At 31.6% G+C, this 288,358-nt stretch overlaps 13 protein-coding genes, 11 long non-coding RNA genes, 1 other non-coding gene and 1 pseudogene across 33 annotated transcripts; 1 reads left to right on the top strand and 25 right to left on the bottom strand.

Moving 5' to 3' along the window:
- Positions 1-13,573: 13,573 nt before the first annotated feature.
- LOC117691710 (uncharacterized) lies at positions 13,574-15,576 on the bottom strand. Its single transcript, XR_010708991.1, has 3 exons — positions 15,129-15,576; positions 13,786-13,841; positions 13,574-13,661 (listed from the first exon to the last, which is right to left on the bottom strand). It is a non-coding gene; the product is annotated as an uncharacterized lncRNA (long non-coding RNA).
- Positions 15,577-17,445: 1,869 nt separating this feature from the next.
- Positions 17,446-21,351, bottom strand: LOC117691475 (uncharacterized). The gene is made up of 3 exons (XR_004603193.2): positions 21,128-21,351; positions 18,208-18,263; positions 17,446-17,638 (listed from the first exon to the last, which is right to left on the bottom strand). It is a non-coding gene; the product is annotated as an uncharacterized lncRNA (long non-coding RNA).
- Positions 21,352-23,566: 2,215 nt separating this feature from the next.
- On the bottom strand, positions 23,567-25,699 carry LOC105326617 (protein draper). Its single transcript, XM_034475079.2, has 6 exons — positions 25,441-25,699; positions 25,261-25,322; positions 24,963-25,088; positions 24,804-24,887; positions 24,593-24,718; positions 23,567-23,829 (listed from the first exon to the last, which is right to left on the bottom strand). The coding sequence occupies exons 1-6, from the start codon at positions 25,536-25,538 to the stop codon at positions 23,669-23,671; spliced, it is 657 nt and encodes a 218-aa protein (XP_034330970.2). The 5' UTR covers positions 25,539-25,699; the 3' UTR covers positions 23,567-23,668.
- Positions 25,700-27,918: 2,219 nt separating this feature from the next.
- LOC105326618 (multiple epidermal growth factor-like domains protein 10) lies at positions 27,919-33,298 on the bottom strand. The gene is made up of 7 exons (XM_034475074.2): positions 32,620-33,298; positions 32,462-32,520; positions 31,884-32,009; positions 31,691-31,777; positions 31,297-31,422; positions 29,777-29,902; positions 27,919-29,433 (listed from the first exon to the last, which is right to left on the bottom strand). Exons 1-7 carry the CDS (start codon positions 32,709-32,711, stop codon positions 29,267-29,269), a joined length of 783 nt encoding a protein of 260 aa, XP_034330965.2. The 5' UTR covers positions 32,712-33,298; the 3' UTR covers positions 27,919-29,266.
- A 17,538-nt stretch (positions 33,299-50,836) lies between these two features.
- On the bottom strand, positions 50,837-53,313 carry LOC136271182 (uncharacterized). The gene is made up of 3 exons (XR_010709043.1): positions 53,067-53,313; positions 52,112-52,243; positions 50,837-51,344 (listed from the first exon to the last, which is right to left on the bottom strand). It is a non-coding gene; the product is annotated as an uncharacterized lncRNA (long non-coding RNA).
- A 132-nt stretch (positions 53,314-53,445) lies between these two features.
- On the bottom strand, positions 53,446-54,153 carry LOC136271472 (uncharacterized). Its single transcript, XR_010709356.1, has 3 exons — positions 53,968-54,153; positions 53,761-53,825; positions 53,446-53,568 (listed from the first exon to the last, which is right to left on the bottom strand). It is a non-coding gene; the product is annotated as an uncharacterized lncRNA (long non-coding RNA).
- A 3,062-nt stretch (positions 54,154-57,215) lies between these two features.
- LOC136271580 (uncharacterized) lies at positions 57,216-59,882 on the bottom strand. The gene is made up of 3 exons (XR_010709525.1): positions 59,760-59,882; positions 59,380-59,511; positions 57,216-58,804 (listed from the first exon to the last, which is right to left on the bottom strand). It is a non-coding gene; the product is annotated as an uncharacterized lncRNA (long non-coding RNA).
- Positions 59,883-82,236: 22,354 nt separating this feature from the next.
- LOC105343070 (cell death abnormality protein 1-like) lies at positions 82,237-84,271 on the bottom strand. The gene is made up of 6 exons (XM_066071533.1): positions 84,132-84,271; positions 83,925-83,989; positions 83,609-83,731; positions 83,443-83,526; positions 83,231-83,362; positions 82,237-82,406 (listed from the first exon to the last, which is right to left on the bottom strand). Exons 1-6 carry the CDS (start codon positions 84,221-84,223, stop codon positions 82,237-82,239), a joined length of 666 nt encoding a protein of 221 aa, XP_065927605.1. The 5' UTR covers positions 84,224-84,271.
- Positions 84,272-85,517: 1,246 nt separating this feature from the next.
- Positions 85,518-88,912, top strand: LOC117691928 (uncharacterized). The gene is made up of 3 exons (XM_066071782.1): positions 85,518-85,972; positions 86,900-87,026; positions 87,423-88,912. Exons 1-3 carry the CDS (start codon positions 85,557-85,559, stop codon positions 87,951-87,953), a joined length of 1,074 nt encoding a protein of 357 aa, XP_065927854.1. The 5' UTR covers positions 85,518-85,556; the 3' UTR covers positions 87,954-88,912.
- A 381-nt stretch (positions 88,913-89,293) lies between these two features.
- On the bottom strand, positions 89,294-89,995 carry LOC136271463 (uncharacterized). Its single transcript, XM_066071531.1, has one exon. It carries the CDS (start codon positions 89,993-89,995, stop codon positions 89,294-89,296), a length of 702 nt encoding a protein of 233 aa, XP_065927603.1.
- Positions 89,867-92,816, bottom strand: LOC105342920 (THAP domain-containing protein 1). Its single transcript, XM_011450047.4, has 2 exons — positions 91,064-92,816; positions 89,867-90,647 (listed from the first exon to the last, which is right to left on the bottom strand). Exons 1-2 carry the CDS (start codon positions 91,239-91,241, stop codon positions 90,088-90,090), a joined length of 738 nt encoding a protein of 245 aa, XP_011448349.3. The 5' UTR covers positions 91,242-92,816; the 3' UTR covers positions 89,867-90,087.
- Positions 92,817-95,101: 2,285 nt separating this feature from the next.
- On the bottom strand, positions 95,102-97,354 carry LOC105342929 (uncharacterized). Of its 2 annotated transcripts, none has more exons than XR_010709849.1 (5): positions 97,102-97,354; positions 96,912-96,976; positions 96,449-96,743; positions 96,238-96,369; positions 95,102-95,663 (listed from the first exon to the last, which is right to left on the bottom strand). It is a non-coding gene; the product is annotated as an uncharacterized lncRNA (long non-coding RNA). The 2 variants fall into 2 exon arrangements; XR_010709848.1 differs by having other exon boundaries at positions 95,104-95,663; positions 96,618-96,743.
- Positions 97,355-106,401: 9,047 nt separating this feature from the next.
- Positions 106,402-112,124, bottom strand: LOC109620533 (cell death abnormality protein 1-like). Of its 2 annotated transcripts, none has more exons than XM_066071429.1 (7): positions 111,991-112,124; positions 109,100-109,158; positions 108,729-108,854; positions 108,532-108,621; positions 108,310-108,444; positions 107,138-107,269; positions 106,402-106,752 (listed from the first exon to the last, which is right to left on the bottom strand). In XM_066071429.1, exons 1-7 carry the CDS (start codon positions 112,062-112,064, stop codon positions 106,589-106,591), a joined length of 780 nt encoding a protein of 259 aa, XP_065927501.1. In that variant the 5' UTR covers positions 112,065-112,124; the 3' UTR covers positions 106,402-106,588. The 2 variants fall into 2 exon arrangements, with proteins under 2 accessions (XP_065927501.1, XP_065927502.1); XM_066071430.1 differs by having other exon boundaries at positions 108,319-108,444.
- Positions 112,125-123,979: 11,855 nt separating this feature from the next.
- LOC136271747 (uncharacterized) lies at positions 123,980-155,620 on the bottom strand. The gene is made up of 4 exons (XR_010709728.1): positions 155,529-155,620; positions 125,584-125,709; positions 125,420-125,509; positions 123,980-125,228 (listed from the first exon to the last, which is right to left on the bottom strand). It is a non-coding gene; the product is annotated as an uncharacterized lncRNA (long non-coding RNA).
- Positions 136,275-138,508, bottom strand: LOC136271785 (uncharacterized). Its single transcript, XR_010709781.1, has 3 exons — positions 138,097-138,508; positions 137,403-137,524; positions 136,275-137,151 (listed from the first exon to the last, which is right to left on the bottom strand). It is a non-coding gene; the product is annotated as an uncharacterized lncRNA (long non-coding RNA).
- LOC136271381 (uncharacterized) lies at positions 139,765-140,839 on the bottom strand (annotated as a pseudogene).
- LOC105342934 (uncharacterized) lies at positions 147,446-148,211 on the bottom strand. Its single transcript, XM_066072176.1, has 3 exons — positions 148,080-148,211; positions 147,831-147,956; positions 147,446-147,556 (listed from the first exon to the last, which is right to left on the bottom strand). Exons 1-3 carry the CDS (start codon positions 148,209-148,211, stop codon positions 147,533-147,535), a joined length of 282 nt encoding a protein of 93 aa, XP_065928248.1. The 3' UTR covers positions 147,446-147,532.
- Positions 155,621-169,646: 14,026 nt separating the features above from the next.
- LOC105343077 (uncharacterized) lies at positions 169,647-187,124 on the bottom strand. 2 transcript variants are annotated; one of them, XR_010709726.1, is made up of 6 exons: positions 186,816-187,124; positions 185,166-185,227; positions 184,936-185,073; positions 184,719-184,844; positions 184,526-184,615; positions 169,647-170,078 (listed from the first exon to the last, which is right to left on the bottom strand). It is a non-coding gene; the product is annotated as an uncharacterized protein (transcript). The 2 variants fall into 2 exon arrangements; XR_010709725.1 differs by lacking the exon at positions 169,647-170,078 and adding an exon at positions 183,577-184,345.
- On the bottom strand, positions 170,762-173,060 carry LOC136271746 (uncharacterized). The gene is made up of 3 exons (XR_010709727.1): positions 172,653-173,060; positions 170,923-170,984; positions 170,762-170,826 (listed from the first exon to the last, which is right to left on the bottom strand). It is a non-coding gene; the product is annotated as an uncharacterized lncRNA (long non-coding RNA).
- A 3,630-nt stretch (positions 187,125-190,754) lies between the features above and the next one.
- On the bottom strand, positions 190,755-206,285 carry LOC105348171 (receptor-type tyrosine-protein phosphatase T). Its single transcript, XM_066071470.1, has 23 exons — positions 206,141-206,285; positions 205,519-205,653; positions 204,935-205,069; positions 204,337-204,471; positions 202,531-202,665; positions 201,736-201,850; positions 201,339-201,439; positions 200,194-200,366; positions 199,679-199,766; positions 199,516-199,592; positions 199,347-199,383; positions 199,103-199,200; positions 198,815-198,943; positions 198,465-198,607; positions 195,713-195,848; positions 195,161-195,310; positions 194,767-194,866; positions 194,412-194,485; positions 194,053-194,178; positions 193,798-193,920; positions 193,359-193,483; positions 192,861-192,996; positions 190,755-192,548 (listed from the first exon to the last, which is right to left on the bottom strand). Exons 3-23 carry the CDS (start codon positions 204,951-204,953, stop codon positions 192,477-192,479), a joined length of 2,292 nt encoding a protein of 763 aa, XP_065927542.1. The 5' UTR covers positions 204,954-205,069; positions 205,519-205,653; positions 206,141-206,285; the 3' UTR covers positions 190,755-192,476.
- A 10,989-nt stretch (positions 206,286-217,274) lies between these two features.
- LOC117684664 (uncharacterized) lies at positions 217,275-222,990 on the bottom strand. 3 transcript variants are annotated; one of them, XM_066071757.1, is made up of 6 exons: positions 222,903-222,990; positions 222,289-222,505; positions 221,966-222,138; positions 221,758-221,853; positions 220,655-220,807; positions 217,275-218,571 (listed from the first exon to the last, which is right to left on the bottom strand). In XM_066071757.1, the coding sequence occupies exons 2-6, from the start codon at positions 222,503-222,505 to the stop codon at positions 217,363-217,365; spliced, it is 1,848 nt and encodes a 615-aa protein (XP_065927829.1). In that variant the 5' UTR covers positions 222,903-222,990; the 3' UTR covers positions 217,275-217,362. The 3 variants fall into 3 exon arrangements, with proteins under 3 accessions (XP_065927829.1, XP_065927831.1, XP_034313590.2); XM_066071759.1 differs by lacking the exon at positions 220,655-220,807 and having other exon boundaries at positions 217,277-218,571; XM_034457699.2 differs by having other exon boundaries at positions 218,433-220,807.
- A 784-nt stretch (positions 222,991-223,774) lies between these two features.
- On the bottom strand, positions 223,775-229,002 carry LOC117692100 (receptor-type tyrosine-protein phosphatase gamma). The gene is made up of 14 exons (XM_066071471.1): positions 228,878-229,002; positions 228,730-228,766; positions 228,473-228,570; positions 228,205-228,333; positions 227,912-228,054; positions 227,538-227,673; positions 226,856-227,005; positions 226,444-226,543; positions 226,153-226,226; positions 225,815-225,940; positions 225,545-225,667; positions 225,235-225,359; positions 224,631-224,766; positions 223,775-224,297 (listed from the first exon to the last, which is right to left on the bottom strand). Exons 1-14 carry the CDS (start codon positions 228,974-228,976, stop codon positions 224,226-224,228), a joined length of 1,548 nt encoding a protein of 515 aa, XP_065927543.1. The 5' UTR covers positions 228,977-229,002; the 3' UTR covers positions 223,775-224,225.
- Positions 229,003-229,040: 38 nt separating this feature from the next.
- On the bottom strand, positions 229,041-261,507 carry LOC105348172 (multiple epidermal growth factor-like domains protein 11). Its single transcript, XM_066071530.1, has 15 exons — positions 261,383-261,507; positions 244,582-244,815; positions 243,576-243,830; positions 242,521-242,655; positions 241,135-241,275; positions 240,238-240,372; positions 233,286-233,420; positions 232,302-232,436; positions 232,000-232,134; positions 231,761-231,895; positions 231,346-231,480; positions 231,002-231,119; positions 230,487-230,590; positions 229,991-230,163; positions 229,041-229,154 (listed from the first exon to the last, which is right to left on the bottom strand). The coding sequence occupies exons 1-15, from the start codon at positions 261,447-261,449 to the stop codon at positions 229,041-229,043; spliced, it is 2,151 nt and encodes a 716-aa protein (XP_065927602.1). The 5' UTR covers positions 261,450-261,507.
- LOC117681358 (uncharacterized) lies at positions 250,807-257,514 on the bottom strand. Its single transcript, XR_010709259.1, has 4 exons — positions 257,154-257,514; positions 255,450-255,612; positions 254,262-254,347; positions 250,807-253,287 (listed from the first exon to the last, which is right to left on the bottom strand). It is a non-coding gene; the product is annotated as an uncharacterized lncRNA (long non-coding RNA).
- An 8,895-nt stretch (positions 261,508-270,402) lies between the features above and the next one.
- LOC117691269 (cell death abnormality protein 1-like) lies at positions 270,403-280,008 on the bottom strand. The gene is made up of 7 exons (XM_034476963.2): positions 278,755-280,008; positions 276,357-276,421; positions 272,788-272,913; positions 272,628-272,702; positions 272,403-272,528; positions 271,974-272,102; positions 270,403-270,653 (listed from the first exon to the last, which is right to left on the bottom strand). Exons 1-7 carry the CDS (start codon positions 278,826-278,828, stop codon positions 270,529-270,531), a joined length of 720 nt encoding a protein of 239 aa, XP_034332854.2. The 5' UTR covers positions 278,829-280,008; the 3' UTR covers positions 270,403-270,528.
- A 1,870-nt stretch (positions 280,009-281,878) lies between these two features.
- LOC109621205 (uncharacterized) lies at positions 281,879-286,007 on the bottom strand. Of its 4 annotated transcripts, XR_010709602.1 has the most exons (6): positions 285,022-286,007; positions 284,797-284,858; positions 284,581-284,718; positions 284,339-284,464; positions 283,828-283,920; positions 281,879-282,388 (listed from the first exon to the last, which is right to left on the bottom strand). It is a non-coding gene; the product is annotated as an uncharacterized lncRNA (long non-coding RNA). The 4 variants fall into 4 exon arrangements; XR_010709599.1 differs by having other exon boundaries at positions 284,581-284,858; XR_010709601.1 differs by lacking the exon at positions 285,022-286,007 and having other exon boundaries at positions 284,797-285,007.
- Positions 286,008-288,358: the final 2,351 nt, after the last annotated feature.

Below are 288,358 nucleotides of genomic sequence, written 5' to 3'. Positions count from 1 at the left end.
GAGAGAGAGTAAACATAAATTACAATAAAAAATGTTTAAAAAAACATATTAGAATGAATACGTAACCATTACGTTTATTGTCACTGAGCAATAAAATAGATTTAAATGTACAATTGATTCTTTTGTATTTCGAATGATCTCTCAAATACTTTTCTTCATTTTGTGACATTTTGAGCACCTACATGTTTTTAGCCAGACAAATTGTAATGACTTTAGGTATCCCACTCCTCAATGTTCTTGTATCAATAAATTCTTGAGAAGTACATAATTGAAATCTGCAGACGAAACTCACTTAAACAATAATAGGATAATGGGAGATCAGTGCTCATCCCTCTGAGTTACGGCAAATTTAATTTGACCTTTTTGCACCTAAAATTCAACTTCAGCCTGAATTGGATTTGTTGTCAGTATATTTGATTAAGCAGATTTTTTTCTTGAAATGTCCAAATTTATACGAAGCTGTAAAAATTTTTGTGTTACTTTTTTGCACTTAAAATAGACAATATCTATAATACTTACGATTTTATTTGAAATAAAAACATTTGAATATCAAGAATTTTATAAGATTAATGCAGCTTGAATAATGAATAAAGTATAATAATAAGAAAAGTATATTAAAAATTCATAAAATTGCTTGTTTCTGTCATTTTCGACTAAAAAGCCTTTCGCACGAGAAAATAGCTCCCCTAAAACTTGATCGCTTCTTGAATTCAAATAAATTTTCTTTCTGAATGTTGTGTAATTATGAAATGATAATCTAATATTCCTTTAAAATATAATGAACATCTGCGCAATAAAATCAAAACGTGAGGAGTGAGATACATTAAAGCAAGTCAACAAATCTAGGTCCACCGTACCTGTAAACATTTAACCTTAAATCGTATAGAAGGAGTTTCTCAAACAAGCCAACCAACTGAAAATCAATATAAAACTAATACCTAAAAACACCCCAAAAAACAAAAATAACTTCAACATTAATGTAAATAAAATCAAATGAGACCTAGACTAAAATCTGTCAAATCTGGGAGCTTTATGAAAATCGAATGAACAATTTATGAAAACATGCTTGCATAAAATTCGTAAGACAAAGTAGAAAAAAACCCCATGAAAACAAAGATTCTGAATGAAAATATAAATCATAATCAGAATTAATGCCTGTACATCAAACACTGTATATATATTACTTTTACTGTGATCTTCTCCAGGGCAACGAACTGAAAAAAAATTAAAAATTAGAAAGGTTGCTGATGTATTTATAGGTATCAAATATATAAAGTATTGAGAAATGATAAATACAGTACATACAGATTTCTTGTTAACTTGAAGTATACCGATCCTTTTTTTCTTCTCCGGAGGAATTCAAGTTATGAATGATTCCGACTGCATTTGATATAACTATTGACTAAAATGTTTCACACTGTACTGATAAATATACATCGTGTTATCACAAACATGACTGGCAACCATGTTAATTGAGAAAAGATCCTATTGAAGAACAAAATATTGCATGACGTTCACTCTCATGTAATATAAAGGTACATATATTTTGCATTAATTGTGGTGTGCAACGTAAATGTATTTAAAGATCGCAACATTTTTTGAAAAAGTTGATCTGAACAGCACAAATTATATTGTTCAAAGATACGATATGTCACAATTATGGAATTGAAAGAATATTATCAACTTGAAAAAACCTACATTCAATATGGTGATTACTATATATCAAAGTAGAAGTCTTGCCTTATGCGAGCTCGGAAAATAAGGTGTTGGTAAAAACATAAAGTGTCATTAAATCTAGACATATAATTAAGAAATAAAGTACGAGTTTTCGTAAATATTGCAGAATAACTTCCGAGGTCGAGAAATGTTGTTTTGAAATATAAAAGCCGAGGTGTTAGCCGAGGCTTTTATATTTCAAACAACATTTCGAGACCGAGGAGTTTATTTTATTTTACAGCATTATTGTAAATAATAGCATTTATGTAAATTGTGATATGTTATCTTTATGCCAGTACCAAAAATAATAGTCTAGTCATGATATAATTGTAATTCTAATATTTGAGTATTTTTGAGTATTTAGCTGATCTTCTTTAATTGTCTACATTAACCAATCAGAGTGCGGCGTTTAGTCGCGCGATGTTTTGACTACGTCATTTTAACTGTCAGCTGTCAACAAGTTTGTAAATACCGCAATCAACCCACCCTCCTTCCCCTTCATCACCTTTATAGTTGGGGATTTATTTTGCACTGTATAACACATGTATGTTGTTGTTGATATGTACAATGCTGTTTTTGTTCAACAATATGTTTGTTGTATGTATATTTGGTACATGTTGATATTGTATACATCTTTGTTTAATATGGGGGAGGTCATTTGCTCACCTTTTATAACTTACATTCAATGTCTGGTAATTGATATTATGACTGTTTGAAGACCTCCCCTTATTGCCTAATTTTTCTTATTAGCAAAAATAAATGGCAGTATATACACACAACCATGTTTTATGTTTTTCAATCAATCCTAGCCAGATCAACAATATTACATAAATTATAATTTTATTATTGCAACATTCACGATAACAAGAACTTTATTTCTATTCTAGTGGCATCCCAGTATTTCTACAGATCGTTTCTTGTATAGAGAGACGATCTAGGTCATTTTGACGGCTGTTCCATGTTACCCCAACGGTTTTGTTAGTAAGGTTTACATGTGTATCGATGAAAGGAATCAGATGCAGACGACAGAATTTTCTTTAGATTTTTAATACTCTTCACTTATTTATAAACTATCTTTGAATCATATTCCAAATATTTTAAGGGCAATTTAATACAATGATTACTACTACAGGTTATATATTTTACGTAAAAACACGCAGTGAAAATGTGCTAGGGAGGTCCTAGGAATAGCCACATTGATCTCTTAAAAATAAACATTTGAGGCAAACACGTCGTTTTGACTGAATCTAACACGTAAAATTGCCATGGTTTTAAAACTTTATTTCGGTTTGAAGTTTTACTTTCATGATCAGTGCGAGACAAATAGGTATTTCTGATCTGATAATTTACTGATGACGTTCTTGGTACGTGTATATTGGAGAATAATGTCCGCGGCATCCTTTGATGTCGGCAATAATTGTAGTAGAATTTAAATTAAATATTTCCCTTTCCATATACTTATACATGTGTAATTTAATCATGATCAATACTCCTTCACATGTTAAGCTATATAATCTCCTTATTGGAGCTCAATATTCACCCCGGCCGGGGCTTAAACTCTGTGGTATATATCTCTGTTGTATAAATATATATATATATATATATATATATATATATATATATATATATATATATATATATATATATATATATATATATATATATATATATATATATATATATAAATATATATAAACATATATATATATATATATAAATATATATAAACATTTTCTTAACTCAGATTTTTATGCAACAGAATAAATAGTGTGTTATTGCAAGCGCTTTATGATATGAGCGTTTTTTTTAAAAACAATAATATTAGAAATGTTTCAGTTGATGAAGATTAAATAAGCTTAAATAAATTATTTGAATATGAATTTGAGAAGCTGTAATTTGAAATTGCTGAATTGAAACAATTATTAAAAAAGAAAACGGTCGATGTAGAATACCTGGTATGCTGCATTGTGCAACAAAATTCGTTCAACACAATTTACCGTCGTGACTGGTTTAATGCAGTGCAGTTGGGTTTAAACATAATGAAAGGACAAAGGTGGTACATGTACACATATCGACAATTAAGAGCACAAATGTATGACTTGAGCAATTGAGCTAAGTAATTGTAATTTAATCGATGGCTTTTGAAAGTAATCGACCCCATCTCTGGTGTCAAGTTTGAAACGAAATATAGAGCTCATAAAGTTTACTAACTACAATGAAACGGGTTGGCAAACACCAATTAACATATGGTATTTTATGTATTACTGACTAATAATAATAAGTAATCGGAACTAAATCACGTTCACGTATACTTATTGAATATTGTATGTATTCTATCAATCACTAATATATATTTGTCTTAACGTTAATTGCATAAAGTAACGTAAATCGACATAATTATCTAATTATTAACATATTTACCATTACAACCAATTATGTGATTACAGTATTTCTGGACGCATTCACATTTTGATTTGCACTCATAACCATATACTGGAAATCGACACGGTATTTGACAATTGATTCCAATGAAACCGGCGGGGCATGCTACAATAGAATGTTTTGTATCGTTTAATTGTGAATCCGATGGCAAGATTTGTCAAGATACAGTTTCGTTACTCGTAGAAGAACTGTTGTATACATGTACCTACATATCTTCTTCGTAGCTTCATCTACATAAAGAAGAGATCTGTCGATTTCCGTAGCGGATTTTGAGTTTGGTTTAATTGTTGGAGAGCCATCTAAACAGAAGAGAATTCATTAAAATGAAAAAGATTGTTATTCTTTTATAAATACAATAAATAACAAAAACCATTATTCAATGCAAAAATGAATGCAGATGATAGAAGGTACAGATGTAGTCCGTTATATATCTGTATACTTTGCAATACCAACAGTTCAAGCTCCGACGCATATATTTCTGAGGGTAGTTAAGCATATTTTTATTGAAAATATATACTTCAACACCTTCTTATAATAAGAAAATTATTAAACAGAAATATCATTTCGTGAATTTAGAAATACCCTGGCAATACCAAAATGACGCCATTTAATATAACTTTCTATTGATAAAGAATGAATGAACTGAATGAAGATTAACCATCTTCAAAATAAACAAATTAAAGGCCAGTTTCTTTTATCTATTTGAACATTTGTTCTCAATCATTTTAAAAGCCGTTAAGCGTTTGTTAGGTCATCGACTAGAAATGTATCTGTGTTTTCAAGAAAGCGAATGATTGCAAGCCCTCGCCATAAATCCCCATTCACGTAACACAAAATTAGAGATCGCTCGCGAGCACCTGCTCTGCCGAGCACAAACGGTTTTTTTTTCATAAATTAATTAATCTTTGTAACATAGTGTAAAATATAAGTTATTTGAAATATCCAATGTTACGCCATGCACACGGAAGGCTATTCATATTTCTCTCAACTTTTTTAGGTTGATAATTTAAAGGCTTTTAAAGACACATAACTATATAATTTCAAATATTTTAACGTTTTGATATTAATTTTTGGTTGAAAAGACAAATATTGATATTGTTTTCATTTTTTCTACTTATTGGATAATTGCAAATGAAAACAATTTTTCTAATTGAAACTGCATACTCTATTGTTGTTTTATACCTTGACATCCTGTGATGTGATTACAATACTGTTTTTCACAGTTACAATTTTGCTGGCAGGATTCCCCATAACCTGGATATGGGCAGGTAAATTCGCATTTATTCCCAATATATCCTTTGAAACATTCTAAAAGAGAAATTCAGGTGATTGTTTGAATAATCATAAGAAAACGTCATAAAAAGGTTATTAGAGTCTTGTCACATATTTCTGCTTGAACTGACTTTTACATATCCCAGTGTCGTTCGAAGACCATATCAAGCAACAATCTTCAACTTCCCTATATAAAAGAAAATTGAAACTTACGATCAAAAGTTACATTTAAAATGGAAAATACACTTTATCTTGTAACCCCCCACCTCAACAAAATAAAAAATAAAGATAACTGAATAGAGATAAAAATCGAGAACCAACTTTATAAGTTATAACAAAAACAGCAAAGGATCAGTACAATGCTAAACTTCATAGGACTAAATTAATGGCAATATTAGGTTTCGTCAAATGCGTATAATGTAACGGAAAGTTTATTGAAGTTTGTTTTATCCAGCTGTAGTTTTGGAACATGTTCACAACATTGAAGAGACAAAATTCAATCTTTTTAAAACTGCCTTGTAAAATAGTTCTTCTAAAATGCGCTATTAAAGATTAAACAAAATCCCGTAAGGTGTAATCTCAGTCCAACCTTAAAAGTTTGAAACATCAAAATATGTACGAGATTCTATGAAACTTATATTAAAAGTCTCGAATAGTTATGAAAGTTTTATACAATGTATCATGTAACTATGGTTTTGATTTTATGAAAAACAACCTCCCCTACCCCCACCTTCCACACACACCCATTTTAGTGTCGACACATGGACTTGTTAAGTATGCATGACACCTCGGGTATTTATGTTTGCTTGTGAAAAAGTAAAACATGTTTGAACTTCCAGGCAAAAGTTTGAAAGGGTACCATTCGACACAGGTTTAAAACGCTGTTGATTTGCATTTGCACAAGTACCAACCGTAAAAGAAGTGTGTCAGTGAAATCCAGGTGGGTGTCACCGGGCCAAAAAATCCTTTAAAATTTTGCATAACAATTTACAGCTGAAAATGAAATATTTATTTCAAACAAGAATGTCTCATTTTGGCGCACCTTTTCCCAAAAGTTTTTTTTGCCGAAAGAAGTATTGCAGTATTGGGTAACATATGAAAATGATTAATCAGCTGGGAATTAATTTTTTTTACCTTATGCACAGCTGTGCTGGAGATACGACTTTTACCATTGTTGTAGCGAAAACAAAAGCTCCTACGAAAAAACAGACAGGATTGCAAATTTTCATGATGTGGATTATTTCGGTGATGAACATTGTTTGTTACACAGAAAAGCTACAATTACTATAAAAAATGTAGTCCAATATAGTCAACATGTATTATCAACAGCAGATGTGGTGTATATACAGTACCTTGGCCAACTATAAAACTTATTTTTAGCGGATATATATCAATAAATTAAAAACAAGGAAATCACTCCATAACCGTCACAAGTGTTCGTATATGTCATTTGATTAATTAGTTTGTCATTTTTCGTTTATTAGATAAATTTGACCATGCACTCTATGTATACCACATATTGTCTAGTCTATGGAATGATATCAATCAAAGCATCGACGATGTGACCTCTTTTTTCTTTACACACTTCATAAATCATGTTAAATGTTAAAAATGCATTTTCGCGATATGCGAGATTTTAATTAACAATCTTGTGTATAAATAGAAGAAAGTTTTCTTACCAAAATATTCTTAATGCTAATATCAACTATATACATGTAATACAAAAATGAATAATGTTAATATGAACAGCAAAACTGAAAAACTTCAAAATACTACTGTCATTTCAAATTCCAAAAATATGAATAAGTTTGTACTATCTGTTCAGATGAACTAAAAGGGATATGTCAATTTAAACACATAAAATACATGTCACCTACCTTTTTCATCAAATCTGACGTGTACTACTGTAAGTCGTTTTAATTCCACGGTGTTAAAATTTCACGATTTCTAATTAAGTACCAATCACGATGATTTTAATGTTAACGCTGCTAGAAAATAAATTGATCAGAATATAAGCATTAAAACGTTTTTCGAAACTAATGGTAGTATTCACGATGGGTTAAATTTTGCGAGAAAATGATTAATCGCGAACATATTGAAATAAAAAACATCGTGATTATTTGCCAATCTACAGTATTATATGAAAATAAGTTTTTTCATTATTTCATAATTACTTTTGAAAAGAATTTTCAGTCTATAGTGCATATGTTAATACATTGTAGATGTACATGTAATATCAAAGAAAGTTGCAATCATAAAGTTAGGAAAAACGTTTACAATTCCCTTTTGTGAGTTATCAAAATGCAACTTTACTTGATAAATTCTGTGTACGTATTTGACAAATGTCTATGGATTAATAAATTGAAAAATATATCGTATGAATAAATATTCACAATGTTTTATATATGTATTAAGTGTTTGCAATAACCACATTATTGACGATAATATTGGTAAGAAATCATCCTTAATTTAATCGATGGCATTATTTAATGTTCACCTTAATATGTTGTTGATTTCATGTTTTCCAGTCACAAATCCCAAAATAACGTTGTTATGATTTGTTTCTTCCCTTGTTACAGCTATTAAATGATCTCGATTTAACTCATTGTTTTAACATGATTTGCTCCAACTATGACAGGTATGTGCATGTTAACAGAATTTCACAAATATTGATCCCTTTGCCAATAAATAGCGAGCTTTACAGCTTGCCAGCTTACAAAATCAGTTTGGGGATTTATTATATCTATCAATTATCACTTGGGTTTAGTGGGTGAAATTTTATGCCAAACTAGTGAGTTTGTTATACAAATTAATAACATTGAGAGGATTGTAAAAATGGGCGAGACTTCTGATGTGATTGTAAACCATTCATCAACAAATGTTAATGTTCTCCTCTCCAAAAGACAATCAATTTATGGAGACAACACATCAGGTTTGTAAACATTAAAATAACATTTTAAATATATATTTTCAGACTGCAAAGAATAATAGGTCTACCATTTTGTCTGTTATATTGCATGTAAGTAATACGATGCTTGGACACAAAAATGATTTACATCCTATGCTTAATAAAACGAAATCAAACTACTTCGAAACAGAAAATATTAATAGAAATGTTCATATTCAGGTTCTACAGAATCAAGACAAAAGCAATGACAACAACAACGACAGACAACATATATACTTAGTCTTTGGCTCAGTGGAACTAAAAATAACCGTAATTATATTTTTCGGTTAATTATCAATGACGGGAAATTTCAATTTCCTCATTTGCTCATCGAATCTAATTAAGTATTGTTATTTTTTAAAAAAACCCAATGAAATTGATAACATTTTCATTTTTTTCACAAAATACTTGTTGAAAATGTATTATTACTTTGCCGTGAGTAAGGTTAATACAAATATGAAGCATTTCTTTTATGCGCATTGGTATTTGTTGCGTTGTGAACAACTTTAATAAATACCAGAAAATACAAAAAAACCCCAAAAAACAACCCACGAAAACAAACAAAAACCGCTTTCTCGTCACAACAATTAAACCCTCAAAAAAGGAATTTGAATATTCAATTCCAATAAAAAAGCAAGTTTGTTTTCAAACTATCTTCTAAAGAACATGTTCATAATAAAACCTACCAGAATCTCTCTGAGCAAAATATTGTGAATAAATTGGAACACTATAGTCTTAAATTTTGGTCTTTTAGGCAAATAAAAGTATGAGTGAAAATACAAACAGAGAGGACAAAAAATATGCTTTAACTTTAAATACCAAGGGCAAACCTCTCAGAAGAAATTTGCTAAGCTTTTTACAGAGCTTTCTCAATAAAGACTTTCATTATTTTCAAAACACATTACCTAATTCATTCATTATATGGTGGAACAAAATTATTTTATTACATTTTTCAAAGGTTTTCTACATTTTCTACAAATTGTAGGGAGAAAAAATTGTTTCAACTTCTATATTTTATTACAACAGAAATAAATATAAACTTCTAGAGAAAAATACAAAAAGTATGACAAGACATTTCAAGTCTTTGAAATTCCTTTATTTTCTTATTTGTTTTTTTCCCTTTTTTGATTAGTTTGTTTTTTATTTTAAAAAACCTAGTGTTTCTTACATCTTTATTAATTTAAAAAAAAATAATGTTAAAATCTGCATTAAGATGGCTGAAAGCGTGTCATGAAAATGGGTTGTACAAATTGTCGAAGATAAAGCAAGTGGTAAAGATATTATTTTTGGATTTTTTATTACATAAAGTTTGAAATTAACGATTCCAAGAGAATCAAACAGCACTTTCACAAAAGTATAGACCATATAAAAGAAATACGCATGGGTATAATTCTCCTCAAATTTTCAAGCCTCTATATTCAAGATTTATATTGCGTTTTATTCATAGTGTTATTTCCTTTAAAATTATTATTTTTCCTAACAAACACTCATCGATACGTATTGAAACCGTATTCTGATATTTACAGATAAGTAGAAAAAAAATTACAAAATTTTAAATCAAAACTTACAGGAAGTGTTCAAATGGAGTTTGTTTTTCATAGAAAACATGATCTTTGTCTCAAACAAGAATTATACATTTTGCGCATTTTTTTGACTAAAATTTATTTTGCAGCAAAAGTTACGAAGCAACCAATAAAAAATATTAGTCAAAAATTTAGAGAACTGACCCTCTGCGCAGCTATGTGGAAAATACGACATGAAAACAAAAGCTTGTACGAAAAAACAGACAGGATAACACTATTTTCAGCAATGGAAAATGCAGATGTTGTAAAACATAATCTTAAGAACTATGTAACAATTCAATCTTGAGAAGTCTCCATGTATTACCAACTTCACATGGTTTATGTACAATGTGCCCTTTGACCAAGTACTTGTATTAGATTTATTTTAAAAGGATATCCTTTTGGATTTAATTTTTAATTACGAAATAAGGAAATCACCCCATAACCACTACGAGTGTTTGTATATGTTCCCATATAAAATGAAAATATGTCCTATAATGTAGTTGTTTTGTGTATGATATACATTTGACCATGCACACTATGTATATCTCATTTTTTCAAGTTGATAAAAGGAATCAAATCAAGACACCGACGAATTAAATGGTCCCTCTTGGCTTACAAACATCATTATGTTTTTGTTGAAAATGCCATTTCGCGATCAACGGTTTTTTCAAATTTAAAATCATTATAAGTAAATGAACAAATTATTTTAGCTTTATATTTTAAAGACTAAAAGCAACTATATAATGAATGTATGAATAATATTTATATGACACAAACAACAACATTGCTTTGAAATGTAAAATTTAAAAATATTACTGCGACATGGTCATAATTCCTGGTTCGCTATTGTTTACCATAAGTCAACAAAAGTTTATGTTTCTCCAAAATATAATTGATGTATGAAGACAACACATAAAGTGTGTAAATATGTTAGTAACATTCCTTATAAGTAATTCTAAAGCTCGAGACATCTTATCAAAATAAGTCTACCGAATTATTTTACATTGTATATACATAATACGATGCTAAGTGAACAGAAAGTAACAGATCATGTAGAATTAAATAAAATCAAAATATTTTCCCGATGAATGTTTAGTCTATAATTATCTTTTTTTTGTGAAAATTGCAACAGAAAACACATGTAATAATAAAGATATAAACCTTCTAGTCCCACAGAGTTGAGATAAAAACATGAAGCCAGACACCGTACAAAATCCCACCTGAGTTTTTGGCCCAGGTAAGCTAATAATAACTGTAATTTTCAATTACTAGTTAATCATTCAATGGCCGGAAAATTGTCCTTATTTGCTTATCGGTTCGAATATAATCTTTTGTAAAAATAACCAGGAAAAAGGATAAATATTTTGCGCATTATCACCTCTGTGACATCGGTTTGTCCAGTGTGAGACAGCAGTGTGAGATTTTTCTGTATTATACTGTGTATTACTACGCCGCTTTAAAACGTAAACAAACGTTTTCTGCTGTAGGGAAATGCAAAATGATTGATTGAGATTATATATTAAGTAATTGTTTTGCTTAGTTAATTACAATTTATCCTATTTTCATAGATAAAACTGTCGTGTGCTCTCATTTTGACTTGCACTATTTGAAGCACGCGGAGGGATAAACCGAAAGTAATCTTTTGAACGTCATAACAGAAAATTGTCAGACACGGTTTTTATGAAAAATAATGCGAGAAAAATAATCATTCATTATATACTCGTGTGGGATAGTGAAATTTCACCTCGGGGCCAAGATTCACGATCTACGACTCGGCAAAGCCTCGTCCTAGACCGTGAATCTTGGCCCCTCGGTTAGTATTAAATTTTATAACACAAAATGTCACACTTCTTATATATCAATTATTTTAATTTAGGTTAGATTATTTCAAAAACCTTGTATTTCTTATTTTTACACAAGTATTCCTTGTAAAAAGTTTGTGATACGGATCTGTATCAGCCCTAGGGCTGATAACCTGTATTAACCCCGGAGGCCGATACGAGTTTTGTAATGTCATCTGTATCACACAAGCAAAAAAACCTGTATTTATTACTTAGTATGTAATAAATAGAGATAAACATGTAATTAAATATAATATTTGTTTAGAAATAAATAAAACACAATTCAATTTTTTTCAGCTTGCTAAAAAGGGCATGGTTATGACAAAAGGTAAACAGGTTTAAAGTTGTTTCCCCATGTTGTATGTTAACAATTCCTTCTTAAAGTGTTTTCAAATGTCAGTAACAGTTCAGTCTCAGCCGTCAAGTAATAATGGCGATTCAGAGCTAACAATTCGTTGTATGTAAAGAAAGCTCAAACCATGTTTTTATAAACATATCGAATATCAAAATCAAAACAACTGAAGATCACAGACTCAAGAAATTGTATATTTGCTTTCAAAACAAACAGGCAGGTGTTTAGAATTTGCTTGAAACGTTTAAACAAAACTAAGTCATAACCCGTGTTTATATAACAAAGAAATCGGTGCTCTTGATCTCAAATCCTGTGCATGATTATGGGTAAGCCAGGGAAGCAGGATAGCAAGTTTATCTGAATCGAGATCGAGATTCCATGACATGAGCACATATTAAAGTTTAAAGGCGCTCAAATAGTGAAGTTGGTAGGTCAGTAAACAGTAAAGAACAGTAGAAAAACAGAATACGCCTTTTAAAGTGTGATATGTGATATCGATATTTTTTAAGGTTAACCAAAATTGAAAGTAATGTGTCAAGTTTCAAAATATAAAGCTCACAACGGTAACTAAGAAACGAGTTAGAAAACACTAATTAACATACAGTATTTCAGGTAATACTGACTGATAATAAAAATAATAATAATTATAAACTAAGTTACGTTCATGTACACTTATCAAATATTGTACACATTATAGAAATCACAGATATCAATATATTCAATGTTAATTGTATAAAAACATTCACAACATAATTATATCAAAAAATGTGCACATATTTACCATTACAACCAATTACGTGATTGCAGTATATCTGGTCGCATTCACATTTTGATTGGCACGAATAACCATATGCTGGAAATTGACACGGTATTTGACAATTATTTCCAATGAAACCGGCGGGGCATGCTACAATCAAATGTTTTGTAATGGTTAATTGTGAATCCGATGGCAAGATTTGTCAAGATACCCGTAGAATAACTGTTATATACCTACATATCTTTTTAGTAGCTACATCTATATGAAGAAGAGATCTGTCGATTTCCGTAGCGAATTTTGAGTTTGGTGTAATTATTGGAGATCCATCTGAACAGTAAAAACATATTTACTAAAATGAAAATTGTTGTTGAATTTATAAATACAATAAACAATAAAAACCAACTTTCGATGCAAAAATGATTGTAGACTGTTGCTAAAGAGGTATTCAGTTGCATTTATGTTTACTTTGCAATACCAACAGTTCTACCTCCGAGGCATATATTTTTGAGCGTATTTAAGCATATTTACATTGAAAATGTATACTTTAACACCTTTTATAACTGGAAAATTATTATTAAAGATATTGATATTGTTTTAATTTTTTCTACCAATTCAAACTGCGTACTCTATTACTGTTATATACCTTGACATCCTGTGATGTGATTACAATACGTCACTTCACAGTTACAATTTTGCTTGCATAATTTCCCATAACCTGGATATCGGCATGGAAGTTCGCATTTATTCCCAATATATCCTTTGAGACATTCTAAAAGAACGAATTTCAAATGATTGTCTGAATAATAAAATAATGGTCAGAAAACGATCAAAAAGACATAAAAGGGCTATACGCATTATAAGAGTTATTGTAACATATTTCTGATTGAACTTACTGCTACATATTTCTGTGCCGTTTGTTGACCGAACCCAGCAACAATTGTCATCTTCTCTATAGAAAAGAAAATTGAATCTTACAATTGCAAGTTACAATGAACATAAAAAATTGACTTCATCTTGTAACCCCCCCCCCCCCAATAAAAAAAAGAGAAAAAAAAAGAAAGTAAAGATAAACATCGAAAACTAACATTACTATCTATACAAAAAAGCTAAAACGTTCAATAACACGTTTTAGAGTTTTTCAATCTATTGGCAATATTGGTTTTCGACAAATACGTCTTATGTAAAGGAACATTTGTTGAAATTTGTTTTATCCAGCTGTAGTTTTGGAACTTGTTCACAACATTTTAGGGACACAATTCAATCTTATCAAATTAGACTTGTAAAATCGTTTTTCTAAGATACACTATTCAAGATCTAACATCATCACATAAGGGGTCTCCTCAGTCCAACTTTTTAAGTCTGAATAAACATAAATATAATCCAGCTTCTATTAAACTTTTATAAAAAAAAGTATTAAACAGTTATGTAAGTATTAAATCACTATAAATCTCGGTCTTATTTCAAATCATAGTAAGGTATTTTTATGCCAAAACTCTGTATGATGTTACTTAGATGGGCCATTATATTATTAATAAAAAAAAAAACTCCACAAATTTTAGTGTCGACCAATGCACGTGTTTACTACATGATAAACCACGGGCATTTAGGTTTGCTTGTGAAAAAGGAACACATGTTTGAACTACCAGGAAAGAGTTGATAGGGATAAAAGGTCGCTCTGGGGTGACTTCTTACTGAATTGGGGTACTACTGGACTGTAAGTTAAATACGCTATAGAATTGCGTTTTTATATGACCCTTGGACTCACTACACAGATGGATAACTACCTACTGTGCAAATAATAACCCGATTATTTTGACTCGACAGGAGATAGGAAGAAAATTACCGCTCGAAACCCATTTTGTAAGTTTCCTATGAGTAACACGCACATTTGTTGTTAATTGTGTATTTGTTTCTGAAATAACGCTGTCTGTTAGAAGAGCTTCGCTTGTATGGAATGTTTCAGGTATTCGTTCGATTTCCGTCCATACATTTAAACATTTACATACAAAATGGCATTTGTTCGAAATCTTTGAGTATTATCCGGTAAGGTGTTACTGGGGTCAAAAAATCCAGTATAACATTGCATTACAATTTACAGTAGAATATTAAATTTTTATCTCGAAGAAGAATTGCACATTTTGGCGCACGTTTCCAAAAAAGTTTCTTTTACAGACAAAATTATTGAAGTAAAAAGGTAACAAATGAAAAGAATTTGCTAGGAAATAAGATAGTTTACCTTATGCACAGCTGTTCGGAAGATACTTCTACCATAACAGTAGTAAACAAAAAAGCCTCTACGAAAAAGGACACAAGATGGCAAGTTTCCATGATGTGTATTATTTCGGTGATAAATATTATCTGTTTTAAACAAAATCCAAAATACTATGAATAATGTAATCTAAAATAGTCTACATAAATTACCAACAGAACATGCGTTATATATATAGTATCTTGGCCAACTATTAAAATTAATTAAAGCGGATATCAATTAATAAAAAATAAGGAAATAATTCCATAACCAATACGAGCGTTTGTATACGTTCCTGAGTAGATTGGGAATATGTGTAATATTTCATTTATGAGATACATTTGACCATACACTCTATGTATATCAGATGTTGTCTAGTTTATAAAATGTATTCAAATAACGCATCGATGATACGGCCTCTTGTTTCTTTATTCAAATTATAAAATCTGTTATACTAGGTATGTTTTAAGTGCAATTTCGCTATAAACGAGGTTTTGATAAACAATATATTAGTGTGTGTAAAATAAAGTTTACTTATTAAAAAAGTTTAATATTAACATCAACTATATAATGCAGATATGAATAATGTTAATATGAAACAAAGAACATCATAGCTTTACAACGCATCGATGATACGGCCTCTTGTTTCTTTATTCAAATAAATTTAGTGTGTGTAAAATAAAGTTTACTTATTAAAAAAGTTTAATATTAACATCAACTATATAATGCAGATATAAATAATGTTTATATGAAACAAAGAACATCATAGCTTTACAATGAAAAACGTAAAAATTTAACTGACATTACAAATTTCAAAAATATGAATAAGTTTGTCCTATCTGTTAAGATGAACTGATATATATATATATATATATATATATATATATATATATATATATATATATATATATATATATATATATATTGCAATGTTTTCTGGACTCTGATATTAATGCAAAAGAATAAATAGCGTAGTATTGCAAACGCTTTATGACATGAGCGTTATTTTTAAAAAAATCTTTAATATTAGAAATGTTTCAGTTAATGAAGATTAAATAGGCTTAAATAAATAATTTGAACACGAATTTTACAAGCTATAATTTTGTTGAATTATAAAAAATAAAAACAGTCGATGTAGAATACCTGGTATGCTGCATTGTGCAACAAGATTCGTTTAACACAATTTACTGCTCGGGACTTCGACTGGTGCAATGCAGTTGGGTTTAGACATAATGCAAGGACAAAGGTGGTACAGATGTCGACAATTAAGAGTACAAATATATGACTTGAGCAAATGTTGTAGTAATTTGTCAATGTGAAGCTTAAATTAGTATACTTGCCAATTGGAAAACTCGGAACAAGTTGGGTGGCACTTCGTGAACAGCGATTTATTCTGATAGACGATTATAGACACGAATGTTTGTGTTAATCCAATCCATATTGTTTTAAGAGTTGGAATGGTAACGTTACCGATACAGTATGCAAATAGTTCCTGGAACAGACAGCATCTCAGAAAATGTTGATTGAAGTAGTATGCGAAATAAAAATACACTTAGACTTTGATAAATCTATTCCTTTTATTTGAAGCCGTTTTTATCTCATAATCTATATTATATACATGTAGCCATACACTTTATGTTAGAATAAAAAATGCATAATTTTACATTTCGTTGTAAGTTTTTATTTTTTTAAATTCTGCTTCTATAGAGAGTGCTGGAAATAAAATAGTAGGTTCGGCTTATTTTTATGCATGCATCAAACAAATGTTTGACCAATCAATAAAATGGTTTTAAAACATTTTTTATAATTCAAGCAGCCTTTTCATCGACATTAGAATGAAATTCGGTTTTCACCCTATTTGCATATGGTTTGCCGAAGGTATATATGTTTGTTATACTTTCATGTTAAATACTGAAATCTGATTGGTTAAGGCGCAGTAAATAATATTTACTATTACCCTCAGCGTTAGCAACGCACTTGGCAACGGGTAACATTAAAAAATGTTACATGCGCGAAAATTATGCGCGTACGGTTCGCTGTAGAATTCACGTTATTCCTATATAAAAGCAGTAAAATTTTCTTAAAATTTTTAAAAAAGACATTCAGTATAACAAAATAAATAGTGCCTGTTTGGGAGGATAACAGTTGAAATTGACACCCCTCGAAAACCATTGTCAACCTCCGCTTCGCGTCGGTTGACAATGGTTTTCTCGGGGTGTCAATTTCAACTGTTACCCTCCAAAACAGGCACTATTTATATAATATTAGACGACTGTTTAAAAGGCAATTTGTATATTCGATCGACACAATGACTTTTGTCAGATAGTCAAACGTTGAATATAAATTGCATTATTATACCGTATCTTCAATACCTTGACAACCTGTAATGTGGTTACAATATGGTTCTGTACAGCTGCAGCTCTTCTGACACAGATCCCCATAGTTTGGATAACGACATGAAGCTTGGCATTTTATTCCAAAATACCCTGCTGCACATTCTGTTGAGAACAATATGTTGTTTGTATTGGTAATTGACAAGTAGCAAACAGAAGACAATCCAAGAATGATGTTACATTATTGCGGAGATATATTTCAGAAGTGGTGTTTAGCCTCGAGCACGAATAGATTTAATGTTGAAACGAATTAAACGCAAGAAGAGAAGTATTCGAAAGATGATAGGAACGTAAAGACTAGGGTAGGAATTTAAAATAGTTTCATCTGGGGAACTAATCATAAAAAGATTGAGGCACCTGGCTTTCAATATTAATAGGAGCCTAGTACCGGGAATTTTGCGGTGACAATTTACTCAGTCATCAGTATGCGCGCTGAAGCTTCCTCTTTAATCGTATAAAACAATAGCGAATCATTAAGACATACAAATTTTATTTAACAATCTAGTCAGGATACTCAGATAGACTACGTTTTTTTGTATATTAGAAATATTTTTATCCCCTAGGAGAATCTTTATTATTATATAAATACAATACCTATGCTATGATAAAATAGATGCATATACTTTTGTGCAAATTCACACTTTAGAAATATACAAAATAAAAATAAGACTTACTGTCACATATTTCAATGTTTGTTGTGGACCAAGACAGGCAACAAACGTAGGGTGCTCTGAAAATGAAAATAGGGACATTTTAAACCTACTTCGTTCAAACTCAATATTAATAGCAACGAATAACCCGTTATATAGTTCTTCTTAGAAATCAATAACCCACACAAATGGTGAAATATCTAAAAAAAAAAAGGCAAACAGATGTTTTCAATCATTTGTAAAATTTTAAATAGAATCATTTTTTTTGCAATTCCTTAGTAATAACATATCTAGACAAAAGGCCCACATGTCTGGACCTGAGTAAATGTACCATAGTACTTAGCTTGACTTGTTGAAGAGTCTCTTGTTTCCATTTAAGTCTTCCTTTTGAAGTCTAAACCCTAATCTGAGAATCATCTGACTGTTACCCTGATGTTTGAAAACATTCATTGATGAAATTTGGGTGTGTGTGTGTTTTTTTTTAGGGGGGGGGGGGGTCCTGGATTGTTGAAACGTTATCTCAAAGGGCCAAACATTCTTTAAAATTGTAAACTTTTCGTAAAAACAGAAGTACAGGCCTGTAATTGTCAATCTTTTATTACATTCACAGTTTCATTTATAATGCATACAAAATGCAAATAAGATAATCCCTTATTTCTACAAGTATGTAATGCACAAGATATTAAAATAGATTTCTAAAAACAGAACACATATTTCATTCACTATTGCCAAGTGACAATATACCACGAAGTTTTAAAAATGAAATTGTTAATGGATGACACACAACAACTACCTCAAGTAAAAATACATGTTCAATATATGGCCTAATTAAGCAACTCACACACCCCAATACAAATCCCCAACCTCTACCCCATGACCTGTTCAGTAAATTTCACAATTTATCATCACTGCATTTGAATCATGATGGCAATGCAAGACTTCATATGTGATTACTGTGAGTGTACAGAAAAAAATATGTCCCCGAGTATCCAAACTCCGTCACGATAAAAAAGAAATATCCCGTATTTCTCTGTAAATCTTTTTTTTTTTGGGGGGGGGGGGGGGTTTGTCATTTGCAATCACTAAATATAATTAACCTGAAACATTATGATTTATGAAATTATCAACAAAAATATTTATTATAATTCAAATAATCACACTGAATACGAAGTTCATCACACGTGCTTTTCATTACTAATGATCCTGACCTTGTCACCAACATGCTCTATGATACGCCAAGAATGAAGATAAATTAACAATTCAGTTTAAACTCAATTTGTATCCAGGCCATGTTATAATAAGTAAAAACGACGCATACAATTTGAATGTTATTTAATCTCATCGAAATGATATGATCAACAGTATAAAAAATGGGTCCTTGTAACAGCAATCACAATGACCTTTTCAGAATGTATGGATGCCGTTTGATTTCTGTCCTGACATATTTGAGATATTTTATTTCATTTTTTAAGTGCATACATTAATGAATATATTATTTATTCATTACATTTATTTTATAAATGCATCATATAATGAATAGCGTTTTATCGTATGTCTATACCCTGTACAAGGCAAACATTACGACATGAGTGATTTGGTTTTATTGTCAAGTGTAGTGCATAAACGCTGATGCTGACTGGAAAAAAATATCTATAATGTTAATCAAATTGTATTACAAATGAAATATTTCTTGTTGACCTATGTAAAATGATTGTACACCGTTAATGATCGATGGGCCCATATGTCAAAGATATTGATATTTTAGTGCATTTGTGAAAAGGTGCTTGCTGATTTCACGCAATTAATAGTGAATAAGACAAACAAGGTATAATTTTGTTATGTGTTATGTTTTAACACATTCTTGAATGTAATTGTTGTATTTTGTTGACATTTGATTGAAGTTTTTTTAAATTGCAAAAACGGACGTCATAATCGCAATTTATTTCAAACGGTGAGGAGTTCCAGAAAGTGTCGGAGTTGATGTAGTGTGCAGCAAGATGGCTATGCGGTTATAAAATCAATTTTCCGTATTTGACCGTATTATCCCCACCCAAGAGCTTACGACCTGAACCCTGTCTCAGGGACCACGAATTGCACAGTTTAAGTAGAGGGTGTCATGGACAGAATAACAATACATTTAGTTTTTCACAAATACGATGGGAGTGGAGAGGAAACTATTTTCCAAGATTAAATACATTTTTACTATGTCGACATATTTGCCCCGCCAAAGGACCTGAACACCTAACCCAGAGGCAACAAATCTCTTACACAATTTAAGTAGAGGTCTTCTTTTACATCATGACAATGTATTTGATTTTTTTTAAATGTATGAGAGTAAAGAGGATTTTCAAGATTTAATACATTTTCACAATATTGCTTATATTGGCTCCACCATGAATTTCACAATCTAGGTAGAGGGCTTCATTGACGTTATAATTATCCAATTAATTTTCTCAAATATATACATGTATGAGAGTAGAAAAGAACATTCTTTAAGAAAATTAATACATTTTTACTTTAATTGGCCCTACAAAAGGCAATGAATTTCACAATATTGATAGATATCATCATGGACAGCATAACCATGCAATTAGTTTTTTTTCCACATGTGTGGAACTCGAAAAGTAGAAAATTTCTGAAAAAATTACTTTTTTGCATATTTGATCCCGCCTATGAGACCTTGGGACTTGTAAAGCCGTGTACCCCACAATTTATATTTTTCTTATATTGGAGATGCTATATACCAAGAATGGTTACAATTAGCTTGTTAGTTTTTATGAAGAAGTTAAACATTTAAAATTGTTAACGGACGACACACCACGCACAACGACGAATGAAGACCAATTACAATATTTCAACTGACGGACTCAGGATACCCCCCCCCCCCCCCCGTAGAAAAAAAAGATACAGATACGATCTACTATAGAAGTTAATTAAACTTTACCGTTTGCAGTTGTGTTTGGCTGATCCTATTCTATACACAACAGTAGTAAAAATAAATACTTTGACGAGATTGCAGACACAATGAGTTTCCATGGTATACTGCCCCAGAGATTTGCGAGTCTATGATTACTTTGTCAAGGAAACAAACGTAGCGATGTATAAATAAAACAGTAGGGAGAATCTGTCAGTTACATCCTGCATACTTTGAGCATGATATAATAATGTTTCAAAATCAAACTACATATAATATAGTTTGCAAAGGAAACAGGGAAATAAAACTGTTTTCAACGTTGTTTTGTGGCTGTCTTTGGTACAGATTTCGACGTGTTATTCTAGTCTAGACAAAAAACAAAAAACGTTTCCTCTTATGAATAAAACCTTAAACAAATACCCAAAAATACGCATATGAGTCCTATTGCTTGTTTTAGTTCCTGACTCTGTAATGCCCCTACAGGAAAAAACCCAAAAAAGTTCTTATTTTTATGATGAAAGATTTTTGTTGAAGAATTGATTCATTTAAAACATGTACACCTTATGAGTGAAACTGGTTTAGTTGCTATGGTTTTGTTTTCATAACTTTTTCAGCCAATAAAAACTTGAACTTTCTTTAGAAGCAACAAAAGTAACTACTGTTCAACAATTATTTACATTAATACACGCATTGCAAAGAAAAAAAAAGATGAAAAAAGGCTTAATATCTTTATTTTTTACATTTTTGTATTCTGCATAGTTCATACTATTATGTCAATCAAAGATGAAATGGGATGATAACAAACAGTGTTCTGAAATCAAAAGTCCGGAGTCCGGGGAAAAAAACCCGGAGCAGAGCAAACATGGACTTTTACAAGAATAAGAGGTAAGATCAAGTGCTATGGAGGAGTGAGCTCTTCTGCTGACCCCGCCGTGTCGTCTTTGTTGTACTCGAAAATAACGGAAAAATCCGGAGACAATGCGGTGATTAATAATGGCTTAAGGATGTGTATGAAAAACGTCAGTCAGCATTTGACATAACAGAAAATTGTATTTGCTGAAAAGATCGTTGTATTGACCGTAGAGCTTACGAATTCAATCGAGACTGTTGAAAATCTGAAGCTTGTTTTATCAACTTGTTTGTCAGTACCTTGCCACGTTTTAGAAATGGTTCATTGTACAGCTTGCCCTTGCGAATGGAATCAATTGAGAGACAAAAACTCCACATGTAACGTATGAAGGTGCATGTATATTGCTGAAAAAGTAAGGAAAGTTGACGATAGAACAATGGAGGTTATCATTTTTATCGAAAAGTTCTGTTGTTCGGTTAAAATGTATGTCTTTTTTTTTTGAAGCATCTTAATATGAGAAAGATTACTCGACCTTCGTAATGTATTTTATTTCAGGTTTACAGGGATATATCGGGTGACGTAAGAATGAAAGTAACAATTGTTAATTGATATGTCGATATACCGAAATGTCGAGTTGAAGGCCACAGCGAGTGATTTCTTTTTTGTCATATACCAGTTTTTGAATAAATACAGGTCAGGGATTTGAAACAAAGGAATGATTAAGATTGTATAAGAGCACAGTCTAAAAATAGTTACTAGTTGCCTAAATGAATGCGTGAAAACAGACTGCCTAAAAATCATGCACATTGGAAATACACTGGACCCTGTTCAACATCTAACACAAGTTTTCATTTTTCTGTTTATGTGAAATTTCTTCGACAGATTTACGAACGATATAGTTCTTACACTTCCTTTGTCATGCTTATTTTGATCAAGAGTTTTAAACTATTTATATACTTGTTATCTCATTCAAATACTGTTTTATCATGCATGTGCTTTTTCGAAAATCCATTGGACAAAAACTTTCAGGAATTTGACATGTTGCTTTTATGTGCATTCACGCTAACCCATTGCGAAAAATTTAATGTTAATTAAACGGGAATATAAAACGCCAGATCACTGTGACGTCATTCTTAACTTTTTGCGCTCGACAGTTTTAGTAAATTATCGGACAAATTCGGGGAAGGAAATGACGTCATAGGTACAGTTTTTTACGTAAGCATATGTGTTGTTTACTTTAATGTTTTTAAAAGGATTTTTTATTGTTAAATGAAAATGTTGTATGCGATTTACAGGTAAGAATTTTCCTTAGAAACGCTTCCTGTTCCGCCAAGTTGCTATGCACCGCAAAGGATCACTGGGATAGTAGAACGTTTTCACGCGGGTCCACAAAATTTTCTTTGAACAATGTGCAGATTTCAACTCGAATTTCCTCCGTTCGTACACGTTGTCTATGGAGCTCGCTACGCGAGGGGCGCTTCGCGCCGCCTCGCTGCGCTCGCTATAATATTTCATTTCATCTATTTTAAATACTAAGGGAAGTTGCTTTTGATATTGATAATACATTAACTGTGAAAACACGAAAAACTCTATTTATAAATTCTTTTGAGCCGAAAAATAACAACTGCGAAGCGGTGTCTAAACCATGCAATGCGAAACCTGACAGACACAAGCAGGAAATGCATGATGTATGAGAAAAAGTGTAGTCGGCATATATTTATTCATGTATAGCCTATACTTAATTGAGTCGCCGAAGACAAATGCAATGAGAAATATAGATAGATGCTGATTTGAAGAATCGCCCAAACACTTAGCACCACAGTACTGTACATCATTGCTTGCAAGTTGTTACTTTCCTCGGTGTTACAGATTGTAGAGGACTCTGAAATAAAAGGAATTCGCGATATTGAAAATATAAATGCGGATCTAGAACATAGTGTATCACAATAGTAAATCCTGATCCCATCAATGAGATACAAAAAGGCATTACATATTTATCCAAATTCATATAGTTTTATCTGGTTGAGCAATAATACTTATGTTTTTATCTAAAATAAAGATGTTTTATATATATTCAATAAAAAAACAAAATCATAATAAATGAACAGACATATATATCCGTGATATAAGTCTATGTTCAAATTCCCTCTCCTTGGTGCATTGCCTTTTGTAACATGCAGCGATTTTTGAAACCAGGACATCGTGTTTAAAAAAAACCCTACACAAATTCAGTCAAATCTATCAATATAACATACATTTGTATCACCTTTTGTGGAATAAAATTAACTTCCTTGTTGATCAAATGATCATACCACGTCGATGTCATAACCGATTTTTTTTTTTAATTCTTAGTTTCAAAAAAATTTAATGCATTTTTGATACTTATGATGATGCGCAATATGTATAATGTAGTACCATATTATGAATTACTGAAAAATGACGCAATTTTAAAGAAACTACTTACCATATTATTCGTTAAAAGCGATGCATAATGCAGACGTTTATAGTTCTGTTTGAAAATAACGCTTTGATTTTACCTCGACAAAGTTAAGACAGTTAAAATCAAAATTGAGAAATATTCTATTATTTCGAAGATCCATGCATGGAAAATTAAAGAAACTAAGCTAAATCAATCACGAACTTACCATTACAACCTATTATGTGGTTACAATTTTCCATACTGTAATTACATTTTGACTGACATTTAAATCCAAAGGATGGAAAGCGACACGGTATAGTGCAATCATTTCCAACGAATCCTGCAGAACAATCTGCAAATTAATTTTTCAAGTTGTTTAGCCATAAAATAATATGTTTTGAATTTGTTTAATAATTATTTAACATTATGAAACTTACGTATTTTTTCAGTCGTAAACCGACTAACGGAAGTTTTCTTAATGTTACTTTTAGTTGATATTGGTGATATTGTGGGTGATCCATCTATAAAATAAAATTTGTATGATGCATGTTGAAAATACTAAGCTTTTTGTAAATCGTTCGAATTATCAAACAAACCTTTACATCCAGTCGATCGATTGCAGAAAGTTTCAATACAGTTACACACATTTTGACATCCTCTTCCATAGCTAGGGTAGCGACATTTGATAGTGCAATTTGGTCCGGTAAATCCAGTATGACATTCTTGAATTATGAAATATAACATACAACTATTTAAAAAAGTTCAGTCTTTTTATACTTGAAAACCAATGTTTATTCAATCTCAAAGGAAAATAAATACTTTATATATGCAAGTTGATAGAAAAAATAACAACCCCTAAAAATAGTAAGTTGAAAGAAAATTTTTAACAGGTACCTTGACATTTGTTGAAAGTAGTATTCCAGGTTTTACAGGCTGCATTGTAATTATCTTGCGCCCTATAAATACAACACGGTTTTTAAAAAAAATTGGCTTCCAAAAATGACCAAAATAATGCAAAGGAAATAATAGCATGTATAATTAATCTCATCAAAAGACTGGAGTTTGTGAAACTACCTATGGCTCGCTGGGGTTTGTGTTGATGGTCCAACTAACATCAAGACGCTTCCGGTGAAACAGAGGACAAATGCACAAACTCCGTTCAGTGTCGTCATCTTTTAAGATTGTCAGTCTTAAATTCTCTTTTTAACTGAAACGCTTTTATTGTCCGCATATATATGACATGAGAACGATAAGTTAATGATGTTTCCGGATTTACTGTTTCCTTCCTGTAAGGAAATTATATTTTGGTCTCATGATTTAATCAAAAACATGTTTTGAATTCGTGTGACATAGTCACAATTTGACTTTTGGGTAAAGGGAAAAAATCTTGCGTTAATATTTATATTCATAATACAGCTAAGAGTTTTCTTTTTAGTGGATTATCTGTAGCGGGTAAAATGAAAAAAAAACCAATGAATCAATTTATGAAATGCAATAACGAGGTAATTAATAATAGTACTACTAGTTTAATAAGACTAAACAACTACATGTATATCGATTCATTACAGTAAATGAGAAACTTCAAGAGTATTGTGCAACAGTATATTCAAGAAGTGTTGTAAATCAGATGTGAATACACAAGAAATCCGAAGAACGTTTAGAAAACTTAAAATTCTAATAGTTTACCAAAATCAATAGCATCAACACTTTTGTTTTTTTTTCTACTCTTTACACTGTTATCCCCATGGTAAATTATGAAGTTCATGCCTTTTGACATCGTTGATATCTGCTTTTTCAATAAAAATGATCACATAAATTTACTTACATTGTCATCGGTCATTTGCAAGACTATTTCTTAAAAACCAGTCGGATTGTGTACACAAATGCTCTGAAGTGGATTTTGAAGAGATTGCTGAGTTTCTGATAGGCAACATCTATGTAGTTTTTGAACGACCTTATCATCAAATACAAAATTTGGAAGGGTCAGCAGAGGATGCTCACTCCTCCGTGACACATGATCATACCTTTAATTTTTAGAGGTCTCTGTTTACTCCTCTCCTGTTTTGTATTTTCTTTTCGTAATCACCTTATGCCATTATATTCATCAAGGCTAAAGACCATATACAAGAAATTGTACTTGTATAACTAAACAATTGCGATTATTACTGTCATGTTAGCTATCAGAGATAACAAATACGAAGTTGCTCTCAAACATTATGTAATCTGCAAAAACAATTGACGAACTAGCTGTTGTAAAAAAAGCATAAATACACCTGACCTATAGGTTTCTGATAAAAATTTGTTCGTTTATTTAAAAGACCTTACATTTAAAGGGGATATTTTTTAGAAAAGAGAAAACTGGATGAAATATTTTGAAAATAGTTTTTTGGGAATCAGGGAATCAAGTTTGATCAATTCTTAATAGATTTCTAAATATGAAAACGTCAGCTGTTTTAGGTCCACCCATGGGTTAAAATTTCATAAATGCAAAATAGAAAAAAGGTTTGGAACATGTTTAGAACTTTGAAGGGACAAATCTAAATAAAAATAAAATTAGATTTGTAAAATCGTTCTTCGACGACAGGATAGTCAATATCTTACAAAATCTCGTAAGGTGTCATCCCCAGACTGTCAACATGAACATGTTAGCCAATCAAAAGCTTTGACCATGCTCTACGTATATCACCTGTTGTCTAGTTGATAACAGGAAATCAACTCAACACATATACATTGACAATATGGTCCCTCTATGCCTATTGCTAACCACGATTAACCACTTTTAAGATCGAAAATGCATTTACGCGATCAATGATTTAAAAAAAACCCCTTATTTTTAAATAAAAAAATAATTAAACTTACCAACATAGTTTTTAAGACACCAAACAACTTTCTTATACTTTCATGTTAAATACTGAAATCTGAGTGGTATAGACGCAGTTGGTAATCCGTTATATTACCCTCAGCGTAAGCAACATACTTGGCAACGGTAACACAACGAATTGTTACATTGCTACATTGCTTTGAAATGTAACACTTTAGAATATTGATGTCATGATTTATGGTTAACGATTGTTTACCTTTTGTCAACCAGTGTTTATATTTTCCCAAAAGAGAATTGATGCATGAAGAAAACACATGAAGTGTGTAAATATAAAAGTAGCATTCCTTTAAGATAATTCTTACGTACAATGCATTATAACAAAATTAATTTACTAATTTGATTTTACATTGTATGTACATATTGCGATGTTTGGTGGACACCGAAAAAGACTTGCATGTCATGTTAAATAAAATGAAATAGAAATAATTTCCCAATGAATGTCTATGATAATTTTTCCTGGGAAGAATTGCAACGGAACATGAACATTAAATACTCAGGACCGACAGACAGCGTACAGAAATCACTTGAGCCTTCGAGTCATGTTTAGTAAAAATTAAGTTTTGATTTTTGGCTAAGTATTCAATGACGCAAAAATGCGACTTCCTCATTTGCTTATCGAGTCGAATTGAGCATGATTTTTTTGCTTTTTGTTAAAATAACAATGAAATGCCAAATATTTATTATTAAAGACTATATATGGTTTGATCCTACAATGGCCCTCTTAAATGAACATCGTCATTTTATTGTAATTCTTTGTTTTATTTGAACAAATATACATTTGAAGTTTTTTCATAACTTTTATTTTTATTAAAGTACCAACAATATAAAAATATGACATCATAAATTTTACCTTTCCTCGCCATTTTCGCATTTTAAGCATAAAACAGCTAGTTTTGAAGCAGTTTTTCTTTTAGGAAACATTGAGCAATTGCTTGAACAAACGAAATATTTTCCGCAAAGATATACTTATCCAGTACTTTTAAGTGACAAAAAATTCGTTCTTGTTTAAAGTGTCGCTCAATATTTTCCATTTGAAAAAAGATTAGAAAAGGTCAATTAATGACTGATTTTGATTAAATGATAAAAATAACGCCTCTTCTGACGTCATAAACTGCCAGAGAGTGCAATTGAATTAAAAAAATGGAACAAAAATATCTTTAATACCAACAAACTTTTCTTAAAAATGAAAGAACAATTTAATGTCTCTGAAACACATACAATATGGCGAACTATGGTGCCAAATTTGACATAAATCATATATTTCATAACAACAAAGTACTACGAAATGCTAAAAAGCACCACATTAACATGTTTTAATTATGAATTGACTATGTACATGTATGTAACTATTATTTTCATATACACTTAACATCTTCAATCCTATGCTGCATAGTAAAAGTTTGCATTTTTGTTCACTGTTCTAAATTTTTTAAGAAACAAAATGATTAAACAACTTGTCAAATAAAAACAGGGCAACGCTTCTTATTTATATCAACTTTGATGAAAATCAATAAAAAGATTTTTTGAAATAAAAACAGTAAACTTATTAGCAGAGAGAGAGAGAGAGAGAGAGAGAGAGAGAGAGAGAGAGAGAGAGAGAGAGAGATTAATCATAACACACTCGTTACGGTTGAATTTTTTTTCATCGGGCCATCTTTGATGATAATATCTCGTTTCATACCAGTGAAAAACTAAGACAAGCTGAAAGAACTCTGACTTGATTTGCACGTTTATTTCAACATATTTATATTCATTTCTGTTATCAATAAATAGCCGAATCGGATACAAATAATGCATATGCCATGTATCATACCATTAATTTTAACAGTTTTACATTAAGAAGGTTTATGATATCGATTATACTTAGGAAAAAAAACGTGTTACGCATTTGACAAATCAGTGATGAAAATACCTTAAAATCTTTTGAATATTCGATTTGAAATATTGATTAACTCCATTTTATATCAACATATTATTTATTTAACTTTTATGTCCATGTAAAAAAATTTTAATATCATTTTATTCAAATACATTATATTTTGTATTAAAATCACACGATACCAAACCACATGAAAGACAGAAATATATCACACATTGTACAGCTGCCCATACTCCAAGAACTATGGTAATGTAAATCAAGGCTTCAGTTTGCGTACGTTCATCAGAGGCACAAGGCGGAATGGACACTAAAAACATAAAAAAACATTGCCAAGTGCAAACAATTCTCATACTTCATGGTTGACAAATGCTTTTGATTATTGATGTAGAACATCAAATTAAACTGAATAATTTCAATATTGTATAACATTCACTTTGTGATAACAATGACACTTCAATTTCTGATGCACATTTTTTCAACGATTGTTACAGACAGAAAAGTGTACACTAAATGTTAAAGAGAAAAAAAACATATCAGTTTAGTTATTCGTACAAAGAATTTAAGTAAAAGTAAGATTTTAGTAATAATTCAAAAAAGAACAGCAACAAATAGCAACAGTCAAGACAAAAAAAGTTTAAATAACACTTTACCATTACAACCCATTAAGGGATCGCAGTATTCTTTACTGCAGTTGCATTTTCTTTGGCAACGACCGCCAAAGGCTGGATACTGACAATGTTTTTCACATCCACTCCTATTGTATCCCTCCGAGCACTCTACAACAAGAATCTTTGCTTCATTATAACCACAAATGCCATGACAGAAACTGTAACACGTATTATTTCTTCATATTTGATTTATCTAAAAAACACTTGTATACAATGTAAGGACCAAATATACTTGGATAATTACGTTGCAATACAAAATATACAATATTCTGTTATAAACGTTTATCGCTGAATATATATCGTGTACCTTACGTTAAATATATATTGTATATTCTAATGACTTCAGATAGATTATTCAAAAAAGCTAGATTTGCAATAGAATGGAATCTAGCGCGGATTTATACAACTACCAACGTTTCAAACAAATTACTGGATGGTTAACAGTCAAATATAGTAATCTCGTGTGAAGGGCGGATGCGTTTAAAAGCTGTTATTCAGGCATCGCTATGCTCCATCGTACGTCGATTCCTGCCAATATTTGCATATAGCTTTGGCAATGGTATTCTGTTTTTGGTCAAAACGGCTCAAAATTTGGTCTATGGTGTATAGACGTTGGTTCTGCAAGTCTGCGTTCCAAAGTCATCCCAGAGATATTTATTGAAGTTCAGATCGGTTTAATTTGTTCGCACTTTTAATATTAAAATTTCATTCAAGATGCATACACAACAAATTCAAGCTCAATCATTTATAGATAAAAAATATATTCACTCCCAGCATTTAAACACTATTGGCTGCAAGTTATTATCAACATGACATCGAAATGTTAAGTGTCCATCAGAAGCACAGCGTTCAGTCCTTATTTTGGCAGAAAAACTGTCTAACATCATCACAAAACTATTGCGTAGCGATCATGTTTCCTCACACTAGCGTAGAAAACGTTCTATAGGACTATGATGTCATCAGCGATCAATGAAGCGAAAATTGATTTGTTTTCATAAGAGATGCTCGTTTAAGTCCACTAACTTGATGACATCTTAAATGCTGCTTGCATCAATCAAGATGAAGACATCGGTGACTTTGTGTCAAACTGTTGGACGTCTAAATTGCGTTACCGATGTGAAACGGTTGTTGATTATTTTGTCTGAAACGCCTACTTCAGATGTATTTTTTAGTTAAGTCTGGAGAGTCCTGGGAAATGTACTTGCATTTTGTTCTTATAGGAAGTAAACTATTGATCCTGTCTTGTCGTTTTGTTTGACACAGACGTTCGGTGACAATACATATATGTGTTATATTTCGATTTTTTCAGCAAGGTTTTGTTTAAAGTGACCTGAACACGATATCACCTTCAGTTTTGAATTAAGGAGATTCTTTCATCACCAGAACAAATATATTGTTTTTAACGCTTACATTTTTTTTGGTTTTGCGTTTGCAATAAATCAATGTTGTTTTTTATAACTTTGAGTGGTATAAGAAAAAATAATTAACTTTACAAAACTTACCAGCACACCCTTTTGCAATATTGCAGCGTTCTTTGTTACAGTTACACTTTAACTGACACAGATAACCATAATTTGGATATCTACAGGGAATATTACACCCCTTTCCGAAATAACCCGCTGGGCATTCTGAAAAACACAGTTAAACACACTAATAACGAAGTGACCAGGAAGGGCGATTTTGCTTCGTTATAAGCGTAATATTCGTTATATCTGTTTTCAACATTTTATTAACTCACAGGAAATGAAAATACTTTTCTGTAGGCGTCAATTTATTATAAGCGTGTTCGCTATAATTGTGTTTTACAGTATATCCATTGTAATAACGTAATAAAACGTACATGTATCAATTAAATTGACATTAACATAAATTGACGAGGATTATAAGGAAATTAACCTATTTTATTTGCTGTAGAGAATTCGACAGAACTTGTTTCTACAGAGGTCATCAACCTCTTTGGTGATGAAAGTGTCGGTGAACCACCTAAATATGAAAGAGACACGTAATATAAGATTCTAATCAATATCGTTTGTAAAGATACTTGATTGATAACAAAAATATCAAATTTGGATTAATAGTTTGAATATACTTTTACATCCAGTAGCTGGGTTACAGTAATTTTTATGACAGTTGCATTCACTTTGACAGTTGTTACCATAGCCAGGGTAACGGCAAGATATTTCACAATTGTTACCAACGAAGCCCAAATTGCATTCTGTAAAAGATATAAAAATCGTTACAAGCTAAAGTCATTATATTTCTAATCTACTCTGCATTATTTATACTAATGTTAACACTATATTTTAAGGCTTTAAAATTCTTGAAAGTTAGCTCTAAATTCCTGAATAATAAAGATAGTATGTATGTTCAACAGGCAAAAGTACACTTAACGAGGTAATATGAAATGTGACAAAGAACGAAGATGTGAAAGGTTTTTGAACAAAATCTACAATGGTAACTTTATCACCAACCCAATGATAAAACGTTATTGAAACTTCATGGTCTGATATATTACTTGTCTTTCATCACTTCAACTGAAGAAATATAATGGTATTTTAAACCTTTAAAAAATGCAAATGTCACGAACTAAAATTGTTCCTGTTTAGTTTGTTATTTAGGTATCATACAACACAACAACAATGCATTTTATAAATTTTTATTATTTACCTTGACATTTGTGTAAAGTTTCATTCCATGTTTTGCACTGTTTGGCATTTGTATCTGGTCTATAAAATGAACAATGATAGAACAATCATTTTTAATCATCATTGAAATAGAAAATTGTTATAAAAGTAATAGATGATAACAAGTAAAAAACGATTTACCTGACTGGGTTCTGCTCTGATAACTGTATATATAACAATACACAAACGAAGTAAAGTAAAAAAGAGTTATGTATGTTAAAATCGGGACACATTTCTCTACATTCTATTACAACAATAAATGTATCAAAAATACTTTATACCGCACCACAAACTTACACGCTAGAAAGTATCTGGCAAAAACATTTCTTCCTTGATTATACAGGCTTTCTTCCTGAAACAAATTTCCTGCACTTCACGCAAACAGCATTCTTTCCTATATTTTCGATTGAACGTAACTATTTATACAATAAATGTACTCTGGCATTAACAGGTTTTGGTTTTGAAAGAATGCAACTTGTACATATTTAGATCAAGAATAAGTACTCAGGATATACAAATATATAAATCTTCGTAAAGAATGTGGTTATGTAAAACAGAACAAGCAGAACTGAAACTTATATCTATATATGGAAATAATATATGGACATTATAACTTTTTGTAAAGTCATCGTACATTAAAAAAAATACTTGTATATTTTCTGCGTGCAGATGTGGTGTCACATCTCGCATTATTTTTGTGAACTATCAGTTATTATGTGCAACAATAAATTGGACGATTTTTAACAGCTGTTTTTTCATTGTATATGATAAAACTTATTATGCAGCATTATTAAATATTATATGCAGCTAATATTTGTCGCCTTTATGTTTCACTAACAAACCAGGTGCATGTATAAGTAACACTTAATTATTTTTTAATTTCATTTTAGTTTAAAGGGTCAACCATTTCATACACATTAGTTAGTTTTAGTAACGCATTAAAGAATTTAATCACATCCTGTGATATGCTTTTAATGTTAAATTGTTTCCTCATTATATAATTGCCCTTCATGAAACATATACCAGTTTGAAATGCCTAGCTCAAAGTCATCGATATAAATTCCGCAGTTTAATATTCTTAATGGAGACTTAAAATTGTTAAATAAATTTGAAATTCAATGAAATAAATTGGCCTTGTTATACGCCTTAATTACCTTTTGAGATTTGTAAGGATAATAGTGTTAATATCAAAACAGCATTTATTTCTGCACATTAGGTTAATTATCTCAAGAGTTTAGTTTGTATGATCAATAAAGTAAGCAAAGTTAAGAAATTTTATAATTAAGAAGTTTATAAACCCAGCCTTAAGAGATTAAAAAAGGATTGACGTGTATGTAGATAGAGCTAAATGAAAGAATGTGTATGAAATATGAGACTCGTATTAAATCAAGGCAGAAACCAAACAATTCTCATATATTCAAAAACTTGATAATGAATGAAAACATTTAATAGAGAGAGGGTCATTAAACCTACTTTTCAGACATTATATCGTAGTTCTAACAATCATCAACAGACCAATCTGATTATCCCCGGCCTTAACGTACCATAGATAACAACATTAGAAAACGAATAATGATAATGATACAAAGACCAAAAATTAGTGACTGTAACCTTAAAAAAATATAGGTGGTTATATCACCAAATAACACAGTCACATTGTTTCGTGATTATAGACTTAATAATATCATAGTTGTAAATTTGACAATATACATGTATGAGCATAAAAATACCAAAAGGAGGTTACTGTGATCTGTATTTTAGTATATGAAGACATGAGCATGCTTGCATGGTAATTTCACAAATCGTATCATTGCCATTGTTGACAAGATAACTTTTCAAGTTCTATCTTCCCTATAAATTTCTCCGTTCAACATTGAACCCCTCAATGAACCTCAGACGGATCATGGTTTTAACATATATGTGAACAATTTAGAATCTTTACTATATAAAGATGTTTATATAATATTTTCTCAAATTGAAGAATTGTCGTTCTTGAGAAAAAATTCACTTTATATTTCTATATTGAAGTTTGAACCCCTACTTAAGTCAAATTATTAGTCACGGTTTAAACAATTTATATCTACACTATCTGGGGATGCTTGCATTTTAATTTATTATCACAAAGTTAAATCATTGTAGTTTTAGAGAAGAAGGTTTTTAAACATATTTCCATGTTGAACTTTAAACTCCATCTGCTTCGAAGATCACAATTGAAGCATTGTAATCTCTTGGGAAGACAATTTTAATACGTGTTAATTTTGAAGACTAAACTATATTCTTGTGACATTTTTCTTATAAACATACAAGACTTAAAAGTATTATTCACCTACAACCCACTCATGATCACCATATTTGTCAAATGGCTTTTGCACTCTAGTAGAGCGACTCGGACTCGTTCATTACCTTGATTATACCCGCACTTTCTAAAGAAAGTTCGGGTATATTGTTGTTACTCTGTTCCGTCCGTCTGTCCGTCCGTCCGTCCGTCCGTCCGTCTGTCACGTTTTCCTTTCTCAAACTGCTCTTACATCTTATAAACCAGCAATCTGAACTCTTAGAGTTTGATTTGGGGTGTCATGTTGTTTTGTAAAAAGGTTTCAAAAATTCTCTGGTAGTCCTGGGGGTAAAACAATTGGTAAAAAATGACGTTTTTTCACAAAAGACCTTCTTCCTCGAACTCCTCCTACATTTTCAACAGTAGACAAATCATCTCTTGGAATATGTTTTAGGGTATCCTATAGATGCCCAATAAGGTTTCGGAATTTTTAATTTTGTCCTTGGGGTCTATTAATTACAAAATAACTGGTTTAAAAAACGTCATTTTCTTTTTGCAGTAGCCAAATGATCTTCTAGAATATGATTGGGGGTGTCATATAAAAGTGTGATCAGGTTCCAGAATTTTTTTTTATCAAGGGGATCAGTAAGCAACAAAAAATGACGTTTGCAAAAAAAAGTATGGTTCCCAGAACTCCTCTTACAACTTTTGGAGTAGCTACGTCATCTCTTGGGATATAATTGGGGCTGTCCTATAGATGTGCAATAAGATTTTAAAAATCTAAATTTCATCCAGGGAGTCAAATAGAAGCAGAAAATTGACGTTTATCACTAAAAATAAACCAACTACTCTTATGATTTAATGGATAGACACATCATATCCTGGGATATGATAGGGACTGTCCTATAGATGTGCATTAAGGTTTTAAAAATTTAAATGTCAACCAGGGAGTCAAAACGTAGCACAAAAATTGATGTTCATCACTTCAAAAAAACATAGATCCTAGAACTCCTTTTATGATTTAATGGATAGACACATCATATCTTGGAATGTGATAGGGACTGTTCTATAGATGTGCATTACGGTTTTGAAAAATTAAATTTAACCCTGAGGCCCATTACCTACATACCTTAATGTTGATGCCCTTTAAGGATCAAGAATATATATGGTTAAGGGGTGGGGATCTCAACCGTTTTCGAGATATTCGTGCACTTCCTGTTCGAGGTGGGTCATGACCACCCCCGGGGCCCATGACCTACATACAGTTTGATGCCCCTTGACACAAGGAACAAGAATATATATGGTTTAAGGGTTGGGATCTCAACTGTTTTGAAGATATTCAGGGACTTGCTGTTTGAGGGGGTCAGGACCACCCACAGGGCCCATGACCTACATAACATTTTATGCCCCTTGACATCAGAAACATGAATATATATGGTTTAGGGGTCATGATTATAACAGTTTCTGAGATATATGGTAATTTCAAATTCCTGGGGGTGGGGATGACCCCAGGGGTCAGATCTAATAAACCCTATATATTATATATTGCCAGTAACAGTCAATATATGATTATGAAAACCCTATATTATTATCTTTGTCCGTTTTCAAGTTACCATTTACAATAGAGTCTCCGATTCTTTCTACAAGGTTCAATGTTAGATCCCATACCCTTTAACCCCCCCCCCCCCCCCCCACGAAAAGTGGTTTTCTAACCCAAAATGAGAAGAATCATACCAGAGTGCACAACTAAATATGCATGCCTATCATATCCTAGAGTTTTGTACAATTCTGTTCAGCCATCTCTGAGAAACAAGTTCAGAGTGGGAAAGAAGAAAACGAAGAAGACGAAGAATAATTATACATGTATTAAGAACCGTACAAAAACAATAAGTCTCCAAATTTCATTCGGGAGACTTAATAATATAGATTAAATAGAGATAGGATCATCAAACATCAATAATTTAAAGATAATTGACAATTTCTGATTCTAAGGGGGTCAGGATGACCCCTTAGGGTCATGACTTACACGCCATAATGATCTGATGCACCATGACCTATGAAGGAATAATATCTTTAGATTAAGGTGGGGATCTTAATGGTTTTTATGATATTTGATAATTTCAGGAAGGGCACCTGGGATCCTGACCTACATACCATCTGAAATGCCTTGAACAAAGAAACAATAATATAATATGTACATGATATATGATTCAATTTAAGAACCCAGATTATTTATAATAGATGAATCATCTATGTTTTGTAATACTTCCTTTGTATATATACATGTATTAGTTTGTGCTTTGTTCTATATACTATTCATGTTCATGACTGTAGTATGGATTAGTCTTATTTTAAATTACATTAAAAAATTGTCAAATATATATGACTTGGAACCCCCACCCCTAAACAAACTCAAATATAAACTGCCCCCCCCCCTCCCTTAATTGTCGAATGATCTATTAAAATCAAAATATAATTTTGGTGTCTAAAAACTTTTATAAACTGGTAAAAAATGTTATTCTACAAAACAATTACATTATACCTTGCTTATTTGACAAATGATCTATTGAGATTTGATCAGAGGTTATATTTTTACCTTGGGATCAATAACTAGTATTCATTGAGAAGTTAAAATTAATAACAATTAATAAATGATTCAAATTATAAATGTTTATACTCCACATTCACCCCCCCCACCCCCACCCCCCAATCTAACCTGGTTCTAAAGATTCAGTCTTCTTGATACATTCTTACATGTGTACAGTAGCAAATTTTAAATCATTTCTTGATTGCTTTTTCTCTCGTGATGCACATTAACATTTTGGAAATTGCTTAATTCAATTTTTAAGATTTATAAACAAAATGTTATATGCATGTGTATTCACCTATTGGGGCAATTGTAAAGTCTCCTAAACAAAGCAGTGACATCATTAGGCTAGGAATTACCCACATGGATCAAACACTACTGTAACATATGAATAAGATAAAATACTTTATTATTTTTATAGTTCTAGAATGTCAGGGTGTCTCCAAGGGGGCATAATCTATATACAATTTTACGCACTGACACAAAGAGCAAGAATAAATTATATGGTTTAGGGATGTGGATCTCAGATCTCAGAAGTTAACAAAATATACAGACTGTATCATTATTTCCTATTTCATAAAGGCAGGGTGGGGGGGGGGGGGGGGGTTAAAGACAACACCTGGGGGTCATTAATGTACTTTACACCATTTGATGCATCATAATGACATTAGAAGATATTTTGTATTTTCCTGTTTCGTGGGGGTCAGAACAGTCCCATAAGGTCATGACCTACATTGTATTTGATGCATTATAATACATTAAGAAAGAAATACTCCTTCCTTCCTATTACATGTAATACACAAATTTAATAAGAATTTGTTTATACAGGGTCAATATGGGGTCAACTCAATAGTGCAAGTCTGACAAATGAAAAAAATAACTTTTGCGACTAAAATGACAGAAACTTTACAAATGAGATAGGATAGGTAACGATGATATGCTTAATATTTAAATATTAAAAGATGATGATACAGTATGCTGAAAGGGAGATCACATTTAGAAAGAGAAAGTAGAACTTATGTATGCTGGCATCTCATTATATTGTGCTACTGCTACTACATGTATTATGCTTACCTATATTAGTCAACATCATAATGATAATCCAATTAAAACACAATAATGAATTCCTTAAGCTGATCTTAACTAATCCTTTTCTGCTTATGAAAAACACAGACATGTATGTATACATCCGAAGAGCTGGGTAAAACTAGTACCCTTAAATGAGACCTGCAGACCTGTGTTGTGTACGTAACTTCAGACAAAGATCAGTTATTTGTAACATGCGTGTATTTCTATGACCTATTCTTCAAATCCATTTGCACTATTTTATTAGGTAAATAACAGCTTTAAGGTGGTGCAGGACACCTGCATATTGTGATGTATTACTTCCTATTGAGATAAACAATAAAGTATATTAAATTATAATTAATTTAATATTTACCCCCCAAATAATGTTACCTAACATTGAAGTGCAATGAATGAGAGTGTTTACATGTCTGTAAGAGCATTGGGGTCCAATGTGTATTTTTGGTAATTTTACAATTGATATAAATGAATTTTTATTGTGAAGGGAAGGGGGGGGGGGGTTTGAACCTTCACTCCCACCCCTTCTCTAAATCTGTGGACACGATGATGTACATGTAGGCACACAGAAGCAAATCTAAAACCGGCAACAGCCACGGGGAGGGGGCATAATTTAATTTTGTTTGTAATAATTATATAGACCATTATACTTTCTATGACATGAAATGTTAAGATTATTGATTAACCGAAAATTCACTGCAAATAGTTCAACCCCAAAATGCACATAAAGTGTTGCTCATGTGTATTATCATATGGGAAGGGATCTCATCCTTCAGTTATGAAAATTATAATTCTTAAATGTATTACCGGAGCTTGGATGTGGCATTCATTTTTAATCAAACTGGTGCAAAACAGTGTTATTTACGGGCAAACACTTGGTGCGGGTATTACTGTCTAATGACAGCATCTAGTTACTATTTGTCAAAGAGTTATTACTAAAAATAAATGATTCAGGTTCAACAGAAAAAAAGATCCTGTCAAACTGACATAATATTATTTACATTAAAAGTAGACAATGTGCTATAATCATCTGATCTAATGAGCCCATTTGAACAATTGAGGCAAGTTTTATAATTTACACATAAAGTACTAACAAGATTGTATTTTGAATCTGAAAAAGAAGGATTTGATATTATTATGTAATTCACTAGACTTCCTGCACTATTGGTACAATCCTCCGTTTTCCTCTTCATTCTATTCTTCCTTCATGGAATTGATGCCAATTTTTTACGTTGTGAGCAACTGCAAAAAAAATGGTAAAAATGATTTTCTGTTCAGTTAACTTTTCGGGCTTTTACCTTGTATTCTTTGTTCCATTTACAAAGGAATATCTTTATCAGCAATATTTTCTACTACATTGTACCTATAAGTTTGTAAACTATTTATCATAAAATGTATATTTTCCTGTTTAAGCTAAAACCCTAATTTATACTCTGTCTCAATTTTTAAAAAAATCCGAACATTGTTATCATTATTCTTTGTTTTCCATACACTTTTTGCAACATTGGATAATACATCCATAAAGTTGATTGTGGCCAGAGCAGGTATATAAAGTAATTTAATTCACAAAAAAAAAGGAATTGAAGTTCAACCTATATATAGCCAGAAAATGACAAGAAATTACTCCTGCACTTTATATATCTGTGTTTAAAATGCTTACTATTATGGATTTTAGGTTTAAATTGTAGAGACTGAACAAATCCTCTTGCATACAAGTGACTTTTGACCCTGTATCAAATAAACCTCTTGATTCTAAACCGTTCATGAACATTTACTTTATTTTGGATGACAAATCGCGTTTGATTACAAATTTTGTGATTACATTTTGAATATGGCTAGTATTGAAATTTTTCTCTTTCATTCGCCCATCAACAGAAGATTGTAGTATTGTTTTCAAAATTTTAAACACTCGCAGTTTGTTTTGTAATAACAATTGCCTTGACCTTGACCTCATCTGAACCATTGTTTGAATTGCTGTGCACTTTACCTTCTATAAACGAGCCTCAATTCAAATGATTGTTCATTACATATATGTACTTATGACAACCTTTATTTCCTACAAACTCTAGCATACTTCTTTCCTATCCTTTAAAAGAATTTCTCACTGCTTGAATATGGTAAAATATGCTCGGTGTATTGAACCAATTCTGTAAATATTTTACTTCAACATTCCTGACTTATCAATTTATTTCACCTTTTTGTGGTTTATTTGTCCCACTACACGTTGTTGGCGTTGTGAAAGAATAGTGATTCCCTTATATCACAGAGACATTTCTTGTGTTTTGGGATCTTGTACTGCTGTCTTAGGTTCTTCTTCTGTTATGGGTGAAAATGAAAATGTAGCACCTGCCTTTTTTGCAGGAATACTAAATTGTTGTATCTTTATGTTTTTAACATCCATTTTATATGACTTCAGAAGACGTGCTTGTTTTACTTTCATGTTACAAACTTGGATTAAACAGTATTTCATATTCTCTTTGGTAAATGTCTTAAAATTTAGGCCTTTGCTTACCTCACTGATATGGTTTCTAAATAATCGTACGTCCCCCGTGAATCTGAATTATGAAGACTATTTTATAATCTACGTAAACTACTACATTGCAATACAACTGCCAATGAATGTTTTGCAGGATTGGAGCAATTCCTCTTTTATATTGATCTAACCATATAACATAAATTTCAAGCAATAAAATCTATGGCAGATGTTCAATGTTCACGTTTTGTGAACTATATATAGTTCCTATTATTGGGTCTGTCCCTATCAACAGAGAACTCTCTTAAGTTAAAGTGCCAACAAAAAATATTTCTAACCACCTGTGAGATGAGTGTATAAAAATAAAAATACATTTAATGAGCATTTTAATCACCTCTTGCTAACAAAGAACTTGGGAGACTCCACCTTCATATCATTGATAATAATAAGATACTTGCTGGCACCCGCCTTTTACTCTCCTGCATTTTAGGAGGTCAAGCTTAATTAACCAGAAACAAGGCGAACCGAATAAACATTCCTAATATAGTCATCCAAGAAGCCTATGGTTTCTTTTAATGTTTTCCCTTTTTAATATTTTTTTCCGAAATTTTATTACATCTAGAAACGTTAATACAAGAGCTTGAACTTTCTGTGGGATGTTACTTTCTTGTTTGCTCATCAAAACAAGCTGTCAGATATTGACCTCCTTTCTTCTAATTCGCTAAGGGATGCCAATTAATATTCATAGACTGTCAAAACCGGAAAGATCTGCTCTGCTGTGTGAAATTGACGCTGTTTTAGCGAAATATACATCCCTGTGTGACGTCCGGCGAGTGTCATTGCGTTCAATATATTCATATCTATTAGCCAATGACTGGGCAGTTAACCATGAATTGACCCCGCCTTCATCAAATTGGAGTTTTACACGTACTGCCCAAAGTCCAAGCTCTTGTTAAAACAGTTCGTCGTCTAATCCATTCCACTAAAGGGATATGGATGAATATCCAAAACCATTAGGCCTACTTTCCAAAATAGAACATGCAATAAAAGACACAAATAAATCATTATTTTGAACAGTGTTTTTTTTAAATACAAGGTTGAATCTACATACCTTTGGTAATTATATCTTCTTAACTTCTTGGTTAAATCGCATGTACCCAGCCAAATATATAGTTATCTGACCATGTTGTTGCCCAAGATTTGATATGTTTTTCTTCAGCGGATGTACTTCGTTTTTTTAAGTACGTATAAATCTGTCTTGTCTTGTTTTGGCCGCCTTGATCTGACAGAACATTTTTTCTGTATATCGCCATCAACTTTGACTATGTTCTTTGAGCAACATGTAACGTTCAAGCTACTTTATATAATGATGAACCTGCTTGCAGCATCTCAAACGCTCAGGATATTTTCAAGCGGCTAAAAGACACTTTATCTATGCGGACAATGATCATCAGGAGCAATGCTTGTGTGTTTGATCTCAAATTTTTACTCAAGAATGTGTTATCAAAAACTGAATAAACACGATCAAACACGGAGATGCAGATTTTCGAAAAAAAATCTAAATATATATGCCTGTCCAAAAAAATCTTCCTAGATATATTGAAATCATTCTAAATGCTCACGTTACAAATTGACGCGGTTACAGTAAAGCAGGGCTGTTTAGAAAGCCCCCAAGATATATGTGAAACTGAATGGCATTAGTCGCTTTATTCAACTTGAATATTTTTTTTATATTTAATCGTTGCAGCGATGAATTTTTTATACGGTTGTTTCAAAACTTACCGCTACACCCTTTTGTGAAATTACAACGTTCTTCTCTACAATTACACTCTAACTGACAGAAATAACCAAAAGATGGATAGCGACAGCGGATATCACACTCCTCTCCTGTATACCCTGCAGGGCATTCTGAAACAAATTTCCACTGTTATAAACTGATAGTAAATAGTATTCATGTAACTTTACATCAAAACTAAAAATCCCAGGAAATAAGGAAATGATACCTAGTTTTTTAGTTGTAAAGAATATAGCAGAATTCGTTTTTACAGAGGACGTCAAAGTGGATGATGAAAATGTCGACGAACCATTTTAATATAATACAACATGTATTATTAAGTTAATACATTTAACTCAATATTGTTTGCGATAATATATAATATGAGCTTAACAAAAAACATCGAACTTCAGATAATAACCTGTATTACCTTTACATCCAGTAGCTGGATGACAGTAAATTTTAAGACAGTTGCATTGACTTTGACAATTGCTGCCATAGCTAGGGTAGCGACAAGAAATGTTACAGATAGTACCAACGAAGCCCACATTGCATTCTGTAAAAGAATAAATGATAAAAAAATCAATAGGCAAAACAATTCATTAAATATCCATGTAAAAATGTAGGTATCCTGTTATTCTAACTTTATAAAAGACCTTTTTAAATCTAATTGTATTAAACTATTATTAAAACTAAGATGCATGTTATACATGTAATACTTTTGTCTTCAAAAGTTTCAAACTTATCTCATAGAATAGAAGTGTAAATAGTGAAAAAATTTTATTTAACGAGGACGAGTACAGTGCGAGTGCACATATCTTTGCGCATTTTGTCATTTTCATGTAGCCGTTGATGCAAAATTATAACTTTCTCTTGTATTGTGTTTTCATACAAAATTAATATTATATTCCATGTTTTTGAGTTGAGAAATTGTGATTTCATGATTTTGATGTGATATAATGCTAAAATGGCGCTTACGCATCATCATTTCCGGTATAAAAACAATGCATAATCCCGAAGAAAAGAGTAGGATTCGCCCATTTATTCGAGGCGGAATTAACATTTTTTAATTAGAATCTATTGACAGGGCATCAAAAGAAAAAAGAGAATTTAAAAAGTATTATTTTGTCAAAACTTAGTTTTAATCCAATATTACTGCAATCTGCCAAATAATGGGGGAAAACAACTTTAATATAATATCTGGACCAAACCAGGAGGTATTTCACCATTTGATGAATTTTACAATAGTTGTCATAAATTTGAAAGGGAAACAAGTCCTTGGGCAGAAATATAGAAAAGATGGATAAAACTGTGAACATTTAGTACATTTTCAACAAATTCCCATAGGGTCCGAAAGTAAAAGCTTTTAACTTTCGAGACGACCCCCTAACAAATAAAGGTGATAAATTGATTTTTGATTTTTAAATAATTAATATAAAAGAAAAACTACAAATATTAAGGAAAATGATAATCAGAGCCGGCCTCGTTAAGAAAGTGGTATGAGATACGACTACGGACAAAGATACAATGAATTCTTCATGTACCAAAACATAAGCACACAACAAACCTGATAGGATAAGAATCCCATTTAAGTATACATGTTTAGATTGGTTACTTTCTATTAATTACTTCAGACAAAAGAGATTTTAGTATTAAAAAACTTTTACACATCAACGAACAAAAAAGGTTTGCTTCCTGCTAATATCTATTGTTCTTGTCGTTAGCAATTTTTAGTGCTATATATATATATATATATATATATATATATATATATATATATATATATATATATATATATATATATATATATATATATATATATATATATATATATAAGACAAGGATTTATAATTTAGAAGACCCAAAGCCATGAAAAATAGAAGTCTTTTAATGTCACTATACATTGCAAAAATAATTTGAACATATCCAGATGCAGATGTGGTCACAGGGCGAAAAACCATCTTTAAGCAAGTCCTTAAAGGTGGCTTAAAGGTGACTTAAAGGAGCTTAAAGGCTATACAACCATTAAGCCGCCTTTAAGTCACCTTTAAGCAAGTGCTTATAGGTCCTTAATGTCCAAACTTCTTTAAGCTACCTTTAAGCCACCTTTAAGCCACCTTTAAGCATCTTTAAGTGGCATTTACGCTCTCTTTACACTGCCTTTACACTGTCTTTAAGTGGCCTTTAAGTCAATATTGATCAAGCTGAACAATAAAAACATATATTAAATGCAAAAGCTCTTTTATAGAGGGGGGGGGGATCATCCGAGTGATAATATAATTTCCAAGGAAGGGGGGGGGGTGTTCCAGGCGGTTTTAATCGTCGCTCCATTAAACACAGATCGCTATCATCAGCACCGCTCTGATGGACACAGATTGCCGTTATAAAATTCTTTATAATTATGGGGGGGGGGGGGGTTCAAAATTATTGTAGGTACGAGCGCAGTCTCTGTATCTTAATATGTGCATAAAACTAATTAAAGTATGTTTGTTTCCTATTATAAATTAATCGGTGAAAAATCTCTCTCTCTCTCTCTCTCTCTCTCTCTCTCTCTCTCTCTCTCTCTCTCTCTCTCTCTCTCTCTCTCTCAGTTCATCCGGTTATTAAACAAAATAAAGATAATGAACCAAAAATGCATGATTTAATTTGTTAATCGGTTTAAGGTTTGTATTTTTTTTTTCAATTTTCATTATTTCTAACTCTAGATCTGCTAGATACATGTTAAAGATGAAAAGACTCTCAACTGCCTTTGTTATATCGGGCAGGATATTACTGCTTTGTTTGTCTAGACATAGTTTTGTTCGTTTGTGTATATCTAATTAGAGTCTATTGTTTGTCCAACTTAAGAAAACCCCTGGAACTAACACAGAATATACAAGATATACACAGCAGTTGTGTCGTGTGCCCAGGTGCATGTTTGTGTATATCTAATTAAAGTCTATTGTTTTTCCAACTTAAGAAAACCCCTGGAACTAACACAGAATATACAAGATATACACAACAGGTGTGTCGTGTGCCCAGGTGCACGTCAGGGTTTCTAAAGGCGTTGAATCTTAGTATGTACGAGTATACGATAAGTCTAGTGAATAAAAGTTAATTTACATTTGTAATTCATTTTCAAAGTATTATTTCCTAGCTCTGGGTTTCAAAGATGTGACGTCTACAAATTAACGATACATGTATGTAAGACTAAAATCTTGAGGCTAATTAATTAATGTACCGGTGATCATAAATAGGGGTTGATTATTTAAATATATGTATAAGGGTAAATATGTCAAATATACCCGGCCTGGCACATCATACAATTGTATGTACAAGTCATTTGCAATTGCCACATGCAGTTAATACGTCACCGGTAATTGGTAATTTTGTTTGTTATAGAATTGATAGTTTAAAAATCATGTACATGTACATACAAATACATGTAAATATTTAAACATATTGGAACGGCGCCGCAATCATGAAAACCGGGAAATTGCGGGAAATTGAACAAATACCCTAATAGTATCAATGCATTTAATAAAAGAAATGATTTCATTTTCTTTCTTTCATTTTTATAGCTATAAATTAGATGAACTTATATCTACTCGGTTTAAATTTATTAACTAAGAAAGCCTACTATAGTGAACCTAAAGGTTTCCATTTAGGTATAATATATTTTTGTTCACTGAAGACCAAGTTCCGTATTTCATTCTAAATACATGCATGCATGTAATTTATAAATTAGATATAATTAATTGTTACAAACTGAATGGTTTGTCAAAATCTTTTCAAGTAAACACATTCAATACAGTGATTCAATATCCACTGATATATAGGTTATAAAAACGCTCATTTATATGTAAGTTGCCGTGGCGCAGAGGATGTGTGGTGATGCTAGTAAACTAAGGGTCCCGGGTTCAATTCTCGCCGTGGCCGTTTTTTTTGGTGTTTTTTTTCTCATTTTTCTTTCTAGAACAAAAACCGTTTTAAAACCTTTTCTTTCATAAAGTTAATACATTTTGTTGGAAATTAAGCACAATATTGAATGAATTTTTTTTAATGGCTTAAAGGTGGCTTAAAGGTAGCTTAAAGGTGGCTTAAAGGTGGCTTAAAGAAGTTTGGACATTAAGGACCTATAAGTTGTCCTTAAAGGTGGCTTAAAGGTGGCTTAAAGATAGTCTTTAAGCTGCCTTTAAGCCATCTTTACGCTTTCTTTAAGCCACCTTTAAGCAATACTTATAGCTTAAACGTAGCTTAAAGGTGGCTTAAAGATCGTCTTTAAGCTACCTTTAAACACCTTTAAGCTATCTTTAAGGAGGACTTAAAGATGGTCATTCATCCTGTGGGTATCAAATTCCTCATTGAATTTAAATTATTGTTAATTATGTAAAACAAAATATGGAACGTTTTTAAACAGTCGGATTTAACTATACAAATAAGACTTCAAACTCCTTGCATTGGATATCGCCCATGTTTTACTGACAAAACCTGTAGATCGTTACTTGCTTTGGTCAAAAACCTCACAGGAACATGTGGCAGTCAGTTAAATCAGATATATCCGACAATCAGCTTTATCATTTATATGCGTAGCTCTACCGATTTTTTTTATTTGTTTGTCAAACGTTTTGATTAATAACAAGTATCCATTTTAACTTCACATGAGATAAAATAACACCTTTTTTTCTTTTTTCGGGGGGGGGGGGGGGGGAGGGGGGTCGTTATTAGTTAAACGGTTTTATAAATTGTTGAAGTAGATTGACAATATGCTTAATATTTGTTTCATGATTATGCATATAAGTTTAGCTTAAAGTTTTGATAATGCAGAGCATCCACAAATATAAAAGAACACCTCTGCATTCCATCATCTTTGGTTGTTAAGGGGGCTGGATGGTCATCAAATTAACCACCAGATTTTTTTTTTACAATTTTAAGATATAAATAATAAGCTATAAACGATTATTTACTGAAGAAAAAAATCATATACTTTATAATTTGTAAATTTTGGGCGGTTTCCTATAATTTGACAAAAAGCTCTTCTTTAAAGAAGATCACTACAGTTTAAATACGGCCATTCCACTGATCTCTCTTTAATAATATGTTTGTTGATTTTTGTGACAGATAATAGGAACTTCTCTTTTACAGTTGCATCTTCGTAGATATTTTATTTCTGTCAAATGAATTACAACCAAGTTTACCAAAATCGGCATTACCTACGTAATCCGACAGTTCTGTCTTTCATATATTTTTCATATTATATATATTTTTTCGTGATTAAAAAAAAAATGTTTCGTCAACACGGCGCTCGGTAACGTTAAAAATGACGTCAAGATGACGCACGCATATTTAATAGAAATACCCAATCTTTATAACACCCTGGTTTTTTTGTGCTTTTCCCCACACAATTGAAATCGGCTCTCTATCACTTGACATCTAATTTGTTGACATTTGTTCTAGAATCATAGGTAAGTTCCCGGATTATTTCAATTTTTACCGCATGTCTCTTTGTTTACTGTAGGAAAAAACCTGAACTTCAGATGACGTTGTTTATTTTTTTTCGACGTGTTTATTTTTTTGACTTATTTTTCCCACCATTGAACATTTTCACAGTTTGTTTCTATTTTTCCCGAGTTAAATCCATACAGTTTTGCCGGCGACGTCAAAGTTTTTAGTCAATCTTAAAAGAGGACTATCCGTCTTTAGTTACTGATATCTGTTCAACAAAACTATACATCCCGTCGCTATTTGTTATAAAGAATATCATGACAATTCTTAACTCAAAGTTTTAATATTATTAAAGTTTAAGCCCAATCCATAGAGATATTACTTTCAACGTAGTATGGTTTCTTGTTGACATAACACAAATTTGGACCGTGCGCAGTGACCTCATTTTTGCAGGATTAGATTCTGAAGAATTCTAAAAAAATAAAGGAACATATAACATTTTTGGATTTCAAATTGTTTGAAACTACTGCCAAATTATGTATACTAAATTTAACAATACTTTGACGTTAAGTTACATAGCTATTGCAAAAGTGTTCGTATTTTTCTGATTGATCCTCGTACATGCCAATATGACAGCAATGATTTCTTTGCTTACTTAAAGATTTTGAAGTATCACCATGTACATGGTATAATTGAGGATTGATTTTACACAAGTCTAATATTACAAAAATGATACAGACACCAATGGATTTAAATTCTATATGTCGTTGTGTTATGTAATTAAACGGACAATTACCAACCTTGAATATGGTACTCTAGAATCTCGTTTACGTGATGGAACACAGCAATGAATGTAGGACTTAATAACCGTTTTTCTACATGTAGTTTCCTATGCATTGCAGGTTTGTTTTAAATTTTGTGTTCCTGAACTGTTGATATCTGTTAAAACGATCTTTGCATGCACAGCAAGTTTCAGGTAATCGTTTGCTCTTGCTCTTAAATACCCTTAACAAATTAGGTTCAATAAGCAATACTGGATGTATTTAAGGTGCTCTAGCATTATACGGCTAGGCTAGCCGGGGTAAAAGCAAATCCTTTCAAATATTAAATCACAGTCCTCAGAAAATATAGTCGAAATAGGTTTTCCGTAAAAAACAGATTTTTCAATGAACAAAAATGACAGTTTGTGGCACACTTTTTTCACTTAAGTTTTATTTCTGCAGATACAGTTAGTAAATAAGTACATAACAGACATGTACCTTATGCACAGTTGTGTGAAAGGTACGGATTTTCCTATAACAGTAACGAAAATAAGAGGTTTTACCAAAAAAAAACAACAAACCACCCAGACAAGTTGGCAAGGGTTCATTGTACATGTATGTTCGGCATTGGAAAAAAATGATGTTATAATCAAAACCTTAATAAATACTGATTGATTTGATCTTTTAAAGTATCAATGTATTAAAATATGCACGTGTTGTAAATTTTTTGACCATGTATCATACTTAATTTAAGCGCATATCCATTCGGTTTAAAATTCCATAAATGCAGAAATGGGAAATCACTTCAAACGACAAAGTGTTTGTATATGTTCCCAAGTAGAATGAGAATATGTCCTTTGATATATTTGACCATGCGATCTATGTATATCACCTGCTGTTTAGTTCATGAAAGGGAATCAAATCAACACATCGACAAAATCTCTCCTCTTTGATTACACACACATATCATATAACATTTTACTTGTTAAAAATGCATTTTCGTGATCAGCAAAATTTAATGTATTATTCTATAGTATATATGAAATAATGATTTTAGTTACAAAAATAGTTTGATCACTTTAAGCAATTATATGAAAAATATATATGAATAACGTTAATGTAAAACGAGCAACAACATTGGTTAAAAATTAATTCTTTTGTGTTAGGTACCCATATCAACTCCTAAGGTGTATTCGTTTCCTACCCCCAGAACTGATTCAGGATATCTCCAGCGTCTACTTGCTAGCTGCAAAGTAGGCGATAGAGATCTACTGGATATCGCCAAACCGCAAACAATCAAATTAGGATTACTCTTGGAGCTCTCTGTCCGACCAAACATGACACCTCTAGTATGGATGGATAGAATGCACAAGTAGAGTAAAGTAATTTGCTTAAGGTAACAATCACGTAACAGCGGTATATGTTGATATAGGGACACATTCGGGGCCTCCGTATTTAAATCAGTCGACGCTATCAAATGCGTCAGCACCTCTACTATACATTTTGTTATCTATAATGATTTTTCCTGGTAAAAATGGCAACATAAATTATTAATACAAATAGACAAAGTCAGGACGAAAGTAATGACGATAGTAACGATAGACCGCATCAAAAGGCTCAGGTAAAAATAATCTTAATTCTAAAATTTTGATAAAAAATCCGATAACAGAATAACACATTTTCCCCGACTGCTTAAAATTTTTATAACACAAAATAACACACTCATTAAACAATTTTGTTTGTATTAGGTTAGATTACAATTCACATCTTATATCTACATAAATATTTCTTGTATCATTAGCAACTCTAGTTAACATTAAAATGAAATCATATGAGCTTTACATATCACAACAAAGCTAACATTTTAATTACAGTGAGTGCACGCAAAAAAAAAAAAAAAAGAAAAAAAAAAAAAAAAAACCCAGAAAAAAAAACAAAAAAAAAACGGAGTCTAAATATGCGACTCTAATAAAATCGTTTTTTTTCAAATTGATGTTCTAATAAACATAGCCATGATCATTTTTTCTGAGCAAAGTCTAAAAAGTTAAAGTATGAGACAAAATTCATATAACAGATAGGACAAAATACCATCTGCATCTATTTTTCAATTCCAAGGGAAGTCGCCTTGGATTTCGATAACATGGTAACATAAAGATTTTCCTCAATAACACATCAACTATGAAGAATATGGAATACCTTACTCCAGATTTCTTTTGAGTTGCGTTTAATAATTATTGCGAACTATCAATAGGAGCCATACAAAATTTGACATATACAAACTGGAATTGCATAATCTATGTAAACAAGGAAAGTCGTCATATTTATTCGTTACGTATAACTTATATTTAATTGAATTGCTGACGAGGAATGCAATGCTAAATATAGATAGATGCTGATTTGAAGAATCGCCCAAACACTTAGCACCACTGTACTATACATCAAAGCTTGTAATTCGTGGCCTTCCTCAAAGTTACAGAATATAGACGATTCTAAAATAAAAGAAGTTGACGTTATCAAGGCAATGAAATAATAGCACTGATCTAATATATTACAACAGTAAACTGGCACACAGCTTTGATAAAATGCAAATATCAGTATCTGATCTAGCGATTATATGTATCATTATTTTTTTTTCTAAAATAAAATTAATATTGTAAAAAAAAAACCCAAAAAAACCAAAACCCACTTAATGATTATTAATGAGCAAAAATAATTACTATGATATGGTGCAATGCTAAACTTCATTTCTCCGTCCGTGTTACATTCCCTTTTGTAACATGAAACAATATATGAAACCAGGATGAGCTCTTTAGAAATGTATACAAATAAAGTCAAATTTTATTAATATGACAAATTTGTACTACCCTTACTGTAATTTCTAGTAGATCAAATAATCATGATACAAAGTTATAACCGAGCCAAAGGCGGATTGCGTCTAGTTTCGTTAAAATTTCAACGCCATAAGATTCCAAAAATGATGTGCAATAGATACATTATGGCGTCAAATGGCGATTAAATGAAATATTATGTTAATTCTTAAAAACGTTTCATTTTTAAAAATCTGTTAATTGCGATGCACGATGTAGATGAATATTATTCTTTTTATAACATGATAACATATTAATTTTATTTGGACACTGAATTGTATAACAGTTATTTTTGGAGAATACAAGCTGTTGTGCCAATACAAATATGAATAAAACCAAACGCAACATCTGTTAGAAGTTACACACAGCTAAAGAAAACACTAACTTACCGTTACAACCTACTACGTGGTTACAATTTTCCTCACTGCAAATACACTCAGACTGGCAATGGAGTCCAAATGATGGATATCGACACGGTTTATCGCAGCTACTTCCAAAGAAACCGACAGGGCAATCTGCAGCTACATTTTAAAGGTGTATAAGGATTAAAATATAGCTATTTCATGTTATCCCATAACCATTAAAAATATAATATTTACTTGTTTTCAAAGTCATTATCTGAAAAAAAAGAATTTGACGTTATCAATGAAATATTAGCATTGATCTAATATATCACAATTATAAACTGAATAAAGAATCAAATGATGTGTAAATGACACACAGCTTTGTTCAAATGCAAATATCAGTATCTGATCTAGCGATATTTTGTATCATTGGTTTATTTTCAAAAAAATTGTTAAAAAGGACACTTATTGATTAAAAAAATAAGCAAGAATAATAACTCTGATATGGTGTAATGCTAAAATTTATTTCCCTGTCCGTGTTACATTCCCTTTTAACATTCAACGACATGTGAAACCAGGATGAGCTCTTTAGAAATGTACACATATAACGTCAAATTCATTAATACGACACATTTTTACTATCCTTTCTGCAATTCCTTGTGGATCAAATAATAATGATACAAAGTTATAAGCGAGCCAATAACAGATTGCTTTTATTTTCGTTAAAATCTCAACGCCTTTTAGATCTTAAAAATTAAGCGCAATATAGATATATTTTAGCGTTAAATGGCAATTAAAAAATATGTTAATTCTTATTAGATATGTAGATAAATATTGTTCTTCTCATAACATGATAACATGTTAATTGTATGTATCTAAACACTGAATTGTACAATTTATTTTTGGAGAATACATGTTGTTGTGCCAATACAAATATGAATAAAATCAAACACGAACATCTGTTAGAAGTTACACACAACTAAAGCAAACACTAACTTACCATTACAACCTACTACGTGGTCACATTTTTCCTTACTGCAAATACAATCAGACTGGCAATGGAAACCAAATGATGGATATCGACACGGTTTATCGCAGCTACTTCCAAAGTAACCAACAGAACAAGCTGCAGCTACATTTTTAAGGTGTTTAAGTATAAAAATATAGCTATTTAAAGTTATCCCATAACCATTAAAAAATGAATATATTTACTAGTTTTCAAAGTCATAATCTGAGTAACAAGGATCTTCTCAATGATGATTGAGGTCGATACCGGTGGAAGTGTAGGTGAGCCATCTGAATTTAAAATAATTGTTTTTTTTAATGCAAGTGTTTAAAGAATAAATTATTTTGTGAACCATAAAATTCTTTAAACATACCTTCACATCCAGTCGATGGATTGCAGAAAGTTTCATTACAGTTACACTTTTTTTGACAGTCCCTTCCGTAGCTAGGGTAGCGACATGGCATGCAATTTATTCCCAAAAATCCACTATGACACTCTGAGAAAAGGAAATGATCAAATGTAAACATTTCTAAATTCAAATTAATTAAACAAAGCTGGAGATTTATTGTATGTTTGATGTAAAGAAAAAAACGAACAATGTTTTTATAAATGTGTCAAAGCTGACAAAAAATGAAAACAGAACAATTAACAAAGCAGTTTCAAATTGCAAGTAAGATTTCCCCCTGACCTTTGCATTTACTGAAAGAAGCATCCCAAGTCTTGCATTGTATTCCAATGGTGTAATCTTCAATACTGTAAATTCAGAGTGTTGAAAACTAATTGACATTCCGAAAAAGACAAAAGAAATATGAGATTAAAAAATATAGTATGTAATATAACAGAAGAAATGATTGTCAGTAAAAGCAAATATAGCTAAATGAACTGAATGAACTACCTTTCTGGTGTTTGTGATGATAGTCCAACTGACAACAAGACTCGACCAGTAAAAATGAGAACACACACACACATTCTGTTTTGTGCCGTCATATCTAAAATTTGTCTTGGAATGTGTTGTCAAACTGACACGCTCTCTATCGTCCGTAAATAAAAAACGACGCATGAATGATTTTACCGCTATTAGTATTTCCTTTATAAAAGGAAATTCTTGTTTCCCTCGTTTTAGAATCTAATTAACAGAATTTTTTTATTTTTGTGACGTATTAGTGATTTAACTTTTCGTGAATATTGTGAATATTTGTTTTCACTAACAATTTATGATAAACTCTGATTTTTTTTTTTTATATGAAATCGTTTTTGAGAGCAGAGATTTGAAGTTGTATTTTCAAAGGCACACTGAAGGGGGATGTTCGCAAATGAACCCCCCCTTCATATTTTTTCGTATTTTTAAATTTAAATTTTATTTCTTGTCTATAATACATAAGCATGTTTGTAATATACATGCACATGTCACAGTGTAGGAACGTAAGTGCACAGTTTTGCACAGGATGAAGCTTTGCCATTCAGTCGACTGAATGATAACTGAATGGTCTGGAAAGGTGACTGAATGGCAGAGATATGCCATTCAGTCACATTTCAGTTACATTTTAGTCACCTTTCAATTGACTGAATGGCAGAGATTCATCCTGTGTTGGGTAGTGATGTTTGTCGAAGCGAGAGAACAAGTAGCGCTGCGAACATTATTTTGTTCGTACAATGTACATTGTACAGTAAAACTCGGTTATAGCGAAGTCCTGTGGACCAATGAATTTACTTCGTTATATCTGTAATTCGTTATATCCCTATAACGAATTCGTAATAATAACTATAGCGAATTCACTATATATATATTTTCTTTCACCAGACTATACTTTTTGCTGATTGAGGCTTAAAATATGAATTACATCACTTTGATAACTTTTATAATCGGATTGATAGTTGAAAAATTTATATAAAAATAAATTCATTCAAAATATTATGCTAACTGGTAGTGAAAACTTTTCTAACTGTAAAGAAATTCGTAATAACATTGTTAAGTTTCGTTATTATTTACCTCTATGGGACTCAATATCAGTTCGCTATAACCGTATTTTCGTTATATCCGATTTCGTTATAACCGTGAAATTTTGCAAAGAATTGTTAAGAATTTGATCAGGGACTCACAAATACTTCGCTATATCCGAGAATTCGCTATATCCGTGTTCGTACTAAACGAGTTTTACTGTAGATGGAAAATACATTAATAACTAATATCTGGAGGGACAGTATCGCGATTTTACACGGTAGTTAACTAAAATAAGTTAAACTTTATGCTCGTCATTTCAATCTTAAAATCTTAAAATTTCTCTTCGGAAAATATTTTTGTATTTTATTGGATCAAATTAGTGCAAACAATTAATAAGTTCGAATCAAAATTTCTAGAGAAGTGTTTCTCATTTCTTTCACAAAACATGTTGTTTCTTGTTTTGAAAATGTTTGCCAAATACGATATATTTCACACATAAAACCTACATATATATAAAGGAAGCAATGCATTCTTCGAATTTGAAGGGTTTTTTTTTTTTTATCATGCCTCGATATTGCTTACTGTACGCGAAGTCTTGTAAGTATGAAGGGGTAGGTCTGATTTGCAGATGAACATCTGTATGCGTAGCTTCGAACATTACAATGAGCTAAAATACTTCTGTTGACTGAAATTAAGTTTTGTAGAACTCTTTTTTTTTTTTTTAAAAAAAGGTTTAAAAAAAACTTATTAAGAAAAAAATCGGACACAAATGTGTACAAAAAACCAAACAAAGCCCATTACTTGTAAAATGTTATTTCCCGCGCTTGCGCGGGATGTCATATAGTTATTTTTTTTATATCAAAGGTTTTGATATCAATTGCGTATGCTGTAAGTATATTACATAAAACGTTTCTAGTTCCACTTGTCAATATAAATACTTGAATCCAAATACTTGTACTTGAATTGCGCTTTAAAATCTCATTAATCCAAAACCTATATGGGTGTTTTCAAAATAGCACTCGTGTGCATATGACAGCTATGTAAAAGGATGTGCAAGGTCGATTAAAAACTACTAATTACAAAAAAAGCAGCAAAAATATTTGTTTTTCATCATTGAAATTTTTGGAATTGATGAGTCCATTCATACAATGGTCATTCTATTGAGTTATCTTACCATTACAAACCAATGCATAATCATAAAACTACGCGTACAGAAAAAAATTCTTAATATATGCTTAAATTTGTGTTACGCGTACGGTATGAAATAACAACAACTCATGATATTCTGAGGAATTTTTTATATTTTTATGATGATATCAATCTCTAGGTCAGATTATTTTCTTAAAGTATATATCTAACTCTACATGTCCCCTATTCAGTCGTATTGATTGTATTTCGTACATAATAATCATTTCAATTTTGGAATGGACATAATGAGTCATTTTGTTTAAGATAGACAAATATTTAGTAACATCGAGCTTTAAATAGCGATTAAAAGTAAAAATAATGAAATTTATAAGGTGGCGTACATAATGTGACGATGTTAAAAAAAAGTGGCGGACATTTCGTGATGGCGGACATAACGTGACGATTTTTTCAAAAGAGTGGCGGACATTTCGTGATGGCGGACATAACGTGACGATTTTTTTCAAAAAAAGTGGCGGACATATCGAGACGGCGGACAAAACGTGACGGCGGAGATAACGTGACTCAACACCTCCTGACATAAACTGTACAATCCTTCGCATCTTCAATCCCCTTGGTAGCATACAAACAGAACTGTCAAATTACGGCGCTAATGCTTTACATTCACATACTCATCTGTTCTTTTGTGTAAGGTACCCATATTATCTCCTAAGGTGTGTATTTGTATCCTACCTTCAGAACTGATCCATGATATTTCCATAGTCTACATGCTAGCTGCAAAGTAGGAGATAGAGATCTACCAGATATATCCAAACCGCAAACATTCAAATTAGGATTACTCTTGGAGCTCTCTATCCGACCAAACGAATACACCTCTTGCATGGATGGAGAGAATGTACAAGTAGAGCAAAGTAGGTTGTTTAAGGTTACAATCATGTTACCGCGATATATATCGATATGGACACATCTGGGGTTACCGTATTTAAATCATTCAACGCTATCGAAAGCGCCAACACCTACACTATACATTTTGTCAAAAGTGTGATTATTTTATGATTTTATTTATGCTTTTGAAAAGAATGAAAGAATTAAATTCCATATGCATAGGTTAATATTTGTCACTCAAAAAAAATTGCAATGAATATAGTTGGGAAATGCAGTTATTCGTACAATCGCTGTTGTGAATTATTAAAATATTAAATGTTTTTTATAGATTCAAATCCAATATACGATTTGTAAAATTGTGTAATTAAAGATTCAGAAACGGACAAAGTTTACTACTTGTTTTAGTTTTCTAAATAGTTTTTAAAGCTATATTTTACAATGTAGGTATATCACTATATATTCTGGCTTTTATTGCTTACAATATGTCAACAATTGTTATGTTCCCAAAAAAGGAGCTGATGTACGAAAACTACATTTGAACTGTGAAATTGTGAAAGAAATATTCCTTATTAATAATTCCAAATTGCAAAACATTACAAAACAATATGTCTAGCACATTTTACATTGTTATGAAATGCGGCGATAATACAATGCCTAATGAATACCAAAAAAACTGCAGGTTTTGTGAAATAGAGCGGAATTGGAATGTTTTTTCGATGAACTAAAATGATCTTTCCTGGAAAATTGGCAACATAAAAAATTAATACAAATGTACAAGGTCAAGACACGAAAGTTATGATGACAATAACAACAGACAGCATATAAAAACCACATTGTCTCAGGTAAGCTACACATTACCTTAACTTGTGAATTTTCATCAAGAATTCAATAACGGAAAATACATTTTCCTCACTGCTTATCAATTAGAACTGAAAATGATTTTTTGTGAAATAACTATGAAAATGATTTTTGACTGTTTTATAACACAAAATATCATACTAAGTAAACAATTTTTTTGTGTTAGGTTAGATTACCATTCATTTCCTATATCTACATAAATATATATTGTATCGTAAGTAATTTTAGTAAACGTTAAAATGAAATTACATCAGCTTTCACATCACAACCAAGCTGATAGTTTAATTACAGAAAGTGCACATAAAAAAACAAACTAAAAACGCAACTCTAATAAAACCACATTTTTTTCAAATTGATTTTCTAAAGAACGTGTTCATAATAAGTCTTTCTGGGCAAAGTCTTTTGTCTGGCGGTAATGAATTATGTACTTTATCATAGTCTAAAGGAAGGTTAAAGTATGAGACAGAATACATATAACAGTTAGGACAAAATACAATCTGCATCTATTTTCCAATACCAAGGGGACAAGTCGCCTTGGATACCAATAACTAAGTAACATTAATATTTCCCCAAAGAACACTTCAACTGTAAAGAATATGGAATACCTTAATCTAGAGTTCTTTTGACTTAAGTAATCATTACAAACTACTAATAGGAGTGTTTTAACCACGCCATGCAAAACTTGATATACACAAAATGGAATTACATAATTTGAAACAAGGGAACGTCATAGTTTTTTGTTACGAATAACTTATATCAAAATAGATTGCCGACGAGGAATGCAATACTAAATATAGATAGATGCTGATTTGAAGAATCGCCCAAACACTTAACACCACAGTAATGTACATCAAAGCTGGTGATTTGTGTCCTTCCTCGGACTTACAGAGTGTAGACGTCTCTAAAATAAAATAATTTGACGGTACCAAGGCATTAAAATAATAGCATTGACCATATATATCACAATAAACAGTAAACTTAATAAAGAATCAAATGATGTTTAAAAAGGCACAAAGCTTTCAAATTGTACAAATACAAAATATAATATCTGTATCAGATCGAGCGATAAAATGTTTAATTTTTTTTTCTCTAAAAAAAAAAGATTTGTGTTGTAAAAAAATACTTAATAATCATAGAGCTGAAAAAACTATCATATAGTGCAATTCATTTCCCTGTCCGTGTTACTTTCCTTTTTGTAACATGCAACAATATGTGAGACCAGGACGAGCTGTTTAGAAATGTATAAAACTCATTAATAGACAAAATTGTATCACTCTTTCTGGAATAACTTCAAATCCCTGTAGATCAAATAATCATGATACGCTCCATATGTCGATGTTCTAACCGGGCTAACGATAGACTGTTTTTTATTTCCCATTAAAGGTCAACAAATTCTGTCTATCTATACGTATGAGAATAAAATCAAACACAACATATATTAAAAATTTCACACAACTTAAGCAGACACTAACTTACCATTACAACCTACTATGTGGTTACAATTTTCCTCACTGCAAATACACTCTGACTGGCAATGGAATCCAAATGAAGGATATCGACAGGGTATATCGCAGCTACTTCCAAAGAAACCGACAGAGCAAGCTGCAGCTACATTTAAAACGTATTTAAATATTAAAATATAGCTATTTAAAGTTATTCCATAACCATTCAAAAATAGAATATTTACTCGTTTTCAAAGTTATTATCGGAGTTACGGAGATCTTTTCAATCACAGTTGAGGTTGATTTCGGTTGTAATGTAGGTGATCCATCTGAATATAAAATGTATGTTTTTCTATAATGCAAGTTTTTAAAGAATAAATTGTTTTGTGAACCATTAAAATTGTTTAAACACACCTTCACATCCTCTCGATGGATTGCAGAAAGTTTTATTACAGTTACACTTATCTTGACACGCGCTTCCAAAATTAGAGTAGCGACATTGGAGTGTGCAATTGAATCCAAAATATCCATTATGACACTCTAAAAAGAGGTAAAAATAGGAAATAGGAATTAAAAAATTTAAAGTTAGGTTATATAGGAAATAGAATGTAAACATTTACAAATTCAACTTAAATGTAATTAAACAAAACCCAAAACAAAAAAACTTTTAGAAGAGTTTCATATTGAAAGTAAGATTTTCTCCCTGACCTTTACATATACTGAGAAGAGCATCCCAAGTCTTACAGTGTATTCCAGTGTTTAAATCTTGAACACTGTAAAATTAGAGGGTTCAAAACATATTGACATTTCTAAAAGACAAAAAAAGACATTAGGAAAAAAAGTCTGTTAATAACAAAAGAAATGATTGTAAGAAATTACATGAACTGAACGAGGTACCTTACTGGTGTTTGTCTTGATAGTCCAACAAACAACAAGACGCGACCGATACTAAGAAGAACATAAACTCCCTTCTGTGCCGCCATCTTTAACATTTGTCCAAGAAATTTTCTTACTAAAAAGTACTTGATCGTTCGTAAAAACACGCATAAATTCTAAACGACACATCAGTGATTTTACCAAAATTGCTGTTTCCTTTTTAAAAGGAAATTAATAATGACGTCGTGTTTTTATCCAAACCACGGACCGTTTAAGTAACGTGACCGATTTGTAATTTTGCTTTTCAATAAAGTTTTATCAATATATGTTTTAATCAACAATCTATAACATATTTTGTTTTATCTTTATTATAAATTATCTTTGGTAACTAAGAGGAGAGAAATAAATTGATCTTTTATTTAAAGCCAACCTTTAATTAAAAAAAAAATGACAAACACAATACACAAGAATCACAAATTCATCTTATTAATCAATAATACATGTCCACATATGTAGGGATAAATTCCATTATTTAAAGCTGAACACTTCTCATTACGAGGCACTGTAACACAGTGATATAAACTCTTTGATTTCTTTACCACCATTCGAAGTTTTTTTTCTCCATGTTAAGCGTTTATGGACGTTTTGTTTTTATAAGCATGAAAATGAAATAAAATCCACGCAAACTTGTCCCACAAAATAATTTATATGTACTCTTAATGTTTGAAAATACATACACCAAGATTTTAAATTTGCCTTGTTTTACCATTTTAGCAAAGGATTGGAAAATGTATTTAGCAATTTTGATACAACTTACAGAAAATACTCAAACAGTATCTTTTTATCTATTAAAATGTGTTTTCTGTTGATTTGTTTTTTTTTAATTTCCAAACCGCAAACGAGCAAATTAAGATTACTCTTGCAGCTCTCCATCCGACCAACAAATACACCTTGGCATGGAGGGAGAGACTGCACAAGTATTGTGTACTAGTAATTTGTGACCTTCTTCGGAGTTACAAAATGTAAATGACTCTAAAATAAATGGTTTTAACGTTACTAAGACATTAACATAATAACACTGACCTAATATATAATAATAGTAAACTGCATGAATAATCAAGTGATGTGCACAAAGCTTTGATCTAATGCAAATGTTTGCATCTGATCGCGCGATAATATGAATCTTTTTTTTTTTCTAAAATAAGATTTGTTTAAAAAAATCCACTTAATGATAATAAATTAGCGGAAAAAATAACTATGATATGATGTAATGCTAATTTTTTCCCTGTCATTGTGACATTCTCTTTTGTAACATGCAACAATATGTGAGACCAGGACAAGATGTCTAGAAATGTACAAATATAAAGTCAAATTTATTAATATAACACAATTGTATAACTGTTTTGGAATAACATAAATTCCTTGTGATCAAATAATCGTGATATACATGTCTATGTTTAACCGCGCCATAAACAAATTGTTTTTATTTTCATTATAATGTCAACGCCTATTTGATCCCAAAACTGAGTCGCAATATATACAGCTATGCGTCAGATGACGATTAAATGAAAAATAATGTGATGTTATAAAAATGTTTTATTTTTTTATTTGTTGATAAAGATAAAGATGTAGATTATTATTTTTCTGTTTAAAATGCATTAATTTTATTTCGACAAAGAATGATTTTACATTGAATTAAATAACAATTTTTTAGAACGCATGCTGTCGTTTCAATACATATAAGAATAAAATCAAACACAACATATATTAAAAATTACACACAGCTAAAGAAAACACTAACTTACCGTTACAACCTACTACGTGGTTGCAATTTTCCTCACTGCAACTACACTCTGACTGGCAATGGAATCCAAATGAAGGATATCGACACGGTTTATCGCAGCTAATTCCAAAGAAACCGACAGAACACGCTGCAGCTACATTTTAAGATGTTAAAGTATAAAGATATAAGATATTAAGATATTCCATAACCATTCAAAAATGTGATATTTACTTGTTTTCAAAGTCATTATCCGAGTAACAGAGATCTGTGCAATGACAGCTGAGGTCGATTTCGGTTGCAATGTAGGTGATCCATCTGAATGATAAAATTTTGTTTTCAGTTATATAAGTGTTTAAAGAATAACTTATTTTGTAAACCATTAAAATTGTTTAAACATACCTTCACATCCAGTCGGTGGGTTGCAGAAAGTTTCATTACAGTTACACTCTTTTTGACAGTCCCTTCCATAGCTAGGGTAGCGACATGGCATGCAATTTAATCCCAAAAATCCACTATGACACTCTGAGAAAAGGAAATGATCAAATTTAAAAATTTCTAAATTTAAAATAATTAAACGAAGCTGGAGATTTATTGTATGTTTGATGTAAAGAAAACAAAAGAACAATATTTTTATACATGTGTCAAAGCTGACAAAAAACTAAAACAGAACAATTAACAAAGCAGTTTCAAATTGCAAGTAAGATTTCCCCCCTGACCTTTGCATTTACTAAAAGAAGCATCCCAAGTCTTGCACTGTATTCCAATGGTGTAATCTTCAATACTGTAAATTCAGAGTGTTGAAAACTAATTGACATTCCGAAAAAGACAAAAGAAATATGAGATTAAAAAATATATTGTATGTAATACAACAGAAGAAATGATTGTCAGAAAAAGCCAGTATAGCTAAATGAACTGAATGAACTACCTTCCTGGTGTTTGTGATGATAGTCTAACTGACAACAAGACTCGACCAGTAAAAATGAGAACACACACACAAATTCTGTTTTGTGCCGTCATATCTAAAATTTGTCTTGGAATGTGTTGTCAAAGTGATACGCTCTCTATCGTCCGTAAATAAAAAAAACGACGCATCAATCAGTTTATCACTATTAGTATTTACTTTATAAAAGGAAATTCTTGTTTCCCTCGTGCTGAATCTGAATATTTAATTTTAGTGACGTAGTAGTGATTTTACTTTTCGACAAATTCCTGTGAATATTTGTTTTAATTAACAAATTATAATAAACTCGGTTTTTTGTTGTTGTTTTTTTTTCGTTACATTCAATCGTTTTTGAGAGCAGAGAATCAAGGTTGTGTTTTCAAAGGCACAGTGAAGGGGGATGTTGGCAATTGAACCCCCCTTCATATTTTTTCGGATTTTTAAATGTTCAAAATAAGCCTGTATCGGCACAGTTCTACAGCTTTTCTAAGCGATTAAAAAGCCATTGTTCTTTTCTTGTATGCGTATTTTGTATAAATTATTACATGTACACTGAGTGGCCAAAAGTATTGCAACAAATATGACTGACGTCATGACAACTCTGCTCGCTTCAAATTTTATTTTTAAATGCTGACGCGTAACGAGGCATATTCGGGGCATGGTATCCGGGGTGTGAATTATATGGGGTATATTTTATATTAGGAACCGTTTCTGGTTCCCATATGCAGACGATATCCGGTGCAGAAACTAATGTAAACAATGTCGAAGAAAAAGCGAGAACTGTCAACAGATTTAAATGAACGGATCATAATATTAAATGCAAAGAGATTTAACAACAACAAAGTAAGTGAATTATTGGGGATACACCGCAGTACAGTCGGACGTATTTTGAAACAAATTCTTTCAAAAGGGAAGTGTTGAAAACGATCCCGAAGTAGAAGGCCGCGAATGATAGATGTGAGGGGGGATCGGAAACTTTATCGCATTGTTAAAACAAATCGTAGGCAATCTTTACAAGATATAACATCAACATTCAATAGAAATGAAGGAACGCGTTTGTCCAAGAGAACTGTGAGGCGAAGGTTACATCAGGAAGGATACAGGAAGGGAGGATTTATGCAAAGTTTCGTTCCAGGTTTTGCACTCTTTAGTGTTTGTATTTGTACTGGATCTGTAATGATATAATATAATAATATAATAATATAAATCACAATTAGTCATCATGTAAATAGAAACAAAAAATCGTTGGAAAACTTGTAGACTGTAACAAGTTAAACTATGATTTACCTGATGGTGTTCTGTTCTGAGAGCTGTACACAAAAGAATGCACAGACGAAGCAAAGAAAAAGGGAATTATACACATTAAACCTAGAGTACATTTCTTCACATTTTTATCACTATGATAGGAATTTTTAAAAATAAATTTTCCCCAACATAAAATTTTTTGTGTGAACAAATCAAACATATCCTTTTTCCTTCATTTTATATAAGCTTCCTTCCCAAAGACAATATTACGCAATTCATGCAATAATTCTGTCATCTGAATGTGACTGCATGTCACTATTTTATATGTATTTATACAATGAATGGATTATTGTTTGAACAAATATAAAAAGAAGTTAAAGTGTTGGATCTAAAAGATAGATACTTAGCCTGTAAACTGAATATATAAAGCACCAAAATTGGCTAACGACACAGACAATAGATAATATCTATTGTTCTTGTCGTTAGCAATGTTTAATGCTTTAAATATATATATATATATATATATATATATATATATATATATATATATATATATATATATATATATATATATATATATATATATATATATATAAAACACAAGGATTAAATAATTTAGATATTTACAATATGTTAGTTGAAAATGTCATTGTAATGTAAAAACAGGATGAAAACCCAAAGCCATGGAAAACAGAAGTCTTTTAACGAGGCCGAGTACAGAACGAGTACGCACGCTTTCGCGCAGCCTTTAATTGTATTGTGACGTCATCTTTTTGCTTGGTTGACGCCATGGCGTGATAGTTTCAACTGCAGATATTCAGCGAAAATTGTTGAAAATATCTCGTTTGATGCGTAAAAATAATGTTATATTGTGAAATAAACATAACTGTCTCGAAGTATAAGCTATATTTGGGCTCGGGTCGAAAACGTGAAGAGGGTTCAGCAGGCCTAACCCTCTGTCACGTTTTCTTAACCCGCCTAAATATAGCTTAATTCATATATTTCAAGACAGTAACCGTGTATTTTATATTAATGACCGTTAAAATGTGATGTTACATATTATTTTATTACTTAAATATGTCTGAATGCTTTAATAATACTATAAAGATCGCCTTTTCCGCCTTTCTCAAATAAAAAATAGCCATTATCTGACAAATCTGGGAAATTGGGCATACAAAAATCAACTTTGATAAGACCCCTGGAACAAACCAGGATGTAAGGTTTTTTTTATTTGACCATTTGATGCCTTTTAGCAATAACTTTAATATGTAGAACAGAAAAGGAAATCCCTAGGGCAGAAGTTTAAAAATATGTGCAAAATTGATACATTTCAAGCGAAATCCCATAGGGTCCTATGTTAAAGATTAACAAAATTCGAGATGACCCCCTAAACAAACGGTGTGGTAAATGTCTTATTTTTTAATCTTAAAATAATAATTATATCATTAGAAATTCAGGTAAAAAATTTCATTAAAAAATCTAGGGCAGAACTAATTAGACCCGGCCTCGTTAATGTCACTATACATTGCAAAAATAATTTGAACATATCCAGATGCAGATATGGTATCAAATTCCTCATTGAATTTAAATTATTGTTAATTATGTAAAACAAAATATGGAACGTTTTTAAACAGTCGGATTTAACTATACAAATAAGACTTCAAACTCCATGCATTGGACATCGCCCATGTTTTACTGACAAAACCTGTAGATCTATGCTTGCTTTGGTCAAAAACCTCACAGGAACATGTGATGTCAGTTAAATCAGATATATCCGACAATCAGCTTTATCATTTATATGCGTAGCTCTACTGATTTGTTTTTATTTGTTTGTCTAACGTTTTGATTAATAACCAGTATGCCAATTTAACTTCACATGAGATAAAATAACACATTTTTATTTCTTTTTCGAGGGGGGGGGGAGGGGGGTCGTTAACAGTTAAACGGTTTTATTAATTGTTGAAGTAGATTGACAATATACTTAATATTTGTTTCACGATTATGCATATGAGTTTAGCTTATAGTTTTGATAATGCAGAGCATCCAGAAATATAAAAGAACACCTCTGCATTCCATCATCTTTGATTGTTAAAGGGGCTGGGTGGTCATCAAATTAACCACCAGATTTTTTTTTTGTTTACAATTTTAAGATATAAATTATAAGCTATAAACGATAATTTACTTAAGAAAAAATCCATATACTTTATATTATTAAATTTTGGGTTGTTTCCTATAATTTGACAAAAATCTCTTCTTTAAAGAAGATCACTACAGTCTAAATACGACCAAAACCATATCTTTAATAATATGTTTGTTGATTTTTGTGACAGAAAATAGGAACATCTCTTTTACATGTGCATCTATGTAGATATTATATTTCTGTCAAATGAATTACAACCAAGTTTACCAAAATCGACATTACCTACGGAATCCGGCAAGTATGCCTTTCATATTTTTTTTTCATAATATATATATTTTTTTCGTGATTTAAAAAAAAATGTTTCGTCACCACGGCGCTCGGTAACGTTAAAAAATGACGTCAAGATGACGCATGCATATTTAATAGAAATACCCAATCTTTTTAAGACCCTGGGTTTTTTTTTGTGCTTTTCCCCATACAATTGAAATCGGCTCTATATCACTTGACATCTAATTTGTTGACATTTGATCTAGAATCATAAGTAAGTTCCCGGAAGTTTTCATTTTTTACTGCATGTCTCTTTGTTTACTGTAGGAACAAACCTGAACTTCAGATGACGTTGTTTATTTTGTTTTGACGTGTTAATAATTTTTGACTTATTTTTCCCACCATTGAATATTTTCACAGTTTGTTTCTATTTTTCCCGAGTTAAATCCATACAGTTGATACTTTTCGTTGCGCCGTAATGCCGGCGACGTCAAAGTTTTTAGTCAATCTTAAAGAGGACTATCCGTCTTTAGTTACTGAAATCTGTTCATCAAAACTATACATCCCGTCGTTATTTGTTACATAGAATATCATGACAATTCATAACTCAAAGTTTTGATATTATTAAAATTTAAGACCAATTCATAGAGATATTACTTTCAACGTAGTATGGTTTATTGTTGACATAACACAAATTTGGACCTTGCGCAGTGACCTCATTTTTGCAGGATTAGATTCTGAAGAATTCTAAAAAATAAAGGAACATATAACATTTTTGGATTTCAAATTGTTTGAAACTATTGCCAAATTATGTCTACTAAATTTAACAAAAGTGTTCGTATTTTTTTGATTGACCCTCGTACATGCCAATATGACAGCAATGATTTCTTTGCTTACTTAAAGATTTTGAAGTATCACCATGTACATGGTATACTTGAGGATTGATTTTACAAGTCTAATATTAAAAAATGATACAGACACCTATGGATTTACGCGGGGGTGTTAAGGAAGCACATTGAATCTGAGTTACATGTTATTCCGTGAAATCACAAATCTTACTAATTATGTACCTATTCAAATATCTAAGCAACGAAACGTAGACCAAAAACTTATAAAAAATACTGAAGACAATTTTTTTCTTCAGAAATTAGTTTGTATTACGTAGATTTACACATTGATGACGTCATGACTTAAAGTTGAATGTCGTGTGAATTTGATCGGAAAGCATTGTAAACAGAGTCAAAATATAACTAATCTAAGAACTCTAATAAAGTATTGTGGTGTGATTTATTGAGAATTGAACATAAGAATACTGGAAAAGAAGTTAGTTTCATAAATCATTCGCTAAAAGGTATGTAAATTTGCTTTTATTTATCGGCCAGGCTTTCCTCTGTCGTTGTTTACGATATAAAAATCCGCCTAGAACAACACTACCCCGTATATATTGAACTTGAAATTTTATACGTATCGTTAGTTTGATCAATGCTTTATTTGAAAAATCCTGCTAGAATCCCATATTTTGTGTTGTTTTAATGGAACATACCGTTTTCCGTGCAAACGTATAAAAGTTGGGAAGGTTTTACGAGAGCCGGATGAATAACTATTTAATTAAGAAGAACATAGAACTCTAGCAGCGGTTTTGATTAAACTGAGATGATTTGCCTTCACTTGGTATGTTTATTTTATTTTAGAAACCGCGGGGTAGTGTTGTTCTATCACATTTTACGTTAAGGAATATACGTAAGCTATTCATAGTTGTCACGTGATAATGTACCAATGTGGCAGTAATGTACTACCCGATTTTATTGCATGGACATCTGTTTTGAAGGATAATACTAAGTTTTTGATCTTATTCAAAATATTTATTTAATTTCACGATTTTGAATATAACAGTCAAAATAAGACGCTAAATTGTCCATATGCTTCCTTAACACCCCTGCGTAAATTCTATATGTCGTTGTGTTATGTAATTTAACGGACAATTACCAACCTTGAATATGGTACACTAGACTCTCGTTTACGTGATGGAACACAGCAATGAATGTAGCACTGAAAAACTGTTTTGCTAGTTTCCTATGCATTGCAGATTTGTTTTGAATTTGTGTTCTTGAACTGTTGATATCTGTTAAAACAATCTTTTCATGCATAGAAAGTTTCAGATACATGTAATCGTGTGCTCTTGCTCTTAAATACGTTTTACACATTAGGTTCGATAAGCAACCCTGGATGTATTTAAAGTTCTCTAGTATTATACGGCTAGGCTAGCCGGGGTAAAAGCAAATCCTTTCAAATATTAAATTACAGTTCTCAAAAAAAGAGTCGAAATAGGTTTTCCGTAAAAAACAGATTTTTCGATCACAAAAATGACAGATTGTGGCACATTTTTTTCACTAAAGTATTATTTTTGCAGATACAGTTAGTAAATAAATACATGTACCTTATGCACAGTTGTGTGAAAGGTACGAATTTTCCTATAACAGTAACGAAAAAAAAAGAGGTTTTCAAAAAAAAAAAAAAAAAAAAACTGGACAGGTTGGCAAGTATTCATTGTATGTATGTTCGGCATTCAGAACCTTAATAAATACTGATTGATTTGATCTTTTAAAGTATCAATGTATTACAATATGCATTTTCACATATGTTATAAATATTTTGACCAAGTATCATACTTAATTTAAGCGCATATCCATTCGGTTTAAAATTCCATAAATGCAGAAATGGGAAATCACTTCAAACCACAAAGTGTTTGTATATGTTCCAAAGTAGAATGAGAATATGTCCTTTGATATATTTGACCATGCAATCTATGTATATCACCTGCTGTTTAGTTCATAAAAGGGAATCAAATCAACACATCAACAAAATCTCTCTTCTTTGATTACAGACACGTATTATATAACAGTTTACTTGATAAAAATGCATTTTCGTGATCAGCAAAATTTAATTTATTATCCTTTAGTATATATGAAATAATAATTTTAGTTACAAAAATAGTTTGATCCCTTTAAGCAATTACATGATACATATATAAATAATGTTAATGTAAAATAAACAACAACATTGGTTAAAGATAGAAAAAACTTTAAAATATTACTGTCATTCAAGACATAGAAAAAAGTTTGTGTCATCTGTTCAAATAAATTGAAAGGGAAATGTAAATTTACACTTATAATAAACATTACCGGTATTTCATAAAATCAAACTGTATAAAGGTAAAAGTATGGGTTTATAGTCTTGCTCGCAACGTAAATTACTTCGTACGACTTGTGCATATTACCTCCTGACATAACCAGTACAATCCTTAGCATCCTCAATCATCTTGGGAACAAACAACCAGAACAGTCAAATTATGGTGCTATTGCTTTTCATTCACATATTCAGCTCTTATTTTATACTAGGTACCCATACTAACTCCTAAGGTGTATTCGTTTCCTACCTCCAGAACTGATCCAGGATATCTCCAGCGTCTACTTGCTAGCTGCAAAGTAGGCGATAGAAATCTACTAGATATCTCCGAACCGCAAACATTAAAATTAGGATTACTCACTTAGCTCTCTGTCCGACCAAACAAAGACACCTCTTGCATGGATGGAGAGAGAATGCACAAGTAGAGTAAAGTAACTTGCTTAAAGTTACATTCACATAACCGCGATATATATATATATATATAGAGAGAGAGAGAGAGAGAGGGAGAGAGAGAGAGAGAGAGAGAGAGAGAGATACATCTGGGACCACCGTATTCAAATCATTCGACGCTATCGAATGCCCCAACAGTTCTACATTTTGTTAAAAGTGTGATTATTTTAGTATTGTTTTTGAAAAGAATTAAAAAATTAAATTCTATACTGCATAGTTTTATAGTTGGGATGCAGTTACTCTTACAATCGTTGTGTGAGTTATCAAAATGTTGATTTACTTAAAAAATCACGAAGGTAATTGTCAATTTCTTCAGAATTCCTAATTTTGAAAGCAATTTACATATGCTTTCTATAGACTCAAATCCAATATACGATCTGTAAAATTGTGTAACTAAAGATTCAGAAACAGAAAAATTTACTACTTGTTTCATTTTTTTTTCTAAAAAATTTCGAAAACTCTCTTTTACAAAGTAAGTGTATCACTAGAATTCATTGTTGAAAATAAATTGCAGCTTTTATGGAATAGAACGGAATTGGAATATTTTTCCAATGATCTAGAATGATCTTTTCTGGTAAAAATGGCAACATAAATCATTAATACAAACGTACAAAATCAAGACGAAAGTAATGACGACATTAACGACAGAGGGCATAGAAAAGCTTAGCTAAAAATAACCTTAACTTTAAAATTTTGATTAAAAAGCCAAAAACGAACAAAAATACATTTCCCCACTGCTTAAAAGTTTTAAAACACAAAATATCACACTTATCAAACAATTTTGTTTGTGTTAGGTTAGATTACCATTGACATATAATATCTACATAAGTATTTCTTGTATTGTTAGAAACTCTAGTAAACTTTAGCTTTATATATCATTACAAAGCTGAAAGTTTAATTACAGTGAGTGCACGCAAACCATAAAAACTTCGAAAAATGCAACTCTCATAAAACCGCCTTTTTTCAACTTGATGTTCTACTGAACATATTCTTAAGTTTTTTTTTAAAGCAAAATTTCTTGTCTAGCGGTAATGAATTACTTATCACAGTCTTAAAAGAAAGTTAAAGTATAAGACAAAATACGTATAACAGCTGGGACAAAATATCATCTGCATCTAATTTTCAATTCTAAGGGCAAGTCGTCTTGGATATCGATAACTAAGTAGCATAAAATTTTTCCCAAGAACACGTCAACTGTGAAGAATATTGAGTTAAGTTTAATAATCATTGCGAACTACTAGTAGGAGCCATGCATAATATGACATACACAAACTGGGTTTGCATCATGTATGTAAACAAGAGAAGTCGTCGTATTTATTCTTTACGTATACCTTATTTTTAACTGTATTGCTGACGAGGAATGCAATGCTAAATATAGATAGATGCTGATTTGAAATATCGCCAACACACTTAGCACCACAGTACTGTACATCATTGCTTGTATCTTGTGTCCTTCCTCAAAGTTACAGAATGTAGACGAGTCTAAAATAAACGAATTTGACGTTATCAAGGCACAGATATAATAGCACTGATCTAATATATCACAATCGTAAACTGAATGAAGAATCAAATGATGTGTTAATGGCACAAAGCTTTGTTCAAATGCAAATATTTGTATCTGATTTAGCGATAAATATCTATCATTGGTTTTTTTCTAAAATAAAAATTATATTGTTAAAAACATTAATAATAAAAAATGAGCAATAATAATAACTATGATATTGTGTAATGCTAAAATTCATTTCCCTGTCCGTGTTACATTCCCTTTTGTAACGTGCAACAATATGTGAAACCAGGATGAGCTCTTTAGAAATGTACACGTATAAAGTCATATTCATTGATATGACACGTTTGCATTACCCTTTCTGTAATTTCTGGTGGATCAAATTATCATGTTACAAAGTTATAACCGAGCTAAAGGCAGATCGCTTTTATTTTCATTAAAATTTCAACGCCTATTAGATGACAAACATGATGTGCACTAGATACATTTTAGCGTCAAATATGACGATTAAATAAAATATGTTGATTTTTAAAAACGTTTCATTTTTTAAATTTGTAAACTGTGATGCATGATGTAGATGAATATTGTTCTTTTTATAACATGATAACATGTTAATATTATCTAACACTGAATTGTATAACAGTTATTTTTTGAGAATACATGCTGTCGTGTCAATACAAAAATAAATAAAATCAAACACAACTTCTGTTAGAAGTTACACACAACTAAAGCAAACACTAACTTACCATTACAACCTACAACGTGATCACAATTTTCCTCACTGCAAATACACTCTGACTGGCAATGGAATCCAAATGATAGATATCGACACGGTTTATCGCAGCTACTTCCATAGAAACCGACAGAGCACGCTGCAGCTATATTTAAAAAGGTGTTTAAGCATTAAAATAAACCCATTTACGATTATTCCATAACCATTCAAAAATATGATATTTACTTGTTTTCAAAGTCATTATCCGAGCTACAGAGATCTTCTCAATGACAATTGAGGTTGATGTCGGTGGAAGTGTAGGTGATCCATCTGTATATAAAATTTTTGTTTTCAATAATGCAAGATTTTAAAGAATAATTTTTTGTAAACCATTAAAATTGTTTAAACACACCATCACATCCAGTTGATGGATTGCAGAAAGTTTGTTCACAGTTACATTTATCTTGACACGCGCCTCCGTAACTAGGGTAGCGACATTGCACTGTGCAATTTAATCCAACAAATCCTCTATGACACTCTAAAAAAGAAGTAAAAATAAAAAATAAAATGTAAAAATTTCAAATTCAACTAAATCCAACGAAGTTGAATATTTATTGCATGTTAAATCCAACCCCCAATACATTTATATACATGTGTCAGTGTTGACAAAACCCAAAACAAAACAATAGATAACAGAGTTTAAAATTACAAGTAAGATTTTCCTCCTGACCTTTACATTTACTGAAAAGAGCATCCCAAGTCTTACAGTGTATTCCAGCGGTATAATCTTGAACACTGCAAAATCAGAGGGTTCAAAACAAATTGACTTTCCGAAAAAGACAAAAAATAAGACATTAGAATATAGTCTGTAATATAACAAAATAAATGATTGTAAGTAATAACATGAACTAAACGAAGTACCTTGCTGGTGTTTGTCTTGATAGTCCAACAAACAACAAGACACGACCGGTACAAAGAAGAACACAAATATAAAATCCCTTCTGTGTTGCCATCTAAAGCATTTGTCTGAGAAGATTTTTTTCTAACTAAAAAGCTCTGGATCGTTCGGAAATACACGTTTTAATTAAAAACGACATATCAATGATTTTAACAAAATTACTGTTTCCTTTTTAAACGGAAATTAATACTGCCCTGGTATTTCAATCCAAACAACAGACTGTTTAACTAACGTGAGTAATTGGTATTTTTACGTTTCAATAAAGTTTTATCAATATCTGTTTTAATCAACAATCTATAACACATTTTGTTTTATCTTTATTATAAATCATCTTTAGGAACTAAGAAGAGAGAAATTAATATATTTCTTATTTATTTAAACTAATAAATAAAAAAATAACAAACACAATACACAAGACTCACAAATACATAATCACTAATACATGTTGTCTACACATGTTCAATTTTGTTCTTATTTCATTAGTACCATCAACTGGAAAAAAGCATTGTAATTATGTGTCAATGAAACCCTTAAAAAAACACTGAATAACTTTAGATTCAACTTTTTGTTTGTTTAATAATATCCAGCGTTTGATAATACATGTACATGGTTTCCACATATGTTAAATTTGTTCTTGATTCATTAGTAATAGCAATTTGTAAAAAAACCATTGTTTTTATATTTCAATGAAACCCTTGATAAAACACTAGATAGCTTTAGATTCAACTTTTTGTTTGTTTAAAAATGTCCTGCGTTTGATTAAGATTATTATTACCGTCCATACCGATGCCTTAGAAGAACTAGTTGTGCATTGTTTTAGCTAGATAACCCAGTTCGGGTAAACTTGAACAATCAGATTGAACTGAGCTCACCTACCTTTATCTGTTTCACTAACGTTAATTATTTAAAACTGGACACACATACATGTAACGAGGCACTGTCACACAGGTATGTAAACTCTTCGATTTCTTTACCGCCATTCTAAGTTTTTTTTTTCTACGTTAAGCGTTTGTGGACGGATTGTTTTTTTAAGAATGAAAATTTTAAAAAATTCTAAGCAAACATGTCCCAAAAAATAATTCATATGTACTCTTAATGTTTGAAAATACATACACTAAGGTCTTAAATTTGCATTGTTTTACCATTTCAGCAAAAGATCGTAAAATTTATTTAGCAATTATTCTTACAGTTTAAAGAAGATACTAAAAATTAAATAAAATAGGTTTGATTTATTTACTAAAAATGTGTTTTCTGTTGATTTGTGGGTTTTTAAAAAAAACTTTTGGATGGATGCTAAACAAAGAAAAAACGTAAGGCCTAAATTTGTGACCGGCGTTTAGCATTTCTTTCATGTTCTTAGATTTTGTTCATTTATTTGTTAAATGTGCATGCTTTGCTCTTAAAAAAAAGCATTAAACTGTATACATTATGTTTCCTGGCATGAAAAAAATGCGTAGATGATTTATTGTTATCGCAGTAATGTGTAAACGAAACAAATTATGTTTAGCAAATTTATTTAAATTTATTTTAACCTGTATAAATGTTTATAACGAATCCCAGGGACGTGCAATTTTACTTTGATATAAGCGTAATTCGTCACGGTGAAGGAAAATCACTTCTCTGTATGCGTCAATTTATCATTGTTTGCTATAGATTTACGGTTCTGTACAACACTGCTTATGTTCCATGATTTTGCCTGCTGTAACAGAGTGTAAAGTTAACTAAGAAAAATATAAAGGTTACATGTAACAATGATAAATAATTTTATTCAAAAACTGAAATATACATCAGAATACATTCGATATAAATACACAAATAATGTTTTATAAAAGGCACAAACATTTATTTTATGCAAATAAACTATAAGTTAGTATTATTGTTCTTGAAAAAGTTTAAGTCTTTACGTTACATTTTGTCTTTGAAAAATACTCTAATTTCCCTGTTTTTGACGCATAACATTGTGTGACATGTAGGGAAAATATAACCGGACGTACTGCTCCAGGGTATACACATAAAGGTTAAAAAACGCAAAAACGTAACATTACGTATTCCTTGTACTGCTCACTTCAGATAATGAAAAGTTCCTTGTAGGTTCAATGTATATAAATAGAATATATAAATTTAGAAAAAAAAGTAAAAAAAATAGTTTGATTTGGTTTTCTGTTTGCTAAAAGGATATTGTAACGAGTTGGGCTGAAATGTGACAGGTTTTTTCTTCAGATATTTGATATGTACTGCTAATGTATTTTCAAATGTCAACAAAAATCTTAGTGTCAGTCGTCAAATTATATTGCATATAGAGAGCTCATAATTCTTTATATTTAATAGATTTAAACCATTTTGTTACCGGAAAGTTGTATAAAAATATAAGGTTTATAACCAAACTTAAGGCGACAGATACTAGATATTGTACATTTATAATCAAAACAAAATGGCAGATAGATAAATTCTGTTTAAAACAGATCTCTGACTACACTATTGCAATATCGAAGCAATATAAACAAAAGCATGGCATGAGCATTGTTCACATAACAAAGAGAGTACTTTCATGCTTGTAACTCGACATTCAAAATCCGCATTTTGGTTAAACAATTGAAATACCACATTGAATTTCATGTATTGTAAGCATTAAACAATTGGAATAATATTCTCAAATCATGGTTATGTCCCTTTTACATGACTACGAGGAAATCGAGAGTTTTTTTTTTAATTTACATTTTGTCTAACACCTCATACCATTCAGAAAATGGAGAAAGTATTTGACAATTATTTCCAATTACATCAGCGGGATATCTTACAGTAATTGTTTTGAAGTTTGTAAATGGTAAACAGAATGCATTGTTATTTCGATACATTTCTGGAAATGGAGATGGGAGTTCTTACCGTTTTTTCAGATCTCGAGGTGACAAGGTTTTTTGTCCCGGGACAAGAAAAGGACAAACGGAAATGAATTTTGAAAAAAAAAATGAATAAAAGAAACGCCTCAAGATATTATCATTTTCTGTCATCCCTAAAAATTTCATGAAAATCTATCTAGCCATCTTTAAGAAATTCTGCCGACAAAAAGGAAAAAAAAATAATAAAAAATTAGAAAGAAAGAAAAAACACTACAATCACTATAATGTTTTCCGTTAAAAAAGGAAGACCCTAATTAACTGTTTAATCCTGTTCTGTTTTCTACATAACCTTTAATACATTATGTTTAATAACGCATGACATTCATTATAGCTCATTTAGCATTATACGGTTAGGCTATCCGGGTAAAAAAATCCTGTCCAATATTTAATCTCCGTTCATGGAAAAAGAGTCGAAATTGTTTTCATAAAAACCCCCAGAAATTTTTACTGACATAAATGGTAGATTGTTGAACAATTTTTTTTCACTAAAGTTTTATTTTTGTAGTTATAGTTAGTAAATAAGATAGTGTACCTTAAGCACAGCTGTGCGGAAGGTACGACTCTTCAAATTATAGTAACGAAACAAAGGCTTCTACAAAAAAGACATGTTGGCAAGTTTTCAACGTGTTGGTGTTGGAAAAAAATGATGTTATTAAACACAGCATTAATAACTATGGATTGATTTGATCCTTTAAAGTCTCTTTGTATTACCATCTTCACATGTGTTTTCTATTTTGACCAAATACTGATATATTCTAAGCGCTTATCCATTCGGTTTCAATTTCATAAATGTAGAAATAGGAAATCAAACCAGAAAATGTTTGTAGATGTTCCCAAGTAGGGTGAGAATATGTCCTTTAAAACATTTGACTATGCAATCTCTGTATATTACCTGTTGTTTAGCTGATAAAAGGGAATCAAGTTTAAATATCGACAATATCTTTTCTCTGTGATAACACACAAATATCACTTAACATTTTACCTGTTAAAAATGCATTTTTGTGATCAACCACAGGGCGAAAAACCATCTTTAAGCAAGTCCTTAAAGGTGGCTTAAAGGTGACTTAAAGGAGCTTAAAGGCTATACAACCTTTAAGCCGCCTTTAAGTCACCTTTAAGCAAGTGCTTATAGGTCCTTAATGTTCAAACTTCTTTAAGCCACCTTTAAACCACCTTTAATCCACCTTTAAGCATCTTTAAGTGGCATTTACACTCTCGTTACACTGCCTTTACACTGTTTTTAAGTGGCCTTTAAGTCAATATTGATCAAGCTGAACAATAAAAACATATATTAAATGCAAATTTAAAGCTCTTTTATAGGGATGGGAGGGGGTCATCCGAGTGATAATATAATTTCCAAGGAAGGGGGGGGGGGTGTTCCAGGCGGTTTTAATCGTCGCTCCATTAAACGCAGATCGCTATCATCAGGACCGCTCCGATGGACACAGATTGCCATTATAAAATTCTTTATAATTTTTTGGGGGTTTCAAAATTATTGTAGGGATGAGCGCAGTCTCTGTATCTTAATATGTGCATAAAACTAATTAAAGTATGTTTGTTTTCTATTATAAATTAATCGGTGAAAAAAATATCTCTCTCTCTCTCTCTCTCTCTCTCTCTCTCTCTCTCTCTCTCTCTCTCTCTCTCTCTCTCTCTCAGTTCATCCGGTTATTAAACAAAATAAAGATAATGAACAAAAAATGCATGATTTAATTTGTTAATCGGTTTAAGGTTTGTATTTTTTTTTTCAATTTTCATTATTTCTAACTCTAGATCTGCTAGATACATGTTAAAGATGAAAAGACTCTCAACTGCCTTTGTTATATTGGGCAGGATATTACTGCTTTGTTTGTCTAGACATAGTTTTGTTCGTTTGTGTATATCTAATTAGAGTCTATTGTTTGTCCAACTTAAGAAAACCCCTGGAACTAACACAGAATATACAAGATATACACAACAGTTGTGTCGTGTGCCCAGGTGCATGTTTGTGTATATCTAATTAAAGTCTATTGTTTGTCCAACTTAAGAAAACCCCTGGAACTAACACAGAATATACAAGATATACACAACAGGTGTGTCGTGTGCCCAGGTGCACGTCAGGGTTTCTAAAGGCGTTGAATCTTACTATGTACGAGTATACGATAAGTCTAGTGAATAAAAGTTAATTTACATTTGTAATTCATTTTCAAAGTATTATTTCCTAGCTCTGGGTTTCAAAGATGTTACGTCTACAAATTAACGATACAGGTATGTAAGAGTAAAATCTTGAGGCTCATTAATTAATGTACCGGTGATCATAAATAGGGGTTGATTATTTAAATATATGTATAAGGGTAAATATGTCAAATATACCCGGCCTGGCACATCATACAATTGTATGTACAAGTCATTTGCAATTGCCACATGCAGTAAATACGTCACCGGTAATTGGTAATTTTGTTTGTGATAGAATTGAGAGTTTATAAATCATGTACATACAATTACATGTAAATATTTAAACATATTGGAACGGCGCCGCGATCATGAAAACCGGGAAATTGCGGGAAATTGAACAAATACCCTAATAGTATCAATGCATTTAATAAAAGAAATAATTTCATTTTCTTTCTTACATTTCTATAGCTATTAATAAGATGAACGTATATCTACTCGGTTTAAATTTATTAACTACATGTAAGAAAGCCTACTATAGTGAACCTAACGGTTTCCATTTAGGTATGATATATTTTTGTTCACTGAAGACCAAGTTCCGTATTTCATTCTAAATACATGCATACATGTAATTTATAAATTAGATATAAGTGATTGTTACAACTGAATGGTTTGTCAAAATCTTTTCAAGTAAACACATTCAATACAGTGATTCAATATCCACTGATATATAGGATATAAAACGCTCTTATATATGTAAGTTGCCGTGGCGCAGAGGATGTGTGGTGATGCTAGTAAACTAAGGGACCTGGGTTCAATTCTCGCCGTGGTCGGTTTTTTGTTTTTGTTTTTTTTTTCATTTTTCTTTCTAGAACAAAAACCGTTTTAATATTTTTTCTTTTATAATGTGAATACTTTTTGTTGGAAATTAGGCACAATATTGAATTAATTTTTTTTTAATGGCTTAAAGGTGGCTTAAAGGTAGCTTAAAGGTAGCTTAAAGGTGGCTTAAAGAAGTTTGGACATTAAGGACCTATAAGTTGTCCTTAAAGGTGGCTTAAAGGTGGCTTAAAGATAGTCTTTAAGCTGCCTTTAAGCCATCTTTACGCTTTCTTTAAGCCACCTTTAAGCAATACATATAGCTTAAAGGTAGCTTAAAGGTGGCTTAAAGATCGTCTTTAAGCTACCTTTAAACACCTTTAAGCTATCTTTAAGGAGGACTTAAAGATGGTCATTCATCCTGTGCAAATTAGGATTACTCTTGGAGCTCTCTTTCCGACCAAACATGACACATCTTGTATGGATGGATAGAATGCACAAGTAGAGTAAAGTAATTTGCTTAAGGTTACAATCACGTAACCGCGGTATATATCGATATCGATATAGGGACACATTCGGGGCCTCCGTATTTAAATCAGTCGACGCTATCAAATGAGTCAGCACCTCTACTATACATTTGTTAAAAGTGTGATTATTTTATTATTTTTTTATGCTTTTTAAAAGGATTAAAGAACTAAATTCTATACTGCATAGGTTAATATGTATACCTCAAAAAATGTTGGCAATAAATATAGTTGGGCAATGCAGTTACTCTCACAATTGCTGTTGTGGTTGAGACTTATTAAAATGCCGCTTTACTTAAAAAATCACGTAAGTAATTGGCAATTTCTCCAAAATTCCTAATTTGAAAGCAATTTACAGATGCTTTCTATAGATTCAAATCCAATATACGAGTTGTCAAATTGTGTAATTAAAGTTTCAGAAACAGAAACATTTACTACTTGTTTCATTTTTTTCAAAATTGTTTCCAAAACTACATGTATCTTTTACAAAATAAGTATAACACGATAAGTTCCGGCTTTTATTGTTTACCATATGTCAACAATTGTTATATTTCTAAAAGGGGAGTTGATGTAAAAAAAACTACATTAATTTTGAACTGTAATATTGTGAAAGTAACATTCCTTATTAATAATTCCAAATTGCAAAACTTAACAAAAGAATATGTCAACCACATTCTACATTGTTATGAAATGTGGTGATAATACAATGCCTAATGGATACAAAAAAGAATTAAGGTTTTGTGGAATAGAACAGAAATGGAATATTTTTCCGATGATCTTCAACGATTTTTCCTGGTAAAAATGGCAACATAAATTATTAATACAAATGAACAAAGTCAAGACGACGAAAGTAATGACGACAATAACGACAGACCGCATCCATAGGCTCAGGTAAAAATAATCTTAACTTTAAAATTTTGATAAAAAAATCCGATAACAGAATAACACATTTTTCCGACTGCTTAAAATTTTTATTACACAAAATAACACACTCATTAAACAATTTTGTTTGTATTATGTTAGATTACAATTCACATCTTATATCTACATAAATATTTCTTGTATCATTAGCAACTCTAGTTAACATTAAAATGAAATCATATGAGCTTTACATATCACAACAAAGCTGACATTTTAATTACAGTAAGTACACGCAAACCAAAAAAAACGGAGTCTAAATATGCGACTCTAATAAAACCGCTTTTTTTCAAATTGATGTTCTAATAAACATAGCCATGATAATTTTTTCTGAGCAAAGTCTAAAAAGTTAAAGTATGAGACAAAATTCATATAACAGATATGACAAAATACCATCTGCATCTATTTTTCAATTCCAAGGGAAGTCGCCTTGGATTTCGATAACATGGTAACATAAAGGTTTTCCTCAATAACACATCAACTATGAAGAATATGGAATACTTTACTCCAGATTTCTTTTAAGTTGAGTTTAATAATTATTACGAACTATCAATATGAACCATACAAAATTTGACATATACAAAGTGGAATTGCATAATCTATGTAAACAAGGGAAGTGGTCATGTTTATTCGTTACGTATAACTTATATTTAATTGAATTGCTGACGAGGAATGCAATGCTAAATATAGATAGATGCTGATTTGAAGAATCGCCCAGACACTTAGCACCACTGTACTATATACCAAAGCTTGTAATTCGTGGCCCTCCTCAAAGTTACAGAATATGGACGATTCTAAAATAAAAGAATTTGACGTTATCAAGGCAATGAAATAATAGCACTGATCTAATATATTACAACAGTAAACTGGCACACAGCTTTGATAAAATGCAAATATCAGTATCTGATCTAGCGATAATATGTATCATTATTTTTTTTTCTAAAATAAAATTTATATTGTAAAAAAAAAACCAAAAAAAAAAACCCCACTTAATGATTATTAATGAGCAAAAATAATTACTATGATATGGTGCAATGCTAAACTTCATTTCTCCGTCCGTGTTACATTCCCTTTTGTAACATGAAACAATATATGAAACCAGGATGAGCTCTTTAGAAATGTATACAAATAAAGTCAAATTTTATTAATATGACAAATTTGTACTACCCTTACTGTAATTTCTGGTAGATCAAATAATCATGATACAAAGTTATAACCGAGCCAAAGGCGGATTGCGTTTAGCTTCGTTAAAATTTCAACGCCATAAGATTCCAAAAATGATGTGCAATAGATACATTATGGCGTCAAATGGCGATTAAATGAAATATTATGTTAATTCTTAAAAACGTTTCATTTTTAAAAATCTGTTAATTGCGATGCACGATGTAGATGAATATTATTCTTTTTATAACATGATAACATATTAATTTTATTTGGACACTGAATTGTAAAACAGTTATTTTTGGAGAATACAAGCTGTCGTGCCAATACAAATATGAATAAAACCAAACGCAACATCTGTTAGAAGTTACACACAGCTAAAGAAAACACTAACTTACCGTTACAACCTACTACGTGGTTACAATTTTCCTCACTGCAAATACACTCAGACTGGCAATGGAGTCCAAATGATGGATATCGACACGGTTTATCGCAGCTACTTCCAAAGAAACCGACAGGGCAATCTGCAGCTACATTTTAAAGGTGTATAAGGATTAAAATATAGCTATTTCATGTTATCCCATAACCATTAAAAATATAATATTCACTTGTTTTCAAAGTCATTATCTGAAATAAAAGAATTTGACGTTATCAATGAAATATTAGCATTGATCTAATATATCACAATAATAAACCGAATAAAGAATCAAATGATGTGTAAATGGCACACAGCTTTGTCCAAATGCAAATATCAGTATCTGATCTAGCGATATTTTGTATCATTGGTTTTTTTTTTAAAAAAAAATTGTTAAAAAAGTCACTATTGATTAAAAATAAGCAAGAATAATAACTATGATATGGTTTAATGCTAAAATTTATTTCCCTGTCCGTGTTACATTCCCTTTTAACATTCAACGACATGTGAAACCAGGATGAGCTCTTTAGAAATGTACACATATAACGTCAAATTCATTAATACGACACATTTTTACTATCCTTTATGCAATTCCTTGTGGATCAAATAATAATGATACAAAGTTATAACCGAGCCAATAACAGATTGCTTTTATTTTCGTTAAAATCTCAACGCCTTTTAGATCTTAAAAATTAAGCGCAATATAGATATATTTTAGCGTTAAATGGCAATTAAAAAAATATGTTAATTCTTATTAGATATGTAGATAAATATTGTTCTTCTCATGACATGATAACATGTTAATTGTATGTATCTAAACACTGAATTGTACAATTTATTTTTGGAGAATACATTTTGTTGTGCCAATACAAATATGAATAAAATCAAACACGAACACCTGTTAGAAGTTACACACAACTAAAGCAAACACTAACTTACCATTACAACCTACTACGTGGTCACATTTTTCCTCACTGCAAATACACTCAGACTGGCAATGGAAACCAAATGATGGATATCGACACGGTTTATCGCAGCTACTTCCAAAGTAACCAACAGAACAAGCTGCAGCTACATTTATAAGGTGTTTAAGTATAAAAATATAGCTATTTCAAGTTATCCCATAACCATTAAAAAATAAATATATTTACTAGTTTTCAAAGTCATAATCTGAGTAACAGAGATCTTCTCAATGATGAGTGAGGTCGATATCGGTGGAAGTGTAGGTGAGCCATCTGAATTTAAAATAATTGTTTTTTTAATGCAAGTGTTTAAAGAATAAATTATTTTGTGAACCATTAAATTGTTTAAACATACCTTCACATCCAGTCGATGGATTGCAGAAAGTTTCATTACAGTTACACTTTTTTTGACAGTCCCTTCCATAGCTAGGGTAGCGACATGGCATGCAATTTATTCCCAAAAATCCACTATGACACTCTGAGAAAAGGAAATGATCAAATGTAAAAATTTCTAAATTCAAATTAATTAAACAAAGCTGGAGATTTATTGTATGTTTGATGTAAAGAAAAAAACGAACAATATTTTTATAAATGTGTCAAAGCTGACAAAAAATGAAAACAGAACAATTAACAAAGCAGTTTCAAATTGCAAGTAAGATTTCCCCCCTGACCTTTGCATTTACTGAAAGAAGCATCCCAAGTCTTGCACTGTATTCCAATGGTGTAATCTTCAATACTGTAAATTCAGAGTGTTGAAAACTAATTGACATTCCGAAAAAGACAAAATAAATATGAGATTAAAAAATATAGTATGTAATATAACAGAAGAAATGATTGTCAGTAAAAGCAAATATAGCTAAATGAACTGAATGAACTACCTTTCTGGTGTTTGTGATGATAGTCCAACTGACAACAAGACTCGACCAGTAAAAATGAGAACACACATACAAATTCTGTTTTGTGCCGTCATATCTAAAATTTGTCTTGGAATGTGTTGTCAAACTGATACGCTCTCTATTGTCCGTAAATAAAAAACGACGCATGAATGATTTTACCGCTATTAGTATTTCCTTTATAAAAGGAAATTCTTGTTTCCCTTGTTTTAGAATCTAATTAACAGATTTTTTTTATTTTTGTGACGTTTTAGTGATTTAACTTTTCGTGAATATTGTGAGTATTTGTTTTCACTAACAATTTATGATAAACTCTGTTTTTTTTTTTCATATGAAATCGTTTTTGAGAGCAGATATTTGAAGTTGTATTTTCAAAGGCACACTGAAGGGGGATGTTCGCAAATGAACCCCCCTTCATATTTTTTCGTATTTTTAAATTTAAATTTTATTTCTTGTCTATAATACATAAGCATGTTTGTGATATACATGCACATGTCACAGTGTAGGAACGTAAGTGTACAGTTTTGGGTAGTGATGTTTGTCGAAGCGAGAGAACAAGTAGCGCTGCGAACATTATTTTGATCGTACAATGTACATTGTAGATGGAAAATACATTAATAACTAATATCTGGAGGGACAGTATCGCAATTTTATACGGTAGTTAACTAGAATAAGTTAAACTTTATGCTCTTCATTTCAATCTTAAAATTTTAAAATTTCTCTTCGGAAAACATTTTTATATTTTATTGGATCAAATCAGTGCAAACATTTAATAAGTTCGAATCAAAATTTCAAGAGAAGTGTTTCTCATTTCTTTCACAAAACATGTTGTTTCTTGTTTTGAAAATATTTGCCAAATACGATATATTTCACACAAAAAACCTACATATATATAAAGGAAGCAATGCATTCTTCGAATTTGAAGGTTTTTTTATATTTGCTTTTTTTGATCATGCCTCGATATTGCTTACTGTACGCGAAGTCTTGTAAGTATGTAGGGGTGGTCTGATTTGCAGATGAACATCTGTATGCGTAGCCTCGAACATTACAATGAGCTAAAATACTTCTGTTGACTAAAATTAAGTTTTGTAGTATTCTTTTTTTTTAAAAAAAGGGTTAAAAAAACTTATTAAGAAAAAAATCGGACACAAATGTGTACAAAAAACCAAACAAAGCCCATTAACTTGTAAAACGTTATTTCCCGCGCTTGCGCGGGATGTCATATAGTTATTTTTTTTTATATCAAAGGTTTTGATATCAATTGCGTATAGGCCTTATTAGCCGCCTTTTGTTTTTAAAATTTGACCCTTGACCCCGCGCATGCGCGATGCGCGTAGGGCAGACCCACAGCCATTATCGGATGAAGTCAAGTGAATCGCAGCGTGAAATTAATCGGATTTAGCCGTTACAATGAGCTTGTATTACAAGTCGTTGCCGGAGGCCCCTCAGCGGGAGTACAAGGAGAAATTATTGAGGTTTGGGATCAAGGATCTGTGTTTTGATCCGTTCATAGACGGTGAAACTTGGGAGGACAATGTAACAAAATGGCCGGACGTTCAGTTTGGGGAAATTTACTGTTACCATGTAGACACTCCAGGACAATTTACCCGAGAGACATCGAAAGCTTACCGTTCTTTGGAGGCCTACAACTTTTTTCACAGTGGGTGGGTTCAGACCGTGTTGAGTTCAACTTTGGGAAGTGACAAGTGCTTTTTGAAGGCCAAGGTCAACAGATCGCAAGCCCTGTACGAGAAACCTCACGAAGCATGGGTGTACGTGGACACAGACTGCACCATTCTAAACGCACACTGCACATGCATGGCTGGGTAAGCATCTATATCTTTTAATGCGTATGCCTAAATCTTAATATGTAACAGGGCATACAAATAAGTAGTTGATACAATGTGATATACAAGGTTAAATCGGATTATCAACAGGTCAGTAAACAGCTGTTGAATGAGAAGGAAAAAAAACTATTTTATGTTTGTTACCATACATGTTGAGTACTGAGATTCTGTAAAATATTCTTATGCAGATTTTCTTGTGATGGGCAATACATTTTGGAAGAACTTTTTCATAACTAAGTTTGTAACGACTACTGTAAATTAAGATATACAGCAAAACTCGAATATAACGAACACGGATATAGCGAATTTACGGCTATAACGAATTATTATTCATGTCCCGGCAAATTTCTAAAATAAACCTATAGAAAATTGATGTATATAACGAACACGGCTATAACGAATTTACGGCTATAACGAAGTAATTTTAAAACCCCTGCTGGCAAAATTTTAACGTTTTTTATCATAACGAATTTTTTCTATTTCAAAATTCATTGAAGAAACATACAATTTTAATATGCATATATAAAATACTCAAATTCAAAGAGTATACGGAATTTTTTTTTAAAATTGAAATGAAATGGTTATATTGATATTTTTTGTAAATGACATTAATACTAATTTTATAACTTACAATAGTTTAGAAAACTGTTAGCCGGTAAAACCCTTAATCATTTTATAACGAATTCGCTATAATATTTTTTACCAATTCGTTATTAACGTATAGCGAATTACGGCTATAACGAAGTTTTTTCTATGGTCCCTTGAAATTCGTTATAAACGAGTTTTGCTGTATGTACAAAAGTTTATGCAAAAGTTGTTGCTGGTGTTCGTAGACTACTGATGTACTTTTTATGCCATCCTATTGCCAAGTAAATGTTACATTAATAATTCATCTTTTAATTTCAGATTGGGTGAGGTATGTTCCCATGTTGCTGCCATCCTCTTCAAGATCGAGGCAAGCGTTCGACTGGGTTACAACAAGGTAGCTTGTACTTCAATGCCTTGCTTATGGAACCAGAACTTTACAAAGAAGGTAAATTTAAACTGGAATTCATTTATATTTGTATTAACTTTCTGTAGAATTATGATTATTTTGTTAATTTATATCAGTTTTTCTAAAATCTTGATTGTGAAGTTCTTCAAATGTGTATACATGCATATGTTAAAATAGTATACTAGTACATTCTGATGCAGTTAAAAAAAAGGCTAATAATGTCAGAGAGAATATTAGTTAAGGCAAAGCTTCACTCTGAACAAATAAAAAAAAGAAGACGCAACAGCTAGAAGAGATACTAGCATTTTGTTTCAAAATTAAATTTTACAAAAAGAAAAAAAAAATTAATTTTAAATTAATGGTTTAGCTTGATGATACACAATACACATGTAATTGATTTTTATGAAATTTTATTTTATTGTATTTTGATTCCAGGTAGAGGCAGTCCAGTTATCGCTAATCAACTTTGAAAAACCAAAACAGGACAACTTTCACCAACCTTCCAATGCAGCTCCACAACAAGCAGACCCAGTGTTTGACAACACCGAATCTTTTCTGCAGAAACTGAGGAATTGCAACCCATCCGCAGTCATCTTCACTGTTACAAATCCTCGGCCTAATCCAACTCTAGCTAAACCCGCACTACCGACAGTGTTTTCCTCCTTCTTTGATCCGTTAAATGCCAGGCTTTCAGAGACCGAACTTCGAACAAAGTGTGAGGAGATTCTCGGAACAATCGCTGTCAGCCATGAGGAATCACACAACGTTGAGAAGCTGACCAGAGAGCAAAGTTTGTGTACTCAGTGGTTCAAGTTCCGAGAAGGCAGACTTACAGCTTCAAGGTTCTATGACATTTGCCACACAAATGTGCAGAGACCAAGTGTTTCCCTCATCAAAGGAATAATGCACTATGTTCCAAACATCGAGACACCAGCAATCAAGTGGGGAAGACGAAAGAGGAAGTAGCCCTGAAAGAGTACTCCGAGATGATGAAGATACACCATCCATCATTTTCAGCGAGACGGAGTGGTCTGATGCTCAACCCACATTACCCTACTCTTGGAGCCAGCCCAGATGCAGTGACTGACTGTATGTGTTGCGGTAAAGGACTGATGGAGATCAAGTGTCCATTTAAAATCAGGGACACTAATCCATGTGAAGTGAACACCCCGAATTTTTATCTGAGACCTCATGCCCAAACTGAGAGAGGACAGCCTTGTACCAACATGCTACCAAGTGCTTCAAGACACTTTTACCAAGTACAGGGACAAATGGCAGTGTGTGATGTGGATTACTGTGATTTTGTGTGTTGGACCACTCGTGGACTACATGTTGAACGCATTCATCGTGATCCACATTTCTTCAATGAGAAAGTGCTGCCATTTTTGAACAGCTTCTTCCTGAAAGCAATGCTTCCAGAAATTCTTACTCAAAGACTTCTTGATGCCAACAACAATGTTCAGGACACCGAGTGTATATGTGGAAAACCTGAGAGCTTCGACAACATGATAGAATGTGAATCTGGACATTGTAAAGTTGGCTGGTATCATTTCAAATGTGTGGGACTTAAAGCCGCCCCCAAGGGTTCGTGGACTTGCCTACCTTGCAGAAGAATGCCCCCCGCCAAGAAAAGCAAACAGTGACTAAACAATTATTAACTCTGATGATGTGTATGACTGCAAATATGATCAAGAACTGTGCATAAGTATGCCTTGTGTGGATTGCATTTTTTCATAAAGATTTATATATGCTGTGAAGAAATGGACAATGACTGTAAATCTATTGTGATCTTTGATTATGAACTACCTAGATTTCAGTTTGTGTTTAATGTTTTTGAAAGCTGGCCCCTCAATACGGAGCACTAGTATTTTTTATTACATGTGTTCGGATGTCCATTATATCTGTTGTAGTCTGTTTTCACTCATTTTTAATGCCTTATCATTTCATCTTTTTCATGTTTAATAAAATATTTCTGACATATTGTTGTGATGGTTTTATTTATTGATATTCAAAGCAAACAATATTGAAAATTATGATATTGATGTTCATATACATAAAAACAAAATCATAATTCAGGGAATCAATCAATGATTTACTGATTATTTTCAATCAGTGGATTCAATATTTAATGACAAGCAACATGAAAACAATGGAAAAACATCAATCAACTAGACATTACTTGATAACAGGGAAACCATCAAAAATTTAATGATTAGTCTATATTTAATTAATTGAAACAATTGTACTTGTTCACAGTGACACAAGCAATAGCATGTTCATTGATCAGAACCAGTTTCACTCAGATCTCACAAAATGGCATCGTTAGTATTCACAATTGCTGCAACAACTCGCACTATCTTGTCCCCACAAGTCACTTGACCGTCTGATTTTCTCTTCACAAAGTTTATGGGTAATGGGCCCTTGATAATCTCAAAGTCCTTCAGTCTCCCAATAACTCGTTCGATGTGAATCCGAGCACGAGACATCATTCGAGATTTCTCAACATCTTCTTTTGGTAACTGACTTTTCCCCTTTGTGTAGGCTGGAACAATCAGCTGAGCTCCTTTTAGGGCAAAGTCTTCTGTCATGTTGAACCCCCGGTCAGCAAGTACCACATCTCCTGGAAGGAGTTTGTCAAGAATTCCTGATTCAGTAGTAATCTGTCTATCACTGACACGATCTCCCCAACATGAAGACAGGAAAGTTATACATCCTGAAGGACTCGCTCCGACAAGAATCTTGATGGTGTTATGGCGCTTGTAGTTTGAGTAGGTTTGTGCTCTCGCCTTCAGATTGGATGGCCTCTCAATGAAAATCTCGGTACAGGTAATGACGCGTTTCACTTTTCGGAAAACTTCATTCTGGAACACTTCCGGTAATTGACACACATCAGTCTCTGGCCAATGCACAAGTCCTCCTAAAGTAGCATATAGAGCATCCAGCCACGCATGGAATATACTGGTAACTGAGGATTGACTAATGTTGAATCGATAGGCAAGGTCTGTCATAGCAAGATTTCGTCTTAATTTCACGAGAGTCAGCAATAATTCATCCTCTTTCGACAGCTTTGTTTTCTTTCTTTTCACTTTTGAAGATGTTTCTAGGAACACTGCATGGAAAGTTTTGAAATTTGGAAATCCTGTGTAGAATTTAGTTTTCTTATCATCCCCTCAATAGTCTTAAAACTAAGTGTCTTTTTCTTGAGCTCTTCCAATAGCTGTGTGTTTTCTTCCTCCTTCTTTTGAAGTCTGGATTCCAATGATTTCAACTCATCTTCTTGCTTGCGACAAACTTCATGGGCTCTTTGTTGACCAAGCTGCTGTTCTTTGATGGTCACTGCATTGGAATCACAGATGTTTTTCAAGACCTGGTTGGTGACGATGAGACTAGTCATCACAGGGAGCGTGATATCACTTTGCACTTCCGAATCACAATGATGAACGACAGGTGTCTGTGTCGCAGTCCCGGCACACTTTTCTGGTTTGTCCATACTGAGAGTAAGAAGGGCCTTTGCTGACTCGCTCCTGGCGATGTTTTCCTTTCTTTCAACAAGGCGTTTATGGCGCTGAACTTTTTCCTGGAGTACACCTTCTTTGATGGGCCGATGGCAGAATACAGATGGCACATAATCAGGATTTGTTGGATCTCTGCAAGGCTGTCCTATAAAAAAAATAATGTATTAAAAACCAATCTAAAATAATATTAAGTGCATCTTGCATGCCTTGATGTTGTGGACACATTCAAACACTATATATGCTACGTCCGAAAAATGAAACCATGCACTGGCGAGAAATGGTACTCGGCGAGAACTGGTCGGACGCCAGTAGTATTTACATATTTATTAAAGGTATTATAAATTTATGCATATATAAATAAAACTTCTGCAGGACGTCTTAAATAAATAAATAACTTAATTAACTAGCCGCCATTTTGATTTTATAGCATACTGACCAGTGATACCGATTACCTGTTGAAAGCATGAACTATTTATTACTGCTCACTATACTACATCTGTATAAAAGCTACACATCATTATTCACATAATAGTATCATGTTTACGTGAAACACTTACTCACCATTAATAAAATGTTTAGAGCAAATCCTGGTATGATCGCTAGGCTCCCAATCATCACGTTTAATGGCCGATATCCACTTAGCCCTCAGGTGTTCATCCTTAGGTATGCGGAAAAACTTGATGTTTTCACCTGCTGTTTGTCTGCTTTTACAACCATATGCACAGCAATGGGCCGGCATTGCGTAGAGAAATCAACATAAAAACCATTCACACATTCAAAACAAAGTGTCATTTGCGTCACCTCGCAATATGGCGGTTCTACAGGTAACTGTTATTGTTTAGATTCATTCAACCTTGCCCTACGTTAAACTGCGCATGCGCAAGCGCGGGGCAGTATGGGATAGATTTTTTTAAAATTAAAAGGCGCCTAATAAGGCCTATACTGTAAGTATATTATATAAAACGTTTCTAGTTCCACTTGTCAATATAAATACTTGAATCCAAATACTTGTACTTGAATTCCGCTTTAAAATCTCATTAATCCAAAACCTATATGAGTGTTTTTAAAATAACACTCGTGTGCATATGACAGCTATGTAAAAGGATGTGCAAGGTCGATTAAAAACTACTAATTACAAAAATAGCAGCAAAATATTTGTTTTACATCATTGAAATTTTTGGAATTGATGAGTGCATTCATACAATGGTCATTCTATTGAGTTAACCTACCATTACAAACCAATGCATAATCATAAAACTACGCGTACAGAAAAAAATTCTTAATATATGCTTAAATTTGTGTTACGCGTACGGTATGAAATAACAACAACTCGTGATATTCTGAGGAATTTTTTTATATTTTTATGATGATATCAATCTCTAGGTCAGATTATTTTCTTAAAGTATATATCTAACTCTACATGTCCCCTATTCAGTCGTAATGATTGTATTTCGTACATAATAATCATTTCAATTTTGGAATGGACATAATGAGTCATTTTGTTTAAGATAGACAAATATTTAGTAACATCGAGCTTTAAATGGCGATTAAAAGTAAAAATAATGAAATTTATAAGGTGGCGGACATAATGTGACGATGTTAAAAAAAAGTGACGGACATAACGTGACGATTTTTTTCAAAAAAAGTGGCGGACATATCGAGACGGCGGACAAAACGTGACGGCGGACATAACGTGACTCAACACCTCCTGACATAAACTGTACAATCCTTAGCATCTTCAATCCCCTTGGTAGCATACAAACATAACTGTCAAATTACGGCGCTAATGCTTTACATTCACATACTTATCTCTTCTTTTGTGTAAGGTACCCATATTACCTCCTAAGGTGTGTATTTGTATCCTACCTTCAGAACTGATCCAGGATATTTCCATAATCTACATGCTAGCTGCAAAGTAGGAGATAGAGATCTACCAGATATATCCAAACCGCAAACATTCAAATTAGGATTACTCTTGGAGCTCTCTATCTGACCAAATGAATACACATCTTGCATGGATGGAGAGAATGCACAAGTAGAGTAAAGTAGGTTGTTTAAGGTTACAATCATGTTACCGCGATATATATCGATATGGACACATCCGGGGCCACCGTATTTAAATCATTCAACGCTATCGAAAGCGCCAACACCTCCACTATACATTTTGTCAAAAGTGTGATTATTTAATGATTTTATTTATGCTTTTGAAAAGAATTAAAGAATTAAATTCCATATGCATAGGTTAATATGTGTCACTAAAAAAAAATTGCAATGAATATAGTTGGGAAATGCAGTTATTCGTACAATCGCTGTTGTGAATTTTTAAAATATTTAATGTTTTTTATAGATTCAAATCCAATATACGATTTGTAAAATTGTAAAATTAAAGATTCAGAAACGGACAAAGTTTACGTGTAGTAGTACGTTTCAGGGTCTGTAATTCCAAAAATAGCAGCAAAAATATTTGTTTTTCATCATTTAAATTTTTGGAATAAATGAGTCCATTCATACAATGGTCATTCTATTGAGTTAACTTACCATTACAAACCAATGCATAATCATAAAACTACGCGTACAGAAAAAAATCTTAATATATGCTTAAATTTGTGTTACGCGTACAGTTTGAAATAACGACAACTCATGATATTCTTATGAATTGTTTTTTATTTTTATGATGATATCAATCTCTAGGTCAGATTATTTTCTTCAAATAGATATCTAACTCTACATGTCCACTATTAAGTCGTAATGATTGTATTTCGTATATAATAATCATTTCAATTTTGGAATAGACATAATGAGTCATTTTGTTTAAGATAGACAAATATTTAGTAACATCGAGCTTTAAATGGCGATTAAAAGTAAAAATAATGAAATTTATAAGGTGGCGGACATAATGTGACGATGTTAAAAAAAAAGTGGCGGACATTTCGTGATGGCGGATATAACGTGACGATTTTTTCAAACGAGTGGCGGACATTTCGTGATGGCGGACATAACGTGACGATTTAAAAAAAAAAAAAGTGGCGGACATATGTGACGGCGGACATAACGTGACGGCGGAAATAACGTGACTCAACACCTCCTGACATAAACTGTACAATCCTTAGCATCTTCAATCCCCTTGGTAGCAAACAAACAGAACTGTCAAATTACGGCGCTAATGCTTTACATTCACATATTCATCTCTTCTTTTGTGTAAGGAACCCATATTACCTCCTAAGGTGTGTATTTGTATCCTACCTTCAGAACTGATCCAGGATATTTCCATAATCTACATGCTAGCTGCAAAGTAGGCGATAGAGATCTACCGGATATATCCGAACCGCAAACATGCAAATTAGGATTACTCTTGGAGCTCTCTATCCGACCAAACGAATACACCACCTTGTGTACGGATGGAGAGAATGCACAAGTAGAGTAAAGTAGCTTGTTTAAGGTTTCAATCATGTTACCGCGATATATATCGATATGGACACATCTGGGGTCACCGTATTTAAATCATTCTACGCTATCGAATGCGCCAACACCTCCACTATACATTTTGTCAAAAGTGTGATTATTTCATGATTTTATTTATGCTTTTGAAAAGAATTAAATAATTAAATTCCATACTGCATAGGTTAGTATGTGTCACTCAAAAAAAATTGCAATGAATATAGTTGGGAAATGCAGTTATTCGTACAATCGCTGTTGTGAATTTTTAAAATATTTAATGTTTTTTATAGATTCAAATCCAATATACGATTTGTAAAAATTGTGTAATTAAAGATTCAGAAACGGACAAAGTTTACTACTTGTTTTAGTTTTCTAAATAGTTTTTAAAGCTATATTTTACAATGTAGGTATATCACTATATATTCTGGCTTTTATTGCTTACAATATGTCAACAATTGTTATGTTCCCAAAAAGGGAGCTGATGTACGAAAACTACATTTGAACTGTGAAATTGTGAAAGAAATATTCCTTATTAATAATTCCAAATTGCAAAACATTACAAAACAATATGTCTAGCACATTTAACATTGTTATGAAATGCGGCGATAATACAATGCCTAATGAATACCAAAAAAACTGCAGGTTTTGTGAAATAGAGCGGAATTGGAATGTTTTTTCGATGAACTAAAATGATCTTTCCTGGAAAATTGGCAACATAAAAAATTAATACAAATGTACAAGGTCAAGACACGAAAGTTATGATGACAATAACAACAGACAGCATATAAAAAACACATTGTCTCAGGTAAGCTACACATTACCTTAACTTGTGAATTTTCATCAATAATTCAATAACGGAAAAATACATTTTCCTCACTGCTTATCAATTAGAACTGAAAATAATTTTTTGTGAAATAACTATGAAAATGATTTTTGACTGTTTTATAACACAAAATATCATACTAAGTAAACAATTTTTTTGTGTTAGGTTAGATTACCATTCATTTCCTATATCTACATAAATATATATTGTATCGGAAGTAATTTTAGTAAACGTTAAAATGAAATTACATCAGCTTTCACATCACAACCAAGCTGATAGTTTAATTACAGAAAGTGCACATAAAAAACAAACTAAAAACGCAACTCTAATAAAACCACATTTTATTTCAAATTGATTTTCTAAAGAACGTGTTCATAATAAGTCTTTTTGGGCAAAGTCTTTTGTCTGGCGGTAATGAATTATGTACTTTATCATAGTCTAAAGGAAGGTTAAAGTATGAGACAGAATACATATAACAGATAGGACAAAATACAATCTGCATCTATTTTCCAATACCAAAGGGACAAGTCGCCTTGGATACCGATAACTAAGTAACATTAATATTTCCCCAAAGAACACTTCAACTGTAAAGAATATGGAATACCTTAATCTAGAGTTCTTTTGACTTAAGTAATCATTGCAAACTACTAATAGGAGTGTTTTAACCACGCCATGCAAAACTTGATATACACAAAATGGAATTACATAATTTGAAACAAGGGAACGTCATAGTTTTTTGTTACGAATAACTTATATTAAAATAAATTGCCGACGAGGAATGCAATACTAAATATAGATATATGCTGATTTGAAGAATCGCCCAAACACTTAGCACCACAGTAATGTACATCAAAGCTGGTGATTTGTGTCCTTCCTCGGACTTACAGAGTGTAGACGTCTCTAAAATAAAATAATTTGACGGTACCAAGGCATTAAAATAATAGCATTGACCTAATATATCACAATAAACAGTAAACTTAATAAAGAATCAAATGATTTTTAAAAAGGCACAAAGCTTTCAAATTGTTCAAATACAAAATATAATATCTGTATCAGATCGAGCGATAATATGTTTAATTTTTTTTTCTCAAAAAAAAAAGATTTGTATTGTAAAAAAATACGTAATAATAATAGAGCTGAAAAAACTATCATATAGTGCAATTCATTTCCCTGTCCATGTTACTTTCCTTTTTGTAACATGCAACAATATGTGAGACCAGGACGAGCTGTTTAGAATTGTATAAAATTCATTAATAGACAAAATTGTATCACTCTTTCTGGAATAACTTCAAATCCCTGTAGATCAAATAATCATGATACGCTCCATATGTCGATGTTCTAACCGGGCTAACGATAGACTGTTTTTTATTTCCCATTAAAGGTCAACAAATTCTGTCTATCTATACGTATGAGAATAAAATCAAACACAACATACATTAAAAATTTCACACAACTTAAGCAGACACTAACTTACCATTACAACCTACTATGTGGTTACAATTTTCCTCACTGCAAATACACTCTGACTGGCAATGGAATCCAAATGAAGGATATCGACAGGGTATATCGCAGCTACTTCCAAAGAAACCGACAGAGCAAGCTGCAGCTACATTTAAAACGTATTTAAATATTCAAAAATAGCTATTTAAAGTTATTCCATAACCATTCAAAAATAGAATATTTACTCGTTTTCAAAGTTATTATCGGAGTTACGGAGATCTTTTCAATCACAGTTGAGGTTGATTTCGGTGGTAATGTAGGTGATCCATCTGAATATAAAATGTATGTTTTTCTATAATGCAAGTTTTTAAAGAATAAATTGTTTTGTGAACCATTAAAATTGTTTAAACACACCTTCACATCCTCTCGATGGATTGCAGAAAGTTTTATTACAGTTACACTTATCTTGACACGCGCTTCCGAAACTAGGGTAGCCACATTGGAGTGTGAAATTGAATCCAAAATATCCATTATGACACTCTAAAAAGAGGTAAAAATAGGAAATAGGAATTAAAAAATTTAAAGTTAGGTTATATAGGAAATAGAATGTAAACATTTACAAATTCAACTTACATGTAATTAAACAAAACCCAAAACAAAAAAACTTTTAGAAGAGTTTCATATTGAAAGTAAGATTTTCTCCCTGACCTTTACATATACTGAGAAGAGCATCCCAAGTCTTACAGTGTATTCCAGTGGTTAAATCTTGAACACTGTAAAATTAGAGGGTTCAAAACATATTGACATTTCTAAAAGACAAAAAAAAGACAATAGGAAAAAAAGTCTGTTAATAACAAAAGAAATGATTGTAAGAAATTACATGAACTGAACGAGGTACCTTACTGGTGTTTGTCTTGATAGTCCAACAAACAACAAGACACGACCGGTACTAAGAAGAACATAAACTCCCTTCTGTGCCGCCATCTTTAACATTTGGCCAAGAAATTTTCTAACTAAAAAGTACTTGATCGTTCGTAAAAACACGCATAAATTGAAAACGACACATCAGTGATTTTACCAAAATTGCTGTTTCCTTTTTAAAAAGAAATTAATAATGACGTCGTGTTTTTATCCAAACCACGGTCCGTTTAAGTAACGTGACCGACTTGTAATTTTGCTTTTCAATAAAGTTTTATCAATATCTGTTTTAATCAGCAATCTATAACGTATTTTGTTTTATCTTTATTATAAATTATCTTTGGTAACTAAGAGGAGAGAAATAAATTGATCTTTTATTTAAAGCCAACCTTTAATTTAAAAAAAAATGATAAACACAATACACAAGAATAACAAATTCATCTTATTAATCAATAATACATGTCCACATATGTAGGGATAAATTCCATTATTTAAAGCTGAACACTTCTCATTACGAGGCACTGTAACACAGTGATATAAACTCTTTGATTTCTTTACCACCATTCCAAGTTTTTTTTCCATGTTTAGCGTTTATGGACGTTTTGTTTTTATAAGCATGAAAATGAAATAAAATCCACGCAAACATGTCCCACAAAATAATTTATATGTACTCTTAATGTTTGAAAATACATACACCAAGATTTTAAATTTGCCTTGTTTTACCATTTCAGCAAAGGATTGGAAAATGTATTTAGCAATTTTGATACAACTTAAAGAAAATACTCAAACAGTATTTTTTTATCTATTAAAATGTGTTTTCTGTTGATTTGTTTTTTTTTAAATTTCCAAACCGCAAACGAGCAAATAAAGATTACTCTTGCAGCTCTCCATCCGACCAACGAATACACCTTGGCATGGAGGGAGAGACTGCACAAGTATTGTGTACTAGTAATTTGTGACCTTCTTCGGAGTTACAAAATGTAGATGACTCTAAAATAAATGGTTTTAACGTTACTAAGACACTGACCTAATATATAATAATAGTAAACTGCATGAATAATCAAGTGATGTGCACAAACCTTTGATCTAATGCAAATATTTGCATCTGATCGCGCGATAATATGAATCTTTTTTTTTTCTAAAATAAGATTTGTTTAAAAAAATCCACTTAAGGAAGGAGTCTTTTCATTATCAAACATACTTCTTATAATAATAAAAAACATGAAATTTTGACACAGTCAAACGGATCATATTACTTAATGATTCTCTCAGTTTAGCTAAATTTGACCTTTTTGTTTTCGGATAAAGGTCAGGTCAAGGTCACTACCTTTTTCCTCAACGTAAAGAATGATAAAAATAAGTGTAGCTCTTTATAGTTATGTAGACATTTGTTTAAGATTTGAAGATTCAAATCTTCAATGAAATCATAGACCATGAGAGTGTCTATCAGCTTATACTACTAAATTGGAATAAATATTTATACTAAAATTGATATTGCTTAGCCCGCATTTCCTCTAATTTTCTTAAATTTTGAAGAAATGTTGATTATTTTTTTATGCTTCCAATAATAAAATATTTATAATTTTCATGTATTATGAAGACTTTATATAAAGATATAAATTGACAGAAAAGCTAATATATTGACCATTTCATAAGAGAGAAAAACTGATTTTAGTGATTTTTTCACAAAAATCAATGTATAGAATGGGCGCTTTAAAAAGCTTATAAAAATGTTATTTGATAGGCAAATCATATTTTAAAAACATATTCTGAAACCCAAGTATCATATTATTAGTTCACATTAGTAAAAAAAAGAATCCGACATTATTGTTATTGTTTTTAAAATGCTAAAACAGACTCATTATATATATAATCTTCAGCAATTCTGAATTGCGCAACATGTGATATTTTCCTACGCCAATATTACGCCAAAAATATAGTCCTTGTTCCATTCTAAACATTGATTACATTTTTCTATGCCAAGTTGTATGATAGTAAAAAAGAAAGAAAAATATACTATTTTAATTTCCGTTCATCTTGATTTTATGAACAATTAATCAAATTTACGTTTGACAAGTCGAAAACCAGAAAAGACTCCTTCCTTAATGATAATAAATTAGCAGAAAAAATAACTATGATATGATGTAATGCTAATTTTTTCCCTGTCATTGTGACATTCTCTTTTGTAACATGCAACAATATGTGAGACCAGGACAAGATGTCTAGAAATGTACAAATAAAAAGTCAAATTTATTAATATAACACAATTGTATAACTGTTTTGGAATAACATAAATTCCTTGTGATCAAATAATCGTGATATATATGTCTATGTTTAACCGCGCCATAAACAGATTGTTTTTATTTTCATTATAATGCCAACGCCTATTTGATCCCAAAACTGAGTCGCAATATATACAGCTATGCGTCAGATGACGATTAAATGAAAAATAATGTGATGTTATAAAAATGTTTTATTTTTTTATTTGTTGATAAAGATAAAGATGTAGATTATTATTTTTCTGTTTAAAATGCATTAATTTTATTTCGACAAAGAATGATTTTACATTGAATTGCATAACAATTTTTTTGAACACATGCTGTCGTTTCAATACATATAAGAATAAAATCAAACACAACATATATTAAAAATTACACACAGCTAAAGAAAACACTAACTTACCGTTACAACCTACTACGTGGTTGCAATTTTCCTCACTGCAACTACACTCTGACTGGCAATGGAATCCAAATGATGGATATCGACACGGTTTATCGCAGCTAATTCCAAAGAAACCGACAGAACACGCTGCAGCTACATTTTAAGATGTTAAAGTATAAAGATATAAGATATTAAGATATTCCATAACCATTCAACAATATGATATTTACTTGTTTTCAAAGTCATTATCCGAGTAACAGAGATCTGCGCAATGACAGCTGAGGTCGATTTCGGTTGTAATGTAGGTGATCCATCTGAATGTAAAAATTTTGTTTTCAGATATATAAGTGTTTAAAGAATAACTTATTTTGTGAACCATTAAAATTGTTTAAACATACCTTCACATCCAGTCGGTGGGTTGCAGAAAGTTTCATTACAGTTACACTCTTTTTGACAGTCCCTTCCATAGCTAGGGTAGCGACATGGTATGCAATTTAATCCAAAAAATCCACTATGACACTCTGAGAAAAGGAAATGATCAAATTTAAAAATTTCTAAATTTAAATTAATTAAACGAAGCTGGAGATTTATTGTATGTTTGATGTAAAGAAAACAAACGAACAATATTTTTATACATGTGTCAAAGCTGACAAAAAACTAAAACAGAACAATTAACAAAGCAGTTTCAAATTGCAAGTAAGATTTCTCCCCTGACCTTTGCATTTACTGAAAGAAGCATCCCAAGTCTTGCACTGTATTCCAATGGTGTAATCTTCAATACTGTAAATTCAGAGTGTTGAAAACTAATTGACATTCCGAAAAAGACAAAAGAAATATGAGATTAAAAAATATATTGTATGTAATACAACTGTTACAGAAGAAATGATTGTCAGAAAAAGCCAGTATAGCTAAATGAACTCAATGAACTACCTTTCTGGTGTTTGTGATGATAGTCCAACTGACAACAAGACTCGACCAGTAAAAATGAGAACACACACACACATTCTGTTTTGTGCCGTCATATCTAAAATTTGTCTTGGAATGTGTTGTCAAAGTGATACGTTCTCTATCGTCCGTAAATAAAAAAAAAACGACGCATCAATCAGTTTATCACTATTAGTATTTCCTTAATAAAAGGAAATTCTTGTTTCCCTCGTGCTGAATCTGAATATTTGATTTTAGTGACGTAGTAGTGATTTTACTTTTCGACAAATTCCTGTGAATATTTGTTTTAATTAACAAATTATAATAGACTCGGTTCTTTTTTTGTTTTTTTTTTACATTCAATCGTTTTTGAGAGCAGAGATTTAAGGTTGTGTTTTCAAAGGCACAGTGAAGGGGGATGTTGGCAATTGAATCCCCCTTCATACTTTTTCGGATTTTTAAATCTTTAAAATAATCCTGTATCGGCGCAGTTCTAGAGCTGTTCTAAGCGATTAAAAAGCCATTGTTCTTTTCTTGTATGCGTATTTTGTATAAATTATTACATGTACACTGAGTGGCCAAAAGTATTGCAACAAATATGGCTGACGTCATCACAACTCTGCTCGCTTCAAATTTTATTTTTATTGCTGACGCGTAACGAGGCATATTCGGGGCATGGTATCCGGGGTGTAAATTATATGGGGTATGATTTATTTAAGTAACCGTTTCTGGTTCCCATACGTAGACGATATCCGGTGCAGAAACTAATGTAAACAATGTCGAAGAAAAAGCGAGAACTGTCAACAGATTTAAAGGAACGGATCTTAATATTAAATGCAAAGGGATTTAACAACAACAAAGTAAGTGAATTATTGGGGATACACCGCAGTACAGTCGGACGTATTTTGAAACAAATTCTTTCAAAAGGGAAGTGTTGAAAACGATCCCCGAAGTAGAAGGCCGCGAGTGACAGATGTGAGGGGGGGGGGGGTCGGAAAATTTATCGCATTGTTAAAACAAATCGTAGGCAATCTTAACACGATATAACATCAACATTCAATAGAAATGAAGGAACGCGTTTGTCCAAGAGAACTGTGAGGCGAAGGTTACATCAGGAAGGATACAGGCGGGGGAAAATTCAGAAAACTTTGACAATAAGCAAAGTCAACCGACAACGCCGAATTCTATGGTGCCATGGGAAAAGACATTGTCATTTTGAACAGTGGCAGAAAGTGATATTTTCAGACGAACCACAGGTGGTAATTGGGCAAAATAACTCCGTTAGTTTGTGGAGAAAAAAAGTCCGAGAAGTGGAAGCCCTACTGTCTAACCAACGCAAAACGCCAGTCAAAGTGAGTTGTATGTTTTGGGGGTTTATTGCCTACGATGAAATTGGTGTTTTTGAACCAGTTGATTGAAATTTAAACTCCACGAAGTATATTGAACTACTAGATTTTCATTTATGGCCTGTTATTGCAAAAGTTTTCGGAAATCGTCCATTTATTTTTCAAGATGACAATGCTACCCCTCACTGTTCTAGACAAACAAATACATGGAAAAAGGAAAATGGAATTTACTAGTATCACATTGAAAGTTCGTTTTTCTGTGTGCTGTTTATGTTACTTTGTGATGAACGTCAGCCATGTTTGTTGCAATACTTTTGGCCACTCAGTGTAGAACCTCATACATATTGCTTTTTTTATCTTTTGGCAACAGTTTTGGCCTGTGTTGGGCAGAAACAAGCCAGTTCAAGAAATCTTTTCAATTTTTTCTCAAATGTACAAGATGGCCGAACATCCCCCTTAAACCATTAAACAAATTAACAGAAACACAGTGCACAAGGCTAACATATCTATACTACTGTATACAAAATAATAGACTCGATTATTTGGGCTTTAATACCGAGAAATCGGAAGAGTACTGCATGTCTTTTGTTTTATTTTAAACATTAAAACATTTTCAGTTTGAAGGTTACTAATTTGTTTTTATTTTTTCTCAATCAAGCTTCGCTAATTAATAATCAACCAAAATACCTATTTAAAAAATCCGGAAATCATCTGGATTACCTGAATTTTACGATCTTGCGCATGCGCATTACATTCACGCTAAATCACGGGAGAATTTCCACAATATTACAATTGCATGGATAAACTCAGAAACGATATTACAAATACATGAACGTGTAAAGTTTCATTACAAATTTGTCATCTACTCTGTTTATCAAAGGAAATACGGGAGATAACTATAACTCAGTGCATTTAATCAGTGACGTATATACTTACGTTAGTATATTCCCGGATTTAATAAGAATACTCCCGAGAGTTCCGAATGTCAACATAATGTGTAAATACAAAACGAGTAAAACATATGTTGATAAAGTGTTGAATTCTTTATTGATATCACAGGATGAATGACCATCTTTAAGTCCTCCTTAAAGATAGCTTAAAGGTGTTTAAAGGTAGCTTAAAGACGATCTTTAAGCCACCTTTAAGCTACCTTTAAGCTATATGTATTGCTTAAAGGTGGCTTAAAGAAAGTGTAAAGATGGCTTAAAGGCAGCTTAAAGACTATCTTTAAGCCACCTTTAAGCCACCTATAAGGACAACTTATAGGTCCTTAATGTCCAAACTTCTTTAAGCCACCTTTAAGCCACCTTTAAGCTACCTTTAAGCCACCTTTAAGCCATTAAAAAAATTTAATTCAATATTGTGCTTAATTTCCAACAAAATGTATTAACTTTATGAAAGAAAAGGTATTAAAACGGTTTTTGTTCTAGAAAGAAAAATGAAAAAAAAACACCAAAAAAAAACAGGCGCGTTGAGAATTGAACCCGGGACCCTTAGTTTACTAGCATCACCACACATCCTCTGCGCCACGGCAACTTACATATTAATAAGCGTTTTTATATCCTATATATCAGTGGATATTGAATCACTGTATTGAATGTGTTTACTTGAAAAGATTTTGACAAACCATTCAGTTTGTAACAATCAATTATATCTAATTTATAAATTACATGCATGCATGTATTTAGAATGAAATACGGAACTTGGTCTTCAGTGAACAAAAATATATTATACCTAAATGGAAACCGTTAGGTTCACTATAGTAGGCTTTCTTAGTTGATAAATTTAAACCGAGTAGATATACGTAATTCATCTAATTTATAGCTATAAAAATGTAAGAAAGAAAATGAAATCATTTCTTTTATTAAATGCATTGATACTATTAGGGTATTTGTTCAATTTCCCGGAATTTCCCGGTTTTCATGATCGCGGCGCCGTTCCAATATGTTTAAATATTTACATGTAATTGTATGTACATGATTTTTAAACTATCAATTCTATAACAAACAAAATTACCAATTACCGGTGACGTATTTACTGCATGTGGCAATTGCAAATGACTTGTACATACAATTGTATGATGTGCCAGGCCGGGTATATTTGACATATTTACCCTTATACATATATTTAAATAATCAACCCCTATTTATGATCACCGGTACATTAATTAATTAGCCTCAAGATTTTACTCTTACATACATGTATCGTTAATTTGTAGACGTAACATCTTTGAAACCCAGAGCTAGGAAATAATACTTTGAAAATGAATTACAAATGTAAATTAACTTTTATTCACTAGACTTATCGTATACTCGTACATACTAAGATTCAACGCCTTTAGAAACCCTGACGTGCACCTGGGCACACGACACACCTGTTGTGTATATCTTGTATATTCTGTGTTAGTTCCAGGGGTTTTCTTAAGTTGGACAAACAATAGACTTTAATTAGCTATACACAAACATGCACCTGGGCACACGACACAACTGTTGTGTATATCTTGTATATTCTGTGTTAGTTCCAGGGGTTTTCTTAAGTTGGACAAACAATAGACTCTAATTAGATATACACAAACGAACAAAACTATGTCTAGACAAACAAAGCAGTAATATCCTGCACGATATAACAAAGGCAGTAGAGAGTCTTTTCATCTTTAACATGTATCTAGCAGATCTAGAGTTAGAAATAATGAAAATTGAAAAAAAAATACAAACCTTAAACCGATTAACAAATTAAATCATGCACTTTTGGTTCATTATTTTTATTTTCTTTAATAACCAGATGAACTGAGAGAGAGAGAGAGAGAGAGAGAGAGAGAGAGAGAGAGAGAGAGAAAGAGAGAGATTTTTTTCACCGATTAATTTATAATAGGAAACAAACATACTTTAATTAGTTTTATGCACATTTTAAGATACAGAGACTGCGCTCATCCCTACACTAATTTTGAAACCCCCAAAAAATTATAAAGACTTTTATAACGGCAATCTGTGTCCATCGGAGCGGTGCTGATGATAGAGATCTGTGTATAATGGAGCGACGATTAAAACCGCCCGGAACACCCCCCCCCCTTCCTTAGAAATTATATTATCACTCGGATGACCCCCTCCCATCTCTATAAAAGAGCTTTTGCATTTAATATATGTTTTTATTGTTCAGCTTGATCAAAATTGACTTAAAGGCCACTTAAAGACAGTGTAAAGGCAGTGTAAAGGCAGTGTAAAGAGTGCGTAAATGCCACTTAAAGATGCTTAAAGGTGGCTTAAAGGTGGCTTAAAGGTAGCTTAAAGAAGTTTGGACATTAAGGACCTATAAGCACTTGCTTAAAGGTGACTTAAAGGCGGCTTAAAGGTTGTATAGCCTGTAAGCTCCTTTAAGTCACCTTTAAGCCACCTTTAAGGACTTGCTTAAAGATGGTTTTTCGCCCTGTGTATGAATGAAATTTTTAGATGAAATGTTTTTACAGCCCTAAGTTGGTTTGTTATGAATAATTTTAGTATAAATTTCAATGCAGCTTCATTTAATTTCTCAAAAATCGTTTCGATGTAGTAATATTTGAAATTCAAACATTCATAAATGATAATATGAAACAATAAATCTTATTAGATAGATGTATTAAGAAACAGACAAATATCGACAATTCCTTACTTAACTAACATCGTTAATTGTGGTTTGAAAACGCACAGATACAGTGTATATATAGAATTATAAATAAGACATTTTTGATGATCGGACATATTATCATTGTTTTAAAATCTAAAAGCGCTCTATCCCTTCAACGAGTTTGATTTTGAAAAAAAATACGATTAAGATGATAGCAAACTTAAGGAACATTCTACCAAAATTTAGACAATTTTCTCACATAAATCTCAGTCCATACATGTAGCTAGTTATGTGTGTACTTCTCCTTTCGTCTCCTCGTTTATTTACCTTTTAAAAAGTTAACAAAATATATGAAAAAAATAATATATATATAAGAGAGAGAGAGAGAGAGAGAGAGAGAGAGAGAGAGAGAAGTAGAAATTAGTCATAACACGTGTTTACTGCTCACGCTATAAGTACTTCCAAGAAAACACTCATTTAGGATACATTACTTCATTGGGTCATCTTTCTGCAAATGAATGTTTATGGCGATGATAATATCTTGTGTCATAACAGTTCAAACATAAGTCAGCGAAAAACAATGTTACCGTTCTTAGACTTAATTTAAACACTGACTCAAACACAGATATATTCTTTGCATTTATTAATAATAGGTGAAACATTTCTGAATAATACATACAAATGTATCACATGGATCATACAATTAATTGTATCAGTTTGACATTAAGAAGTTGTTATCACTCAGGAAAAGCGTGTTATATAGCAGTTGAGGACATATTTTAAACAATTAAAATGTCTTTAAATCTTATGAATGTTCGATGTAAAATGTTGCTCTACTCTATCCGAAAATATAGTACAAAACCAAATTATGTATTGATATACCAACAATTTAACTTTTGTATCCGTGTAATATTTCATATAAATCATTTTATTCAATTACATGATATTTTTTTTATCAAAATTACACGATACCAATCCACACGAGAGACAAAAATATATCACACATTGGACAGCCGCCCATACTGCAAGAACTATTGTAATGTAAAACATGGCTTCGTTTTGCTTAATACGTTTATCAGCGGCACAATGCGTCGGAGTCACTGTAACATAAAATCAAAACAAGGCCTTGTATTATTATATTATATATGATAGGATAATAAAATTATCGTACATTCGAGAAGCATAAATATATCCTTTGTTTGAATGTATTTTTTTGTTTTCATTAAAATAACAATTATGTCGATTTATTTCGTATATCCATGTTGTTTGTCCATATTTTGCTGATAATCTTTAATGACAATGAATGTTGAAGACAGTAAAATGTGCATAAAATGCTTAATAGAAAACAAAATCATAAGTTTAGCTACATTAATTAGTACTAAGTATGTTCGTAAATTGATTTAGATATGTACAATTGTTATACATTTAAACAATAAATAAATAGCTAAGAATACAAAAACGACAACAGCAAAAACAACACTTTACCATTACAACCCATTAAGGGATCGCAGTATTCTTCACTGCAGTCACATTGGCTTTGGCAGCCAACACCAAACGTAGGATACTGACATAGTATTTCACATTCACTCCCATTATTTCTTTCCAAGCAATCTGAAACTACAATGTTTGCGCAGGATAAAGTTCTGCAATTTAGTTGACTGACATTTACTGTAATGTATCGAAAGGTAAATAAATGACATAGATATGCCATTTAATTACCATTTAGTCACATTTCAGTTGAATGAATGACAGAAATTAACCGTTTTCTTCTTTTTAAACTACATATACCATGTCAGACACTGTCATGTGTATTTATAATTGAAATGTTTGTTTTTGCTTTAAACGTTTGCACATAAGAATCAACTATTCTATTTAAAACAAAGTATGCTACAAATTAAGCATTATTCAGTTATAAACGGTTACCGTTAAATATACATTTAAAAATACTCTTCAAAATAGTTTAGACTAGGAATAAAAATGTAATAAAATCAAGAGCGGATTTATACAGCCACTAACGTTTAAAACAAGTTACGGGTTATTTAACGTAATCAGACATAGTCAAATCATTGATGGAGTGCATATGTTTTTGTGAGTGGTAATGCAGGGATTGCAGTGCTATCTCGTACTTCGATTACAATCCCTTATCTTAGTTTTGGCGACTCTATTCCATTTTTGGTCAATTTGGTCCTAAATCTTGTTAATGGTGTTTGGAGGGTTAGTTGAGTAATGTACCCTGCTGCTGGACGTCAAAAACATAGACTTGGTTTTCCGGTGTGTAGACGGTTCTTTATTGGTTAGTCTCAAACACATACCGCAAAAGAATTCATCAGTTCAATCTGGAGAGTGCTGGCGGGAGGTCTATGTGTTCTTTGAGTAGGTGTACGATTAATCCTCTCCTCTCGTGTTTAACATTGACGTTCATTAACTAGCATGTAATATTTCGATCTTTTACTACGCAGGATGTTTAAGGTTTGTTAATGATGATATAACATGTAGTTGTAAACTTAATAGCAAACCCATTACAGGTAGATTATCCTCGGAATTATGACATCTTTCTTATCGCTTACACTTTTTTTTTAAATTAATGTTTGCAATCAAACAATGTTGTCGATTTTGAAATTTCTTGAGTAGTATTAGAAAAATAAAAGAACTTTAACCTTTCATACCATCACATCCCTTTGTGAAATTGCATCGTTCTTCGCTGCAATTACACGCAAACTGACACAGGTAACCAAAAGACGGATATCGACAGGGGATATCACATTGATTTCCTGTATACCCTACAGGACATTCTGAAACATAAATCCACTGTAATAAACGGAATGAAAAAAGATACATTTATACAACAAGACTATTTGACAAATAGAGTAAGAAAAAACCTATTTTATTTGTTGTAAATAATTCAGGAGAATTTCCTTGCTTGGAGGATATCAACACTGCAGCTGGTGATGAAGTTGTCGGCAAACCATCTAAAATGAAAAAAGACACGTATTCAATCATTTTAATTACCGTTGAATCAATATCGTTTACAATAATGTATTCTAAGCAACAATTTTCAAATTATATTAATATTTACCTTTACACCCAGTAGCTGGATGACAGTCAATTTCAAGACAGTTACATTGATTTTGACAATTGCTGCCATAGCCAGGATATCGACAAGGAAAGGAACAGTTGATACCAAGGAAGCCAACATTGCATTCTGTACAATTAGATATACAATGTTAAATAAGGTCAGTATATTTCATGTAAATAGGTAAGCCATCCGTTATTCTAACATTTGAACCATTACTTTCATTCGACTAAAGATATAAGGTATTTTTAAAGTTACAGATTACAAAATTAAAATGGGGTTGCTCTCTAGTTTGTTTCGAAGGGAAAAAACTGTTATAAAATATCACGAAAAACCAATTCAATAAAATAATTGAATAATTAAGAACAATTTACCCTCACATTTGTGTAACATTTCATTCCATATTTTGCACTGGTGTGTACTTGTATTTGGTCTACAATGATTTAAAAAAAAACACGGTTAATCATCATTCAAATAAAAACCAAAAATCGTTATTAAAGTTTTAAACGATGACAATTGAAATTAGAATTGTTTATTTCTTCAACAAAAAGCAAGGGCTTTTGAACATCCTTTTCAATTTTTTTATTTAAAAAGTCAGAAAAAGTTTTATATATATATATATATATATATATATATATATATATATATATATATATATATATATATATATATATATATATATATATATATATATATATATATATATATTTCAAAATAACGCCTATAATCAGATGCTTAAATAAAAACTTGTAAGTGATGCAAATGAAAGATAAGCCCAGAACTTTATAAGTAGCTATACTTTGAATTTCTTAAAGAATATTTTCAAAAAATCATATAAAAGTAAGTATTTATTTCTCTGACCCAAAACTTGATATGCATAGACTATTTGTGCTTTAAATACTGAAGGCATACCAAGTTTTGTGACCGAGAAATACAGTAGTAGCAACGTTATTGTTGACAAACGACACGCACGATTCTGATACACGAACGATCACGCACGATACACGAACGATCACGCACGATACACGGACGATCACTAACTGACTGAATTTTCACGATACACGAATAAAAACGATAAAACACGCAAACGAACGATTCTACACCATTAAACACGCAAAATCAAAATTAATTTTTAAGATTATAATTAAGGAAACGTATTGCTTTAATTTGCATTGCTTTATGTTTGTGTTTATTGAAAAGCGGCATGTACTTTAGTCATGCACTGTTTCATATTTAACGAGTAAATTTTTTAACACATTCATACACAATATAGGATTCACACACAAATTAATGTTTGTGTCTCCATAACGAATATTAACGTCAATTATAAGTTAACAAAATTAGGTGTAATAGAAAAGAAGATAATGCATAAACTGCTCAAAATTATTTACATACGAGTTGACTGTTTATGTAATCCAATTCCCTTACGTACGATTTAATTATGTGGGGTACAGGTAAAATTGTTACCTTGTTCCATAGAATTTCGATTTTTCACATCCAATATTTTCATAATTTACTGTACATAATTGATTTACTTCTATATATTCTAAATTTTAAAGCGTTTAAATAATTTTTATTTCAAACAAATAAATATACAATGTACCAGATAGGAATGCGTATCGTATTCTCATTTGAAAGAAAAACGTTAGGAATAATCGTTTGGTTTAAAACGGGGCATGGGTAAGCTTGACCGCTTTCATTCAACGTGTCGCTCTTGCTAATATGATTAAAATTATGTGTCAAAACACAATAAATGCTTGATATAAAATTGAATATAATCAATTATGCAAAACTAACCCGACCGATTGAATGAGCTATGGAAATACTAAATGTATTTAACGTGGAAAGAGAGAATGAATGTTCTTCTATAAAAAAAAAAAATAAAGAGAGAATCAATGTTCTTCTATTAAAAAGGTTTAAATTCACATTGTTTTACAAAACCTATTTGTCGTTTTCAGAATAAATCCTGGCATTCCGTAAAAAAGGTTACAAAAGGAAAAAACTGCACGATCACGCACGAACACGCACGGTAAAAAACGCAAACCAATTTTCCTGATACACGCACGATCCCGCACGTTACACGAACGATCACCCACGTTACACGAACTATTTAACACGATTGGTTTGTCAACAATAACGTTGTTACCACTGTAAATACATACTTTAAAATGATTTTTTAAAAATATTCTTTTTGTAATTAAAAGTGTAGCTACTTGTAAAGTTCTGGAGTTATCTTTCTTTTCACATTGCACTACTTATAAGCTCCTATCTAAGCAACTGGTTATACCAAGAATACCAGAAATGTTAAATAGATTAGAGATGAATTTTTCTTTTGACATTGTAAATGAAAAAGGTAAAGGGAATGTCGAAAAGCCCTTACTTTTTGTTAGAGACAAAACAAGTTCTAGCTATTATTATTTTTCTCGACAGATTTCTGTCAGCGTTTTTTTTTTTTTTTTTGAAAACTGGAAGAAATATTGATACAATTTTGCAACGGTCTTACAGCAAATATATTACACTATGAAATGTAAGGTATCGGACTTCCGGTTCCGGTACTTGCGGTTTTTACAAGGAATATTGCAATGATTGAATGAAACGCAATATTTGGTGTATTTTTTTAGTTACAACGTTCAAATTTTAGAATTAGATTTAATTTGTTTAGATGTACAAATATGTAGGCGAAGACATTTTTCTATATCTTTGATATATAAGGCTTGAAAATTAAGAAAAGGGGCGAACAAACTAAAAAATTTAAAATATTTTTTAAGTTGTACTCTTTATTCTCAACAATAAACTTTTTTTTTAAAAATCGGATGAAAATAAAAAAGTTACAGCTAAAGGACTGTTTTGAACGATGTCCCCTGCAGATCCCTTATTCTTCCGAATTATCTAACGATAACTTTTTCCGATATGCGAACTGTATGTGTCATTACACATGAACAATTGAAACATTTACTTGAACACTTTTTGAGAAAACGAATGACGTGTGATTTTAGTTTAACACTGATATTCCCATTAACGATTTTCACCGACCCATAAAACCGGAAGTAGTCAATATTTTTTTTAAAGGAACTTAAAATATATAATACACGTGTCATTAATAATTGCTATAGGACTAAATTCATATTAGTTTCAATATTCTTTCCGGTTTTAAAAAATCGCTTACAAAACTTTGTCGAGAAAAATATTACATGTATTAATAAAAGATAAGAAAAAACAAAAGGTCTGTTCAGACGAACGTCAAAAAACCCAAATTATGACTTACTTGACTGGGTTCTGTTCTGATAGCTGTGCATTTGACAACGCACAAACAAGGCAAAGTAAAAAAGGATAATGCATGGTAAAGTCTGGACATATTTCATCACATTCTCTCACACCACTTATTGTATTAAAAATACTTTTTTTACCGCATCGCAAACATATATAAAGATACTTTTCCTTAATCAAAAGGGTTTCTTCCTGAAACCGATTTTCCGCACTTAATGCAAACATTCTTCCCTATATTTGCGACTAAATATCACTATTTTAAGTGTTTATACATACATGTACTTTGGTAAAGTTTAAAATAATACATGCACATATCAAGTATACTCAGTTAAAATATGCATAGTTAAAATGTTATTCCAACAGAAAAAATAAAAGCAGAACTAAAAATCAAAACTCTACATTTACATTCACCAAGTATGATTCCCATTTTTTCTTACAAAAATTGATTGATAATTCATAGCTTAGAAAATGACAGGACTGCAATCTACACAGGATGAACCTCTGCCATTCAGTCAAATGAATGTTAACTGAAAGGTCTAGAAAGGTGACTGAATGGCACAGCTATGTCATTCAGTAACCGATCAGTCACATTTCAGTTAACTGAATGGCAGAGATTCATCCTGTCCTACACCACACGCCCCGTTTATCGATTGGTCAAAACCTTCACCGACCAAAGAAAAATCACGGACTGCCCGAACTAATCATGTCAAGGTCAGACTCAAATTCCCATAGAAAACGATTTGGCTGTAAGGTAACGTACTGATCTACATTAACAATATTTAGTTATTTTTTTTTCTTTTTTTGGATAAATTTGTAAATTGTGAAAAAAGATGTAAATTAAAATAAATGTCTTTGGTGCAAGTTATGAAGATAGCGATCATTGCAGAAAAAAAACTCCTCCATATCACATTTTTGTAGACGTATTTTCTCTGCTCCTGTTTTGTAGTTTTCTTGTTGACGTTCGATCTAGAACATTCTAACATTGAACATTTTATCACCACGTTTCTTTTCTAGGAAAATCTGCATAAAATAATAAGGTCTCTTTCACTATTGATACTATTACTAGGTAAAAAAAGAATAATTTTTATTAGATTGATTTTTAATTAAATTTTATCCAAAAATTATCTGTTTTTTTCTCATTAATAAGGCACTCATTTAAAAGTCATTTTTTTCATTATAAGGCAAGTAGCATCATTTTTAAATGGAGCTTGTGGTACCTTTTGAAATCTTGACTACATGTTAACTTATTTCAAATGTGTACTTCCATTTTGAAAAGGAACTTGCGGTACCTTTTGAAATCTTGACTACATGTTAACTTAATTAAAATGAGTTCTTTCTCTCTCTCACTCTTTCTTTTTTGTCTCCCCCTCACTCTCTCTTTCGCTTATGTGATGCTGTAATAGTATTCCAGTTCGTACTGGAATTCAACGATTTCGGAATCCATTGCTGGGTCGTTCATTCATCAAAGATCAATCGTAATATTTATTATTTTGCTCATCGACGAACTCTATTTAAGTATAAATTCTAGTCTAAATTGATTAGAGTTATTACTCCAATTTACTGATTCAAATTAAACGGAAAAAATGAGTAAACTGTGGATTGTTTCTATTGACATCATTATTTAAAATAAAAGTAGACAATGTGCTATAATCATCTGATCTGATATGCCCATCTTAACTATTGAGGGGCCAGTAATTTGATCTCCACATGATGTGTTTATAACCTTATACATGATGTGTTTATAACCTTTATACATGAAAATGGCGGTTTTAATATCACTAACTCCGGCCCGGAGTCTGATTCACAAAACATCTCTTTATTCCTGGTAAAATCGCAGTTTTTCTCTTTAATTATGCTCTTTTTCTATAGAATTGATGGGGAATTCCTATTTACTTTGTCAGTCTCTGTAAAAAACATAAATGATAAAAATCATTAATATAGATGGTATAACCATTAATACCACTATTTTAAAAAGTTATTTTCGATTACTTTTAATTATAATATTTCTACATAGTGTTTTTTGCACCTTCTTATACGAGTAATATTTGTACCGACATTATTAAACTGGATTCCTTTTATGACCAGAATTGATACATATATCAGTTTTATTGGCAAAAATTGAATTTATAGCTCATCCTCTATATAGCCAAGGAGCGCAAATATTTTTCTTCCTTATCCTTTTAAAGAATATCTTAAGGTAAAATATGCTTAGAGTATCGATCTAATTATTGCAAATGTTTTACTTTCAAATTCCTGACTTCATATTTAACTTGGCCTTTGTATAGTTCATCTGTCCCACTTCATATTGGTGAAGTTGCGACAGAATATTGATTTCCTAATGAGACAGGAACTTGTGATTTAAGATTTTCCAACTGCATGTCTTGCTACTTGTAAGGGCAAAAATTAAACGTTGTGCCTGCCTTCTTTAAGGAACCCTTGTTTTAATTATTTGTTGTATTTTCATGTTTTCAAATTACATATTATATGTATTTTAAATGGGTAATTGTTTGATTTTCATTTTTTAAGCTTGCATCCAATAGTACTTCATATATTCGCAAGCAAAAAAGAAGGTAATTGTATTCTTTGTCTACCTCACTGATATGATGTTCTATATAATCTTACGTCCTATCAAAATCAGACATTATTACATAAGCTACTTAAGTTATCCCACACAAATTCTACCAATTTTGCGTTATTGGAACATTACTTTCTAAAATCTTTATAACATATACCAAAAAGCATTTACCTGTAAGATGAGTGAACGAAAATACATTTAATGAGCATTTTGATAACAGCTTACTAACAGAGAGCTTAAGGAACACCGTATAAGATATTGAATAAGTTTATGAAAATAAAATAAATAATTAAACTGTATTCGTTTTCGCGAATGATGTGAAGTTGGTTATAAAATTGTCGGCGAACCACCTAAATATGAAAATTACATGTACTATTAGATTATCAGATTTGAATCAATATCAATTGCGATTAAAATTTGCTGTGCGCGAAACAAGAAATATCGAACTTCAGTTAATAATTTGTATGCATTTGTTTACATTCAGTAGCTGGTTAACAGTAAATTTGAAGACGGTTACATCGATATTGACAAACAAATACATTATTAATCGGGTAAAAAGTTATTTATAGGGTTTTCCTAATTTTCAAAAAAGATTATTATGAAAGTGTATATGGTCCAATTAATTACTACCTTTTATAAACTTCAGAATTCGACAAAAGATATTACGTATTTTAAAAAACTCTACACATGTACTTGTTTACATACAACTAAACAAAACCCTATTTAAAAACATTAACATAAAAAAACTACAAAACTATGTGTTTAATTACTGTTTATTTACATTGACATTTGAGTAAAGTTTTATTCATGTTTTGCACTGTTTTCTATTTGTACAATGTATGTGTAAACGGAATGTATTGATAACATTTTTAGAATTTAACTAGTAAAATATTTGATATACCTAACGGTGTTCTGTATGCTCTGATAGCTGTACACATTGCTGACGCAAAAGTGTAAACTAGAATTACACTCATTAAGCTTTGGACACATTTCCCTATTTATCAGAAAACTTATTTCTTAAAAATGCCTTTTTCCCGTTACATAAACGTTTTTGTGAAAAAAATCTAACAGATATATATTTTTCATTACCTATGTAAGCTTCCTTCCCGAGTTCAATTTTTAGCACTTCACGCAATTTTTTCTTCTGAATGTGACTGAACGTTACTATTATTATAAGTATTTACACCTTGAATGGATATTCGTTTAAAAAAATAAAAGTTATATATAATTATATCAATGATAGGGCAATGAAATATGCACAAAATATTAGTTGGAAATACCGTTTTAAAGTAAGAAAAAAAGTATTGAAACTCAAATCGATGAAAAATAGATTTTTTTTTTAAAAATGTCACACTACATTGCAACATAACTTGAATATATACTACATGCAGATGTGGTATAAAGTTCCGTCTTAAATTTGAATTATTGATAAAAACGTGACACAACATATTGAACGATTTGTAACACTCGGATTTTCATTCAAATTATAAAAAACCTTCACATTCCATTCAGTGGATATCGCCCATGTTTTACTGGCAAATTATGTGGAAAATAATGTTTAACTGTTCAAATGTTACTCGTTAAGTTGGTGTTGGTTTCAAGGGTCAAATATGTAATTCAAACCAATTGATATTAATAACGCATTAGCCAATTTCATAACATCATATACATTTGTTTTAAGGGACAGTTGCTTTATCAGGATTCATTTGCTGATCTCATTATATTTGTTTTTTTCCTAAATTATCCTCGACAATAATTCTGCTGTTTTGTAATTTTGTTTCAAAATTAATTAGGGATATCCAAATTCTTTTTTCTAAATTGGGAAAAACAAAATTCACAAGATTAAAAGTAATGGCTATAATTAAACTTCCTTCACGTTATAAATTATGTAAGGTATACAGCCTTTATCTTTACCTTACGGATGGCGTTCACACCGAATTGAAAACAACAACAACAAACAAACAAATTAAAAGATTGAGAGTACTGAAAATTGGGCCAGTTTGATGTGTGTACTTGTATATTATATTTTTAAACATAAATTGCACACTTTGATTTGTATGAAAGAAAGAGATTGGTTGTTTTAGAACAAGAAATCATTTATTGAATTTTACAAGTTTGGCAATAAAACAACATATTGAATGAAAACAATTAACAGGAACATTAGGTGGAAATAATAATCATTTCCGAAAAAAACCACGTTATAAGTGGTCAGAACATCGTCCTCTATTTGGAATTAGGTTAAGTTAACCAAAAAAGTTTATCTTATATGTTATACATACTCAGGGATATTGACTGTCTGTTTGTAAAACAAGATCTGCCTGTGGACCTTTTCTTGTGTACTGTTAAACAAATATGTGATACATATAACAACACTGCTATGATTGCCAGACAAACAAAAATTGTATTATTTATTGTCTGGAAGTACGTCTGATTTTTTTTCTTGGTTGCATTTCTTGAACTGTTTTGGATGCCAATTGTCCCTTGAAAACCTGGAAAACAGATAAGAAAAACAAATGATGGCTCATGGATTATAAACAAATTGCTTTTTGTTGATTTCTGTTCCTTTTAACAAAATTGTAAAATGTGCCTAATTGTAATCATAAATCTGCGTAAGACGAATAAAATATTTGGTGTAGAGCTTTTTATTTTATAGTACACGTACCCCTTCATACCATTGCTTTGTTTTGTACAGAATCAACATCATATAATAAGAAAAAGCGTATATTTTTCACTTTATATAAAATGTTAAATATAACATGTTGCTTCTAAATTTTTTGACAACCTTTAGTAACCGCCCTGTTTTAGCCTTTAATGGGTAAATGTACGGGAAAGTAAAAAGCTTGTACATAAAATGATACATGTACTATATTAATTACTTGAATAATTAAAGCGCAAATTAAATATAAAAAAAAAGTAAAAAAAACTATATAATCTTACTTTTCTCTGTGACCTGAACTGTTGTATCATTTGGACTGATGTATTCGGATGGAGTGGGATTAAAAATATTTCTGGAACTTACTAAAAGTACAAAACGTTTAAGCGCTGCTTTAAATTTATTCATTTAATTATAGATGTAACAAAAGATTTTAAACTATAAACGAAAAATAAACTTGCATGCTAAATAGAAACGACAAAATTCACGATGTCTGAATAAATATTCAACATTTTTTTAAATAAATAATTAGGAAAACAGGGTAATGGTGAAATTCATCCATATATTGACAATAATTTATTAAGAATGCAAAACTATTTATTCGCCAGTTGGATGGATGGAATGTGGTTTAAATGATAGAGAGTTTTAGAGGCAAAAGCTAATTAATATAATAAACTTTGGGGAAAAAACTTTTTTACAGAGTTGTCTTTCTTTCATAGATAAAAATAAAAAAAAAAAAATTTGGAAATGAATAATAATTCTGAATTGCTTGGCAATTTGTAAGAAGGAGCCTTATGCAACTTTTGAGAAGAAATCGAAAAAAAGATGACTCGTAATAAAAGGTAAGTTAGAAAATATACGTTTCTATGGATTTCAATGCTCACTTTAAAAGGTTAGACACTTTTCTATGTTTTAAAGAATTTTTATATTCCTAAGATGAAACTTTATCAGTTGATTATCTCTTTATAATCTAACAAACAAAGGTTCAAATGATCAATCTATGTACTAGCTATTAGTAATGAAATAGGATAGGTAAGATCGTTTTATCTAACTTACCAATAATGTAACATAAATAAAAAAATAACGTAGTTTCTTTGACATCCATAAGCTGGATTGCAGTCCACCTGGCTACAATTACAAACGAGTTGACAATCCTTTCCGTAATTTGGATAACGACAAATTGTTTCACATTTTCTTCCAGTTCTCCCAATATCACAATCTGAAACAACATATTAAACAAAACAAAACTGTAGAGATTTAACTAACAATAAGCATGTTTTGAATAATAAAATATGTACATTCGCATTTGGGTAACTTGCAAGATAAAGTAATGTTTAATCAACTTCAAAACCAAGGGAATAGAATTAGATAATATTAAATATCACAAAGACGGTATGTCCATTGAAAGGTCTTCTGAATATGATGGCGTATTATTACATTTGTACGCCGCCAAAAGTACTGGTTATTTCTCCTAAATTCGCTTAATTCACCCATATCTCTAACAACAAAATATATGTTTTATTTTTAATCCAATATTTTCAAGTATTTTACGTCTTTGTCATATTGTATGAAATACATTGAAAATGTTAATTTATATTTAAAAGAAACGAAGTAATTATAATTCAATAAAGACACACAACATTTTATTTGTTTACTTTGTATATCATTTTACTTGTAAAATCAAATATAGTGTATGCTTTCACAAAAATGGCTCTATACATTAGGAGTCGCACATCAAATTGATTATTAGACAAAGAATACCACTATCATATTATGATATGTTTTGTAGAGGGGGCTTTTATAAAATGATGTGATTGATCCTTTTTGGATCAACCTATCCTACAAATATTATATTCTAAAAATGATTATTACGAATAAGAATTGACCAAAATATACATTGAGGGCAAAAAGTGTTGCAACACACATAGCTGACGTCATCACAACTTTCCTCGCCTCAAATTTTATTTTTAATGCTGACGGTAACAAGTCAACTAAAAACGCAAAATTATATATTGTCGAAGGAAAAGTCATTGGTAATCTAAACAGTGGAAGAAAGTGACATTTTCGGACAAAACACAGGTGGTGATTGGGCAGAATAATTCCGTTAGTTTGTAGAGGAAAACATCCGAGAAGCGGAAGCCCTTATGTCTTAACCAACGCAAATCGCCATTGAAAGTGAGATGCTTATTTTTTTTTTTTAAATGGCATTGATGTTACTGTACCAGTTAATGGCAATTTAAACTCCTTGAAATATAATAAACTATAAGATTTTCATTTATGGCCTGTTATTGCCAAAGTTTTCGGAAATTTTCAAACAAAGACATACATGGAAACGTGAAAAAAGAATTCACAAATTTAACTGGCTTGCACCATCCCTAGACCTCAATATCATAGTAGCAAATTGGCAAAATGTTAGCAGTTAACCGTATGTCTTTAGTCATAACTGGTAAAATTGGTGATTCATAATTTACACAAAACTTATTAGTATAAAGATCAATATGAAACTTGCACAGAACCTTGAATCGGACAATCAAAAAAACCATTTCTAAAAATGACAATGTCTAACGTATCTAACTGAATGATGTTCACTTCAGTAGCATATATACCTAATAATCCCAACATTTGGAGCTGATAGCAGAATTTAATAAGGAATGTATTTTAATGTCTTTTATTATTTATCAATAGTTTTAAATAACTTTTACGTTCAGTTGTAAACTAGCAACTATTTTAAACGCTAACTTCTTCATTAAAAAAGACCCATCTTTTAACCAGAATAAATAGAAAGCGTGCATATAAACTGTTTTATCTATTTCCTGCTTTAAAAATAAAACTTTAATAGTTCAATAAAAAAGAAACTTATTTTGTCACAATGCTGTTATAATTACAACAAACCATGTACGTTTGGAAAATTTACATAATAACATTGTTTACAACATTGTATAAAACAAAGGCATGGGAGATTCAAATTGCAAGGAATCAACGTCTTGAAAACAAATTACAATTAACAAATCATTTGAATAGATCTTACCATAAGTTTCAATCGGATTATTATAATTTGTTAAATTTGCATTCCAAATGTTTTTTGTTCGAGAAAAAATGGAAGTCGTAACTAAAGATATATAATTTTGTAGGCTTTAAAATTACATTATTCACTTAATCAAGTCTTAAGATTTCAATACACAAGATAGGAGTTAATTAACATTGTTGCATACGTGTATATTCACATCCAATATCTGCATTGCAGTATTCCTTGCTACAATGACATCTTAACTGACAATCTTTTCCGTAATTTGGATAAGGACAATATACATCACAATTTGATCCAACTCTCCCAACCTCACAAACTGTAAAACAATTTAAAAGAATCGACATTTTAAAAGCAGTTTGATACAAATATAAATTATTTTTAACATCCTACGCAGTTATATGCATCTTTTATGTGAGAAAAACTAGCTTACCAATCGCAAATTGTATTTTCAAAACCAACATGTATAACACAAACATATGATGCATTGTGTACACAGAATGTATAACTCATTAAGGTTTTGTTATGTATATTCCTGTCTTCATGATAAAATTGTGTCCTCTTCCCGATATCCTAGAACTTATATTTGCAAAAAATATTTCATTTTATAAATTTACCAAAAAGCAAAGAGCAATTATTACTGTGTAAATTTAATTTAACGTGTTGAGATGTCATATTTATGACGTCATGTTTATAATTATGTATGAGTTAATTGACACCAGCGTAAATATCAGAAACTATTTCCAGTGTTCAAAAGTACCTGCAAGTACATGTAATACACGGAAGTGGATATGATAGCAGGAATGTATTACCCTGATGAATTTCAAACAAACACAGTCGGTGCTTGCAACATTGTGACATGACATGTAATGATAAGGAAGAGTGTTCAAAATCAAAAGTCCAAACAAAAAATACAAAAGAGCAAACACGGGCCTCTAAAAAACAGAGGTAAGATCAGGTGCCATGGAGGAGTTAGTATCCTTTGCTAACCGTTCACACCCGCCGTGTGCTCTTTTTCCTAATCGGGAAAACGGGAAAAATCCGTAGACAAATTTTACAATGTCAAAAAAGGAACTAAATGTTGTAATGTGCGTGTATGAAACCAAGAAATATACACTAAATAACTTATCTACATTTAATGCGCATTTAATAATTATCATGATTAATAAAGCATTTGATTTAAATGTGATAATGGCAATTTTTTTTTACCAAAGTATACTGCCAACGCATGCCGTATCGCTATTTCCGGGTCAAATGACCTAATGTTTGAGAACAGGAAGGAAGTGGCTAGAAAAATAATTCATTTATATTCTTCCGAGAAACCTTTAAATTAATTGATGCAGTAGAGGAAAATTAAAAACACAACAGGAAGAATCACCGCGCGAAACAACAATTTGTACTTTGCAGTCAATAATATATTATTCTACCTCAGGCTTACTCTATCGACACTTTTGCCATTCAATTCTAAAGAAGCTAATTTGCCTTAATATATTCTGACATTTTCTTTATAAGGTCATTTTTAAACAAGCATATGATCTGTCTTTTGCATATCTTATAAGAAGTATCCCGTGCTTATAAATCAGTCACCGATATAGATGTAGTCACTTAGATTTGAGCAATATTATTGCTTTATGATAGACCCAGTGTTTTAGAAATTTGTGTCCAAACAAACTCTTTTTTAATTTGAACAAATTAAACAACGGATAAAGTTACTACAGAGGCCAAACTATTTATACTTTTGCACGTTTATCTGTCAACGGAGAGCCTCAGCTCACAAGGTCAAAAAATTCAACAACCAAATTTTAGCGCAATGAAGTTCAATCTCGTAATTTATTAAATTATGCGCCAAAATACATTATATTTTGTTATAATTTAAGAAAATCTGATGGAATTATAAAATGAGAAAGTCTTATTGATATACATAGAAAATATACAAAAATATTACATTTTTTCCTCAAACAACCTCCAAAGATTTCACAAAAATATGAAATTTTGTGTGAAATTTTCTAAAAAAAAATTTCAGTTTACAAAACTTTTATTAAACATTTATTTAGAGTTATATATTTATATATAGTTAACAAAAAATATAGTTTATGTAATTTTACCAGCCAGTTTTTTTTTTTTTAATAGAGTCTTGAACATGCATTTCCCCATATTTTTTGACAATTTTTTCAATATTTTTTCTGCATTCATTAAAAAAAAATTCAAAAGTACCAAATATACATAATGTTTCCATAAATTGCACCTTGTCAACTGATTTTGTTTAATTGAATATATACATGTTACAGCATATTGACATTTTTTAATGTTGGATTACAGTAAACAATTCACATAGAATATCGCCATTAAGTAAATAATTTCCGTTTAGTTCATTCTGTTCTGTTTTCTCTCTGATATTAACAACACCCCAAGTACATAACGGATCTCTACTTGATCTCTGGAAATTTGTTTAATCTTTGTTTCATGAATCATATGATTATATGTTGAAAGTTCAACTTGTGTGTAGTTTGTATTTTCCAGATAGAATCGGATGAGGAGATTATTACTAACGAACGAATACTACAAATGGATGTCCTCTCTGTATTTCCGGTTCAAGTGACTTCATCACTGCGTTCAGGAAACAAATTTGTGCAGCTTGGGAAAATCAAAACACCACGAGAAGAAAAAGCTCTGTTCAAACAATGAATTGTATCTGCAGTCTAAAATATCTTACTCTGCTCAATGCTCACTCTATCGACACCCCAAATTGAAGAGAAACAAATTTGTGTTATTTTATTCTTAAATGCACTATTTAAGGTGCATTTTAAAATAACATTTGATCTTTTTTTTTTATATATTACACGGTCCTTATAAATTACTCACCAAAAATACATGTAGATTTGTGCAACATTATATTTTTACATTTAGTAGTAGAATGTTACTATTGACAATTTTCAGGATTATCGTCCAGTACTATGATATTTTAAACAATTTTAATTAAAATGTGTTTTATTGACAGTCATGTCTTATATATACATGTCTGTAGATGTAATTGTTTGTCAAGATTTCATTCATTTTACATTTAAAAGAAAGTGTACCAACGTGATTTTAAATGTTTAACTTGATTAAAATATAATAATAATTTTAATAGGAACACTGTTTATTATTTCAAAGCAAGCTAAAACGTAAAATAATTCAGTGGAACGTATGTTAAACAAGTACGCCTGGGACCTAAAAAAAACACCGGTGGTCGATGTCCTACAGTTTATCTAAGATCCAAGAGAGAAAACTTCGATAGATATACTGACCCAACAAGCACTGCTTTTTCTTGGCAGTGCATTTGTACGTAATTTTTTTTTACCTAATCACTTAAGGATGAACTAGTACGTTGGAAAATGGCACTTGGCTAAAATGTGTCTTAGTAGGTAGCACGTTCTTTTACATTAACTGTACAATAATGAACTAGCAACTCGTCAGCAGACATATTACAATAACACCAAAATATCCAGATCAGTCGACCTGATACATGTAAGTAATCATTCCTAAACCTATTCCTCTCTTTAGATACAACCTTTTGAGATGAAAATAAGCACCGTGTAAGTTTTTCTCTATATTATGCATGTATTAGGGTGTAGGATAATCCCAGCCTGTATAAGATAGTTGGTACTAGAGTATGAATCCTATTTGCACTGACCAGAGTCAGAAAAGCTGCCACAAGAAACAAAAAAAAAAACAAACCATGGAGTGGACCTGGTTAATTTTGATTCTTCTAATAGCTTCAAGTTATGTTTTTATAACACTTTTAAATAGCTTTTTGCTATAACAAGGTATATTTGTCATATTTCGCCTCTTGCAATACTTGACTGAACATTGAAATAACGGTCGCCATATCATACTTATAAACATGTGAAAATATGTTGGTAATGTATTGGTCGTTGAACTGTTTACACTGAGAAGATGTTTTAATGAATACTGTTGTTTTGAAATTTCATAATATTTTCAAACCAGTTAAGTTTTATTACTATCAGCTACGATTTTGTAATTAGACAAATTAAGGATTCTTATCCTTTTATGGCTGAAGAATTGGAGAACATGCAGACCGAAGTGTAATATATTGTATATTCATGTACACCTTCATTATACAATGTAGCAAAATATGATTTGTTTTGTCTAATAGCAGTGTGTGTTACCTGTTGATATATTTAACAGAAGTAAAAGTAACACGTGGCCTTTAATATTTTTATCTTATCAAAAAGACAAGTCATAATATTCCAAAAAGAGTTTAAGCAAATTTAGAACATATGGTTTTGTTAAAGCAATCTTAAAGATAAGAATTGTGTTTAGTTGACTTTTCGAACCATTTTAACAAGAGCTTGGACTTTGGGTAGTTGGTGTGAAACAGCATTGTGACGTAGGCCTGTCTATTTCATTGTAGGTCACCAAGCCATTGCTCTTTGAAACCAACAAGATGTGTCTGGCTTTTGAGCTATGACTACGCAATCGGTGTATATTTCACTTGAAACCAGCGTCATTTTCACTTGTTTTGACGCAAGAACTAGATATATACGTCCTGCTGAAAGTCCAAGACTTTGTTAAACTCTTTCTAAGAATGAACAGTAAAAGTAAATACAAATTTAGCAATGTAGTAATTTGAAAATTGGTACAAATACACTTTGTTACATTAAAAAGTCATATATTGAAAATCATACTGAAACTTATTTGTTTATGATCACGTTTTCTGATTTCACTTTTTGAAACACTGCTGTTCAATGTTTTCAAGACGGATTTGTTCCTTTGTAATTGATTGTTGTGGTATTTTTGTTCGTTGCTTTACAGTTAGACTAATATATAACGCAAGTAAAATCAAAACAAGGATCGCAAGACTGATAATAACATGGTCTTTGATATCTTGAGAGAGATCTGTATTTCTACGACGAATTTCCAGTTCATTCCCTGAACCATTTCTGATGAAAGTCTTTGTAAACAGGACTGTCGTAACATTTTCTGCAATGAGGGAAGAAATGCATAAGAAATAATCGAACGGACAAACTATAATATATTAGTGTACGATAAAAAAATTTAAGATGAGTTGACTATCCTGCATATAATATCTATCACTGCGGATGAGAAATATAAAAACATACAAACTTTAGAAATAAAAATACAATTCTAAATAATTTAACAAGTAGTCTTACTGAGTTCTTCAATTTGATTTGTTGCTTTCGTAAAATATGTGATGTGATTGTCTCCCCCCGAAGATGACGTTAGAGTACGATTTTCCTGCTCTATAAAATAGTAAGTAAGAATTACTTAATATTCATAAAAAATTGTACTTGTACAGTTGAGTAAAGATACATACTTTTACATCCAGTAGCCGGATCACAGAGTTCCTTGTTGCATTCACATTGTAATTGGCATTCTTTTCCGTAGCTTGGATACGGACAACTAACTTCACAGTAATGGCCAATGCGCCCATTGCTACATTCTGAAAAAAATATAGCTAAATAAATAAAAGACGCTTAACTTAAAATTTTGAATTTCGATGTAATAATTTGCGATATCAATATGTTTATCAGACTGCAACCGTTTACATCCATACATGTGGTGACATTGGTCATTGTTACAGTTACACGTAAGTTGACAGTTCCAACCATAACTTGGCACGGGACATGTTTGACTACAATTTTTTCCATAATACCCATCTAAACAATCTTTAAGGTAAGCACGAACATTTCAAAATTAAAAAAAATGTATTTATACTATATTATTAGGAATTCAAAATTCTATATATTACATTATAATACATACTTGTGCATTTGTTTTCAGTATAATTCCACATAAAACCCACACAGCACTCTAAACCATCAAGTCTACAAGATATATTGAAGAAGGCTCAAATACAAAGTTTTTAACTCTAAGTAAACTTGTTCTCTAATTAAGGCAGTATTCACAACCACAGTTGATAAATATCTAAACCAAAGAATTCCTATTAATGTATTTTATTCTAACGTTTTTTATTTGCTTTGCAACGGACTTTTGTAAGTATGCACATTTTGGGATCATGTTTTAAATAAGCATTATTGAACTTAACAAGCCTACTTTCTATTTGCGACGCTATCAAACGGTTAAAATGTTAAAATATTAGCTGAATTTTTGTGATTTATTTTTTATACTCTCGTCAAAATGTTTATACAACATGAATTAACAGATGGAATATTTGGCTTTATGTTAAAAAGTTTGAGAATTTGACCTAGAAAGCTGACGCATCATATGTTACGGTAGAGGCGCTATGAATTTCTTCCGCTTTCAGTCAATATAAAATTATTCCTAATGCTATTAGATTGCATTAATTTTCGAAGTAAAACCAAACACATAATTCATTTTATTATACTTTCATGTTAAGTACTGAAATCTGATTGGTTTAGAAGCAGTTAATAATCCGTTCTATTACCCTCAGCGTTAGCAACACACTTAGTAACGGGTAACACAACATGCGCGTAAACTATGCGCGTAAGGTTCACGTCATTTACATATATAAGTAATTAAGTTTTCTTTAAAATTAAAACATTCAGTATAATAAAATAAATAGTGCCTGTTTGGGAGGGTAAGAGTTGAAACTGGCACCCCTTGAATACCATTGTCAACCCCCGTTTCGCGTCGGTTGACAATAATTTTCTCGGGGTGTCAGTTTCAACTCTCACCCTCCTAAATAGGCACTATTTATGTATTATTATACTTTCATGTTAAATACTGAAATCTGATTGATTTAGACCCAGTTGAAAATCCGTTCTATTACCCTCAGCGTAAGCAACGGGTAACACAACGAATCGTTACATGCGCGTAAATAATGCGCGTACGGTTCGTCGTAGAATTCACATCATTTCTATACAAAAGCAGTAACAATTCCTCTAAAATTAAGACATTCAGTATAATAAAATAAATAGTGCCTGTTTGGGAGGATAACAGTTGAAAAAAACACCCCTCGAAAACCATTGTCAACCTCCGCTTCGCGTCGGTTGACACTGGTTTTCTCGGGGTGTCAATTTCAACTGTTACCCTCCCAAACAGGCACTATTTATATAATGTGACACTGTTTTCCAAGTATTCTATTTTAAATATTACCAGTTAAACCTGTTGTAATTCGTATGCATAATAGACTATAAATACTCTACATGCTTCTTATATTGTTCCCTATACACCCCGATTACATATACATGTATCACTTTCCCTGTCGTTCAATCAGTGCTAGATTGACTTGTAGAATGAAAAGACATGTCCTTATTACGGGCTATTTAGGAAAGATCGGCTTAAAATTTTCAAAGAATTCAAATGAGAAAGAGGGATATCTCGGGATAGTAAATGAGGTCAAAAGTCCTGTAAGAACTGTAGCCGTATAGTTTTGATTGCTAAATACATCAGTATATTTTTTTATCATTATAATAATATGATGTAAAACTTAATTTTAGAGTGACAAAAGTTACGAGGTTTTTGAATTTAGAAAAAGTAAACTAACGAACATACTGAAATAAAAAACAACAAACCAGATGATGTTGATTATAGATTGTACATAAGATATGTTATCTGTTAATTCTCTAAATTATAAGTACATTTACATGATGAATTAACATGATCAAAACCTTTTAAATGGCGTAGTCTTGGACGATTTATTTTAGATATATACATACTTTTTATCTATCTGTTACAGACATAATCATTTAAATGCTAAACATATTTTTTAAAAAAATTATGACGTTTTTGAAAAGCACGTTAATAAAAATCCTATTCTCAGATTTTCAAAAACAAATCGAAGTTAATAATAGTATTAAGATGTAATTTATATATTTCTAATAATAATTAAAAAGGAATCAAGACTTGTCTTAATAAAATGATGACTTTATCTTAAGCAACTTACTGTTTTTAGTTGTAAGAAAACAAGTGCAACAATGAAACGGATATGCACATTAATCAAATAAAATTCATGTGTGTTTAAGTAATGACTCATTTTCAGTCAGTACTTTTAGATTTACGTTACATTTACATACATGCATAAATAAGAACATGTAAAACACAATATATCATTCAGATTCATCCATTTTCCCGTTTCTTTAAACGATACTTCTTTAACTGCCATGCATGTCAAAATATTTACGTAAGCTTAAGATAATAAGATACTTACCCTTGACATAAATTCGAATTTGTAACAACACGATGAAATAATAGCAAATAAATGCTAATTATGGCCATAAGAGGTCCCATGGCTCACTCAATATGACTCAAACTAATTTGATAGTTGACTGTCGATGTTTCCTGTATTGTTGTTCACTTCTGCATAAAATCTAAAGGAGATTTAGTCCCCAAAAACTATATAAATCATGATATTTGAATTCCTATGGTTTGCCTGATTTTGAGAAAATATTAAGAACCGGAAGTCAGAACCACGCTCTGCAGGCTGAATATCTATATTTGTATAGCGTATAGGAAACAAGAGCTTAATACCTTAATAACTTTCTGCATAAAATATAGACATATAGATATTAAAAATATACATGCACTAAGCTTGAATACAGGTTAAGTAAATTATTTACTTAAAAACTGTTTTAAATTATTTTCCTTTTTCAGGTATGGCCAATGAAGTATTTATAATTTTTTATCAAATACATTCACAAGGAAAATATATCTTATAATAGATATTTGTCACTTTCATTTAAGGTTAATGCAATGCAAATATCCATGCATCTTATACATGTCCATGGACATGGATATACAATGCTGATGCTTCTATGCAACTGATCGTTGAAAGATCTCTTGACTTGCAACTTACGATTTTATAATACATATACATTTACTTTGGCCAATTAATAGGGGATACATATATCAATGAAGTTCCAAAACATGAACACAGTGATCTTTTATAACATGTTCTTTGGCGTTAGACTCTGGTTTGATTGTTAGCAACACCACAGAAACTTAATAATAGTATTAAGATGTAATTTATATATTTCTAATAGCAATTAAAAAGGAATCAAGACTTGTCTTAATAAAATGATGACTTTATCTTAAGCAACTTACTGTTTTTAGTTGTAAGAAAACAAGTGCAGCAATGAAACGGATATGCACATTAATCAAATAAAATTCATGTGTGTTTAAGTAATGACTCATTTTCAGTCAGTATTTTTAGATTTACGGTACATTTACATACATGCATAAATAAGAACATGTAAAACACAATATATCATTCAGATTCATCCATTTTCCCGTTTCTTTAAACGATACTTCTTTAACTGCCATGCATGTCAAAATATTTACGTAAGCTTAAGATAATAAGATACTTACCCTTGACATAAATTCGAATTTGTAACAACACGATGAAATAATAGCAAATAAATGCTAATTATGGCCATAAGAGGTCCCATGGCTCACTCAATATGACTCAAACTAATTTGATAGTTGACTGTCGATGTTTCCTGTATTGTTGTTCACTTCTGCATAAAATCTAAAGGAGATTTAGTCCCCAAAAACTATATAAATCATGATATTTGAATTCCTATGGTTTGCCTGATTTTGAGAAAATATTAAGAACCGGAAGTCAGAACCACGCTCTGCAGGCTGAATATCTATATTTGTATAGCGTATAGGAAACAAGAGCTTAATACCTTAATAACTTTCTGCATAAAATATAGACATATAGATATTAAAAATATACATGCACTAAGCTTGAATACAGGTTAAGTAAATTATTTACTTAAAAACTGTTTTAAATTATTTTCCTTTTTCAAGTATGGCCAATGAAGTATTTATAATTTTTTATCAAATACATTCACAAGGAAAATATTTCTTATAATAGATATTTGTCACTTTCATTTAAGGTTAATGCAATGCAAATATCCATGCACCTTATACATGTCCATGGACATGGATATACAATGCTGATGCTTCTATGCAACTGATCGTTGAAAGATCTCTTGACTTGCAACTTACGATTTTATATTACATATACATTTACTTTGGCCAATTAATAGGGGATACATATATCAATGAAGTTCCAAAACATGAACACAGTGATCTTTTATAACATGTTCTTTGGCGTTAGACTCTGGTTTGATTGTTAGCAACACCACAGAAACTTAATAATAGTATTAAGATGTAATTTATATATTTCTAATAGCAATTAAAAAGGAATCAAGACTTGTCTTAATAAAATGATGACTTTATCTTAAGCAACTTACTGTTTTTAGTTGTAAGAAAACAAGTGCAGCAATGAAACGGATATGCACATTAATCAAATAAAATTCATGTGTGTTTAAGTAATGACTCATTTTCAGTCAGTATTTTTAGATTTACGGTACATTTACATACATGCATAAATAAGAACATGTAAAACACAATATATCATTCAGATTCATCCATTTTCCCGTTTCTTTAAACGATACTTCTTTAACTGCCATGCATGTCAAAATATTTACGTAAGCTTAAGATAATAAGATACTTACCCTTGACATAAATTCGAATTTGTAACAACACGATGAAATAATAGCAAATAAATGCTAATTATGGCCATAAGAGGTCCCATGGCTCACTCAATATGACTCAAACTAATTTGATAGTTGACTGTCGATGTTTCCTGTATTGTTGTTCACTTCTGCATAAAATCTAAAGGAGATTTAGTCCCCAAAAACTATATAAATCATGATATTTGAATTCCTATGGTTTGCCTGATTTTGAGAAAATATTAAGAACCGGAAGTCAGAACCACGCTCTGCAGGCTGAATATCTATATTTGTATAGCGTATAGGAAACAAGAGCTTAATACCTTAATAACTTTCTGCATAAAATATAGACATATAGATATTAAAAATATACATGCACTAAGCTTGAATACAGGTTAAGTAAATTATTTACTTAAAAACTGTTTTAAATTATTTTCCTTTTTCAAGTATGGCCAATGAAGTATTTATAATTTTTTATCAAATACATTCACAAGGAAAATATTTCTTATAATAGATATTTGTCACTTTCATTTAAGGTTAATGCAATGCAAATATCCATGCACCTTATACATGTCCATGGACATGGATATACAATGCTGATGCTTCTATGCAACTGATCGTTGAAAGATCTCTTGACTTGCAACTTACGATTTTATAATACATATACATTTACTTTGGCCAATTAATAGGGGATACATATATCAATGAAGTTCCAAAACATGAACACAGTGATCTTTTATAACATGTTCTTTGGCCGTTAGACTCTGGTTTGATTGTTAGCAACACCACAGAAACTTAATAATAGTATTAAGATGTAATTTATATATTTCTAATAGCAATTAAAAAGGAATCAAGACTTGTCTTAATAAAATGATGACTTTATCTTAAGCAACTTACTGTTTTTAGTTGTAAGAAAACAAGTGCAACAATGAAACGAATATGCACATTAATCAAATAAAATTCATGTGTGTTTAAGTAATGACTCATTTTCAGTCAGTACTTTTAGATTTACGGTACATTTACATACATGCATAAATAAGAACATGTAAAACACAATATATCATTCAGATTCATCCATTTTCCCGTTTCTTTAAACGATACTTCTTTAACTGCCATGCATGTCAAAATATTTACGTAAGCTTAAGATAATAAGATACTCACCCTTGACATAAATTCGAATTTGTAACAACACGATGAAATAATAGCAAATAAATGCTAATTATGGCCATAAGAGGTCCCATGGCTCACTCAATATGACTCAAACTAATTTGATAGTTGACTGTCGATGTTTCCTGTATTGTTGTTCACTTCTGCATAAAATCTATAGCAGATTTAGTCCCCAAAAACTATATAAATCATGATATTTGAATTCCTATGGTTTGTCTGATTTTGAGAAAATAATAAGAACCGGAAGTCAGAACCACGCTCTGCAGGCTGAATATCTATATTTGAATAGCGTATAGGAAACAAGAGCTTAATACCTTAATAACTTTCTGCATAAAATATAGACATATAGATATTAAAAATATACATGCACTAAGCTTGAATACAGGTTAAGTAAATTATTTACTTTAAAACTGTTTTAAATTATTTTCCTTTTTCAAGTATGGCCAATGAAGTATTTATAATTTTTTATCAAATACATTCACAAGGAAAATATTTCTTATAATAGATATTTGTCACTTTCATTTAAGGTTAATGCAATGCAAATATCCATGCACCTTATACATGTCCATGGACATAGATATACAATGCTGATGCTTCTATGCAACTGATCGTTGAAAGATCTCTTGACTTGCAACTTACGATTTTATAATACATATACATTTACTTTGGCCAATTAATAGGGGATACATATCTCAATGAAGTTCCAAAACATGAACACAGTGATCTTTTATAACATGTTCTTTGGCCGTTAGACTCTGGTTTGATTGTTAGCAACACCACAGAAACTTTGTACAAATAGATTTAAGAGTATCAGAGAAATAGACAGATATTGTGCAGTCTCACATCAGTGGAAACACTCCAATACAATGGCAACGTATAAAATGTTTTAAAAATATCCAAAAATAAAACATTTTAAAAAAAATCAAAACAAATCCAGTTTTATCGAATAGTAGCTTATGGTTTTTAGAGTATATGTCATATAAGCACGAAAATGGGAATTGTGTATTTGAATGAAAACTCAAAAGCATTCTTTACAATTATTGTACGAAGAAGGCTACTGTTATGGTAACTCTGAATGGTTTATTAGTAGTGTCGACATGTGTATCAATCACAGACTGTTCATTGAAATGTCATTCAGACGACATAATGTTTGTTATAATATGCCGCAAAATATAACAAAGTTGGCCATGCAAGCGTGAATGTTTATGTCAAGAGGACAAAAAGAAACCCTTACCAAAGATCGTTTCATTCAAAAATTAGGACCTGAAATTAAAAGGTATATTACTTTCAAACTCATCCATCGCAGATAAGAAAGTGTTTGCATCTAATGAACTGAACTAGGTAGGAATAATTTAGTTGAACATTCGATAGATACGGGGGACAGAGAAACCATTTACTTGTGGCCGTACAGATTTCCCCATCTTCGCTAGCCAAGGGTTTTCGGTCCGCTTTGCTCCCCATAAACCCTTGGCGGATTTCATAAAGAAAACTCGGTGATGCGGTCACGCCATCTAGAGAACAACTAGAGTTGCGCCCCTAGCACCTTCCTATTATTTATCCAATGAAATAACAGGTTACATATACGTTACGGCAAGAGCAAAACAAAAAGTGAAAACATGTTGACCGACGAATCTCGAAAAAGAATTCACCACGTCTTTTAAGTCGAATTACGAGAAAATCAAGAGAAAGCAATTAATGCTGTATTATGTGATCGAGATGTGTTTGTTGGTACCCGTAATGGTAGCGGAAAGTCAATGATTTACGAATGCATTCCAGTAATAAAACCAGGTATCGTCGTCATCGTGGCACTTCTCCTGTCTATAATGAAAGAACAATTTGAGAAATTAAATAAATTTGGACTTTCAGCCACTTACATTGGGAAGAATAGTGAGGAGATTGAACGAATAGAGACTGGGCAGTATGAATTTGTATTTGGAAGCCCCGAGAGACTGGTTGGCGAGAGTCGGTGGAGGGAGATGTTGAAATCGTCGGAGTATAGGAGGCGGCTTCAATTGCTAGTCGTAGATGAGGCTCATACAGTCACGCTTTGGTAAGTAATTAATTCATATTTCTATATTATAACTTATATTATTCATTTTACCATAACATTTAACATTCATATATATCCATGTTTTATACAAATGGAAGTCCTACCCTATCGAAACTTCTATTGTCTTGATAACAGTCTATTCAGCTATATAGGTATCTTAAAATTCGCATTCCACTGGACAATGGTATTTTACTTTCACAGGACCACAATAGTACATAAAAGCCATAATATTATCAAACATCAAACACAAACTGAAAGAGAATCTTACATGTAATGGAAATTGTTCATGTATTTTGTATTCAATTTTTCAGTGGAGAGGGAAGAATGAATGAAGATCCTTTCAGGGAATGGTTTTCAAAAAATTAGGAATTACGATCTTTGTGCCCAAATGTCCCTGTCCTTGCCCTTACTGCAACTGCTGGACCAACTCAGAGGAGGACAATTTTGAAATACCTCTGCTTTCGACCAGGTTGTGAACTTGTTCTCGATTCGCCTGACAGAAGGAACATTAAGATAACTGTGAAATCTATGAAAAACAATGACAATGTTGAAAAAGTGTTTGGTTGGCTAATTAAAGATTTGAGACACCACAGAGAACAATTACCAAGGCATGTGGTTTTTTGTAATAGTATCAATGATGTAACTAAGATTTATTTTGCCTTTATCAAAACATGCAACCAATACAGACAAAACTTTGATATGTTTCATAGCAAAACTGATGATGAAATCAAAGATAAAATCAGAGAAGATATGTCTGATGAAGGAAAAATTAGAATACTTATATGTACAAATGCAGCAGGAATGGGTGTAAACTTCCACCAAGTACATAATGTGGTGCAATATGGGGTACCCAGGGAATTGGAGACCTTTGTGCAACAAATTGGTAGGGGAGGGAGGGATGGAAAACCTTCAGATGAACTAGTTTTATTTAAGATGCACAAAGGTTACTTAAAACATGTAGAACCAGAACTTGTACGCATTGTGAAAGATAGTGTATGTCGGAGAAGTATGTTGTGTGCTGCTTTTCAGACAAAGCATTGTGAACTTACACCTTTACATGCATGTTGTGACACTTGTGAGAAGAAGTGTACATGTGACTGTGATGTCTGCCCACAATCACATGCTGCAGTGACAGACAGTAATGACGCTGAATCTTCTGAAGATGAGATCATACGAGATGTATCATCTGAAGAAAGACTATTGCTAAACCAAAAGTTGGAAACATTACAATTTTCATTATCGGACAGAGCAAGTGGTGGACTTATTAATCCTGAAGTGGTTCATGGATTTACAAAAGAAATAGTGAAAGATATTGTTGCTAAATGTCAGGTTTTATTTACTTCAGAAGACATTATGGAAACATTTCCGATTTGGTCTTTCGGTATAGCTCAAGAGATTCGTAAAATAATCCTTGATGTATTTGGAGATGAAACTATGTACAATTTAGTTGAGAGTGATAGTTCATGCCAATCAGAAGATTAACTGCTGAATTTTATGAATCAGTGCCAGCAAATTGTGATATGCGCAATTACTTACAAGTACACATTGGTGTTTTTTGTTTTTATGTTAAAATATTAATAAATTGCATCTTAAGTTTTGTTTTTTTCTTTTAAAAAATTCAGTCTGTATTCTAGAAGAAATTGATATGAAAAATATAGAGGTGTAACGATCAAGGGACATATCGGTTGTATTGATCGTGAGGGCCCATGATGTGCATATTGTATCCTGACATGTGTATTGTGATACACTGTATGAGCTATATTGACTTTCTAGAATAGTTACATAGTATACATTACATGAAGACATTATGAAATTTCAATCTTAAGTTACAAATCATTTGTTCATTTTGTTCTAATCAATTGAACTTTATGTCTCTACAGTAAGAGTTGGTTAATTGATTTTCAAAATAGTTGACATGTTGTCTTCATGCAATTATATTCCTTAATGAAATAGGCAGCAAAGAAACCAGTTCATTTATAGTTGATAACAATATCGTGATAGGCTTCATATCGAGAAGTAGCTGGCGACACTCAAGACTTGAAAAATGTATAGAAAAATGTATTATAAATACTTGTGCCTAATCTTAAATGTTTACACTTTTATATTGGATGTAACTGCATTTTTTTGGAAATAGAGAGCAAACAAACTGTATGAACAACTTTTTCAATTAAAAAAAGAATCAAATTATATATACAACATTTTTAATAAATGTTTGGGTTTCAGATACACAACTAATAGCTGTCAAACAAGAATATACATATACACATTTTACATACATGTAATGCAAGTAGAATTTGGTTCGTGAGTGCAGCTCTCTGAACACTGGTGTAAGTTGCATGGCTCCTTGGGAGTAAATTTTTTTCTTCACAGTTTGTACCATAATTTCTAGTAAATTGTCCTTTGGTATATTTTTTCCCATACCACCTTGCAAATTTGCACTGCAGTTCCACATGTACTCATACGCCATTTTTGGTGATAGGATGCATTTGATGTAGGCCAAATACCTAAACAGCCATAACTGATACTTGTTGTGTATTCCAACACGAGAGAGAAGCATCTGAAATTTTGCGTTTGTTGTAACTCTGTTCCCATCTCCCATTTTATACGCATCATTTGTGTCTCGAAGTAGCAATGCACATTTCCTAAACGATGCTCTGTATATTGCAACGTGGTCCTTTCCAGAAGTAGGCAGTTGGTCTTCAGTATCAAAAGAGAACTCGTGTACCTTTTTCAAATGTCTCTTTATACTGCCACTTGTCTTGTACTGCTTGTTGCAATTTGGGCACATATACTTCATTTCATCACTGTCAAAGAGGTCCTTCATTTGATTTGCTTCTGCATCAAGAGCGCATGTCTTCTCTCTGATTTTATCAACATCTAGAAATAGACAAATAAATTTATGTATCAAAATACAAGTCGTCTTCTCTTTTAAAAATACCCAAATACATTTTTAAGAAAAATACTATCCTGGCATAAACCAACAAATAATTAGAAAACAAATCAGTTTATTATAAGTTTCGTACCATCTGCAATCTTTACATATTTTTCGAGAATATCTTTTGCTACTCCATGGATGAAAGTGTACTTGTCCTGATCAGACAGAAGATGGAACAAAGGTTGATGGTTGACTGGTTCATCTTGTAGATCCTTGATGCCCATCAGATCAATGTAAGCACCCAAGATGAAAGAATCCAGACAGTCATCCATCCACGCATAATGAGATCTGCAATATATGTATATTAAAATAAAAATACAGTTAAACACGGATTTACCGAACATGCTTACGTAATGAATTGACGCCTTTAGCGAAGTGATTTTCATTCCCCATGATTTTATTTCATGTGGTAAACTTGACAGATACAAATACAATGAATTACGCTTGTAGAGAGGTATAATAGTTCATCCCTTTTACTTCGTTATAGGCATGTTATACTGTAAAAATAAAACAATTGATAATCCAAATCATTTAACTACCTGTACTTTTGGAAAACTTCTTCAGGGCCATGGACATCAATTCTCCCTACTGTGTTTCTCAGGTGACTGAGTGTACCCGGCTCTCCTGCTGATGACACTTTGTAAAACTGTTCATAGATGAACTGTAAATAACCAACAACAAAAAATTATTTCTTAAAATTCAGTAATAATACATTGTAATTTAACAATTAATGCAACAAATTTTATGCAGCATTGGAAAACTTAAACTCAGTCTTGGATAAAGTTTAAAGTATAGAACAATGCTATATCATCAAATATTTCTCAAAATTATTAATAATTTCGAAAAAAAAAGCTCTTGTTCAAAAATGATTGAAAAACATGCACTGAAGTTTCAAAATTATTTGTTCAACACAAATTTTAGTTCATTTCATTTTAAGTTGTTTGTCAAAAAAGTTCATCATAGGAATATATAAATCCCGGTACATATTCTTAGATAAAATCATTGGTTATGTGTTAAAGTAACCTTGTTACAGTGACAAGAACTAAATCCACAAAAATTATGCTTACTGAATAATGTTGAAACTTCAGTAGATATTAGTAACAAATTTCAATCAACATTAGGCTAATAGTGATTAGATAAGTAAATAAACAAAAACAAAGCTGAAACTGTAATAAATGCTAAAAAATAAATTTACTAAAATAAATGAATTGAAATGAAAATAAACTCATGTACCCTTTAATTCAATTGAACAGTAACAGGAAAAGAGCTGTATCTGCAGCTGGATGATTGAAGGAGTCATGCTCTACCATTTGGTAACTGGAACTTAACCAAACACATTGATACCAGTAGAAGATTCATCATCCTATGTAACCCTTCTGGTCGATGAATGACACACTGAAGTTTACTGAATTCCGTCATACCATTGTGAAGTGCTAGCTGGGCTGAATACGCTCTCTCATTTGGTCAATACGTCACCTCCAAATACCCTTTTCAGACTTGAAGGGGTATCATGATCATTATCTGCATCTGACCTTGCAATACATTTTTCATGAATATACTGGAGTATATCAATCATTTCCTCTGACTTATTTTCACTTTTGTCCAAGAGGTCAATAATTGCATAGTCAGATTTTTGACAGCTCATGTTAAGGTGGGGATGAGATATGTATTCTGGAATACATAATTTGTATTTTTTAAGACTGGCCACATACATGTATTTGACAAGAACCTGCATAATATGGTGAATGAAATTGCCTTCAAGAAAAGCAGACTCTTCCAAGTTTGGAATACGCAGCACAGTAAATTCTGTCAATAAACTCCGTTCAGACAAAAAGTACGGGAAATGTGCATTATAACATCACAGTATATTACACACCTCGAAAGTACTTATTAATCTATTTATTAGTAAAATTAACTTACACTTATCTTTTAATTAAAAACAACAAATGCTATTACTTACAATTTTGATGTCCGTTATATCTTACACACTGAAAAATAAGCGAGATGTCGTTCTCGCTGTACTACAAAATATGACGTCATATGCTTCAAAATGACGCATTAAGTTAAATCATTGAAGGCTATCGTGCAGTTTTATAAGCGAAGAAAAATAAATGTCATATATTTACGAAAAAGTATAAATGAATATTTTGTTTAAAATTATTATTAGTAGAATGCTACCTATATAGTCTTATTTTCATTTTGTTAAAAGTATGCATCGTATAAAGAAGCCACCTCGGTTTTGTATAAAATATCGTATATCTAAAATCTGAGTACCTAAATAAATCACTTAATTGCAAGGGCATACACTTACCTGATTCCGACAAACTTTTACATGTGAATTTGAAATATGCTATGTAACTTAAAAACTTCTACGATCCTTGTAAAATCTTACAAATTAATTATTTTTTAATGAAATTAACCCTGTGACCTTCAAAATTATTCAACATATGCATTATAAATTACGGTTTCTTCTAACAAATATTCTTATCTTCAAAAGTTCGCACCGTTTTTCAAAATCTACGATATAACATCAAGTTATTTCATAATTCAGTTGTGAATTTTGACATGATTATGCCCTTGCAATATTGAATTTTTTAAATGACCTTAAAACCACAAATACATCTGCTTGTACCATGCGACTGCCATATCACGTGACCTCTATGAACATAAAATATTGTACTGTTATATATATATTTTAGAAATATATTGCATTTGAGTGACTGTTATTGATTTTATTAAGGACATGCCAGTTTAACTAAAGTATACGTGTTTTCATCACAAAAATTTGCCCATATTTTTATTGACCGCCTTAACTGTACTGCGTAAATAAACTGTTTTCCACTTGACTGATGTCAGCAATAGGATGTGTATCATCCAGTGTAGGATCTTGAACTCTTTTCTCTAATGCCACAACGAAAACCAGTGCCAGCTTTGTCGCCTTCTGTCAACGCTCATTTGAGATGGACTAAGGGTTATATCAATATTGTCACCTATAATGTCGCTCGACTTACTAAATTGATGTGTAGCGGTAATTTGCTCATCCTCCATCACTGGCTCTGTAAGCAGTCTCTTGATATGCTGCTGTTGTCTGCTCAGTAGGTGGTGTTTTCTTTTTGATGATGAAGATGCTGTCACACACATGCCCATCTTTGACAAAGTATCTATAGTCTTTTAAAAAGAAAAAAAATGTTTTCAGTCCATATATGTTGAACAGTGTACCAAATATTCAGTTAGCAAAGATGATCAGACTAAAGCGTATTAATATTTAATCCTACCCCAATCATTTATCTATCAATTTTATTTATGTTGTCAAATTTAAAAAAAATTACACATAATCATCTCATAAAATAAATTTATATTGAATATGATTATCAAATTCAAGTTGTACATATTTTACATAAAACATGCAATTGAGTCCAGCAAAGTTTATATTCCAAAAAGTATTTGAAAAGGTAAATTAGAGCTAAGCACTAGATTGTTCTTACATCATCAGTAGCTCCACCATGGTCTAGAATCTGGCCTATGATGTGTTGTAAAGCAGACATGTGTTTGTTGTTATATTTAAGCATTACACATGCAGCTACTGTAGCCCCCATTAGGTTATTGTTGCTAAGCGTCAACATGCACTTGTGGAACAAAGGTGCCCATATCTGTATTTCTTCATTTACTCTGTCGATACTGAATGTAGCCAAACTTTTGCTGTCAATTTGCCTTAACAAAGAACAATTCACACTTGAAGTTAATTTTCCAATTTCTTGCTTTAGTTCTGTCATAATGTCAATTTTATGGAGCTTATTAAGTTTTGTGAAACAATAACCACACACGTATTTTGACATACCATCGTTGGGGGAGGCATTGTAATCAATAACTTGTGTCAGCTGATTGAAAAACAGAACGATTCACTAAAAATAACCCGCCTGTGTTTCTTCGGAAGATCGCAATTACATATGCGACATACCTCTATGGGCGCCGCCATATTTGTTTATAAGGTCAGGTCACAAACGTTGCGATTGGATCAGCTACTCATAGCTGCAACCAATCAGAGAACAGAGTGTTTCACCGAGTTTTCGGAATGAAATCCGTCAAGGGTTTATGGGGAGCAAAGCGGACCGAAAACCCTTGGCTAGCGAAGATGAGATTTCCCCGAAGCCGGCGAAAATTACTGGATCTCGGATATAAACAACGTGTGCTAATAAAAATTATGATTCCGTCCAAAAGTCCGTGCTCTACTCCAATCGTCCATGCCCCGACGAGAGATTGTAGGTCCGCATGTGCAACGAGTTTTGTGAACTAAATGAAGTAACAAAAAAGGATGTTTTCATGTACCCTCTTCCGAGTACAGACGAAATGCTAACTGCAAATAAGAATTCTAAATACTTCTGTGTCATAGATTTGTGTCAAGAATATCACCAAGGAATATAACAAAGCAAATACTTCATTTTCCTTTTTTGGAGGGCATTATGAATATGATTTTATGCCGTTTGAACTGTGTAACAGTGCTTCTACGTTTCAGATACTTATGGACTCTGTGCTCTCAGGATAACTGTGAAACACGTGTCGTCTGTACGTTTTTTCTAAAACCATCACTGACCACTTCAAAACACTCGAGTAAGTGCTGAAGAGATTCGAGGATTCGGGGCCAAAGCTAAAAGCCCAGAAATGCTCATTTGGGAAAACCGAAGTAACGTTCAGTGGACTTATTTCTTACTACTGGAAGTTTATAATAGACTTTGCTAGTAAGGTTGCGCCCTTACACAAACTTTGAAGGAAAGGAGCTGAATTCACATTGGATAGTAACTGTGAGAGTGCAGTCAAAACGTTCAAAGTGGCATTAACTTCTCCTATATCCTCTATTAAGATACCCAGATTTCTCGCTCGCGTTTGTTCTGAACATTGATTAAAGCGACATCGATATTGGTGTAGTTTTAGCGCAAAATGGTTTTGATGGCGATTGAATTATAGCCTACGCAAGTAAGAGTTTACAACCAAATAAGCAGAATTAAGCAGTGATGCAGAAGGAGGCGCTTGCTATGGTGTTTGGTGTGAAATACTTTAGACACTATCTATTTGGCCGAATATTCACTGTGATCACTTACCATAATCAATAACGGTGGCTTTCAATCATCAAGAATCCAGCTGGTCGACTTGCACGTTGGTCTACAAAGAAATCAACAAAGAAATCGCCATTCTACCTTATGCATTGCACATACGAGATGCGTTTTACCTGTTAAGGCTGCACTTTGTCCTATGCCGTAGCAAACGACTAAATTTGTTGTCAAGATGTAGAGGCATATACCCTAGTGAAAGAAAACTTACAAAACTTACAAAACAACAAAGAAAAGCAGAAAAAGCATTTTGACTGTAAAGCTAAAGAATCACATTACACCGAAGGAGACAAAATATGGCTGTACACTCCTATACCAAACCAGCACTGTCCGCAAAACTATCACGCCACTGGCACGGACTATACATACGAATTCGAAGTTGTCGCAAGATTGTCCGATGTGCAGTACAAACTAAAAGATCCATATCACAAATGAAAGAATTTCACCTCACATGTAAACAGAATTAAAAGTTACGTCTATCTAAACGATCGTCCAGACGACCACGATTATGACCCTGATCAAACGCCGAAGCAGGGAAAAACCGGTGAAGATCAAGAAATGATACTGGACCTAATGAGACAAAGACACGACTCCAGAAGACTAGAGAAATTTTATTTACCTTAATTTAAAACCTGTTAAATTTAGTGAGTCAACGAAAAAGAAACTGAGAATTTTAAAATTATTGAAGAGTTTATCAAATCTAAGAAATAAACATATGTATGTATAACAGGACAAATCTGCCTTTTAAAAACATTAGACATCTGATAAATCATACCGACTATATCTGTCATGTTTTAATGGCTCACAGTTTGCCTCCAAAGCACAAAGATGCATATACTAAATGCGTTTCTCGAATTTTGAACAATATCCTATACATACTGGGAGGTAATGTATGTAGGTGTTGTGACACATTTTTCCTGTATATTTTCGTTTTTATTCTCTTAAAAAATCCTATCTCACTTTCGATCTTCATTGTTTATTCTATTTCATTTATTATCATTAGAATATACTAGAAAAAATGCCCCAGTAAAGTTGAAAGCAATGTCAATGATCTCCCAAGTTTCGATGGTTTCATTTTGATTGTATTTCTGTGCACGTACTGTCTACCTGATATCTTATTTAGATTGTTAATACCATATAAGGCCTGTTGATTGTCGCATAATGTCATCGAGCGCATTATGGATTTAATATCAATGTAATGAGAAGCATGCTTTTGACAATAATTCTTGATTCATATAGTTGAGTTTTAAGACATTAAAAGTTATGATAATTGAAATAACTATTGTATTCAATAATTTAGAGGTTTGATTTAGTTAAAAACGTGAAAGTAAATGAAAAACTAATGCACCAGTACATAGGAAGTCATATGCATACTGCACATTTTTTTTAACATAACGTGGTACATGTTATTTATTCTTCAAAATTATGGATACATATACATGATGAATAACTAATGTACTAATTTGCTTCGAACCATCATTTAACAAGTTTTAGATGTTTCAAATTGCTAAAATGTATTTTTAGAGGATAGAAGATTGAGTCAAAACGCACAGTAAATCTTTTTTACATAATATTTGAAAGTTAAATGGCCTTCTATTGTTATCAAGAATATGAAAAAAAAAGTATAAAGATGAATATTTAAGAAGATTGAATTCTCTTGTGGAAATCAGTTTAGAATTTATGCGGTTTGACTAAGTAGAAGCCGTAGCTATTGTATTGTGCCATATTCTACAGCATGAAAAAAAATATATGCAACATGTCAATATTTTACTTCAGTTTGATTGTTTGCATATTGCTTTTTAATATGTACCAATAATTATATGGTAAACCATATAAACATCAAAGATAGAAAAAAAAACCTTATTTTTTATCTTAAACGGGTGATACACTGCGTTTGAAGATGGGTATTACAATGATGATTGTATGTACTGATTTTATTCATTGGATATCTAAATAAGTTAAATGATCCAAATGCATACTTATGGTTAAAATAATTTCTAATGGCCACTTAGTATGTTATTAGATCTTTTGATTTATCGTATGTTTTACGGTGCGACTTATGGAGCGTACATGTATATTTAAACAATTATCGAAGACTATCATTATAAAAACGGACGTACTAAAGTTCTCTGAGAGTCAGGCGAATTTGGTACCTTTGATTTTCCGCCTCTCCTTCATGTATATTACCACCATGTCTACACTGACATGGACTTTTTCTCAGTTTGAAAAAAGTACATCAATGAACCAAGTTTGTTTAAAATCTAATAGGACCCGACACTCTGACAACTCAATGGGTTTTCATTAAATGAGCTATTATGAAAGTGTAGAGTATTTCGGCGGTTTTTAAAGAGAAAAGTGAGTTTTTGCTCTTAAGGTCCGCCTCATCAGGTGTCCACTTTATAGGTCACGCGTTATTGAATCGAGAATGAGTTGTTACGCGGGTATGTTATGGCTGTCCGAAGCTAAATATATATCGAAAAATGATACTATTTTAATTATCGAAAAAATACTTTAACCGAGCGAGTTTCTTTAAACTTTTATTACATAAATTAACAGTTACATCCAACACTATATTTGATGTATTTTTGTGACGTCATATATTTTTCGTAAGCACGTGACAGGTCTATTCTAACACGGTAAATAATCTATAAAAATCGCATCGGCGCAAGTGAATAATGACATTAAATCAAAAATATTTTTATGAAAAATCCTTTGATAAGTAATGTATTTTGCAGTTCTTGCCATAGTATCCTTTGCCATAGTAATATTTGCATCTGAGTTTTCTGGCAAACTCATCAATGTCATTTAGTAAAGAGTGCGAACCTGAATATCCGCCTATTACACGACTGGTCGGTGTAGTAGAGAAAAGAATGTAATGTTTGATACGGCAGGTTGATGTTTGAAGATACCACGTGGTATTGGATACGCCTCCTTCTTATATGGAGGCTAAAAAATAATCTCCTAAAAGTAAAAGAAAAACAAACAGTTAAGTGCAAGTACTATGGTATATTCCGTTTTTTTTATAAAGCTTTTATAAATGATATAGTTAAAGTGTTTTACCGTTACAATGGTGTAAGGGAACAATGCATGATTTTAAAAGCGTCAGTGTTAAGTTTGCATACTAAACACATTGCAAGTGTCTAAAGTTCCAACCAGTGCGTAAAGCTCCGCTTGAGAAAGATAGATAGTTATCCATCACTTTATGACTGTTCAGCATAAACTGATTCAGGCTTTGTTATAGTGATTGGGGCCATAATGTCCGAACAGTTTGTTGCGGGGGTGGTTCCTACGCTGGCTAGGTCTAAAATAAGGGCTACCCCGTCCTCGTCGGAATTGGTCCCGAGCGTGCAAGTGTGTCATAGCTGCTAGTCTATATCTGAGATCACTGATTTCATTAATTTGTTCTTCATGTAATTTGGTTATTTGTTCGAACTGCCTTTTTTCTTGTTCAAAGTTGAGTGTTTACGAATTTCTTGCAGAGTCTGTGTTCCCACAGAGTTGCTCTCCATTTCTTTGCATTTAATCTCTCCTTCAATGTATACGAGTACTTTTTGAGCAACTTCTTTTGTCTGTTGGGCGACCGTGTCTTGCCAAAACGTCCCGAATTTTTCGTTGTCGTCACAAACTAGATTTAGGGTGCACACGATGCGAGTGTGGAACCATGTTAGGAATTTTCCGGTTTGAATTCCGTACCTTAAACTCTTTTTTCTCCTTGCAAGTGCCAGTCTCTGTTCTAGGATAGGTTTGATGAGCTTCATCCCTTCAGAAGGTTATTGGATACGTTAACGCTATCGTTGGATTCGGGTAGAGTCTTCGATTAGAGTCTTGGATTTTGGATTTTGCCTCTTGGTTAGACGGAATATCATCATCGATATCAATGAGCAAATTTTGGTTCTGCATTTTAGTTGGTTTTCTGGAGAGTTAAAGTTTGTTGAAGCGTTGGAACATGCTAAGTCAATGTAAGGCGGGAGGATGGAGCTATGCCTTATACCTTGTATAAGGGAATGAATTATTGTTGACAATGGCAGTAAATCTGAAGCAGTCTTTGATGTAAGTTGAGATTCCAAAGTTAAAGCGGATGTGCAAATTGTTTAAATAAATTCTTTAAATTTTTTTAATAAAAAAATAAATCCCGAGCGTGCACGTGTAAATATAAATACTTTTAATATTTTTTAAATACTTTAAATACTGCTTTCGCACAGCCCAGGGATCGCTATCTAACATGCATAATTTTTCATTTTACATCAATTGCATTCGAGGTACTTGTTTACTGAAAGAATCAATCAGCTTGTGAGGAAACAACTTACAACAGAGAGCATTAAAAATACAACATATTTTGGAAAAAATGACAAAGGAAATGAAATTCTATTAACACACATAAACAGTAACTCTGATCTTAACAGTGATACTGAAATAAAAAAATCTACATTTCATTTGTTAATGATTAGGCAATGCTAGCAAATTTAAAACCACACTGTAAATCTTTGAAGGATACACAAAAAGACAGTCCTGTTAGCTACAGTTCTTCGGTTTACGATAACGTGTTTGTTAAAGGAATTCTTAACATACATTGATAAATAGTTAAACACATGTACGATATAAAAAACACTGCACTGACAATTATTAAGCTGACTGTAACACGATAAAGCAAATTATTTGAGCCGGTATGAGCTCTCTTGCATATTCTCTTTATTGAGCCATTGTTGAAACTCGAGTGTGTTGACAAACCTGTTGATTAAATCAACATAAAAGTATGCTGATGAAAGAGAAAAATGATATTAATACATGTATTTTATGTATTTTTACTTGTACTAGAAAATGATTAATATAATCAATGAATATATACATATCCGATTACAGCAAAAACAAACATATTACAACTATTCCTTTGAACGGATATGATATCACGTTTAACCCTGAAATGTTTGTATGAAACACCAAAACTACAACATGCAATCAATAGGATGAATAACACTTGCTAATTGTTTTCTGTGATGACAACCTTTAACGAATAAGTTAAAATAACGTTTTTATTGCAAGAGGTACTTGTGAATAAAATTCTTACGCATTTAAAAAAAACTTGATTTGAATCATTACACATAAATAACAATACATCGCCCCCTTTTATATTCTACGCAATAGCTGACAACTTCTTATACAGATACATGTTTAATCAAATTTTTGCCAAATGAAATCATCGCTGTCGAAATATTGGCTTTTACTTGGAGAAGTGTTTCATTTAAAGACGAGTCTAAATGGCAAATGTGTATCTTAGTTCTCAAATGTATTGTGAAGTGTTTGCCTAACACCTGACCTCATGATTTTGTTGTTTTTTAGAATCATGAAACGAAAGTACTAAAAGAATGTACTTTTTAAACACTATTAGAAAGACAACCTTAAAGGAAATATTGATACTATTAGACCTTGTTTAGCCTTTTACAAAGTGTTGATTTAAAAACTCTTATTTTAATAAAAATGGCATGCATTGAAAATCTTACCATGTGTCTTGTCTGAAGAAGTACCGTATGTTGATTTTGAAATTTGAAAAGCTCCTGTCTTCCTGGTCATGATGGTAGAATTTGTACTCTCTGAAAAACATTTGAACTCAAAAAGCATAAACGATTTAAACCAATACTCGTGTATTGTAAAATGATGCTTAATATATTTATTTCTGTATTTATCTTTAGAAACTATTAACTTAGATTTTAGATCTCTACTATCATATATTCCTAAAGGACGATTAGTTGATAAAGTTCTCAAGGATATAAACTTGGTTGGTGAGTTAAAAACCTTCTAAAGATGGATTTGTAGAGCTCTTTAAACTATATATGTTATGCATAACATTAAACACTAATGACTAACTGTTACATCCACTAGCAGGATCACAGAGATCATTCTCACAATGACGTTCTTGCTGACAATCTTTTCCGTACTTTGGGAATGGACAAAGTATTTCACAATACGAGCCTGTTCTCCCAGTCTCACATTCTACAGTATACAATGAAACATAATGTCATAGGAATGTTATAAAAGAGAATTTAAAGATAGTATTGATAATCTTATAAGTAAATGCTCTTAAGTTAGTACCATAAAAAATAGACTACTCTATACCTGACACTGAACGTTTACATCCAAACGCAAAGTGACAATTGTCATCGCTACAGTTGCACGTGAACTGACAGTCGACGCCATACGTAGGAGCTGGACATCGTTCTCTACAATCTTGTCCAAAAAACCCGACATTGCAACCTTTAAAGTACATTTGTGTTTATATATATAGAACTTCGTATTAAGATATAAAAGAAATTATGTTTGTTTTTATATTTAAGATACAAACGTGTGCATTTATTTATGGTTTCATTCCAAGCATATCCAAAGCAGCATTCAGGACCGTTATGTCTTATAAAAAAAGAAAAATGACTAGAGCAAAGCTCGTTGCAAAGCAACGAGTGGGTCTTCCGATAATGTCGAAAGTAAAGCTAAAACTTTCTCTAAGAAGCATAGTTCTTAAACCAATAAACATAAATAAATAAAAAAAAATCGAATTATTTTTGGTACGAGTTCACAAAATCAAAATGATTCTAGGTACGATTTAGCAATAACATTATCAATTTCAAGAACGACTTAGCAAATACAAATCCGAATGTGTTTAAGTACGATTTAACAATTATCGAATTATTTTAGATACGGGTTAATTAAACTATGAACATAAAACTATTTTCTTTACCAAGAATGTGGAATCAAAATTTCCAGAAAAGTCAATTTTTAAACACCTATATCTCTGTAATGCATCGGCCGATTTTAAAACGGATTTCAATTTTACATTAAACTTAATAAGCTTTTATTTTTGCTTTTATGATTAATAACAAATGATCGCTCTAAAAAAGGTTACTATAAAAAGACTTTGTAGCCCTCCTGGCCCCTACTTTGAGGGGTCAGCCCCTTTTTCTTGATATCAAATTAAAGGTCTCGCAAATATAAACATATTTTGTTCAACAAGTGTTCACGAATTGTTAACCGTTATAGAGATATCGGAACAACTGTGTTTAAGGGGCCAACCCTTCAACTCCTTACTGGGGCCACCAACGAAAAATTTTTAGGTATCACATTGTTAACAGCATTATTTTCAGCAACTTTTGTTATACAATGTTTTTCAAAATATTTCTCCTTTTCAAGATAATATTGATCAAAGTTTTGGACTTCTGGCCCCTTGAAACCCCTAATTATGTAACATATGACTTTAGAATGGTCCAGTATAGATGAACAGCGCTGTACAATGAACATTTTGCTTCTATAATTAATAACAAATTATTTTTCAGTAAAGAGTTATTAAATAAAGACTTTAGGGCGCTCTTGACCCCTAATTTGAGGGGCCAGTCCCTTTTTCTTAATATTAAATAAAAGATCTTAAAAATATAAACATATTTTGTTTAAAAAGTGTTCAGAAATTGTTGACCGATTTGGAGAAATCTGAACAACAGTGTTTTAGGGACCGACCCTTCAACTCCTTACGGGGGCCACAAACCATAAATTTTAAGATACCATGTTCTAAGAACATTATTTTAAGCAACTTTTGTTCAACATTGCCTTTCAAAATATTTCTCCTTTTCAAGATATTAATGATCAAAGTTTGGGTCTTCTGGCCCCTTGAAACCCCTAATTAGGTAACAAATGTTTAAAATAAGGTACTGTGTAGATAAACAGCTGTACAATGAACATTTTTGCTTCTATAATTAATGACAAATTATTGCTCAGTAAAGAGTTAAAATTAAAAGACTTTAGAGCCCTCCTGGCCCCTAATTAAAGGGGCCAGCCCCTTTTTATTTAAACAAAACAAAAGCTCGTGTAAATCTTAACAACTTTTGCATTACATGTTTTAACAAATTATCTACAGGTTAAAAGATATTTTGCAAAACGTGTTAAAATTTTGCCAAAAAATTTGGTGCTAATTTTTTACCTCGGGTGAGCTTCGGCGCCGTGCGCATTTTCCACAATGTCAAATACAGAGGATCATCTACAGACATCCATCTACATATTCCTGAAAGTTTCACGTTTCTATACCATTTAGTTTCGGAGGAGTTACGTGGACAAAATGGTCCATAAAAATTCACAAAATCTTCAAAATCTGAAACCGGAAGTGACCTTATCAGCTCAAAATTTTATATTCGCAAGGACGTTTTATGTTCTATCAGTCCTGTAAATTTGGTGAAAATCAACCAAATAGTTTTTGAGTTATAGCTCTCGAAAAATGTCAGAGGAAAAATATAGAATAATAACTAGAGCAAAGCTCGTTGCAAAGCAACGAGTGGGTCTTCCGTTAATGTCGGAAGTAAAGCTGAAAGTTCTTGTAAGAAGTAGAGCTCTTAAACTAATAACAAGAGTAACTAAAATAAAAAAAATGAAAAATATCGAATTATTCCTGGTACGACTTAACAAAATCCGAATGATTTTAAGTACGACTTAACAAAAACCTTTTCCGATTTCAAGAACGACTTAACCAAAAAAATCCGAATGTGTTCAAGTACGACCTAACAATTATTTTTGGTACGAGTTAATTTTACTTTGAACATTACGCTATTTTTTTAACCAAGGACGCGGAATCAAAATTTCCGGAAAAATCAGTTTTTAAACCCCGATATCTCAGTAATGCATCGTCCGATTTTCGAACGGATTTCAGTATTAGGATCAGCTGATTTAGCTCTACAAAATACGTATACGTTTTTTATTTGATCAAAAAAAATATTTTTTCGAAAAATTTGAATCACTTCCGGTTTCGACCGGAAGTGACGGATTTTTATTTCCAGCCTTATTGCACATGTAAATTGCCAAATTCATAACCACGGAAAATTTCAGGCCTCCATCTTAAAGCGTTTTTGAGAAATGCCGCGGACAAAATGACTTTTTTAAAACTTTAAAAATGACGTAACGTTAAAACGGAAGTGACGTTGTTATAGACACTTTTATATCTTTGAGGAATTTTAATTGCACATAATATCTGCAAGTTTCCCTGAAATTGGTGGGAAACTTTTTGAGTTATGAAGCCGAAAAGGAGTCAGAAAAAAAAGAAAAAGAAAAAAAATTAATAATTACTAGAGCAAAGCTCGTTGCAAAGCAACGAGTGGGTCTTCCGTTAATGTCGGAAGTAAAGCTGGAAGTTTCTGTAAGAAGCAAAGCTCTTGAACCAATAACAAGAGTAACTAAAATAAAAAGATGAAAAAAATCGAATTATTCCTGGTACGACTTAACAAAATCCGAATTATTTTAAGTACGACTTGACAAAATCCTTCCTGATTTCAAGAACGACTTAACAAAAAAAATCTGAATGTGTTCAAGTACGACTTAACAATTATTTTTGGTACGAGTTAACTTTACTTTGAACATTACGCTATTTTTTAAACCAAGGACGCGGAAACAAAATTTCCGGAAAAATCAATTTTTAAACCCCAATATCTCTTTAATGCATCGTCCGATTTTAAAACGGATTTAAGTGTTAGATTCAGCTTGATAAGTTCTATAAAACACATATTCATTTTTGATTTGATCAGAAAATTCATTTTTTCGAAAAATTTGTTTCACTTCCGGTTTCAACCGGAAGTGACGGATTTTTATTTCCAGCCTTATTGCACATGTAAATTGCCAAATTCATAACCACAGAAAATTTCAAGACTCTATCTTAAAGCGTTTTTGAGAAATGACGCGGACAAATTGACTTTTTTTTAAGTTTAAAAATAACGTAACGTCAAAACGGAAGTGACGTTGTTACGGAAACTTTAACATCTTTGAGGCATTATAATTGCACATAATCCCTGAAAGTTTCCTTCAAATAAGTTGAAAACTTTTTGAGTTATGAAGCCGAAAAGAAGTCAGAAAAAAAAGAAAAAGAAAAAAAACTAGAGCAAAGCTCGTTGCAAAGCAACGAGTGGGTCTTCCGTTAATGTCGGAAGTAAAGCTGGAAGTTCCTGTAAGAAGCAGAGCTCTTAAACCAATAACAAGAATAACTAAACTATAGAGATGAAAAAAATCGAATTATTCCTGGTACGACTTAACAAAACCGAATGATTTTAAGTACGAATTAACAAAAACCAATTTGATTTCAAGAACGACTTAACAAAAAAAATCCGAATGTGTTTAAGTACAACTTAACAATTATTTTTGGTACGAGTTAACTTAACTATAAACATTACGCTATTTTTTAAACCAAGGAGGTGGAATCAAAATTTCCGGAAAAATCAATTTTTAAACCCCGATATCTCTTTAATGAATCGTTCGATCTTAAAACGGCTTTCAGTGTTAGATTCAGCTTGATAAGCTCTATAAAGCACATGTTCATTTTTGATTTGATCAGAAAATTCATTTTTTCGAAAAATTTGTTTCATTTCCAGTTTCGACCGGAAGTGACAGATTTTCATTTCGAGTCTTATTACAGAGGTAAATCGACCAAATCATAACCATTGAAAATTCCAAGCCTCTATCTTAAAGCGTTCTTGAGAAAAGTCCGGGACAAAATGACTTTTTAAAATTTTTAAAAATGACGTCACGTCAAAACGGAGGTGACGTTCTCTTTAAAACTTTCACATTTTTGTGGGACGCTAACTTGCAAAAATCTCTGAAAATTTCATCAAAATCGGTTAAAAACCTTTTGAGTTATGAGGCAAAAAAGGAGTCAGAAGAAAAGAAAAAGTATAACAATAATAATAAAAAGAAACAATAGAATAACAAGAGGGTCTTCCGTTGGAAACGGAAGACCCTAAAAAGAAACCGAAGAATAACAAGAGGGTCTTCCGTTGAAAACGGAAGACCCTAATAAAAAGAAACCGTAGAATAACAAGAGGGTCTTCCGTTGGAAACGGAAGACCCTAAATATCAAAGTACTATTTAGATCTAATGATTGTCATACGGTTAGAATATCAAAAGAAAATTTAAGCACTTATCAAAAAGGTGGAGTAAAAGTTTTGTGTTTGTGAATATGTGTCAATGACACGTAAAATTGCGATCAAAATGTTGCTTAATTTTAGCATATCTTCAATCAAATTAATGTAAATATTTGTTGTCTATCAATATTTCCGTCTTCCTAGTTGATTTGTAGTTTCATCCTTTAAATTGTTCATGTTCTCAAAATTTGATTTTGGTTTTAAATACTGCACTTAATTGAAACGCTTTACGTATTTTATTAACCAAGGAAATGCAATAAAACTCTATGTAAGTTAATGAAAATGTTTACGGCATCTTGAAACTCCCATCCTTCCAATAAAAAAACCCGAAACCCCCCCCCCCCACCATTAAAAAAAGAAAAAAAAAACCCAAACAAATAAAGAAGTCGAAAGAGACTCGTTAGAGGGGAGATATTTATAGATATCATAATTGCTTTTATTATCTTCCCTATCTGCATCACCAACGTCCTTACATCGCTTGCCAATAAAAAACCAAAACATTCACACCAGGGCATGTGATGTTCAAACGCAATACAAAGCATTAAAGTGAGTTCCCCATTCTCCACAAACACCTATCGTTTAAACTTAAGTTCTCGACTCCAACGTTATAACTGTAAACCAGTTTTGTCATATACAGTAAGAAGAGGGGGTTTTGTAATTATTTTTGATATTTATGATATAGTCTGCTGATGAAACGAAAACATGTAAGGAATGCCAATGCGTCGCAAACCTGTTGGCACAGGGCGAATCCACTGTTAATCAAATGATGTTGCGTAATGAAATACATGCAGATAGATATTAATCCAGAAATGCATTATCATGATGATTTTTCAAATGCAGTTCTTGTTTAAAACAATGCTACATGTATAAAATAAATAAATAAATAAATGTAGAGTATTCAGGAGAATGAAGATGCCAGTATAAATTTCTTTATTCAGAAGAAAAAGTTAAGTAAAAATTCATTTTATAAAAAATATGAAAAAGTAAGTAGATAATTCATTAGTAAATTGCGTAAAAAAATATCTTATGAACTGAATGTTGTACACGGTTGGTGATGTTACCTTTTTATAGAAATTATCATGTAGAAAAAAATAGGGATTTAAATGCAGGGTCTTCATAACATATAGCATCATAAAAATTCAAGTTGTAAAGCATAGAACTTTTTTTTACTTCGCTTAAGTTTATTTTGGTTTATACATGTATTATTTTATACATGTATACACAACATTAGATAAACTCATACTCTGTACATTTCAGTGAATTTGCATTAACAATGACGATATATTTCCGCACAACCTACCGTCATCGAGATTTACAAAACTTAAAAAGGGAAGGCAGCTAAAAGTCTTGAAGATGAATAGGCATTGTGATTAACAGACAGAGAAACACATAATACGATGTTCTGTTATTGATACTTCACTATTGTATAAAAATTTTTAATACGTTGAGCATATGATTAAACGAATGTTGTTGTTTTTTAGTTTTATAACATTTTTGAAGCAATGTTTGTTATTTGTTGACATATCTCACACAAGTGGAAGCATCACCTGACCTTTACTATATTTGTGTTGTCACAAAGACGTCATAATATTCCAAAAAAAAATTAAGCAAATTCAATTTATAAAAAATTATTTATGTTAATGCAATCGTAAAGATAAAACCCATGAAAAGTTGACTTTTAAATTTGACTATCATTAAAAGTAAATTGCCCTTTGATACATCAACAATTCATATATTTACATTTATTTTGAAACATCGTTGTTTATAATCACATTTCCCAATTTCATTTTCTGAAACACGGCTGTTCAATTTTTTCAAGACGGGTTTGTAACTGAATCTTGTTGTACATGTATTTGTGAACGCTGCTTAACAGTAAGACTAATATATAACGCAAGTAAAATCAAGACAAGGATAGCGAGACTGATAATAATATGGTCTTTAATATCTTGAGATATATCTGTATTTCTTCGACGAATTTCCATTTCATTTCCTGAACCATATCTGATGAATGTCTTTGTAAACAGGACATTGTAACATTTTCTGCAATGAGAGAACCAATGCTTAAAAAATAACCGAACGGACAAAATATAACACTAGCGTACGATATATAAATTTATGAAGAGTTGACTATGCCGACCTGCATATGATATCTATCTCTGAGGATGAGAAATATAGAAACATACAAGCTTAATAAATAAAAATACAATTTAAAATAGTTTTATAAGTAGTCTTACTGTGTTCCTTAATTTGATTTGTTGCTTTTATAGAACGTATGATGTCATTGTGTCGCCTTAAAGATGGCGTTAGAGTACGATTTACCTGCTCTATAAATTACTTAATTTTCTTAAAAGTGTACTTTTTTTTACATTAAATCATTTGTACAGAAACAGTTGAATAAATATACATACCTTAACCTCCAGTAGCCGGATCACAGAGTTCCTTGTTGCATTCACATTGTAATTGGCATTCTTTTCCGTAGCTTGAATTAAGACAACTACATTTGTTGTAACTTCACAGTAATGGCTAATGCGCCCATTGCTACATTCTAAAATATATACTTAAATAAACAAGACACATAACTTAAAAGTTTGAATTTCGATGTAATAATTTAAGATATCAATATACTTACCAGACTGCAACCGTTTACATCCATACATGTAGTGACATTGGTTATTACTACAGTTACATGTAAGCTGACAGTTCAACTCTTAACTAGGCATTTGGCATGTTTGACTACAATTTTTTCCATAATACCGATTTAAACAACCTTGAAAATAATCACAAACGTTTCAAAATAAAAAAAAGTATCCATACTATTTTATTAGGAATTCAACAATTATATAGCTTACATAATAATACATACGTGTGCATTTGTTTTCAGTATAATTCCACGTAAATCCCACACAGCATTCTAAACCATCAGGTCTACAAGATATATTCAAGAAGGCCCAAATACTTTTTTTTTTAACTCTAACTAAACTTGTTCTCTAATTAAGACAGTATTCACAACCATAGTTGATAAATATCTAAACAAAAGAATTCCTATTAATGAATTTTATTCTATCGAATACTTATTTGCTTTGCATTGGATTTTTGTAAGTATTTACATTTTGTGATCATATTTTTAATTAGCATTATTGAACTTTACAAGCCTACTTTCTATTGGCGACGCTATATCAAACGGTTAAAATCTTGAAATATTAGTTGATTTTTGTGTAATATTTTTTACACTCTCATCCGAATGGTAAAACAGCATGAATTGACAAAAGAAATGTGTTGCTTATGGTTTAAAAAAATCATGGCTGAGATAAGTTTGCCAATTTCACCTAGAAAGCTGACGTATCGAATGTTACGGTAGAGGCGTTATGATTTTCTTCCGCTTTCAGTAAATATACCATAATTCCTAATACTATTAAATTGCATTAATTTTCATGGTAAAACCGATCACATAATTCATTATGTAACACTGTTTTCTAAGTATTCTATTTAAATTATTACCAGTTAAACATGTTGTAATTCACATTTTTTGGTTCCCTATACACCTCGATTACATGTCTTGCTTTCCCTCTAGTTCAATCAGTGTAAGGTCGGCTTTTAGAATGAATAAGTATGTCCTTCTAAACTGGAATGCTATAAGGTCTGCTGGGGTAATAATTGTAAAAGAGCTTTGAGAATGCTTTAGCATTATAAAAGCGCTATATAAAAAATTGCAATTATTATTAATAATTATTATTTAGGAAAGATCAGCTTAAAACTTTTAGAATTCAAATGAGAAAGGGGGATATCTTGGGATAATTAATGAAGTCAAAAGTATTGTAAGAACTGTAGCCATATATTTCTTTATTGCTTAATACATCAGAATATTTTGTATTATCGTATAATTAAGATGTAAAACATATTTTTACACTGACAAAAGTAATATGGTTTTTTAATTTAGAAAAAATAAACTAATAAGCATACTGACAAAAAACCCAACACGCCTGATGATATAGATAATATGTAGTTAACATGATATGTTCTCTGTTAATTATCTAAATCACAAGGACCTTTTCATGATGAATTTACATGATCGATACATTTTAAACGATGTCGTTTGGGTCAATCTTTTTTATACATATTTTTATCTATCTGTTACAGACAAAATCATTTAAATGATTATTTTATTTCAAAAGATATATGTAATGCATATGGCGTTTTTGAAAAGTACGTTATTTTAAACCCTATGCTAAGTTTTTCTAAATAAATGATATAATTAAGATATAATATGTATATTCGTAGTAGCAAATGAAAAAGAATCACTACTTTTCTTAATAAATTGATAACTCTATCTTAGACAACTTACCTTTCTAGGTTTTCTAGATGTGAAAAGAACAAGTGCAACAAATAAAGAGATCTGCACATTAATCAAATTAAATTTACATGCGTGCATCATATTCAGTCAGTACTTTTTGATTAATGTTACATTAGCATATAAAGAAGACAATGTAAAACACAATATATGATTATTTCAGATTCATGCATTTTTTTCGTTTTTTTAAACGATACTTCGTTAACTCTCATGCATGTCAATACATTGTAAGCTATGATACTTAGATACTTACCCTTGACATAAATTTGAATATGCAACGACACGGTGAAATAATAGCGAATAAATGCTAATTATGGCCATTAAAGGTCCCATGGCTGATTTTGACGTGACTCTGATTCATTTGATAGTTGACTGCCAGTGTTTCCTATATTGGTTTTAACTTCTGCTTAAAATTTAATGCAACTTTAGTCCCCTATAAACTATACAAATCATGATATTTGATTTCCTATGGTTTGCCTGATTTAAAAAAAAAATAATGAAAACGGCCGGATGTCAGTACCACGCCCTGCGGGGCTGAATATCTATATTTGTTTAGTGTATATGAAAAAAGAACTTAATCCCATATTAACAATTGGCATAAAATATAGACATTAAATATACATGTATTGAACTTTAATGCAAGTTTATTGAATCATTTACCAAACTAATTTACATTTTTTTACTTTTTCAATTTTCGCCAATAAAGTATTTAAGGTTCCCCGATCCTCAGGTACCAAAAATTGAAAGTGTAAATTTTAAAGCAAATGACATTTTACAGTCTCATACTAATGATTATAATAATAAATGAAGCATTTATATATACTATTTCCATGCGTTTTTCAAAGATAATGCATTATCACCCATATAGATTTTTATAAGGAAAAAGAAATGACTTCAAGGTTTTGCTAATTTTAATTAGTAGAGTATGATTACACCTGACTGCTGCACATAAAACATTAGTAGATATGTAGATGTAAAATAAATAAATAAAAATGTGCTGTATCCAGTATTATAATCATGGAAATAATTAAAATATCTTTACATCATGTATGAGAAAGAGTTATCTTTCTTTCAAAAAGTCAACAACAGATGTAATAATGTTCCTGCGCTTTGTTACTCTTGGTGTTCCATGAAAACACTCAAGGATAATATATCTTATAAAAGATACTAAAAGTGACATTTTACACTTTTATTTGAGGTTAATACAATGCGAATACACATGAATCTAATATATGGACATGTACTGGTGAATCTCGATAACTCGAACTTCAGGGGACCATGATTAAACTTCGAGAGATCAAGAGTTCGAGAGCTCGAAAGTTTTAAAGAATCTGGAAATTTTCGTTCCGGTCATTTTTGGTTCTAAAATTATAGTAGCCGGAAATTGATATTTATAACATGAAAAGATAGTCTAACATGATTTCACTCGTATTTTCTGCTTCATTACTTCAATTTAAACGATACAGAACTTAGTTGTGTGGTTTTGAAGTGTATTTTTTCATGTTAAAAATCTTTTAAGCATATTATGTTTTCTTAATCATTACTTTAGAGTATTTTAAATAAAGAGGAGTTTACCGTAACTTTATGAGTTATTAAAATAAATAGATCAGTTACAAATTACCTATCTATCCTTTGAAGGAAGCAAGGGGTAGTGTCACTTACAGTGCTGCTATCGTGAAAGTTGACAAAACTATCCTATCCTATCCTATATCCTGTATCCTGCATCCTATCCTGCAAATAAGCTCTATCCTATCCTATCCTATCCCATACCTTGAAAATATACGAATGCAAGTTAAATGAAACGAAATTTAAGAATTAAATGATTTTATCAATTAACGTAGTACTCAAAAAGAATAATTAAATCTTAAAACCGAATATTCTTCGAGCGGGATAACTTACTTACCTGTGCTACGGTAAAATTAAATCGTACGTGGGGTGGACACAATTTATGCATTAAAAACAGATAAACAACTTCGATGCACTTATTGAGGAACTGTTTAGTCACATATTGTTATCAAATCATTTTCTTATCACGTATAACTGAGCGTAATTATCATCATTCGAGCGATTCGTTCGGCGATAAATGTAAACACGATCTGGAAATAAATAATTCCTTTAGGAAGTTTATATCGTTTAAAGTTAAACCACTCGGAGTTATTTTTAAAGTATAAATTCTCAAGCATTTATAGCTAGCTAACATTTATTAATTCGATATGTTCAGGTTAATATCGTACAGAAATATGCGTCCCTGTTATTGGGCATTGAAGAAATTACATGAAACGTGAAACAATGTATGTTTCTTGTATACATGTTTATCTTTTAAAATGCCGAATTGTTCGTTTATAAATTCAAGCTTTTATTACTTTGCAGACTCTAAATGAAGTAAAAACAGAAATCTATTTCCGACGTTGTCAAATGTTGCATCGAATTCTCGCAGTAACTCCGTACTTGCGTACGAATTGACAAAGATGTAACGCCGACATTTTAGCGCGCATCAATGTTATGCACCGCGTTCTTGATATAATAATTATTCTTAAATGGTTTAACTTGTAAAATGTATTAAATTGACATTGAAAATACATTGTTTAGCCAATTTTCGTTTCGCAAAATAACTCTGTTTATACTCGAATCTGATTGGCTACATGATGCAGGATAGGATAGGATAGGATAGAACTTAACTTTTATATTTCTATCCTGTATCGTGCATCGTGCATCCTATCCTAACCTATCCTTGTCAACTTTCAGGATAGCAGCACTGTACGTAATTAACCAATTAACACTACCTCGCTAGCCCCCAGGAGTTCACTCAACCATCCATGTAAAGGTCCACGCAGAGCTATAATTATACGCTTGATCGGTCGCGTGTGTACACAGCAACCACTTGGAGTTATCAAGAGTGAAAAACAATGAAATAAGGAATGAGGAATCATTCTTTGAGTATTATGAGGTGATAATTTCGGTCGGGGCGTGATCAAATCCAATAAAGCCCGAAGGGCTTTATGATAGATTTGATCACGCCCCGACCGAAATTACCACCTCATAATATTAGTCAGAATACGAATAATATTGATTCGTGTCGAGGATTCCTGCAAACTTACAATCTTGTGCGCTCACTTTCTTTATTCGTTGGAAATCATCCTTGACATTTCGTTAAAAGTAAATAAATGCTCGTGTTAATACATGACTTTAGTTTACAGTTTGTTTCAAAGATTGACTATCATTATGAAATCCAACTTTTGTGACTACCCAAAAATATTTTGTATTTTGCATTTGATGTCTGATTTATAGCTTATCTATAGATGAGAAATTCTATCAAAACACATAAACAGTTACTTTAATGTTAACAGTGATAAAGAAATAAAAAAATAACTACATTTCATTTGTTAATGATTAGGCAATGCTAGCAAATTTAAAACCACACTGTAAATCTCTGAAGGATACACAAAAAGACAATCCTATTAGCGACAGTTCTACGGTATACGACAACGTTTTTGTTTAAAGAATTCTTAACATACATTGATAAATAGTTAAACCAATGTACGATATAAAAAACACTGCTGCAACAATTATTAAGCTGACTATAACATGATAAAGCAAATTATTTGAGCCTGTATGAGCTCTCTTGCATATTCTCTTCATTGAGCCATTGTTGAAACTCGAGTGTGTTAATATACCTGTTGATTAAATCAATAGAAAAAATTATGCAGATGAACGTTTTTATTTCAACGGGTACTTATGAATAAAATGTTTACACCTGTAAAGAAAAACTTGATTTGAATCAGTACACATAATTAACATCGCCCTCCTTTTATATTCTACGCAATAGCTGATAACTTCTTACACAGATACATCTTAGATCAAATTTTTACCAAATGAAATCATCGCTGTCGAAATATTGGCTTTGAATTGGAGACGTGTTTCATTTGGAGACGAGTCTAAACGGCAAATGTGTATCTTTTAGTTTTCAAATGTATTGTGAAGTGTTTGCCTAAAACCTGACCTCATCATTCTGTTGTTTTTTAGAACCATGAAACGAAAATACTAAAAGAATGGGCTTTTTCAGCACTATTAGAAAGACAACAATAAATTGACGTAAAAGGAACTATTGATACTGTTAGACCTTGTATAGCCTTTTGCAAAGTGTTGATTTAAAAACCCTTATTTTAATAAAAATGGCATGCATTGGAAATTTTACTATATCTCATGACTGAAGAAGTACCGTTAGTTTGTGGAGGAAAAGTCTGAGAAGTGGAAGCCCTTATGTCTTAAACCAACGCAAAGGCCAGTCAAAGTGAGTTGTATGTTTTGAGGGAGTATTACCTACAGTACCGAGCAGACCCAACCTTACACCAAAGTAAACCCGAACTTAACCCCAGGTTTACTTTGGGGTTTACTTGGGGTTTATTCTAGGTCTGCGTTTTGAAAATGTGGGTCCACTTGGGATTTACTTTGGGTTTACTTGGAAATTGCCTTTAGAGCTTAACTGTATGCACTGAATTGTGAAACAGAGCCATCTTTTATTTTACCATCCTTCTGCCTGTAATTCCTGCCCCTTGTGTATTCCTAATACACAGTTAGCGTCTGCTTTCAGGGATATACTTTTGACCGGGTTTACTATCTGTGTCCACTCTGGGTTTACTTTGTGTTTACTCTGGGTTTAGTCTGGGTCCACTCTAGTAAACCCAGAGTAAAACCAGAGTAAACCCAGAAAGTAAACCCAGGGTTTATTTGGGGTTTATTTCTGTAAGGTTGGTCTGATCGGTACTTTATGATGGTGTAGGTATCATTGTACCACGAAGTATATTGAATAATTAATTTTTCATTTATGGTACATGTATGTTATTGCAAAAGTTTTCGAAAATCGACCATTTAATTTCCAAGAAGACAATGCCACTCCTGACTGTTCTAGAAAACAAACATATGGAAAAAGGCAATCGGAATTCGAATTAAAAAGTTTAACAATATAATCATACCATTTATAAAGATTGGCAAAGTGTTTGCAGTTGACCTTACGTCTTGAGTCGTAGTTGGTATAACTATAGTACTTTTGGGGCTGACTAGGAAAAGAAAAAACCGTTGACTACTCGAATGTTTAATTTAAATACAGGGAAAATAATTTGTGTAAATTATAATCTTATACATGCACACACTATTAACATGCAAATTAGTTATTCAAACGTATAATTTTATAAATATCTGAGGCTTTTTTCTTTTCTTGTAAGCTATAATTCATACTTGGGAACTCATTTTAAAATACGAACCATGAATTTATGATTACATACAGTTACATCCATATGCTGGATCGCACAGCTCCTCTTCACAGTTACATAGAAACAGACACTCCTTTCCGTAGTTTGGAAAACGACAAGGTACATCACAATTAGTCCCAAGTAGCCCAATATCACATTCTGAATATAAAAAAATTAATAATGACAACTGAATAAAGATATAAATTAACAATTTTTAAAAAATACATACAATAAATTTCTTTCTGGTCATCTTAAAACAAATCAAAAACAGGTCATAACACGTTTAAGGACCACATGATCTAGATTTTATTATATTACAATACCTACAGTTAATATACTTATTTTTAAGTTTTAATTTCATTACAATTAACCTTTCTATTTAGTTACTATTTAGTTACTTAAAAGTCCCAGGGACGGGTAATATTACTTCGTTATAAGCGTAATTCATTATATCCATCAAGTTTACAACATGAAATAGAGACTTGGGGAATGACATTCACTTCGCTGTAAGCGTCAATTCATTAAAAGCGTGTTCGCTATAACCGTGGGTTACTGTATGTGGTATTTCAACAATAGTATTTGCTCTATGTATATAATTATTAGACATTAAATACCGATATATGCGTGGCTTTATATAAAAATATGTCTTGCATACATGTACATGTAACTCTCTAATTTAAATGAGAAAATAATTCTTCTGAAATTAACTTTATTTGGTCGATGCAAGTATCTTTACAAAATCAAAATCTATCAGTGGCATAAATTTTTTTTATTATAACACTGGAAAAGATAAAAAAGGAATTTTCTAAAAACAAAAAGAGGTGGGGGGGGGGGGGTCCAAGGAATAGTTTTTGGTGTCGGCGGGAGTTGTGCCCAATTCCTTTTCTCGTGTTTTGATGAATAAATGAATTTAAGAAGTTTGATTTATCGTTTAATACTAACAAAGATACTATGATAATTAAAAGTTTTGTTCGTTGACTCCCACAACATTATAAATATTGATGCTCCTTTATTTTGACATATTTCTTAAAGAAAAACTATATTCAAGAATGATCATAAATGTGTAAAAAGAATAAAAATGGAACAATTTAGTTTAAGAAAAATAAATGATTATGAGTAAAAATATATAACTTTGATTTGAAAAATGTTTGAAACATAAATATTATATTTTTACCATTTACTGCAATCTTTGGAGAAGTTTTGTTCCGTGATTCGATCTCTTCTGTTGGATTTGGTATAGAAGTTTTGGAACTCACTAGTAAAAGTTAAGTTGTTTGCTGCATAAAATGTTTAGTCAAAAAAAAATCAAAATGTGTTGCCCGAAAAGCTCAAATTGTAATATAATAAGAGTTCTTCAACCGGGCTGAATTTCATGATTTTTATCAATTTTTTTATTACATTTTATTGCATACAAAATGTGAAATACAACTACTGTTGTTTTGTTCAATTTTTATCAATAATTAAATCTTTCTATCTTATTCAAACTTATTTTGTGAAACCATAACTTTTCTATTTCGAGAAAATTATTTAAGATACTGTTATAAGTTATGATTTCTTTTAATAAAAGAAGAAATTCAACGTCTAAGGTTTTAGCATGTTTGCAATTACGTGTCATATTTTACTAGTTGATGACAAAAATGTATCCTGACGTTATGGGTTTCCGATAACCTAAAACTAAACGATGCCTCTGATGACTGTCTTTTTAGTTAACAAAATTGAAACTACATAATTTTTAACCTCAGACATGGCATTGAAAATCGCCGATACAAAATCAAAGTTAGTCGTCTTTATATGCAATTTCTAGCTTTGAATAGACTGTATGCCGAATTTGACCGATGAAAATGTGCGTCACGTGCTTCCGATAGTATATAAGTCATCAACATTTCTTTTCAATAATACTTAACATAAATGTAATATTACCTTTTCAATATTTTCTATATTATTTCCAATTGTTTTCTTAGACCTTTTTTTCCAACGTTAATCGTTCAAATATTTGATTTCCCCCCTAACTTCGTTTATTACTTATGATTATTACAATGCCGTAAATTGTATGGTTATTATTAATGCTTTTATTTCAGAAGAAGCTTAATTTATACCGCTTCTAGGATTACAAACTAAGGAAACGGAGTTCATTTGTTTAAACTATCAACTGTTTTAAACGCTAATTTCTTCATTTGAAAAACAAAACCAAAACAACAACTTTTAATTAGAATAAATAGACAGCGTACATATAATCTATTTTATGTATTTTCTGCTTTACAAACAAAACTCTAGTAGTTTCACTAAAAAAGAAACTTATTTTGTCACAATGCTGTTATAATTAAAATAAACGATGTACATGTACGTTTTGAAAATTTCCATAATAACCTGTTTTTTACAATATTGTATGCAACGAAGTAATTGAAAATTCAAATTATAAAGTACCAACTTCTTGAAAACAAACTACAATGAATTAATTTATGAACAATTTATTTGAATAGATCTTACCATACTTTCATTGGATTATTACTATTTGTTAAATTTGCATTGCAGATGTTTTTATTTGAGAAAAAAAAAGAGTCGCAAATCAAGAAATAGAATTTCGTAGGCTTTTAAATTATATTTTTCACTTAATCAAGTCTTAGATTTCAATACACAAAAATAGTAAATTAAGTAAATTAACATTGTTGCATACGTGTACCTTCACATCCAATAGCCGTATTGTAGTATTCCTTGCTACAATAACATCTTAACTGACAATCTTTACCGTAGTTTGGATAATGAGAACATACATTACAATTTAATCCAACTCTCCCAACCTCACAAACGGTATCAGAGTTTAAAAGCATCGCCATTTTAAAAGCAGTTTAATACAAATATGAGGCATTATTAACATCCTAAAACAGTTACAAGTATCTTATATGTGAGAAAAAACTAGCTTACCAATCGCAAATTGTATTTTCAAAACCATCGTGTATAAGACAAACACATAATGCATTGTGTATACAGAATGTATAAATCATAAGATTTTTGTTATGTATATTCCTGTCTTCATTAAAAAGAAGTATTTCCTCTTCCCGATATCCTAGATTATATATTTGGAAAAAATTTCCTTTTATAAATTTACCAAAGTGCAAAAAGCAATTATTAGTGTGTAAATTAAACTTAACGTGTAGAGAGGTCATATTTATGACGTCAATCTTTATAATTATGTATGAGTCAATTGTCACCAACGTAAATATCAGAAACTATTTCCAGTGTTAAAAAGTACCTGCAAGTAAATGTAATGCACGAAAGTGGATATGATAGCAGGAATGTATTACCATGATGAATTTCAAACAAACACAGTCAGTTGGGAACTTGCAACATTGTTACATGACATGTAGTGATAAGGAAGAGTGTTTAAAATCAAAAGTCCAAACAAAAAATACAGCAACAGCAGAGCAAACACGGGCCTCTAAAAATAGAGGTAGGTAGCATCAGGTGCCATGGAGGAGTTAGTATCCTTTGCTGACCGGTCACACCCGCCGTGTGCTCTTTTTCGTAATCGGAATAAAGGGAAAAACCCGTAGACAAATTTTACAATGCCAAAAAGGAACTAAATGTTGTAATGTGCGTGTATTAAACCAAGAAATATACATGAAATAACCTATCTACATTTAATGCACATTTAATAATTATCATGATAAATATAGCATTTGATTGAATGTTATAATGGGAACACTTTTTTTTTTACCAAAGTATACTGCCAACGCATGCCGTCTTGCTACTTCCGGGTCAAATGACCTCATGGTTGAGAACAGGAAGGAAGTGGCTCGAAAAATGATCCATTTATATTCTTTCCAGAAACCTTAAAATTAATTGATGCAATTTTGAAAAATTAAAACACAACAGGAAGAATCAGCTCTTGAAACAACAATTTGTACTTTGCAGTAAATAATATGTTATTCTGTCTCAGGCTTACTCTACCGATACTTTTGCCATGCAATTTTAAAGAAGCAAATTTGCCTTAATATTTTCTGACAGTTTGTTTTATAAGATGAATTTTAAACAAGCATATGATCTGTTTTTTATACATATCTTAAAAGAAGTATCCTGTGATTATAAATCAGTCACCAATATAGATGTAGTCACTTAGATTCGAGCAATATTATTGCTTTAAGGTAGACCCAGTGTTTTAGAAATTTGTGTCCAAACAAAGTCTTTTTTTCAAATTTGAACAAATTAAACAATTGATATTGTTATACTTTCATGTTAAATACTGAAATCTGATTGGTTAAGACGCAGTTAATAATACTTACTATTACCCTCAGCGTTAGCAACGCACTTGGCAACGGGTAACATTAAAAAATGTTACATGCGCGAAAATTATGCGTGTACGGTTCGCTGTAGAATTCACGTTATTCCTATATAAAAGCAGTAAAATTTTCTTAAAAATTTTAAAAAAGACATTCAGTATAACAAAATAAATATTGCCTGTTTGGGAGGATAACAGTTGAAATTGACACCCCTCGAAAACCATTGTCAACCTCCGCTTCGCGTCGGTTGACAATGGTTCTCTCGGGGTGTCAATTTCAACTGTTACCCTCCCAAACAGGCACTATTTATATAATGTTACTACAAAGGCCAAACTATTTATACTTTTGCATTTCTGTTTTTCTACGGTGAGCCTCAGCTCACAAGGTCAAAAAATTCAACAGCCAAATTTAAGTGCAATAAAGTTTAATATCATAATTTATTAAATTATGCGCCAACATATATTATATTTTGTTAAAATTTAAGAAAATCTGATTTGTATAGAAAATATACAAAAATATTACATTTATTCCTCAAACAACCTCCAAAGAATTCACAAAATTTCATATTTATAAAATTTTTAAAAAAATTTATTCAGTTTACAAAACTTTTTATTAAACATTTATTAGAGTTACTTAATTAGTTAACAAAAAATATAGTCTATGTAATTTTACCAGTCAGTTTTTGTTTGATAGAGTTTTGAACATGTATTTTCCCCATATTTTTTGACAAGTTTTTCAATTGTTTTTTCTGCATTCATTAAAAAAATTCAAAAGGACCAAATATACATAATGTTTCTATTAATTGCACCTTGTCAACTGATTTCATTTGAATATATACATGTTACAGCATATTTACATTTTTTAATGTAGGATTACAGTAAACAATTCACATAGAATACCGCCATCAAGTTAATAATTTCCGTTTAGTTCTACATTCTGTTACCCAAAGAACATAACGGATCTCTACTTGATCTCTGGAAACTTGTGTAAACTTTGTTTCATAAATCATATGATTATATGTTGAAAGTACAACTTGTTTGTAGTTGTGTAGTTTGTATTTTCCAGATAGTTTCGGATGAGGGGATTATTACTAACGAACAAATACTACAAAGGGATGTCCTCTCGGTATTTCCGGTTCAAGTGACTTCATGATTGCGATCAGGAAGAAAGTGGTTCAAAATATGATAATAATACCTAGAAACTTTAAAACAAATTTGTGCAGCTTGGGAAAATCAAAACACCACGAGAGGAAAAAGCTCTGTTCAAACAACGAATTGTATCTGCAGTCAAAAATATCTTACTCTGCTCAAGGCTCACTCTGCCAACACACCACAATTGAATAGAAGCAGATTTGTGTGATTTTATGCTCAAATGCACTATTTAAGGTGTGTTTTGAAATAACATTTGATCTTTTTTTGCATATTATCCGGTCCTTATAAATCATTCACCAAAATAGATGTAGATTTGTGCAACATTATTTTATTAATTTTAGTAGTAGAATATTACAATCGACAATTTTTAGGATTATAGTCCAAAACTAGTACTATGATTTTTTTAATCAATTTTAATTAAACTGTGTTAAATTGACAGTCATGTAATATATATACATGCATGTAGATGTTATTGTTTGTCAAGATTTCATTCATTTTACATATTAAACAAAATGTACCAAAGTGATTTTAAATGTTTAACTTGATTGAAATATAATATTAATTTTAATAGGAACAATTTATATTATTTCAAAGCAAGCTAAAACGTAAAATAATTCAGTGGAACGTATGTTAAACAAGTACGCCTGGGACCTAAAAAAAAGCACCGGTGGTCGATGTCGTACAATTTATCTAAGATCCAAGAGAGAAAACTTCGATAGATATACTGACCCAACAGGCACTGCTTTTTCTTGGCAATGCATTTACGTAATTTTTGTTTTTTACTTAATCACTTAAGGATGAACTGGTACGTGGGAAAATGGCACTTGGCTAAAATTGGTCTTAGTAGGTAGCACGTTCTTTTACATTAACTGTACAATAATGAACTAGCATTTCGTCAGCAGACACATTACAATAACACCAAAATATCCGGATCAGTCGACCTGATACATGTAAGTAATCATTCCTAAACCTATTCCTCTCTTTAGATACAACATTTTGAGATGAAAATAAGCACCGTGTAAGTTCTGCTCTATATTATATATGTATTAGGGTGTAAGATAATCCCAGCTTGTATGAGAAAGTTGGTACTAGAGTATGAATCCTATTTGCACTGACCAGAGTCAGAAGAGCTGCCACAAGAAAAAACAAACCGTGTAGTGGACCTGGTTAATTCTGATTCTTCTAATAGCTTCAAGTTAAGTTTTTATAACACTTTTAAATAGCTTTTTGCTATAACAAGGTATATTTGTCATATTTCGCCTCTTGCAATACTTGACTGAACATTGAAACAACGGTCGCCATATCATACATATAAACATCTGAAAATATGTTGGTAATGTTTTGGTCGTTGAACTGTTTACACTGAGCAGATGTTTTAATGAATACTGTTGTTGAAATTTCATAATATTTTCAAACCAGTTAAGTTTTATTACTATCTGCTATGATTTTGCATTAAGACAAAATCGATTTTAATATTTTTATGGCTTAAGAATTGAAGAACCTGCAGACTGAAGGGCAATATATTATATGTTAATGTACACCTTCATTGTACAATTTAGCAAAATTTGATTTGTTTTGTCTAGTAGCAGTGTGTGCTACCTCCTGACAGATCTAACAATTAAAAGTATCACGTGGCCTTTTATATGTTTATCTTTTCAAAAAGACAAGTCATAATATTCCAAAAAAAGTTTAACCAAATTTATAACAAATGTTTATGTTAATACAGTCTTAAAGATAAGAATTGCGATTAGTTGACTTTTAAAGAATGAACAGTAAATGTAAAGTAAATACAAGTTTAAGCAATGTAGTAATTTGAGAATTGGTATAAATACACTTTGTTACGTTAAGAAGTATTACATTAAATCATATTAAAACTTCTTTGTTTATGATCATTTTTTCCAATTTAACTTTTTGAAACACTGCTGTTCAATGTTTCCAAGACGGATCTGTTCATTTGTAATTGAATTTTTTATTGTTGCTTAACAGTTAGAATAATATATAACGCAAGTAAAATCAAGACAAGGATCGCGAGACTGATAATAACATGGTCTTTGATATCTTGAGAGAGATCTGTATTTCTACGACGAATTTCTAGTTCATTCCTTGAACCATTTCTGATGAATGTCTTTGTATTCATGACTGTCGTAACATTTTCTGCAATGAGGGAAGAAATGCATAAGAAATAATCGAACGGACAACATATAATACTAGTGAACGATATATAAATTTATGAAGAGTTGACTATGCCGACCTGCATATGATATCTATCACTGAGGATGAGAAATATAGAAACATATATACAAGCTTAAAAAATAAAAATACAATTTAAAATAGTTTTATAAGTAGTCTTACTGTGTTCCTTAATTTGATTTGTTGCTTTTATAGAACGTATGATGTCATTGTGTCGCCTTAAAGATGGCGTTAGAGTACGATTTTCCTGCTCTATAAAATAGTAAGTAAAAATTACTTAATTTTCTTAAAAGAGTACTTTTTTTACATTAAATAATTTGTACAGAAACAGTTGAATAAATATACATACCTTAACATCCAGTAGCCGGATCACAGAGTTCCTTGTTGCATTCACATTGTAATTGGCATTCTTTTCCGTAGCTTGGATAAATACAAATACATTATTTGTAACTTCACAGTAATGGCCAATGCGCCCATTGCTACATTCTAAAATATATACTTAAATAAACAAGACACATAACTTAAAAATTTGAATTTCGATGTAATAATTTAAGATATCAATATACTTACCAGACTGCAACCGTTTACATCCATACATGTAGTGACATTGGTTATTACTACAGTTACATGTAAGCTGACAGTTTCTACTCATAACTAGGCATTTGACATGTTTGACTACAATTTTTTTTTCCATAATACCCATCTAAACAACCTTGAAGATAATCACATACTTTTCAAAATAAAAAAAGGTATCCATACTATTTTATTAGGAATTCAACAATTCTATAGCTTACATAATAATACATACGTGTGCATTTGTTTTCAGTATAAATCCACTTAAATCCCACACAGCATTCTAAACCATGAGGTCTACAAGATATATTAAAGAAGGCTCAAATACAAAGTTTTAAACTCTAACTAAACTTGTTTACTAATTAAAACAGTATTCACAACCATAGCTGATAAATATCCAAACAAAAGAATTCCTATTAATGAATTTTATTCTATCGTATATTTATTTGCTTTGCATCGGATTTTTGTAAGTATTTACATTTTGTGATCATATTTTTATAAGCATTATTGAACTTTACAAGCCTATTTTCTATTGGCGACGCTATATCAAACGGTTAAAATCTTGAAATATTAGTTAATTTTTTGTGTGATACTTTTTACACTCTCATCAGAATGTTCATACAGCATGAATTGACAGAAGGAATGTGTTGCTTATGGTTTAAAAAAATCAAGGCTGAGATAATTTTGCCAATTTCTCCTAGAAAGCTGACGTATCGAATGTTACGGTAGAGGCGTTATGATTTTCTTCCGCTTTCAGTAAATATACCATAATTCCTAATACTATTAAATTGCATTAATTTTCATGGTAAAACCGATCACATAATTCATTATGTAACACTGTTTTCTAAGTATTCTATTTAAATTATTACCAGTTAAACATGTTGTATTTCTTATTTTTTGGTTCCCTATACACCTCGATTTCATGTCTTGCTTTCCCTCTAGTTTAATCAGTGTTAGGTCGGCTTTTAGAATGAATAAGTATGTCCTTCTAAACTGGAATGCTATAAGGTCTGCTGGGGTAATAATTGTAAAAGAGCTTTGAGAATGCTTTAGCATTATAAAAGCGCTATATGAAAAATTGCAATTATTATTAATAATTATTATTTAGGAAAGATCAGCTTAAAACTTTTAGAATTCAAATGAGAAAGGGGGATATCTTGGGATAATTAATGAAGTCAAAAGTATTGTAAAAACTGTAGCCAAATATTTTTTATTGCTTAATACATCAGTATATTTTGTATTATCGTATAATTAGGATGTAAAACATATTTTTACAGTGACAAAAGTAATATGGTTTTTTAATTTAGAAAAAGTAAACTAATAAGCATACTGACAAAAAACCCAACACGCCTGATGATATAGATAATATATAGTTAACATGATATGTTCTCTGTTAATTATCTAAATCACAAGGACCTTTTCATTATGAATTTACATGATCAATACTTTTTAAACGATGTCGTTTGGGTCAATCTTTTTTATACATATTTTTATCTATCTGTTACAGACAAAATCATTTAAATGATTATCTTATTTCAAAAGATATATGTAATGCATATGGCGTTTTTGAAAAGTACGTTATTTAAAACCCTATGCTCAGTTTTTCTAAATAAATGATAGTATTAAGATATAATATGTATATTCGTAGTAGCAAATGAAAAAGAATCAATACTTCTCTTAATAAATTGATGACTCTATCTTAGACAACTTACCATTTTCTAGATGTAAAAAGAACAAGTGCAACAAATAAAGAGATCTGCACATTAATCAAAGTAAATTTACATGCGTGCATCATATCAGTCAGTACGTGTTGATTAATGTTACATTAGCATATAAAGAAGACAATGTAAAACACAATATATGATTATTTCAGATTCATGCATTTTTTTTTCGGTTTTTTAAACGATACTTCGTTAACTCTCATGCATGTCAATACATTGTAAGCTATGATACTTAGATACTTACTCTTGACATAAATTTGAATATGTAACGACATGGTGAAATAATAGCGAATAAATGCTAATTATGGCCATAATAGGTCCCATGGCTGATTTTGACGTGACTCTAACTCATTTGATAGTTGACTGCCAGTGTTTCCTATATTGGTTTTAACATCTTCTTAAAATTTAATGCAACTTTAGTCCTCTATAAACTATACAAATCATGATATTTGATTTCCTATGGTTTGCCTGATTTTGAAAAAAAATAATGAAAACCGGATGTCAGTACCACGCCCTGCGAGGCTGAATATCTATATTTATTTAGTGTATATGAAAAAAAAACTTAATCCCATATTAACAATTGGCATAAAATATAGACATTAAATATATATGTATTGAACTTTAATGCAAGTTTAGTGAATCATTTACCAAACTAATTTACATTTTTTTACTTTTTCAATTTTCGCCAATAAAGAATTTAAGGTTCTCTGATCCTCAGGTACCAACAATTGAAGGTGTAAATTTTAAAGCAAATGACATTTTACAGTCTCATACTAATGATTATAATAATAAATGAAGCATTTATATATATTATTTCCATGCGTTTTTCAAAGATAATGTATTATCACCCATATAGATTTTTATAAGGAAAAAGAAATGACTTCAAGGTTTTGCTAATTTTAATAAGTAGAGTATGATTACACTTGACTGCTGCACATAAAAACATTAGTAGATATGTAGATGTAAAATAAATAAATGAAAATGTGCTGTATCCAGTATTATAATCATGGAAATAAAAGAAAATATCTTTACATCATGTATGAGAAAGAGTTATCTTTCTTTCAAAAAGTCAACAACAGATGTAATAATGTTCCTGCGCTTTGTTACTCTTGGTGTTCCATGAAAACACTCAAGGATAATATATCTTATAATAGATACTAAAAGTGACATTTCACACTTTTATTTGAGGTTAATACAATGCGAATACACATGCATCTAATATATGGACATGTACAGGTGAATCTCGATAACTCGAACTTCAGGGGACCATGATTAAACTTCGAGAGATCAACAGTTCGAGAGCTCGAAAGTTTTAAGGAATCTGGAAATTTTCGTTCCGGTCATTTTTGGTTTTAAAATTATAGTAGCCGGAAATTGATATTTATAACATGAAAAGATAGTCTAACATGATTTCACTCGTATTTTCTGCTACATTACTTCAATTTAAACAATACAGAGCTTAGTTGTGTGGTTTTGTAGTGTATTTTTTCACGTTAAAATTTTTTTAAGCATATTATGTTTTCTTAATCATTACTTTAGAATATTTTAAATAAAGAGGAGTTTACCGTAAATTTATAAGTTATTACAATAAATAGATCAGTTACAAATTACCTATCTATCCTTTGAAGGAAGCAAGGGGTAGTGTCACTTACGTAATTAACCAATTAACACTACCTCGCTAGCCCCCAGGAGTTCACTCAACCATCCATGTAAAGGTCCACGCAGAGCTATAATTATACGCTTGATCGGTCGCGTGTGTACACAGCAACCACTTGGAGTTATCAAGAGTGAAAAACAATGAAATAAGGAATAAGGAATTATTCTTTGAGTATTATGAGGTGATAATTTCGGTCGGGGCGTGATCAAATCCAATAAAGCCCGAAGGGCTTTATGGTAGATTTGATCACGCCCCGACCGAAATTATCACCTCATAATATTAGTCAGAATACGAATAATATTGATTCGTGTCGAGGATTCCTGCAAACTTACAATCTTGTGCGCTCACTTTCTTTATTCGTTGGAAATCATCCTTGACATTTCGTTAAAAGTAAATAAATGCCCGCGTTAATACATGACTTTAGTTTACAGTTTATTTCAAAGATGGACTATCATTATGAAATCAAACTTTTGTGACTACCCCGAAATATTTTGTATTTTGCATTTGATGTCTGATTTATAGCTTATCTATAGATGAGAAATTCTATCAAAACACATAAACAGTTATTTTAATGTTAACAGTAATAAAGAAATAAAAAAATAACTACATTTCATTTAAATTTGTTAATGATTAGGCAATGCTAGCAAATTTAAAACTGTAAATCTCTGAAGGATACACAAAAAGACAGTCCTGTTAGCGACAGTTCTACGGTATATGACAACGTTTTTGTTTAAGGAAATCTTAACATACATTGATAAATAGTTAAACAAATGTACGATATAAAAAACACTGCACTGACAATTATTAAGCTGACTGTAACACGATAAAGCAAATTATTTGAGCCGGTATGAGCTCTCTTGCATATTCTCTTCATTGAGCCATTGTTGAAACTCGAGTGTGTTGATATACCTGTTGATTAAATCAATAGAAAAAAATATGCAGATGAACGTTTTTATTTCAACGGGTACTTATGAATAAAATGTTTACGCCTGTAAAGAAAAACTTGATTTGAATCAGTACACATAATTAACATCGCCCTCCTTTTATATTCTACGCAATAGCTGACAACTTCTTACACAGATACATCTTAGATCAAATTTTTACCAAATGAAATCATCGCTGTCGAAATATTGGCTTTGAATTGGAGATGTGTTTCATTTGGAGACGAGTCTAAACGGCAAATGTGTATCTTTTAGTTTTCAAATGTATTGTGAAGTGTTTGCCTAAAACCTGACCTCATCATTCTGTTGTTTTTTAGAACCATGAAACGAAAATACTAAAAGAATGGGCTTTTTCAGCACTATTAGAAAGACAACAATAAATTGACGTAAAAGGAACTATTGATACTGTTAGATCTTGTATAGCCTTTTGCAAAGTGTTGATTTAAAAACCCTTATTTTAATAAAAATGGCATGCATTGGAAATTTTACTATATCTCATGACTGAAGAAGTACCGTTAGTTTGTGGAGGAAAAGTCTGAGAAGTGGAAGCCCTTATGTCTTAAACCAACGCAAAGGCCAGTCAAAGTGAGTTGTATGTTTTGAGGGAGTATTACCTACAGTACCGAGCAGACCCAACCTTACACCAAAGTAAACCCAAACTAAACCCCAGGTTTACTTTGGGGTTTACTTGGGGTTTATTCTAGGTCTGCGTTTTGAAAATGTGGGTCCACTTGGGATTTACTTTGGGTTTACTTGGAAATTGCCTTTAGAGCTTAACTGTATGCACTGAATTGTGAAACAGAGCCATCTTTTATTTTACCATCCTTCTGCCTGTAATTCCTGCCCCTTGTGTATTCCTAATACACAGTTAGCGTCTGCTTTCAGGGATACACTTTTGACCGGGTTTACTCTCTGTGTCCACTCTGGGTTTACTTTGTGTTTACTCTGGGTTTAGTCTGGGTCCACTCTAGTAAACCCAGAGTAAAACCAGAGTAAACCCAGAAAGTAAACCCAGGGTTTATTTGGGGTTTATTTCTGTAAGGTTGGTCTGATCGGTACTTTATGATGGTGTAGGTATCATTGTACCACGAAGTATATTGAATAATTAATTTTTCATTTATGGTACATGTATGTTATTGCAAAAGTTTTCGAAAATCGACCATTTAATTTCCAAGAAGACAATGCCACTCCTGACTGTTCTAGAAAACAAACATATGGAAAAAGGCAATCGGAATTCGAATTAAAAAGTTTAACAATATAATCATACCATTTATAAAGATTGGCAAAGTGTTTGCAGTTGACCTTACGTCTTGAGTCGTAGTTGGTATAACTATAGTACTTTTGGGGCTGACTAGGAAAAGAAAAAACCGTTGACTACTCGAATGTTTAATTTAAATACAGGGAAAATAAATTGTGTAAATTATAATCTTATACATGCACACACTATTAACATGCAAATTAGTTATTCAAACGTATAATTTTATAAATATCTGAGGCTTTTTTCTTTTCTTGTAAGCTATAATTCATACTTGGGAACTCATTTTAAAATATGAACCATGAATTTATGATTACATACAGTTACATCCATATGCTGGATCGCACAGCTCCTCTTCACAATTACATAGAAACAGACACTCCTTTCCGTAGTTTGGAAAACGACAAGGTACATCACAATTAGTCCCAAGTAGCCCAATATCACATTCTGAATATAAAAAAAATAATAATGACAACTGAATAAAGATATAAATTAACAATTTTTAAAAAATACATACAATAAATTTCTTTCTGGTCATCTTAAAACAAATCAAAAACAGGTCATAACACGTTTAAGGACCACATGATCTAGATTTTATTATATTACAATACCTACAGTTAATATACTTATTTTTAAGTTTTAATTTCATTACAATTAACCTTTCTATTTAGTTACTATTTAGTTACTTAAAAGTCCCAGGGACGGGTAATATTACTTCGTTATAAGCGTAATTCATTATATCCATCAAGTTTACAACATGAAATAGAGACTTGGGGAATGACATTCACTTCGCTGTAAGCGTCAATTCATTAAAAGCGTGTTCGCTATAACCGTGGGTTACTGTATGTGGTATTTCAACAATAGTATTTGCTCTATGTATATAATTATTAGACATTAAATACCGATATATGCGTGGCTTTATATAAAAATATGTCTTGCATACATGTACATGTAACTCTCTAATTTAAATGAGAAAATAATTCTTCTGAAATTAACTTTATTTGGTCGATGCAAGTATCTTTACAATATCAAAATCTATCAGTGGCATAAATTTTTTTTATTATAACACTGGAAAAGATAAAAAAGGAATTTTCTAAAAACAAAAAGAGGTGGGGGGGGGGGGTCCAAGGAATAGTTTTTGGTGTCGGCGGGAGTTGTGCCCAATTCCTTTTCTCGTGTTTTGATGAATAAATGAATTTAAGAAGTTTGATTTATCGTTTAATACTAACAAAGATACTATGATAATTAAAAGTTTTGTTCGTTGACTCCCACAACATTATAAATATTGATGCTCCTTTATTTTGACATATTTCTTAAAGAAAAACTATATTCAAGAATGATCATAAATGTGTAAAAAGAATAAAAATGGAACAATTTAGTTTAAGAAAAATAAATGATTATGAGTAAAAATATATAACTTTGATTTGAAAAATGTTTGAAACATAAATATTATATTTTTACCATTTACTGCAATCTTTGGAGAAGTTTTGTTCCGTGATTCGATCTCTTCTGTTGGATTTGGTATAGAAGTTTTGGAACTCACTAGTAAAAGTTAAGTTGTTTGCTGCATAAAATGTTTAGCCAAAAAAAAAATCAAAATGTGTTGCCCGAAAAGCTCAAATTGTAATATAATAAGAGTTCTTCAACCGGGCTGAATTTCATGATTTTTATCAATTTTTTTATTACATTTTATTGCATACAAAATGTGAAATACAACTACTGTTGTTTTGTTCAATTTTTATCAATAATTAAATCTTTCTATCTTATTCAAACTTATTTTGTGAAACCATAACTTTTCTATTTCGAGAAAATTATTTAAGATACTGTTATAAGTTATGATTTCTTTTAATAAAAGAAGAAATTCAACGTCTAAGGTTTTAGCATGTTTGCAATTACGTGTCATATTTTACTAGTTGATGACAAAAACGTATCCTGACGTTATGGGTTTCCGATAACCTAAAACTAAACGATGCCTCTGATGACTGTCTTTTTAGTTAACAAAATTGAAACTACATAATTTTTAACCTCAGACATGGCATTGAAAATCGCCGATACAAAATCAAAGTTAGTCGTCTTTATATGCAATTTCTAGCTTTGAATAGACTGTATGCCGAATTTGACCGATGAAAATGTGCGTCACGTGCTTCCGATAGTAAATAAGTCATCAACATTTCTTTTCAATAATACTTAACATAAATGTAATATTACCTTTTCAATATTTTCTATATTATTTCCAATTGTTTTCTTAGACCTTTTTTTCCAACGTTAATCGTTCAAATATTTGATTTCCCCCCTAACTTCGTTTATTACTTATGATTATTACAATGCCGTAAATTGTATGGTTATTATTAATGTTTTTATTTCAGAAGAAGCTTAATTTATACCGCTTCTAGGATTACAAACTAAGGAAACGGAGTTCATTTGTTTAAACTATCAACTGTTTTAAACGCTAATTTCTTCATTTGAAAAACAAAACCAAAACAACAACTTTTAATTAGAATAAATAGACAGCGTACATATAATCTATTTTATGTATTTTCTGCTTTACAAACAAAACTCTAGTAGTTTCACTAAAAAAGAAACTTATTTTGTCACAATGCTGTTATAATTAAAATAAACGATGTACATGTACGTTTTGAAAATTTCCATAATAACCTGTTTTTTACAATATTGTATGCAACGAAGTAATTGAAAATTCAAATTATAAAGTACCAACTTCTTGAAAACAAACTACAATGAATTAATTTATGAACAATTTATTTGAATAGATCTTACCATACTTTCATTGGATTATTACTATTTGTTAAATTTGCATTGCAGATGTTTTTATTTGAGAAAAAAAAAGAGTCGCAAATCAAGAAATAGAATTTCGTAGGCTTTTAAATTATATTTTTCACTTAATCAAGTCTTAGATTTCAATACACAAAAATAGTAAATTAAGTAAATTAACATTGTTGCATACGTGTACCTTCACATCCAATAGCCGTATTGTAGTATTCCTTGCTACAATAACATCTTAACTGACAATCTTTACCGTAGTTTGGATAATGAGAACATACATTACAATTTAATCCAACTCTCCCAACCTCACAAACGGCATTATTAACATCCTAAAACAGTTACAAGTATCTTATATGTGAGAAAAAACTAGCTTACCAATCGCAAATTGTATTTTCAAAACCATCGTGTATAAGACAAACACATAATGCATTGTGTATACAGAATGTATAAATCATAAGATTTTTGTTATGTATATTCCTGTCTTCATTAAAAAAAAGTATTTCCTCTTCCCGATATCCTAGATTATATATTTGGAAAAAATTTCCTTTTATAAATTTACCAAAGTGCAAAAAGCAATTATTAGTGTGTAAATTAAACTTAACGTGTAGAGAGGTCATATTTATGACGTCAATCTTTATAATTATGTATGAGTCAATTGTCACCAACGTAAATATCAGAAACTATTTCCAGTGTTAAAAAGTACCTGCAAGTAAATGTAATGCACGAAAGTGGATATGATAGCAGGAATGTATTACCATGATGAATTTCAAACAAACACAGTCAGTTGGGAACTTGCAACATTGTTACATGACATGTAGTGATAAGGAAGAGTGTTTAAAATCAAAAGTCCAAACAAAAAATACAGCAACAGCAGAGCAAACATGGGCCTCTAAAAATAGAGGTAGGTAGCATCAGGTGCCATGGAGGAGTTAGTATCCTTTGCTGACCGGTCACACCCGCCGTGTGCTCTTTTTCGTAATCGGAATAAAGGGAAAAACCCGTAGACAAATTTTACAATGCCAAAAAGGAACTAAATGTTGTAATGTGCGTGTATTAAACCAAGAAATATACATGAAATAACCTATCTACATTTAATGCACATTTAATAATTATCATGATAAATATAGCATTTGATTGAATGTTATAATGGGAACACTTTTTTTTTACCAAAGTATACTGCCAACGCATGCCGTCTTGCTACTTCCGGGTCAAATGACCTCATGGTTGAGAACAGGAAGGAAGTGGCTCGAAAAATGATCCATTTATATTCTTTCCAGAAACCTTAAAATTAATTGATGCAATTTTGAAAAATTAAAACACAACAGGAAGAATCAGCTCTTGAAACAACAATTTGTACTTTGCAGTAAATAATATGTTATTCTGTCTCAGGCTTACTCTACCGATACTTTTGCCATGCAATTTTAAAGAAGCAAATTTGCCTTAATATTTTCTGACAGTTTGTTTTATAAGATGAATTTTAAACAAGCATATGATCTGTTTTTTATACATATCTTAAAAGAAGTATCCTGTGATTATAAATCAGTCACCAATATAGATGTAGTCACTTAGATTCGAACAATATTATTGCTTTAAGGTAGACCCAGTGTTTTAGAAATTTGTGTCCAAACAAAGTCTTTTTTTCAAATTTGAACAAATTAAACAATTGATATTGTTATACTTTCATGTTAAATACTGAAATCTGATTGGTTAAGACGCAGTTAATAATACTTACTATTACCCTCAGCGTTAGCAATGCACTTGGCAACGGGTAACATTAAAAAATGTTACATGCGCGAAAATTACGCGCGTACGGTTCGCTGTTGAATTCACGTTATTCCTATATAAAAGCAGTAAAATTTTCTTAAAAATTTTAAAAAAGACATTCAGTATAACAAAATAAATAGTGCCTGTTTGGGAGGATAACAGTTGAAATTGACACCCCTCGAAAACCATTGTCAACCTCCGCTTCGCGTCGGTTGACAATGGTTCTCTCGGGGTGTCAATTTCAACTGTTACCCTCCCAAACAGGCACTATTTATATAATGTTACTACAAAGGCCAAACTATTTATACTTTTGCATTTCTGTTTTTCTACGGTGAGCCTCAGCTCACAAGGTCAAAAAATTCAACAGCCAAATTTAAGCGCAATAAAGTTTAATATCATAATTTATTAAATTATGCGCCAACATATATTATATTTTGTTAAAATTTAAGAATATCTGATTTGTATAGAAAATATACAAAAATATTACATTTATTCCTCAAACAACCTCCAAAGAATTCACAAAATTTCATATTCATAAAATTTTTAAAAAAATTTATTCAGTTTACAAAACTTTTTATTAAACATTTATTAGAGTTACTTAATTAGTTAACAAAAAATATAGTCTATGTAATTTTACCAGTCAGTTTTTGTTTGATAGAGTTTTGAACATGTATTTTCCCCATATTTTTTGACAAGTTTTTCAATTGTTTTTTCTGCATTCATTAAAAAAATTCAAAAGGACCAAATATACATAATGTTTCTATTAATTGCACCTTGTCAACTGATTTCATTTGAATATATACATGTTACAGCATATTTACATTTTTTAATGTAGGATTACAGTAAACAATTCACATAGAATACCGCCATCAAGTTAATAATTTCCGTTTAGTTCTACATTCTGTTACCCAAAGAACATAACGGATCTCTACTTGATCTCTGGAAACTTGTGTAAACTTTGTTTCATGAATCATATGATTATATGTTGAAAGTATAACTTGTTTGTAGTTGTGTAGTTTGTATTTTCCAGATAGTATCGGATGAGGGGATTATTACTAACGAACAAATACTACAAAGGGATGTCCTCTCGGTATTTCCGGTTCAAGTGACTTCATGATTGCGTTCAGGAAGAAAGTGGTTCAAAATATGATAATAATACCTAGAAACTTTAAAACAAATTTGTGCAGCTTGGGAAAATCAAAACACCACGAGAGGAAAAAGCTCTGTTCAAACAACGAATTGTATCTGCTGTCAAAAATATCTTACTCTGCTCAAGGCTCACTCTACCAACACACCACAATTGAAGAGAAGCAGATTTGTGTTATTTTATGCTCAAATGCACTATTTAAGGTGTGTTTTGAAATAACATTTGATCTTTTTTGCATATTATCCGGTCCTTATAAATCATCCACCAAATAGATGTAGATTTGTGCAACATTATTTTATCAATTTTAGTTGTAGAATGTTACAATCGACAATTTTTAGGATTATAGTCCTAAACTAGTACTATGATTCTTTTGATCAATTTTAATTAAACTGTGTTAAATTGACAGTCATGTAATATATATACATGCATGTAGATGTTATTGTTTGTCAAGAATTCATTCATTTACATATTAAACAAAATGTACCAAAGTGATTTTAAATGTTTAACTTGATTGAAATATAATATTAATTTTAATAGGAACAATATATATTATTTCAAAGCAAGCTAAAACGTAAAATAATTCAGTGGAACGTATGTTAAACAAGTACGCCTGGGACCTAAAAAAGCACCGGTGGTCGATGTCGTACAATTTATCTAAGATCCAAGAGAGAAAACTTCGATAGAAATACTGACCCAACAGGCATTGCTTTTTCTTGGCAGTGCATTTTTATGTCTTTGTTTTTTTTTAATTAATCACTTAAGGATGAACTGGTACGTTGGAAAATGGCACTTGGCTAAAATTGGTCTTAGTAGGTAGCACGTTCTTTTACATTAACTGTACAATCATGAACTAGCAATTCGTCAGCAGACATTTTACAATAACACCAAAATATCCGGATCAGTCGACCTGGTACATGTAAGTAATCATTCCTAAACATATTCCTCTCTTTAGATACAACCGTTTGAGATGAAAATAAGCACCGTGTAAGTTCTGCGCTATATTATACATGTATTAGGGTGTAGGATAATCCCCGCCTGTATAAGAAAGTTGGTACAAGAGTATGAATCCTATTTGCACTGACCAGAGTCAGAAAAGCTGCCACAAAAAAAAAAAAAAACAAACAAACCGTGGAGTGGTCCTGGTTAACTCTGATTCTTCTAATAGCTTCAAGTTATGTTTTTATAACACTTTTAAATAGCGTTTTGCTATAACAAGGTATATTTGTCATACTTCGCCTCTTGCAATACTTGACTGAACATTGAAATAACGGTCGCCATATCATACTTATAAACAGTGAAAATATGTTGGTAATGTATTGGTCGTTGAACTGTTAACACTGAGCTGATGTTTTAATGAATACTGTTGTTTTGAAATTTCATAATATTTTCAAACCAGTTAAGTTTTATTACTATCAGCTACGATTTTGTAATTAGACAAATTAAGGATTCTAATCCTTTTATGGCTGAAGAATTGGAGAACATGCAGACCGAAGTGTAAGATATTGTATATTCATGTACACCTTCATTATACAATGTAGCAAAATATGATTTGTTTTGTCTAATAGCAGTGTGTGTTACATGTTGATATATTTAACAGAAGTAAAAGTAACACGTGGCCTTTAATATTTTTATCTTATCAAAAAGACAAGTCATAATATTCCAAAAAGAGTTTAAGCAAATTTAGAACATATGGTTTTGTTAAAGCAATCTTAAAGATAAGAATTGTGTTTAGTTGACTTTTCGAACCATTTTAACAAGAGCTTGGACTTTGGGTAGTTGGTGTAAAACAGCATTGTGACGTAGGCCTGTCTATTTCATTGTAGGTCACCAAGCCATTGCTCTTTGAAACCAATAAGATTTGTCTGGCTTTTGAGCTATGACTACGCAATCGGTGTATATTTCACTTGAAACCAGCGTCATTTTCACTTGTTTTGACGCAAGAACTAGATAGATACGTCCTGCTGAAAGTCCAAGACTTTGTTAAACTCTTTCTAAGAATGAACAGTAGAAGTAAATACAAATTTAGCAATGTAGTAATTTGAAAATTGGTACAAATACACTTTGTTACATTAAAAAGTCATATATTGAAAATCATATTGAAAGTTCTTTGTTTATGATCACGTTTTCCAATATCACTTTTTGAAACACTGCTGTTCAATGTTTTCAAGACGGATTTGTTCATTTGTAATTGAATGTTGTGGTATTTTTGTTCGTTGCTTTACAGTTAGACTAATATATAACGCAAGTAAAATCAAAACAAGGATCGCGAGACTGATAATAACATGGTCTTTGATATCTTGAGAGAGATCTGTATTTCTACGACGAATTTCCAGTTCATTCCCTGAACCATTTCTGATGAATGTTTTTGTGAACAGGACTGTCGAAACATTTTCTGCAATGGGGGAAGAAATGCATAAGAAATAATCGAACGGACAAAATATAATAATAAATAAATTTAAGATGAGTTGATTAGGTTGCATATAATATATATTACTGCGGATGAGAAATATATGTTTCATACAAGCTTAAGAAATAAAAATGCAATTTTAAATAATGTTATAAGTAGTCTTACTGAGTTCTTCTATTTGATTTTTTGCTTTCGTAGAATATGTGATGTGATTGTCTCCCTCCGAAGATGACGTTAAAGTACGATTTTCCTGCTCTATAAAATAGTAAGTAAAAATTACTTAATATTTATTAAAAAAATCTACTTTTTTTTTTACATTTGAACATTTGTACAGAAACAGTTGACTATAGATATATACTTTTACACCCAGTAGCCGGATCACAGAGTTTCTCGATGCATTGGCATTGTAATTGGCATTCTTTTCCGTAGTTTGGATATGGACAACTAACTTCACAGTAATGGCCAATGCGCCCATTTCTACATTCTAAAAAAATATACTAAGTCTTAAATAAACAAGACACATAACTTAACATTTTGAATTTCGATGTAATAATTTGAGATATCAATATACTTACCAGACTGCAACCGTTTACATCCATACATATGGTGGCATTGGTCATTACTACAGTTACATTCAAGCTGACAGTTCCAACCATAACTTGGCATAGGACATGTTTGACTACAATTTCTTCCATAATACCCATCTAAACAACCTTTAAGGTAAGACGAACATTTCAAAATAAAAAAGTATGTATACTTTATTATTAGGAATTCAAAATTTTATATATTAAATAATAATACATACGTGTGCATTTGTTTTCAGTATAATTCCACATAAATCCCACACAGCACTCTAAACCATCACGTCTACAAGATATATTCAAAAAGGCTCAAATACAAAGTGTTTAACTCTAAGTAAACTCGTTTTCTAATTAAAGCAGTATTCACAACCATAGTTGATAAATATCTAAGCAAAAGAATTCCTATAAATGAATTTTATTCTATCGTTTTTTTTATTTGCTTTGCAACGGCTTTTTGTAAGTATTTCCATTTTGTGATCATATTTTTAATAAGCATTATTGAACTGAACAAGCCTACTATCTATTTGCAACGCTATCAAACGGTTAAAATGTTAAAATATTAGCTGAATTTTTGTGATTTATTTTTTACACTCTCGTCAAAACGTTTATACAACATGAATTAACAGAGAACAGAGGGAATATTTTGCTTTATGAAAAAAAAAAATCATAAGTTTGAGAATTTGACCTAGAAAGCTGGCGCATCATATGTCACGGTAGAGGCGCTATGATTTCTTTCCGCTTTCAATTAATATAAAAATTGTCCTAATACTATTAGATTGCAATAATTTTCGAAGTAAAACCGATTACATTATTCATTACGTGACACTGTTTTCTAAGTATTCTATTTTAAATATAACCAGTTAAACCTGCTGTAATTCGTATGCATAATAGACAAAAAATACTCTACATGGTTTTTGTGTTGTTCCCTATACACCCCAATTACATGTATCACTTTCCCTGTCGTTCAATCAGTGCTAGATTGATTTGTAGAATGAAGAAATATGTCCTTATACACGGGCTATTTAGGAAAGATCGGCTTAAAATTTTCAAAGAATTCAATTGAGAAAGAGGGATATCTCGGGATAGTGAATGAAGTCAAATGTCTTGTAGGAACTGTAGCCGTATAGTTTTAATTCCTAAATACATCAGTATATTTTCTATCATTATAATAATAAGATGTAAAACATAATTTTAGAGTGACAAAAGTTACGAGGTTTTTTAATTTAGAAAAATTAAATTAACTAACATACTGAAATAAAAAAACAACAAGCCTGATGATGTTGATTATAAATTGTAAAAAATATATGTTATCTGTTAATTCTCTAAATTACAAGTACATTTACATGATGAATTAACATGACCAATACCTTTTCAATGGCGTGGTCTGGGACGATATATACATACTTTTTATCTATCTGTTACACACAAAATCATTTAAATGCTAAACATATTTTAATAAATATATGTAATGCATATGACGTCTTTGAAAAGCCCGTTAATAAAAATCCTATACTCAGATTTTCCAAAAAATCGAAGTTAATGATAGTATTAAGATGTAATTTGTATATTGCTGATAGCAAATAAAAAGGAATCAAGACTTTTCATAATAAAATGATGATTTTATCTTAGGCAACTTACTGTTTTTAGTTGTAAAAAAAAACCCCAAGTGCAACAATGAAACGGATATGCACATTAATCAGATGAAATTTACATGACCTTTTAGATTAACAGTACATTAACATACATGCATAAATAAGAACATGTAAAACACAATATATATCATATTCAGATTCATGCATTTTCCCGTTTCTTTAAACGATACTTCTTTAACTGCCATGCATGTCAAAACATTATACGTAAGCTTAGATACTTACCCTTGACATAAATTTGAATTTGTAACAACACGGTGAAATAATAGCAAATAAATGCTAATTATTGCCATAAAAGGTCCCATGGCTGATTCAATGTGACTCAAACTCATCTGATAGTTGACTGTCGATGTTTCCTGTATCGTTTTTAACTTCTGCATAAAATCTAAAACAGATTTAGTTCCCTAGAAACTGTATAAATCATGATATTTGATTTCCTATGGTTTGCCTGATTTTGAAAAAATAATAAGAACCGGAAGTCAGATCCACGCTCTGCATGCTGAATATCTATATTTGTGTAGCGTATAGGAAACAAGAGCTTAATACCTTATTAATTTTTGGCATAAAATATACACATATAAACATTAAAAATATACATGTATTGAGCTTAAATAGAAGTTTAGTAAATTATTTTTTTTCAATTATCGCCAATAAAGTATTTATAAATTTTTATCAAATACATTCCTGAGGAAAATATATCTTATAATAGATATTTGGCACTTCCATTTGAGGTTAATGTAAAGCAAATTTCCATGCACCTAATACATTGAAATGTATAAAAATACTGCTATGCAACTGATCGATGAAAGATCTCTTGACTTACAACTTACAATTTTATAATACACATACATTTACTTTTGCCAATTAATAGTGGATACATATCTCAATGAAGTTTCAAAACATGAACACAGTGATCTTTTATAACATGTTCTTTGACCGTTAGACTCTGGTTTGATCGTTAGCAACACTACAGAAACTTTGTACAAATAGATTTAAGAGCATCGGTGAAATATACAGATATTTTGCAGTCTAACATCAGAGGAAACACTCCATTACAATGGCAACGTATAAAATGATAAAAGTTTTAAAAATATCCAAAAATAAAACATTTAAAAAAAAATTAAAGCAAATCAAGTTTTATCGAATATTAACTGTATTTATACATTTTGAAAATATCTCTAAAAACTTGTGTTCAGATTTCATCAGAGTTTTGTTGATATATAATTCATATTGGTTTCCTACCGAGAATGGACATATTTCCTTCAAATCATAGAAGATATTTATTTGTATAGGCATTTCCTAACATGAAGAAACATACGGATAAGTTCAACATCGTATATATATTTATAGTGTTTTAAAAACGTAAACAAATCAAACCCGTACACCATCAAAACACAGAATACAATGTATGTTGATAGAAAATAGAGAATTATTTCTCTTTAAGACAAATGGTTTAATGGGATCAAAAGTAAAACGTAGCTTATGGTTTTTAGAGTACATGTATGGCATATAAGCACGAAAATGGGAATTGTTTATTTGAATGAAAACTTAAAAGCATTCTTTACAATTATTGTACGACGAAGAAGGCTACTGTTATGGTAACTCTAAATGGTTTATTAGTAGTGTCGACATGTGTTTCAATCACAGACTGTTCATGGAAACTTTATTCAGACGACATAATATTTGTTATAATATGCCGCAAAATATAACAAAGTTGGCCATACAAGCGTACATGTTTATGTCAAGACGATAAAAAGAAACTCTTACCAAAGATCATTTCATTCAAAAATTAGGACCTGAAATTAAAAGGTATGTTACTGTCAAACTCAAAGACTTTCGAAGGAGCTTTTCGTCATGCAAAAAGGGAGGAATATAACAATTTTGTTGTGGACAAGTCGAGGAAAAGAGTGGCAGCTATGTCTTGCGAGCCTAAGAAAACAGAAGGCTTGAGAAATTCATGGCAGACAGATAAGTAAGTGTTTGCATCTAATAAAATGAATTAGGTAGGAATAATTTAGTTAACATTCGATAGATACAGGGGACAGAGAAAACCATTTACTTGTGGCCGAACAGATTTCCCCGAAGCCGGCGAAAATTACTGGATCTAAGATATAAACAACGTGTGCTAACAAACTTATGCTTCTGTCCAAGAGTCTGTGCTCTACTCCAATCGTCCATGCCCCGACGAGAGATTGTAGGTCCACGTGTGCAACGAGTTTTGTAAACTAAATGAAGTAACAAAAAGAATGTATACATATCTATATTGTGAAAAAAGGGTCTTGTTGTTACGGTTCTGTATAACTTTGCAAAAAAAAGGGGGGGGCTAACCCCCCCACCCCCCCCCCCCTCACAATAGCCCCCGGTTCCGACGCCTATGATACGCAGTTATGTGTTTTTTTCCCATATTTGTAATTTAAATCTCTGACAAAATCCATTTTATATCAATTTTTGTAGAAGATATCGTTATGATAAAAGTACTTGCAAATCTTCGAACATAGGTCACTGAAGCGTTGAAGCGAGGGGCTGTGTCAAAAATAGTTCGGACCGGTAGTATTTGAAAAAGCATCACCAGTTTGATATAGCAAAGGTTTATCACACGGGTAATATACACCACACGTATGAGATAAATGTGCATACCTTCTTCCGAGTATAGACGAAATGCTAGCTGCAGTTAAGAACTCTATATACTTTTGTGTCATAGATTTGTGTCAAGAATATCACCAAGGAATATAACAAAGCAAAGACTGCATTTTCCTTTTTCGAAAGGCATCATTTATATGATTTTATGCCGTTTGAACTGTGTAACAGTGCTTCTACGTTCCAGATACTTATGGACTCTGTGCTCTCAGGATAAGTGTGAAACATATGTCTTCTGTACGTTTTTTCTAAAACCATCAATGACCACTTCAAATAACTAGAGTACATGTAAGTGCTGAAGAGATTCGAGGATTCCGGGTCAAAGCTAAAAGCCCAGACATGCTCATTTGGGAAAACCGAAGTAACGTTCAGGGGACTTATTTCTTACTACTGGAAGTTTATAACAGACTTTGCTAGTAAGGTTGCGCCCTTACACAAACTTTGGAGAAAAGGAGCTGAATTCACATCGGATAGTAACTGTGAGAGTGCGTTCAAAACGTTCAAAGAAGTCTTAACTAGGTATTCTCTATTAAGATACCTAGATTTCTTGCTTCTGTATTTTCTGTACATTGATGCATGCGACATCGATATTGGTGCAGTTTTAGCACAAAATGGTTTTGATGGCGAGTGGATAATAGCCTACGCAAGTATGAGTCTACAACCAAATTAGCAGAATTATGCTGTGATGGAAAAGGTGGCGTTTGCTATTGTGTTTGGTGTGAAATACTTCAGTTACTATCTATATAGCCGAATATTCACTGTGATGACTGACCATAATCAATAACGGTGGCTTATAAACATTAAGCATCCAGCTGGTCGACTCGCACGTTAGTCTACAAAGAAATAGTCATAATACCTTGTGCACATACGAGTTGCGTTTTACCTGTTAAGGCTGCACTTTGTCCTATGCCGTAACAAACGACTTTAAAGTAGAAGCCAAAGTTCGTCTTCAAGATCCAGAGGCATATACCCCAGTGTTAGAAAACTTACAAAACTTACAAAAGAACAAACAAAAGCAGAAAAAGCATTTTGACTGTGATGCTTAAGAAACACATTACATCGAAGGGGACAAAAACGGCTATGCACTCCTGTAACCAAACCAGGACTGTCCGCAAAACTAGCACACTGGCACGGACCATACGTACGAATTCTAAGTTGTCGCAAGATTGTCCGATGTGACATACAAACTAAAAGATCCATATCACAAATGAAAGACTTTCACCTCACATGTAAAGACAATTTTAAGTTACGTCAATCAAAACGATCGCCCAGACAACCACGATTGTGACCCTGATCAAATGCCGAAGCAGGGAGAAACCGGTGAAGATCAAGAAATGATAAGAATACTGGACCTAATGAGACAAAGACACGACTCCAGACGACAGGAGACATTTTATTTAGTTTCATTTAAAACCTGCAAAATTCAGTGAGTCATCAAAAAAGAAATTGAGAATTTTAAAATTATTGAAGATTTTATTAAATCTAAGAAATAAACATATGTATGTATAGAAGAAAAAATCTGCCTTTTAAAAAACATAATGATACATGTAAATAACAAATTTACTTGTTGTGCTTCGAACTACCATTTAACAAGTTTTAGATAAGAGGATGGAAGATCGGATCAAAACGCACAGTAAATGTTATTTTATAATATTTGAAAGTTTAATGGCCTTACATGTATATTGTTTTCAGAAATATGAAAAAAAAATATAACGTTTAATTTTTAAATTAAAAATTTTTAATCTTATTTGTGAAATCAGTTAAGAATTGATGTGATGTCTATTGCAATGATGAATGCATGTACTGATTTTGTTTATTCATTGGATATCTAAATAAGTTTAATGATAAAATTGCAGACTTACATGTATGGTTAAACATTTTATTTTCTAATGGCCACTTGGGTATACTATTAGGACGTTTAATTTATCATATGTTTTACGGTGCGACTATTGAGGCAAGTACATGTAGACTATATTAAAAAAAAAAATATATAAATCTATTTACGGATCTATCAATTTATAAATTAACAAATAGCCCTGATACAACAGCGAAAAACGTATACTTAACATACCTAAACGTATGAATTATGTGGAATTCTTAGTACACTTGGTATTCTAATCATTTTAAATGGAGTGTTACACTGATACGTTGTGGTAAAATTGTAAAACGTTCTTCTAATAACGTTAAAAATGAAAACCAAATGTTTGTGAACATTTTTCACATCATTAAATTATCAAATGCTGAATATTTGTTTCAAGAAAGCAAACAATGGGCGGTGCATCCATTGACAAAGCCGAGATGATATGAATAAAAATGCACAGAAAGCGAAAATACAAACACAAATACATGCATACGTGTATGCTGTCTCATGACAAACAACATTGATTACTCACAGATACATAATAGCATGACTTTTATTAGTTTATCATTCACAAATCTAACTTTAAGTAAAGCTTGCAATTTTTCGATTACTAAATTTTTTGATAGGAAAATTTGATTTTTTTTATAAAAAGAAAATATAAAAAACTGTATACAAAAAACCCCATTCACAAACAGGTCAGGCAAAATTCAACTTTAAACCTTAATTAGTTAGATAATTGAATGTTCTTTTTTTACTTATTTAACATTTATATTTTTCCATAAACACATGCTCAAAATTTTGATATTTGAGAACTTACTGCTTTACATACTTTTTTAACTTCTTAAACACCCACAGTTATACCAAAACAACCCGTCTTCAAAAACTTTTAACAAACAGTTAAGCAAACAAAATGATATCCTCAATAGAAAAACAAAATTAAGAAGAAAAAATACAAGCAATTAAAAAACCTTAAAAACAAACAAACAATAAAAGGTAAAGAAAGAAAAATCAATAAAAAACAAAATATATAAATGATATTAATGGCCGTTTTTCTATAAATCGATCATTTTTGGTAAAATATTGTCACCGTAAATTAATATATAATCATTCTAATATTTCACAAACATCAATAAGATTTGTTTTAGTTGTTATACGCATTCGCTACTGCTGTACGACCTAACAGTGTCATTGCAGTAATTATTTAAATGACAACAATAAATTTATTTGATCTATGACAATAATTGAAATCAAAACTTAATACATTACACATAATGGCCCTGATTAAAATTCGTCGGTGTTTATTCTTTTGACAATCATTGACGATAGTTAATTTTTTCCGAATGTATTCATATTTTCATTTATGTGTACACGGAGCGATTAATGTTTTGCTACGTATTTGCGTATATTCCATCTTCTGATATTGAGAGAAACAGGAGTTCATAGCATCTCTTGTATTCCTCCTAAAAAAGTATAATATTTCTTTTGTATAATATGTTTTAGCCAAACGTGTGCAGAAACAAAAAAATAATGATTTTATTTTCTTACACAATGTCAAACGTATTACTTATACTATATCGATAAAATGCAATAAGTGTTTTGATGAAACAGTAAACCCCGTCTTATAACCATTTCTACTTACTAAAATTATAAAACTAACCATGTACAAAGTAGACTGATAAATAATACATATTCAAAGTTCACATTGAAAAAAAAGAAACTTGGCTAAGTACTAAATGTATATGTAAAAGTGAATTCAGTTTTCTTAGGTTTACCAGCTTAATTATGACTTCCGGTCGTCGTGTTTGGATCATTCTGACTGTGGCCAATATATCAACCTCTCCGTCCATACGTAACTGTTGGAGGGCGTTATGTAAAACGCAGAAGACCCCAGTTGGACCAGCACCGTCCCTGAAATATATAATCTAAGATGTTAGAGTGCGTTTTATAATGTACAGAAAATACTGGTTGGACTAGCACCATCCCTGTAAGATAAAAAAAAACTTACAATGTAACTGTTGGATGCATTACAGAATATAGCTATTACACCTACACCATTCTGAAAGATATATACTAAGATGTGTTGGGCGATATATAAAATATATAATGGATTAGTGGCATATCCTGCATTATATAAAAGCGTCTTTGAATTTCGACAAGCACCATTATTCGAAAACAATTATTTTTGTACATGTATAAACCCTAATCTAAATTTATATAGGTATTTTTTGTGCGTAACATTGTAATTTTCTTTATCTTTTAATTAATCTCACCTGCTGACAATAACTGATTTAAAATTCTTTTCCCCCTCTTTCTCAAGCAGCAACTCTACGCCTTTTAGCATAGCGCTATCATTTGCGACTGGTATATGAAACACATCAAGCTCTCTTCTCTGATCCTATATTATGAAGGAAAATTTGATATCTTGTTGTAAAGAACCTTAAAACTTTTGTTTTTATAATAATGCACAATATCAGGATTTATATTAGGGATAAAACGAGGATAAGTCATATATATATATATATATATATATATATATATATATATATATATATATATATATATATATATATGACTTATGATATATATATATATGACTTATGATATATATATATATATATATATATATATATCATGCATTGCACCCTAAAGTAGGAAAAAAACAGAAGTTACATGAAACAATGAGTTAATCAATTGATTAAACACACTCACATCGTATGCAATCACCAAAGTATTAACCGATACCCCACTAATACTACTTCCACTACCGTCAAAACTGAGAGTATATGGCGTACATTTACGCATATCTCCTTTTCGCGGAATCCAATGTATTTCCTTAAATGAAAACAAACATCTCAGATAAAAGGCTAACGTTTTCATGAATGCATAATATGCTTACATATTTCTTTCTTAAACCAGATAATATACAATGAAATATTTAAAATATGATGTCTTTAATTCTGGTACCTCAATGTACTCGGTCAAAATGACCATTGCATTTACATCATGGTCAACGCATAGTCTCCATAAATCTACTTCTGTATCTTGGAGGGGCATTTGTGTAAGGATAAAAGCACTGGGATCTGAAAACGACTACAAAATAAAAACCATGTGATTAAGTGTACTAGTATCTGCCAAGGACATTGTAGATACATGTTAGTATATGCATTATGCAGCAATGTGAATGATTTCAAAACTAAAGGTATTTGATATATGAAAACATACCACTCAAGTTAACTGACGCATTTATAAAATTTCTAAATAATGTATACACTCTACATGTATCAATAATTTAATAAATAATGGCTATAGATCGTCTGACTTACTTGAACACGGACTGCATTTATATAATCGTTTCTTCCTTTTACATATGACGTCAAATAAGGTCGATACTTGGAAACTATATTAAAAAAAATTACGGAAACATTGAAAATCAAATACAAACAACCTTTGTAAAGGTAAAAGAAAAACATGACAACATTTGTGTATTTAAAATCACTGCATGCAACACCTATAAACATTTTTGACTATTCACATTTACCAACATGTAAATGTGAATTATGCATCCCGGTCTAATATCTATGTATAGATTGCTTCAACCGTGCACCCTTTAGAGTAAGGCCAGTTCACTAATATCATCAGATCTTGATAAACATATTTAAAATTGATTGAGTTACAAACCTGGAAGTATGTCCATGTTTGCATTCTTCTCCTTATTTTCCGGAAGCATCGAATCTGCTTTGTCTTTGTTATCATGTACAGGTTTCATTGCTAGCAGGAACTAAAACGTCACATATTTAGATCATCACCACGTATTTAGTAAAATATACAGTCAATTAATACGTCTTTTTAAATCCCAACCATTTTTGTTTAAATTATTTGGTGAAAAGCAAATACAAGACAACATTCAACATGAAAACTAGATACATATCTTTTAAACGATGTATCACACATAGTTCAGAACACATTGTACATCTTGGAATTTACGTGGTCTCTCAACATACATCTTCAAGTGTAAATAAACAACTTGTCAGCAACTGCTTTGACCTGTGTTAATTTGACAGAATCGACTTACCTGGTGTTCTTTATAGAACGCTGTCTGTTTTAACGGAGATTTGTCATTGAGCAGTATGTTAAATTTGTGGGTGACTTCACTCTTCAGTAACACTGTGTCCATGTCTTGAAATCCAATAAGCAACGCTTTATGTAGAAATATATATTGTTCCTGTTTAAAGATATATTTAATTATTACAATGTGAATATAACAAAGAAATATATTAATTTTATCAATAACACAGATATAATCGATAGTAAACTAATTAAGATTGTTAATTTTGTTTTATTTTCTGCCAATTTAAAAAAATAATTGAAAAGTGTAGATTTCACTCATATCTTTGATTAAAAAAGCAATTATTATTGGTTTTATGTTTAAGATGTGTTTCCTAATTTTATCATATTGAGTTATAAATACTGCTGCTGCCAAATTTAGGCAATGGGGGTAAAATCGTGGCATCAACAAGTCTTTCCCATCAAAATATTATCCTACACGTGCATTATGTTTATCAAATGATAATATAATACCATCTAATCAAACTACTCTGTTTGATTCTGTGTTTAATATTGTTACCGGTGTTTGAACCATAGTCATCCTGTCCTCTCTCATCTGTTTAACAAACTCAAACACGTTGATTTTTCCTGTTTCCCTTCCCTGTTTAAGCAAGGAGTCTAGACCAATGAATGTTCCAGTTCTTCCAACACCAGCGCTGATAAATTAGGGAAATAAAAAACAGAATGAATTGTATAATCTCATTCAAATAACAATACAGACCCTGGAACGCACTACTTTACCTTAAAAGCGTATGAGAAGCGTGCAACTTTCGTCGTATCGTACAAGAAACGTATCGTGTCAAGCGAAAAACGTACCATACCGTATAAGAATCGTATCGTTCCGTGCGAGAAACGTATATTATGAGAAAATTACCGTACTGTATGAGAAACGTATCGTATCGTACAAAGTGTATAAGAACCATATGAAAAGCGTGCGAGAAACTTAGAGCTTTTTACGAGAACTGCACTTTCCAGTACGTAACGAATAACACAAATTCCGGGGGAGGGGGTCAAAATCGCCGAATGATTTTTTTTTCTGCATCTGCTATCAAACAATATCAAAATGATAAATTAATTAGACCAGAAAATATAAGTGCATTCTTTACAGAAATGTATTTTAAACTTTGACACGCATCAAAGACCGGTACCTGGCCGCGGTCACCTGTTCACCTTACAAGCCCGGCGGCGCGTGTGTATACTTCTGTGTAGCAGTGTGTGTATACTGCTGTGTTCATGTTCAACTTGCGTAATTTCTGTTGATCCAGACCAATATAAGGAGCACACCTGTTTTAGATATACACTGAGAATTAGTAAATGTGATGCAGATTACCAATTAACGGGGAAGTATAATCCCACACAGTGATGGCATATGTACATGCTTTTTTATTCATGGAATTAAAAAGAAAATGTCAAAACACAAAATGAATACGCTACAGATATTTTATAACCTTGAAATAATTATTGAGAATCTTTAAGAATAAAATGCTTACTTTGGTGATTCATGCGGGAACCGAGGTAGCGACAATGCAGAAAACAATACATGCGAGAAATAAACTAAGTGGAGAAATTGCCCGGTAGATGAAAATATACAGCGTTTAATCGCACTCTAAATTGTTTTCAGAGAGAGAGAGAAAGAGAGAGAGAGAGAGAGAGAGAGAGAGAGAGAGAGAGAGAGAGCGTGGTACAATTCACATAACGGAAACTTGCATTTGATTTCCAATTGTTATAATGCTAACCCCGATTAAACCTTTGTATACATTATTTCTTCATCAACGGCTAAACTCGCTGTGATGTACAATGTAATCTAATTTGATATCATACAAATATAATGTTCCTTTCTGTACGAAATTTCAAATCAATGCGTGTCAAACTGAATACGTATCTGAAATCTCTCTCTCATTCACAATGCGAAAAAACTAATTTCAACGGGGAAAATTAATACTTAAATTATTGTAGAAATTAAGTGAATGAGAAAACATGGTAGCGTTTGATCAATAGGAAATTTTTTCGGCTCAGGAGACTTAACAGAAATTGTTTTTAAACAGACAGTACATATCACATTATTCTTTATTCTCCTTTTTCATAATTCTTATCTTGTAATGTTTGCGTGTATTTTAATTCTAAGAAAAATATAGAGGCGTTTGTAAGACTAAGCCATACAAGAGTAAAGTGAAACGTAGATTCTAAAAGTAGTTTTTTTAAATGTCTATCTTTCCATCCTAAAAAAAAATAATGAAAAAAGTCCTGATTAGTATTTGAAATCAAAATGCATTTTTCGAGAAAATCAGCATTAAAATTATCCATTTAAAAAATTAATCATTTTGAATGTAACATTATCATGTATAGTATGGATCTTATATTTTGGATTGAAACATTTCCTGTGTATATTCACGACCTTTACAGGTAAATACACTTGGTGAAATTAGTCGATCAATTCCCGCAAGGTTCACAACTACGTTATCCGGCGGACATTTATCTATAAGACCACATTTAAGATTGTTATTAACGATATGAATTATTAATTAAAACTTCATTAGGTGATAATCCTAAACACTTTGAAATAAATGTGAATTAGGTGTTTTTGTTTTTTAACTTATAATCATCGATTGTTAGAAATTAAATTCATATCGTACAGAAACCGTAATCGTACCGTACAAGAAGCGTATCGTATCGTATGAAAATCGTATCGTACCGTGTGAGAAACGTATCGTATCGTACGCGTACGAGAAGCGTGCCGTACCGTGCGAGAAACGCATCGTATTGTACAAACCTTATAGTGTGTGAGAAGCGTGCTAGAAACGTACAGCTGGTGTAGTAGTGTGTTTCAGGGTCTGTGCATTACAAGATAAGTTATTCAGTAAATCAAGATATAGCTGATTCATTAAGCAGATTAAATTTTGTCAATTTGTTTGAACTATACTAATACTTTCGAAACTATTATCTAAGTAAGTGACATATATATGTGTTTAATTTGGTAACGGCGTATGCACGATGACCACTCTGTCGTGCAAAAGCAAAAGCAATAAGTCATAAAGTATTTAAACAGTTATGTCTTGTTAAATTAGTCAATTATAAATTTTCTGTACTTTAAATAATTTTGATATCATCTCATATTTTGCTTTCTTTCTTTCTTTTTCATTTATTTTGTTGGTTCATAGGAAGTTTCCTGCCATTGGGTTTTATATTGGACATAAAAATTTATCTTACAAAAAATAGATGTCTTTAATGTCCATCGTTTAAATTCATTAGAAAACTAGAAAACATGTATATACCTGCAATGAACTAACATCAGTCCTCCTGGTTGATAGTTTCTAGTGACTGCTTTATGAAACTGAACCAATCCTAATGCTTCTGGTGTCCCGTGGTCTGGCCAAGCCGTGTAGTGATATTGGGTAAGCGCTCTTTTTTCAGACGACTAAAAAAATTGACATTCAAAATGCATATGCATGCAGGAAAATAATAATTTATGAACAGTTTTTAAAAGAATTTAATAAAGCGATTCATGTTAGTTTGAGTTGTTTTACCATAGTTACCATAGAGTTGGTAAATCAGAGAAGAAATAGCTCGTTTTAATACTTTAAAAATAAAAGTACATTTACAGTTTCATTTTGAGTTGTCTTACCATGGAGTTGTGTACAGTGAATTTTCGACAAGTATAAAGACCGTACGTAGATTCTTTTAGTAGATGCATTTTGCACGGACCAACTTCCAATGGTTTGACTTTTTCAGGCCAATACTGTGCGCACTTGTTCTTTTTAGTAAAATAACAAAACAAAATTATAATAATAATAATTTACAATTGTGGTTTATAAGAGATTTTTAAAGGAGGTATTTTGTTTTCAAAGAGATAAAAACGAAACAGATAACCTATTGTTTAAGTAGCAGTATCTATGAACATGAATGTGAATACCTTTCCATTTTCTACAACATTGGTGAGCATTACAATGAACCTTATGTTCTCCTGCCAAATCATTCTCCAGAAGTCCTCCATGGAGTTGTTCTTAGGACCTACATGTTTTAAAATTATAATTTAATTAGTTTTATGATTACGTATTTCCTTTTCAAATCCATGCTTCCTAATCATAATAACAATCTACTAAATTGCAACGTATAACTTTCTTAACACCAAAAAATTTAAGGAAAGTTTCAATTACCTTGGGCAGCTATATAGGCCTTTTTAGCTTCATAGTTCTTCATAGACAACCAAAATAAGGAGTTTAAAGATTAATTTATTATCATATAATATTTAAACGATTAAGAGTTTTAAAAATAAACACGTATAGGTTCCAGCGATAACAAAACAACACAAAACAAAAGCCTTACCTTTATGAAATTAGCGTTGATATAATCATTGTCTGATTCATTCCATTTCTCGTTGAGTATAACTCTAGAGTGGTCATCTAAAAGATTAATCATGTATACATTGTAAGAAATTTGACTCCATCAAGTCAATGTCATGTATTATATTGTAGAAAAAATAAATTACAAGGGGATGTCGTTTTAAATCTGTTCTTTGCCATGTTTTCCTGTTTCTTTCCTTCCTTACATATAGAAGTATTTGCGACTGGAAGTCTCTGCAGAGAAAATATTAAGAACTATAAATAAAATATGATTCATACCTATATACAACGATAGAAATAACTTTACAGAATAAAATGATTATATTCTTTTTCCATTATAACTATCTCATTATCCCTCGGAATTATGTATTGTATGGGGATACAAATTGAAATGCTTTAAGTAATAAACACGAGAGAACCATAGGTCACAAATTCACGTTAAATTAAAACTGTTACTTTACACTAAGAGAACAGTGATCGTCCTCAAATATAAATGAAGCTATTGTGCATAAATTAGGTGTGTAAGAAAAGGGGAAAATATTTGGGTTTTTTGTACAGCCTATTTGCAAGCATAGGCTTTTATCAAAAGATTGAATCAATTACGCACACTTTGTTTTCAACATTTATTAATAAATGATATATCATTCAATCTTAATAGTACTTTGTATTCAGATAGGAATACGTTGCTTTCGCCATTGCTTTTCTCCTGTATAACTCTTTGTAGATCTTCTACACGGATAAATGTAGCTAGTTCCTTGGTGTTATAATACCCCCTATTGTCGTCTGTTGCCGTTTCGTTTGTAAATTTGCTAAAAAGATTTCTCTGTAAATTCTCTACAAACCAAAGTCATTTCATCAATGCAAAGCGCATAATACACATGAACATTGAAACAGTGATTTAATGTTTAATGTGAATAAAAAAAAAGTATATGAAATTTACTATATAATTGATTGTCCTATCATGTTTACAACTCACATACAACAAATCGACATTATTTACATGAAAACATATGCTCATGGTTATGAATAAAATATGCGTAAAACATTTGAATAAATTAATATTTACACTCGCAAGTGTTTCCCTTATAAAACACTTAATACGCAATCCGCTGTTGTTTCTGCGTGGCACTAGCCTGGGCCAAAAGGTGAAAGTATCGCATGAATAATCTGGGTCACTACTGTTTCTATGTACTCAAAATTACCGACTTACGCTTAAGCCACCTAATGTCGTAATGAATGTAATATTTATTCATTATGCTAATCAAATACTTGCAACATTGTTGAACTTTTTTTTATGTTACGTCATGTTAATCACAACAACTTTCTGTGTCATCAAAAAAGAAAGTATGGGGCAATGATATCGCCATAATTTGCAACAAATGTAAATATAAGAAAACCGGTATTTCTTAAATAAACGAATAAATACGATAAAAAGGAGTAATGTTTTGCAAGTATTTTTTTCTTGAGTTGCTTTTACATGTATATTTCAATAATCCAATACTGTAAATCGACTTCTATTTGCAAGTAAGAACATTTTGCAAAATTGGCGAGAGGTTGTCGGTGAGAACTTGCCCGTGTCGTATGGTTATAATAGCAGGGGTCTGTGTAGGGTTTCCCTAAAAACTTAGTCGTCAAAAAACCAGTTTACAGCCAGTAAACTGCAACATTTTGTATTTGCAGGATCACACCTGTGACAATTTGTAATTAATATAAAGGTTGAATTAAAGAAAATTAACCATTTAATCATGAGATTTAAACAATATAACTACTTACATATACTTCAAGAATTTATCAACTGAACCTTACCACTTATATTAGCATATTTTTGTTCCCTCCTCGACTGATTTGAACTTGGCTTAGTTTGTTTTACATTGATGTTTGCTACAGGTTTCTTTCCTCCTTTGTGCCTTTTTAAAAGAAACACAGCTAATTTAATATTTACGAAAAAAAATAGCTGAACGATTTAACCCTTTCCTGTTTCTCTTCAAATGTCTCTGTAATCAAATATTAATGTACATTTGTAGATGGATTATTTGACATTTTGATAAGATGTAATGCTCAAACAAAAACTTTTTTAATTATCTTAAACCACTTTATGGACATTACGAATTAACGAAATTGGCATCTGAAGTACAAACAATGTCAATCATCTGAAAACAAACGAAAATAGAAGACGAATTCTCTAAAATATATGACCAATTACCGTCTATAGACCAAACCCACTACTCCAAGAGCCACCAATACAACCAACACTGATACAATCCCGCCTGCCACTGCACCCGAGCTCTCGATTGAGTCATCTGATAGCATCATTTGGGCTAACATAAAGATGTATGCTTATTACAGTAAATGTTTTAATCTAAATCAGAACCTGTCGCAATGTATTTCTTTTGAAGACTATTTATAAAGTAGTAAAAGAAAGCCTGATTTCCGCATAGTTTTACATAAAAATGTATACGTTTTGGTTTATTATGATATCTTATTCACATGTTTATATTTGCAAATGTGTTCACTTATATGAATCTATAGAAAAGCAAAAACATTTATTTCTGTGTGAACTTTTTAATGACGTTACAATGATTACCACACATACTAATCGTTTGACGATTGCTTTTTTGTATACTTTAAAACTACAGCTATTTCAATTGTTTTTAACGGTTTCACCTTTTAATCATTTATAAATAGCAATGTTAAAAATTTTAAGTTTTACCAAGATATGAACTTGGTTGATACGTGATCAAAAGGATTTAGAGAATGATATGATCTTGGTGAACTTTTAAAATTTCTGCTTATTTCTTTAAAAAAAAACCAATGTAATTATTGTGTGTTCTGAAATATGAAATAATGTAATTTTATATCTAACATTTTATATATGAGTAAAATGTAAATCATTTTGAACATATTTGATTAAATAATAAAAAAAAGAGTTTAAGCAATCTTTCTCATGTTTTAAATGTACAACGAAGGATATTTTTTTTTAGAAAAAAAAGAGAAAAACCTATGCAAAACGGAGGCTCGTATAAATCTGCACAGCCATCTGGACAAGATCCATTAATTTTATCACAAGCTGTACCGGCTTTACAGTTCCCACACTGCAGGGTACAGCTGCCATTGTAAAACCCAGCTTCACACTCTGTAAAGAAATGCATCTTCATATGAATTGGAATTACATGTAATGTTGTTTATAAAATGCAACAATTTACAGGACCCGGATGTTTCTATTCTTTATAATAAACCGATGATTATCCAGTGTTTTACAAATGAAATCTTTAGAAGTATGAACATAGATTCACTGTTATATGAACGAAATCGAGCTTTAATGTTCAAACCATATGCTATAGAATAAATCATTGAAGTCATGGAACATCTAAAGATAATAATACAAACATATGTTAGGAAAAAAATAATATTTTTATAAGATACATCTTCAATTTTTTTATTTTTAAGGACGTTGGATCCTGCGATCAAAAGTCTTAAAGTTTTTTCTTAAGTATTTTTTAAAAATCTACACACATAGCTTAACCAAAATTCAAAACAAAATGTTGGGGTCTACATGCTTCATTTGGCGCTACGGTGTATTTAATATGACCTTTCTGCACTTTCATTGCACATAAATCGCTTTTCCCTCTATATTTTATTATAGGAATGAACCATGGCATCAATTACAAAGTTATACTATTTAGAATAAATAAAATTAAAATCATCAAAACGAAAAAAATTTACAATTTCTTCACCTAATTGATATTTTGACCTTTTTGCACTGATAAAACACTATTTTTATCCATTATCATTTCAACATGTAATGAAATTATTTAAAAGTCTCAATTTTTTCTCAAATTATGATACACTTTTGAGAAAAGCCTTACATTTTCAGAAAATAAAACAAAAAGTATGGGTCTATTAGGTAAAATTAGAGATATGGTATGAAATAAGCTGATTTTAGGCAAAAATTGGGATTCATTTTTCCTTGACTTTTATGAAATATAAGTAAAATTTGCCAATATGTTTCAAAAGAAATATTAAAAAATTGTAAAATTATGTTTTTCGTAACAAAATGAAGATATCCTAATGCACAAACTACCGGGAAATTCTGTTTGCATTGAAAATAAGGAAGCTAAAGTGACGGTACTCTAAAACAACTAAGTTATGAAAAATGTTCATTTTCTACTTAAAAACCTTCCGCCACAAAATATAGTCCCATACTAAACTCTGTAAATATGTAATTTTTCCTTTACTATTTTATTTAAGATAGTTTAATTGGCATTATTAAGTTTGAGTTTATAAGTAGAATCAATTTATAATGCATAATTTCTAGAATAGAGGTGATCCAAAATGGCTACCCAAAAACAGAGGAACGAACCTCTTTAACATGTCATAAACGAAGGTCTCACTTTACTTAAGAGGATTGTTTTAACCACAGAAGAAGACGCTTGATTACAAATGTTTGCATTCCTTTTATCTGAATTATATATCATATTCTTTAAGTACGATTGGATAACGTTAATTATCTGTTTTTTTTAAAGTTGTGAAGAAAAAAATCACATATAGAAATACATGTATGTCCTTGTTTACAAGTGTTATTAATAAGGCTTGATGGTCAATAACTTGATCATCATGTCAATTTGAAATGTAAGAAGTTGATTTGTTTAGCTATATACAATAATTTGGCTAAGAAAAAGTCCATACATTTTACTTTTTAAATTGCCTTTTTTCTATATATTTTTTACAGATGATAAATACAGTCTAAAAATGGCCACGACCATTCACCTCTCTTAAACGCTGCAATATTTATAAAAAAAATTACCTTGACAATGCGGAAGTTTAAAGTTTTGTTTGCAACCGTTGAGGCAGGCTCCAGTGCGTTTATCACAAAGCTGATTGTTGGCACAAAAGCCACACATGGCAGTGCAGTTTGCGTTATAAAAACCGTCTTCACATTCTAAAAAAATTCCAATATTACAAAAAGTATATTTGCATTCAAATAGTTTAGAAGAAGAATAAAAGACGAGAATGTATTAAAAAAGCAATGTATCTTTTTCAACTTAGTTTGCGATAGCGGCGTTATGTGTTCCTGTTTAGACACTTATAAACAGTTTACGGTCATTTCGACTATCAAACATAAGCGAAGTTCTTTTTGTTAAACTATTAAATGAACAGTTCAAAATTTAATGCAGGTGTTGCTTTAGTTATTTGTACAAACGGACAATCAGATAATATGTTTGTCAATAGTTGTCAATATTTTGATACATGTACAATTTTATAGACACGTGTTACTTTAACCAATGTTGATATATAATTGTACAGCTGTAACATAACCAAGCTGAGATAATTTGTAAATTTCGTATTTTAAAGGTTTTTTTTTCATCAGGAGTTTTAATTCACATTCCCACCGTTAAACCTACCATCACACCTATTTCCCATCCATTGCCTCTGACATCCTCTAGGACAGCGGCCTGATACATTGTTACATACGTCATTGTTTTTGCAGTGTCCACACGGAGTGCTGCAATTACTTCCATAATACTGATCACGACATACTGGAAAAAAATTACTTTATATAATCGTAGCAGTTTATAAACAAACATTACGAACAATAATATCAGAAAATTTCTTCTTGTGACTTAGTCAATACGCGTTTTTCTTTCCTTTCTTTCTTCAGTATAACTTTATTTTTTCCACATTTCATATTGTTTGTGTATTAATAGTTTTATATACTTGGAATTGTTTTAATATTGACATACACTGTAACAGCGGGATGTCCAAATGCTTGTTTGCATTCAAATTATCCAACACTCGTGTATCTGCTACACGTTGATTTGTTGCAACCACACGTTTACTCTCTCCCCTTTCAAACTCTATCTATTTACCAAAATTTCATGTAGCTTGAGCATTGGGAATATATCAATCATTCCACCAGTCCATTTTTCAAAGATGCATATTTTCATCTGACAACTTATGAAAAATATGAAAAATCACTTAAACCCACCATCACACTTGTCCTCCGTCCATTGATTCTGACATCCATTAGGACATCGACCAGTAACACTACCACATACATCGTTATTTAGACAGTGTCCACATGAGGTGTTACAATCAAGGCCGTAAAAGTGTTCACTGCATCCTAAAATACAAACAAGAAAAGGTATTTTCATTAAAAAAACAAAGCAAAACAATTGAAGAGACAGATTTAAAATATAAAGTAATTCAGATTGCTTGTACCCTCAAACTACCAAAGCCAATGGCACGCATTGTTATAGACATAATACTGTGGTTTCATCAATATTCGCTGAATACCAATTTTCGTGGATTTCGTTGTTAAGATTATCCATGAAATTAAATGTTCTTTAAAATGCAATTTCCACTATCAATTTGTATCCATGCGGTCATTGGCCACGAATTTACATATCCTTGAAACTGTGATTTTCACTTTATCCACGAAAATTGATACCCTTGAATATTAATGAAACCACAGTACATCTAGTTTAATTAATCAACAACTACTTAAAATGAAACATTCTCAACATGTCTAGTAGACATGTACTTTCAACTTGATCAGCATTGAGGTAAACTTTGTTATATACTAAAAACTATGGTTGCTGTGAACTAACGTTCACAGAACAATCCCGTCCATTGAGTGTCACATCCACTATCACATTGGCCCGTCAGCTTGTTGCATGGCTCACCGTTTTTGCAATGCCCCTTACAGTTCACACATCGTCGATTTGAAATGTACTCTCCATCGTCACACGCTGAACGAAATCATTATAAATATACACCTCAGATATATTGATAGATGATGAGACATTTACCAAAAGTATGTTGGTAAAGATCAAAACAAGCATAGCATACTAATAAAATGTATTTAATTAACATTCGTTATCTTTACACCAAACGTTTTATACAATGAAAATTAAATGTTTACAATAAACGTTTTACAGCCTTTAAATATATTTAATGATATTCAAAACAATACTGGTACCATACAACACAATTTATCTGGTTTAAACCCTCCTCTCAATTATAAAAAAAATGAATAAAGCATTGTGATACTAACAAAAGAACAAAAGTTTGCTATATTTATTGAAAAATATGGTGGAATCATTCAAATTCGTGATATTTGTGAAATTATGATTAATAATGTTCCAAAAATAAGTCAAAAAGGAATATATTTAAAACAAAAAGAAATCTCACATATACAGTCAGCAGTCAAGGCATTTGGATCGACACATCCCTCCGCGCAGGAACCATCGAATGCATCACAGTGTTGATTTTTACACCTAATTGGGCATTCATTTGTACATTTTTTATCACCATACCTGTTCTTGTCACAACCTGAAAGAAAGTAATTATTATTCTGTCCAATAAAGTATTTAATAATTAAGCGTAGAAATATTCAAAAAGCTTATTTGCGGCTGTTTGAACCGAGATTTAACATTACGTAGCTTCATGGATTGACATTTGCTTACATGTAAACCTTAATGTACGTTGTATCATTATATAAATTGTGCCTGTTTGGGAAGTTAACAGTTGAAATTGACATCCTGACAAAACCAATGTCAACCGACCCAAAGCGGAGGTTGACATTTGTTTTCGAGGGGTTTCAAATTCAACTGTTAACCTCCCAAACAGGCACTATTTATTTTACTATACTGAATATAATAATTCTTTTAAAAAAATTAATGCTTTTATATAGAAATGACGTGATGGTACGGCGAAGCCTATGCACATAATTTATACGCATGTAACAATTTGTTGTGTTACCCGCTGTCAAGTATGTTGGTAACGCTGAGGGTAATAAAACGGATTATCAACTGCGTCTAAACCAATCAGATTTCAGTAGTTAACATGAAAGTATAATGTATTTTATTATGGTCTTACCCATAACTTTTATTTCACAAATCTCGATCGATGTGTAAAGATTGCTGTTTTTTCCTCCTGAACAATTTGTCTGAAATCCATCTGGTCGGCTGTTTGTGAACACTATTTGTTTAGCCAGTCTGTTGACAGTGAAGTTCTGTACTGGAGCTGGACAACCGGACAGAGGGTCATGGTGATACACAATATTGGTTGAGTTCGGTGATGAAGGATCAAAAATGTCATCATAGTATGCGTAAATGGAAAAACCCGATGATCGATCTAAAACTATTTTAGAAAATAAGTTCAGAATGATATCATAAAATTAGATTAATTAAACCTCCTTTCAAACCATTTTTGTGGTCCTATATGCACCGCAATCAAAACGGTCATAGAGTGAATACAAACTGGTATGTAAAACAACACATTGTATTTTAGTTTTTGAACATATCTAGTAAGTAATAACATATTTATCTAATAAAACTAATGTGCTTTACTTCTTGGCATACATTTCAAATTGGAAGAAGACTACTCGGGGATCAACATAATCATGTAAGTGTAATCTCCCTACCTCGGGTTCTAATAATGAATTGAATACGTTGCTTTCACTCCCCAATAGAAACTCATGAAACAAATAACTATTAAAAACCAACTGATCTAAAAGTCATACTACAATGTATGCTTTCATTGAACATTTAACAGATTAATTATTTTTTTTATAGACAGCTTTGCGTCTTATTTGGTTCAAACAGCCTAAACTACGTTTATTAACGCAAAAAAAGAAGAAGAAAGTATTAGACTTATATGTAGTACCACTGTGTACTATTACTAGCTTTTATGTATATCTGCTAGCAATACGTTTCATTAACATCAACATATTAACATTAAATGAAAGAAGTGATGCATTTTATGACGTCGTATTATAATGGTTGTTTGTCTGATTTAAATCATCTCCTGCGGGTACGGCTCTTAACTTGACGCTAGCTACCGATTCATCAAAGAAATAACTAGCGGTGGTTCAAAAGTTAATTGTTGACTATCTGTTTCTCTGTGCGTCATGTACATTTTACATGTACATGAATGCTCCTTATATATGCATATATACATTAAAAATGTGCTTTCTCTTTCTCTCTCTCTTCTCTCTCTCTCTCTCTTCTCTCTCTCTCTCTCTCTCTCTCTCTCTCTCTCTCTCTCTCTCTCTCTCTCTCTCTCTCTCTCTCTTGATTCTTATAATAATGAGAAAAAATTATAATAAACACTATCTCGTTACGAGTACCAAGTAAGTCCTCCAATGTTAAGGACGACGGAACCATTTGCGAAGATATATCGCGCACCTAAAAGTACAGAATTTTATGTTAGCTCAAGTAATCTATAACCATCTACATAGGTTAGCGTCTGAGCCAGTGAACAAATCATTTAACAATGTCGATCCGCTTCAATATTCGTATTGAAAATAAAGTAAAACTGCCCATGTTTTCAGGTCTTGAAGTATGTAATCACACATATTTGTTTAGCACACTCTGATAGTTGTTTTGTTTCATAATTCAACCTCGAAATAATGCACATAGACTTTTTCTTAGAGTTTGCACAGGTCTTCTCATAAAAAAAAACCGCTACACAGCACTTGGGCATGTGCCTCCGTAAAAAATAAAACGAATTCTGTAACATGGGCATGTTATATAATTGATATTAATTCAGAATCATCAGAATCATCATATACATGTGGTATATTTCAATTTGAAAAGAAAATCTATTGTAGATTTTTTAAAATTATTTTTCTCTCTCGCAGAAACGCTTTCCCCCATTATTTTCAATTGAAAAGGGAAAGAAATGCAAACATTTTTTTGAAATAGTCCCTACTAAAAATCATTCAATTTTTTGATTGCTTAAAATAGATCTTAACTTATTCTAACTCATATAACATTTTAATGAAAATCCCTAAAGTCAATTTAATCCGTCGTCCTTAAATAACGATAAAAAGTTAGACCTCCCCACACCTTCAAAAAATGTATAGGATCACCAAATGTACATTTATTTCAATGATCAGCAAAGTGTTTTGAAAATCTTACAAAATACGAAAGGAAGTTAGTGTCATTGTCCAGTCTACAACCATTTTGTGTGAAAAAAAAATCTAAGCTGGCTTACGTAAGTTGTAATCTGTCTCGAATTAGGATACTCTATTCTTAAAATGGGTAAAAGAAACCATCATTTTGCACTTTTTGTCTGTATCTGTGGGAATATATAAAAGTTATATTTACATGTTTATTTTTTATTTAAAACAATTGAATTTTTAGATCTCTACCCTACATCCTAAAAGAAGTAAATTTGATTTATTATTAAAGAAATAAAAAAAAAACCCATTTGAACCGGTATAGAATATGTGTCACACTCAACACATTTACCTATTAAAATATAACGTCAATGTGTCTCCATAGACAGAGCAGTTCTACATATATAAGGTTGGATATTACCTGTTTAAAAAAAGATATCCCATACCGACTGCTAAAAATAGGGTAACCTATTCTGAGGCAAAGCTACAACATTTATATGCAAGATTCAAACTCTTTCTCATCAACAGGTTGTAGAAATAACACTGACAAACCACCTCCATATTTTTTCAGATTTTTAAATCTTTAGAATGCATGATTTGCATATAAAACAATGTGTAGATCCTTATATGAATGCTTTTGTATATTTTGGCAACAGTTTTGGTCAGTTTTGAGCAAAAAACAAGCCAATTCGAGAAATGTTTGCATTTCATATTATCAAATGTTCAAAATGTCTGCACATTCCCTTTAGCTATTTATCATAGAGGTACGAGTCTCTTGCCTCATGATAAAAGTGGCCAGCCCCCTTTTTTCTGGATATTATACATGTACGAAAGGTCTAAAAAATAATATCCTCTATTGTTCTCATAACTATCTAAAATTGTTGTTCATGTTTGGTAAATTTTTAGGGGCCAGTCCTGTACATGTACATGTATACTCATTCGGGACAAACATTGGTGTTTCGATTTTCGGAATCGATAAGAATCATCAATACAAACATTTTTTCTTCTACATCAATTATCAAAATATGTGTGACTTTGGCCCCTACAAATCCCTTATTACGTAATAGGGAGGTCGTGCCAATGATTTAACGAAAAAAAAAATAGCTTTTGTAAAGATCAAGAACTTTACTTCTAATATGCGTCACAACATTTTGATCGTTTTTAAGTTATTTGTAATTTAGCTTAAGACTTTCCTAACCCCCATGTCCGTTTTTCTTGACATCATCTAAAATGTCTTAAGAATAATATAATTTTTTTTCTTATACTTGTCAAAAGTTGTTGTTCATGTTTTAGACAAGTGAATGAAAAATTCAGGGGCCAGTCATACACCCTTAATAGGGACACACATTGATGTTTCATTGGGGAATCGATAAGAATTATCAAACCAACTATTTGTTTCTTTTAAAATGCTTGACAAATTACGGTTTTTTTTCTTTAGATATGTTGTGTCAAATTTTAAGGACATAGGCCTAAAAAATCCCTCATCACGTAATAAATGAGCATTGCATCGATTTATTTAGATAGTCATTGCTACGATCAACAACTTTACTTCTATCATGCATTACAAAATCTTAATCGTTTTAAATTATTTGTAATAAACTTGACGAGTCTCTTGGTCCCTACTTAAAGAGGAGAGAATCAAATTTCTGTTTAAAAATTCCTATAGAAGATATAATTCTTAAAGGATTTTTTAAGGTAAATATCTCATCTGTAATGTCAGATAACCTAAAAACAAAGGTTGCATTATACTTTCTAGAAAATGGTCTATGATTTGGTATATATGGATTTTTATGAAACTGCATCTTAAGCAGGCGCAACAATGCCAACTTTGCACAGGCATAATTATCCGCCACAGTGTGATAATAGTAGGAACCGGGTGACAAGATACAGAAGTTAAAAAACGTGTGAAGAATATATAACGTCCAATCGGCCGTGAAACATAACCGAGATCGGTAAGATAGTGTTCGTGAAATCGTGTGGACAAAATTTGGAAAAAAAAGATAATAAGAAACAGTAGGAAAACAAGTGGTAATCAGTTAGAAACGGAAGAACTTAATAATAAGAAAAAGATACAGTACCAAATCACAACGGTCTTCCGTTGCAAATGGAGATCACAGGATGAAGCTCTGCCATTCAGTCATCTGAATGTCAACTGAATGGTCTGGAAAGAAGATTGAATGGCATAGCTATGCCATTTAGTCATCTTTGAGTTACCTTTCAGTCACCTTTCAGTTGACTGAATGGCAGAGGTTCATCCTGTGGATCCTAAAATCAATCAACATACGCTGTTCATTTCTGAGGTAAAGTTCGATGTAAGCAACGTTGAACAGGCGTCCCAATAGAACCTTTAGCCAAACCGATTTATAGTGTTTATCAAAGTCCATGATCGCACAGGATCCTCCGGAAGCAGTCGGGGTCGTATTTCCATCAGCAACTTTATTTGCTGACCAGCCAGTTTTAAGAGGAGGTTTATTCATTGTCGCTGTCCCCTGTATATCCTGAGCAGGTGTGTGAGCCAAATTCACTATAGAAAGTTAAAAAATGTAATCGCATTTCAGATTACCTGATGTACCGAAATACAATATGTAATTGGACATTACTACATGCAATATATCAAATATGTTTCTAAATTAGGTGCCGCCGCAGTATTTCCCCGCATTTTGGTGGTATAAATTTGAAAGCAAATTTTTAAAATCCATACAATATGATACACTATAATACAATTTGTGTAGACCAAGTAATAAACAAAGAAATATTCGTCAACAAATAACAAGTATACCAAAATAATTAAATAAGAAAAAAAATTATTTCATAAGGATAGTTGTCTGAGATTGATAAAAGTAAAACAATGATAAGGTTGAAAAGTCTTGAGTTATAATCCTAAAGTATACAGTGTATTTAAAAATGCCAACAGTTAACGAGACGATATATACTAAAGGAATGCGAACGATAGCATTGTCTAGCCGCCTAACTAAAAATGACTTTTTGAAAATTGTCTAATTACTGTGTTAAGTTATTTTTTTTTTATAATAATGTAAACGTTTATGTATAATTTCATTAAATCTAAAACACCCCCCCCCCCGTGAAACAAAAATTCCCTTTGATGGGTTTTATATATTGTTATTCAGCATATTTATACCACAGGGTTTCTTGTTTCACGGGGGGGGGGGGGGGAACATATGTCTACAGACCGAAATACATTCCAAAAAAGAATTTTGCTCTGTAAATTTCCGAAAAATGATTAACAGATATGTATTTAAATGAAATTTTACTTTAATAGCTAACGTAAACATGTGATTATTTAGTTTTAATGCACACATCGGCCGCTAAATAATATTTTCCTCATTCATGGAGACCGATTTTAATAAAAACTTTAAGAAACCCCCCCCCCCCCCCCTCTTCCCGACGTCAGCAAAACTTCTGTTTAAGAATTAATTATTTGACTACAAATTTTATTTTGATAATAATCAATTAGGATTTGAACATACTGTGAGATGAAGAATTGTATATCATATTTTTTTTTATAAATATTTTATATATAAGTTTAAGAATTCAAATTAAAAAAAAGAGGTTCCACTTGGGATTGAACCCTGGCCGCTGGAAGTGATGACCACTGTCTTATCCAGTAGGCTACGGACGTTTATGTAACAAGATGTGTTTTTTATTACATCATAATACTGTTAGTTAATCTATAGGAAAATGGTTTGAACATTTTGAACACATATGTGAATTAGTATTATTTTGATAATGATAATGTAAGGTACTTTTCATATAGTGTACGGATATTAATAGTTTTTTCTTGAAAGTAATTTTAAATAGAAATTTATTTTGTTAGATTTTTAATTATCATAGAGATTATAAATTTTGGACAATAGCCATTTTGTTTGTGACCATTGCTGAGGACAGTTGAGAAAACTTTTGTAAGTAAAATAATTGTACTGCTACTATATTGTATTGAATGTAAAGTTAGTTTTTTATCAGTAATTATATCAAAGTAATCGTTGTATCACATATGAGAGTATATGTTGAAATTATTAAGAAAGTTTACAAAGTTTAAAGGTTTCACAGTGATTTGCACTCATGATTTGAATACAGACTAATGTTTGAAAAGGGTACAGTGATATTGATTTTACATGTATTTTTATACAATTATAGACATGCATATTTTGCATAGTTACATGTCTAAATCGTTTGTTTCAGACATTACCTACCAGTGCATGTAATTGTACAGTTGTATACAGTATATACAGTTCCTTTCACCCTTATTTAGGGTAGGTACATGTGTACTTGAGAAATTATTGATTATGGGTTTTACATTTTGTCAGAGTATATTTTTAATCTGCAACATTGCATATTCAATATTGTAATAGGGTTATTTCATTTTATGACCATCATTTATTAAATATAAGATAAAGGTTGTAATTAAAGTAGAAAAATAATATATTGTAATTGAACAAATGTGTCATTATAGTAATTGAATTAATTGTGATGCTTAATGATTGTGAAGTTTATATGTGTATTTAATTATGTTTTATAGGAGCGTCACCATAATAATATCATCAATAGTTAATAAACGAAGTACATACATATACCATACTCGTTTGTTTTAGTAGATAAATTTGCTTTTGAATATCTGACAAAAATTTCGAAATATTTGGATGTAAAATGAAGACAGGAAACGGGCGTTAAATCCCTGTCACACCGGAACTGCGTCCTCACGGCGATCCCGCTGCGTTCTTACATAATGTAAAACGCCAAGGTAAACGCAGTAGAGTCTCCTACAGCGCCGTAACAACGCAACGGCATCTTCGTCCGTCGCGGTGGGATCGCCTTGAACATTTTAGAACGCCATGCGACGGCGCACACTTTGAACATGCACAAAGTACGAGCCGTTGCTCTGTGTTCTGTTAAACACGCCGTAGAAGCGTGGTGAGGTCGCCGTGACAGCGCCGTAAGATCTCCAACAGCGAAAGCTCCGTCGGTGCGCTCAAGGAACGCAGCTAATCGCAGTGTAGACGCAGTGAAAAGTCAATTGCGCTTTCAGGGAGACCTCACGGAGTGCTATGGGATCTCTCTGCGTCTCTATCGCGCTCTCACTGCGCATCCACAGCGTTTGAACAAGTTGTTTTTCATTTGGCTGCGTTCACACAGCGACCCCAAAGAGCTGTTGCTGCGTTCATTGCGCTCTCGTGCCGTTTCTTCTGCGTTTATACCGCGCTCCCACGGCGTTTCTAGTGCGTTGTCATCAGGACCACGAAAAATGGCTGTTGTACAATAGCAAGCGATGTAATAATTATCAAACTGGATGTAGATGACTATGTAAAAAGTAGCATTTACTAATATTCCAAGACCTATCAATGGACGTAGATGGAATTCATGCCATTTGGATCTGATGTTTTCACATCTTTTCTATGTTTTCTAACATCTAATACCGGATCTTTTTGTAGACCTGACTCCTAAGAGTTTTGTCCTAGTCCTTCACAAATTGTTTAGGATTGGTTATGTTTCAATTACAATGTACCTTTTCATATAATCAAAACAATTTTTTTTTAATCATTTATTTACTAGTTGTAAATTCTTGTTTGTTCCCATACAATTGTACACATTAATATTTACCTACCAGGAAGAAACGAACGTCTTGTGCACGCAGTCAGCGCGCAGAGCACGCCGTGTACGCGCGGTTAAAACTCCTAGCACGTCATGAGCGCTCTGCGGAGACTCAGCGAGAGCGCACTTAATCGCCAAGTAGAACTCCGTGAAAAGCAATTTCACGCCGTGTGAGCTCCGTAATTAAGAACTCCTCGGTCGCCGTGACATCTCCACTTGTAAAATGTTTAAATAAAACTACATTTTTTCTCAATTTTCCTTGCGATCCTACCGCGATTCCATGAATATTACAACGCCGTGAACACGCCGTGGGGACGCAGCTTGGTGTTATAATTACAGACACAGTAAAGGCGGTAAATATGATATAAAACAAATTGCAATACGTTTATATCTGAATTCGATTTGCATCGGTCTTCTTTTTTGTAATAATAATGGATTCTCCATTGATAATACATACTGGCAATCTGTGTAAATCACAGATATACATTTTTATATATTTTTTTTTCATGTTCATGAACAAAAATAATTTTTCAATGCAATAAAGACAATATACTTACCAAAACATGATGATCCTGTCACAAATATTTGCAGAATTGTAACTCGTGCTACCTGATCCGACCACATTATCTTAAACTGATGAGGGAAGTAAGATATTGTTCATCAATTTTAACTTCCTTGTTGGGTCAAAAGAATTTTATGTTCATTTGGGAAAAACTGAAAGGATTTTATTTTTGGGAGAGAGGTGGTAAGTTAAATATTGCTAGGGGCTTGGTAATAGCTGATAAAGACACTCAGGCGAGTTTCCTTGTACATGCTGTGTGCTCTCCTGTCTTCCACTTTAGAAATGTGAAAATGAAGCTACATGTAACGAATAAATATTCAGATTTCATTATCATTAAAACAAATCCAAATGCCTTAAAAAATTCATTGTGCTTGGTCTTTATCTTGAAGGGTTCCTTTGTGGAAACAATTAAAACTGAAAATAGGGTAATCTTCTCAATGAAGTTCTTTTCAAAGCCTGCTGGCTTTTCAAGCAAATATAAAAACCTGTACTGAGATCTACATGTACATGTAAAGATCAAATGACTATATTCTTTTATATTTTATTTCTTATAGATAGCTATAATGCATTCAAAACAGAACTGTGTGTTTCTGTATGGATATAAGTGTTCTTTTAACCGACATTCCAATTATTGAATTAAAATAGGTTGTCGGCCTCCCCTCAATGAAATAGGTGTTCTACTACAATATGTATATGCATACAAAATAATAGCAACCTTTATACACAAATATATTTTTTCTTAAATCAGGAACAAAATAATAATCTTGTTTTGAATTTACCAAGTCAATGAACTATGGACAAGTGTTTAGCACTAAGAGTTGGCATCCCGTTATGTAGTGATCACATCCGGCGTCTGCTTTGTGTTGAGGTTGTAAGTTCTTTTTTATGAAATATGATGGAGAAATAGCATAAAAATATATGTCACTTATCTTGTTTTTAAGCATTAATTAAAAAAACCGAATGTTATATCTACTAGTATTTATCAATCCGCCTATCCATCAACTTCATTCTCTCTCTCTCTCTCTCTCTCTCTCTCTCTCTCTCTCTCTCTCTCTCTCTCTCTCTCTCTCTCTCAAACACTGCTATTCAATTATGTACACTAGAACCAAATTAGACACAAAGCGTTGTGAAAGTCTTGGGGTGGAATGTATCGTTGTTCGCAATTTAAGAATATGACCTACTGTAACGCCAGAAAAGAATGACTTCTGAATAATGTCGTCAAACGCTCAACATTACACTGAATATTCCCATATCACATGTGGAATCACATTTCAACCTCAGTTGCTTTATAAAGTATTGGGTGTAAAAGTCTCGTATCTAGGAACCAAAGTTGAGAATGTAACCCCAAGGGTGGGTGGGTGGGAAATCTCACAACCTAACCCTACCGCATTGTTCTTCCGTCTCCTACTGTATACACATCCACCCATCAAACAGCGAAAAGGAATGACGTCACTTCGGTAGCACGTGATTTCACTTGTGATATTCCCATATCACATGTGGAATCACATTTCAACCTCAGTTCCTTTATAAAGTATTGGGTGTAAAAGTCTCTATCTAGGTATCCAAATCTCAATTTTATCTCAATATCTAGTGCCTCTTCCCAACACTCACCATAAAATATATAAACATTGAACACATTAAATTAGCATATAAAACACATCAAACCCTTTATATGTTATCAAAACTTTAATCATTAAAATCATAAATCATATTCAGACATGTAAATGTACATAATGTACACTTAGCTCTCTATCTCATCACTCACTCTCTACAAAGGCCGAATCAAGACTATCATACTGCATGCACTCTCGATACTTCTCTTCCATCATTCCCGCATCTTTCACACTTGTTGCCAATCTTCCAGCTACAAAATCTGATTCCACCAAGGCTGGAAGTCTACTATAATACTCGGCACTCCCTTCCCCAAACCAACCAACATGTCTCATTATCTGACCCACCTCACTCACTGAGCCTGACATAGCCAACGTAACAGCACAACCTGCCCGGAAACTGTGTGGAGTCTCACCTTCATCAGCACCAAGTTTCCGCAAATACACACGCAACCTATCATATACAACTGAATAGGAAACAGGCTGATCTAAAACCCGTGCACCCTCTGTAACAACTCGAAAGAGATAGCCACAAGACAGATCAACTCCCAAGTCTTTACATCCTGAAACAAAATCTTGTAACCCTACTACAGGACAAATAACCTTATCATCACACCTCTTTACAACAAACATATTACTCCTCCTTTTACCTCCTCGAAGAGTCTTTCCAAAAGTGTGATTAAACACAAAACCTGAATAATCTCTAAGCCACTTAACTTCTTGAGCCACCAAATTTGCAAGATCTCCTGCCCTATCTCCAGCAAAAAACTGCAATTTGAACCAAGCCTGGTCTCTCAATAAGATATACCTCTCCCTAACTGACACAGAACTCATGCTTAATCGCCCCCCTATATAGCCAACAATAGCCTTAACCTTGGTCAAAAAGATGGGTTTAGCCTGTTTTGGTACCAAATGGGCTCTCGCTTGCTCCTCTTGTATAATTTTCAAATAATCTTTCACTTGACTTGATGCAGCCGGATTCCCTAATCCAAGAGCCATGTTCCACGATCTTTCACATCCCATCTCATGAAAAATGTTCACTAATCTATTTATCATTAATGAGACAGTACCAGAAGCAAGACGTACTGGACAATTACAGTCAAATAATCCCTTGTTTCCTAAAAAACGACAGTCTATCTTATGAACTTGACTTTTACCGCACTGATCCTTCCATACCAAAAATCGCCTAATGTCATCAGGTGTACAACTTGTCAATTCTCGACCAGACATCCTCACAAGAAATTCAGTAATTTCCCTTTTCAAACAATCCTGCCTCTTTGAATCCAGTGAAGAAGACCTCCTTGCATCTAACTCCTTTAACCTCTCATCTAAGACTTGAACATCGACACTCCCTACCTGAAAAAGATTAAACAGGTTTATTCTCTGAAAATGTCAACCTGTAAGCAATCAATGCCCATTTCAGCCCCTTATTATCAAGAACATATCCCTTCTTTGTAGGGACCCGAATAACCCCCTTTTCCCCCTGCCAGCCTAACACCACACTAGATATCTTACACTCCTCAACGAGGGGCTGCCATACAGGCACTGGTTGTCTATATGGAAGAATGCATGTACATACAGGAATTTCTTGTTCCTTCAAAAATGATAAAACTGGAAAAACCATACCAAATGGAGGAAATACATAGGGGTTCAACTCCTTTCGAATATTTTGTGCGAACACATCAACCCCTGCAGTGAATGGCATTGGACATGGTGTAAAATGACGCAATACCCCACCCCCCTTGGCCTTCATTGAATTAGAATCACTTGCCATTAAATCAACAGTGTGGGGACCAAATACTTTTTCCACTATACCCCAAGTCTTCCCATCCAACATTGAGTCAGCATAACTAATCTGTCTCGAAGGTGCATCAGCCTCATTTAACTTCGAAGGAACAAACTGTAAATTTAACTCAAAATTCAACTTCAAAGTCAAAGAAAAAATACATTTTGTAATACAGTTCAACGCCCTGTCCTTTCCCCCCTGGTTCTGCCAGACACTAAGTACAGCCATGTTATCTGTTAGCACATGTACTCTAGAATTAGCTATGTTCTCTCCAAGAGCCAATAACACCTTATAAACAGCATCTGCCTCCTTTAAATGAATAGGTCTTTGATCATTCTCTTCCCAAAAATCACTAATCTCATACCTATTCCTACCCTGCTCTACCACTGCCCCGTACTTGTACAAGGATGCATCTGAAGACAACATAACCTGCTGATGACACTCACTTCTCCACTGACAACAACCTTCCCAAGAATCTAGAAAACGCCAATGTTCTAATTCCTCCCTCAGCTCATCAGTCAAACACACATGCTTACTACTTTTTACAGCTCTAGAAATTGCCAAGTTAACCTCCCTACAAAACAGCCTACAACCAGGAACTGCAAGGCCCATTGATATACATTTACCAGCAAATCGCTGAAGAGTTTTCACAGTAAGTTCTTTTGAACCAAGAATACTTTCTCTCAAATCAGCAAATTTCAACTTCTTGCACTCTGGCAAAATATAAGCTTGTTTTTTGGAATCAACCAAAAAACCCAGAAACTTGACACATGTCAATGGAACAAACGAGCATTTCCTTAAAGCCAAAGTATAACCCAACCTTGTCAACACTTCTACTAATATGTATGCGACCTTACAACCTTCTACATATGGGTCCACAGCACCAGAGACATTCGCGATAGCCAACCTATCATCAATATATTGTACAGTACTTATAGACCGACTCCGAAGGTATGACGTAACAACCATCCCAATTGTCTGGTATATAAAAGGCGATGCCTTGAACCCAAAAGGAATTACCGTATACACCATAACATAACCACCAAAAATAAGCCCAAAGTATCCCTGAGAATCATTGGACAACCTAACATGATCGTATCCAGATTTTTCATCTGTCGTTATCAGAAATGCATTACACCCTACAAGCCTATGAACATCTCTCAAAGTCTCCAGCTGAAAGGGAAGATCCTTCACCCAGAGGTTCAAAAATCTGTCATCATGACATAGTCTTGGTTTACTTGGTTCAATTGTCAATGGCATCACAATATGGGGCATCTCACACTCACCGACTTTACCAAGCACTCTTATAGCACCTGACCTTATCTTTTCATACAAAACATCACAAATAAAAGCATGATACTTTTTACATAAAGCAGAGTTAGGGAATACAGCACTTGAGGGCAACTCAGAATCAAATGACTTTCCACGAAAATTCCCTTTAAAATGAGTAAAAAACTCTGTCACATCCACTCCCTCTGTAAGCCACTTTCTCACCCTCAATATCATATCTTCATTCACTCCACTCCTCTCTAACACATATTCCCAGGCCAAAACATTTCTATTCAACTGTCCTGCAATAAATGAATCTGGACTATATACCAGCAACTGGTTCATATCAAAATCAGAACCTTCAATTACAGATTCTGCACTAACTCGGTGGGTTGCAAGTGAAGGAGTCCCACCACTGATTGTCACCCATTCTCCCTTCTGACGAGGAACTATTCTCATGGGATTAAATTCTACCATCTTGTCAAACTCAGCAGTAACCTGATTATCATTAATCAACACTGACGCTCCATTATCCTCCTACAAATTAAAATCATAATTCATTTAAAGGTCATATGGTGACAATCATAGTGGAACTCCTTCACTTAACAACCCACGTGGACTTGGTCCACTAAGGCATCAGTGTCCTCGGGTTGCAAGATCAGGAATTCTTATGCATGTATGATATATAACAAACAATCCAGTTCCATCAAAACATTTAATGTGTCACTTTAACTAAAATGACCATCTTCATCAAAAATATATGTGTATTTTCCACTACAGCCATTTACAATTCTTCCAGCTGCATAAATCAATCAAAGCAAAATTAAGTTCATAAATGAACCTTAAATGAACAAAATCTTGTTACAAAATTGTATTCTTACAATTAAATGCACAAATTTCCATACATATGTATTTTCAATTCACTTTCTCCTAGCAGCCTTCATCAACTCACAATCTTTAACTAGATGTTGTGTCGAATCACAAAAATGACAAGCTAACCTACTAGCATTCCTTCTTCCCATACCTCCCATTGGTCTGTAACCCCGCGGCCTTGAATAAGTACCAAAGTTTGAAAATGGATGAAATGGATAAGGCTGAAAACCAGGGGCACCTAGAAGAGGCGTTGAATACATAGGGTACAATCCAGCTAATGGAGAATTTGAACCTTTAGAACCTTGATCTTGTTCCATCTCACCTCTCATCTTCACACCCTCACATTTGGACGCCAAGTTTTGTCCTTCTTTAATACATTTATTAACTGCTTTTGACACCAGATCAGCTCCCTGCCCCCCTAGAACTGTAAGACATAAATTCGCGATATTCACTTTCCCTTGCAGACGACCACACTGCCTATACAATTCTTCATATACTTCCATATCTTTATCCCCCAACTTTCTACTTAAGCGAGCTAATTCATCAAGAGTTATTAATATCAGAGGTTCACTAGGGTCCTGCTGAGCAGCTAAAGCTTTAACCCTCTCCTTCACCTTCGAAACATCCTCCTTCTCCAACTTCTCTAGCATCAGCAGTCTCCTTTCCATGTCATCAATCGTCTTTCTCTTTTTCACTGGGGTGGCCTCATTCTAAAATAAATAGGATTTGCTCAATTTTAGGATTCGCTCATTTTTTTTTTTTTTTTTTTTTTTTTTTTTTTCCACACACACACACACACATACAATATAATAGACACAGTACCTCCACAGTATTGTCTTCAGTCTGATTCTGTCTCTCTGCAGGTGCACCAGATGTACTCGGACCCGCTTCATCATCCTGCAACACCTGCCCTTTGGGCTGTCCCCTTTCATTCGCTGCTAGTACACAATAGTGCAACAGTAACTTTGCTGCGTCACAATCTCGAATATCTTTCCCTACAAGACAGACTTTGCACGTAACAATCAGACAATATCAACTAGACACATAATAGTGATAACACCACTATTACATCACGATAATTAAACCAGAGTAAGTGATCAAGACTAAATATCGCCCATGCTAATCTATTCAAGTACACAGTTTACCTGCTAACTCCAACAACTCATCCATTGGTTCTCCCGTTATCTCCATCACTGCCTTGGCGATATCCCTCAACTGCAGCGCCTCTGTGCGCTTCCCGACACTGATTCTCGCCAACTCCTTAACATTTTCTAACTGCCCATCCTTTACCTTCCTGATTACAGGTAGCAACGTAAGCCCCTTCAGACTGTGTCTCTTCTTTAAAACTACCGGCTGAACCATCTAAAATATAAACAATCATGACGTAAGCATTCATGCTCGACCCGAACTTTCCCGTCCGGATAAATACGGATAAACGAAGTAGATAATATACAGACATAAAATAAAATTTCACGCTTCCTACATTGTAGTCAATATCCACATTCTTCTTTAATCATATATAAAATGCATTTAAATGAAAACCCAGCTTAGATATTCCAATTTCACACAAAACGCCGCTCCACGGCATGTCTCATATATCATTTAATGGCCCCTGCCATATTCCAAATACAATCCAGTTCAAATCTGCGACATCCAACAGTCACATTAACTCAAATATTCTCTAAAGATATCCAACAATCTTGAGACCATAAATTTCACTCAAGCCTCCAACGGCGTATAATGTAAAATATAATATTACCTTCCTCTCGATCTGCTGTCTGCTCTCACCATTAAACAGCGAAAAGGAATGACGTCACTTCGGTAGCACGTGATTTCACTTGTGATACATAACCTCTAATTACAGAAGAGTCAACAATTTTACCGCGTTATTTGTAACTGACACAAAACACCAAATGGATTCCCTTGACATAAAATCCCTGCGGTAAAACACTAATCATATTAGAGAAAATGTGTAACTCATATTGATTTGTGATAGTTTATTTGTTTAGTGTTGTGGAATCAGGTGTGAGTTATACATACACATCCCTATTTTATTTTCAGTCGAAAGTTAAGGGGAATACCGGTATATAAAATACCCGCACACCATCTCTTGTTCATGATGACAGTATATGATAGTCGTTAGTGTTAAAAATGTCATAAACGTTTAAGTTTACTTTCACTTAACTAGAAACAAAGTGGATAATTTGTGATTTAATTTTTGTTTAAAAAATGACGTTTTTCTGTTCCTGCAAAAAAATTGATAAACATTCGTGACACACGTTGAAATCTAAGATTTAACAATTTGGTTTTTTTTTATAATGATGCGTTTGTTGGGGAATACATTTAAAACTGTGGCTATTGAACATTTTTCAGGGGAACAACAATCAAACTAAACGGAAAACGTGAGTTGAAGAGAAGATCTATAAAGCAACAAATTGAATTTCCATTACAGTGTTAGAGTTTTCTAAATGTTGACTTTCCAAACTTTAGTTTAATACATGTCATCATTCATAAAGAGGAGTTTAAAACCCAACGGTCTAATTGGAAACAAAATATGATATACATGTCAAACCAACAATAAGTCTGAGTAATGAAACACAATTTTTATTATCTATGTAAGGAATTACACAATGAATAACTAGTTTGTGACAAATACAATTAAAAAATTTGGCAATCTTCTACGGATAAGACACAATTGAAAACATGTTATGATTTTTGTACAGGATATTTTATGATTCAACAGTTTAGTACTATAAATAATATTTGTTGTAAAATAACTACAATCGTCTAGCTTGTTTACATTTATACTGGCATCTACTGAATTAACCGAGTTTAAACTTATATACAGTGTGATCAGAAAAGGAGTAGGAAAAAGTGACGTGAAAAAACTATAAGATAAAAAAAAACATATACGGCACCTGATAAAGTGTATCCATAGACAAAATTTGTTGTTAAATGTTATTGCAATTACAAACAGCAATATTTCATACATACATATATTTTGCATTTAGAAATGCCATTTTTTATATTGATCATGTAATTTGCATTGTTCATCACTTGGGCATAAATAACACGGTCGTTGTTACATATTGGCATATATTCCATCTTCTGATACAGATAATAATAACAGTTCATAGCATCTCCTGTATTCTTCCTACAAAGAAACAAACGTGACTAAATGTATCGTTTTGATTCTGTTTGCAAGATACTGTATACAGGGACTTATATGCTAACGTTTTGTCTTTGCCCCTTAAAGCGAGAACATTAAAAAAACCTGAATGAAATTTATTGTTTCATATCATCTCTCTTTAAACTCAAATGTGTCTTGAAAATTGTTAGATGGGGCCAAAATATACAGAATATACTTTATAAAGTATACATTGTATGCTGTTTCCAGTAAATATGCTTGGGTGTGTGTGTGTATATATATATATATATATATATATATATATATATATATATATATATATATATATATATATATTACCATTTTAGTGATGACTTCCGGTCGTCTTGTGTGGATTAATCTGACAGTGGTCAATAAATCCACCTCTCCGTCCATACGTAACTGTTGGAGGGCGTTATGTAAAACGCAAAATACACCAGCTGGACCAGCACCGTCCCTGTCAAATATATACCGTAATGTTGGAGGCATTATGTAAACACAAAATGTACCAGCCGAATCGGGACCCTCATAAAAAGTTTAATACTTTAATATTAAAGGACGTTATCAAAAACATAGAATATACCCGCTAGACCGTATCTTCCCTGCAAAATATAAACTCTACAGTTGGAAGGCATTAAATAAAAAATAAAATGTACATGTACCAGTCAAACTGGCAAATATTGAAAACGGTGATTAACATGAATGATATGCAATCACAATGCATGTGCATAATAGCAAACATCCGATATGTGTAAAAAGAAGCCTTTTGCTCGGAAGTGTATATTAGAAAATTTAATCCAGAGCGCTTTCCCCTGATCGGCTCTTCACTCATGCTTATTTGAAAGTCATTCTTTGTGTTCTTAATAATTAGGTTGAATTTTTTTTTTCTGTAGCAAACTTTCAGTTATTTTGTGCTTAAACTTACTTGCTGATGACGACTGAGGTATACTCGTTTACTTTTCCTTTTTCAAGGAGCAATTCTACACCCTTTAGCATAGCATTATCGTTTTCAAAAGGTATATGAAACACATCAACATCCTGTTTGGTACTCTGTATCACAATGAAATGAATTGATTAGCAACAAATTATACATACATACAATTGGAGCGACCTGGTGATTGTCACTATATCGTATGTATTTGATTATTCAAATGTATGATTTGTATTTTGAAACAATGGACCAATTTCAATGTAGTTTGCAATTTAACATGAATATAATTTCAAACGAAACTCACGTCAGTTTGAATTAATAATTTGTCTTGTGTAACTCCACTGATGCTACTTCCTGTTTCACCTGAAGTTAAATTATAAGGCGCACATATGCACGAACAACCTTTTTTCGGAATCCAATCTATTTCCTGTAAAGAAAAAAGAACACAGCTATTTAAGTCGTGCTTTGGTATATAATTTTTGTTCATCATTCTGCTGATTAAATAGACAGCGCAATTAAGTTGATAATTTAAAAACAAACATGTAAACAACTGTCTGTCGATCAATGAAAATACCTCGTTGGCATCAGATAAAATTACAATCGCCTTAACATCATGATCTACACACAGTGTCCACAAATCAACATTCGTGTCTTGAAGAGGGGCTTGTGTGAGAATATTCGCACTGAGGTTCGAGAAAGACTAAAACAAAAAATATATTAATATTCATTGACAACATTGCATGTGCTTTCAAGCTTTCATATGATTAAACAAAATGTGAAGTACGTATTGAATTTGAATTTATTAAGTATGTTTTACTAAATACAAGAAGATGCGCATAGAGTGTTAGTTATTTGTGATACCAAAGACATATCATCTGTAGAATATCAGGTTTCTTAGTAGTTATGACTTACCGGAACACATACTGCATTAATATAGTCGGTTCTCCCTTTTACATACGATGTCAAGTAAGGTCGATACTTGGAAACTAAAAAGAAGATTTAAAAAAACACAGTCCCATTACCACAACTAAGTTTATTCAAAAAGTTATAAAATAATTATATTGAATAAGGCCATTTGTACTTTAAACACTTTCACAAAGCAGTCACTAGAAGTTGTGAACAAATGACTGCCATTAACTAAAGCTTAACTATAGTTAATTTTTTTAAATATTTAGTTCAGTTAAAATTAATTGAAAAACAAACCAGGTATGACATTCATGTTTGAGTTTTTGTCTTTATTTTCTGGCTTCATCCCGTCCTCTTTATCGTCGACTTCAAAAACTGGTTTCGCAGTTTGCAGAAACTTAAATATGGTATGTGATGCTTTGATATTTTCTATGATTGACTTTCCATAAACGCTATGGAAGGAAGACTTTTACAAACTGCAGACCATTTATAAGTTTGAAGAAAAGTTTATCAAACATCACATATCATTTACATGTAACATTAAAACATTACTGTTTTCATTGATTTTGATTTTAAAATTGTGTGATTATTACTTTCTTCCTGTTAATCCACATGTGCCAAGATTTAAAATCTATTACAACAATTCGTTTTCTTTTTTAAATTATTCATAGATATAAAACTCCTCGCATCTTTAAAAATCATGCCTTACCTTGTATTCTTTATAAAGGGCCGTCTGATTTAACGGTGCTGAGTCCTGTAACAATTCAGTGAGTTTGGTCGGTATGTCACTCTCATGTATAATAGTATCCTTGTCTTGGAATCCAAACAGCAATACTTTGTGAAGAAATATGTACTGGTCCTAACAATGCGAAAAAATATCAATATTGTGAAGAAATATGTACTGGTCCTAACAATGCGAAAAAATATCAATATTGTGAAGAAATATGTACTGGTCCTAACAATGTGAAAAAATATCAATATTGTGAAGAAATATGTACTGGTCCTAACAATGCGAAAAAATATCAATATTGTGAAGAAATATGTACTGGTCCTAACAATGCGAAAAAAATATCAATATTGTGAAGAAATATGTACTGGTCCTGGTCGTTCGGAACCACCGTTGAAATTCAGCAATTCGATTATTACACTGTATTTAAAAAAAAAAACCCAAAGTAATATATTTAACTTTAGAACAATCACATTCCTTTTCTATAAAATTTAAAATGTTTGCCTTGTTTGCTTCTATAATCTACACAATGATTGTGAGGCATTACAGTGATTCCTAACAGTCTATGCAATATCATTATTAGTATATTAACGAGGTTTTTTTTTAATGTTATAACTACATCGCAGTAAGCTATTCAATCACGATTTGGTTTATATGTTTTTACCGGTGTTTGCACCATGGTCATCCTGTCCTCTCGCATTTGTTTAACAAACTCAAACACGTTGATTCTCTCCGTTTCTCTCCCTTGTTTTAACAAGGAGTCCAGGCCTATGAATGTTCCTGTTCTTCCGACCCCAGCGCTTAAACAATGAAAAAAAAAACAACTTTTTTATCTCTAGATGAATACCCATCGGCTTTTATTTAAACATCGTTTCTTTTGTGCTGGAAAAAAAATTGTAGGTTTGAATGCTTTCAATTATTTCTTTACTCAATTTCATGTAGACTTTTTGCAAAGGGCATGTTCCCCTTCCTTCTTTGAGTCATAATCATAGTCTTTTTTATAAGCTATCACTGATACAAATCAGTATTTATACTTACCTGCAGTGAACTAACATCAGTCCACCTGGGTGATAGCTTCTAGTGACTGCTTTGTGAAATTGAACCAATCCTAGTTCTTCGGGTGTTCCATGGTCTGGCCAAGCAGTGTAGTGAAAATGAGTTATCGTTCTTTTTGCAGAAGACTGTTAAGAAAGCAAAACCGATGACATACTAAATGTAAGTAAAAAAATGTTATATTCCTAAACAAAATGAAATTGTAAAAAAAAACACACACATATTTTAAACAGTCTATTAAAAGATTTAAAAGAAAACAATTTTTTTCATTATCTTACTGTTGTGCTCTGGACAGTAAATTTCCTAAATGTATGGAAAGCATACACATTTTCCTTCAGTAGATGCATTTTACATGGACCAACTTCTAGTGGTTTATCTTTAGTAGGCCAATACTGAGTACATTTGTTCTAAAAATTTAAAGAAAAAGATTTTTCCACTTGCTTACTGAAAACCAAACAGACAAACAAAAAACGCACATTTAAAAAGAAAAAAAAATCAGAAAATGTTTACACAATAGAAATCTTTTTTTTTACGAATCGTTAATACCTTCCCGTTTTCGACAATATTGGTTAGCATTACGATAAATCTGACGTTCTCTTGCCAAATCATTCTCCAGAAATCAGTGAGAGTATTGTTTTTTGGACCTGTACATTGTTAAAGACAAATAAGCATTGTATTATTCTCATGATTGCAATGACTAGCAAATGATTAATATTTCCATTATTGATTTATTGATGAAAAAAATGGTCATGAGAAAATCAGCCTAATAAGTACTAACGGAGAAAAAAAAAGACAAATATTACCTTGTGCAGCTATATACATCCTTTGACCGTTAAAATCCTGTTTAAAACGAAAATGTTAAAACATGTCCATGTAATAACTAGCGAAAATGAATGTTCATTAATATAAAAAAAATATACAATCTATTAATATGAATGTAATATATTTAACCTTTATGAAGTTAGCGTTGATATAATCATTATCCCCGTCATCCCAAGTGTCTTCCAGAATAACTCTTGAGTGGTCATCTACAAAAATAACTACAAACATTTACTGTAAAATCATTTTTGACTATTTTTTTTTAAAAGTGTATCTCTATCTTATAAGCGTATTTTTAACTGAACAAATATATTACGTGATACGGGAACGTGGTTTTGAATCTGTTCTTCACTATGTTTTCTTGCTTCTTCCCTTCTTTACATACAGAAGTATTTCCTACAGGAAGTCTCTGAAAAATACAAAGGTTTTTAACAATTTGATTAAATTAAATTTATTTTTTTTTATTTAGGGGGGGGGGGGTAATTTTAACAATTTTTAAGTAGTTGAAACTGGCATTTATGTAAGATAATGAACTAACGAAAATGTTACTGGTTTTTTTCTTTAAGAGCCAGATATATAAGCCATATGAATACGTAAGTAAGTAAGTAATTGATTAATTAAGTATTTAGATGCTAATATTACAAGTAAAATTTCATATAGGCTATATTGTAGATGCAATACATAAAATATTGGCACCCTGCCTTAACAGACATATGAGACACTAAAAATAGAACAGGTTATACCCTTTTGCATTAAAAGTAAAAAATACACCAAAATTATTAAATATATGCATGTTTCCTTCTTTAATAAATTAAAACAAGTGTTTTGGCTAAAATGTCTTGTACATTTGAGTTAATTATTAAAAAGTGTAACATTTTTTTTTTATTAAACTTTTCAAAGTTTACCTCAGTGTTTTTGAACTGTGCAAATAAATCAAAGCGCAAATCACTATAAAATCCACAATGTATTCAAAAGTATGTTTCATCCTCTCAAACAAAATTTGCACGATAATAATCTATTAATAGTTTTTTTTGGTTTTTTTTTTTGATAATTTATTTATTGACAAGAAAAAAAAATTATTAATAGTTAAACATATTAGCCATAATTATGATAAAAGCTTGCAGACAAGGAAATTTGCAATTAATTAAATAATCATGTGGGGTAGCTGTCCTTGCTTAGAATCATAAGTGTCAAAAAAAGAAACAAATAATGAGCATAATTTAGTCAATATATTAAACTCAATACCCTGTACTCTGATTGAAACATATTATTTTCTCCGGCACTTTTCTCGGATATAACACGCTGTAAATCTTCTACACGAATAACAGTGTTGACCTCTGCCGTATTATAATATCCCCCGTCGTCTTCTGGCAATGTATGATTAATGTATCCTCCAGTAGATGTGTTTGGTAAATCGTCTGCAAAAAGAAAATCAATAAAAAAAACCACACACACAAAAACCAAAAAAAAAACCAAAACATAAAAAACAAATAAAGCCTTTAACAAGAATTAAGCATGTAATAAAAACTTAATGACGCATTACGGTGTGTGACCACTGTTCTTTTCGCTTAGCTTTGTAAAATGATCATTTTACAATGATTATATTTCCGAACCGAGCAGATCTCTTTCCTTTGCAAGAAAATGGGTATGCTTATTTTTTTTCTTCGAAGAATAAATCCATTCTTTGTGTCTTTTAAATCTTGAAAGCACACGTTAATCCACCACTCTATATTAATATTACCTTTAAAATCTGCATATTTCTTTCCTTTGCTAGACAATTTTGAATGGAACGTATGCGGCTTCGAAGTTTCGTTATTGTGATTATCTTTTCCTCTTCCTCTACGTCTTTAAAAATTAAGATATTTGACATCTTTAGGCAAAACTGTTTAAGTTAAAATTAATTTTTTTAAGTTAACCATATTGTTTTTGAAAGGAACTGTAATTTAAAAATAATATGATCATATCATCATGTTAAGAACATTTCAGAATTTAAAATCGACAATAACACTGATTTCCTTTCATTAAAGATTATTTGCATGTTGCCGGAAAAATTCGCATTTAATCCTTTTTAGCAATATCTGATAAAAACAACGCGTGTAATGGAATAATAAGATATATAAATTGTCCTTGTATTTTACAGATATCTGAACAGTGAGCAGGCTATACAGTTTAATAAAATGACATTGATATTGATTAAGACTTTTTTATACTTTAAATAATAAAATTATGACATATTATTGATCAAACTTATTTTACCGTCTATAGATAAAACCAAAAACACCCACAACGACCAGCACAAGAAGGACAGAAACTACGCCTCCAACTACAGCACCTGTTGTGGAGTCGTTTTCGTTGTCTTTCATTTCTATTGGTTCTAAAAGAATATAAAAGTTTCAATTCTGTTTTCAATAAAGGCAAGGACTAATCTATATTGTATTAGTCTTTTCTAAAATTAGGATACAGTATTGTTACACAAATTTATTGTTTGTTCAACACGTTTCCATTTCAGAAAAATATCCAAATTAGAATAAAATCCACAAAAATTCAAAACAAAACAAAAACAAAACAAAACAAAAACAAAGCATGGAAAAACAAATCACCACAACTAGTAGTTTTTCTTCCATCTTTACATCCAAAAAAACAGTGGCCATGGTGTCTATCGCAACTAGGTGCACTTGAATTGCAGTTTGTACAGGTTTTGTTACAGTTTTCTCCATAAAAGCCAATGTTGCACTCTAGAAATTGCAAAATCGTATGATGAAAAATATATGTTTTTCAATGTCTTGGAGACGTTGCATGAATCAAAGTATCATTTCTTACTAAATATTACACTGAAGTAAAATTAATGCGTTTTTTTTATTATGATAAAGTATGAACTGTTTTTAAGTAGTATATCATAATATAAATATGAATATTTATTTTTTTCAGAACAAATTTATTCCTGTTTCATTTCTAAGCATCACAAACAGAATTCTATTGTTTACTAATTAAAGAAAATTGCGTAAAATTACACACCTTGGCACAAAGGCATTTGGAAGTTTGAACTGCAACCGTTTAAACAATTTCCATTTACTTTGTTACACGCATGTCCACTTTTGCAATGACCACATCTGCCGGTACAGTTTGCGTTGTAGAAACCGTTTTCGCACACTTCGAATAATAAACAATAAGCGTGTAAGTTTTAAAAAAGCACTTATAAAATAGTCTGCAAAATCAAATATTTTTTTCATAGATAAAATGATTGTAAAAATAACCTTCACATTTGGGTTGCTGAAAGTTAGGTACACAACCACTATAACAATGTCCGTTGTGTTTATCGCATGCGTGTCCATCTTTACAGCGACCACAATTTATGTTACATGTATCTCCATAATATCCGTCTTTGCATACTGAAAACAAACAACCGTACATTTTTTGATAGATTTCTCTGCAACGGATACATATATGCATAAAGCAGTGTATCAAATTGTAACTCTGCTTTGAAAATGAAATCTTTGGTCAACTGTTGAATAGCAACAACTAACAGGTCTATTAGTAATAATAAATATAATTTCACCTTGGCAAAAAGGATATAGATAGTGGTTGCTGCATCCATTAGCGCAGTATCCAGTATCTGGTAAACATACTTCTCCATTTACACAATGTCCGCACACTCCAGTACATGTGCGATTGTAAAATCCGCCAACACATTCTATGAATAAAAGCAATATCAAGAGTAATTAAATACAAAATCAAAACGAAAAGAACAAACATAGAAACATATCGACTAAAATACAAACTTAAAAAAATGTCCCATAACTGGTTTGAGTTAAAAAAAATTTTACTGTTTCTACTTCAGCAATGCTTTACCAATCATAACATTGGTAACATTTCTGCAATTGTTTGTTTACGGTAAAAATTCATCATTTTGCCACACCTTTTTAATAATACCTTTTTTTTTTTTTTTAGAATTTCAATGTTTAAAAATTTTACATTCAGATACAGGTGTAATATTAACGATGTTGTTACTGATGTTACTGCAGTATTACAAATTAGAATGAAATATATGGGGAGCAAATTAGAAACATGGAATTACAATACAATAAGATTAAAACATGTTATCTTTCACATTAATTATTACTTTTTGATTCCAGTATCTCAATTCTTTTAACATATTTTTTATTTTTTCAAATTATATTTATATAGAAAACAAGAAGTTGCAGTGACTGTATAAAATATATGAGTTTATAAATTTAAAACAATCACAATGCGTATTCAGGTATTATTAGAGATACCAATGCTATTAATATAACAGATCGTATGTATACAAAATTGAATGTATGTAATGTATTTTAACATTACTTAATCAAACATTGAACGGGCAAGGCCAAATCAAGAGAAAGAATGAGCAAGTGCAACAACAAATGGTTGCGTTTATCTTTGATCTTATAGATTAATTCAGCTGATTAAAAGCTAATCATTTTTTTACTTCAAGTCTGAAAATAGACACACCCAAGATTTTATTGTAAAATCTACGTATCTTTGCATGCTTTAAATTTACCTTGACATAAAGGAGCTTGGAAGTTTGACGTACATCCATTCAAACAATGCCCGTTCACTTTATCACAAAACTCTGCATTGGAACAATGGCCGCACACTCCTGTACATGACGAGTTGTAAAATCCATTTACACATTCTAAGAAAGGAAATATAGGAATACAAACCGTGGTTTACAACAACAAAAAGGCCCGTAGGCCACATCGCTCACCCGTGGAACAAAAAGTATGATAAAATCAGCTTAATTGAATCATAATACAAACTATCTTGACAATGTTGTATAATACATGTAGATCCTGTATAAATAAAAATCCATTTTTACTATTGGATATTCTTATTCTTATTATCATTAGTCCCTATTCTGACAGGATAATTTTATAGTCAGAACACATGCTGAACATTGCAGTTCTCAAAAAGGTCCTAAACAAGTGTTTATGTCTATGGAATATTAACTTACATCAAACTCAGAACCCCTTGTGACGTCCAGGAATTTCTGAGAAGATTTTTAAAGATTTACTTTATATATCCCAATGTATAAACTCGCATTGTGGCCCCACCCATTCCCAGAAGTCATGATTTCCATAACTTTGAACTACCTGAGGATGTTTCCAAACAAGTTTCAGCTTTCATTTGGGAATTAGTTTCTGAGAAGATTTTTTAATATTTGCTCTATATATTCCTATGTAAAAGCTCGACCCCCATTGTGGTCCCACCCTACCCCTGGGGGTCATGATTTTCACAACTTTGAACTTACACTACCTGAGGATGCTTACAAACACATTTTTAGCTTTACTGGTCAAATGCTTCTTGAGAAGATTTTTGAAAAATTCTCAAAAATAATCAATAATTCCTAATAAACTCCCCTTTAAAAAAGGCGTGGTCCTGAATGTTCAAAACTTTGAATTATCTTTGCCTAAGGGTGCTTTGTATTAAGTTTGGTTGAAATTGGCCCAGTACTTTTTAAGAAGATGTCGAAAATGTGAAAAGTTTACGGACAGACGGACAGACAGACGACAGACAAAATATGATCAGTAAAGCTCACTTGATCTTTCAGCCCAGGTGAGCCAAAAACCCACATCCCTATAGAAACAAATTTAGTGTCACCTATACCTGCGTTCTAATATATCGAGGAACTAAAACTTCCTTCCAGAACAGAATATTATTAATGCGGAACACGATTCGGTCACGTAATATTTTCTTTTGTGATCTTTTGAAAATAAAAATGTACATTTGAAATTTCCGCTGCTCTTTGAGATCTTTTCTATTGAGTACTGTGAAGTACATGTAAGGTTAAAAGCAGACAGGTTTTAATGTTTAACAGAGAATTGCTAAATATTCAAATCAACGAGATCAAAACAACATTGACGTTGATGAACAATATTATTTTTTTAAAGATGTGGTCTCATAATTGCAACATCGTTTGCATGCAAATTAAGTTAACACGCGCTAATATATACATGGACGGTTATGAGAATGTGTTTGGAAATATCGTTGGAGTTACTAGATGACAAATTTAATATATATATATATATATATATATATATATATATATATATATATATATATATATATATATATATATATATATATATATATATATATATATATATATATATATAAAGTACAGGTCACGTGTATTCCGACACCCACCGTGTAAAGAACACGGTGGAAAACAGTCTGTACCGCACCGTATTGGAAAATGCAAGATAAAGTGTCGTGTTGCACTGTGGCCGCCCGTGTAACTCCGTGGCCACTGTGTTACTCTGTGGATATCGTTATCCGAGACGTTGATAGAAATGGGGTATGTTTAGAAATAAAGAAATAATTGCTAAACAGGGGTTGAAACATATATATCCTTTCCATATTAAAAAAAAATGTCGACTTAAGTTTCACGGACTCAGAAAATTGTCGGAGCTGACAACGTGAAGTTATTTTTTTTTTTATCTGAAAATTCGACGTAAATAGGTACCTTTTAATTCATTTGTTTTTAAATAAATTAAAATAAATTAAACAAATATATTTAATAATCAATTAAGATATAATCAAAATTCAAATCAATTTAATTCATCGTGTTTTTTTTTCTAAACACACATGATGTTGTAACTGACAATCCGATTAAAATGTCGGGAGCTTAAACGTCTTATTTTCTGTTATCTGAAAACACTTTCTGGTTTATTAATTAATTTACAGCCTTACTTTAAACCAATTAAAAACGAGAAATGAAAACATTTCAGATCATATTATTTAAAAACATGTTAATGTGATGTTGCAAATAACAACCCCATATTACCGGTGACTCGAAGAATTTGGACTTCAGCTATTTATGTAGCAATAGATTAACAAAAAAATCACTTTTATATAATAGATTATAGATAAATACATGTACAAACTTTTGTTAAATTATATTCAAGCATTGTACTAAAAATATACCCGCATTTCATAAAAAAACTTTCAACTTTATTTCTGTATAGCTGGTAAAGGCCTCGTGATTTCACAAGAAACAAGAGGCCCATGGGGTCACATCGCTCACCTGAGCAACAATGGGCATTCAAAAGATATTGTGCCATATGGTCCCTTGGTAGAACAACAAAAAATAAATATTGTCAAGTATTCGAATTTTATACTGATTTTTGCATACACGTAAATTTTGACATTGTATCTTCATGAAATACTATTTTTTACCAGAATAAGAAAATCCTACGCAAGATATAAAACTATACATTTGGTAGGGGTACACGATTAAGTTGTTAACTTCTAATTCCCTATATTTTCGCTCTGCCCCCCTCCCCCCAAATTGTAAAGCAACCAAAATATATGAGAGCATATAGGTACATGTTTCATCAACTACCTACTAGTTACTGTATTAAAAAAAAAATATAATAGTTATTGTATTTTATTTAAAAAATCCTACATGTATAGATGTGAAGAAGAAAATTGTATCTCAATGTGCTCTATTCCTCAAATTAAAAACATTCAAAAATTTAATTTGTCTTCTCCATTATAATTAAATGACTGTTATTTACCTCGCGTACAAACCAGGATAATTTTCCGCTGTGATATTTTCTTAGGAATAGCGATAATTACTTTATCCCCGCAACAGAAATGTGTCAGAACTATGGAAACTGTTTTAAAGATGTCGTTTTTATTTACTCGTGTCTGAAAAACTATCAATGTTGATGTAGATTTCACATTATTTATTGTATAAAGAGGGGGCCCCAGAGAGTAAGTATACACAGAATATCATTCTTTATTTTGTTTGTACAAGTATTTAACATACTCTAATTCATATAGAATTTCTAATGTTCAACCAAAATTTCAGCGTCAATCATAGAATTATAAGCAAGATACAGAGCTCACAGTTCGCCTAGGTTTGAGTCATATTTTGTTCACATGAGTTTATTACATTCAGCTTAAGATTTTTAATTTGGTATTTCCTATTCTACATTTAAAGCGGAAAAAAAAGAATGGCCTAAGATTTTCAATTCTTTTATTCACTCAAGACCAGTTCACTGGTATTTGAGGTTCGAAATCAGTTAATACAAATGTACACAAACACAGTCAATGATCACATGTACAGTAGGAGTAATAATGAGGAAAAAAGGTTAAGTTTACAATGCAATAAGTTGTTAAAGTTGGTTTCTGGAAGAACAGACTTTGAAAATTTTCTTAATAAATATTGACAATTTTTTTACTTTTTTAATCTTTTGTTTTTACGATCTGTGTACAAACATAGAATTGTGAGCAAGTCTCTGTATCGTGCTCATAATTCGAAGCTTAACACTCAATTATGGTTAGTAAATAGAAACATGCACTATAACAAATAAAGAACACAATTTATTTTTTCGTAATGAATCATATATATACATGTATATACCTACATATTTCCGTTAGCGATATCAACGTCTATTTAAACTGAATAAACTCGAATAATGCCGAGCATCTCAACAAAACCAATTGCATTAATCTACCATTACGCAAAAGATAATGCCGAATTACCGATAGATTGAATGAATTGTATTTCAGTACTTTTTTGATACATCAGATTTTGCTTAATTTGCGCAGGTAAATAGTGAACTGTTTGATTTACCGAAGTCTCTGTTTGATTTGATACGTGAAAATCACAAAATACAGACAATAGTTCCCAGGTTACAAAGTATAAATAATGAACACGAAACGAAAATCAGAACAGGCTACAGTGCTGCTATCGTGAAAGTTGACAAAACTATCCTATCCTATCCTATATCCTGTATCCTGCATCCTATCCTGCAAATAAGCTCTATCCTATCCTATCCTATCCCATACCTTCAAAATATAGGAATGCAAGTTAAATGAAACGAAATTTAAGAATTAAATGATTTTATCAATTAATGTAGTACTCAAAATGAATAATGAAATCTTAAAACCGAATATTCTTCGAGCGGTATAACTTACTTACCTGTGCTACGGTAAAATTAAATCGTACGCGGGATGGACAAAATAACGTAAACAAACAGGTAAGTGATTCGATGTTTGATTTTATTATATTTATGCATAAAAAAAACAGATAAATAACTTCGATGTACTTATTGAGGAACTGTTTAATCACATATTTTTATCAAATTATTGTGTTATCACGTATAACTGAGCATGATTATCATTATTCGAGCGATTCGTTCGGCGATACATGTAAACACGATCTGGAAATAAGTTTATATCGTTTATAGTTAAACCACTCGGAGTTATTTTTTTAAAGTATAAATTCTTAAGCATTTATATCTAGCTAACATTTATTAATTTGATGTGTTCAGGTTAATATCGGACAGATATAGGCGTCCCTGTTATTGGGCATCCAAGAAATTATATGAAACGTGAAGCAATGTCTGTTTCTTGTATACATGTTTATATTTTAAAATGCCGAATTGGTCGTTTATAAATTCAAGCTTTTATTACTTTGCAGACTTTAAATAAAGTAAATGCAGAATTCTACTTCTGACGTTGTCAAATGTTGCATCGAATTCTCGCAGTAACTCCGTACTTGCGTACGAATTGACAAAGATGTAGCGTCGACATTTTAGGGCGCATCAATTGTATGCCCCGCGTTCTTGATATAATAATTATTCTTAAATGGTTTAACTTGTAAAACGTATTAAATTAACATTGAAAATACATTGTTAAGCCCATTTTCGTTTTGCAAAATAACTCTGAAATTTATACTCAAATCTGATTGGCTACAGGATGCAGGATAGGATAGGATAGGATAGGATAGAACTTAACTTTTATATTTCTATCCTGTATCGTGCATCCTGCATCCTATCCTATCCTATCCTTGTCAACTTTCAGGATAGCAGCACTGTAACACCAACGTCATGTGTGAAAACTGTCACCGCATTGAAATATTTAGCTTCAATTTACTTCACAAAATCGGCACCAATATATTTTGCATGTTTCAAAAATTTCCCTTCATACGCGAACTGTTGTAACAAGCAAATTCATCATAATCAGATCGACCCTTTTTCGTATAATGTCATGGCTGCTTTAAACAAAGAACCTCGTTTTAGAAGTAAAATCACTCGTGCGATGTACGGAAGCTGATCAGATACACAACATTGTCTTTCATCTTGAGTTCTATACACAACAGGTGTTATTGTCTGTCTTGTTAGGTGTCATTGTAATTTACAACTAACTGTGTGTATATTTGGACGTCTGAACAGGTGTACTCGAGATACCGTTATTCACACCTTTCCACGGACACATGTTTGGTAACTCATCACAACCCGTCGTGTGTATGGTCTGAATATTATCTTACTTCTACTTTGTTAGTTCCATGATTTTTCCTAATCTCTAACAAACAAAAAAGTGTCCGTAGATATGTACACAAACAACTACACGTACAACTATCGGCGCGTGGATCGGAAGAACAATTCAGCAACTCAAAAATGCGGGAATTTCACAAAGTATTTTAAAACTTGCGATATAAAATTATTTAAGGGGTACACATACATGTATGTACGAAAAACACCTGATTGATTAAAAAGATGAATGAGACAATACCGGTAACCTTTTGCAAGCATTTAGAACAAACACAACTTTATTTGCTTTATAACCAATCTAATATGTGTGATGTGAAATAGCGTCGAAATGTTAACGAAAAATCTTATTACATCGTGTACTTTACAAACTTTTAGTCATTGTGTTCGAATCATTATTAATACCATGGATCTAAAATAAATGAATTAAATTCATACAAATAGAACTCTAATAATATCGGTTATCCCGATTTCGACAAAGAGCACACGGCTGCTGTGACCGGTCTGAAGAGGATGCTTACTCCTCCATGGCACCTATTCCTTCCTCTTATTTTTGTAAAATTGTGTTCATACACTGATGTCTCAAAAATATTTCTATTTGAGGACCAATGGATTTATTGTTTAAATAATTACAATCAAATGTAGGTAATCCAATTATTCCATATCAAATGCATTTTTTGGATAAGAACATTTTACGGGAAACGGTTAATACCTTATATATATATCTAGTCTTATTGCATTTAGAGAAGTGACATAATACATTAGATTGATATTAAATTTAAAACTATGACAAATTTCACTAGTTAAAATTAAAATCCAAATATATTCATTTGAAAATGTGAATGTTGTTTTTCAATCATGTGACTATAGTATTGTCTTAAAACAGCTTCAACTAATAAACCTTTCTATATTTAATATCCAAAATCTGTTTAAGTTTGGCTTCTTCAAAGAATAAAAACGGTAAAGCGATACAGCATAATAAATTAAACAAAGACAGGTTAGAATCCAGTTCAAGTGATACCTTTCATTGCATGTAAAATAAAATAGTCTCAAAATATCATATAAGGAGTCTATCTAACTTGTTTAAAATGCCATCACAATATTTATATAGTAATACAGATAACATGTTACAAACTCATAATGAAAAAGGAGAAAGCGTTACATACATACCATCACACCTGTCTCCCTGCCACTGTGACTGACAACCATTGGGACAGTGCCCTGTGATGTTGTTGCAAACATCGTTACCTCTACAATGCCCACACGTAGTGTTACAGTCCTTACCGTAGAAGTTTGCGGGACATACTGTAATAAATTAGATATATTGGATAATTACTTAATTATGTTCGAATGGAACTTAAGGGTTTTTTAAGCAGTAATTAAGATGTTCTTCACTTACTATATAAAATAAATTTCAAAGGCTAAACACAAAACCAATGTTCGAAGACTAAATTCAATGCATTCCTTTAAATAACTAAATGAGAAAAAAAACCGGATTTATGCCTTTAATCATATCGTTTGAAATTACGTTTAACGTACGTCGATTGTCAAAGCAGTAGATTTCTTGTTTACTTCAGCGGCGTTTAAATTGAAAGCATTAAAAAAAACATGTAATGGTTAGGCAATATTCCCTTTTAATGTTTCGCTCAACGATTCAAAGCAATCATAGTATTGTATTATATGTACGGTTTTTGAATTCCATTTTCTCGGCGATAAACATTATTTATATCCCTGTAATATTATAATTATCTTGAAAAACGATTTTTTAGAAATAGTTGGACCTTATTTTTACATTTAATGATGGTTTGCATTAGATATTTTTGATTCTGTATTGTCCCAAAAAATAGAACCAAACAGAAAGAATAATTAAAATGTACTGGTTTTTTCCATGAAAAGTAGAAAGGCAAAGTATAGTTGTTGGGTTTTTTCTAGTTGCAATGATGTTACAAAGTTATTTCGTTTATAGTTACCACGTCATTACACATTGCATTAAGTTTTGACCAAAATATTTACAAAGTGTCAGTTACCACTCAAAAACATAATTTTGAAATAACAATAACAACATACTGTTACAAAATGCTCCAGTCCACTGGTTTGCACACCCGTTATCACACATTCCCGTCAACTTATTACACGGAGCGTCGTCTTTACAATGGCCTGGACAGTCTATGCATACGTTGTTTGATATGTATTGTTTATCCGTACACACTTTAGCAAAAAAAATGCACAGATTAAAACCAAAATTTATCTGAGATTGTAATAAGGGTGCTGTAAATTTTGTTATCAATTCAAAATAAGAGACACTAGAAATGAACAGATGTTTTTTTTTCGGTTTTTTTTAAGACGCTTTGACAAAAAATGAGACAAAATGGTGAATAATAGTAATAGTAATAAATATGTGAAAGAGGTAGAATTTTTAAAAAGCATAAGTCAACAATGGTGAACGTATAGCTTTAAAATGGGAGAACGTATGCTTCTGACATAATATCAAATTAAAGCAATGATAATGAGATGGATTGTAATAGAAATGACATGTGGTGATAACGAACAGTTATTATAGACAGTCATATTATTGTTTTTATATCAGTCCTGGCATCATTACAATTAAATCAAGTTTGTGACCGCATGTGTATTTTTAATACACCATCGTCATTAACTTATTCATTAAAATACATTAAAATGGTTCAATCATTCTGTCTCTTTGCCCTTTTTTGTCATGGGTCGACACAAAACTGGAACAGACTCAATGACAATTAGGCTATGTGTAATAGGTTAAATACTTAAGGAATAAGATTTAATACTTTATTTTGTGAATATTATTTCAGAATAAACGATAATTATACAAGTCAATTTCATTGTTAAAGGGGCATGGTCACGATATTGGTCAAATTCTCTCTTATGTTTTTATTATTTACAATGCTTTAGAAATGCATTTCTAATGATCAAATAAAATTTGAGAGTCATTCTTATAGTTAAAGGCAAATCACAGGGCTCACAATTCTTTGTCATGTAAACAAGGCACGTGCTTTGTTTTTGTTTACATAGGTTCAATATACCAGTAAAAACCTTTTTCGAGCTGATTTGTCTATCTTTTTATTCATTTTAGCATAAATAAACAGTTTCTAACTTAAAACACATTCATTTTAGGTTTAAAACTGGCATTTTCACTTCAACATTCAAAATGTTAACAAACACTTTGTTTACATAGCAAAGAATTCCAAGCCCTTTGACTTACTTATTACTCAACGAATGATACTCAAATTTCAGTCGCCAATTAAAATTGCCTTACTAAAGTATTTTAATATTAAAATGGACAAAATAATTTTTGGCCAAAATCGTGACCATGCTCCTTTAAAACAATAATTGTAAAAGTTAATGTCATTGTTAAAAACAAATCTCATAAATCTCCATTCCTTCACAATAAAAAAGAAACAGTTTTTAAAAACGGTTTACCGATACAGTCAATTGTGAGTGCGTTTGGGTCAGAACATCCATGTATACAGGACCCGTTGAAGGCGTCACAGGCTCCGTTACATTTAGATGGACAAGTCTTGGTACATCTGTTCGAATACCGTCCTAAATCACAACCTTGAAAGTACAAAGTAATCTGTTAAAAACTGATTTATAGTCTATGTAAATTGGTTCATCTTCAAGGAAACTATTATAAAAATACCAAATACAATACCTTTTTAAAGCCTTCTCTTGATAAATACGTTTACTAGTGTAATGGTAAAAACCTAGTAATTTGCCAGAACTTGTGCTCGAATCCTTTGTATATTGTATATACAATAAAATACGTTCAAACCAATAAACGTGTTTCGAAAAGTATATTTTTTACTTAGTATTATTTTAAGAAAAAAACGTTCTTTTTTATAATTTTGTCTAGTCTAGGTGCTAATAAAAAATTGTCGTAAAATTCATATCTTAGCTCTAAGTATGGTAAATCGATGTGTTAAGAGCAAAACAAATATGGGGGCTTTTAGTTTCTCTAAATGTATTAAATAAACTATAAATATGTACAATCGAGTGAAATACATGCATATAGAACCGCTTATAATTTGCAATTGTAAATCAACAATTGTTGTTGCTTTTTATCGACGACGCTCGGCGTAGCTCTACGTAGAGATTTCTGAATGATATGCAGTAGACTTTCAATTTGAGTAGTCGGTCAGATTCAGTAGATTCAGTTGGTATATCGGAATGCATTGTTGTATCAAAAAAATGTTATTTTTTATTGTATATAGCGTAACCCCTTCCCCAGTCGATATTTTAGTTTATATTTTACACTGAGTATGTTTAATTAGGATGCTGTTACATTTATAACCCTAACAATGTAAAAGTCAGTATATGTTTCATCATTTTACAAACCTCACCAACTAAATTACCAACGAAGTTTAAACCCATTTTTCTCTATTTAATCAAAGGAGGAATTCCTCATATGCGATAACACTGATAAAAGACTATTTACAATAAGAATTAAATTAAAAAAAAAAAACAACAACACAAACCCATTACTCTTATTTCACATATTTCTATCCCAGTATACTGCTTGTTGTCATGCTGACAGTTGGATGTATATCCAATTGGTCTTTCATTGATGTACGTTATTCCTTGTGTAATGTTGTTAACGGTGACTTTCATAACAGACATTGGACATCCAGACTGTGGGTAATGATGATACACCAGGTGTTTGGGATCGGTAAGGGGATAAAAGTTCTGCTTGATGTATGTATAAATGGAAAACCCGGTTGATCTCTCGAAAGCTGTAAAATCATAAATCAGGTGTGTTATAATTTGTCAAATATAAAAATAAAAGAACGTTAGTTATACAAATCTTAATCAAAGTACTGAAGTGCTGTCGGGAGTTGATTTTATTGATTATTATCAAATTTAAAATTAACGATATGTTATTTTGCCTGGCAAGTAGTTTTTAATCTGTATTTGAATTTCGCACATTTCCGACAAGAATTTCGAGAAAACCCAGTATGAATCATGTTGCCGTATAAATCATGAAGCAATATATTATTGAACTCTAGTCTCGTTCAACCAGACGCTCGGCTGTCTCCGTTAATACCCGACAACCAAGAGAGACTCTCTGCTTGTCGGAGATTTACGGAGACAGCCAAGCGTCTGGTTGAACGAGACTATATTTAACTCTGGCGTAGGAATACATGCAACTACAAAAACAATTAAATTGTTCGTACCCTATAAAATCTGACTATTTTCAAGGTATTTATAAATACGTTTCTTTTGAAAAACAATGGTACAGCATACAGTACACCGAATTTATCTATTATTTTCAAGATTTACGTCTTGTCAGCGGTGATGATTTGTAATTAGGTACAAACACTGTTTCACTTTCGGTTTGCCAGAGTAACTGCATAGGAGAGTTGATTAAAATCAACTCCCAAAAAGTAATAAGTCTATGATAAAACAAAACATTTATCAAAGCATGCATAAGCTGAAACATATTTATCTCCAATTTAAAAGCTTTTAAAAAAATCAAATACTTACTATCAGATCTAAAGTATATTTCTATGTAGGCTACGTTAAATTTTTTTTCCAACCACACTTTCCACCATATAGAAGTATTACGGTTTCCTACAACATCCGTTATGGCACAGGAGTCCGATAAGTAGTTCTGATCGGTGTTACCATCAATGGCTTTACCAGCTATCCAGGTATTTTTCTGAGAAGGTGCGCCCATGTTCGCTATTCCTCTCAACCCTTGATCATGAACCAGATTAACTGAAAAAATATGTCATAATCGTAAACTGTAGAATGATATCATATTGAACAAAATATCATATTCTGGTTTTTGTATTTCAGAATTATACATCATTGGGACGTTGAACTTCTCAAATAGTCCGGCTTTATTAAGTGATAAAACATGGCAAATAACTACGTGTATTCACTAAAAATTAGTTTCTGGTCACAGCATAACCTTTACTTTTTCTGCTGAAACTAAAACTAGATTTAACAATAGAAGGAAACATATAAAAGTAGACATCTGATTTACTACTGTAGGCATATAGCTCTATTGTACCAGGGCCCACCCATTATTTTCATTTTTATCGCTGAAAAAAACAACAACAAATGTCTACAAACAAGGATGATTTTCCATTGCAATAATTTTTTAAGAACAACAATAATGCTTTTATACTTATAATGATCATGTGTCAGGACTATGGAAACTGTTTAACAGACGTCGTTTTTATTTACTTGTGTTCGAAAATCTATCAAAAAGGACTATATATAGTTTGAGCCTAAAATGGCCCCCTAAAATGCACATTGTCATTTTACTGTAATTCTTTGTTTTATTTGTACAAATATACATTTGAAGTTGTTTCATAATTTTCATTGTGATTTTAAAGCCCACAATTTAAAAATATGACATCATAAAGTTTACCTTTACCCACCATTCTCATTCTTAGCATAAAATGGCTTGTTTTGAGGCAGTTTTTCTTTAAGGAAACATTGAGCGACTGCTTGAACAAACAAAATATTTTCACAAAAGATGTATCTCTCAAATACTTATGTGACAAAAAGTTCGTTCTTGTTCAAAGAGTCGCTCTATATTTCCCATTCGAAAAAAGATAAGAAAAATGTCCATTTTTGATTGATTTTGAATGAATTATAAAAATAGCGTCACTTCTGACGTCATATACAGCCAGTGAGTGCATATAAATCAAATAAATATGTGAAACACAGTTTTCATGTCATCTCTTTTATAAAATAACACAACAAATTAATGTACCCGAATCATTTTAAAAATAGCGAATTTTGGGGACCAAATTTGACTAATATCATATATAGTTCTTTGCGTAGATTTTATGAAGGGGCACCAGAAAGTAGTTACAGCATAACATCCTTTTAGTAAGCCATTTCTATTGATCAACCAAAATTTCAGCGTCAATCGTAGAATTATAACAAAGATACATAGCTTGGTTCGATTCATGTTTTTGTTCATATGAGTTTATTACATTCAACTTTAAGATTTTTAAACTTGGTATTTCCTATTCAGCATACACTGCACGAAAAGTCGCGTTTAATTTCACCTTAAATGCAATTTAAACGTTACGATTATTTAAAATTTAAGTATGTAGTATTACATATTGTGTGCCCGAAAACGTTTAAAAATAATTAGCATTTAATATGAGTTTACTGGATTCCGTAAAAGAACAAATTTAATAATGTCGGAAAAATTGTAAACTTACTCATACGTACAGATTTAAGTGTTCCGTAAACTAACATTATACCTCTTGTATATAAAACGTATAATTTTCATTAAACATGCTCAAAAAATTAAGTTTAATGGATATATTAAATTTGTTTGGTTAATAAAATTTAATGTTGAATTTTAATTCATTATTTGTTCTCGTTTAATTTACATTTTACATTATAAAACTGTCAAAAATTAAATTATATACGGATATCTTAAACTTCCTAAAACATTCAAATAAACGCTTTTATCAACTTACATTATACCTATTGTTTATGCGACGATAATATTTTGATTAAACCTGCCAATATAAACTGGAATTGTATATATTTTACATCATTATTATTTTCGTTTAATTAAATTATTATACCACCGCATACATCTTTATATAACTTCAAACATCCAGTTGTTTTCTTTGAAATTGTTTTTGCTATCATTTTTGAAAATTAAAATCACACACAAGTCCACTTAAGATTCGATTTTATTGCATGTTAAAGTCTCAATGATGTAAAAAAAATAAATACATGTATTCTTACAGAGCAAAACATTTCAAAGTTTTAAGCATAAAAGTCACAATTTAGAAAATTACAATACGTACGTCATGATCAGATACATATGGAATAGATGCCATTACAATTTCTGATATAGTTCTTAAAAAATACTTAGGTAAAATGTCCAAATTTGGAATTGTGAAATGCACATTTGACTTAAGCAAATGCAGGCTAATACACATTAAATGGAAATAATGGAATCTATATAGACTAGTAGGAAAAAAAAACACAACTGAAACAGACCAATAAAAATTGCTGCATGGTCTGCAAATAACAAATTCTAGCTTAACTTGCGTATTTTCATATACAACATAAATTACAACACAAAGTCATTTTTTCTATATAATGCATGTGGATAAAGAAAAGCAATTGTTGAAAGTTGACAATAATGAAGTAATCAAATTTTTTTTACTTATTTACTGGTCACTAAAATACATACACACGCACACACAAATTCTCTTTCCTAGTACATGTATTTTGAAAATAGCATGTTTTCATAGAAACATACATACTACATACATACTCTATAGTTCATAACTGCAAATAGATAAGAGTTTCCATGAAAACCACTTCAGAGAAGATATATATTAACAATCATATTATATGTAATAGCATTGAAAAAACCCTATATATTTATATATATGATGCATACAAATACCAAATTATACTAAATTGAATAAACAAATTGTTCAATAATAGGATGTACATGTGCATCTCTAATTTTAAACACTTCATGTGATTTTAAAAAAAATTCCCTAGGTTTTACATTATATTAAAAATTTATTATACAGAAAAGAAAAATACATATTCTAATGACCAGACTATTCAGTTAACATTTTGGAACGTATATAAAGTAATTTTAATTTACACACACTTCATATGCAAACAATAATTGATTATCAAAATTTGGCGAAATGGTAAATTTTAATCATGGAAATTCAATAAAATTCTTCTAGTCTATCCTAATAAGGTCTGGAATAAGATCAAGCATATGCATGTACAAAATTTAAAAAAGTTATGACACTATAAAAATTCAACTCAATCTTACTTATCATAAAAAGAAAACAGTTTCCCCAATATTTTACTCAGAAATGTCTTATCAAGTCTTGTTTATTTCTTGCATCTGTAAGAAACTGACAGGGAAGCCTCACTCGCCCACAAGCAAGAGCAAAAGGATCGGTCTGAGACACCACCTTTCTCTTACTTGGGTATCAAGATCTGCAACTTACTGCCAGCAAAGCCCTTTCAAAATACTCTTTCATTGTCTCCTGCTTAAAATTCACTTTCAATAAAAATTCTTCTATTCTATCCTATTAAGGTCTGAAATAAGACCTGGCATATGCATGTACAGAATGTAAAATATAGTTATGACACTATAAATATTCAACTCAATCTTACTTATCATAAAAAGAAAACAGTTCCCCATTATTTTACTCAGAAATGTCTTATCAAGTCTTGTTTGTTTATTCCTTGCATCTGTAAGAAACTGACAGGGAAGCCTCACTCGCCCACAAGCAAGAGCAAAAGGATCGGTCAGAGACACCACCTTTCTCTTACTTGGGTATCAAGATCTGCAACTTACTGCCAGCAAAGCCCTTTCAAAATACTCTTGCATTGTCTCCTGTATATTTTTAACAACAAATTTTGTTCACTATAGAGCTAATTAAGCTAATAAATTATATAAGTGAAACTTGTACAAATATGTAGAATAAAATAACTTGAGATAAAATTTGTATTTTTTCCGTAAATTGTCTAGTCTACGCCCAAGTTTCAGGAACAAGCTCTGAAAGATACACATACAAAAAGTCCTGCCTAGATGTCCATAAAAACTACTCTTTACTCAATAAATTATCAAAAATCTAGTCTTTAACTCTTTACTTAAAACAAAAGAAACAAATTATGATAAAATATTCATCAAAATAACCACTTTATATCACTTATATATGTGTTTAGTTTATAATTTGATCTATGATTTTAAACTTATACAAGCCTTAGACAGGGAAGCCTCACTCGCCCACAAGAAAGAGCAAAAGGATCGGTCAGAGACGCCACCTTTCTCTTACTTGGGTATCAAGATCTGCAACTAACTGCCAACAGAGCTCCCTTTAAAAATAAATAACTTCCTATAGTCTTCAGTTCTATTATGCTATAGAGATGTATGCACTATTTACTGGAAATAAACTTAAACATATTTGTAAATAAATTGAGATAAAAAAAGTATGACTTGGTTACATGCCAATATGACAAAAATTGAAAATCATAATGGCCAAATTTAACCTATAATTGATCAGCATAAAAAAAATTCAACAATAAAAAAATACACAATGAATATTCTTTTACATAACAGTATGAGCTGAACAAGTAATATCAGATCCTGTATTTAAAAAAATACCCAGCATATTTTTAGGTTCATCATACTACAACAATACATCAAGCTATTTTGCAATGATTTTACAGTCATATCACATATTGAGCTTTGCAGTTCTCAAGAAGTGTTAAACAACTCTTTATACATGGATAATAAACCTACATCAAAATATGAATGAACCTCTTGCGAGGAACAAAAATTGTCCATGGGACGGAGTTAACAATTTTATACAATCAACAATGTATATGTCAAAATGCTTGCATATCAGTAAAACCATATAATAACTTTCAGCTCAGGTGAGCTTATTATACATGACAGTTGCAGAGATCTTTTAAAAATCTCAAATGGCCCATTTCTGTTCATTTGATATATTTTCTGGTTTGTCTCTAGATGATTCATTGTTGGTCCTTATACGTCTTATACTTTGCCTTTTTGAACATTTGGATTTCAGAGCAGAACTTTTGGTGTCCAATTAAACATTCGTCAGAGCGCCACTTTAGAGATGTGATTTCATATATTGTGCCATCTTCCCAATCATTTTCATATTCTGATGACATCATCAAGTACTCGACAAGAAATACAGGTTCTACTTGTTTCTTTTTCTCCTCATCCCAGGAGGTCTTTTGTTTAAATACAGCCTGACAGCCTGTCTATAGTATAACTTCCCATTTTCTACAACATATATACACACATAAATACACATGTCTATACACACATATTGTCTTTAAAAAGCCAACATTGTAAAATGTTCAGGCTTTTCTTTTAAATTCCTCAGACAATTTATTTAAGCATTAAATCATTGTTTTTTGAAAGAGGAGTAACAGGCGTTTGTGCATCATGAAAATTTGTCTACACACACTATTGCAGTTATGAGACTATATATTTCAAACATAGGTAATCACAGATTACAAAGCTCACCGAGACGAGGCATCACCCCTATGAGACCACCTTTATCATATTATATGAAAATCATACTTTTTGATCTTGGGTATTCATGGATTCTGTTTTGACACAAAATCATATATCATCTGTTAAAAAATTGTATGATAATCATATGTTCATATATTAATCAATAAAATAATATAAAATTAAATATTGCATCCTATCATACTTACAATATATATCATATAATACAATAAAATACTGTAATAAACAAAGACGATATTGTAAATATGAAATGACATTGTATTGTGTTATACCTTATTGTATTTGATCACATAATACAACATTATTATATATAATACAATATTGTATTAAATGATACAATATCATATTACATAATACATCATAACATTGAAACATATGATATTATATTGTATAATATAGTATGATATATTGTATTGTATGATATTGTATAATATTTGATACATAATATGATATTGTATCATATGATACAATATAATTTGATATAACATTGTATCATATCAAATGATACAATATTATGTGATAAAGTAAAATATTATATAATACAATATTATACATACATATTGTATCATATGATACAATAATATATCATATAAACCAATATCATATTAAACAATATCGTATGATACGATAATATATAATATTACAATATCATATAATATAGTTCAGCGTGATATAATTGTAAATTACAGAAACCAATATCATATTATACAATATCATATGATACAATATAATATTGTATCATAATATACAATACTATACAAAACAATATCATGATACACTATCAAATCATAAAATATCCAAAAAATTGATACAATATCATATCATATAACTTTTTACAATATAACATATGATATTATATTGTATCATATTAAACAAAAGTGTTTCATATCATACAATACTTTATCATAGGAATCGTGTTATATCATTTAACAACAACCTCATCTTTCTATCAAGCAGGTTTAAGTGAGGTAGGAGATTTCTTTAGCATCCTTGATAATGGAGATCAGGCTCTGCATCTGAAGCAACCTCTGCGTTTCATTTATAATATAGTTAAATCAACTATGCAAGCTATTATCTATAAATCATGTGACCTGTTCAAAAAAATCTAAACCTCATCCAGCATCCGAAACCTATGGCTCAGATTCAGCATTCAAGCCTGTCGGGTGCATCAGTATACATAAGACCCATCTCCATGCAAGTTTGGTGAAGTTCAGACCAGTAATAACTAAGATATCATCATCAGAGGGCACAAGCAATTAAAACTTAACCTGCTCCAGCATCCACAACCTATGGCTCAGATTCAGCATCCATGCCTGTCAGGTGCATCTGTATCATAAGACACACCATCCATTCAAGTTTGGTGAAGTTAGGACCTGTAATAACTAAGATATATTTTTTAGCATCCTTGATATACCATATCCAGCATCTGAAACCTATGGCTCAGATTCAGCATTCAAGCCTGTCAGGTGCATCAGTATCATAAGACGCACCATCCATGCAAGTTTGGTGAAGTACGGACCAGCAGTAACTTAGATATTGCTATCAAAGGGCACCTGCAACAAAAACTTTAACCTGCTCCAAAAACCTTAACCTCCTCCAGCATCCGAAACCTATAGCTCAGATTCAGCATTCAAGCCTGTCTGGTGCATCAGTATCATAAGACACACCATCCATGCAAGTTTGGTGAAGTACGGACCTGCAGTAACTAAGATATCATCATCAGAGGGCACCTGCAACAAAAACTTTAACCAGCTCTAAAAACCTTAACCTCTTTCAGCATCTGTAACCTATAGCTCAGATTCAGCACCCAAGCCTGCCTGGTGCATCAGTATCATAAGACACACCATCCATGCAAGTTTGGTGAAGTACGGACCAGCAGTAACTTAGATATTGCTATCAAAGGGCACCTGCAACAAAAACTTTAACCTGCTCCAAAAACCTTAACCTCCTCCAGCATCCGAAACCTATAGCTCAGATTCAGCATTAGGCCTGTCTGGTGCATCAGTATCATAAGACACACCATCCATGCAAGTTTGGTGAAGTACTGACCTGCAGTAACTTAGATATTGCTATCAAAGGGCACCTGCAACAAAAACTTTAACCTGCTCCAAAAACCTTAACCTCCTCCAGCATCCGAAACCTATAGCTCAGATTCAGCATTCAAGCCTGTCTGGTGCATCAGTATCATAAGACACACCATCCATGCAAGTTTGGTGAAGTACGGACCTGAGTAACTTAGATATTGCTATCAAAGGGCACCTGCAACAAAAACTTTAACCTGGTCCAACAACCTTAACCTCCTCCAGCATCTGAAATTTAGGACTCAGATTCAGCATCCTAGTCTTTCAAGTCCATAAGTAGGTCCAGATGCATCATCCATGCAAGTTTGGTGAAGATAGGACAAATAATAGCTTAGATACAGGACATGCAACAAAAACTTTAACCAGGTCCGGACGCCGACGCCGACGCCGACGCCGACGCCGAGGGTATAGCATAAGCTCCCCCTGACTTCGTCTCGGTGAGCTAAAAAACAAGAGATATTTGTGAAACACAATTGTCCCTTTCTTCCTTGGAGACCTCTATAAAGAAATGAACGAAAAAGCAAATAATTGGGATTTTCCCATATGCAAGGGGCATAACTCTGTCAAAAATTGCTCAATTAGACTCTAAATCAAACTTGACCAAAATATTATTATGATGAATCTGTGTGTCAAATTTCATATCAATAGGAGCAACCTCTGCGTTAAAGGAAATTGTTGGTGGACCGGCCGATCAACAACAGCAATGTAGTATTCCCTCCCTTGTCTGAAGGGGGCATAATAACAAGTATTTACATTTCTGTTAATTCTTGCCTTATCTGCAAATGCGATTTATACATCAAAACTCCTTATTAATCTTAAAAGGTAAGTTAAATCAATAGAACAGTCACTGTATATAATACAGCATAAATTAGAACTTCAATACAAGTTCATGATTTTGGCAGTTGTAAACAGGGACATTTGAACATATGTATGGTCTAAACTCTCAAAACATGCAGTGCATATAATTGGGCATACCCTTGTTTCCTTTGATACAGATCCATTCCTTTCTTGAAAGAATCGACTCTCTCCTTCCTTTATCTTGCATAGACAGGAAATATCTGTTTATTGCATCTAAAATATAACATTGCAACAAAAATTAGAATATTATTTGCAAAGTTTTATTTAAATACAAGAGCGCGGGATCTGACAAACACAGGGTTCGACACTAACTGTTTGATGCATTAGTCCAGCCGGACTAGTGCCTGTTCATTTTAACTAGTCCGCAGGCAATTTTATGTGCCCGTCAGAAATAAATTAAAAAGCATTACCGTATTTGCCTTATATATAGTATGGAGTTTTTAAATAGCATTTGTAAGAAAGGGGTGCATAATATACACTATAATGTTTTTCTTACAGGTGTTGCACATGTTTAGTTGTATTGTGCTATGCAGTACATAGCAATGAGCTGCGTATTCACTATCTCTGTGTACTAGGTGTATGCCGCCATTACAGATGTTATAAATAGATCTATGCAAATTAGATCCAGGCTATGAGCTACCTTGTTCTTTTCATTGTTTAAGTTCTTTAAAAATCTGTTTAAAATAATAAGCAATTTATCACAAATTATTTAACGTAAAACAATTCATTTAAATTAAACAACTCACAGGAGATTCGTTTCACCTATATTTTTTAAAAACACATAAGCGTCCCTTTCGAAGCTGTTGTTGTGAACACGTGCGCTTGTAACCTATTAATTTTCTCTGACATCCCCTTACGGCAAAGAAATAATCAAGTCACCCATAATATCCTGTATACCTCTGTTGTTTTGCTCGGTAACTCTATAATCACTGCAATGTATCATATGCTAGATAATAAAAATACAGTCAGGGTTTTCCATTAAAATGTCGACAATCACACATCGTTAATTTACACATTTTTTAAGCAAAACTTTTTATTAGTTTGACCGGACTGACTAGACAGAAATTTTGTTAATCCGTATGAAAATCTATTAGTCTGTGACTAACGGACTAAGGTTAGTGTCGAACCCTGCAAACAAAAATTTTTATTGGTGTGGTCTAAGTTATTAATTCTTTAAAAAGTTTTACTTCAATATTTTGTTTCCATCATCAGATTTCATTTTTCACTACAATCCTAGGGAAATTCCATGGGAGTATCCATCATGCACAGCAATCTGAAAGTATGCATTCACAAAATACCATACCAAGGCCATACAATTACATAGTTGCTGATATTGAGATAACTCCTCTCAATACGCTCCACATGTACATTACAGTATAAGCCTGTATAATACAATTAACAAAAATTTTAGATGTGTACAAATGATTGAATATATATCAATATACAAGCCAGTCACAACATTCATGCTTATCAAATATATGTATGTTATGTCTCAGCAATATTACATTCAAACATGCAAAAAAAAAAATCAGTATGGTATACAGAACATCATGAGTTTTAGGTCTGGAAATCAGGTGTACAACAAAAATGAAAGGCTTTATCACCCAATTCTTTTATTTATTTTAGCCAAAGCTTTGTAAAATGTTGTGTTCAGATGAAGCCTACTGTTTTTTGTCAGAGAATGTACCACATAATCCTCTAATTCTTAGCCCCCCCCCCAAACAAGATTCCAGCAAAACCTAATTCAAAAAACATTTAAACAATAAGCTACAATAGATTAATCACTGAAAAAAAAATCTTCAGCTTCAATTCAGTCATGAATTTTTTCAGGGCTGGGACGATACTTTACTTAGCAGATTTGGTACAAATCACGATACATGAGATGCGATATGATACATATCACGATACATTGCAACTAAATGAAAACATGAATAAGGGCTTAAAATTTATTGAATCTTTCTATGTATTACCACATGTCCAAAGTGATTTCATTATATTTAAAATGAACGTTGAACAATTTACAAATTACTTTCGTCTTGTATTCACTACTTTTCATAAACAAGTAATCCGAAAGTTTTCCACACTCCAGATTTAGCTTCGATTTGACAACTTCATGAGGTTTTCTGCCATCTTTGTACTTTCATATTAGGCGCGCGGACTTAAAATAGCTGGTATATGAAGCTTGGATATTTTATGAAAATAAAATAAAAGTTCGCTACGGTATCGTTGTATTAATGGTAAATGTATCGATCCAAATATCGTCAAAGTATATACTGTGATGCACTGGTGTATTGTCCCACCCCTATATTTTTTTGCGGTTATTTGTTAAATATAGCAAATCAGACCAATATTTTATTGACATCAAATATACTTACATGTACTTGGCTGGGTACACATATTTTAACTTTCTTATTTCCTTTCTTTTGCGATGGATTACTTTCAGAGAGTATTTAGCATTAATTTCCTTTTGCCCCTCCAAGATTTTTTCCTGCTGAAGCTCAATCTTTCTCAACTTGAAAAGTGGCCACGATGCTGGTCCTATTCATCAAAATAGTGAAAATAAATCAAAATACAGGCATTGAAGAGTTATTCTAGGCCTCTAAGGCGAATCAAGTCAAGTCGTACCCAAACCGACTCGTATAACCAAGCCGACTCTTAATCAATAGGTCACAGATTGTGACTATAATGGGTAGCAATTCTTGGTTAATAGCTACACTCTGTCCCGAGTTTTTTCTTCGTTCACTTTTTCTTGATATTTTGATAATCATAAATATCTATGTGCTCAAATTATGTTCATCCTCAAAATAGATATGAAATATCTTCAGATTATCTGTTTTGAAACACCCCTTTAGCTTTTGCCCCTTCAGATCTCAATACACAACTCAAAATAGTCTATGGGGATTTTTCATTGCACCAGCCATGAAATAGCCTGGATAACGAAAAATTGTGCAAGGTATATATTCCAAGTGATTTCCAGATGGCGAAAAGATGCAGACATTTCCTATTATAAATTTCCGTAAGAAATTTATTTACCTTCCTGTGAACTTTTATGAGTGAAAAATGATGTGTCATTGAATGGAGATATCTTGGATATATTTTCCATTTCATCGATTTCAACTGTACTTCTATTTGAGTGTAGCCTAGGTGTATTTTTATAAAAAATCATCAAAAAGTGATGGAAGCAATAACTTGGGACAAATTATAATCAACATTGATTAAATTTGAAACTTGTGTGTTTAATCATTGCTCCCCCCCCCCCTCCATTCTCGGGTTATTTTTTTATCATTTATTTTTAACTATATGTTGATTTATGCTACATTTAAAAAACACAATTAACGCAAAAGCTATGCAGAAATAAAATATATACCCCTGGTATAAAAAGCAAAGAATACTTGTTTCTATCATATCGCTGGTTCTATGGTATCGCGGTATTTCTGTTTACTTATAGTAGCACGCGCTGAAATTGACATTTGACGTCGGAATATTTATAGACATTGAAAACAGACACGTTAAACATTACTGAGGTATATAAACTCACCACACATTAGTTTCTGGAAATATTTTCGTATTGATAGATTTTTTAACAAAATAATATAACTACCGCGATATCATAGGACGGGCTCATATTAACTGAAAAAGTACTGACCGGCTGGAAATGGTCTCTTTAATTTCATAAGGTGTCAAATGGTGAAAAAATAACTTGTGAATGTGGGGGGTGGGGGGGGAGAGGGGGGGGGAGGGGGTGAATATGGGGGTTGGGCGTCCCGTCCCCAAGCATCTGTGAGTACAAATACTTATACCGGTAGATAATATGGTAATTTGATAATATGACATAGCCGACAATATTTATTTAAATGAATATCAATATTAAACAGTTATGACTGTGGGCATAATCATGTAATTTGAAGTTATTTTTAACTCGGACTATCCGGCTATTTGATTACAAATCAGTTTGGTTAAGAGTTGACTGTACTTCTTACAAGGGAAATAATCATGTTCACAAGGGGAAGTAACTATAAAATTACAAGAGCATGTGTTAATGGGACGCTTGTTTATCGATACTGTAATCACCACCATACCTATTAAACAACTGGTACTACTGGCCGGCGAACCTATCTCCAAGGTGCTGCTACATGTAAGAACAGAAGTTGAGGCAAAGGACTGACGTTGTGGGACTGTTTCGCCATCTTGTTTCTCACGAGCGTTCTACCTGCTTGACATGGTGGTGACTTTTTCTTCCCTTTCGGCACTTGACAATAGTCTTGACAATGGATGTTTTCCTAAAGATTTTGTCGATGTACGAATCTGATGATTCATCAGTCCAAGAGCACTAAATTCTGATAGATCTACTTCGCTACTTCACTCGAATCCGACATGTTATCTCCATCGCAGCTTGGCGGGTTCACAATTCTCTCGATTTTTAATTGGCTTAATTTGATTCGCATGCGCGTAGAGGTTAAACTCTCTCTCTCTCTCTCTCTCTCTCTCTCTCTCTCTCTCTCTCTCTCTCTCTCTCTCTCTCTCTCTCTCTCTCTCTCATCCTGAATCAATTGTTATAGTCAAATATTTCTTATTTGCTTTGTGAGTTTTTTTTTTCTACAAATCAAATATTTCCTTGAAGTGATTAATTTAGTGGGGTTTTTTTTCGTCCCAAACCCCTTCCACGTAACGTTACATGTAAGTTCAGAGCTGCAGCATATAATAATATTGGATGCTTTATAATATTTTGTCTGTTTGTATCAGTGTATAAACAATATTTTATTCTAAATGAAAGATGTATTAATGGCACATTAATTATCACGTATATTTAATGCAAATCAAACTTAGTTAAACTTCAAGTATAAGCAAATATAGATATAAAGATCACACTAAAATTATCATAGTTATATATTTTTCTATTAAACTTTGTTATTCTTTTTTGTATATTGTATCTAATCTACTTGTACGTGTCTGAAAAAATAATCATTAGGATGTTTTGTGTTTACCGTCTCGAACCCCTCCCATGATTAAATCAGAACATAATGATCAGATAGTTTGATACATATAGACGATTTTGTGTATTTGCAATAATGAGTACGTAAACAACATTTTATTTTGTATAAAATAACATATTATTGACACATCAATTATCATATATATTTCCTGAATACCAGAAACATTATTAAACTTTATGTATAAATGTATTTACGTATGAATGTCAATTTTCTTAAACGAAACGTATAATTTTTTCTATTAAACTACATTATTCTTGTTGTATATCGCATTAAATCTAATTATACTTTATTATAAAATCCAATCAAGTAAATGACATTATATTTTGCATATAATATAACGTTATACACAAGTTATATTAAAAACAAGAAATATAATTTGGTAAACGAATCTATAAAATTATATTAAACGCGACTTTTCGTGCAGTGATAGCTACATTTAAGATATAAATGAACTAAAGCATGACCTCAGCTTTCTGAACTTTATGTACAAACATACAGTAACATTGTGCGCAAAGCTCCTGTCTTGCTTATAACTCGAAGCTTGACTCTCAGGTTAGTAAACAGAAATTTGTAAACAATGAAAACAAGAGAAAACTGCACTAAACCAAAGAAAAAACACAATTTATTTTTCATCATATATATACTTATATACTTCTAGCAGCGAGAATAATCTCCGTTTAGATTGAAATTGCTGAGCATCTTAATAAACCATGGTGCATTAATCAACCATTACGTAGGCGCCGTACCGAATTACATGTACCAACATAATGAATAGTATTCTATAATATGTTGTTAGTGCATCAAATTTTGCGCAGGTACATATAAACAATCAGCTGTCTGATTAACCGGTCTACACGTGAACATATTAAATTCGGAAATAAAGACGACGGTCCCTCTCAAGTTAAACTAAATGCTAAACGAAATTCAAAGAAAGCTAAAACCACCGTCACAAATGAAAATGTCAACGCATTGAAATATTTAACCTCAATTTACTTCACATAAACGGCACAAATATATTTTTAATGTTTCAAATACAGGCACGTAGCATCGTTTTTGAAAGTGGGGGGGCCAGACTCATCCAAAAAATCTTGACAAGCAAAAAAAAAAAAAAAAAAAACTTTCAAAATCCTAATCCGTGGGGGGGGGGGGGGGGGGGGGGCTGGCTTACTATATAATTTCTTTCACTACTCATTTCCTTCTTTTCATATCAATTTTTTCCATACTTCCAAAAAAGTGGGGGGGGGGGGGGGGCCAACTCAATGATAATTCCATTTTCTATATGAAAATTTTAAAAAATTGGTTGCTGCGAGAAAAAGTGGGGGGGGCCAGGCCCCCCCTGGCCCCCCCTGATGCTACGTGCCTGAAATATCGAACTTCGCTTTGCACGTACACTGTTGCACAACAACCAAATTCATCTCTGTTCAACTTCAAGATGGCTGCTTCTTACATAGATTGGTTTTCGATATTTAAAATATCGAGCTCGAAGTTAAACTGATTGACCCCAATTCTCTCTGTCTTATTATTATTTTCGTAAATTACTCAAATTTGAAACAGAATTAGCCCTTAATTTTTGCAATTTATATTTTCCTTCCCATAAGGATGATTTATGCTAAACTACTTTGAATTTGACTCAGTAGTTCTTGACAAAAAGATTTTTAAAAATGCACCCCCTTTTCCCACAGTTTTGAGGTTTTCACCGCTTTGAATAAAGATCGGTCTTTCATTTCTGCAATTTATATTTGCATTCCCTTAAGAATGCTTTGTGCCAAATTGGTAAATTGGTAAAGCGGACGGACAAAATGTGATCAGTAAATAGCTCACATGAGCTTTCAGCTCAGGTGAGCTAAAATAAGTGTTGTAAAGTGCTCGCCGGTCAATTGTGAAACGGGCTTTTAGCACCATCTAGCGGGGGACGAAATAATGAACAATTATGAGATTCAATGAATATACATGGTGTGCTTCTTTGTCTTTATCGCAGATCATATCGTTGGCGTATTATCGATTAATCTCCCGCGGAGACGTATCTCTCTTTAAAGCTGCCCCCCCCCCCCCCCCCAATATTGATTCTTAACCTGCTTAGTCAACAACCACTGTAGTTTGTGCAATTATCTGTAAAACTTAAATCATATAAATCCGTAGTATGCACGTGATCGTAGTATGACATGTTTTCGTTTACCGTGTTCTTTAGTTTACTTTCTACGATTAATTCCGTTTTGTACGAAAGCCGAGAAGGATCATTCGAGATTCGAGATTCAAAAATACGAGATTCGAAATACGAGATTCAAGATTCGAAATTTTAGATTCAATATTTAAATTAACCAATCAAATCAAGGATCTGAAAATATGTATCCTAGCGACATCAAACTGTTCTAAATAAAGATCGGCTTTCGTAGTTTTGACTATATTATCAGTAAAGTGTTTTGACATATGCAAAATTTAAATGAAATTTTAATTATGTACTTATGTAGATTCACAATTTTTCCTTTTAAAATATATATAATTAGCACTAATATTTTATCTTCATCTCTTTTGAGCCTTTCTGTAGAAATTCGAGGTGTTTTCACCCTCTTTCAAAAAGCCAAGCTGATTTTTTTAAACAGTCGATGCGCATACGAGTACACTGTTTTTCAGAAAGCTGAGCTAGCCATATTTAATGTATGAACCATCTAAAATTACTTTTTATGATAGATTGAAGAGCATTGTTCATACTTTTAACTTTGCAAGAACATTCACTGAAGTTAAGGAAAACTTGTCATTTCATGGTATTTGCGCAAAATGATCTGAAGCGTTTCTTTAATAAAACTGTTTTATCTATATTTTTTTGGATACGCTTAAATATTTGATCACTCTTTTGCAACACCGCTATAACCTTTTTATATAGTTTTGTTTTATTTCTAAAGGTGTAATTCTTAGCTGAAAAGATATTTCAATCAATCGGATTCATTTGATTTCAATCGGAGAAAAGGTCAAGATGGCATTGAACTGAAAAATAGATACTATATTGGTTTCGCATTTTCCTTTGTTACGTAAAAAAACAATCATTTGCGATAAGGGGGGGGGGGGGGGGATTGTTGCTTGGAACAACTTAAAATGTGAATTGTAAATGCACAAAGAGAGCATACGGATTTTTTTTCAAATATACTTTCATATATGTTTAGTTGAATGGAGTAACCTTAAAATATAACATATATAATAATAAAATAAAACATAAAATAACAAATGATATTTTTGTTATTTTTAATGAGTTATGTAAAAGCGAATAATTTGTTCAATGTAAACAGTTAGTACATGGGCATAACAAAAGCAAAACTTACCAAAGCATATTGTTCCCGAGATCATTAGCTGTAGAAAAACTACCTCTGTTCCTAGATGCGACCGCATCTTTCATCAAAACGTATATATTTAAACTTCCGTGTTTAGTCGTTATTGCACATATTTAAAACACTTTAACCATATCAACACTGCTGATAACAGAGCTTTGTGTGTGTGACAGATATTACATTCTATAAATTGTGCCTGTTTGGGAGGGTAACTTCTCAAATTGACACCCCGAGAAAACCATGTTCAGTGTAAATAATGAACGTGAAGTAACTTACAACGATAACAAATATGCACCCTCGGTATAGTGAAAAAATATTGTATTTTCAGCAATAAAAACAAATTTTAATACTTATTTTGTTATCAAAGATTAAAAACATGCAAGCAAAACAGAAAATAATATACATATTAAACGCATAAATATATGTAAATTTCAGCCATTCCCACGACAAGCATGAATTTTCTTTGTTACGAGTTTTTCTTGTTCGATACATTGTTTTAGTTGATGAAATTAATCGTCTATAAGTAGAGGTGAGAATAACCACCGAAGGTAAAATTCATATCATCATGCGTGCTGAGCATTCAAATCTAAATACAGTATTTTCTTGCTAGATTTTAAAGCCAGGAAGAAATTCTTGTTGATGGTACATTGCCAACAATAAACTTGAGACAAGTGTATTCTACTGACGAGCTGTCTAACTTAAAAAACGTAACGAGACAAGTGACTTGCTTTTTCTTTATTGCCCCGGAGACCTGTACCGAATGACGAGTATTGGCATGGGTTAACCATATGCACAATTTTCACATTTTTTTTGTATGTACAAAAGTTCTTATTTCAAATGTTTTGCGTATTTTTACTCAAAGGTGTTTTAACCTCAAATAAACTATGAAAGATTTGGCATATCACGACTCAAAATATATTATTAAAATTCATTAAATTATCTCGTTTCCAATAGCCAGCCGGTTTATATTACCTTTTAACAAATACAATCAAATGGTTTTGTATGCGCATATTGGACTATAATTACTAAACAACCAAGTCATTTCGCAAAGAAATAGGTCACAGAGATAGCAAATGTCACTTGACTTCTTTACATTTAAACCTGACCCTATTCACAATCATTTCTATTTTGTAAAATGTTGGAAACTGTGTTAAGCAAAACATTTTCTTTACATTAAACACGACCCAATACATCATATCGTGTATATACATGTATGTATACCATTGTCGGCACGTACTTTTGATACTAACAAAAATCGAGAAAAAGTTGGGCTTTTGAAATGTTTGAATGTCGACTGAGGGGAGGGGGAAGCGGGGGGGGGGGGGGGGGAGTAAAACAAACTAACACTCTTTATCTTTTTTTCGATAACTTAACAAGGATCGAAATTTAAATAACTTTTATTTTTTTAAATAAAAAAGGTTATCAAAAAGTTTTACCCCCCCCCCCCCCCCAAAAAAAAAATTAGGAGCGTATTCTATGAGATTTAACTATAACGCATGGAACCTTTAATTACAATTATTGTATACGTGGTTTTTTTTGGTTTTTTTTTGGTTTTTTTTTTTATAGTTTTACTTCATAAAGAGCAAATAAATCGTAAAGCTGAATGCCATATCCCGTAATACATAATAAATGTAACGTATTATTCTTAAATGGTGACGTAGTTGCTGTTTGTTCTGATGGTCGTTTTGTTTTGTCGCAAGGAGTTTTCTTTGCTGCATTAGCGGGTCGGTTATTTTAAAAATGAGAGGGGGTGTTCCGGCTAATAATTCCGTATGCAATGGATTATCATCCTTGGGTAGGATACGCATTGTAGTTCGTTTTTGTTAATGAATTACAGGTCTGTTTCAACAACGATTACTTTATTTAGACTAGAATAATTTTTGATTGCTTAATTTAGTGCGTGTAAGAGAGCATATAGAGAGAGGGAAGCTGTATGTAAATTCCTGCCTTTGTATCATTGAAATAAGCTTTAATTCAGATATACGTATATTTCAAAATATGGTAACCAAAACTTGTTCGCTAGAAATCACATTCAAGCAAAATAAATCAGCATAATAAGAATATGTTACATAGGCATTCTGTGTTCTTAAGCTTATGTTGATATCTAAACATGATAAAGTGCCGCCTTAGTGGTGGTTGTTTGTTGATCAAATCCAGGGAAGGGGACTAAGAAGATTTAATTTATGATCTTCCTGGTCGGCTCTTGTATTGACAAGTCCTTGAATAAAACCCGTTTAGAACGGGTGGCTACAGATAAGGCTATGATCTATAAAACAGTCATAATTTCTGTATTTTAAATATATTACTTCGATGTTTTGTCGAACGATGCAATCAACAACATGTACCTGCTTTTTTCTATCATAACATTAGAAAAACATTTATCAGTCTATAAATAAATTATCATAATTAAAAAATAATAAAACGATTTTAACGACAATGAAAGTGGTTACGTTTTGCAATTAGTGTTGCGGTTTTTTTTTTCGTTTTTTTTTTTTCATATTTATTACCGGACACTGAGAAAATACTTTTGTAAATTGGCGAGAGAGAGAGAGAGAGAGAGAGAGAGAGAGAGAGAGAGAGAGAGAGAGAGAGAGAGAGAGAGAGAGAGAGAGAGAGAGTATTTGTAAAAAATGGCAACGTGTTTACACTCGTGCTTTCGCGGAGGGTAATATTTGTGAGCTTGCTCACAGTACCTTTAATTAGTTCTAATTAGTTATATCAATAAATTTTATTTGAAAAAACAGTATGTTTTAAATAATTTATTTTTGATGTAATTATTGTTGTTTAGCAATAAACACCCACCCACCCCACCACACACCGGTCGAATTCAATGCTGCATAATTGATGAAGACTTGTTTTTTTTTTTTAATGTTTTTTCGTACTTGTATACAGATCAATCACTTTGAGCTTTACGGAAGAAATTATACCCTTCGCTTTACAAACAGAATATTATTAATCATAAATATATTAAAAATAATATAACAATTATGAGGGTATTGATTTTCTTTGATTGATTTTTGTTTATTAGTAAAAAAAAATTAGTTGTTGATGTCAAGTGATAATGGATATAAAAGAACATTAACCTCCTGTTAGAAAAGAATAATCATAATTTAATTTGTATCTTTCTAATGAACTGAAATCCGTGTTGAAATTGACAGCATTCAGGCAATTTTAATACATAAACGAACAATACACAAGTTCTATTTAGCTTGTATTTTTATTAGTTCGTCGTTGTTTTAACACGCAAAAAAAAAACAACTAAAGGTACTGTGAGCAAGCTCACAAAAAATGATGGAAATGATAACACGTTCATTGTACATGTACAGAAGTTGTCAGACACTCGTGATCATCGCGACCATTGCATTTAACAGAATAGCATTTAGGACTTGTTGGATGACAGATGAATATCTAATTCCTGCTCTTCCATGGCATTTTCATCGTTGATTAAAACAAATCAAAGTACTGAAGAACTGACGGGAGTTGATTTTATCGATGTTTATTTATTTTAAAATCAATGATATGTTATTTTGCATGACAAGTACATGTATACGTAGTTTCTAATTTGAATTACGCATATTTTTATAATATGAATTTTCGAACTTTTTCGACTAGAATGTCGAGAAACCTCCACATGATATAATATTTAAAGATGAAATTAATTCAGCCAAACTATGTATCACTGGTAAAAATATTTCTCGATTATTGTATGGATCCAAGCAATATTGAACTCTAGTCTCGTTCAACCAAACGCTCGGCTGACACCGTAAATCTCCGACAAGGGTTTACGGAGACAGCCGAGCGTCGAGTTGAACGAGACTATATTGAACTCTGGCGTAGGAATACATACGACTACAAAAATATTAAAATTGTTCGTACCATTTTTTAAAAATCTGACTATTTTTAAGGTATTTGTAAATAAGTTTCCTTGAAAAACAATGCTTTAGCATACATTACATCGAATTCATCAATTATTTTTAAGAACTAAGTCTTTTCAGGAGCAATGATTTGTGCTGAGGTCCAAACACTGTTTTACTTTTGGTTTGTCCGAGTGACTGCATAGGAGAGTTGATTAAAAATCAACTCCCAAAAATCGACAAAGAGCTACTTTCTTAAAATATGAAATATTATAATCGTGATAAAAATCATTTGGGTTTTTTCACGATTATTGATATTTTAATAAAAATCGTAGGATTAAAGTTCAAATAATAATTTGATTAAGTTAACTGATCCCTCGTTTTTAGTTACATTTTCTAAATTGCGTGTAAATTATAAAACAAGGAAAAAATGATTTCATAATTAATACAGAGAAGAAAAATTTTAAAACATTACTTCCATCCATGTACACTGCATATGGTATGAGATACAATCTGGATGAATAGAAAAACGCTCTATAAATGGTGAAAAATTAAATTCGAAGTTCCACGACATTCTATCTCTTAAGATGACATTAATTTGCATATTGACAGAAACAAAGGACTAGATAGGATATATATAGTAGAAATGCCCCCAATTTTTCTATAAAATATACTGCACGTACATTAACAAATATCATATTTTTTATAAAGTTGATAACAAGCACTAACTAAAGAAACTGTTTGATTTCTTCACAAGTGTTGGTAAAATAAAATTAAATGGATGGAATACATGCCTATTTCTGAAAAACACCAAGAAAACCACTATTTTCAACTTTCTTGCGTTCTAAAAAAAATATGAGCGACTAAGAATACCACAACAAAATTTCGTCTGTAGTAAGCAATAGATATGTACTTTCTTTGTTTAAATTTTTTTCGTGGTATTCTTAGTCGCTCATGTTCAAATATCGAAAATTCGGAGAAAAAATCATGTGAAAAATTATAATAATCAGTCTGAATCGATCGGCGTAATTTTTTCCGGAAACAAACATATTGTGACGGTGAAGCTGAACTTGTAGAAGTTTGGTAAGTGCACATTATTTTATGTAGTTACATATGTGTATTTTCACAAAATTATCAACAATGTTACTTTTCATTATGATTTTATTTAGTTTTTATCCTTTAAAGTATGAATTTTAATGTGAACAACACAATAAGTATCAAGATTGACGCGGCTTACGTAACGTTAACGTTCCTGCAGCACAGCTGCCGACTGCTTGAAATGACTACATACCATATCATCATAAAAAGTTAAAATTTACTAATTTAGAACAAATATTATTTAAAATGTTCATATGTATTAAAATAGAATGTGTTGTATTATTTTTTATTTATGAAAAAAGTGGTGTAAACAAATGCATTCGTTTTTACAGACGACGATTGTCGCCTGATGTCACTATAGAAGCTATAGTAGCCTATACAGTGAAATTGTGCACAGAAGCCGTGTAGTACTTAAAAGCTCAAAGTAATGTAAGTACTGGTTGATTTTTGTTAATCCTTTTAACATTTTACAATGCTAAATCACGATTGTATTGCTGAAAACCAAATTCATCTTCAAACCCCTCAAAATCTATTTTTAAAATGTGGAAAGCCCCTAACTTTGTTGACAGTACATAATCAAAGTACTGAAAGTACTGAAAAGCAGATATTGATTGTATTTGCATTAAGGTGGAATATTACACTGAAACATTACCATATGGATCGTTTAAGTATCAAATCTAAAACAAGATTTTGTTGTTCAAAGAAGAATATATGCTCTTAAAATTATTTTATACAATATTTTTTTTGTATTTCTGAAATATGTTTGTTTCAATAATATCAAATGAATTAATTATACATTTCATTCCTTATTAAAAATATTAAGATATAATTATTTATGAAAATAATTAAAACATTCATATTTTTTTAAATCTATATGAATAAAAAATTGCAGTAGTTGGCCATAAGTATGTTCCCAAAATGGCCGCGGTAACATTTTTTTTCTGTAAGGTACATTTCAAAAGGAAATAAAGCATATTTTTCTTTGATGGCCAGATTTAAAAAATGTGTCCTATGATTCTCCGACTTTTTTTCTTCTTTTGCCGAGTTTATATTTGGAGTTATTCCCCTTTGGTAAACATTTATCGTCTGCACAACAACATGGCGACGAACAACAAAAAACGTATGGGAAGACAGAAACAAGTCGTAATACAGATGTCAGATTTGGTATTTATACATAAATAAAACTGGAAGGATCAACGGAATACACAGCCGAAACTGGAAGACTGGAATAATGGTAAAATCGTAACTCGATCTGAAAGTTGTAAGATTAGGTAACCAAGAGATGACTGAATCCGATTTCAAAGTCCCCAGAACCAACCAAAAACATGCTTTCAAAAATCAAACAGCTTGATTTACAGCAAGACCAAAGTATAATGTGATGAATAAAACTGTAAGTAGACTGCTTCTCGTCAGTAATTGTTCGTCACTTCACAAATCGCCAGTAGTTTGTTAGAAAAGGATAACCAGACTTCTAGGCCCAGTTAAACAGAGCAGAATGACAGCATCACAATACATACTGTTCAGACATTAATATCATTGAAATTATGTGAAAAATGCTAATAATACAGTTACAAAAGTCAAAAAACGAAATCCGAATTTTCCGTGACCTAGAAAAAGTTGTAGTTGACATTTCGAGTAGTCTCACTTTATATCGATTGCGAGCCTTTACATCGGTAAACGAGGAAAATTGCAAGAATATTTCATATCCTAGGATATAATACAAAATAATATATATATATATATATATATATATATATATATATATATATATATATATATATATATATATATATATATATATATATATATATATATATGTTTGCTTAGTCATTTTACTTTGTTGTTAAAAGTAGTTAGTCAAAACACTTCAGGCGATGACGAGATCTACGTTAACGTTGACCATTTTGGGAACATACTTATGGCCAATTATAGTACCTCATTTGGATTTTTAAAAATGCTTTGTTAAATTGTATCAATCATTATGGTTGAACATCATCATAGCACAGGGGTAAGGTATTGAGCTTGTAAACAGATGTAGTGATTGAGTCAGTGACCTTGAGAAGAATAGTGTCTTAATTAAATTATTAAGACAATTTAATCAATTAAATTGAATCAAAATAGTGAAACCTTAGAAATATTGCTTATGAATGCATTTCATGGCATATGTTTAAGAAATGTGTTTTGTATTGTTGATTTTTTTCAGATCATGAATCTTCATTGTATGTGCTAGCTTGTGTAGATCTGCTTCGTGAAAATTGGACTCAATTCAGATGAAAATGCAAAGTAAATGGCCATGAAAAAATATTACATATAACATAATTTTTGTGAGCAGGCATTTACTGTAAACCAACTTTTATTTGTATGCGAGAAATTTTTGCAAGGGCTTTGTCATCTCGAATATATCTCACCATGAACCAGTCTTTGGCGTATGATTGTAATAACAAAACGTACGTGGATTAGGCTTGCGAAATAAAGTCGCCGCGAATAAATGTTAGTTTACAGTATGTATATAGCATATATTTTTAAAAGTGTGTTTTTAAAAGTTGATTTTTTTCTTTCAGATAATGAAACATTATTACAGTGCACATATGTACATGTAATTGTTATATGTATTTGCTAATGTACATGAATGTACCATACATTCTGTTGATAGTACGATAAATTCTGTTGATTATTTAATTTACATGTAGCCTGTTGTGAAGAATTCTTTGATGTGTATACAACATGTGTACATGTACAATCACAATGTTGTTGACTATAATCTGATTTCTTGAAATCATTACTTTAATATGAATACTATATGTTATGTGTGCTTGCTTAAGCCATTATATGTGAAGTATAATGGACAATACTAATTTTTACATGTGTTTCATTCATGTTTGTTAATACTTTAAGGAGATATGTATCATTCTTTGTTACATGTACAGGTACCAATCATTGGATTTGAAATATAATAGATAATACTATTTTGTACATTATGTTCTCTCTCTCTGTGAACACATATATTCTGGAATGTGTAGCCAGGAAACATGCACATTTCAATATGTAGAAAAAATAAGGAGAAAAATAACTGCAATGTTAAATACTATGTACCTTTTTTACTTGTGCATGCTGTTTCTATTTGGGCTAGAAATATTATTTAATTGGTTACCGAAAAAAGTCATTGAATAAATGATTTTCTGAATTTAAATTACGTTTTTCTTTTGATGTGTTAATGTTATTGATAGTTTTAAAAGTTTTAAAAAGAAGGATGATAAATACGTAATCTATTGTAACTACCATATAAGTAAAAGGACAAGGTGTTTCCTTTATCTATTTAATAACAGAACCCTCACGCATATCTTTTGAATTGCATGATTCTACATGTATATGTATATCAAATGGTTACCAAGAAAATCCTCTACAATGTCGAGAACTAAGGTCAATGCTATATTAAGCACAAACAACCTTATACATTTGCAGATCTATCTATATTCATATGGTTGCTATGGAATGTTTTTTTGGTAACAGGAAACACAATGTCTTTAACATTTATGTAAAAAAAAATATGTTACATTATTTATTTAAAAGCCTTTAAAAGTTTTTTATTAACTTGTATACTTCTCAGAATGCAATCGGGCTTGAAATAGAAGTGATTTAGTTGGTTACTAAGGAAAACCATGGTTGCCATGGAAACGCTTAGTAAATAATTTTATGCATTTAATATATTAATTCATGTGGTACTTCAATTAAATAAACTTATGCTAATCAAATAACAGTAACTTAAAATTTCCCAATTGAATGAAGAGGTTTTTTTTTCTTAATTAAGACCGAAACCATGGTCACGTTTGTTTCGTTGCTAGGAAACTATACTGAAGGGTTACCAAGAAAAAAATCCTATCATGTTGATTACTGAGGTCAGTACTATGCATGGTAGTAAAATGAACATATTTGCTGAAGGGGCCATAAATGGCCCTTATTCTATCTTGTTCTTTACCATAGTTCTTACCATTAAAAAATTTAACCTCAATTAATGTGCATACGGATGTTTTTTTTTTGTAAAAAAAAAAAAAGTTACGTGCACAGAGCACAAACTGAATAGTAGTTAAGCATATGACATATTGCGTTCCTTGAAGTATTGAGTCATTTTTCATTCAAATTGAAATTTTATTCAATAATGAAGGTTTTTAAATGATTGTACAATCGTTTTTAAGTCCATGTCAATAAAAAATAGACAGAGAACTGCAACATTGCCAATACTCCTAGAATGACTGTGGTAGACATCATTGCTTGCTTTCTTCTGTGGTGTTTATCTGATGTACAATTATTTGTCACTGAAAAATGATAAAAACGTACTTTACCTTATTTGCAATTACATTGAAAAACGTCACAATTCTTTCTTTAATTATTAATGATGCAAATAGACATTTAATAATTGCGTTATACCACGCATTCATGTAAATCCCATGATTTAGTTAACATGAACGAATAATGCTCTTAATTAAATTGATTATTTTAAACACCGGAACGTTAATAGATATAAAAATGAAATAGCGTTTTATATCATTTTTTACATGTACAAACCTATCCATATAGATTGAATCAACTTACAAGAAGGTTGATTGAATCAAAATGGAATACTAAACATTAACCTGCACACGCAATTTGAAAGTTTCATCAAGTTATATGAACATAAATTGTAAAAAGGGGTTATATCAAGTATTGCCAAAACCACTTTCTACGGTCCTTTCCCTTTAAGGTTGAATAACACACCTGGAAAAAATCACTCAGATTAACAGTAAATTATTTAATTAGGAAAGATATAAATCACAGATAATAAACAAACTGTACAAATGTCAAATGAGTGAAAAATTTGCAGTTTGGGGATAAAAAAGTTATAATAGCAAAAAAGACTTTGCGGGACTCGAACTCGGGAAGTACTGATCACAAGCCCGACACGTTAACCACTCGCCTTTGAAGTAAGTTACATCTTGCTTTCGATAAAATCATTTTAATAAAAGGAAATGTCGTTTCGATGAGAGGTCAGCCATTCTGTGACGATGTGTTATTCCACCTTAAAATATTTTCCATCAGACTCTATTGGCGGGGATAATGGAATAGAGTGCTTCCTCGTTTGGGTTTGGCAGTCTTCATGTTTTAATATGGTTTTTAAAAATATTCTGTGCGTATGCAGGTTACCCATTTTCATTAAATTTACAAAACGCATTTTTTTAAAGCTAATATCTATTTTAACCTAGAGTTTTTATTTGTCAAGCAACGTTTCTTGTGTTTGTATACACATTTCAGATGTGTTCATCCCCCTTCCAAAAAGATCACACCCAAATACTTTCCATTTGTGCCTCTAAACCACTGCTAATAGAATATAAGAATGAATGCGGTATATAGAAATTTAATATAGATGCAATCTGATCCTTGTCGTATGACTTTAAGAACGAATCTTATGAAGATAAGGCTTGATTATGACACGAACTAGTATTCTCCAGTAAATCGCAAAATAAAGTAGTTGCGTATAAAAATTTGTTTACAGTATCAAATATAAAATTGATATCGATTAAAGCTAAAATGACTGCCTCGGAAATTTAAAATTAAGTTAATTACTGCTAAAATGTTAATCATTTTTATTGTTATTATACCTAAACAACCATTTATTGTATTGCAGAACATCTCTTCACATCTACACGTCTTTTGACAATCTTTTCCATAGCGAGGATATAGACATCCAATATCAAGCGTTTTGTTGTTTCTGCTGAATCCATGCATGCCTTAAAACGATAATTCAATTTTGTAAGCTAAACATGAAACGATTTCAAAAAAAAGTATGTCAACTTATTTGTTTTGATTAAAATGCCACTATTGCGTCATCACCAAAGAATAAATAAAAATAGGAATAATTCGATGATTTGACATAAAACATTCAACAGAAAAAATGCCCATATCATTTTTAAGTGATCATGAGATTGCTAAGCATTGAAAATATTGATACAGAAAGACATATATTAGGCAAATACTGCATGCGCCAAATATCTGGAAATTAAGGATTTAATTGAACAAAATAACATTACTAATGCATCCTTTGACGTGGTCACATTGGTTTACATTGCAATTGCACTCCGATTGGCAACCAGCTCCATACCCGGGATATATACACTGTTTATCGCAATTTTGTCCCGTGTATCCAATTCGACAGGCTTTAAATAAATATTATAAAAGATATAAAAAGAAAAATCAAAGCAATTAGATATGAAATATTTCATATTAAAAGGAAACAATTTAACAACTACACATACCTGTTGCATCTGTGGGTATTTGAACTCTAGCGTCGGTCTTGACGTTTGTTGCATATGGCACTGAAAACGACCCATCTTTGAATTTGGAAGAAAAATTAGTGGGAGTAAAACAATGAACTTAACACTTTACAGACTATTTAAAAACTATTGGTCAAACTACCTTCACATCCAGTTGTACTATTGCAGACGATTTCTTCACAATTGCATAATTGTTGACATCTCCTCCCATAGCTCGGATAGCGACATCGAAGTATACAATTGGAACCAGTATATCCATCATTGCAGGCTTTATAAAAATTAAAATGATGTATGAAATAAGCAAAGCAAGGTTAATATAAATTATAATTTATAAGCATTCATCAGAACTAACGCGATCATTGTGGAATAAATGTATGCGTTTCATAAAGCAACCCCCCCCCCCCCCCCTAAAAAAAAACAACAAACAAACAAAACAAAAAAACAAAAAACAAAAACAAATACAAAAAAATAAATACAAAAAACACCAAAAAACCAACAAAAAAAAACCCCAAAAAACAAAAACAAAACCACAAAACGATAGACTAAGTATTGTATTGGCTGTTTCCGATTCAAGCAGGAACGTTGCTTTTGATTAGAATGAACTATAGTTGCGTTAATAATTTTATGTTGAATTTCACTTATATAAAACAATTATTGACATGATGGGTTTGCACACTCACTTTAGATAAAAAAAAACAAATGAATAAATAACCTCTTAGTTATTAAGCGCTAGCTATTGCAATCATTACCAAAAATTACCAAATGGTCATGCAGTTATCAATGTTCTGTTATGCTTGCAACAGCTATTATGCACTTACGAAACAACAAAGACTGACTTTTTTGCTTTAAGTAAAGAATATGATAAAGTTTATCTTCTGAAACATTTAATTCGATGAAAAATAAATCGATTATGTCTACTGTGTACAGTAAGTTTTGGCCCCGTCTAATTTTCGCCCTTTCCGGCCTCATTGTCAGCGGACGAAGTTATTATCAAAACGGATTTGGTGAGCTTTTTCCGATAGTGTCACGTTCAATTCTGTCAGCTACGTCATGCATAAACAATGCTCACTTCCGGTGTATTGAGCTTACCGCTGATTGGCTGCTTGTGCAGACTAAATTATGCACGGACAGAACAACTTTTCAGAGAATGAAAATTCACCTAGTTACTCGTGACTGTCGGAATTGGGGTATTTTTCGAAAGTGTATACTTGTGGCAAAACATACATACAGTATACATAGCTCTACGAAGATTAAGGCTAGACTATTTATACATGTAGCTACAGTGCATACGATACTTATGAAAAACTTGCAGTTTCTGGCACACAAAAATACGCTAGTTTTGAACAAATTAACATTATATATCACACCACAATCAGTGCAAATAATCCATTTAAAATTTCTTCTGTTCATAGTTGTCGATTTACTTGCCCCAAACTTTCTCCTAATAAACAATCTTTAGGCTAATCGACCTCGGAAAGCGGATCAAGAGTCGTTATTTTATATGTAAACAAACCACGCCATTGTATCTGGGACTGATGATGGCGTTTAAAAGAATTTCAGAGACAAGTGAAGAAATGACATTTGTGGTAAAATGTATGAGGATATTTTAGTATTGATTATATACACAGAATTTGGTAGGGTAAAATGAGAATAAACGAATCGGACACTTGTCTAGCGAAGATGGCTCAGTTCTACGCACACATTTGTACATACTGGTATACCCCCTTGCACTTTCCACTTCCGTATCAGGTTATTTCATATTATTATGCCTTCTGTCAGTTTGTCACTATATATTCAATACTCATCTATTTTCGCATAGTATCAAAGGATTTATATAGCGTAAGCATACTATGCCGAAATAGAGCACGGCAAATATTTTCAACGAAAATCTGTCAAGCGCCGACAGCGGGATTCGAACTCACGACGCTAAAATCATTGAATCTAGCATGAAGCCCAACGCGTTACCGCTACGCTAAATTAGCCGTTATAATAACAATCGGTATTTAGGTATATAAAACAATTTTTTTTAAATATTTGATATAATTTGATATAAGATATTATTATGCCTTCTGTCAGTTTGTCACTATATATTCAATACTCATCTATTTTCGCATAGTATCAAAGGATTTATATAGCGTAAGCATACTATGCCGAAATAGAGCACGGCAAATATTTTCAACGAAAATCTGTCAAGCGCCGACAGCGGGATTCGAACTCACGACGCTAAAATCATTGAATCTAGCATGAAGCCCAACGCGTTACCGCTACGCTAAATTAGCCGTTATAATAACAATCGGTATTTAGGTATATAAAACGTAGATATGTACGACTGACATCAAGCAATTAAAATTATTCATTTTTCCAAAAAAAACTTCATTATTGACGGTAATTTTAAAGTAAAAGTTTCCTATAAACTTTTGAACAAATTGATTGAACATTTTTCAAAGAAATTCTACATGAGAATCACAAAAACGCTTTTTTAAATGACGCTTGATAAAGAATGTTCAAGAAAAAAAATTCACTGAGATTTCGTCTGCTAAACATTTCGAGTTTTCTCGGTAAGGCCAAACGTCTCTCTATTTCTTGAAAAGAACATACATCTTTGTTGACTTTTTATTGTACAACAACTTGTTGATTAAATAAACAATCAAATCAATTGATTACACGTAATTTGAAAAACAACAACAAACGCTTGCTTTTCCGGTGATTATTTTAAGGGACTTGTCAACACTCGAACGTCAGAGCTACTTATAGCAAAGCACGTCAGTATATTTAACAGTCGGCATAATAATAACAATAGTGTTGTGTTGTGCATGTACTATGCCTAAATAGTAGTCAGGGTTTGATACATAGTGCACTCGCCTCCGGCTCGTGCACCATGTATCAAACCCTGACTACTATTTAGGCATAGTACATGCACAACACAACACTATTATATAATCATCGTTCACTTCGTTTATTGACTGTAGATTGCCGATGGAAAAGTGTAGTAATCGAGAAAGTCATGTCTATTATTTCTGGTAAGTAAGTAGGTAATACATGTACATTATACATTAATTACAATGTACATGAAATAAACGCGGAGTACATACAACTTCATATTTGTTTCAAGCCATTGTCGCAAACCACGGTCAACATGTACGTGAGTTTTGCATATAATTTAAATAAAAGGAGAGAGTCGATGTTGGGGAAAAATGAACTGTTCTGTGAAATCCATAAGTTCTGGAATTGCGTAAGAGTGCATAGATAATTCCGCCTAAAAAAACCAGCTGACCGATCATAAAGTTTTAATACCTGCGGTGTGTTTTAATATTGTTTTGCTTTGACGTTACTGACAGAGTTGATCGTGACGCTCTCGAAAAAAACACACCAAATCCGTTCTGATAATAAGACTGGCCGAATTATAATTTCTCATATCATCTTCCTTGAAAAAAAAATAGTTTTGGGGCAAAATTCAAGACAGTAGGAAGAAACGAAGAAGGGCGAAAATAACACGGGCGAGAAAAACCCTGTATACACCATATCAATGTGAGTTGGTAAAGGAATACGCGAATACTAATGAGTGCGTTACAAGTCAAAAAAGCATTTACTGAAGTATATATCAAAACGTTTACTCTTATTACTAAAGCATGATTAAAAAGAACTTCATTTTTTAAAAATGTACTTAAAAACACACATATTATAAAAAAATTTCAAATAGAAATTATAAACCTTGAGAATTTTCTTGCATGTAGTCCAAACTGTTCGATTCATCAGCATTAAAAGTAGAACCATTTCTGAATAAAACATAGGAAGATATTTTCTCACAAATGTAAAAAAGAAAATAATTTAACATTGGTAATGACAAATAAGAGGCACAAATTCCAAAATGTTCAGCTAAGCATCTTAGTCCAAACACACATGCACCGAAAATTTGAAGTATGGTAATGATCCCCTAATTCGCATTAAATCTTTGGATATCATGTTTATAATTTTGGTGCAAAGCATTGGATGAAAAATCCAGATTCTTCAAAACTGAAACTACATGTATAATGAAACGTAGGTGTAATCTGACGTTGGTATTTTATGTATGGTTTCCGCAATGCACAAGCAATAATATTGTTTCAGGAAGTTTTTCATCAAGATTCAGTCAGCGAAGGCAGCATACTTTATTTCTACATGGTTTCCGCATTGCAGAAACATTGCAAAACTATGATAAAGGCATAACTGTAATAAAAATTAGTTTCAGTAAATTTCAATTAAGTTTCAGTCTGTGGAAATTCGGACTTAGAATTCTAATGCTATCTGCATTGCGGAAACCAAAGCAGAAATCGTGATAAAGGAATTAATTAGTAAACTCAGTATCAAAAATAATTGAGGAATTTTCAATACAATTTCAAACTACAATAACTGACATAATGATATTTAAGCCAGAGAAGTCTCTGTTTAATTCAAATTTACCAACATATAATGACTTGTATCATAAAAATATGTTTCTACACTACATCAATCATTAATAAATTTCAAATGTAAACAAAATACTTATCATATATATGCATTTACAAGTACTTGCTTCATTTAATTTTTTGAATGAAAGTAAATATAAATAATTATTCTTTATAAAAATATAAATCTATTTCAATATTGTCTAATACTTGTTTCAAAGTATTTTTTTTTTCTGCATTCTTCCCGAATTGGATAAAGACTGATAAAAGTTGATATAATTTTTTTTAATGTTAGTACAGATGGTACTTTATATTTGTGTCTCAATTCCTTTACTAACATGTATAATTTCTTTTAAAATGATACAAATCATTTCAAAGAGTATCGTTGCATAACTTTAAAGCTCAAAAGGATATAGCTGCCGTTATATTTCAGGTTTAGATATCTTTTCGTAAGCTCTATGGTCAATACAACGACCTTGCTTGTCAGCAAATACAATCTTCCACTAATCACCTAAACTACTTTTTCGTTTTATCACCAATTACGACAAAGAGCACATGGCGGGTATGACCGGTCAGCAGAGTATGCTCACTCCTCCTTGGCATCTGATCCTACCTTCGATGTAATGGAGGTCCGTGTTGGCTCAAGGTTTGTATTTTGACCATCACAAACCAACCAAATCATCAACGTTTCGTTTTTCCCTATAATGACATTTTCCCGATTTTGATATCTACCTCGATTACAACATGCCCAATCGTGACAAGGAGCACACGGCGGGTGCGACCGGTTAGCAGAGGATGCTCACTCCTCCTAGGCACCTGATCTTACCTATATTTTTTTAGAGCTCTGTGTTGCTCTGCTTTGAATTTGTATTTCGTTTTATGGACTTTTGAGATGGTTGACAGTTTGTTATTGTCATTTTTTCATATGACAAGGACTCTTGTTTTCATGAATTGCAATATATTTTTTAAAATTTACTTTTCCAAAAGTATGATGACTTTCATCTTTTGAAACACTTTTACTGAGTGTTTATTTGCTTTTAATGAAAACGATTTAAAAATGATGTGTTACAGTATAATATGCAACTTTGGGATCTTTTTAAATATGCAAGGTATTTAAATTATAAAACCCAGCCCTTTTTCATCCACTCAAAACTAAATCCCCTAAGGGCTATCATGATATCTTTAGTTTGATAAACAGCTTCATTCTTTCCTTTGAATATCTACTTAGCTCCAAAGAAAATTCAACAGCTGAGAAAAAAAAAGATTTTTAAGCATAATAATTATAGTCTATGACTACCCTAACCCCATACTGCTCTAGATATGAAATTTAAATTTAAGTACACAGCTAAATTAAAGAAGACAGCTAAGTTTAAGTAGATAGCTAAATTTAGGAAAACAACTAAATTCAATTAAACAGCTGTATCGTATTTCTAAATACGTAGTCGGTTTCTACTTAGAGTCAGAAGAGGTACAGACGAGGGTTTTTAAACATTATACATCATTATACGTTTTTACCATTTTCGCCCCACCCTGCATTCAGATTCCTTATTCTAGGGATCACGGGTATCCGTTTTAGTTAAAAAGATTTATGAACGCAGGAAGGTCGACACTAAAAAATTGCAATACGCCAACCGAGCGTTCCCGGTGACGTTAAAATGCAATTAGTAAAAAAAATACTTTTTTACCTGGCAGGTATCTCCTTAGATACAAGGACAACAAAAAATCGCAGAAGCAAAAGGACACCGTAGATGAAAAACATCTGAACACTGTTTAGAAACCTGATTTAATGACAAGTATTTTCTATATATTTAAATATATTTTAATTAAGTCCGGTTCAAAACCACTTCAAAGTATGCTTGCATCTAGTAAAGTAGTTTGAAGTTTCCTCTAAATAATGTTTCCTTCTTGTAATATAACGTTAAGTCACATCCATTCATTACAGCATTTTTTCATTTGTCAGAAGTGAAGCTTAGTTGTTATATTTACAAGGTTAAAATTAAATCTATCGACAAAAATTGAATCCTTCTACTTAACCTGAAGTATAAATCATACTTGTCCCGCTTATATGTTGAATAAAATATTTTGATCCGTTTATGTAGACCATAAGCAAAGAACAATATATAGGTAAATGTTTATTAGACACTTTCGTGTTAGGTTGTCTGTTTTAACAAAATATTTATTGTACTCTAACGTAAAAATATAAAGACATCGTAAATCAGGGCATATACTACACATATATGTACATCTAAACATATTAATTTGAGAGGAACGTAAATATAATAGAAGTTTCTCAAAACGACTTTTGGAATGTGTGTGTATATTTGTGGGGTAGGGGTGTTACATTTACGTGGTTGGTGAGTTTCCCTTATTACTAACGGAAATAGAACACACGTTAGAAAGTTTAATCATTTAGTTTTATTCAGTGAAATACATTAAGCATTATATCAGACGATTAGTAAAAGCTAAATTTCAAAATAAATATTAAACATGGCTACATGTAATTTGATAAACATGATCTAGCAATCTGTATTTTTTCTCTGGAAAACTCAAGAAAACATTTCGTATTTCGACCGAAATATTTTAGAAGATATACATGTAGATCTGCAGCAATTGATATTAGATAATTTTCGAATGATTTTATTTTACTCAGACCGCTACTTGTTTTGTTAAAATTTGGATGATATTAATCTTCTGTCTGCTTCAATTTTCCCCTTTTGGCATCCTTTTAACTTACCAGTACTAAAAACGTTTGTTTCGTACCTTAACAAAAAAAAAATTCAACAAAATATCAAGTTATTGATTTGAAATGTTTACGTTTCATTTACTACTGGAAATGTCTATTGTCAAGTCGCACATAAAATTCCGGTTTGAAATGGCGATGTTTGTGACTTTACCATACTAAAGAAGTGTACGAAGTTTAAAAATAAATGTAAAGGTTTTCTTTGAATCTTGCCTATAAGCTCAAGGACACACACACACACACGCACAGCAGCGATGCTATATCCCCTTGCATCAATTTGCGCAAGGAGATAAATATAAAGCTGTTTGCGGCTGATTCGACGTGAAGTCAATTTGAAGCATCTAAATACAAAAAGGTGCAACTATACCAACGCTCTTTTCCAACAAGCGGTTGATGCCTCCAACAGATCACTTCTATTGTAATAATGGAAATAGAGAGCCAATCACCATTTTCGCTGAATGCCAAATAGACGTTTCATTTGTTCAGATAGGATAAATGAAAAGATTGATGTGTTAATTGACAAAAAACTCGTTTTTTAGAGGGTTGTTTTTTAGACGGTCACGAGATCAGACAGTGCACAGGAATACCATCAATAGCATTATTGTTTGGCTTATTCAAAATGTTTAAACAAAAAAATTTGGAATGCTCTAAAGCTAAGATTGCAAATTAAATATCATTAGGAAGGAGTCCAGAAAAAACCCAAAACCAGGGCCTTCACGTCAACTAACTTTATTTTATGAATCTATACGTATACACTTGTTGTTTACATGTATACTTAGTCTATCAAATTCACGTTTTGCACATATTTGTGTTACCTGGGTAACATTTTATGCTACTTACATTGGAAAAATAATAAAAATGCCAAATATAATGCAAATTATGAAGTACATGCAAAAATCGTATAGCCATACCTACATTTAAAATATAGAGTAATAATCGATTGCACTGAATGTTTCCAAAGACAAAGATCCCCATTTGCTCAGTCTGAGACATACACAACAAACAAGTAAACAGGAGACCTATGGGTCACATCGATCACCTGAACAACAGTTCTTTTATCATTCTCTTTCAAAATTCTGAATATGAAAATTCGTAAAACTCGCATCAATTTTCATATATTCCAAGGTATGGCAATGCATTAAACAATGCATTTAAAGAAGTCTACTTGTTTGGATAATATATCCTAAGATCTAAGATGCATCAACTGACAAATCTCATTATCCTAGGCCAGAATGTATCAAAGAGGAAAAAATTGTAATGTAAACTATAAATGATTATACAAAGTAAAAGACGGTCGCTGTAATTTGATATGATCATAAGGAGAAGAAGATACATAGTAAAAAACTGAACATAACATTGTTTTTTAAAGAAATATGTTTTAACATTTTCTATAAACCACCTTGTTCAACTTTCAAAAACCAAGGTTCTTGCACTTTTTACTTTTCGTTAGTAGGAAAGGAAGCTACCGTTTTCAAAACGCTGGTGAAATAAATATTTTTTTTGACTTGAACATATTATTGTTATTGTCTTTTTTTTTAACGTTATAAATAAGACACATGTTTTATTTACGAATAACAATTATTGCATTCGGAGCCAAAATGCTTTCAAAAACTGGTTGATGTATTAATATCATAATAACTTTCTATAGTATACTTTTTTTCTAAAATACACATGAACTGTCCATTGACAATGTAGCAAAATCTTTAATTCTCTTTTCGTACCTTCATTTCACTGGTATATTGGTCTAGTGGAGTACTAACCTTATGACATCTAATAATTAACAACTTGATTTCTTGACGATCGAAAGTAGCACAAATCAAATAGATGAAGCTTCTTATGTTGATGCATCACAAGAAGATCGAAATTACTTTGCAAATTCATAACGAAAAAAAATATTTAAAATCGAGGTTGAAATAAAATGACCGACACATTGCGTTGAATTCTACAGTCTCAAGGGATTTCAATAGTATGATATTAACAAACGTGTTTTTTTTACAATCAAAACGCAAAACTTCTTTTAGTTTAGTTTATATTTTATTATTTTCATTTTGTTTAAAATTCGACAAAATATCATAATTTTTAAAATTTCACTACTCAAAATTCGAATATTTCAATACATCATCAACCTGATTTATGTGCCAGCGCACTACTGATGGATGAAGATTCCTAAATAACATTTTTGCATGATCGATTGATATTATGAAATGGAACTTTTGTAACCAATACAAATATCTGCTTGTTTCTCAACCAAAAGATGAGATATTCTTTTAAGTACAAAAAATGTTTTTTTTTTAATGATTAAGCAATTGCAAAGAACTAAACAACAAATATCGATTCTCTAAATGATCCACAAACAAAAGCGATATTCGTTAAGCTAAACTTTTTCAGAATAAGGTGTATTTATTGAATGACTTCCAAACATGCATTGATGAAAAAACAACTGTACAATATTAGCAGGACAGCTGAAATAACTATCAAGCTAACTATTGCATGACTAATCAACTCATTTGAGCCTGGATGCACTTTCTTACATATAGTTTTATTCGAATCATTCTTGAAAATGGGGTGTATTGGCAGACCTGTTGATGAAAACAATAAAATATTTATGGTAATGAAGGAGAAAGGTAATACTGCTATTTTATATTTTGTATTATTGGCAAAATTTTAGGCCATTAGATAGATAGATAGATAGATAGATAGATAGATAGATAGATAGATAGATATATATATATATATATATATATATATATATATATATATATATATATATATATATATATATATATATATATATATATATATATATATATATATTGACATGGTGATCTCAGCTACGGAAAAAATTAAATTAAGTTAAAAGACAAATAAAAATCGTTCTTTTATGGTACTTCATACAAGATTTAATGACAACTGGTCGAAAATACCTCAAATCAGATTTTAAATTATCCAATAAAATTACCACTATCAAAATCTTGGCTGGTAGTTTGTAAACGTTTGTCTTTGTCAAAGACAAATATTAACGCCAAGGGTGTGACTTGTGGATGCTAATATCAAAGTCATGGTTAGATGCGTGCTTAGCTGCAATCTAATTAACTAGCTGTTCTTATGAGCTGCTGCTCTTGAATATCTAAATTAATCAGCTTAGAGCTCAAAATTCTTGAACACTTCAATATCTAGAATTGAGGTAATTGTCTTTTTCAATTAATGAAAACTCGTTTTTCTTACACACTGTCTTAACAGGAACGGCAAAAACAAAATGTCCGTGTATTCGAACGTTTAAGTGGAGTTTTTAAATGTCTGCAGAAACTTTTACATACCATTACGTTCTTTGGGGAGTATTACTTTTTTCCCCATTGAATGAATTCTCAAATTTCGATGGCAGAGTTTTGTCGGCAACTTGACTTGTTTGATTTATCAAAAGGTGATTTGGGCGTGAGCTCTAAGCGAGTTGCTTCGTATGTTCGAACGCGGTAGCGTATCAGAACAGTTGATTGACTTTATCAAATTGGTTAAATGCTAGATTTTTTGTTTGTTGTTTGTAGAAATCATGAAAAAAATTCTAATCAGACGGACGTTTTGAACTTAATAAAATAACTCAAACACTAACATTGACGTAAAACACTTATGATCATAGGATTTATGAGCGAACAGCTTTAAACGTTGCCCTTAAGTGATTATTTTATGGGATATCTTATACCTTAAGCTTGTATAGTCCATCGAAGAAAAGCGATTTTACAAGTCATGTTTAAGAGAATTGTCATATATTCAAATCTTAGAGTATGCCATAATTGGAGAAGTGTTGAATGTTGACTTAAAAATGTGAGACGCTTCATTGGTACTGTTACTGTTTATGGTAGTGCATTTGGTACTCTCTGGATTAGATTAAAGTTAAATACATTAAAGATGAATGATGAAGAATCAGATTAAACTGCATTATAACACACTTTCAACAAATAACATTTAAGCATACTTATTTTGATGTACTGAACTTCAGAAACACTTAAAATAAATTTTTTACTATTGTATTCTCTTATTGAAAACGTTGAATCAGTTAAATTTTGAATGTCTGTATTTCCCTTCAGGAATGATGTTTTTGTTGTGCCTGTCAAATCTATAAAAGAACAAAAATATTTCCAAAACATTATGTTTCATACTCAGGATCTTCTGTAGAAAACGGTTAACAAAAAACATTTTTTTTTACATTTGCAGTTATTTGCCCTTGTTAAGGAAATTCCTAAAAAGCAAAACCAATTGATGTTCGTATGAACTTTTTAACGGGTAAAAAAGTAATATGTTTGGCGTCACACAAATTATCGTAGGGGCGTTTGGTTGGCAGTTGCTTTTTTTTATGAACATAAAATCTTTTTAAGTTGACAATCTGAATTCCTAACACGCAAAATGAAAATAGAGCAATGTTTAATTGAAAAGTCGGTGGTGATATTAAATAGATTGATACGTAATCATATCTTCTACAACAGATAGACAAGAAGAGCGTTTAAAGCAATGAATGATAATTAACACCCTCTTACCTTTACACCCATTCGCAGGATGACAAAAATCCTTCTTGCAATGACATTCTAGCTGGCAATCTTTTCCGTAACTTGGATATGGACAGATAATTTCACAATACGAGCCCATTTTGCCAGTCTCACAATCTTAAAAGTTTAATGTAATCATATATATAGGAGACATGTAGAAAATAACTATTTTAAGACAGTATAAACAAAACAATGAATAAAATCGAAAGTGAATGATCATAAATATATATTACCTGATGCTAGGCGTTTACATCCAAACACATAATGACAATTTTCGTGACTACAGCTGCATATGGACTGACAGGCAGCGCCATACGAAGGAACTGGACATTTTTCAGTACAGTCTTTTCCAAAAAAACCGACCCTACAACCTTTAATTTAACTTTTGTTAAATAATTTAACGTGGTATCTCTCTGTAGACAATGAAACATATTTTGAAATATGGTTACGTGTGCATTCCGTAAGGCTTTCGTTCCAAATATATCCAGAACAGCATACAGTCCCATTTGGTCTTAGAAAAAAAATAAACATCAAAGTTTGTCCACTATTTAGCATTAAAATCAGATTTGGATGTTCATTGGAATGTCTTAATCAATGGTATAACATTTTGCTTTAGATATGACATTAAAAGTTAAATCAATTTTACTTCATTTGATAGAATGATAGAAACTTACTTATTACATATTTCTGAAGAAGTAACAATGACATGTAAAACCACAACATATATGATGCATACATTTAACATAATTATCTGCAATAAAATAAATGTAAATAATTGCTGTCCCCGTTTCCGTCTTCCTCGTCGATTTTGAAATTTGATAAATTTGTTCTGAATTTGTTTTCCGGTGCAAACTCTAAACTCAATTTACACAATTTCATATAAAACAAGGAAAGGTAAACTTAAAGGAACTGAACGCTTTAATTAATCAATAACATTTGGTCATCTTGCATCATAATCACTTGTACTTGAACATCATTTATAATATTTAAAATAATCATATATTTCTAATCGTTATAAACAATTAATGCTCAATACAAACATATTTATAATAAATCGTATATTATTGACGATTTCTTTAAGGTTAATTCAGAACCATACAATTATTGCCGTTTCGCGTCAAACAATGATTTTTTTCTATCCTAGAATTTGAATATTCACTGAGCATGAAGATCGAGGGAAACAGTTTACTTCAAATGTAGCTAAATTACATGTATTATAATTACGATTTCACTACTCACCCCTACACATTGTCACTGACGTATCAAATTGTACATCATCAACCGAGGAAAACTTCATCATTAATCTTACATTTATCAATGTGCCATTGAATGAATACTCGAACTCAATGACAAAAGTGATGAAGTAAGATAACTTACTGTATTCGTTTGGAAATCCCCGATTTTCGTTTATTCAAAGTCACGTATTGATTATCAATATCAATTTTTAATCCATTATTATGAAATAAAAATAGATAATAAGTATTATCTGTTATATATGATACTTATTTTGCACTTATGTGAAAGGAAATCGTTATTCGGATAAATAAGTTGACTTATATACATTGCAACTATCTCATATGGGATAACACATTTACTCAATTAAAAAAAGCATAACACGACCAAGATACAGTTCCTTTAATTTGCTTTATAATAAAGGAAAACAATGAAGTCTCAAATACCTAATCAGGAACTTCAGGTAAGTATAAAAAATCACGTTACAATCGAGATTATGCCAGGATTTGCGGAATTTCACAACAATCGGAAATATTTTTTTGACACAAGAGGAACAGTCTCATCTGCCTTGTCGCACAAATGACTCAAAACGTGGATTTAAAAATTTGTTAACATCCCTCACTTGCTCTTTTGACTTTTACTTGTATATACAGTAATTGTATTTACATACGGAAATAGCAATTTTTTTTCTTCAAATTCTTGCAATAAGTCGCTTGATAAATTTACCCTTGCCGAGAATCGTTCGAAAGTGTTAGCGTTGCAGTCCCTGGTCTCTATTGACAACAGCGAAGTTCGGGCATTGGCAGTAGTCTTAAATGGTAGACACCACCGTTCCGTCTATAAATGAACTTAGTTATTGATTTTCAGTCACTTGTCAAATTTCCTGAAAAGAACAAACATAAGGAAATCTATTTAGTAAGGTTCTTTAGATTTATTGCGTGGTTTGTGTTAATGTATGAACGAAAATGTAATATTGATTCATAGTCTATGTAATAATTTTCAATGATGAATTATTTTGTCACACTATCTTAAATATGATAAATATCTATATTGAAAATACCATGCCGTAAGATAATAAATTCTTGGTATTAAACAAAATTATCAATCCTTTTATATACAGGAATTAACTATAACTGTTTTGTTCCTTCAACTTTGATTAGAAATAGAATTTTTTTCTGATAATATTTTTAAAAAATGTAAAAAACTTAAATTCCTCCTGTATGTTGACTTTTTTAGTGCTTTTTATTTTAGGAACTGCGAATTAGTATTTCCATTTGAATATCATATGTTAAAGCAAAGAGAGAGTATGCCATTTATTTGTCTTATCTTAACATACACTATATTTTAAAACAATTTTATGTTATCAATTATAGTTTATGTGTAAGCAGACTGTTAAATAGGATTAAAAGGTGGCTTACCATTGACTAATATGAAAACAATACGAAATAACACTGCCTTTTGTCAGAAAGATCTCACTACTGGTTCACAATAATTGAATATTGAGGACTAAAAATGATTGTTCCTGTAGTGTTCCTGGCATGATCTTTCCTTCTTTCTTAATTTGATACAGCCATCCATTACTTATACTCTTTGGTATTTGATTTTTTATAGAACATAAACAAAATTCTTAAGTATTGGTCAAAATAAAAGTTTTCAACAGGACTCTTTGTCACAAGTTGTTCAAAATTGCATCAAATGGCCATGTTGTTGAGATTAACAAAAACAATTCTGAATGCGCAGATACAGCAAAAACGCTGCACTCCGTGAGGAAAGTGTTGTTGATAAACGTTTGCTTGTCTTAACTATTCATTTTGAAACACTCAATAACAAAGATAATTGCAAATTTAAAAAAAGACCAGTACATATAGTATATTTTTGAATTTTTAATCGTTTTATCAAGATTTTTGGGCGGTACATGAGAAACCGGCTTTTCCTGGGATTCTTTATTTTAATCAAAACAATACATTAAATACCTTTTTCCGAAAATAAAATCAGTATTTGACGATTTGGTCTGATAGACAAACTAGACAGTAAGTGTAAGTTTTTTTTAAAAAGTGTTTGAACATGTATAGCATGTCCCACAGATAGAATGTGCAAAGATGCCGGCAAACATTCAGATGTTAAATATAACAAATTTATATTTCATGTTCTGTGAATCAAATCAACACAATTTTAAAAAAGACAATGACAAATATATTCAGTTTGTGGAAGAAAACACCCAGCTACAGCGTCACCGAACTTGTGAATTCAACTAAAGAACACAATTGTTAGCATATGTTCACACGCAGATATATATGATGTCATTAACGACCAGCAATATCATCAAATGAGACAAAACCATGAACTGTCGTTTTATTAAATAGTCTTTTTCGCGATTTGTGGGTCATTCGATTTTTGAATGGTATTTTGCGAAGTGTTTTTAAACTTCTTTCTTGTGCCTACTGATAATAATAGAAACAAATCACTTATATTGATTAGGTATTTACCACAACTTATTTAAAATCGTATGTTTTCTTGATTGAAGATATGTATCTTACGTAGTGTATTTTTCCACTATCATGCAAAACGTTAACAAGGAGAGGTAACATGTCATCTTTCTACTACAGTTACCAATATCTTAGTCTATTACATTTATAGTTTCTAAAATTTTGTAAATATCAAACTGCAATGGAGTGTGCAAAATGGGTACTTGAAGTTTTTCTGTTGACACAGGTAAACCATGTGCATCCTTTGCATAGTTGCAGGTCTATACTGATTCATGAAGTCCAAAAAGTAAAA

This window comes from Magallana gigas, chromosome 9 (genome assembly GCF_963853765.1).
Source record: "Magallana gigas chromosome 9, xbMagGiga1.1, whole genome shotgun sequence".
NCBI lineage: Eukaryota > Metazoa > Mollusca > Bivalvia > Ostreida > Ostreidae > Magallana > Magallana gigas.
Note: the sequence above shows the minus strand (reverse complement) of the source record. Positions and strands in the feature narration are given on the sequence as shown.

Bases quoted from the DNA above. Each gene is read 5' to 3' on its own strand.
- LOC109620533 (XM_066071429.1), bottom strand. From the start codon at position 112,064: ATGCATTATCCTTTTTTACTTTGCCTTGTTTGTGCGTTGTCAAATGCA. The intron at 109,159-111,990 runs GTAAGTCATAAT...AAATCATTGTAG, and splicing joins TCAGAACAGAACCCAGTCAA to ACCAAATACAAGTACACACC. The intron at 108,622-108,728 runs GTAAATATTAAT...TTTTCATTTTAG, and splicing joins TCCAGCTACTGGGTGTAAAG to ATGGTTTGCCGACAACTTCA.
- LOC105342920 (XM_011450047.4), bottom strand. From the start codon at position 91,241: ATGCCGGCCCATTGCTGTGCATATGGTTGTAAAAGCAGACAAACAGCA. The intron at 90,648-91,063 runs GTGAGTAAGTGT...TTTTTTTTATAG, and splicing joins CTCTAAACATTTTATTAATG to GACAGCCTTGCAGAGATCCA.
- LOC105342934 (XM_066072176.1), bottom strand. From the start codon at position 148,211: ATGTCGGGTTTTTTGGACAAGATTGTAGAGAACGATGTCCAGCTCCTA. The intron at 147,957-148,079 runs GTATAGAGTAGT...TGTATACTGTAG, and splicing joins ATGTAAACGTTCAGTGTCAG to AATGTGAGACTGGGAGAACA. The intron at 147,557-147,830 runs GTTAGTCATTAG...AATGTTTTTCAG, and splicing joins TCCTGCTAGTGGATGTAACA to AGAGTACAAATTCTACCATC.
- LOC136271463 (XM_066071531.1), bottom strand. From the start codon at position 89,995: ATGACAGACCTTGCCTATCGATTCAACATTAGTCAATCCTCAGTTACC.
- LOC117684664 (XM_034457699.2), bottom strand. From the start codon at position 222,505: ATGGTTCAGCCGGTAGTTTTAAAGAAGAGACACAGTCTGAAGGGGCTT. The intron at 222,139-222,288 runs GTAAACTGTGTA...TCTGTCTTGTAG, and splicing joins TGAGTTGTTGGAGTTAGCAG to GGAAAGATATTCGAGATTGT. The intron at 220,808-221,757 runs GTGAAGGAGAGG...TTTAATTTGTAG, and splicing joins AGAAGGAGGATGTTTCGAAG to GAGGATAATGGAGCGTCAGT.
- LOC117691928 (XM_066071782.1), top strand. From the start codon at position 85,557: ATGAGCTTGTATTACAAGTCGTTGCCGGAGGCCCCTCAGCGGGAGTAC. The intron at 85,973-86,899 runs GTAAGCATCTAT...TTTTAATTTCAG, and splicing joins CACTGCACATGCATGGCTGG to ATTGGGTGAGGTATGTTCCC. The intron at 87,027-87,422 runs GTAAATTTAAAC...TTTTGATTCCAG, and splicing joins ACCAGAACTTTACAAAGAAG to GTAGAGGCAGTCCAGTTATC.
- LOC117692100 (XM_066071471.1), bottom strand. From the start codon at position 228,976: ATGTTTGTAGTTATTTTTGTAGATGACCACTCAAGAGTTATTCTGGAA. The intron at 225,941-226,152 runs GTAAGTCATAAC...TTTTTGTTTTAG, and splicing joins TTAATGCAGTATGTGTTCCG to TCTTTCTCGAACCTCAGTGC. The intron at 224,767-225,234 runs GTAAGTTTAAGC...TATATTTGACAG, and splicing joins ACCTCAGTCGTCATCAGCAA to GGACGGTGCTGGTCCAGCTG.
- LOC117691269 (XM_034476963.2), bottom strand. From the start codon at position 278,828: ATGTTTTTCATCTACGGTGTCCTTTTGCTTCTGCGATTTTTTGTTGTC. The intron at 272,103-272,402 runs GTAATGTTATTT...TATCGTTTTAAG, and splicing joins CCACGTCAAAGGATGCATTA to GCATGCATGGATTCAGCAGA. The intron at 270,654-271,973 runs GTATAATAACAA...ATCATTTTTCAG, and splicing joins TACAATAAATGGTTGTTTAG to TGACAAATAATTGTACATCA.
- LOC105348172 (XM_066071530.1), bottom strand. From the start codon at position 261,449: ATGCGGTCGCATCTAGGAACAGAGGTAGTTTTTCTACAGCTAATGATC. The intron at 232,135-232,301 runs GTGAAATTATAT...GTTTGTTTTCAG, and splicing joins TCTATATCCTTTTTGCCAAG to TATGCAAAGACGGATATTAT. The intron at 229,155-229,990 runs GTATTGAGTTTA...TGTATTTTTCAG, and splicing joins TGTTTCAATCAGAGTACAGG to AGACTTCCTGTAGGAAATAC.
- LOC105326618 (XM_034475074.2), bottom strand. From the start codon at position 32,711: ATGTGTCCCGATTTTAACATACATAACTCTTTTTTACTTTACTTCGTT. The intron at 32,010-32,461 runs GTAAATAATAAA...TATCTTTTACAG, and splicing joins AACTTTACACAAATGTCAAG to AATGCAATTTGGGCTTCGTT. The intron at 31,423-31,690 runs GTTAATTTCCTT...TGTGTTTTTCAG, and splicing joins CTCTACAGCAAATAAAATAG to AATGCCCAGCGGGTTATTTC.
- LOC105348171 (XM_066071470.1), bottom strand. The intron at 199,767-200,193 runs GTACTATTAAGA...TTTTCTCTGCAG, and splicing joins TATTCCTATCTGAATACAAA to AGACTTCCAGTCGCAAATAC. The intron at 199,593-199,678 runs GTAATTTATTTT...TTAATCTTTTAG, and splicing joins ATTTAAAACGACATCCCCTT to ATGACCACTCTAGAGTTATA.
- LOC105326617 (XM_034475079.2), bottom strand. From the start codon at position 25,538: ATGACGACACTGAACGGAGTTTGTGCATTTGTCCTCTGTTTCACCGGA. The intron at 25,089-25,260 runs GTACCTGTTAAA...TCATAATTCAAG, and splicing joins TACTTTCAACAAATGTCAAG to AATGTCATACTGGATTTACC. The intron at 23,830-24,592 runs GTAAGTTCGTGA...CTTTTATTTCAG, and splicing joins CCACATAATAGGTTGTAATG to AGTCCTCTACAATCTGTAAC.
- LOC105343070 (XM_066071533.1), bottom strand. From the start codon at position 84,223: ATGACGGCACAAAACAGAATTTGTATGTGTGTTCTCATTTTTACTGGT. The intron at 83,732-83,924 runs GTCAGGGGGGAA...TCCTTTTCTCAG, and splicing joins TTCTTTCAGTAAATGCAAAG to AGTGTCATAGTGGATTTTTG. The intron at 82,407-83,230 runs GTAAGTTAGTGT...TTTAAAATGTAG, and splicing joins CCACGTAGTAGGTTGTAATG to CTGCAGATTGCCCTGTCGGT.